This window comes from Thunnus thynnus, chromosome 3, assembly GCF_963924715.1.
Source record: "Thunnus thynnus chromosome 3, fThuThy2.1, whole genome shotgun sequence".
In the NCBI taxonomy this organism is placed as follows: Eukaryota; Metazoa; Chordata; class Actinopteri; order Scombriformes; family Scombridae; genus Thunnus; species Thunnus thynnus.
The window spans coordinates 2,156,511-2,444,868 of NC_089519.1; the positions used below are offsets into that span (position 1 = coordinate 2,156,511).

The 288,358-nt window shown below is 40.1% G+C and overlaps 11 protein-coding genes across 19 annotated transcripts in view; 1 reads left to right on the forward strand and 10 right to left on the reverse strand.

Moving 5' to 3' along the window:
- Positions 1–7,411: 7,411 nt before the first annotated feature.
- septin9b (septin 9b) lies at positions 7,412–79,391 on the reverse strand. 6 transcript variants are annotated; one of them, XM_067580092.1, is made up of 11 exons: positions 79,067–79,391; positions 51,182–51,865; positions 24,467–24,652; positions 20,038–20,166; positions 19,814–19,895; positions 19,372–19,509; positions 15,458–15,575; positions 12,466–12,561; positions 12,061–12,157; positions 9,677–9,728; positions 7,412–9,569 (listed from the first exon to the last, which is right to left on the reverse strand). In XM_067580092.1, exons 1-11 carry the CDS (start codon positions 79,086–79,088, stop codon positions 9,350–9,352), a joined length of 1,824 nt encoding a protein of 607 aa, XP_067436193.1. In that variant the 5' UTR covers positions 79,089–79,391; the 3' UTR covers positions 7,412–9,349. The 6 variants fall into 6 exon arrangements, with proteins under 6 accessions (XP_067436193.1, XP_067436184.1, XP_067436176.1 ...); XM_067580083.1 differs by lacking the exon at positions 79,067–79,391 and adding an exon at positions 66,152–66,304; XM_067580075.1 differs by lacking the exon at positions 79,067–79,391 and adding an exon at positions 59,136–59,329.
- A 2,008-nt stretch (positions 79,392–81,399) lies between these two features.
- Positions 81,400–86,043, reverse strand: LOC137174727 (uncharacterized). Of its 2 annotated transcripts, none has more exons than XM_067580195.1 (4): positions 85,524–86,043; positions 84,876–85,214; positions 83,649–83,812; positions 81,400–82,548 (listed from the first exon to the last, which is right to left on the reverse strand). In XM_067580195.1, exons 1-4 carry the CDS (start codon positions 85,600–85,602, stop codon positions 82,405–82,407), a joined length of 726 nt encoding a protein of 241 aa, XP_067436296.1. In that variant the 5' UTR covers positions 85,603–86,043; the 3' UTR covers positions 81,400–82,404. The 2 variants fall into 2 exon arrangements, with proteins under 2 accessions (XP_067436296.1, XP_067436287.1); XM_067580186.1 differs by having other exon boundaries at positions 83,649–83,821; positions 85,524–86,040.
- Positions 81,400–130,146, reverse strand: LOC137174739 (uncharacterized). Its single transcript, XM_067580204.1, has 5 exons — positions 129,933–130,146; positions 129,294–129,632; positions 128,733–128,935; positions 127,597–128,089; positions 81,400–81,873 (listed from the first exon to the last, which is right to left on the reverse strand). Exons 1-4 carry the CDS (start codon positions 130,009–130,011, stop codon positions 128,000–128,002), a joined length of 711 nt encoding a protein of 236 aa, XP_067436305.1. The 5' UTR covers positions 130,012–130,146; the 3' UTR covers positions 81,400–81,873; positions 127,597–127,999.
- zgc:174863 (uncharacterized protein LOC100136852 homolog) lies at positions 90,042–100,548 on the reverse strand. Of its 3 annotated transcripts, none has more exons than XM_067580129.1 (8): positions 100,431–100,548; positions 96,048–96,121; positions 95,332–95,673; positions 94,511–94,825; positions 93,299–93,418; positions 91,877–91,921; positions 91,714–91,761; positions 90,042–91,563 (listed from the first exon to the last, which is right to left on the reverse strand). In XM_067580129.1, exons 2-7 carry the CDS (start codon positions 96,115–96,117, stop codon positions 91,715–91,717), a joined length of 939 nt encoding a protein of 312 aa, XP_067436230.1. In that variant the 5' UTR covers positions 96,118–96,121; positions 100,431–100,548; the 3' UTR covers positions 90,042–91,563; position 91,714. The 3 variants fall into 3 exon arrangements, with proteins under 3 accessions (XP_067436230.1, XP_067436238.1, XP_067436246.1); XM_067580137.1 differs by lacking the exon at positions 100,431–100,548 and adding an exon at positions 96,285–96,328; XM_067580145.1 differs by lacking the exons at positions 90,042–91,563; positions 91,714–91,761 and having other exon boundaries at positions 91,893–92,737.
- jpt1a (Jupiter microtubule associated homolog 1a) lies at positions 100,650–108,651 on the reverse strand. Its single transcript, XM_067580155.1, has 5 exons — positions 108,424–108,651; positions 106,720–106,862; positions 102,910–103,007; positions 102,709–102,736; positions 100,650–102,237 (listed from the first exon to the last, which is right to left on the reverse strand). Exons 1-5 carry the CDS (start codon positions 108,477–108,479, stop codon positions 102,104–102,106), a joined length of 459 nt encoding a protein of 152 aa, XP_067436256.1. The 5' UTR covers positions 108,480–108,651; the 3' UTR covers positions 100,650–102,103.
- Positions 111,792–115,031, reverse strand: sumo2a (small ubiquitin like modifier 2a). Its single transcript, XM_067580168.1, has 4 exons — positions 114,912–115,031; positions 113,829–113,960; positions 113,470–113,541; positions 111,792–112,151 (listed from the first exon to the last, which is right to left on the reverse strand). Exons 1-4 carry the CDS (start codon positions 114,930–114,932, stop codon positions 112,086–112,088), a joined length of 291 nt encoding a protein of 96 aa, XP_067436269.1. The 5' UTR covers positions 114,933–115,031; the 3' UTR covers positions 111,792–112,085.
- On the reverse strand, positions 116,668–124,862 carry gga3a (golgi associated, gamma adaptin ear containing, ARF binding protein 3a). Its single transcript, XM_067580176.1, has 17 exons — positions 124,762–124,862; positions 124,058–124,142; positions 123,809–123,884; positions 123,612–123,710; positions 123,242–123,365; positions 122,970–123,073; positions 122,382–122,462; positions 122,134–122,271; positions 121,700–121,781; positions 121,408–121,533; positions 121,003–121,215; positions 120,838–120,920; positions 120,335–120,741; positions 119,327–119,613; positions 118,631–118,800; positions 118,367–118,477; positions 116,668–118,231 (listed from the first exon to the last, which is right to left on the reverse strand). Exons 1-17 carry the CDS (start codon positions 124,796–124,798, stop codon positions 118,121–118,123), a joined length of 2,334 nt encoding a protein of 777 aa, XP_067436277.1. The 5' UTR covers positions 124,799–124,862; the 3' UTR covers positions 116,668–118,120.
- A 2,500-nt stretch (positions 130,147–132,646) lies between the features above and the next one.
- Positions 132,647–150,411, reverse strand: grb2a (growth factor receptor-bound protein 2a). Its single transcript, XM_067580212.1, has 5 exons — positions 150,079–150,411; positions 140,001–140,098; positions 136,351–136,473; positions 134,511–134,685; positions 132,647–134,167 (listed from the first exon to the last, which is right to left on the reverse strand). Exons 1-5 carry the CDS (start codon positions 150,154–150,156, stop codon positions 134,159–134,161), a joined length of 483 nt encoding a protein of 160 aa, XP_067436313.1. The 5' UTR covers positions 150,157–150,411; the 3' UTR covers positions 132,647–134,158.
- Positions 150,412–160,010: 9,599 nt separating this feature from the next.
- mchr1a (melanin-concentrating hormone receptor 1a) lies at positions 160,011–164,335 on the forward strand. The gene is made up of 2 exons (XM_067585913.1): positions 160,011–160,306; positions 161,105–164,335. The coding sequence occupies exons 1-2, from the start codon at positions 160,249–160,251 to the stop codon at positions 162,124–162,126; spliced, it is 1,080 nt and encodes a 359-aa protein (XP_067442014.1). The 5' UTR covers positions 160,011–160,248; the 3' UTR covers positions 162,127–164,335.
- An 11,506-nt stretch (positions 164,336–175,841) lies between these two features.
- Positions 175,842–276,681, reverse strand: usp43a (ubiquitin specific peptidase 43a). The gene is made up of 16 exons (XM_067580224.1): positions 275,724–276,681; positions 266,396–266,554; positions 241,310–241,413; positions 223,443–223,535; positions 219,315–219,450; positions 216,439–216,583; positions 205,353–205,521; positions 203,339–203,450; positions 195,884–195,987; positions 193,014–193,091; positions 192,607–192,736; positions 189,680–189,799; positions 187,457–187,706; positions 184,823–184,981; positions 178,098–178,259; positions 175,842–177,996 (listed from the first exon to the last, which is right to left on the reverse strand). Exons 1-16 carry the CDS (start codon positions 276,333–276,335, stop codon positions 176,831–176,833), a joined length of 3,699 nt encoding a protein of 1,232 aa, XP_067436325.1. The 5' UTR covers positions 276,336–276,681; the 3' UTR covers positions 175,842–176,830.
- Positions 276,682–278,231: 1,550 nt separating this feature from the next.
- cfap52 (cilia and flagella associated protein 52) overlaps positions 278,232–288,358 on the reverse strand; it is a 10,283-nt gene continuing 156 nt past the window's right edge. The window contains exons 1-14 of the mRNA XM_067580238.1: positions 288,298–288,358; positions 287,781–287,980; positions 287,465–287,601; positions 286,784–286,912; positions 286,436–286,535; positions 286,067–286,183; positions 285,547–285,647; positions 285,230–285,400; positions 284,352–284,500; positions 284,037–284,182; positions 283,304–283,455; positions 282,369–282,471; positions 278,894–279,005; positions 278,232–278,492 (exon numbers count right to left, since the gene is read on the reverse strand). The exon at positions 288,298–288,358 is cut by the window's right edge and continues 156 nt beyond it. Coding sequence (XP_067436339.1) covers positions 278,311–278,492; positions 278,894–279,005; positions 282,369–282,471; positions 283,304–283,455; positions 284,037–284,182; positions 284,352–284,500; positions 285,230–285,400; positions 285,547–285,647; positions 286,067–286,183; positions 286,436–286,535; positions 286,784–286,912; positions 287,465–287,601; positions 287,781–287,980; positions 288,298–288,358 — 1,860 coding nt within the window. The 3' untranslated portion in view covers positions 278,232–278,310. The remainder of the gene's footprint in view (positions 278,493–278,893; positions 279,006–282,368; positions 282,472–283,303; positions 283,456–284,036; positions 284,183–284,351; positions 284,501–285,229; positions 285,401–285,546; positions 285,648–286,066; positions 286,184–286,435; positions 286,536–286,783; positions 286,913–287,464; positions 287,602–287,780; positions 287,981–288,297) is intronic.

A 288,358-nucleotide genomic window follows, 5' to 3' on the forward strand; every position in this document is an offset into this window, starting at 1 on the left:
ATAAACACCCATGAAGGACAACGACTACGACACGTTACATTACAATGGTGGAAAAGGCTGGCTTTATTCCTACATGTATGCAACATGAATCATTGTTTCCTGAGTCAGTAGACACTGGTAATGTGCCACCATGGAGCAATATGGTTGTGGGTGAAGAACAGTGATATATTCAGCTATATAATCCAGCTGAGACTCATAATGTACCTGCTGTTAGATTTGGCATGGATTCCTGTATTTGTGAAGCAGCACTATGGTAGAAGGAAGAGGCAAGCCGCCTTTTCCTTCCTGAAAATTAGGCTAATCAGTACAGAATTACATTTTTTCATCCCATTGAAAGAGCTGCAAACCCTGTGAATTGTTATCAAACTTCAGTGGAGAAAAACACATACCTTGCCAATCTCCAACTGGCCCACCATAGCCGTCAATCCAGCCGCAACACATCATCACCAAACCCCGAGCCCAGCCAGCCTCCTGCAGACAGACTGCTCACCATCTAAGGGAGAAGTGATGAAAACACATTTCAATATGCTGACAAATTTAAAAGCTTGTCAGATTTACCTTGCTTGAGCTGATATGACTTTAAAATATTCCATGTAGCTAGTGCTGTTGAACGGCTAATTAATGCAGACCTCCCAGTGTTTCACAGTTTGCTACCACATGTTGGATCCTTGCCTGAGCCGAGCATTGGCTCCCTGCAAGAACAAACTGTAGCTTAACACGAGCTGCTAACTCTGGAGAATACTGCAAAAAGATGTTTAAAGCTTCCCGAGGGATGGTATCTCTGTTCTTGTGACTTCTGTCTACATTTTTGTTAGAAAGGAAGGCTTTGATGAGTGCTGATGAGGAGTGAAAACTCTGTTTCAGTAGTCGTGAGCCGAGCCAATTCAATAAACATCCAATGCGTGTTGTGTACCTTTGTGCATAGCAATGTGGATGGATCTTTGACAACCGACTCAATGAAGTGCTAACCCTGGGTTTTATGGAGAGTGTTGAATCTATTATTGACAACAAACCATGGTTCTTACTTCATAATTAGTCCTGAAAATCATGATATTTGAAATTTACTCACAGAGACCATTCAAATATAACACTACTGCCCTTCCAATGAGCTGTCCTTAACAAAAAACCAGACAGCTAAAAGTGTAAAGTCCTTCAATAAACACAAAGTATGGCTTTTCTTGGATATTTAATAAAGATTCACAACTGGAAAGCTGCAATAAAAGCACAAATTGCAAACAGAAATCAGAATCAAACAAATACTGACACCATATCAGGCTCCAACTTTTGGCAACAGAAAATGCTGAGTCACATGGCAAGCAGAGCTAATTACCAGCTGTTTGCTAGCAAACAATTAACACAGCTTTAGGCCCAGTTTGCAGCAAAATAAAGCAGCTATATTCTCCTGATAGTATCTAAAATCTGATAAAAAAAACAAAATATTCACAGACAAATGGTCCCAGGACAACAAGAAGCAATAAATTGCAGGAGGAGAATACTTATCCTTTATCTGGGGACAGATGTTGGTTAGCATAGTAGGCTATAGCCTATTTGGCCAATATAGGTAGCTTAGCTAACCAGTAGCTAAAGGTAGCTAAACTTTTGGTGGATATTATGGCGCTTTATAGATAACTAGCTTAGGTTCAAAATGTCAGTTCCATTTCACATATCTTAGTAACACATATTCCAGATTTTCTCACCTTAAATGATCAAAATGTATGGATGCTAAATTGGTGATTAACAAGAATGACTCAAGTGCTGTCTGTGAAACTGTAAATTAGATGTATGGTAGACAAGTTATTTCACCATAATTACTGCAGGGAATGTAACAGCCCAGTTGTCCACTTTTCTTCTTATCAGTCTGTAAATCAGTATGATTGGAGTCTGGGATGTGTGGTTGGAATATTGCAAATTAAAGCTGAAAATGACAAAAATACAAAGCTTTGACTTTTGCTAATTTACACACATTTCATGAAGCCTCAAATTCTGTTTCTGAAAGGTGTCACAAAACAGCAAACTGAGTTAATTACACAAGGTACTTGTGTTGAAAATTAGTAGAAAGTACCGTTGCTACTTCACCGGTGAACTAGTGCTCAAATCACAAGAAAAGCGAAGGTGAATGGCAGCATAACAATTAAGCGCAGTCTGCACGTAACTGAAGGAAAACATTTCAGTACACATGGCCTTCGTCTGGGTTTTTTACAGAACAAAACACAACTTGTGCAGTAAATAAACCACAAGTGGCTGAATCTTTAACAATTATCCAATAATAGCTAGACACACAAAGCCATTTCTTACAGGATGCTGCACCTTTAACACAGACAACAAGTGGAAGCTCTGAAAGCTCATTTTGGCTCAGACAGTCTCTCTCTGTGCCATAAGGTAATCCGTCTGGTTTCTGAAAAAATCTGCTCTGGTGTCATACGATGTGAAATGCAGTGTAGAATCTGGTAGAAGATGGCAAAGTCTTGGTTACACTCACACACATTGATACTTCGATTGATAACGATATAATCAATTAAAGAGACATCTGGGTACAGTCAAAGTGCAGTCCTGACATCATGAACGCTACTCCAGAAGTCTCCGTAATCAATTAAGTATCAATAAATCTTCTTGCATAAGACATCCTGTTTCTGAATTGACAGGCTCAAGATTTCTATAACAAACAGCAAGATTTCAAAAGAACTAAGACATGCTAAGTGCAAATTTTATTTAAATTTTTGCCTTGAAACGTCAAATGTGTTTGACGAGATCATAAAGAAACTGTGTATTTTCTGCAGTTTGGCTGTGAACATCTGACATCTGAATAAGATCAGATTTCAGCGTCTGGGGAGTGCCAACTGTGCATTAAATATGCACATGGACATCAAAACTGTTAAAGTTGTAACATGCAGAAAAGAGAGAAAAATCAAGTGAGCTGATAAGTGATTTAACTCAATGTGTTGTCTGAAATAGGTTAGATTAAAAGCTGGTGTCAGCGGTCAGTTAGATTTTAGAGGGCTCCTGCCTTGGGGGCGTTGAGGTTTTTTTTTTGGACTGGCAACTGGCAACCTGACAGGGTCGCAGTCCAACACAGATAAAAGTCAGAGAATCAGTGAGATTACAGCCTCAGGAAGTCGTTCTGAGTAGGCGTTGGGCTTATTTCTGTGTAACGGACAAGGTTGTCTGGTACACAAGGGCTAGACCCAAACGCACGACTCAAACAGTGGTTCCAAAAAACAAAGTCTTTAATAGCAGGTTCGGTACACGGGCTGGCAGTCAGAGAAGGCAACAGGACCAAAAAGGGCTAAGCAGAGGCAGAGGCAGAGTCAAAAAAAGGCAGATCCAGGGTCAAAAACACTAGAGACTAAAACAAAGAGGATAATACTGAAACATTTGCGACTAAGGGCTAAGACGAACTGGCAGGGGTCACACAGACTAAATACACAAGGGGAGTGAGGGTAATGAGACACAGGTGGAGGACATTAGGGGATGACGACATGGACAGGAGCGGGAAACACACAAGGGCAGGAAGTGGATCTGGAACGAGAGGAGAGTTAGAAACCAAAATAAAACAGGAAATGCAGAACTAAATGAGAGAAAAAACAAAACATAACCTAAAGGCAGGATGATTCATGACGGTAACTGAAATCTGTAGTGTGAGTCTATGTCCAAAGGAGGTTCTGAATGCTTATAGCAGATAAAGATAAAACAGTGTTCGTACACGGGTTCATTTATTATGAATAAATTGGTCTCAAATTGCTGCCACTGACATAAAAAAAATGAGAGAGAGAGGAGACTTGGATGTGCTGGTCTGCATGTTGTGTCTAACACTTCACTGTGATGGGCAATAATCAGTCCACAGCAAAGTTAAACCCTGAATGAGTGAATAATTCACCAAAAGATGCTAAAACTCCAAAGAGAATAAAAACCAGAGAATGAAAGTTACAGCTCAGTGCAGAGTGCAGCAGTGATCTGGGAAGAAAGAAGATAGAACACAGAGAGGGTTTCTTTCTCCTTTCTTGTTAAAATAAAGCTGTAAGAACAGTTAAATTGGTTGAAATCGTGTGATTATGAAATATACAATGTAAGAATTATGTGATATAATTGTGATGTTATATAATTGTTACAGGGTCACTATGGAAAAAATAGTAAGAAAAAGTGTGAAAAAAAGCTTCTGATGTGAAGGTGAGAAAATCCACCCATCAATTATTCGTAGTCAGGTTGAATTATATCAAGACCAGAGGTTTGATTTTGTTGAGGCGTCTATCTCCCTCTACACTGGAAGTTGGAATGACTGGTGTAGATGTAAACCAGACACCACAGTTTGGGGGTGGGGGCGTGGGAGGTGGGGGGCTGTGGGAAGGATGAGAGGACACACATGCAATGTTGGGAAATAACCAGTTACATGTACTACTGTTCTAAATGTAAAAACAAAACATTTGAACCTTAATTCAAGTTATATTGGAGAACTTTTAATGAAAGCATGACAGTAGGGGAGACCGGGGATGGTTGTAACATTTTTGACATTTCTGTCTGTAGCTTGCTGCTCTTTTAAACCAGTGCATTTAAAATGTGATGCAAACTAATGACATGTGTCTGCTATTAAATGGTGTAGCTGTTATCTCTGCAATACAAACAGAAAATGCATGGTTTAGTCTCAAATACAAGGAGTGAAATGTTACAATTGACCCCATGGTCCGGGTGAGTTGTAACATACCCTGGGGTTAAATGTAACATTATGAAATAAAGATTATGACAAAAACTTAAGATACTGAAAACTTTTTATTCAACACTTAAATGACTTAACATAATTAGGATGTGTCTGTATGTGTGTGTGTGTTACACTATATTTGAAAATAATAATAACACTGAGAAAAATGTGCAAATGTGCACCAGCTTCATCAATTGAACATTAATGTGTTTCTGTGTGAGTGTGTCTGTGTGTGCCAAGTATGTTAGTCACCGTCGGAGTCACAGTGGTGACAGATGACAGATGTACTCCAAAATGTTGTCAGTCTTTCTCTTCCAGGACCCAAGCATACTGAAATTCAAAGTAAACATATAAATACACTAACATTTCTGCTTGGGGTAGGTTGTAACATTTTTTCACAGACTCTTGTAGCCATGAACTAGCTTACCTTACAGCTAACAACTAAAACATTAGCACTAACCACTTGTATGAATCTACACAGACACATAATTAACATGATTTAAGTTTGATGAGTTCATCTATAAATCAGGCAATGCTATCACAAAAATAAATAAATAAAAAAAAATTTCTTTCTAAAATCGGCTGCGTCTGCCACAGGGTGCAACTTCCTCACATACGTAACAAGGACTAAATTGAGCATGTGCAGAGTGAATCAGGTGACTTGTAACTTGTTCCTGATTGGAGAAATTGAAAGTGTTGCAACTAACCCATGTTACAACCATCCCCGGTCTCCCCTAATCAGTGTTGAGTACTGCTGTGAAGTTTATACTGCCTGGTTTAAAATATATGCTTTTAGACAGGCAATACAAGATAAACTGTAGTAAAGAAAAACAACAAAGATTAAAGTTGTATGTCTGGTTGGTGTATGAGTGTGAGAGAAAGGCAGGTGTATGTTACTCCAACTCTGAAGAATATTATGGTAGGTAATTATTGTTGATCTTTTGATCAACGAGGGGGGAAATGTGAAGGAATTTTCCACATATCAGTCAGCCAGCTGTCCCCATTTGGGTCAAGCTGTACCTCTCTTGAGGGTTTTGTCTTGAGCCAAGGTTGTCTGAGAAGCAAATCCTTATCTGAAAGTTTAACAAGGCATGCAGAGAGTTTTCCTGCAGACTTTTGGAGGAGCATTGATTGTGTCAGGGCTGCTCTTTGATTTTACCCAGATGTTTCTTCAGTCAATTAAGTGTGAAATAAATTTTCTTGCATAAGACATCCAAGGCTCCTGATATTTCTCAAGATTTTCACTGCTATTTAGGTTTAAATCTTTGTAGCACCTTTTACTGTCTAATTCACTGCATCGTTATGTGAATTTCTATTGGAAAAAGTCACTGAATGAGATAAATGCAAGTACAGATGTCAGTTCATATGTACCACTAAATTGGTCTAGTACCTGTGCCAGTCAGCGGACCAGGCGCTGTTACAGCAGTGTCACAGTTGTCATTATCACTCACCTTCATGCTTCAGGATGGCTGCCTGGGAAACTGTTTAGATAGAAGTGTCAACCTTAGATGAGTGTTCAATAGATACTCATTTTTCTGGATCTTTCATTGTCTCTCACCTTCACATTTGTCATTTATCACCATGCAGCGTCGTCCTCAGCAGGAGGAGAGTTTCAAACCAACGGATCCAACGCAGACATGGCAGGAAAAGCAGGAGCAGCAGGAGCTACAACGTGTGAAAGGGTGACAATGACCTTCGACAAACAACACTGTCAACACATTACGACCAGCAGGGTGGTTGAGAAAGAGTGTGACAGGAGGTGTAAATGAGAAGCCCTATTAAATCAGTGTTGTGTGAGCATGGTGTGATGCTACTGAAAAGCTGTAAATTTGCAAGAACACATTTCATTTCAGTTGACTTTGTATTGTGAAATGTGGTATGCTGGATATTTTTGTCTATGCATATTATAATGAACTGAATACATATTATAATGAACTGAGTTCAAGACAAATGAACTGCTCTCAAACTGTACTGTAGTTCATGTGCAGTGGTCATTATTATAGTGAATGTGTTCCAATAAGTTCACAGATAAGCACACAGTTAACAGTCTGCCGCTCACTATGTGACACATACTGTAACTATTTAATCTTAACAGTCAATAAATAATTGACTGAATGTTTTACACGGTTCTTTTAAAAACAGCCTTTGTGTCACACACAGCAACCACAGTTTAGTAGTTTTTATATTTATCCAAACCTGTTCAACATTCTCATTTTAACTTAATCACTGCGACTGTTTTAGTACAAATAAAAAGTAATCAATGTAGCTCTTTAATTACAGAATAGCTAAAAGAGCTTTAAGAAGCCACGTCTTTAATGTGTTCTAAAATTACTGCAGCAAGCAAGGTGTTTAGAGGTTTATTCTTTAATTAAAGGGATGATATCTCACTAAACAAAGTATATAAATTTGTTGGAAATGATTAAATGTTGATGAAAAAGATTTGGCTCCACCAATCAGATGTCAGGTGAAGACTTAACAATTATGAGACAAAATACGATGAAAAGGTTCTGAACTAATTAAAAAAACATTGTCATTTTAACCGTAGTCGCTAACGGATGAAATATTGACGTTTTCATGCTCTAATTAGCTCAACCTTGAGAATCATCAGCAGCAGCTCTTTGTTGTGCCTCTCTACGCTGAAACTGAATAAAGTTTAGAGTTATTAAACATTTCTCTATTTGCTTTTTTTTTTTTTTGGCAAATCAAGACAATCAATCAATGTTAAACAATAAAAATATCAATCTTTATTCTTTGAGATAGCATATCAATTTAAAACCTTAAGCTATAATACCATAACAAATTACACAAGAACTATACAACAGTAAACAAAGTGTAACCCAATATCTTTCTCTTGGTTTATGAAATTATTATCTGTCCTGAAGGCAAGTATGCAATTATTTTATATTTGGAGACGTGACGAGGCAGTGCATACACTGAGTATTTTTGTTAGGAAATTATGAGAACGTTATAAATTTAGACGTAGCCTCTAAAATGTCCCTTGAGCTTGTAATTTCACAAATATTAACAAAAAAACATCCCAGTTCCTTCTGTAATAGAGTGGCATCATGTACAAGGTTTTATTTAAAGGTTTATGGCACAAATTCTTCCTCTCAATGGTAATAAAACATCCTCCTCTGACAAAATGCTTTAAGCTTGCAATGTAAATGTCACTGCTGTAAATATTATCTATTGGCAGGATCAGTTGTAATTATTAGTATTCAAAGTACAAATATAGACGACTTCTGTACTTCACTAGCAGGTAAATCGGTGCTAGTTATAACGCAGCCTTGCCAAAAGGATGCAACATACTACATGAATACAGGCAACAGAAACACTTTCTAAACCCAAAAAGATCATCACTCTTTAAGACCTGCAGCAAACCTCTGGAAGCCAACAGCTGGAATGAAAGATGAATTAGTTGAATTCCACTAAACATACACATAAATAACTATTCATAAATCCATTCTATGTACTGCGTGTGCTTCTCTTTAGAACAGAAAAAAAATTGACTTTTATTTGGTTTACAGTCAGTAAAATGGACAAAACGGCTGCACAGATTCCTCCACAACCCCCCCCATCTTATATAATAATATTAGAACATGAACAACAGCAATAAAAATACAATAGTAAATAAGCAATGTAAAATGCAAGGTATGACTGTATTACACGACATCGGCTTTATATAGAAAGAGACGGGATGGTTTGGCAAAAAAGGGGTTTCGAAAACATCATAAAACAACGGAAAAATGACACGAGGACTCGTTTTTCCCGAAAGCTGCTCCACACTAATGCTTTCTTTTTTTAATTTGCAGTGCGGAGGTGTCAACAATATCTTTACTTCCTCCATAACACTAATCTAAATATCTCTACTTAACCCTAGTTTCTATACAAAACTATACACCACAACGCAAAGCAGACCAGGCCAGTGGCACTAACAGTTATTTCTACTTTAGAGCTAATCTAGTTATCATCTGATATGCTGTATTTCATTTGGAGTCATGGTGTTATCTCCTCATCTGGACGGCCCCATCAGACCAAACCTCCTGTCAACCGAAGATCCTGCAAAAGTAGTTTATAGAAAAAAACAGGATATTTTCCTCTGGATGCTCTTTTTCCATTATACTCATCTAAACTGATCAAAATCTTGTCTATTGTTTCACTGCTGAGTTACTTAATCTAACTTGCAGCTGCTGCAGGCCTGACAGCCAATGGATGATCTAAAAATAAACCCAGCAGCTAAAGCTCAGTTATAAGACATGAGTAAATTAAATTTTGTTTATCCATGACTTGAGAACTTTCACGGTTTATTTTAGACGATCCTGTATGGAGATTGTATTGGTCGAAACAAGAGCGGACGAGAAGTGTATGTGCATCTTTGCTCAGAATCTAAATGATGAAAAAAGATGGAAAAACTTGCTGCAGGATAAGAAATGTAGAGTGTTAGTCTGAGTACTGTTTCTTGTTACTTATTGATAAATTAAAAGCTGTGGTTTAGGTCTGTTTTTTTTTTGCCAAAAAAGTCCTTCTAGGAATTGAGTGTGTGTTTGTATGCGTGTGGGCTTGTTCATGTAAACAGAGAAACAGATGTGTGAGTATAAGTTTTGTGCCTGGCTGTGTCCTGATGTCATAAATTGGCGATTTTTCTCCGTACAGGACTCTCTACATCTCGTGGGACAGGGCTTCATGCTGAGCAGCCACTCCGTTGGCCTGCGTGGCGCCAGGCTGCTCCTCGGGCTGACCGTTGGTCTTTGACTGAACAGCGGGATGGTCAGACGGTGGTTGAGAGTTGAAAAGGGCGTTGGATTCATTTAACCGGCGGACGCGATACGTCTCATAGTGGATGCTGCCTGTGATGTCCTTGATGTTCTGCATGTGTGTCCTGAAAGAAAGAAAGACAGTTTTATGATGACAGCAAGTTTTGCCTGTAACTTCAATTCATTTCAACACCTCCACAAGATAAAAGAGAGCAGAAGGCTGGTGTGATACCTGATGAGGAGGTCTCGCAGGTAAGCAAACTCACAGTGTGCAATATTCTCAACTGAAAAAAAGAGGAGAGAAAAGAGGAGCGTCAGTAACTTGAGAGAGAATCACAGAAAATCCTGACAGTACAGTTTCATCTCTTGCAGTCAGAGTGAAATAAAACTTTACATGCACAGGGAAAGAAACCCCAAAACATGAGACCTTCAGCTCCGACATACTTGCAATTACTTGATGCACCACAAGATGGTGGTGCTGCTTGTAAGTCAACTGAAGGGCATCCTCTCTCATGTCATCTGCAGCAATTTTCTTAAGCCAAGATAACACACTCCTCCACTTTTGAGTAATTTAATACATCTCAGCTCTCCTCTATATTGGAGAACTTTAAGTGAGACGTTTTAACAAGCTCCCCGTGACAAGCTGCCGGTGCCTCCAGTAGGGCTAACACATGTTTGAATTATAGATTATGTCAAGAGTGTAAATGAAAAAAAAGGAGGGTGCTATTTATGTAAAGCTTTGAAATCCAGGGGCAGGAAATTAAATTCCCTTTGAAAGGAGGAGAGTGGAATAACTGCTGGGTCTGTGAGTGCTGATTAGTCTCGTCGAGGGAAAGTTGTAAAGACGAACTGTGCTGGTATCTCCTTTTTACTCACGGGGGAAGTATGGAGCACCTATATACAATATATGCATTTAAATGCATCCCTACTCTTGTTCCTCCCTTCATCTCTTAAAAATAACTTCTGATATATAGAGACTTGACTTCTGGCGTCTCCTCCGAGGTCTAATGTACGATGTTGGTGCCGACAAGTCCGGCAGCCCGGCGGCTTCCTCTCTCCTCCTTTTCCTTGTTCCCTCTCTCTCCCACCTCTTGGCTTTACTAGAATGAAGCCATTGTTCTTTCAGTCGGACAAGACGGCATTTGTCCCGCAGTCCATGTACTTCACCTCTCTCACCCCGCAGCTCTGTGGAGTTAATTTCATAACGCTTGCTGAGAGAGCAGTAGCCACCTTCGAATTCTAACATTAAAAAAGGGTTCATGGTGTTACCTCTAAAATGTCATCTTTTTGGGAGGAAAAACAGCCTTGTTGTAGTTTAAACTAAAAGGCTTTACTGTGATTCCAATAAGGCAACATGATCCTTCATTTGAACCCAAATCATAAAGATACTTCGATGTATTTATCATTTTTTATAATCTTTGCAATAATAAATTGATTGATATCCCTCTACTTCATGCTCGCTGGCTCACACTCGCAATCCGATATCTTATTTTAATGATTTGGAAGACTTGAGCAATCACAGAACTACATTTTTCACTTTACATCTTAGATTCACATTAACATGCACAACACATTTCTCACAATGTCTGTGAAGGCCAAGTTCCTCGTACACAGTGATTACAGACTGTGGTTCCTTCTGAATTACAGATCAAACGGACAAGTAGCTTTTGAGATCATACAGTCTGAAATAATAATTTACATGATAGAAAAGTGATTACAGTATTTATATTTTACAATATAATATAATGATTATATAATGAAGCCAATATCCCACAACTCAGTATGCACCTCGAGAAGAGTGTGCTGAAGAATGTCCTGAGAAGGAGACAATGTTAAACACTGTCCAGACCTCCTTCAGCTGTCTTTTTGTCCTCCAATCATACTGTCACTCCCCGTCCAGACAGACGTCCTCTCCATCAAACACCCCCACAGGTGAGAGAGGACACTCACTTGCTTATAACTTCTTTGGCAGTGTGTATGTGTGTGTGTGTGTGTGTGTGTGTTTTCCCAACAGACACAGCGAGTCTTGTAAATCTCTCCCTCCTGTCTCCTAGGTCTTCCTAGCAACAGTCGTCAGAGAGACGTATGTAAACAAATGCCTGGTAGTGGAACGGTTAAATGAGCTGGCCAGATTTTAAAACTGTAGTCCGTAACTTTCCACATGTCCCGTGTCTTCTTTGGGAAACTGTTTTTTTTTTTTTTTTTGGTATGTTGTGAATATGTCAAACACCAAGCAGGTAATGTGAGTGTGATTTACTGTCTACTCACTATCATTTACTAAAGTGATGAAATTAGACGGCCTTGGCACTGTCAACTGCACAGATGTGACCCAGGTGTAAGCGCGGTAAATTTGCCAATTCAGTGTTTGATGCTCCACCGTACAGATGGACGTTGTAAAGATATATTAATTGAATTATGTTATGATTTTTAAGCTTTAATTGATGCTGGCAGTCGCAGCTACAGTACATATGGCTGATTTGTGGTTAGACTGTGAAGGAACATACATTATCCTGCCTGGTGACTCAATTTCCATTGTCTGTTTGGCAGAAAAGTAACCAGCTGTGCTTTTGATCGTGTGTATACGTGTGTGTGTGTGTGTGGATTTATGTGTATTACCCTCTATGGTGCCCCACTTTGTTTTCCTCCCTAGAATCTTCTTCCCGTTCACCTGGTACTCCTGGTCACTGCCCACCACAGCAAAAGGGATCATCTCCTGTTGAGCGCACAAACACACGCACAGCCATCGAAGTGTTACCAGCGACTCGTTTTCAGGTCATGCTTCGGTTGGTTATCTTTGCTAGAACAAGACGCCGTCTTTGTGACAAACATGGCTTTTAAGATTTCCCAAAAGAAAAACAGGAAATAAAAGATGACATTATATCCAACAAAGGCTTAAATCTGAATCTGCAAAATACCCATTTGTGATTTGCTACAGAGTGTGAAGTGCTGAAACCACAAGAGGACATCCTCTACTGTGGTTGTTGAAGTCTGAACTGACTGAATTTGACAATGTGGACTTACCCTGATTTTGTCATTGATCATCCTGTCCTCTGCATCCTCGTCAAACTCTTTCTGGGGATAAACATCAATCCCGTTGGCTCGCAGCTCTTCCCTAATCTGCACAAAGCCAAACACAGTAACACATAGGAAATTAAATGCACAGTTTGAGTAACTGCAAACTTATACAGTACATAATGTGATATTTTACCAGGCTTTAAAGTCTACATGTCTTTAGAAATATTTGTTTTGCTGAATCACGATTACACAGAGGCAAATGTTTCCATAATGAGCTGAAACCGAGACTGAAGAAAGGGAAGTCCGACTGCCAAACACAAACAGTCTATCAGGCCAAAACCCTTCATCCGTCATCTCAACATCCCAGCAATCACTCTGCAGCCCACACCCAAGTCAATCAGCCACACACATACATAAGTGGGACTAAATCTGTTTACATACGAGTATTGAAGTTTGGGCCGGGAAGTTGGACAGAAGCTGTTCTAAAACACTAGAGGGCTTAAATAAACACTTGGTCATGTTATACTCGTGTTGACATTAAATGGATCTTAATATACTTGACACAAAGGAGTTAACATGGAGGTTAAACCACTCTGAGAAAAAAAAAATACATCCAGACAGAGGTATGGCTTATAAAACGGCCACCCCAATTCTCTGTATGTCTTTATAATGACTGAAGCTCAGGCAGGAACGCAGAAAAATAGACAGAAGCTTCTGGAAGAAATGTCCTTTTAATGAATGACTGTTCACTCCCACAATTACTACTCTGACAATTTCCACTTGGTCCTTGATCAAACATTTCATTGTTTATCCATGGAAGCGTTCTCAGGGTTACATTATAGGATGCAAACCAAGTCAAATTCTACAAAAAAGCCACATCAACTGTTGGTTGAAGGAACGCGAACAGACATTCACAGCTAGACACTGAGGCTGAACATTTAATAAAAAAAAAAAATAAAAAAAACCCCCCTCTTATTCTGTTTGCATGTCAAGTTGCTACAGGGAAAATGTGGGGGGAAAAAAATCATTTGGCACGAGAGGCTTTTAGTCAATAATCTTCAGGGTCATACAGAGCATGTGCGGCCAACCAAAACAACCCAGCTACAAGCCCTGCGGCTTCCATTCTGTGCCAGGGCCTGGTCCAGTCCCTGCTTTGTTCTTATTGGCCCGTGTTACAAGCATCAGGGGGAAACCGGTAGCCAAGACACCCATTGTGCTTCTCTGAAATGAATAAAGCCGTTAGAGAAGTCTGTATTCTTGGACGGAGGGATGGAGAAGATAAAGCAAGTGATGGAGGAAGGCAGGTGGCTGTCTGCCTCCTGAGTCCTGTCGACTGAAAATTATCCAACAGAAACACACTGAGGAAGGGATGCAGCAGTGACCGTTACAGACTCAGGCCAAGTGGAGCAAGAAGCTGTTGGAGCAGGGAAAGCCATAACGAGGATGTGAAGAATGTGAGGTTAGGATTATCAGCCTGTTAGTTTTCTACGAATACTATAACATACCAACTAAAAGCAAAATACACACCTAGAAGAACATCAAGTCACAAGACTAGCCTAATGCTAAGTTAAAATCTGCCTTTTACATGAGCCTGAACACCTTTCCTTTAGTCTGGATATGCATCTGCTGACTTTGGCCTCGTAGCTTTTGTTTGTTGCACCACCTGTTGCAGCTCTCTCAATTTAAAATTGAACATACAGGGACAATGAAACCAGACATTTTTTAAGAGGAAAATGTCCAAATTCTCTGATTCCAGCTTCTCAATGGTGAAAACTTTCTGGTTTCTTTAGTCCTCTATGATAATGAACTAAATATCTTAAGGTTGTGGACTGTTGGTCGGGACAAAAGATGACATTTCAAAAAGTCATCTTGTGCTTTGGGAAACAGAAATTTTTCACTGTTTTCTGACATTTTAAAGATCAAACACCAAACACAAAGTACAGCTGAGGCTGCTGATGGGAATGTCTTTAGTTTTGCAGGTATTTGGTTGAAAAAAGTCATTTTCTGACCTTGTGGGGGCAATTAGATGAAAAGGCAGGGGATCACAAAAGCACCAAAGTCATTAGGGTTAATGTCTATACCTTATATCCTGGGAATCCACCCAATAGTTAATCAGATATTCCACAAAAAAACAAGGGATCACCAGTCAGTAGGATTCTTACTCTGGGGATCACAAATCTCTGGACAACATATCACAGCAATCCATCAAAAAGTTGTTGAGATGTTTCAGTCTGGATCAAAGTGGTGGACCGACCGACTTATATTTCCGTCCCTATACAGCCAAATGTAAAGAGCTTTGACAATCACAGAATACAAAAAGCAATTACACAACTTGGATTATTTGTAGAAATAGTCATATTATTTACTATTTTTACTTAATTTCCAGTTCTAGCCTCTAGCTTGTGTCAGAGAGGTTCTGTCTTTAATGTACCCCAGAGTGGAGACCTCTTTTACGTTGGTCGACTTGTACAGTCACCCTGTAAGTCACTGGTAATGAGGGGCCTGTCTGTTCAGTTGGCAACTGGGCAGTGGTTCCCCTCGTCTAAAAAAAGAGCCAGACTTAAGAGTTGTGGAAAGCAGTTCAGTAAATAAGTACTTCAAATAAATAGCTTAAATGCTTCCGTCTGGACTGAGCATGTGTTACAGTTATGTTGATGGTACAGTATTTCCCAGGATAGGTACAGTGTGGGTTTGCCCAGATGGCTTTTGTTTGTGGTCCCTGGCAGCTCTTCATACTGCATGTTACCGACCTGTGGTTGTGGAGGAACATACATATATGTTTGTGAGGTAAATCCGCTGACTGTTTGACCTACTGATGCATTTATTTTAAGCTTACGTTAAAGACATGCTATAGGTTATTGCAGGTGTGATGGACGGTACTATTTCAAACAGATGAATGTATGAAATTAACCAAAGTCACATAGAAGAAATAGCTAACACATACACACAAAATATATTTTAAGACACTTGTAAAACCATCCAAACACACTCCACTCACCGTCTGCTTGAAGTAGTCCCTCTCCTCCAGGGTGAGCGTGTCGGCCTTGGCGATGACGGGGACGATGTTGACCACCTTACTGAGACGCCTCATGAACTCCACATCCAGAGGCCTCAGACTTGAGGGAGAACAGAGACAACAGAGTACACTTAATTTCATGCATGAACGTACGTATGTCACTACTGTCTGTTGTTGAGCACTCCAAATAAATCTTGAGCTGCAGAAGGAGGCAAGCGAGTACAGAACGAAAAACATTCAAGTTACAACATTACAGATACATGCATGTTTGCACACAGAGCTACCAGGATGTCAACTGTATCCCTTGACTGAAAATGATCACTGTGGAACAAAGAAAATATCTTCCACTACAGGAAACTTGAGCACGTTAATTCCTAAAACATGAATGCAATGAAACACAACAACCACTGGAGGGCAATCATGGTCTATTCCATTACTTTCAGTCTAACCAGGTTTCTGGTAATGACACTCTGTATAACATGCTACTTTTTTTTCCTAGACTCTGGCACTATTTTCCTGCCTGTCCTTGAATGATTTCTGTAGACTTAGCCTTACTTGGAAAACACCATTTCCAAGTAAGGCTCTTACTCTTCTCCTGAAACATGCTCACAATTGCTCCTGGTAAAGTAAAGCAATAATTAGAGCCGTCCTTGCGTTAGTCTACACTGTTCTACACTGTAGCTCTGTTCCCTCGTGTTTCCCATTTCTCTCTCCCCTTCATGTTTTTTTTCTGTCTCAGCATTGCCTCCAGTTTCTCCTCCAGACAGACTCCCCTCATGCTGTCTGCTCTGCCCTCCAATTAGTCCCAGCCAAGCCAGGCCAGCCTGGTTCAAAGACCCAGGGGCAATTGGAGGAGAGGCCTAGCCGTCTCTACACAGAGACTGACAAGCATGTCACCATGAACGTAGGATGAAACACTGGGGAGCATGTGAGCAACAGAGTGAAGACAAAACAGAGCAGCACAAAGGTAGAGGGAGATGACACAGTAAGCTGTGCATTCAACCAGAGACAGAGACCATTACACTTTATGCATTTTTCATGCTCAGGGGACAACTGGCATGTGTCATATGGATGCAGAGAATAGAAGCGTGGGATAGCAAGAGATCAAATAAAAGGAAATTGGAGGTTGATGTATCAGATGTGAAAATCAGTGTGAATGTCAGATATAAATTGGCAATTGCTACATGCATAAACTGTATATGTTAAAGATGCAAGGATGTACAAATAGGCATAGGAGCTACCTCATATGCATGACTGAGCACATGTATCCTTGCACACGAACATATGCTGTACAGACAATAAATATGCATGCACATATGCACAGATGTACACTTATATGCACGCACACACAAACTGTCCTATATATGTAGTTAAGAAAAAAAAAGTCACGTATATATAGACTGAGATAAACTCTGTGGTAAAATGAAAATAGGAAAAAAAGAGCAAGCCACAGTGCAGATTGCTCTCCATTCCCTTCCTCTCTTTTGTAATATATCAGAAACCAGCTCTGAGTGGATGGAGAGTCAAAGTGCAGCCTTCTTTTTTCTCAGGAAGACATGTCAAACGAGGTAATAATAAGACTGCCCGTAGGGAAAATAGTGTGGCTGACTTTGCCATTATCGGGAACGATCGCTGATGTCAAGACTATGTTCTGCCTCAGTGACCACTGTTCATCTATCTGAAACCACAGAAACAACTTAAAAGCAGATTGCTGACGTGCAAATGACTTTAGAGCTGCGATAAATACAAGTTGCTGTTTGAGATGCTTCAAACAAAATGACAATCTAAAAAAAAAACAAAAAAAACACAGCAGATATCCAATGATAGTAGCCTGTAAGAGCTACCAGGGAGGTTCTGTCATCATTTTCCTGCCTGTCATTCCTGGACTGAGGTCACAAGACGGAGGCATCCACAGGCTTTTGGCACTGTGTCTGTGTAATTTCTGATTTTCTAATTTCAAGTGTTACTATGTTGTTTCGTAAAGGTTCAAACTAATCTTTCTATGCAAAGAAACATGTGTGGAAGCCCTTTCTGAGTCTAGATATGCAATACCATATGCAAACAGACGTACAAGCAAATCTGTCTGTTCAACATACATTCGTTTCTATGTCAGGTCACAATAGTAACCCCAACTGATGTCTCCTTTGTTCTCCTGCCTACTGTATAACTCTCTGGTTGGCTGTGAGAAAGGCAGCACTTCCTGACAGATGTTTGCATCTTTGTTTTCAAAATGAGTGTGTATTTTTCATGTTTCAGTAAAGTGTGTGTGTGTGCATGTGTGAGAGAGAGAGAGGGGTTTGGGTGTTATGTGACAGACGGTCCATACTGACAAAAATGTACTGGCTGAACTGTGCAGCTGTAAGCAAGACGATACACAAACACATTCAGGGCATCCACACAGTGTAGGTACAAGTGTTAGCATGCCCCCCTCCCCACTTCAGTCCACAACACATGTGCACACTGCTTTACCGAAACAAGGGCACACACACAAATTCTCTGAAGTAGCAGCTGTGGTGACATGAGCAGATGATGAGGGGGGCTGTCAAACAGCGGGGCACAGAGACACACACTTGTCATCCCCCTCTCATAGAGAGAACGTTTAAGTGCACAACTGCGCAGTTACTGGTGCACAGAAACATGAGCCAGCAGTGAATGGAGCATTCACTGAGATATGGGGTCAGATAGTTAATGAATGTGTGTGTTTACAGTCTGTGTACATGGGTGTTTTGTGTGCCTTTATCTACATCTACTACCCTATCAAGATGCATTATCAACTACAGTAGAAATAGTGTGCGTTTAGCCTTGTTGTGCATCTGCTTGTGCGGCTGTGTGTCCTTCTCGACCCTCCTTGCACACCAGGACACACAACTCATTGCTTTTAAATCAAACAAATTACAGAGTAGATTTGAAGAAAATAACCACTTACAAAGCAGCAGGACTAATGTGGTTTGCATTATCTCTGCAGCAAACGTCATGTAAGTGAAGCAGTTTCCACCTGGTTGTTTAACAGAAGACATGCACTCTGCAAGGACACTGTAAGGACAATTCTGGCACAAGATGTGTCTGAGCTTTGTAGGAATAAAACCAGTCACGTCCAAATTACAGCATCATTTTTACACTGACTTTAGTCTACCAACATCATTTATTCTGCTTTTGCACCAAATCTACTCTTTTGCTGGCACACAGGCTCACTAAAATGTGCTAGTCTCTGACCACTCTTATGTTGGATTCTACCAGAAATCGATCTGTGAACCACTTTGAGTCCCATCTCTCTGTTCGGCAACAGTAAACATGTTCCAGACGAATAATGAAGGCACTGTTTGCAAGATGAATCAATAATCAAATCCAGACCTCTGATGTAGCATTTTTCCAAATTAAATTCAGCAGAAAAACTAATTTAGGCGCAGTGATGCACTAGTTTAGGAGGTTGGCAGACTGAGGCAAGTTAGACATGGTGAGAGCACACAATTTAACATTTTAGTTGTGAATACAATGATCAGTATGCCTGTAATCAACATGCTGAGGTAGAAGGTTAGCATGTGTACAATTCATCCTATTCAGGATAAAGCACTTCTGCATTCTGATAATGGCTTCGCTCTCTCTACCTTAGTCAATAGTGAGAACTAAAGAGTCCAGTTTCTTTGTGAAACCTGACTCTTCAAGTGATACTTTAGTGTCTCTGAGGAGAGAATGAGTTCCACATATGGTCGCTAGAGAGGGAGACAGACATAAAGAGCTGGAGAGGGGGGGTGTGGGGGTGCTTAAAAGCTGTGGACAGACAATGGGTCAGAGGAGATTCCCAGAAGGCCTGATTCATCCCTGCAGCTGTGGGATGTGGAACAAAAAGTTTGGGACTTAGTCACAAGGGTGTGCGTCTCTTTAATATGCGGTCTTACCAGTGGCCAGTGGGAGGTATGAAGTATATGCAGCAGTGCACCCTGGAGTCTGGGATCCTCTTCTTCCTGTTGATGTTGATTTCCTCCTGCAGGTAGGCTTCATACTGGTCATTGATGAATTTCATAATGGGCAGCCAGCTGATGAAGGAAACAGTTTGAGAATGAGAAGCTAACTTTGTTATTTGCCAATTCAGTTTCTGCATAACAATGACATGTTTTTCCATCACAGATTCTGTGTTTGTAAAGCTGTAAATTATACTGGTTTCTGCACATTTTAGCATGAAATTTTCAAACGTAAAGTCTCACAGAGAGATGCACATATGTCCCACTGACTTTGATAATGGTGTAGATTGAACACTGGTAAGAACCCATATAAATGTAATGAAGGTAGTGACTTTTCTAACAGCTACTGAGGCCTTTAGATGAAGTAACCTCAGCTCACCAGTTTTCATTGTTGATCTGATCCCCAAAGCCAGGAGTGTCAATTACTGTCAGCTTCATCCTCACTCCTTTCTCCTCAATATCTGGACAGGGAAAAGTTATTTTGTCAGTATTTCTTTTGGACACACACATAAAATCAGCAGCATGATAGAGCAGCAGGAAACACACATATTAAGAATAATATTATTTAAGGCTGCAGGCCACTAAATGTGAGTATTGGCGTACCGTGACTGATGGACTTGATCTCGACAGTCTTGGGGATCCTCTCCTCTGTGTTGGGCTGAACTGACTTGCGGCTCACCTTGGACTTGAACAGTGTGTTCATCAGAGTAGATTTCCCCAGGCCGCTCTGTCCTGCTCAGGAAAACACAGAAACACACACAGACACACACAGAGACACAACAGTTAGAGAAAGTTGAAACTCATTCACTAGTGGTTTTAATCCTGGAGAGTCACAGAGGCAAACTTGGTGAAGACAAGAGCCTCATTCAACCCAAATACAAAAAAAGTTTCTTTTAGACTTTTTCTCCTTTAAAAACAGTGAGACTGAATTTGCACATGACATCAGCCCTAATGTATGGATTATATCCTGTGTGTGTGTGTGTGTGTGTGTGTGTGTGTGTGCACTCTGTGTGTTAATGGACCATGACAATAGCAGGACAGCTGCAGGGTCAGACGAGCCAGCTGTGGAGGCCAAGAGGACAGATGTATTCTTTGGACCACACACACACAAATGGGACAAATATTCAAAAACCATTCTTAACCATTTTAAGATACATACATCGTTTCATCCAAACCATCAGGGGATGAATTTCCTTCTTTTCTATGTTTGACATTTACATATCATTGTATTTCTGATATATTGTACAGTAATCAGAAATTTTAAAATGGAGAAGCACATCGGGGCTGTTACATGTTTGTTCCTTTTTTTCCCAACAGAGAAGAACAAACTTCACCAAAACAACAATTTTTTGACTAAATGTGAAGTGAAGATTACTTTTGTTTAATATGATTTTGGCTGCATTTTTGTGGCTGATGCCAAAGTGGATACCATACATCAAAGTGTATATGGTGAATACCTGCACTCTATCCATCCATAAACAACAATACTTTAAATTATAACAATGATGTAACATTCCTTTGCATAATGCATAATTATCAGGATGTGCAACATTTTAGTGGTTACATCACATTCTGCATTTATTAGTTAATACAAGAGTCACAATATATAGCTATATACAGTGTTGCACTGTGCACACATGAAGAGTTTAAATACCCTCTTCACACATCTCGTTTGTATAAAGCACTGAAGAGTTTGTGCTTTCAGGACTCATAAAATCAAGATATTTTCCAGGAGCAGATCAAACTAGTCAGAGTGTGTCTGCAGGGTGTCCATTTCAGAAACAGGAAACTTTGGTTTCACAGTGTTTGTGCATTTGTTTGTTTAGTGCTTAGAAACACACAACTGCAGAAAATAATGAAGTTCCATCAGATCAACAGAAGGATAGTGTCCACTACAGTGGACACATGTTAGCTTGTTAAAAAAAAAGAATATGGGTTTGTTTTCTTTTGAAATATTAAGAAACTTTCAAAAAAGTTGACTATTTTAGTTCTTTTCCTCCCGCTCTTTGTTCACAGCCCCTATGGGCATCTACCGTGGCGTGCAGAGCGTTGCCAAGCTGCCAGGCCCTGTGTGACTCCCGAGGCGGCCTTTTCCCAACACTCTCTCTGTCTCACACACACACACACACACACACACTTGCTCTTTCATAGACACTTTACATGCGGTCTACTCAGTCACATGCATTCACAAGCACACACTCACACACACAAGGAGACACCCAGGCTGCCCTGGCTGCCCTGGCTACGTGGTGGGAATCAAAAGGTCAGCTGGCTGAGGGCAGGGATTAGGCAAATGTATCTCGTAGAGGAGACCACAAGGGACAGAACCAAGACCACAGCTACTCTAACCTTTCACGTCCTCACTAACCATCAAAGAGACAGAAACTAGAGTCACAAAAGATGCTTTGCTTTTTACACTTCATATTTCTATCCTGTGTAGCAACCAAGAATCTAACAAAGTATCTTACTGCATTGTGTAAGGGGTGGACACCTTTACGATCTCATGCAACCCAGTGACTGAAGAGTGATGAAAGAAAGTCAAACATCTAATACACAAAGGGATTTAGATGTTTTTTCTCAGAATTTGATAAGCCAAACCTAAAAGGCAGGTCAGTTCTGGCCTTGAGGTGAGAAATATGACTCCGATGAGGTGTTAGGCAAGTATTCACGATGTAGAAATGCAGGTTGCCTGCAACAATAATGCACATCTGAGAAAGATTAAAGACAGTGTTGTTTGACTTTTGTACTTTACTTTGTTTATTCCCACAAATAAATATTCACTGAGTCACACTACACTGCCATCACTTTCTCACAAAAACTGTCTTACATTTTCACTTCATTCCCCAGCATCCATAAAGCTATTATGCCTCTTTTGATGAACAATATCAGTCCATATGCAACAAATCATTGTTTGTCATTTTTTGCAGATGTCTCCTTGGAGTTGTGTTGACATGCCAGGCTAGCTGTGTGCACAAAACACCATGCCGGGCGTAAAATCAAACTGACTGCATTCAGTAAATATGCCAACATGAACCAAACAAACACCAAGGCTTAAAAATTTATATCAGGACATTGTTGAGGTTTTTCAACACACTCTTATTGCGCAAATTGTATTTCTATGAAAGTTAAAACACATTTTGACATTCCTTTCTCTGAGAAGAACATGCATGAGTTTCTATTTTATGTGTGCCTGCATGCATGTATGTACATTACACAGCTGCCTGCATGGATACTTGTGTGTGCAAACGTGTGAGTGTACACAGACTTGATGGTGGCACCTAACAGGCGGTATGTTGCAGCTCTTTAAGGAAGTGTGAGCACTCCCTCAGGAGTGTATGCTTCAGCTTGTCAGAGTAATCGCCGTCATTATGCCACTTTCTCTGCCTGATAGCCTCTTTTTATCCACTCCAGTGTGTGTATGCGTGTTTGTTGGTTACATCATAGACACACAAAGAAAAAGAGCTTGTTCAGGGAGGCACCGTGCTGGCTGAGGAAGAAACACACATCCAAACACACACACACACACACACACATTGTTTCTTTTCTTTGCTTTTTTTGCATCAAAGGACAGCTGAGGAGTATGGAAGATTTGGAGAGCTTTCATGATAAATGTAATTAGAAAAAAAAAGGTATTTTCTACGTCTGAGAATGTGCAAACTAAGCGTGCATTGCATGACTTCCTGCTTAATGTGACAGTGTCAATATGGGTGTGAGTTAAGTGCCGAACTGTATACTGCATTTTACTTTTTTTGGCGTAAAGAACAGAGCCTAACTTGCTACTTGCTTTGTTCTGCATTTTATGGTGTTGCAGCATAATTTGAAAATATTTATAATGGACACCATCTGATCTTTTTTTGCTGAATGCAGTGCTGAATCAGTAACTGTCATAAACATAACCCATTTGGAAGCAATTACAGCCTCAGGTCTTGTTGGAGACATCTGTGTTGATTTAGATTTTAAGATAGAGTTTGATCCAAACCTAACATGAAGCCGTAATCAAGCTCAATGTCAAGCTCTAGGTCAGGCTGAATTAGAAGGTAACTAAGCCAATCATACACCATACTACTGATACCATACCACCTTTTTTCATACATATTATATGTTTATATACAGTATGTAATGATATTGCATTAGCCACACGTTTGTTAGCTGAAATACCCTGAAATACCCCTAAAAAAAAATCTACTCAGAGATATTAAACAAATACGGGTAGACAGGAATTTTGAACAGCAATGACCAAACCAGCATCTAACAGGTCCAAAGTGACATTTGCAGCTACATCTACATGCGGTTTAATGTGCTGCGGCTCTAGATGTTTGCTCATGTTTGTAAGTTAGATGAGAACAACAGGGTATTGTTCGTGGCTCTTGTGTTGTGTAGCAGGATGCAATCAGGCTCAGTGCGACCATCTGTTCTACTTATGGTAGAATGCCACATTATCGTTTTATACAAAATTTGATTTGCTGTATCGAATGCAAGGACTCCAGCCATGTAAGTAGAAAACTAGGGAGCACAATCATGAAATCAAAGAATTTAAAATATATATTTCTCCTTTTTGGCATCTGATTGATTGATGGAGCACATGGGACAGGTGACTTACAGAGCAGACATGTACTGTATGCTGCAGTTTAATTTCAGTTGGACTTTCAGGGTAGGGAAAATATTCACATCCACTTTTCACTCTGCTATTGTCACACTGCTTCCTGTAATGGCACTAAATGTTGCCAATGAAGGTAAATTACTATTGCAAATTAGTTACATATGAATGTAATTTGTGGAAGACCAAGGTTAATTAGACAAAATAATACCACAAATGCAGGAAAAGTCAAGGGGATTGAACTTTCTGAAGGAACTCTAGGATATTGTGAATAGATTGTCTTTTCAGACTGTAAAGAGCAAAAACCTCATTAATGCAGAAGTTGTTCTATGTCAACTCATGCTCCCGCTTTTGGGAACTCAAGTTGCAGATGAACGAATCAAACTAACTGAGTGTTTCATTAAATGATAGCGTTGATGTGTGTATCAGACTCACCCACAACCATGATGTTGAGCTCAAAGCCCTGTTTCATGGCCTTCCTCCTCATCTGCTCCAGTATGGCGTCGATGCCGACATAGCTGAAGTCGCTGCCATGGGTTTTCTCCCCCTTACCCTGTGGGTTAGGTTGGTGGGGCTTTGCGGATTCAGACATGTTGCCGTGGCTCAGATTGACCTCTGACCCTGGAGGATGCATAGAACAGAGAAAAGAAAAAGAAAGAAAAAACAGATTTAATGCCGATTTCTATGTTATAAAATGCAAAATGGTATTCCAGCAGTGTGCAGTTCAGTCTACAAAGTAATTAACTAAACTGGTTATAAAAAATTGTAGGCAGCGACTTAACAAAGCAACTGCATCACCTAATACACAAATGCAAGTGAGATCATATTAACTGTAGAGAACAGAACACAGTGTGAAGACCATAGAAGATACAGATCTGAGCTGCTCATTTCCTGTGTGAAACAGGATACAACAGTCTTAAAATGCACATTTATGAGCAACCGCCATTTATACAAGACAATCTATCATGTACAAAACCTCAAGAACTTGTACCACCAGGGAGACAAACAGATGTGTGTGCACACTCACCATGACGTGACAAATTTCCCACTCACTGTTGCAAAAAGATTTTTTGGGGTTTTTTTCAGCAATCTTTACATCAGTGCACTGTAACTAAACTAATTAATAAATCATATGAGAACAGGAACACATCTGCTACTTAATATTAAATAATAAAAATATAAATTTCAACCTGCAACAACCTCTTGTTAGCAGCACAGACAGACAGACAGCAAGAGAAATTCAGACTTTTCAGAAAGAAATTGCCAGTTAATTGTCAATGGACGTTAACAATTAACTGACAAGCACAGCTGTAGATTAGAGGTGAATCCCATAATCATTAAAGAATTAGGAAGACAAAATAGACAGACATTGTGGGAGAAAGAGCTGCCAACTACAAATCACAGCTTACCTCACTTGAGGATCAGTTGCTAGAAGATGAAGGCCGTGTGCCAAGGCACTGTTGCAACAAGCAAACTAAAGCACAAAACAAGCTAGCACAGACTCGCACTGTTCCTGATGTAGGAGGAGACAACATTTCCTGTGCTATAACTGAAACTTGTGGTATGGTGTGTGTGTGAGGTTTGCAGTCACAGACATTACAAACCACAAGTGTATATACCTGAAGCTGACTGGAGACAGCTTATATCCTTCTTTCTTTCTGGGTGAGCAGCCTGCAGACAGGTACAGTATACCTGGAATAGTTTAGGCTCTTTTTTGGGGTCTATTATTTTTCTCAAATAACAGAAAAGTGAGAGTTCAAAATGCCAGCATCTATAAGCTTTTGTTGCTGAACATAGAAGCCTTTGTGCTTTTGATTTGTCGGGCTGACATGACACAGCAACAGCCTGCCTGTAACATGTTTTTGCACCTTTGTGCCTGTTGGTGATGTGAACATAATAATGCAGACATGACCGTATTTTCTGGTATCAACTCTCCCGCTCAGATAAGATGAAAAGTGTGAGATAGAGGGAGATGAGACAGTGGGAGGTTGTAAGAGACATTTGATCTCACTTAGAGTATCAATTTTCCAGTTTTTTTACTACAACTGCAAGTAAAAACTTTCCACAAGAAAAAAAAAGCTTTAGTGTTTGGCTCTCTGTGATTTTTGTCCTGAGAGAAGTGGAACTAATAACCACTTAATGCAGCCTCTCCAGCACCGCGGGGGCTTTTAATTTAATGGCAACAACTGGGACTTACACACACAAAAACAGAAACACACCTTTACAAACTGTGTTGATGGTATATTTCAAAAAATCATCACCTTTACTATTTTCACACTCATTATGTGCACATGAATATGCACCAACATCACAACCTCATTGTCCTACACACTTGCACAACTTAAATATCCAAACTCCTGTGTGTATCGCTCGGCTGAAATATCTTTCAATACCTTTTTCTTCTCCAAGCAAGACAAAAAGCTACAATGTTGGACTGTGAGGGTTTATCACACCTTCAACCGGCTCCATTGTATGTTTTAGTCTTTCCAACTTTCATTTCCCAGACAGATGAACTGTGCTGTGATACCATATGTGTCTTAACCAAAACTCAATAAATCCATTGCTAAAATCTTAGGAGAATAAGAAAAATCATCCCCTCTGTGCCCTTCGTCAGTCAGTAAATGTTCAGAATATGAGATGTTTTTGCACAATAGATTTCATAACCAAAGAGGCAATTTCCCTTTGTTCTAGGGCATTGATTTTATCAGTAACAGGCAATCCTAACATTCAATGATACAGTTCAATCCATGCTGTAATATGAACCTTCTGTGAATACTGCATCGTGGTGGGCCAGAGTTGATTTAGTGCTGCACCGTTGTCCTCAAGAAACCCAGCACAGAAATGTAGAGCCTTGGAATCGATACAATGTTCCTGAGGTATTTGGATCGATTTATCTTTAGCCCGCGAGATGTGTTTGCAAATGTTTGCATAAGTGTCACAAAGAGTCATTTGGCTAACTCTCCACTGAACACTTTCGCGTTGAGCCCAGTTGCATCAGTAGCCATTTGAAGGGCAGAATGTAGATTAGCTCTAATGACATACTCCAGGTCTGCAGCCAAACTGTCTCCTGGGCACTGTGACCATTCCAGCCTCAGGCCATCTGCAGGCTTACATTGTAGCTCTCTGAGAATAGACAAACAGTCACACTCTGGCAGAGACAAACACACATTAACACATGCAGTGTTACCCAGCCTGACGACCACCCCGCTGCTTTGATATTTACTTCTCCTTCTAATTTGGTCCAGTTGAGCATTTTTGTTTCCAACAGCGCTGCTTTGCTAATGAAACCTCTTTCATTCTCAAGGCTGTGGATGAGCTGGCCATTTGCAAACATCGTCCACTGCTTTGTTTTTATATAATCATTTATGTGCCTCGTGTACTCAAGTGAGAGGCCTGACATTTGCAACCACAACAGCCTCGAAAGTTCTTTTTTTTCATGAGTTAGATCTGCATCGGAGCATTGTAATGTTCAACAAAGAAAGCATTAACAACATTTGCCATGGCAAACTACGTTTCTGGATGAGTAAGTTCACTACAAGAGACATCTAGTAGGCTATGACTCAAATCACGACTCAGTAGCCTCAACAGTTGAATCCAAACTGTTCTGTGTTACACTCAAATGAGACAGACACAAACGATGCATCAAACTAGAGCAATGTATCCAACATGTAAGACTCCTGTGGAATAAAATTCCTTCGTTTTTATTTAACGCAAGCCAAAAACAAGCCAAGACATTGAGCCAGGGGAGTTCACAGTTCATTCAAATGAAAAATATAGGAAAACACATTAAAATATTTGGCCTGCTTCTATTCTTGCCTCATCAATACAAATGCTCCAAATGAAACTTGCTTCAATTGCAAACAGATGTCAAGAGTGAAGATTTCTTCCAATAAATAAACTTATCGGATGATTTTTTTTTTTTTTAACCTCGTGACATGAAAAAGCGGCACTTTAGGATTAGCTGATTTGAGAGATGAGTTCAGGCCCTCTCTTTGCATGAATGGATAGATCCCATCAAAGAGATGACTTGAGTCCTTTATCTCCAAATGAGGGCACTTGAAGTTGAATGGGGGTTATTTGAGGTTTTATCATTTGCATTTACATACATATATATATACATTTCAGAAGATAACATACCCCTGTGTGTATATGGTCTGCATTAGGTAATCTTTAGAGCAGTTAAAGCCATATTCTCTGCAAAGCAAAATAATTGGTGTTGTTGTCTGGTTGGTGAAAAGTTCCTGTATTTCAAAGTGCTTGTATGTCACCCATACAGTAATAAAGACATCCTGCTGAGTGTCTTATGGTAGATGTTTGGTTTCCTGTTTGCCCATGAGGACTTTGCAGCAGACAAAACCACAGCGTTAACTTCCGCACTAGCAATGTTTGTTGCTTAAAAGGGGCAACCCGTCCAATTTTGCACATGAAGATTAGTTCATTCATTATGACGAGTACTACATAGTCAGTGAAAGCAATGTAAACAGTGTCAGAGGGGAGTATTGTCAAGTCTGAGACAATAACGTCACCAAGGTACTGTAGGCTTGGCTCAGAGACTTCAAATGTTTTATCAGAAAGTCTGCATTAAAAACTGGAGCTGTGGTGTTTGAAAGGTGTGGACATTTACCAAGTAGGGAGGATTTAATGAAGAATGCTACCAATATGAACGGACCAAGTTACGAAGTATTTGCGCTTGTAGTTTTTTCTTAGTTTTTTCTGTGCTCACAAAGTAATTCTTCTGATGGCAAGTGGATGCTGAGTTGTCTTAGGACATGGAAAGTAAACCCCAGGAAGACAGATGAAAGAAAGGCTTAATGAGAGATTGTAGTTGAGCTAGTTGAACAGAGGCTAGCCTGAATGAGACGTCATGACTTTGGGGAATAAAAGTTAGGATATCTTGCCTTCTGCTGCATCATTTTTTTTCTTTTTTTTAAAAATCATTTTCTTAAAAATCCATCCACCAAAAGTTTATGGAAGCACAATACTAAATCGCTGGAGGAACTTCTTTAATACCTTATTATTCCTTTTCTCAGTTTCCAAGAGGAATATTTCGGCTAACCATCTTTCTTCTTGCCGTCTTCTGAAAGGCTGCACACTTCTACTACTGCCTCTCGGTTGTAATCTCTACATTAATGTAGACGGAGTAAGAGTTGTCAAAAGATCATGTGCAGTTTTTCGAGACTGTATTCGTATAGTTGCCTCGGTAACATTAAAGAAGAATTCCTTTTTTCTTAATCCTAAATGCCTGCATAGCTCTGCGGAGACCAAAAAACACAAAACTGCTGTCAGGCAGATTTCTTGCCTCGCCTCGACCTTCATAGAAAAGTAATACATCACTGAAAACTAAGTATGTAAACATTCAGCTGACAGAACTCAATAACCGCTATCCTGAAGCATCAAACCCACTTTGTTCCTTCCTTTAACTGCCCTGTAATCTAACCCTCCTGGAAAACTAACACAGTGTTCCCCTTCGATCAGATACAGTACGATTCGCTGTTTCACCATAACACCGCTGTTTCACTATAACCCCTCCCCACTTCATATCTACACATAACTCAACACTCTATTCTAAAGCCCTTCATTAAAACCCCATCAGGCACATCACATCCAACCCTACATTTAATATTTACCGAGTGAAACTCGATCACACCACAGCTAGAAACAAAGCCTTCATTGTCTTCTGGAGAAGCCCCCTAAAATACCAAAGAAATTCAGCTTCCTTCGATCCATGACTGCCACTTCACCACTTTTCAGCCCTGCTTTAAATTACGCAAGAAGAAAGGTTTTTCGTATGACAATATCAGTATGGTAAATGTGCTGCAGAAAGGGAAAGAAAACAGGGGATTAAAGAGAGAGAGACAGAAGAAAATCAGTAAACTGATTCATGGCAGACGCAACATGTAATTAGTCTTGAAGAGAGTGAACTGTTTAAGTGGTGCGGTTGATGACTGACTGTACATAAGGAACTGGCCTGTGTCAGGGGATTTTATAGCTGACCATAATTTGTTTTTTAGTCATGGATTCAAACAGTTTTTACCATCCTAAAGTTTCAATATATGCGCTGCATTCATGCTACTCTTTTGTTCCACCTTTAAGATGAATGTTTGGAAAATCCGGCTGCTGTTATGCAGCCGGATACAGTTGCGAGGAAATGAGGCCTCAACAATAATAAATTATTTTCTCGTGTTCTCTGTAGCAGGCACATAAAATGAGTTTTGTTCCATTGAGACACATCAGAAAACCAAAATCAGTAATCAAATGGAGAGTTGCAGCTTTAATCCTAAAGTAGTCCTGCACTGAAGACAAGAAAGGTCTTTTTATCCGCATTGGATTCGCCTGAATTTTATTTTCAGTCATGTGGGTCATGAGTGCGGTTGTTTACTACAAATAACAGCCGTCTAGCAAACAATACTATCTTTGATGAGAAAATTTGTGGGATGCCCAAATCTTGATCATTCGTTTTCTTAAGTAAGTCACAGATAAAACAATTTTTATCAAGTGGACAAATTCATTTTTTTTTCTCTCCAGTGGTGATGCTTGTAGTTAAACGAGGTAACTTGGGGTTTTCTCTCTTCATCCTCGCCTTCAAGTCTAAGCATATGGTCAAAAGCTGTCCAGTCACTCCTTGGGGGGTTGAGCTTTGGGAAAAGAAGGTATCATATCTGTTATTCCACTCACACCGTTACTGACAGCTCTTAAATTCTGTCTGCTATTTGAAAGCGCCGTTACTTTTTAAAAACATGGTTCCTATGAAACCCCTGAATCTCTGCCCTGATTCACTTCAGTTGCAATTTTCCTTTTCCTGTGTGTGCGTATGTGTGTCTCTGCTGTCCACTATTTTTTTCCTCTCTCCCTCTCCCTCCTCACTCCCTCTTTTTTTTTTTTTTTTTTAAAACCGGAGATGACATTCCCAATGTCCCCTTGGTGGCTCCCTCTAAAAAGGTGGAGATCAGTAAGTTTTATGGCTGCTGCCGTCTGGCGGAGATAGATGGAGCGTCCAGAAAGAAGAGGGCAGGACAAGAGTTGACCGACAGTGATAAGTGTGTCACATGAACACAGGATTAACATATGCACAATTTAATATCATCTACAAATTTTAATGGAGAAGTTTTATGAAGACGGTCAGGCAGAGAGCTTTTTTCAGCCAGAGTCAGTTCTATTTTAAAACACATGACTACTGTACCATTTTCAAAACTATTTTAAACACATAACTACCATTTTCTATTTTAATTCCTTATTTTCCTGGAAATGAGCAACGATATTAATACATTTAGTGGAACGCAGTACGACACAGCAGTGGCTTACCCCCCAACGGTGACAATAAGGCTCACAATCTGTTGTGCAGAGCGTACGGCTCACACCCGCTGTGCATTCGAGTTCAGATCGTTAAAGCTATAAGTATGTTTCACAGGCAGAACTTTTTTTTTTTTTTTTTTTAAAAACTCCTTTAGGTCATGTCAGCAAGTCATTACAACAGATGTTCTTTTTAAGTTAACATCATTTTGATATAAAAGCATAGAGACCGAACAACATTTGCAAAACAGCTGTAACGATGGAGATGAACTTAAACTACACTTGGAGAAGCAGTAAAAATAAATGTAAAAGCTGAAGAGAACACGGCAAAAATTTGAAGCAATAAAAACTACAAACACTACAAGTGTGGGCCATATTGGGTTGATGCCAATTAGCAACATTATTCAGCTATACAGACGCCTGGCAATCAGCCTATTCATGTTTTAAAACACATGACAGAACTCTGAATCGTCAGCGCCCAAATCACAGGTGCATTGGTCAAGTGTGAAAGTCTTCATGTCAGTTGTTACAGTCATAGGCTAAACATATGAACAGCAGTCACAACAGCTAATATCGCGGCAGTGATTACAATGGTACTAGCTTCAAATGTCTTTTTCCCTTCAAAGTCTCTTTCCAAGAGGTGTTTGTATTATTTTGTCTACACCCTGTAACGGTCTGATATTGAGCCAACCACAGTTCTGAAATACAAAGTCTTTTTTTGAAAGCATTTGCCAGTTGTTGCCTGGCACAGTTGACTTCAATGTCAACTGTATGCATGTTTTTAAAAAAGGAGCACAGGCCAATAGCTTAATGCTACGCTGCGTTCTGTGTGAGGGAGATAACATGATGGTGTGTTTACAGTAGGTAGTGACAGAGTGAGGTCGACAGAGTGGAGCTGGGAGGATGGAGGAGGTTGTCACTGCGGGCTGTCATGTACATCCAAGAGGAAATCCCTCTAATTCAATCCCTCATCCGTACTTTGAAACCAGCAGAACATGCTGATTAAAAAAAACCCCTGACATGTTTCTCCATCATAACAACTCCCCACCATGTAAGACGATGAGGTTCGGTGAAGTTCGGTGACGTCTAGGACAGTCGCAGCTGGCGCAGACAGACATCGACACTTCTGAAAAGGAACCGAAGAATGCTACCAACCCACTTCATCTTTCAGTGTTGCGTCAGTCGTGTCGGCCCACGGAGAACGCGACCCCTGGCCTAACATGGAGCAAAGCAGATGGTGTTGCTCGGTGTTTAAAATACAGCTCTCCACATGGAAACTTCTGGGAGTGGAGATAATGACTTGTCCCAAAACGCCTCAAAAAAGATTTAAAGAGTGAGAAGAGAGGAGAGAAAAGGAGCTGTAGATGGAGGGGTCAGTGAGGTTCGCCCGGAGAGAAATGTGAAATAAATGCTACAATAACAGCAACAGGCGGAAAAACACAACAAGAGCGAGCACAGTTTGGATCGATAGCTGTAAGTAGAAACTGAGAAAATGAGAAAGCAAAGCCGAACGCAGCAGGGGAGTCGTTGTGGTGCCGAGTAGCATTGTGAGAGCCCGCTGATCTGGGCAGCTTTCAGTACTGTAAAGGCTAACCGACCACAGCCGTAACTCAAAGCCCAAACATTTCTGAGAAACATGGAAGGGGAACTAGGAGGGTCCAGCCACAGACCCATCCGCAGCTGCAGTAGGGAAACTGGTACAGGGTAAAGGACAAACAGAGCCCGTGTGCAGTAAATCACACAACCACCAAGTATGAAGTGGGAAAGGAGCCGGCTGGTTCGAATATTTCATCGCTGAAGGCTGTGTAGCGCTTAATGAGAGGAAATGAGAAGCATCGCATTGTTCAGAGCCGACTCGGAGATAGTACTTCACCACTTAGTTTCACATGAAATGTACCGCTGGCTTTGTCTCTTTATTAGTTCACTATTATACCTCTAATACATTTTAATGTTTGGAGATACATGAGAGGGGACAGAAGCAGTAACAGAAGTCTAACGATTCTGTTTTGAGGCCTCAGTGAAAGGAAAACCACCAGATGTTTGGAAATGAATGAAACTGCTGCCCATATCTCTTAGAAATAGTCAAAGAAAAATCTTCTCTAAATGATGCCAAAACCTACAACGACGTCTATGAATCCAAGCATCAACAGCAGCAGAGAAAGAAACTGAAGAAACAGTTAATATGTTGCAGTTTAAGATGCAAATGTTTCTATATTTCTTTACAGAAACCAACAGATGATCTGTACTGTTAAATGACATGTTCTGTTTTTTTGTGGTTTTTGTGGTTTTCTGTTATTTATGTACTGTTACGATGCCGGATATCTATGCTAAACAAGGCCAAAGTTCCAAAACTTGAGGTTAATGTGTGTAGAAATTCCCCCTGTGCAATTCTCCCTCAACTTTTGGAACTTTGACCTTGTTTAACATAGATATCCGACATCGTAACAGTACATAAATAACAGAAAACCACAAAAAGCATAAACGGCTGTCTGTCCTGTAGCTCTGTTGCTAAGGTTGTTACATGAGTTGTTCACGTTGTCCTCTCTCATATTTCGCATAAGATTCCGCTTGAACATGTACGGGTGTGTTTGAGAAGTTGACATTCAAGTAAAGAAGGAGAAAGTGAAATTGTTCTACTACAGTTTGTTTCATGGTTTGTTGATGTTGCCTGTGTGGGTTCATTGGGAAGAAGGTCTGAAAGAGACAGGAGCTATACGTCCTGCTATACAGAGGCTGAACTGAGGGGCTGCATAAAGGGTCAGTAAGAGTTAAATAAGGAGTTTTTTTGAACTGTAAATCATGCAAAGATTAAAAATAAAGACCTGTAAATGTGCATGATATGTTTCCATTAAGGACTTTCATTCTGTAAAATAACAAGCTCTCAGATGCGAGCTTCAAATGGATTCTAATGTAAATAAATGTGACATGTTTAGGAGTTAGAGACCAGTTTCTGTAATTTCCAATTATCATCCCAGATTCAAAAACATAATAATGGACGACCCATCATGCCTTGAGGCATAATACTGCCACATCGCTGTAGATGAGGTCACCTCAAACCTCCAAGCGTCCAGCGTCTGCAGGCCTATGACCTATAAACTCTGACAGGATGTGACATATTCTTACCTTCTGAGACATACATGTAGAAAAAAAATCATTTATAAAATAAAAACATTCCATCACAGCCAGATTCTCTAACTCTACAGGACAGATTTTGAGTGAGAAATGTATTTACAGTATCTCTGTGTGTCAACTATGTTTTAGAAAGAATTCCCTACAACAAACTGCTGATGGAGGTAAACCAGAAACAATAACACATGAACTACATTCTTCACTTGCTGATTGAACAGAAAAAGAAGACAGCATATGAGACTATACACATGGAAACAATTATCTAGAGGTCTATGAAGACATTCTGTAATGTGGGAAAGAATATTTTCAGACAAACAGCCTGGTTGTTTACTGTAAAACATGTTCATGCTTCTCCTCTTAGCTCTGCTGCCTTCAAGGTGAATTTTTTTGGTCTAAAACACAAAAGTACACAGAACTGTCTCACATGATGGGAACAACAGGTTAATTCTAGTCAGCAGTGGATATCCCTTTGAAAAAATCAGGTTTTAAATCTTTGAGTGCACCTGCATCCCACAATGTCTCATTGTCATTAGGGCTGGTTTCATGACATCAGACTTTTAATCACAGCAAGAAAAAAAAAAAAACCTCTGTGTGAATTTCATGCCGCTGATCCCAAACAATACTAATGAAGTGTTTATCTGCAGTGATTGAATTACTTATCATCAGTGGGTTAATGTGATTAGCAACATGCAAACAACGGCTGAGTGGCTTTAACTGACACCCATTATTATAGCATATTATAATGATGCTAAATGTAAATGTAAATCAGATATGAGGCAGCGTTAGAAAGGCAGGCTGACTACTGTGGGGGGAAAAAAAAAATCCAAATTAATTTCTTAATTTAATAATACATTGTTTGCACTGTCAGATGAAAACAACGGGGGTCAATGGAGAAGTCAAGGAAGCTTCTATTTAAACTGGAAGGAAGTTATCGTAATGCTAGCACAGCCGTGTCATCCATGTTTATGATCTGACTGTTGCTCATATTTACATTATCGTTGTTATTCTTGTACGCATGCGACTCACATTTCAGAGCCGGATACATGTCACTTACAAACATGAACCATCAAAACAAAAAGATTGAATCTGACTAAAAAATTGGAATAAAGCCTCAACCTCCTAAACTCCCCCGAGGACGCCGGCGTCCTGAGCCAACGTTACTTTCAGTCTTTCAGAGGCTGTAGCGAGCTTAGTTTTAAAGCCAAAGGCATCCACTGCGTAACCATTTTCAAAAGGGTTCCTTGACCTCTCACCTTAAGATAGGTTACCCACAAGTTTCCCTTTACCTCACCAAAACACAATGTTTATTACAGATTAATCTTCAGGTTGCCAGTTTTCAGATGATGTATACCACATCTAGCTGGCGTATACTGTTGACCTGCTATCTCCTCCTAAATATCCCCCGTCCCACCCTAAAAAAAAGACAAAAATGGGTCTATGGTAGGAGGGAGGGAGTGGAAGACATTAAGGTCTGTAATGTGAATGCAGCCTTATTCATGCAGCAGTCTCAAGGCATAAGGTCAAATGCATCATTGTTCTTGTCAATGATGACGATACAACGTGGTTGGTCAGTGCAAAACAAGGATATCTAGAACACCTCTGATGATTCCTCTACATGACTGGACTGCAAATGGAAAAGAAAGCACAGCCATTGTGTAAGCATGTTTGTTTTTTTTCTTAAATAAATGTTACTTTAAGGTCAAAGACTTGACTGGGATTTCTGGGTGCAGCATCCAACAAAGCAACTATTCAACACAAGTGCTGCACAGTGGGTAAAAGTAGACCATGTGATACACTGAAAACATGGAAGGTGACTAATTTTTCAAAAGTTTTGCTGGCCTCCGAGGCAAAAAGATTAAAGTTAAGTGATGAACCACAACCTGTTTTGCTTCACACCAGAAGCAACTGACAAGAGTTAGGAGAAGAGAGGAGTTCTTACTGTTCCCCTTGGAAGAGCAAAACTGTCACAGAGAATAACGACCTGTTTGACTCCTCAACTCTCCTTGAACTTGGCAACAAGCTCTATAAAAGAGCAGACACAAGGGATTGTCAAAATTAAATAACATCAAAACAGCTCGGCTCCATCAGTGCCTGGCTAATCCACTGCACTGGATCAAAGTCAGCCTAGATACACTTTTGTGATGTGAAGAGAGCTGAGGTTAAAGAAGAAAAAATGACCAAAGAGAACCTTGGAGACCTAAAAAAAAAAAGAGTAATAAGGTCTGTCCTGATTGGTCAACACTCTGTTTGTCCCATTATAGCAGATTGATTATCCATGCATGCTCCAGAGCTGAAGACACAATGGGAGGGGAAGGGAGAAAGAAATAGGAGAGGGGAAGGAGGAGGAGAGTATGCAAGGAGGAGGGGGAGAAAGTGGTCGTGCTGACCCCCCAAACTCCTGCACAATGGGAAAGGGAATGGATAGAGAGAGAAAAAAAATAAAAGAAATGAGATAGTGCAAGGCATGCACGCTAAATTAGGGGTTTTCTACAGATCTCCTGCCAAAAACACACTCACTCCCCACCTCTCAGCCTCAAAAGTTCATTTTCAACACAGCGCACACAAGACACCTGGCAAACAAACTTTGACACCAAGAGCACCAATCAATTTCTACCCCCTTCTGTTTGTTTCTCCCTCCCCCTTTAACCCCTCTTTCTCCTCTGTCCACAATCTTTCACAGCTCTTGTTTCAAGACAAAAAAGCACACGGCAAACATAAAAATCAACTCACCCAACCCTTCCCTGCTCTTCTTCTCTTTCCTCTTTTCTCTCTCTCTTCCTCTCCTACTCTCTTCCCCTCTCAATCACAGCTCCAGCTGGTGAGGCTGGACTGCTGCTGCTGCCTTCGCCACGCCCACAGCACTGTCATGTGACCGCCATCCCAAGTGGCTAGGAAGGCATTCGGCATGCCACACCCCTCATTCAAGAGAAAGTGAATGGGGAACATTGTGGATATAGAAGGCTAGCTCAAACCACGTGTGATTAAGTAAACCCACTTGAGGAAAAGCTGTGTGTGTGTGTGTGAGTGTGTAAAAGCAGAGAGAAGGACAGTAGAGGATTGTGTTTATGGCCAAATACAGCAACATTCACTTTCATTATGTGTGTGTGTGTGTCTGTGTGTGTGCGTGCGCCTGTAAGTAGAAGTCAAGAGGCGATATCCTTTTTACTTCTCCATCCTTGTGTGTGTCCATCTGCTCTCTCCCTCCCACTGATTTGTTTCACAGGGGAGGGTATTGGATTATGTCTGTGTGTGCAGGCTGAAAATATTTGGTCATCTCTCTCTTTCAATCCAGCTCCTTTATGGCTCTCTTTCTCTCCCCTTTTCCTCTCTGACGAACACACACACACACTCATCTCCATCCCTTAAAACTGTGGCTGACTTGTGATTAATGCCATGACTTTTCTCGATTTTTCATGGTGATCCTCCTTAAAAATAGCTGACAGAAATATGGAAATACTCATGTAACAACAACTTGAGTGAATTAAGCCGCACCGAAGTCAATACTGGCTGCAAATCAGACGAAAGTGGTTCCAAAATCCAAATGTTCCCTGGAAATCTATAGTGCTCGGGGTGCACTTTCTGTGTGCCGGTTCACCCACAACAGAGAGATTCACATTTATCACGGCCGACCCGCTGACTGTAATGTGTTAATGTAGCCGACATGTGAGAAGATGTTTTCTAAGAATAGTATGATTAAAGAAATTCTGGTTATAAAATGTATTTGATCTCAACTGACTGAAAGGGAGAGTGATTAATTTGTTCCTTTGTTGATGTGATTGTACATTTTTCCACCAGCATACAGACTAAAAGCCTGAGAGACGTTTTCATAACATTCAGCACAAATGCTTCCTTCCTGTCAGAGCTGGAGCCTGAACCTCACACACTTGGCTGCAGTCTCACTCGACAATGTGCATGTACGGAAGTATGAAGGCAGGTAATCTGTCCTACACACTATTGACACATATTCATCATTGTTATCATTTTGCATTAACGAGTCTTATAAGCGTCCAGATGTGCTACTGCATGCAGTAGAGTTGATTTAATGCTGATTCATTTCACATAAGATTGATCCTACACAATTGGCTCGTGTTTGAGATTAGCCTCCCAGGTCCAGATTGAAAACTTGATTCCTTGTCAATATCTTGAAAAGTAACAGTTCCTGCTCTGTGAGACACATTGTGCAATCATGGACTGTGTCTTGGCTACACAATTATAAGTATTATGATGGGCTTGGGTTCAATTTAAGTTAGCAAAGACCTTTCTGGTTAATATTTTGTAAGCTAGCAGGATTACTGATTCATTGTAATAAAAATGCAATTACGTTTAGCAACACACTCTCTCTTAGCAAATTCTTTTTTTCTAGACCCTAAATCTGTCACAGGCCTATCTCTCACATGGAAGCAGAACAAAAAGTAAACGTCTTCACTGTCCTGTGAGACTGAAGAACAGCTCTTTAAGGTTCTGGGAAAAAATACTGACATATTCCTGCTGTACAATCTCTTTTTTATCAAAGAGAATATTTTCCATATAACTCTCACTAAACAATAAACAATGCTGTCAGTATATGACACTCATGACCCACCAGAGTATGAAGTTGCCATTTCCTCTTGTGGGAACCAAGGATCAAAGGAGAGATCTGCTGTGTTGTATGGGTGTTATTCTATTAGTTCTGGTGAGAGCCTAAAAATGCAGCTTTGAGCCAAAAATTTATGGTAAATAAATTCAGTTAGAATCCATGATTGATGGTTAACTGTTTAAGGCATAAGTGTGTGTGTGTGTGTGTGTGTGTGTGTGTGTGTGTGTGTGTGTGTGTGTGTGTGTGTGTGTGTGTGTGTGTGTGCATGTACAGTAATGGACACTGTAAGTACATACTGTACAATATAGGCCCCTGTTTACGCTACGTCAACAGATTTCAGAAAACAGCTGGAGAAGAGTGTTGTACGGGTGAGATATCCCATTGAAATATTCTTTCTATTCACAAAACTCCACAAGGAGTCTCCTTTTTAAAAGTGAGGTCATGTGCTTATTCCTGCTCTGCAAAGCTGAAATTAAGGAATCCTGACTGTGTCATTATTTTCTTCTTTGAAACATAGTGACCAAACATTCAGTTGCATCAAATCATGTGGGCTGAAGAGGGAACTGAAGACTGATATGCGGTGATGACTTGCATGCTGGGAGCCTCATTGGGGAGCTCTGTGATTGGCCTGGAGGTCAGGGCTGATTGCTGAAGGCCACCCAATCAGGACCGAGCACATATGGAGCAGATTAAAAGAGTCATCTCCATGACTTAGTGGACTGAGTGACTCAGTGACACATCCTCCCCGTGAAAGGGGGGGAGCACAGAAAGCAAGGAGAAGGAAGGGGGGGGGGAGGAAAAAAAAGAGATGAAGTAGGAGGAGGAGGAGGAGGAGGAGGAGGAGGGGTAGGAGTGGTTGGAAGAGTGAGGAGCAGGAGAGAGGAGGGGAAAGAGGAAGAACATCTGGCTTGGCCTGGACAGGGGAGATATCTGGGTCTGTTGGAGACTTCCTGTTGTGTTTTTTTTTTTTTTTTTTTTTTGGTGGTTGATCTGGTCCCCTGTGGTGCAAATGGAGACAGCATGTGTGTGATGAGTGAGGACGGTTTATCTCAACACCCTAAAGTGGCCCCCCAGACCCCATTCTGCATGGAATCACTGAACATACATTAACAGTGCAGACGGATTAATCTATGTATATATCTTGAGCTACTTCACATGTTGACACTAAAATACTTTACTCCTCCAGGTTTATTCCCCAGACCCCAGCTTGCACATTTCGCTTCAAGGTTACAATAACTCAAGCATGTGTTTGCTTTGTCATCACCTTTTTACTGTAAAAACTCTGTGCTGTTTTTATAACGATGACTGCAAAGAAGATAAACTGGCCAGATTTTGTGGTCTGACTGTTTGTTTATGGTGTCTTTCTGTCCATTTTAAGCCACCAGATCTTTCCCAGCTGGACTGCTAAATACTGAGAGCTTGTACCAAGGACTTAGAAAGACTGAGAGAAAGAGTAGCCTTTACTGCTTTTCATTATGCTCAAACAAATCCACTTCTTCTAAAAAGCTTAGTTTCCTTTCAAATTAAACCACAGTAACACTCAAGTAAGAACTCGTTGCTCCAATGGAGAGTAAAATGAGGTTTTTAAGAGCAAGTGCACAATAGCGTCTTGTAAGCAGATTTGCTTCGACAAAACAATGAGGTTTGCAATAAAACACAAAGAGAAGAGGAGGGGAAATGTTCAAGTAGCATCTTGGGATGTTTCCGTGCATCCATTTCCCCACATCCCCATCTGAAGAGGATACATCTTTGTCCTTAAAGGTATTCTATGCAGGATTTGTCAGTTGGTGTTTGGCCCCTCCTCCCTGGTTCAATTAGCAAGAGAGAGAGAGCGAGAGCAGCCACAAAGCCGTGAACCAGACAAATAAAACATTATTTTCTGATTGTTTCATGGCGGTTATGTTCTACAGCACAAATAAACACACCCACACCCCCTCACAATCCTGCGGGAAGGTGCCACAATGCCGGATTTTGCGTGAACGCAGAGCTTCATCCTGTCCTCTGTGGCCTCTCTGCTCTGTGTGTGTGTGTGTAGCTCAGCCCGCCCTCGGTCAAGAGGAAACACAGGCCTGTAGCTACTATTTATACATTCATGACACAGAGACAGAGAGCAGAGCAGAGGAGAGAGACAGAGACGGCGATGTAGCCTGGTCATTACGCTACGAGTCCTAACCTCACACCCTGTGCGCTGTTATTGGCTGGGGGGGCTACACACCCACTGCCAAAAGGTTGACATGTAGATGCGTCCCCAACACAGCAAAATAATGAGAAAATACAGACAGCATCACACATTTCTAGTGGGTCATAAGTGACGATTGAGAGGGATTACATTTGTATGAATACTTTTTTGGGGGGAAATCCTGCATAGTATACCTTTAATTGAAACTAGTTGTCCCTTCTGCCCATGCAGAGTAATAATTTACAACAGCCGAGCTCTCCTACAGACACAAAAGACAACCAGATACTCACAGAGGGTTTCCATCTCGTGGTTGTCGTTCTCACTGCAAGTAAAAGCCATCTCTCCTGCCTCTTTGTGCCTTCTTTCTTTTGCTTCCACTTCAACTCTAAGAAACAAATCTCTGATAAGTCAAGATAACCAGTTTTGTCTATGTTGCAGCTGCTGATCTAACTAGCTACGCTTCCTGGGTGCACACACACACACACACACCACTGTGTACTCTCTATTTCTGATATTCTGGAGTTAAAGCCTTCCCCAGTGAACAATAAACACAGCGACTCCGAGGGGATCGGCCTTCTGGGGAATCCCTGGCCTCTCACTGGATCTGCGGGGGCGAGGGACAGGGATGACTCAACTCCAAAAACGTGGAGAAGACGAAGGGAGCTCTGTGATTAGACTCTCTGTGCGGTCTCTGCATGTCTTCAAGAAACATTAACCCAGTTATGATGCTAATTATCTATAATAGAAACCTTCCATGTGCAGATACAGTGAGGCAGAGAGACCGAGAGAGAAATTCTGCTTTTCACAAGAAGCCCTTCACTCTTCATCTGAATCCTAGCAACTTATGGGAGGCAACTTGCCCTTTCCCCTAAATCTTCAGTGGTGTGTATGCTTCCTTCCTCTGCCCTCTCTCCTCCTGAGTGCAGTCTGCCTTGTAGCATCACTGCACACTTCACCCCATCGAGACTGTCAGTGAAAGCTAACCCGAAGCTCCTCCGAGCTTCATCGCCAACGTTTTTCTCAACAGATGATGGTGTTCTTTGAAGAAGCTAATTACCCATAAACCACAAAGCTGCCGTCATATTCTCTAAATCCCTAAGTCATCACTGCAAGCCAGATCCAGGCCTATATCAGCACTGTATTTTAAGTACTTTTAAAGTTTGTGCCAATTGTTGCAGAGTTACAATCATTCAGCTAAACAGCACGTCTGCATAAGGCTCCCGTGTCTAATCCAGACCGTTAATCTGTGGGGTGAGGAGGTTGCAGGTATTTAAGTGCAAAAGAGGTGACAAGGCTTCTTACCAGAAGGTGTAAAAGATGTATTACTTTCCTTTCCCCTGCATTTAACTGTCAAGTCAAACTGTCTGTTGTGAAAAAGGTCTATGTTATACACTAAAAGTATGGTTTGAACTGAAAATAGAGATGAGAGTTTGCACAGTTGAATTTTACATCTGGAAACAGACTAAGTGGCACTAAAACTGCACTTCAGCATAACTTAACCACAGCTCAGTAGACCATGATGTTTTTATAGAATCTTGAATTGAAATTGTGATTCAGATTTTATATATGTATCATCAAAACACATTTTTAAGACTTGTGCACCTGTGTGCAATACTGTAACATTGGATTTTTTATATACATCTTAAAATCACAAAGGTTCTTGATATATAGTATGTTATCTATATTTTTGTCATCCAAGTTCTGTAATGTTGCTATCTGGTCCTTTCTATACACACAACATCTATTTCTGTCAGTCCTGGAAGAGAGATCCCACCTCTGTTGCTTTTCCTGAGGTTTCTTCCATTTTCCCCTTTAAATGTTTTTTTAGGGAGTTTTTTTCTATCCAAATCAAAGGTCTAAGGACAGAGGATGTTGTATTCCTTTACAGAATATAGAGCCCCCTGGGGGGACAAATTTATGATTTATGATATTGGGTTATATAAATAAAATTGACTTGACTTGACTTTGCACATCCCTTTTGCAAGATCTAAATCTGAACATCCTTACTGTCTTCAGTTCCTTTTGATATGGAAACATTTCGTGCAGACCAGCCTCTGTGCATGGTTTCTACATGAGCTGGAAAAGGTTTGCAGCCAAAACAAAGAGTTGTGTTGGTTTTTTATCTATTTCAGATCTGTTGTACACTGTCATACTGTACATGATCAAAACATATGACATTGGGAATGATGCTTTAACCTGATGTCAAAAGGCTGAAAGCTGCTGTATCATCCTAGAGTACAACACACACTTGCTGATGCAGAAATGCATCATCAGTTGTAGTTGGTATAAATACATAAATATGAGACAAGACTGCACCCTCTCCTCTCATTTTTCATATCCAACACATGCTCATTTCAGATAGATACACACCCTCACACATGATTCCCTGCGCCCCCTCATCTTCTGATTTCAGCAGATGGCAGGACAGTGGTGCAAACGGCCATCTGCCTGTACACACACACACACACACAGAACAATTACTGTTTCTCCAGTATGTCCTCTATCAGCCAACAAGTGGGCCAAACATCATTAGCAGAGAATGTGGAGAAAATCTAACCTCATATGAACTGTTCCTCTTCATGAAAACCATTCCCAGTGTAATTATAAACTTCTCGCTATGCAGATGCTCCCATCGAGCGAGACAGAACCTAATTTCACTGTGCAAAAATGTGAAAACCACATGGCCATCAAGCTTGTCAAGTTCAAAAATGTAGAAAATAACGCACATTTATTTTTCTTCTAGTTTTTTCTTCTTAGTATCACAATTGCCGTGCAATAAAGTGCTTACAGCAGGTGGCCGCCGTGGTCCCTAGCTGCAGATCAGTCCACCAAAAAAATATAGTTCATGCCCCACATTACTCTGGCTTCATTTCTTCATTTTCATGGCCAAGATAAGGGACATGATTTTCCCATCAGTTTCTTGGACAATGGAACCACAACAGAGACTGATATCTGTATAAACAAAAGGGAGGATTCACCCGGAGACGGACCAGATAAATGGAGATAATGTCAACCGAGACTCAACGTTATCGCAGTTTGCTTCATTAAACTCTGATGGCCCATATCCTACTATTTGTCTTTTATCTTACGGTGATGGAAAAAGGTTGATAACGCTGGTTTATGTGTGTGTGTGTGTGTGTGTGTGTGTGTGTGTGTGTATCTAATGTTAGGCTGTTTTGTTTAACTCCCTGTGGAAGACAAAGTGTGATCATTCTGTCATGTTCCCAGTGTGGTGAGAGGAAGTAGGGTGGGTGTATATGTGTGAGCTCGAACATGTGTGTTGTGCTTTCACATGTATGTAAAGGTGAAATAAGTGAATGTGTCTGTTTCACACTGTGCAGGAGAAAGTGAAAGAAGAGGGGGGGGCGTTTACCACAGTTGTGGGATTTGGCATGATGACTAAAAAGGACGAAGGTCTTTCTGCAGTGGTGGGAAACTTCTTTAACCCTTGACTTCCCCCAGATGCTCAATGTAAACTCCAACTTCCGAAAGCCTTATCTGGGGAAGAGGGGAACTGTGTGTGTGTGTGTGTGTGTGTGTTTATCTGGGACAGAAGTCTCAGCTCCACCCTCCTTCCCCTCCTCCTCCTCCTCCAATGTAGGACTTTCATAAAAAAAAAAAAGGAAAACCTTTCATGTCCGGCCGTATTAGTGTCAGCACAGTTCAAAGAGTTGCAAGACATTGTTTTGAGTGAGTGTCTATCCTTATGATATATTTGAGTATTAAAATCTTTCATCAGACACAAATGGAAAAGGCCTGACATCTATGTGTTGGATGCATTTCTACAGCAATACACCAGCGTGGTCCAAGTCTCTGATCCAGCTCCATCCACTGAGTGAAAACACAGCAGTACTGAGAGATGAAACTGTTTCATTTACATTTTCACTTGTAAGTGAAACTAACTAAAAAAAAAGACAAAATACAGGTTTATTTGACCAGGTTCACCTCTAAACAGATTTCACCTGTCACACACTGCCTCCTGGTGGCTCGTTTAGGAAGCACACTCAGAGGGAAAGGCTCTCCGATAATGAGAAGTGACACTTCGTCACTGTTTTGACTGCAGGACATTTTTGAAGTGAAAAGAGTCTACAGGCTCACTGACCTCAAGTGAGCAAATCAGCACATTATTTGGCAGCAAAGTCGAAGACACAGTCAGGGACAATCTGTGCCTCAGTGCAGGAACATCATCATGTCATCATCTTCAGGCAAAGATGAATATTATACTATTTTACATAATTTCCCTTTCATACCATGATGAAGCATTAATTTATAATAAAGAGTTACAGCTGAAAAATATAAGGCTATAAATATCACCCTGCTGTCTGCTGCAAGTTTATATAGTGTTTCCTGTTCAGGATTAATGTGGCCTTTTCACATATCCACCAATTTACTAATTGAATTACTTTGTAAAATGTACAGTAAAGCAGCGCTGATGCTGATTCACAAGCTACTGAAGAACCTCTCTGCATTTGATAAAACTTCTATATTCTGTATCCAAAGTGTCACAATTTCAATTTTTGCAACAAATAATGTGTCTATTAACAACGCTCTGCCAGTGAACAAGGAAACCCTGCATTGTTGTATAAGATATAAGGATAAGCAATCTTAATTTTAAGACATGTGACACAAAGGAAGGCAATTAACTGTGTTTAACTGAGCTGTCTCCTAAACAAAAACATCACTAACTAATTGAGTTTGTTTTAATTACGGCTTGCTTGGGGAAACGTATTTGGGTAACAGCATCGTATCATCACAGTGTGATTCCACTGAAAGTTGAATGAATGATGAATTATTGCTGAGCTATAACAGAAAGTTCATCTAAACGTGTGATTCCTCAAAAACATCTGTGATAAGATTTTTAAAAAAAGTTAAGCTAGATGGTTTAATATCCAGGTTACTGCAGGATAACTTCCTCCTATTATTTCTTAATTTGTGTGACTACTGCTGCTGAACCTCAGAGTGAAACATATGCGACTTAGTAACAATGTTATTCTCAATCAGCAACGGTTCCCCATCACATGCACGTAAAGGCCTTTCCTTTGCCTCGCTCTTTATTTGAGGTAATTAGCTGAGGGGTCACACTGAGTAATGGTCTGGGATCAGTCCAGAGTAATTACACTGGGAGAGGATTGACCTCAGATATGCCTTTGCCTGAGGTTGCAAAGTTGCACGTATGTGTGTGTGTGTGTGTGTGTGCGTGCGTCTGTGTGCGTGCCTCTGTGTGCGTGCATGCTTTGTGAGTGTGTGTGTGTGTTTGTGTAGGTGTGTCGATGAGAGACAACAAAAGTAAAACAAAAAATCTAAGATGAGGAAAGTGTGTGTGTGTGTGTGTGTGTGTGTGTGTGTGCCCCTCCCTGACCTATGGACAAGCAGAGACAAATCACCCACCGCCCTGTGCCGGCCCCTCCTCCCCGCTTTAAGAAGGTAAATCCAAAAAAGAGACAAATGGCTTCACGTGCTCCCTTTTCCATAATGACTACACCTCAATTAGGAAAACAAATGTACCACAAGATCATTGTTTATCTAGGCAATATAAGGACAAATTCTAGTTCCAGTTTAGCATAAACTAAATGCTAAAATGAGGACATGAGGACACTAAATGAAGCATTTCTTAACTATAACTGAAAGCAGCAGCATCTATAACAAGATAAGATAAACTTTATTGTCCTACAAGGGAAATTTGTCTTGGGCTCCGAGCCACCGCATCACACAACACACTTACAGACAATGTCGCAATGCACATGTACACACATAAAACATAGATCATACATGCATACGTTGAAGATTAAACATACTTAATGTGTTTAATCATGCTTAAATTCATAACTTTAATTTCCTTTCCACTTTTATCTGTAACACAAATCCAGTTGAGATGGAAAGACAAATCCATCTCCGCTGTTTTTACTTCTTTATCGCAATGAAACACTGAAAGAGTTTCTAAATGAGGTTGCTGGATGTGACCAGAATGATAACCTATCAGTTGGCGTTATCCCAGTGAGAACACTATTTACGGTCCACTCCAGGGTGTGGTAAAAAGGACAAAGTCCATTTTTCATGTTAAAATAAAAGCAACTCTTTGTCTCTGTGATCTTATATAACAATGTCAAAAAGGAGCCCAATTATTTCCTCTATGGTTATATCATTCCGTATCCTTCTCCTGCATGAGAACAGGACATATTTACCTCAGACGCGGTCTCCAGGTGAAACAAACTTTCTTAAATTTGAAAGCTGGTCTGAAAAATGATAAGAAATGTGCCATTTCGGACCACAGGTGGTACAGGCTTTTCCGTCTCGAGATGTTAGATAGAGCTCTTTCTGCAGTGTTTGATGGATTGATGAACAGCAGGCCTGGCTGTCAAGATAAGGTTCCCCGTCTGGCTGAACACACAGGAGCAGATCAGATACCAATCAGCATGCAGAATGAGTGTAGTGCCTGTAGCCTGAAGTGAACCTGATGGTCAGGTTTTTCTTGAACGCGCTACTGCAATTTAACATTACCACATCAATTTGACGTCGTAACATAAATTTAACATCTTCTTCTTCCAGCACTTGAAGCTATATCACAGTTAAACCGAATGAAACAATAAAATCTATTTTTATGGCTCCATATCATACCCAATGAAAATTTCAGGATGTCTCGTGCATCATTTTATGTGCATCTCTCTGCAGTTTAGCTTGACATATTTAATGTCTTCGGAAACCATATGGTCTCTATACAACATGAGTTCATAATGATGGGTCTCTACTGACTTCAAGGCCCAAAACATGACATATTTTGCTAATCAGTGAACATTTGCAGTTCACTCTTTGGCATGTTTATGTGTGTGTTACGTCCATAACTCTTTCTCATGTTGACCTTTTACATAAACATCCCTATGTATCTCTGCTCTCTGTGAAGCTTACATCAAAGTACAGAGCACTATTTGCTAGGAAGCTGGCAGACTTAGATCACATGACCCCTGAGAGAGGAAATCCACCTCAGTGAGGTCACACAGCAGGGGAAACAATCATGCTGACAGAACACGGAAGGAAGTACGGGATACTCTATGTGCCTGTGTGAGTGTGTGTAACCACATAAATGACGTGTGATGTCATTTCCTCCTGGAAAAACCGAACGGTGCAGGAAGCAGCTTATCTAACAGCCTCCTGAAAACACAGACAACAGCTATATTTCAAAAATAAAAAAATAATAAATCTCTGCTTGTATGTTGCCATCAGCTCTCATGTAAACTGAAACTGTATTATGTCATCAAAGGAAATACATAAGACATAATCTGACTTGCACCTCAGTGAATCTGTTGTCTGATAGCGCTATTTGCCGCTGCTGTTGTGATTTTTTTTCTTTTCCTCTTTTTCAGCACTCCTGATGATGCATTAGAGCAGAGCAGGGTGGGCTGGCTCTGAGCCCCTGAACCCTCCAGGCAGGCCACCCTTCATTAAGACCCCTGATAGGGGCCTCGCTCCCTGCGGGCAAATAAGTAGTTACAACCCCCATAATCCAGCAGAGAAGCATGTAAAACTTTCTGCAAGGACGCAGACTAGAAGCTAAAAAGCACAGAAACATACGGACAGACATGGGGACAGTTGTTTGAATGTTCTGTGGGCGACGCAAACACAAATTACATCTGCTAGATGACAGAGTGGAGTATCTGCAAACCAAAAACATACAACATCAAATGACCTAAAATAACAGGAGAACATACCCATCATCATTATCATTATCATCATCATCATCATCATCATGTTATAAGAGCTAATTATAAAATACTTGGCAGTGTGGCTAATAGTGATATAGCAACAGACAAATTTATCAAATCCTGAGAACACAGTGTTGATCTTTAACTGTAATGATGCAAGCTAGAAGACGTTTCATTTGTGTAAGTGAATGAATGAATACATGAATATATATCTGAGGTTTAAATATCATTAAAATGTGAGATAAAATACCTGCTAAACATTTGTGCATTTTATATACAGTATGTGTGTGTTTGAGTCTATTTCACAAAGACGTGTTTGTTTCCAACATTCACTTATACGACTTCAACTCACAGTGGGAAAAACAATTAAAATCTGTGGCTACGGGCAGACACACAATGTAGACCTAATGTAGACCTGTAATTTGGGCTAAAATCTATCCTCTTTTACTGTAATAGTAATTGCTATTTAACTAACAGACTACTACTCTAGTGCTGCCAAGGTTAAACTTTCGTACATAACAGAAATCCCTCTGGGTTCCAATACTGCATTAATAACAGACATCCAAATAATAAATGGATTACCACAAAAACAGACAGTCAGTCTGCTGTTTCTACTGACAGACGGGCCTCCAAGGACACAGACATGGTAACTTGTATTACTGACAGATATGCCGACATCAGATTAATCAAGCAACCCGCTCCTGTTACTGGTTTTTCTGTGCTGAGAGATCTGATACTGAGGGTAGTCTGCGTCCTCGGTGTTAGTGGAAAAGGAGCAGGGAGATATGAAGTCGGTAGAAAAAAGTCCAAATGAATCAGAGTCCAAATGAAATGTAATCTGGAAAATGTGACAAAGTGTTTTTACCCAGCGGGGTTTGTGAAAAGCTAGCCTTTCATCACATGAGAAAATGTAATTTGGTTTTATGTGAGTTAAAGATAGCCTATTACACTCACGTTAATCTCTTTTCCTCTCTCTCTCTCTCTCTCTCTCTCTCTCTCTCTCTATCTCTCTCAAACTGGTAAGTCTATGCTAAAGCAATCACACAGGCTGGTGAGCTAATTCAGTGCCTGGTTTTGTTATAAGTTTCTTTTTTTGTATGTTTGTTCAGAAAGCATGTTTTTTTTTTATATGCATATTTACATTAAAAACAAACGCTTGGATTCAATTTCTGGGGTTTTGACACTTTGCCCAAAGGTCTCAGCAATCCTACTTCTTGTTATGGTGGCTAGAACTAACAACTAAGCCCCCAGAACAGGAGAGCAGTGTGGAGAGCTGCCACAGTTGTGATTTCTGGTGCTAAATTGGACCCTCATGTTGAGCAGGCTGATCGATAATGTCCTCATTCACAAATACAGAATGTTTACTTCATCGTTTGTCATACTTAAACATGATGATGAATTATGTCATGCACACCCACAAAAATACACATGAGCGATGCGATACACGTTCTTGCCAATAGTTTCACACTATTCCAATAATCCACAGGTGTTGGTGATGAACCACAAAAACACAGTGCCAACAAACACAGGGAAGACGACTGCAGGCTAGTAAACATGGATATAAACAATGCGGCTTTCAAAATGTTCAAAAATCCATTATGTAAAATACGGGAAAGGAAATACATTTAACACATTTGTTACACTTCAAGCAGGTACACAAGTGTTTTTTTGAATAATACTGAATTTAAACTTAACTTTTGTTAAGAAACAGGACACCAGTTCTGGTTCTCACAACTTACCAGTTCCCACATCACAAATATAATACTGTAAATTATATATTCATGAATTATTTGAAATGCATGTTAGTCTTTTATTAGTCAGCACAAATCGTTGTTTGCCTCGTTTCTTGTTTTGTTTTTTTTAACTTACAGTTTAACGGACTTAAGATCAGTCTGAAGCACATAACAATTGTTTTAGATTTTACACAAGTGTGTATTTGGTATTTATTTAGTCTTTAATCAAATAGATGATCCTATTTTGCACTGAAAGGTTTGTATTTTTAGTTTTTAGCAGTGGCAACATTCTGTTTCTTTATCAAGAAACAGAATAAGGGCTAGGTGATGATGGATACCACCTTTAGCCACCATGACTGAAGAGACAAAGTGCACCACTGATCAAGGAAGATCGAGGACATGTCACTAAAAGAAACCACTGATTACCATGTTCTTATAGAACAAGTACCACTGTATCTCTATCAAAGAAGTGTGAGTAGACGATGTGGCAGTTTCAGCATCTGCCTCAATATTTCATGCTAAATATTATGTTTGAAGCAGACTTACTGTCAGTGTTGGGGGATTTGCGTCCGGCGTGGTTGGGCGAGGAGCAGCGGAAGGTGGTGACGATGGTGTTGTGGTGAGGATTGGGGTGGTGTGGGTGGTGTACTGCTGCGTGGTGGCCGTTGTTCTCCGGCGGAGCTCTGGTGATGCTGATATCAGGTTTACGGACATCCCCGGGACTGGGGGGCTCAAATTTGCGAGCGTGGTTCTGCTCAAGGGTCCGGCTGGTCCCGTTGTTGTTATTGTTGCCTTCGTTACGGCGTATCACTAGGGAGTCAGTAGGCGTCTTGGCGAAAGTGACCTCCCTCTTGTGGCTCATCTCGGGGGTCTTGGAGTGGCCGAGGACTTCGGGGCGTTTCAAGGCGCTGTTGCTCCCAAAGCGTGCAGAGGCGGGGCTGGTGATGTTATCCACCTGCTTGTTGGAAGACGAGGAGATGTCAATGGAAAGTTCAGAGCGGCGCGACACAGGCTCAGGGGTCTTGGAGCCTCCTCCACCCATGATGGAGCGGGGTTGGGTGTAGTTGAGGTTGTTGTTGTTGGTAGCTGGGGCGGCGGTGCCCAGGTCACGGTAGTAGATGCTGGTGGGAGACATGGCGTTACGGTGAGGGGAGTTGGTTGTCCGGCGGGAACCGGGGGAAGAGTGAGATGAAGTGTCGACATCCTCCACCTCAAAGGACCTCTTCAGAGCTGTATGTAAGGGACAAAGACAACATGTTAGTTATATGGTCCTGTCTGATATAGGAGAACTCAACGTATTGAAAGCACATTTACTTTTAGTTACAATCTCTTAACCGCAACAAGCTCATCTTTCCCTTATAAACCATTTATGGGTCAAGATGGCTGTTTATAGAAAGTAGGAACAACGTCATAAAGTATTCATCAAAAAGGTCATAGCCATTAACTGAGCAGTAAACAAAATGAGATGTTTTTTCTAAAAAAAACACAAAACACTATGAACAGCATCCAAGTAGTAAAGTGCCTGAGGTTTGAGGGTGGGGTATCTGTAGAAGCAATTTTGGTGGCAACACAAAAGAAACAGCATGCACAAGCAATTAAGCCATACCTATCTAATTTCATTACGTCCCCCATCAGCAGCAGTAGATTTTTCACTACACTGACTGTATAACGTGTTTTTTTGCGTTGTTCTAACATGACATGGATGCTACGTGTGCGGTACCATACAATATAAAGGTCTAGGGTTTTACACAAAGCCATTTGAAGCGTTTCATGACATAATATAATGCATGCAATCAGCCAAGAATCCTTCACTGCCAAGCATTTATGCAAAAAAAAGTCTCACTGTGTATGAGCAACATGAGCGTACAGAGACGGAGGCACTTCCTTCCCCTAGGTCAGTCATGACGTGAGAAAATTGTTGCACTGTCCAAGATGAGGATACTAAAGGATGGAATCACCCCCTGGGAAGAGTGCACTCACACTGGCTGAAAATCAACACGAATTTGACTCCCATCATGGAGTTGTTGTGCCAAGCCAGTGGCCAGGAGCTGGTATCATAATGACACACTATAGACCAGTCCGCTCACGCACACCCTTAAGAACATCTCCTGTTTCCTGTGATCCAAAAACTCAGTGCTGATTATTTGATCTGTTTGTGGCCTGTGGCGAGTCTGCGTGTGTGCATGAGTGTCTTTCTACATAACTACAGTATATGTAATTCTGTTCAAAGTGCTTGTAAAAAATAAGTTTTGTTCTATGACTGTGTGTTACGGGAAAGTGTACATGTTTATTTTTAAGTGACTGTAACCACAGGGAGGGGACCGTGCCCCAGCCCCACTGCCCTCTGTGAAAAGCCCATCTCCCTACACACACACACACACACATCAGCCAGCACCACTAATCTAATTTACTGCTATAAGCTGCTTCATTCCAACATGTTGGACATTTGATACAGTTTACCCCCTAACAAAAAAAATCAGGCCTAAGCCAACATCTTTTTTTCTTGTCTTAGTCGGACACACCAAGGACGTTCTTGTTCACCATGGGAATAAATGGATCAGCACTCACATCTTGGAGTTTATGGTGATTTGTGTTACAAATCTCCTCAGCCCACCACCACTCCCTGTACACCCTTTATCTACAACTTAAAGCAAGGTTACTTTTCATCTTTGGTAATCTTGGACTGTAAAAGACAGTTTTTTTTCTAAGGCTGTAAGGCTAGATTTAGCCACTCCAGATGGTTGTACAGTATCAACATTATGTTTGGAAACCATGACATGTCCCTTAATAAGCGCACAAAAGTTCTTAGTGTTAGAAAACACAGTGAACTACCTCTCACACACACTAACAGTAATTTTCTCACACTCCCATCACTCATTTTTTGTGTGAAGTTCTGATGAGAACAAAGTTCATTATCCAGTGAGGCACTGTAAAATCTATCCTTTATATAGATATACATATAAAGAAATTATACACAATAATAAACTTGCAATTTGTAAGTGGTGTCCAAACCCACAATGCCACTGGACTATGTCCTTCTTACAACTGCTTTCCTCAAGTTTTATGATTGCTGAGAGGGAGTCCAAGGCTGTGGCTACTTTAAACTCTGGCCAGAGGATAAGTTGGCCTGCCAAAATCTGTCTGCAGATTTCATAAGGAGCTGAAAGCTTGTGATGCAGGTTTTTTAAAACTGTTGATTTAAGATTGTATTGTGTAGCGAGCAGGGCATTCATTTTACCCTCCTCTGAGAGCCCAAACACTTTAGGAGACCATGTACGCTCTAACATCTCTTGACACTTGCTGCAGACTTTTGTTACATTTTGCCAGAGCTGTAAATGTGAGAACTCAAGTTGAACATGGGAGGGATATCATGATCTGTCCTGTCACAAAAAAGAGAGTTGAACCGAGACGTTGTTATTTTCAGTGACCTGTTTAGTGATCCTAGATGAGTATTTCTGTTCTTGGCTGCTTTGTGATTATACGCCCTCAGGCACGACTTGAGTGCTTTGCTCTCAAGCTGTTTGTTTGTATTTAGAGACTGAGCAGCCAATGGTGCATGATTTAAGAGCAGAATTTGAATTTTGCTGTGCTTTAATGTTGTTTGGGAATATAGAGAATGGAAAAAGGCATTTTGGGCATCTCTTGCTGAGATGATCACTCAGCTCCTACAGTGCGTTTTTAAGGATCATACTTCTTCCCAAAAGGCTCTTGGGTTTTCCATGTGGTCAAATGTCTCTCTTTCTTATTCAGCTAAAGCAAAAAGGGGAAACGGATCTTTTACTTCTTTGCATGAATATCACAAGTACAGGATCATGCGCACAAGTGTGGGACGGACAGATGGATGAAGGAGTATCTTTCCCAGTGAAACAGCATTCCCAGACTATGAGCTGGAAACAAGAGGTCCAGTCTACCTCAGAGGAACCTCATTAACAGCAGCCAGGAGTCTCGTCTCCCCACATCCCTCCACTACCTATCACCGCCCAGTGTCCAGTATCTCACAGTGTCTCATGTGGGTAGATAATGCAGCACAGACAATATAGCTCAGGATTATTGGCGCAACAAAAACAAAGATGGAGGCAGCTGTATCGTTACTTCGCGTTCATGGTCATTTGTCCTAATACAGCCCAGGTGTTAGGATAGGCTGCCTGTTTATCATCAGTGTCATCACTTTCTCCCAAGGACACCCCAACCAAACATTCAGTATCATCCCAGCCCAGATGCGCTAATAGGAAATAGTCAGGAGTTAGAGGGAGGAAAACAAACAGAGAGGCAAGAGAGGAAAAGGAGGAAAAAGAGACTGTAGATAGAGAGCCAAAGAGGTTTCAGGGTGAGAGATGAGGAGGTTAAAACAGGTCAAGACAAAGCTGCCACTCATTGTTTTCTCTATCTCTGATGTTTAGTCGGGACTGACACTAGTCAACAAGGATTAAGCATGCAAATGTCCCGCTATATTCCTGTTAGAGTTTAAGTTATGTCCTAACTGACACCCTGTGCACATTTTGTTGCTTTGTATTAGGGTTGGACTATATTTTGACCAGATATATGTGAGATAGTTTATCTATGTGTCTGGTATGAACATGTTTTAGGAAAGGCTGTTCTTTCAGGGGGAAAAGCATTAGTACTATCAACCAGACACATTGATATTTCATTTCAAACATCTAAAACAGATAAGCTCAGAGGACACACATTTAAACAATACCGTGATATTACAATTTTGAAAATCCCCAAATGATTTCTGGAATGAGATCACTATTATATTGCACCTGCACAATTTAAAGGCCATGAAACAATGTAAAGCTAATAGTAAAGTAAATATAATCTATTTTCCATATGTATTCAATCACCATTACAGCCATAACATATTGTAGTCATGTCATACTCTCTGCTGCTCCGAGTAACTATATACAGAAGTATAACAGAAGGACTGTATATTGATTCTGATGATTGATATTAAACTGCTGTTAATGAATCTCTACACTTCCTACATATGTATCACAATTAAAGCCTTCTGGGAAAGTCAAGTAATAATGCCTCCTGAATTACCAAACAGACTTTTAACGTGAAACAGATGGAAAAAGGGGCTGCATTTGCAAAAAACAGCAAACAGCAGTAATGCCAAATTAACACAGTAAACAAGATGTGCAGATCAGAAAACAAGTTGGTTTCTCACAAGAACACGATAAAACAGGGGAAGTTTGAAATAAAGGCCATTCCTCAGAGCATTAATTGTCCAGCCTACTTTGCATCTGTAAACACTCAAATAATTTAACTGATTAGACATCCTCATTCATTTTGTAACTGATGAAGAAAATTGCTTGTAAAAACACTCTACACTACACCAGCAGTTAATTAATAAAGGATGTACTGTACACAACCTTGAACTCATAATTGCTCTTGTAATTCTAGCATCAAGTGATCAAGACAGTTACACTGGTTATATAAAACCATTTTACATACAGTGGAGTTTATCTGATGTCAGGATCCGCAGAATACAAGTCCATGTGGTCAAACCAGGAAAAACATTACCAAACCTCCTATTTGACAAGACAAGGCCAAGCAACTAGCTATAGAATTTCACACTATTTTGCTTGGTCAGACGAAACCTTAATGATATACTGTCAAACACACACTTCCTCCAAGTGCCCACCAATAGTGTTGGGTTTACTAATGCTGACCAGCAGCAGCAGCTCACTATGTCAGATTTACTGCACGGTTCCCTGGCCGACACCCTGCATCCAGCACAAAGGAATTCTGGGAGTGTTCGAGGTGTTCATGTGATAGAAGAGGTAAGTTGGTGTAGATCTCGGGGTCAAAATTGTGCACTGTTTGTGGTAATGTTGAAGTACCAGATGTTTAGAAATAGGACGTGAACCCTGATGAGCACCAATAAAGACACACACACACACATTTACAAAGTCATTTAGGCAACTGTTGAATAGTTGACCTGGTGTTTGGCTTCAGGCCTAAACCTTTGACAGGTAAAGCCTTGTTCTGTCCCTTTGATCAGTCACAGGTTAAATATCCGCTTCATGGACAGATTGATTTACATCAGTAACCAGTGGTTGCATTCCACTTAACACCTGTTAACACACACTTTCTGGACTCTCAATAAAGTCCTGATTGAAAAGGGAGTGTGGAGGAGAGAATGTAGTTGGCAACAAGAACTGATGCAGAAAATGTGTGATTAACTGGTGCTCAGCGACCTCAAAGCAAGACCAAGCACTTTTTACCGTATGAATCACACACACTGACAAAATAAACATGTTTCAGCAAAAAATATTTATATATTTCCAAAGAAGGCAGAACACTGAATCTACCAGCAAATTACTGGGTAGAGAACATGTTGATGCCGAGCTGCTTTGTGAGTGTATGTGTGTGTGTGTGTGTGTGTGTGTGCGATTGCAGTACAAGGAGCAAAGACAGCAGCTAACAGAATATTCAGTTAAACGGGTTTTACACATGACAAATCACAAATGGTACATTTACTGGTCTAATAGAGGCATACTAGCAATGCCAAACCTATATTTTCTACCACCTGAGGTCCAATATAACTTGCCTTAGAGGGAACAGGACCACAGAGAACTGTTAAGAAAGTGTTGTATTTAAGCACATAATCCACTTGAACCAACGTTAATAGCACACTGGCCTCTTTGCCAGGTTTAGAAAATGTACCACACACATGCAATTCCTCCATTTCAATATTAATTTCCTCTCTGTGTCCACATGCTACACCGGAGCAACAACATGGCACCTTTAAGCAGATACCGTAATTAGTCCAAATAACTTGGACTGTACACAAAACTCAGTTTAGGTTGGCAAACATAGACGGAGTCCATGTATGACTCTAAAAAGCCTCTCTGAATATACAAATATGGGCTTATTCTGGACTGGTGAGTCATCAGTTTAGATTCAGCCAGAGACATTTTCTACACTTAAGACAATCATAATATTATCTCAGCATGTAGATTCTATGGTAGTTTCTATCATCCATTTTCTATAATAGTAACACACACAAGTTCATCCATTATTACATCTTTAATGTGCTCAACAATTAAATTGCTCTCAGTGCCTATTTCCTCTTCAGTGTGAGATTCACTGCAGTGTAATGTACTGGAAAACATAATGGTATGGATTTACTCAGTCAAGTGCTTTTCATTGTACATCTCTCTACATCTGTTCCAGTCCTGGATGGAAACACTGGAATGGTTCACACTGGCCATTATTACCCACTAGCCCGTGGTGCTGCAGTAGTTTGTTCTGAATACTATCAGTGGTTTTATGTTACATGAGTAAATGCAGTGAGTCAGTTGGTATTGGCTTCACTTCCTTACTTCATTGGCCTTACTTCATTCAGTTCAAGTTAACCTGTTTACATTTACTGGCTTTTTCTGGACAACCCAAATACACCACTTAACACAACCACCATCTATACCTGTAATATCCCAACTGTACAGTATCTTAACAAGCTCATATAATTGGACTCTACTGATGTAAACTAAGTAAGACCAAATTATCGAAGTAACCAAATAAAGACAAAATTCCTTTAATGTTTTAAAGTAGCTACTAATAATTTGATTTCAATCAGATTACAGCAATTCCTCAGCTATTGAAACTTTAATATAATAACCTCAATCACGCTGTTGTTGTCTGATTATCATGATCAGATAAAAGTGTACATGCACAAACAAAACAACTAAGAAACTTGATAGAGCTCAATTTTCCAATCATTACGGTCAATTTAGTTTTGTAACATTTTAAAAATCCAGTCCTTTGAATGAATGAATCAATGTAAACTAGGTTACAGACGTCGCATCGTCTGAACTCTCCAATAACTACAATAAGCTAAAATATTGTCTAAATATTGTTAGGGAAGTGAACTTTTTCTGGCTTCTCCTCTCAGCATCAGTCCATGACATCTGACGGTGAGCATCAGACCAGCTGGAGCGACCCAGTCTGACCGGAGGAGGAACAGGAAAAAGGTAGGGAAGGAAGAAAGAAAGAATAGCAGAGGATGTGGAGGACAAATGGAATTAATGCCAGCTCCACACTGACTTAGCAAACAAAGGAGAGACACAGTTATGGATGTTGTGTGAGGGGTTAGACAGATGTTAGCTCTTAATGTTGAGGTTTCCACTGTCTCTCTTAGTGCTTTCAGCTGAAGGCTTTCCGGTACTGGAATAGTGTGGTGTCAGTGCTGTGTTTGTTTCTATTATTGACGTAACTTGGGTATAATCAATAACAGACTAGAGGCTACAGGGACTTGGCTAGCATATGCCCACCGCCCTGTTCTTAGCATACAGTAACAAGCAGACACATACACAGTACCCACACTCATAAAAATACATGTAAGAGACCTTCAGATATGCACACACATCACATTCAAACACAATATCAACACCACTCACAGACATCATACTTCAAGATGTTGGCACTTTTATTCCCTCCTCACTACAACCTGTCAGCGTGCACGTTTAAAGTGAAAGAAAGTCAAAACACAAACCTTCAAAATCTGAAATAATTCCCTCCAAGTGAGGATTGACTCCAGAATCAGACATCTTTTCAGTCATGAAATTTCAGAAAACTTCTTTGCCTCTCAGAGTTCAGGCAGTTAATTCTGAACAAATTCCAAAACAGAGCCAATGAGAAACAAGTCCTGCAAGCCCACAACTTTCTTATAGCAGCAACGTATTTTTGTCTGACTTCCCACTAAGTCCTCTGTGACGCTGCATCCAGACTTCAGAGAGAGCGAAAAGGCGAGCCTCCTCCCATCTCCTCCCCTCCTTGTAGCTTGAAACACACTCCCCCTGCTCCCCTCTATGTCCTGTGAGTGTGTGTGTTTCCCCTACCCCCCACACACTCCTACATGCACACGCAAGCATTCACGCAGACAACAGACCCTGTCATACCTAGAGACCCTTTTCCACCGCAGTGGCTCTCAGGTCTGATTTCCTGATCCAGCTTCTGACAGTGAAAGTGGACATGTCACACAGTTATTTTAACAGAGTTAACCTGCAATCAGAAAAGAACCCCTGTTACAACTGTGACTCTTCAAATGACCTTCAGAGAGGCTACTTTTACTCTGTCACAACTACAGAGGGACTACAGTTAAAGTAGGAGTGAAGTAAGAGGTGTCACTTTCAGGTAAACAACCTTCACAAACTGGCTGGCATGTTATTTAAAGTGCAGTCACTTCTGTAGTAACTGCTGACCTGAGGGGACGTCCTGGAGAAAGTTGACATTAGGGATATACGATGGCGCCTCTGGGCAATCAGAGGGAGATTCATGCACCAACCCGCCCTCTGTGACACCACGATATCAGGAAGGACATGGGAATTTGAGCTGTGGTGGACACATCTGACCAGGTAATCGAGCACTGCTGCACTTCTTTTGGGAGGGACACTGACGACAAGCCAGCCTTTTGATGTGGTGGGTATGGTTACGCTTTCTTGTCCTTGAGGCTGCTGTGGCCAATTTAGAGCTTGTTCTTTGGGGGAGAGAGAGAAACACTGTTGAAAAGGTGTTGATAAAATAACTTAAAGTGATGAAATATCAAAGTCGGCCTTGCATTTATTTAGCCGCTTCCACTATTTCCCTGTGGGATGTGCTATAGTATTTCTTTTTCCTGAGTCTTCCAGAGAAACAAAGCAATAGAGATGCTATCACTGTAAGTAGTGATTGGTCACGAGTGAATGCTTTATCACAGCTTCCTGTTTGGAGCCAGACGTGACTGCAAATTAGATTTTGGATAAGTCGTCCATGATCCTGGGTCATTTTGACCATTTCAAACTCTTGGGTAGGGTCGTAACAGTGAATTTAGAAGCTGGTCCTCAATCAGCACTCAAAGGAAACCTAACCTCACAGCAAGAACCACAGGAAGCTGCCATTTCCACTCCCAGATAGCCATAGGACACTGTCACCCATTAGATATCACAAATCCCATAGTGTTTCACCCTTCGCAAAGGCAAAAAGGCACAGCAGCAGTGCCTACAGGCACTTTTATAAGCTGCAAGTATAGTTTGGGAAATCCCATTTGAATGAAAAGCTCCATTCTAAAGGACACTATTAGGATGCCAAGCCCACCCAGTGGCCCGTAACCCTAACACCTGAGAGGTCGATGGTAACACAGAGTAACACTGTGTGTTTATAGTGCAGTCTGGTCATTTCATAAAACCGCTGGCAAGGTGTCTCAGGATAAGGAACAGAATGTACACACAGTATTTGCATGTGCCCTAAATCCATCAACTTTACTGGGTAGAATATCTGTCCTAACTCTAACCCTGACAAGCTTTCTGTCACATGTTAAGCAATTAAGCTTTGAGTCCTTGTTGTAACAACACACATAATGAGTGTCACACACCCTGACAGCTGTGTGTGCATTTATAACCAAAGTGTTTGTTGACCTGTGCCTACATGCATTTTTAGGGCATAGTGCACCTTGACATGCTTGTGAAAATACATCTGTATGTTCATGTGAGTTACATACTGTATGGTAGACCTATTAATATGTATCTATATATACATGCTGTACTTATAAGTAACAAAGTGTGTGGCCCCTCAGGACCCATGCAGGCCGAAGCAGGCTGCACTGTAAACCATATGCCACAAGGCTCTGTAGTACTCAATTAAACCAAAACACACAGTGTGTGAAATACACACCTCCCAAGCCAGTGTGTATTTATCTAAACATGGATACACACTCTGGGCTGGCTGCGAGGCTGAGCGACAGAATGAGGCAAAGCTCCAAAACAACATCTGGAGAAGCGTGTGTAGTCTGTGTACGCGTTTGCACTGCAAGCAATGTTATCTGAATATGTGCCTGTGCATACATGTGCTTGTGTGGTTACTTGACAGTGACTGCGAACGCGTCTGTTTATGTGTGTCTGCGTGTCTCTGTGCCCCTGAAATAGCACTGTAAACACAGAAGTCTAGAGGGATAAATCTTCATAACCAAAACCATTCTGCTTCATATCTCTGTGGTGCTGAGAGACACCAGAGCTGTGCTTGTATATACCTTGTTAATATCAACAATCATAGGTGTGAAAGTGTGTAATCTGCTCAGAAATGCGTTGTTCTACAAGTAATTGAATAATGTTTTCATCAGCAAGTTGGTCAGATTTCAGGATTCAGCTGTTTTGACCGGATTTATTATTCATGTTGCAGCTTGTGGAGACCTTGAATTCGCTATTTCTTTACAAATTTACAACATAATTGTTCAATTTTTCTCTGTAATGTTATTTTAATAGTTACATAGGGAACGCATCTAAAACTGATTAATGGTCCTTGGAACGAAGCAATAATGTTGTGACACAAATTCATGTACACCAGAAAGTAAATCACTTCATTTTTCTATATCAATATGACGTTTATGCTGGAGACATTTATTAAGTACTTTAGATTTTGGCCTTTGTTGCTCGGTGAGTTGAAGACAAACAGGAATTCACTGCAGCCACAAACATTTATTGGCAGGAAGCTGCACGTAACCAACCTCTCCACTTCTATTTGCCTATATGAGCTAATGCATGTGGTTCCAGCGTTTATCTAAATGACACCTTTTAAAGTTGATCGGTTTGACCTACATGTCCAGGAAGCATGGTGAAATTACACTGCTGATTGTGAGTGGAATAAACTCCCTTTTTGGTGCAGAGCCTAAATAACACACTGTCACTGCAGAAATATTCTGCACTTTAAACAGGGTTATGAAAATGCTGGAATAAAGGGAATATATATATAACAATTGACAGTTTCAAGAAAGAACAATGAGACTATCATTTAGATTATGCTACTACTGAGACTCTTGTTTTTATTAACATGACGACAGGTTTTTAGGAAAGCTATTATCCTTGTTCTCTTCAATAGTAAGCGTTTAAATTGGCCTAAAAGCTATGTGGACAATTTTATGTTGGCAGCAACAAGGGCTGCAGTGGTTTTAAGACTTGGATGTTACTCCCTGTGCATTGTTCCACTGCGCCCAAATGGCGTTTGTAACACAGATGGAGACTGTGATATCTCTGTCCACCTAAACACAACATGAACGTTAATCTGTTGAAGATTTATACAGAACAGACGTGGTTGTCACCGTGAAGATCGCTTTCACAGTTTCACATTCCGCTTCGTGTATGAAATGATACAGGTATAAATGAAGCTCCTCAAGTTGATCTAAAATCTAAATAATTTAACATGCGTATAATTGACATGTCACATGCTGCAATTTGTGTACAAAATGTGTTCAGTGAAGTTTATGTTTTATGGCACAAAATGCAAATGGAAACAAAATAAATAAATATTATACACTATATGACCTGGTGTGTCATGTCATGCCAATGCATTATTACTGTGTTGTATGATAACATCTGTTAAAAATGTGACTGTGGTTTTGTGACATTAGGCCAATATTTTCTACATTAAAGTCAAAATGAAATGAAAAATGTCTTTTTAACCCTTTTGGATCACATCCCCAGTCATGTTATGCACCTATTATGCACCCATCAATCAATCTTCAACTTTTAGTGACGCAGAGCTAAGATTCATTATGACACACACTTTTCAACATTCAAATCAAAATTCCTCCAAAGTTATGTCCCACCTGTCTATCCTTAGAAATATGTCACAATACAGAGGTTAGATACTCTCGAAATGCTGTTTCATCTGGACATTTTTGTGACATTTAGTGCATTTTATGTGCAAAATGCTACCATCTGTCCAAAACAGTGTTTTTTTTGGCATGAAATTCTGATCATTTATTTTATCAAAGGTTTATATACTGTAATCATATTCCAAATATTCAAAATTTATTTAGTTAATTTAGTGGACTGAAATGTATCAATGAGAAGTAATACTTTTGTTCACATAATACATTTCCTGCAATGAAACAAAAAATCCATGCATAAGCTGTACATAACATGACAGTATATAACAACCGCTGCTCCTCTATAAACACTGATATCGTCACACTGGTTGATTTTCGTGATGACTTCCTCTTTGCACCTTGCTGACCACAAGAACAATCACCTGTTACATCACCCCCTGGCTTCAACCATGTTTCCATCACGTTGAATAATGTCACCTGTCAGAAATCCTCCCGCAGGATGACTGAAGGTGGAGCTTCCCGGTCGGTTTCCTGTACTCCCCGTGCTGGCTGTTTTCACGGCTCCCTCACTTATCATTACTAAATAATAATCTAAGGAACAATATGAGGTGAGATACTGGGAGGGCAGTGGGAGGAGAACCGCGGGGCGTTCACTCATAGAGGATATCCTGTACACTTCTTTTATGGAACACGGTGAGCTGAGTGATTTCCTCGAGTTCCTTCGCTCTGAGTTCATATGTGTTTGTGGAAGTGGGTGGGTCTGTGTGCACGTGTGTTTTAGGGTGAGGGCATGTAGTGTTCTGAGTGGATGCATCAGCACTCCTAAAACTGTAGATTCATGTGTGAAAAGAGGGAATGGGAGACAGAAGGTCTCATACCCTTATAGAACAACACTGAACTAAATGATGTGCTTTATGAAGCTTATTCACAATATTATAATGATAATATTAAGTACATCAGTAGGTGAAAAATCCCGACCTTGACCCCTTCATGTTAACAAATGTAAGCAGCTTTTAATCAACTTATTCCCCACAGGGAGTCTATCAACATGTCCTTTTGTCCTTTTATAATCCTCAACTTCCACTACTGAATTACTGCTTTTATTGTTGTCAGATTGATGCCAAACAGACCACACAAATACTGCAATTCCTGTCATCTCAATACACAAGAAACTGATTTTCTTCCTGTTCAACTGGCAGAACATAAAGCAACATGACAAAACTTTTTTTTCAAACTTTTTTAGGTCATTTCCAGACCGAATCCTTTCCCTTTGTAGTTTTCCAATGTCAGTACAAGATCAATTAACACTTACAACAAGTCAATGTGGTGACCATACGGGACAGACATGATGGACGAGATGTCATATTGAACATATTATATTAATCCTGAACAGATTAAGGAGAGGACAAAGTGAATATGGAGGTGTTGCAGATGCGCGCACAATCAAGCGCAATCATCTACACCGCACAGCCTCGGCCTCCTATCCTTATTAAAACAAAGTCTGAGGGGATCAGGGGTTGGGTGGGGTAGGGGTGTAGTCGAGACAACAGGTCCAAACAGAGTTACATAGCACAGGTTGAAAAACCAGGAAGCAGCTCAGCCCATGCAGGACTTCCTCAATTGAGAAGCGTGCGAGAGGAAGTGATGCCTGACAGTAGTGTTTTCATGGTGGAAAAAATAATGCTCTGCCACCTCACAACTCCTCTTTGCTGTCCTCGCCCCCCCCCCTACTTTGCTAAATTCCACCAACTCCCATTAAAAAAAAATCCCGCAGTCTGCAAAATATGAATCATCCACATGGAACATTTCTCAGAACTTAGGGAAATGGTGACTGCACCAAAAGAGGACAAAATGACACAGCAACACTGCCATCAAGTGGCAAATTAAAAAAAAAGGTGTGCAGTCTGTCTGTATGCATCATGCGGCTCAATGAGCTCAGCCACCTTATTAAAAGATTAATTGAAGGCTAATTTGCAGAGTGCCACCCAGCTTGATGTCCAGTCTTAATCACTGTAAGATGTTAGATTAGTCTTATCCTCTCAGCGCAGACTGAACACATATGGGCCTGAACAGAAGTTCCATTGAATCTCCATTAGCACTAAACAACACCACACATTAAAATATATAAAGAGTTACACATAAAAGGAATCAAGCAGGACCACTGATGAGAAAAAAGACAGCAGCAGAAGCAGGACAGTGTACAGACTCCCTGCGACAGAATCTAATGCATGCTAACATTCCTCAAAAGAGTCTGTCTGTCGAAAAGCAAATCATATTAGCTGACGTATGAGCTCTGCACTCGCCCCCCCGTACCTTAAAATAAACCATCTGTGTCAGAATTAATCCAAAGTCTAATCATGTGATGATGGCATAAAGATTTAAAACTGTCTATCTATTCACGGATTGTAGTTGTGTATGTGGGTCAGCGGTAAGTCAAGTATCAGACCCAAGGCTGCCAATTACAGTACGGCAGCCACTTTGCACTAGAAGATTATGTTTCCTCATTCTGGGTAGTCTTCTTTGACAGCCCATCACATGAGGTTTACTCAGTGTTGCTCTGCATATGGTAGCTATTCAGAAATAGTAAGTGCACTTCACATTCACAATGAGCTTTGTTGTGGCTGTCCATTCAATCGGAAAGAGAGAGAGGAAAAGTTAGAGGTCATTCAGACTACATATGTGAAGAAATCAAAGAGGTAAGTTGACACACAGACAGACGGATCCACGGAGGTCTCTAAATGGCAGGTCCCACCCCAACTGACCAAGTAAAGCAAACACAACCAGGGTGGCTTCTATATACTGACTGCTGCCACTAGTAAGAAGCTGCCTCCTCTCAAGTCTAACAAAGAAAAGAGAAAAGAAACTCCCCTCCAGAGGAAAAATGTCTCATTGTTAAAGTATCAAATAAGTTGGAAAGAGCCACAACTTACCGGCTATTCTGTCTCGCTCCATAACTCAACGGCTACCTCAAATAGCCACATCAACCTCTCCTTTTTCTCTCCTCTTCTTCCCTCCCTCCCTTTTTCTTCATGAAGACTTCCCCTTTCTCCTGACTTAGTCACCCTGTGCCCCTCTTTCAACCCTCCCTCTCTCCTCCCTCCCTTTCCTCCCTCTGTCTCCCTTGCTCTTACTTCCTCCCAGTTTTAATGTCTTCAGTCTGTCAGGATAACAAGTGAGCAGAGCAGACGTCCGAAGCCATGTGCTAGTCATATGGAGTCCCTCACTTTTTTTCTTTTTTTTTTGTTTTCTCTCATAACTCTCTCTCCTTACACACACGTAGGATACAGGCTTTTATCCCAGAAACACACAAGCTGACACTTTTTTTTTTTGGATCCTATTTTCTCCTTCTTCTTTCTCTAATATTTTCTATTATTCCCTTGAAGTTGCCTCCCTCTCTCCTCTCTCTCTGTCTGTCTCTCTCTCTCTCTCTCACACACACACACAGACATGGACACAAATACACTCCCATGACACTAGAACTGTATTGTGTCTTTGAAATGGAGCCTCTGCTCATTTGACCAAAGGTCCTCATCTGAAAATAAACTCAGCCCACTTATAATGGAATAAGAAACAATAAGAATAATAAGAGAACAACTAGCGTCTTGTTCGTCACGTTGATCACACTCTGATTGCGTTGTTATTCTGAGAGGATTTATGTCTGTTGCCAAACATTACTGGTGTTACTAAAGCAGCACATGTCATGCTTAATCTCTCTTCTCTGACCCTCAACTTGCAGCTTATGAAGGTCAAGGGCCACTTAGAGACCCGTTGTCTTGGTGAGAAACTCCAAAAGAAATACACACACATCTTTGTTTTTGTGTCAACAGATTCGCTTCCTCTTCCTCTTTCTTACAAGGAACATCCGTGTCTCAGCCTGTGTCTTCTAGATCTACAGTAAGCATAGCAACAACACTAAATTAAGCAAGAATCATGAGCATGACCCAAAACAAACCACTTCTTCCCCGCTCAAGTATGCATGCTTACATGGACAGAGGACAGAAACACAAACACATAATTTGAGCCAATAGGAACGTCTTGGGTGAGGCCTGTGCTTGGATAACGCAGTGAAATGACCTGGTGTTTCTCCAGGCATGCAGTGATGACAAATGCTTTCTCTATCTGGCCTGCACTGATACAGGGAGACTTTACACTGAGCTGCAAGTAAAATGCCTGTGTCTGTTTCTCAGCGTTAGAGTTTGCATCTTTACAATTGAATATCACTCTGTACAGTAGATACCAATTTATATTTATGCATGATATGAACGCTAATGGTTGATGGGTGGAACATCCTGGAAGATACATTGCACACATACACACATACACACACACACTCTCACACTCCCCTACAGTCCTGGGGCCTTTTCTGACATCCGCAATAGAGAAGTGAGGAGAAGCAGAACAGAGGAGGCAGATTAGGGATATTCAAGTGTATATGTGCTGTGAGAATTTGAGCAGATATAACCACAGAGAGGCCTTCTGACTAATTCTAAACATCAGAATGAAAACATGGTTATTATCAACTACGGCCCATGGGGCCGATGTTCATTCACTGTTATTAGGGAGTAAAAAATTCTGATATCGATATATCGGCTGATAATCTCATATATACAGAATATATATATATATATATATGTGATTATCAAACACCTGTGACAAAGATATATAATGGAGGCAGGATATTTTACAGTGTAACAATAAACTTTCTTGTATAAAATGACATCAGTGCACTGAAACTTCATTACTATAAAAAACACAGAACAAAAAAAATATGTATATATTAAACTCTAATATCAACTTATTTAATGTGATTTATTCTTCTTTTTTCAGTTATTTGGATGAAATGGCAACTAAAGTGTACAATTCAAGAAGTAATTGTATGGATATTATATGAATATTATATCATAGAAAACATTCAGTTGTGCATAAGTTAACTGTCATTGTAGTGACTCATTAAATTCATATTTGTATATACTGGTATTCATTTACAGGTTTGATTTGGGGCAGTCGATCTCAGGTTAGTTTATTTGGAAGGAATTACTCAGGAATGAATTACAGTTATGTGGTCAGTACACATGATGGTGCGTGAGCATCATATAGTTTGTGCAAGCCTGCAGCTATAAGGTACAAACAGATGTACACAGTGGCCAAATGTAAAATCCCAATTATGATCAAACCAGAGAAATTCTAAGTGAGGAGGTTTTCGGTGAATCCATATGGAAAGTGGGAGACTGGTGCTGTGACAAAGTGTGGCTTTAAAAATAGAGACACGTCTGTCTTTTTGGCCAAAAAGCTGTGTCTGTCTTGTGATCATTTTCCAGACTTAAAAAGCTGCAGTTAATCACAGGGTCAGGGTCAAAAAAACACATGAAACATACAACATGTGTTTATGCATTTGTTGACTCACTCTCATATGCATAACACACAAACACATGTTCCAACATACACATAAACACGTGCATAGGTGAGGATCTGCGGACGTGTTTGCGCATACATGTAGCTCTGCCACTGTTGCATAATTTATTTGAAGCTATTAGTTATTATTAAGTTTATTTTCTCTCTCTGTTCTTTTGGATGCTGCTCCGTCATCGCCACACACTCAAACCTACACCCCGGGTCCACCATGCAGTGTGCTCCTCTGGTCTTTGAATATAGAGCCGTGGCCTAAGCTGAAATGGCAGCCTGCACACACACACACACACACACACACACACACACACACCCACACACACGCACACACACAGTCGTGTTTCCATCACTTCAGAGGACATTACACTGACTTACACTCATTTCCTGGAGAGTTATCCAAACCATAACCACCACATGCCTAACCCTATCCCTTACCCTAACCTTAAAATAACCCTAAACTTTAAATTTCAAACCACGTCTTCACCCAAAAATTTATGATTTATGTTAAGGGGACTTTCTTTTTGTCCCTATAAGGCAGGTGAGTCCCCACAAAACCACACACACACACACACACACACACACACACACACATTTATATTAACACTCTCTGTCCGTCCATACAGTCATCCCAGAATAGCACAAGCACATAAATACAGTACATGTGAATGGTGTTGACTTGACCTATACTTATAATGAAAAACATAACTCCCTGAGTTATGTTTTTCATTTCATTCATATTCATTTTCCTCATAATCTGAGTGACACTGACCTTTCAGTTTCATTTATTTAAATACTGTTTTATCTAATATCTTAAAACAAAACAAAAATTTACACCATTAACTCATTGCAGCTGATACAGGCAGGTTTATTTTTTGTCCTGTTTTGGTTTTGCAACCTGACAGATATGGCCTTCCAAGATTCATACAGTAGGATACAGTTTTACCGCAGCTACATGTTCTCCATTGTAGGAGATAATGCTTATTGCTAAATATTTCTAAGGGTCTTTGTTTTAATTTTATACCCATTTTCACCCAGAAATCACAGTTTTTTCCAAAAAGCTGTATTTCCTGGTACAAGAATTACAGTAACTCTTACAGTAAATGAGGTTGCTCAAGCTTGTTAAAGGACATAATTCAGACAAAGCTGACAGAGAGACAACAGACTGAGTGGGCCTCCCTCACTCATACCTTTCACCACCTCGACTCTCCATCATCCCAACCTGCTGGCGAGATACAGCTAGACCCTCCCACTACACACACACACACACACACACACACATACACATATATGTAACCACTCAAACTCTCAGAATTGCATGACTATGAACACTCAAACATCCACTTAAAAACAGAGATAGACAAACTCAAAGGGTTATCCAAGCAGATTCCTCTTGCATGACATTACATCCTGTAAACACACACACACACACACACAGAGTCTCTCTTTCTTTGACGTACATACACATATAGGATGTAGCCTATATTTGCATCCGACAAGGCAGATGGTCGTAAGGCACAGACGGACACGTGCACTTGTTCACTCATGCGACACAAAAAATAAAAAAAATAAAAAAACTGTGTGTATCACACATTGACTAAGAGTGGATGGTGAGCCTTAGGCTGCACATTAATGTAAGCCGTCACTTCAGAGCACGACCTATGGCCCAACGCGTGACTCAAACATGCTAAATTTAGTTATATAACGGTCGAGCAAAAAACTCACCAGCATGCCAGCCAACACTAAAGGGATGCCTGCAGGGCAACGATGCACAATGAAGGAGAAAGAACAGTGAGAAGAAAAGATAAAAGATAAAAGGGGAAGAGGAGGAACGAGCAGGCGGAAGTAGTGAAGGAGGTAGATGGAGGGGAAAGAAGAAAGAAGATAAGGTGAGGGGGGGGGAGAGGAGGAAGAGGAGCTGTAACTGTCTTGTGTCCTCAGGGGTGAAAAACACATGTATAAGGAGTCTCACACACACACTCACACACTCGCTAAAGGTGGAATTATACTTGTGCGTCATGATGTGCTTTCTGCATATCTGATACCCGATGATAACACTACTGCAACATGGCATGTCTATAGCTGTCTTAGCCCAGATGTGTGGTTATATTTTGAGGAGCTACTGAGTTGCTTACCACCACATAGCTGAGGTCTAGATACATAAGCTCCAGTCCCATGCTGTAATACACAAGTATAAATCTGGCTTATAGTATACAAACATGCACCTATGAAATCACATATAAACACAAAACATCACACCACTAATCCTCATGATGCAGCCACATACTGTACATCCACATATGTGACACACACACACATACACACCACTTTCTTTATTCCTTAAAGGCCACAAAAAACTTTCCTCCAAACATAACAGCAGAGGTTCAAGGATCCCAGAATGTGGGATGGTGGAGAGCGAAAAACAGAAAGCAGTGTGATGTGGTGCTGCTAGCCGCAGTCTGATGACCTCACCAGAGCGCTACGCAGCACTCATCTTCCCCCTGCCTCCTTTCCATCATACCCACACACAGGCAGAGAGAGAGAGAGAGGCACTGTGCTCCTCATTTGTGTCCCCTGCTGCTGCTGCTGCTGCTGCTGCTCAAGCCTATACATCCAACCTGGGGCATGTGCAGGGACGACACAACTCTTCACATCACACATTTACACAAGCCAAATTTAGAACCGGACCCCATACTCTCATGCAAACCATGAAAAAAAATGTATTTTGTAAACGCAAAGGGCTCCCATCGCTTGTTCCAGAGAGGTTTCATTTTTCATTTTGTAAGTGCTATACTAGTGAATAAAGGAAATACCAAAAAGTGGGCGACCCATCCTCTAAATCACTGTGGTTCTTGCAGCAGATCACTGAGATGATGCCTCTGAGAAATGTACTACAATTACAGCTGTGAGGTTAGATTTGGAATCTGGGATTCATTTTTTGACAAGCAATCCTCTTAAACATGATGTGCCATCCAGAATAAGCCCAGGAGTTATTCAGTAACTGTTAGACAGTAAGTACTCATCATTACAGCAATCTGGGAATAAGAAGGTCTGTTTGTATCTCTATTTTCCAATCAGAGTTCCCAGCCTGGCTTGATGGCAGCCACATGGCCCCACAAACAATTCCCAGTGAATCTGATTAAGTGTAGGGGAGTGAAATGGACAGGAGACTGCTGTTGTCCTCTAATATCTTCTAATATAAACTCAGTGACTTGATGTGTTTTTCCTTTTTTTTTTACATTGCATCAGTTCTGTTTAAAAATGATGCATTCGAGGTATTAATACAAGCTGTATTACTCAATCTGCTTTCCGTTCACTAGTGTGGTATTTCCGTGCAGATTCAGAACTGCTGACCTTTCAGGTTAAGTGAACAAAGAGAGTCTGGAATTAATAAAAGGTATGAGTGACTGTCTGAGAATTGTAAACACATCTTTTTTCTGTGCAACTTATACATCTAATAGTCAGGAAAACCCTTTTGAGATTCCCCGTAACTACTGGAATCTTTTACCCAACGTTATCCAAAATATGAAAAATGATAAAAACAAATACCCACTACAACTCACAACGCCCCACTAATAAGTGTGTTGGTGGTCATGTTGGATATCATTGCTCCGTTAATAAGATTTGAAGACTTATAGTAGCTTTGATGTCTGCCGTGTGGATGTTGATTGACAGTTGGCTCACCAGTTGGCTCCAGGACTCGCACTAAGTAGGACTACTGTTGCAATATTTTGGTAAATTTGATGTTACTTGTTACTAACATTAGGTAGTGGTGACTCCTTATTGGGAAGGTTCTGGGACCAAATGGAAAAGATGGCATAGACCATAAACAGGCTTCAAACTGGCTCCGATGCAAACCAATGGGTGATGTCACACCTCACTACATCCATCTTTATATATGGTCTATGCTGACAATAAAAATGATAACTTGCCAATGTTTAGCAGGTATAATGTTCACTATAGTCACTGTTTTAGTTTAGTATGTTAGCATACAAACATTTACTTTTCACTACGAAACACAAAGTACAGCTGAGGCTGATGGGAATGTAATTAGTTTTGCAGGTATTTTGTCATAAACAAATCAAAACTTTGACATGCTGGTGGCGCTAGAGGAAAAGTCAGGGGAATCACCAAAGTCTGTAGGATTCATCCTTTGGGGACAATGAATGTCTGTAGTTGTTGAGACATTTTAGCCTGGACCAAAGTGGTGGACAGACAGAGTGACATCACCATCCCTAGAGTCATGCTGCTGAAAATACAACAAAATCCAAAATACAGCAGGAACTGAATGTCCTCCACCGCCTCAAATAATCCACTGGATCCACACAGAAACACTAATTCCTGTCAGTCTATCACAATCTCTCAACCACTGAAGATGTTTGACAGCTAATGAAATCAGTAGTCAAAACACTCATGGCAAAATAATTACTAAGGTTGAGTCAGCAAATGGTACGACTTCCAGTCAGAACATATCGTGAGAACCAGGAAAAAATCAGAAGTAACGACAACCAATACATGACCTTGTTACTCATGATACACATACGCAGAGAAGCACACTCAAACAGTCCGTCCTGTCTAACCCAGTTGACAGAAAACCCCATCCCTTTAAGCTATAACTCACGTAGGCTCCTCTCTTCCAGTTCGTTGACAATTTAAATCCCACTTTCAGGTCATTTGGACTGTCGGAGGCTGTAAAAGTGCTAGTGGAGCAGTCTGTGTGTCTGTCCATCCCAGCATGGCTGTGGTAACACTGCTAGCTATTTCCTCCTCACCATAAGGTAATCATTAGATGTGAGAGGCAGCTGGCAGCAGACTACGTAAAATGGGAAATCCTTAAACTTCCAAATCCCTTGTAAGAAAGAAGGGTCTGTTGATGATAAATATGTGGATATTGCAGATAGAGTAGAAGCCACTGTGCAAGTCCTGGTACCTTTCATCTGTGGGATTTTTATAAGAACTTATTTTGGAGTTTTGAGTGCTACTGAAGCTAGAATAAAAACAGCTTGAAATATTAGCCTCACAAATCCATGTGAAATTTGCTAAGCTGGAACAATAACAGTCTGTCAGCAGTGCTTAGTGTTTGCTACACTGTGTAATATACCTCATTGTGCTTTGTACTGCTTAACTGTGCATTAAGTAATTGAGTAAAGGTAAGGTTAGACAGAGCATGGATGAGTGGAACATAGCTATGTGATTTGGCTGATTATCATACGGCACAGGATCCAGCCACATCAGCCTGAGGCCCGCTGCTTTCACCTCCATCTCTGCAAATTAGCCTGAACTGATGGAGGGATGATGTTGGAAAGAGGAAGAGAAGAAAGAACGAGAAGAGAGTTCCTGTGGTTCCCTGTGGCTTCAGACCTCTGTAATCAGCATGCCAAGCTCCTGATGTCTAAATCCACAACTCGGACCCAGACAGTCTACACTTACTCTACACACATACACATGTATACACACGCACTTACACAAACATGTGCATGCAGACACACACACACACACACACACACACAGCCAGTTCCTGACACATGAGCTCTGTTCATGTCGAGGTTGGCTATGGAGCACGCCCTAAATGACTGCAAGAAGACTGTATCTATGTAGTGTAGTACTGGGCCATGCATAATTCATTCATAATCATTAGCATCTGAGTTTTATGATTTCCTGATTAGATGACTAAAATTCATCAGAAAATTATATGGTATTTGAGAGATTGCGAAAAGATCAAGAGATTTGAGAAACATCTATATTAGGCTGAAAAAATTATTTTAATGTAAATTCTTAACTTAAACACATATTTTTGATGAAGATCCCTTACATTAGTTTTTTAAGAATTGTGACCAGGATATGTACTGAGTGGGACATTTTATAGTTGAAAAATAAACCTTTCTGGTGGACAAACTGTAATTAATGTCATTGCTATTTAAACTACAACAAGCATATCTATGGTATTTCTGTACTCTCTTGTTATTTATTGCCCACATAAATGCTGATACGATATATTTGTGATAGGTTAATATCAGCCAATAATGTCGGCTTGGACCATCAATCAATCAGGCTCTTTTTCTTGGTGGTGTTTGTTGTTCTGCAGTTTAGTGAGTTTACATGCATATACAGTACCAGTCAAAAGTTTGTCCAAACTTTTTCAGGTACTGTAAATAAAAATGAAGAAAAAAATTAAAAGCTTGTGAAAAGATTGAAAAGATTGTGATGAAATTGCTGAATAAATAAATAAATTAATCTCAAGAATTAAAATCTCTGTTAAAGTCTGAGGGTTTCAGTGGTGTTATTGGAATAAAAAAGAGCACATCATCAGCAAAAAGTCACCTACACTTTTTTTGTTTTAAACTCTTTACATTTTCACATATGGACACACAGACAAGAAAACCTCTTTTGAATTGAATGGTGATGTTATTTCTTGTACTTCTTCAGAAGCGCAATAAAACAAATGCAAACTAACAGTGATGCTCTTATTATGATCTGCCGGTGTTTTACTAATAGCATCTGCTTGTAAGATCAGGTGTTTCTTTAATGAACATGCAGTAAAATCATTCACGACTGGCTGGCTGCTCATCACGATAAGCAGCAGTGACATGGCCCATTTCCATCCTTATGTTATTCACGGGGGGGGGGGGGGGGGGGGGCTGCTTTGTTAAGCTGAAACGTCACTGACGACCATCTCTATTTATAGCCAAACACTGACACAGTGGCGGATGATGTCATACTTGCATCTGTGTGTACATGTGCACTCAGATGTGAGGGTATACGGGACTATTCATCACAGAGAGAGAGAGAGGGCTCCTTCTTATGCGTTGTTAAAGCATGGGTCAGCATTTCAGAGCTCATTTTTTTTATCAGATAGGAATTACAGCTGTGAAGAGAGATAGAGATAAAACCACGAGACGGAGCCAGAAAAAAAAAAGCACTTCCTGTAGTGGGAGGGAAAGGATTAGGCTAATAGCCGGGGGGAAGTTTATCTAAGGGCAAAAAAGTTTCAATGAGAGAAACTTTTGTTGAATAACTGGTATCTAAGGCAGCCCTCAGGGGCTAAGATGGTGAGCTTTTGTACTTGGCACCTACGAAAGAAGACTGATAAAGGTAGTCTAATACTCATGGAGGCTTTCAAGCAAGGGTTTTAATGTGATAAGGATTATATGAAGCGGAGAGCTTGGCAGCTTGACTCTTAGGTAGTGAATGAAATAGACGCTCACTGATGAATATCGAAGTCTCCAAAGACAGCTTTGTTATCACAGGGAGTAATAGTGAATGTGGTGGCAGTACAGGCCAATACATGACTCAGACTGAAGGGAATCTAGCTCAGCTGTCACTGAAGAGCCATTGTTAAAGAGAAATAAAGAGCTGCATTGACTCCCCTCATCTGCTGGTTCTCTACGGGACCTGCTGGAGTGGTTTAGTGGGAGGATGGATGACATGATGGATGCTGCAGTTTAAAGTGTCGTGACATTTTCAATACAGCATTTAGACCCAGTGGTACTGTGGCCGGTCACCCCAAATCATCTGGGCTTCATTTTAAACTGTGCTGATCTGTTTGGATCTCAGTCTTGAGTTGTCATATACTGATGGGACTCAGAGGCCATAGATAAGTATTGCTATTCTAATGACATGCATGATGAAAATAATTGTTAAATTAATTAGTCAACGGACAGAAGACTAATCAACCAAAATGTTAAGAACTGATAATATATTATTTATAGTTTTAAGTGAGCAGAAATGCCATACATTAACCAGTCATAGCTTCTCTAATGTGAGGGGATTTGCTGCCTTTCTGGTGTGGGGGGGGGCCAAAGTCTGCACATCATCTAATCCAGCAGACTAAATCCTGTCCATCACCCCCTGTAGTGCGCTGCACAGCTTTGAGATTTTGAGTCACTGTAATAATTAGTGAATTTCTTGTAACGTTGGTAGAAATGAAAAAGTCTCCAGAAACATCCAGCGTTGCAGTCGTCAGTATTACAGTCTGTAATACTAAAACAGCATCCCAAGAATATATAACTGTAGTAATATTCACACAGAGATATGGGTTTAGTTAATGGATGTTTGTTGATTTAAAAAAAAAAAACTCATAAGAAAATATAAAAGTAATTTTCACTGGCAACACATCCACATAAGCAGCCCCCAGCAAATGTTCACCACAAAGGAGTCTATTCAAGCTAAGGACAGGTCTTTTTTTCAAAAATGACCCAACCAAGAGAATATACGGCACAGCTGACTGGGATCTGTCATGCGTAGGAAGATGGAGCGAAAAGAAAAAAAAAAAGCAGGGAGGAAAAAACACAGTGCATCTACTCCACTGGGTCTCCCTGTTTATTCAGGGTCACGTTACGTGGGTACATCCAGCTCATTAAACCCCAACAAGCTCCAGGTCTCACTGTACTTTCCTTGATGGGAGACAGCATATTTTTGTTGGTGATCTAAGAGACGACACAATGCTCCCATTTGGAGAGTAAAATTAAAAAATGAATGAGTGAAGACGGCACATAACTAATGCACTCTTCCCAAAAAGGATCTAAAAAAAAACATGGGGCATTTCTTAAAAAAAACAGCTTTGAAGATGTTTTTGCAGGTAGTTTTGGGACATTTTTACTGAGGTATTGTCCTGCTTTTATATCTGTAAAGAAAAGTAGAGGCAGTAGAAACTTATTTACAACAACATAAGCCGACGGGGATTTGCTATGACATGGTTTTTCAAACTAAGTTGACAGATATAAGAGGAAGAGATTTAAAAAAACTCCCTATTATGAGCATCTTCATTAGGAAAAATGTTTTGGTACTGCTAATTGGGTTCTTTCTCAGTTCAGCCATGAAATGCTCCAGCCTGACAGATAATTTGACACCTTAAGGTCAAAATGCAGAATGGAGAAAAAAAAAAAAAAGGCTAGAACCTTCACAAGCTTTAAGCTGAGGAGGGGAGAGGACGGCTGCCCAGTCTCATGGTTTGTCTTTGCCTGAAGAGAGATGAGCCTACCAGCCAACCTAACGGTCAAAGTGCATAACGAGCCTAAGAGTTCAAATACTCATTATTCAGTAAATAGTGACAGAAAACTTGGATGACTTGTGTGGAAACTGTTATACTACATACTACACACATAAAGTGACAGCCAGCCTCCTCAGGAGTCTGACCACCTACTAAGCAACCAATCCACCACTGGCTCAAGGCAACATAGACAGTTTGAGGGTGTTTTTGTATAGAGCTGTGCTGCATCAGTGCAGGTGTAGCGGTGAGGATCTCCAGATGTAGAAGCTGACAGTTAGTGATAAGTCTCCTTAAACAGACCAGTCCCTCACCTCTAAGCACGACCTTTCCCACATTTCTGTTCCCTGAAAGGTCAAGCGCTGATTCCTTCAGGCTCCAGACTGCTGCTGTGTTTGTGATAGTTGCTATGGTCAATACTTTCATAATCTAGGTTTTCCCACATATTAATGAGGAAAATCATTCTGTGAGAAAGATGTAAAAAATATGTAATGACAGCTCAAACTCACCAAAACATCATGACATAGGCAATTAATAGCTGCATGAATGAACATGACAAGTTTGTCTTCGTGCCTGGTGTTAAATATGTTCAGCTTGTGCCACATTTTTATGTCCATTTAATCTAGAGCGTTTTATTTTTCTCCCTAGAGCCCATCCGGTGTTTCTAAATGATGGGAGAGGGGGAACACGCAGATGGGGCCTGAGCAAAGCCAGAGACAAGTTGTATAACACACGCACACACAAGCGTGCACAATGCAGTGCAAGTGCACATGACGCAAGCTTGCACACAAAAGCACGTACACTAACCAAAGAAGCAAGAAAACATCTAAAATGTTTTGTTGGAGCCAAACACACACACACACACAAACACACACACACACACACACATCCAGAGCAATATGAGTCCACAAAGAGAGCACAGCCTGAAGGGGCCAGTGCATCCATACAGAAGGTCAGGCTGAGGAAGGACAGATGATGATGCACATCAGACTTTAATAGCCAGGGGACCCCGAGGTGCTCCCCTGGGTGCTGTACACTCAGCCGAAAGACAAACTGGCCCGAAACAGAAGAAGCAAAGACTGAGCGGAAGAGTTTGACAAGTTGGAAAGAGATAAAGAGATAAGTCGAAATAATAAATAATAAATCGGTGGAGCAGTGCTGTTGTTTTTCCACAGAAATACTTGGATAATAGAAGATATATTTTGTGACATAACTTGAGCAGAAAAAGTTACAGAAATGTATTAAAATTTGACACTGAATTCATGAATAGTATATTTATGTGTATTCATATACAGCCTATGCAGGTATTATGCAAAAACATAAAAAAATATTCCACTGATCTTATCAAGCCTGCGCCAAAAGTAGGTCACAATTTTATATAGGCTGCATAATTCATGCTGCAGAGTTTAGATCATGTGATATCTGACTAAACAAGTTTATGAAGTGTTCTCTGTACCTGAATTGGGAGTCTTCTTCATGCTCTGAGTTTGCTGTTGGTCCACTTCACTCAGCCGTCAGGAAAAGCTGCGCTTCGCTCCTCAGATGGAAACTCGATGGACTCGCTGAAGTCGACTTAGTCTCAGTTTCCTTGCACTTGTTCTTGTGCAGCTCGCTCTCAGTGCGTGATGACACTGTGTGTCTCCAGGCAGCGCAGATGTAGATGTGCCGTGTGATCCGCTGATGTCGATGATGTGGACTTTCAGTGGGATGCTGAGTCTTGTAATCACACGACCGTAGTAAAGGGAATGTAAGCGCATGAAGGGGGCGGGTAGGGATCCCCGTTACGCGCCTTTTACGCACGGATCTCCATTGGAGACCATACTGTATATCCAGTCTTGGACTCCTACCAGAGGGAAAAGAATGATCCCTCTCACTCATTCAAACACAGACTTTCAGTAAAACAACCTACTTCATTGCTACTATACAGCTTAGTCAAACTTTACTTTGGTGCTGATTACGAATGTGCGCACCTGCACTTGAATGCAGACTATCAGAGGATCCGTAACACGTTTACCTTATACTGTAGATGTGAAAGCTCTATTGGCCCATACATAGCACATGAATGAAGTGCTTTCTTCTCAAAGACACCTGAACTTATGTCATGTGTTGGCTGCTTTTTCCTCTGGAAGCTGTTTGCTGTCCTTCAGCTGACACGTTGAGGCTCGTTGCAGTGAAATGACTGGCCGGTGCTGCTCTCTGCTGGTCACAGTCGTGAACAACAGATAAGTTCATAATGATACATCATGAGTCGTGTGTATATGGATGTTACATTTTGAGATTGTTAGATAGTTTAGTTGATATTTGTTGCTGGATCTGCAGACCAGACTCACCTCCTGCTGGTATGAAGGAGCATCTTAGTTCTTTAAATATAAGTTACAGAAGTTTTGAAACTCCATCATGTCCTTGTTACATTTGACCATTTTAGAACTTTTCAATTTATAGCAGCACAAAAGAAGGTCATTGATATTAAGGGATTGTTTGCATATTTTTTTGTTGTTTATTTTACTAATTAAAGACACTTAAAGCTTTGCCACAAGAGGCAGTTCAACACATTTTATTCTATTTCATTTTAGGAATTAATGGGTAAAACTACATTTCTTTATTCTGCTACACTACAATAAAATAAGACTTCCAACAAATCTAAAAATGACCACATCAGAGAGTAATCCTCATTGTGTCCTTATGATTATTTTTATTTTCTCAATTAATCGATTAGTCTTAAAAATGTCAGAAAATTGTGAAAATGTTGATCAATGTTTCCCAAAGCCCTAGATGCAACTTAAAGTTTTATTTTGTCCCAACTAACAGTCCACAACCCCCCCAAAAAGTTGTTTTTTACTATGATAGAAGACTAAAGAAACAAGAAAATATTCATGTTTAAGAAACTAGAAGAAGTTTCTTCTCTAAAAATGACTGAAAACAATATAAACAATTATAAAGAGCAGTTGGAACATGTCAGTGGAAATAAGCTAACTTTACTGTATTTTTATTTTTGACGAATCCAACTAGTGCAAAATCAGTGCAATGATGGTGTATTAATAATCATCATGTAAAAACCACCAGTGAAGACTAATGCAGAATGGTAGTTTTCCAGACAGCAGATGGCTTTGAGGACACAAATGAGCAGGCAAACAAGAACAAGACTGAAAAGTGAAGCCAACAGTCTGACAGGTGCATGACAGGTACATTTAGGGACTCATGTGGTGGTACAATCTAGTCAGTTCAGAGTGTTTGACATATAAAGCTGCTTGAGAAATTACCAGACAGGAAGACTGAAAACTTTGTGGTTTCCAACCGTGGTAAAGTAAGTTCAGACGAATAAGGTTGCATTCAGCTGTGACTTGCAGTAAGCTTTCCTCTTAAAACCCACACTCACAGACACATACAAATACCACCAGGCTATTTGGATCATTGGTTAACTATGAAGGTGTGAATACCAGAATGTGGACACACATGTTGCGTGAATGACCAGAGCATGTGCTCTCTATTTATTAAGATCAAATATTAACAGTTTATTCTGTGCAATTATTCAAAATAAAACATTTTGGAACTCAAAACCACATTTAAACCACTGAACTGTTGTTTTTAGTATTAACTGTCGGACCTCATTTCTATGCTCGTGGTTTCGTTCAGTGTGCACTTCCTGCCCTCTACTCACAAACTGTCTCGTGCCAAAGCAAGAATAAAATTTATTTTAAATAACAAAACAAAGACTGAAGAAACACAACTGTAGTGTTGCTGTGGAGGTTAAAGTGAGTAACAAAACACAAAACAAAACAGATACGTCTGTTCATCTGTGTTGCTTTTATTGAATATATATTCATATATATTCGTTTGTACAATAAAGCCACATACATGCCACGATACCACAGATGGAGATAAAACTGTTTCTTTTCAGACAAACGTCTGGCAACATTTACAAATATCACTGTGAAGTTTGATTCAACAGCACAAACGTTGCATCATAAATGCATCAAAGTCGGCAGCTTTGTTCAGCAGAGAAGAAGAACAAAAGTATAAAAGCAAAACACAATAGATAAAAAAATATTATTATTTGTAATTACCTCTCTTATAATGATACATATTATATCAGATTTTTATTTAGTATCATGTGAGAACTCTACATTTATGAAAATTATTAACCCCACATGGGTTGTCATCAAATTTAAACAAATCAATAATTTAATCTAATCTGATCATTGTCCTGATTTTAACCTCCTGCTCTGGTTTCTTTTTAATCACACTTCCTTTTACATATCTCACCTGTTCATCATGTAGTTTTTAGAGCTCAGTTGTGATTTGTTTCTGCAGAATCACTCACATGTAGCTTTGATTAACCATCAGAGCAGAGTATTTCCCTTCAAATATTACTATGTGTTATTATAAATAGCCTGATCATTCTGCAAGGTTTCTTGTTTATTGTGGTTATTATACAGTATTAATTGTTTAAGAGCCATGCAAATAACTTCCAGTAACACCTTAAGTCCTCTCAGTATCAGAATGATATGTTTGATACTTTTGTTATGAGTTGAGACCAGACAAAACTTTGTGAAAGCACAAAGGAATGAAGCAGTCAGAACAGGAGCATCACAAACAAATAAGTTCAAATATTACAGTAATGATGAAGTAAATCATACTTAAGCAACAATTAAACACTTTTTTGACTTCAGTTTTTTTGTACATTTTTTAATGTACATTGTTGATTGAAATTATTTGTAAATTTGATTCAAGCAGGAAACACTCAAAAAAAAAGAAGAATATGATCACCAAGCAGATAACGTCAGATCTGCTTTTCTAAACAAAATTATACGGGCTCGACACCGAGTCCTCCGGAGCTGCTGGAGGACGGACTCCGTTCTTGGTCATAATTTCATACACATATTCATTGGGGGCCTGCGGAGCGCGTGTTGTCATTCTGCTGCAAATCCAACGTTTCACCTGTTGGTAATGAAATATCACTGTAGAGATTATATGTGTGTGTGTGTGTGTGTGTGTGTGTGTCAGAAAATGAATACTTAACAAAACAAAAATTAAAGGGGACTTTTTTTTTGACATAGGAAGGATGGTTTCAGTTCACAGTAGAAACAATTACAAGACGATTTTTCATGAGTGAGCCTATGCAGATTATAATCAGTTATAAGGAAATGACTCAGAGTCTCCAGTTTTCTTCTAGTAAACATTCAGTCTACACTATTTATGCAGTCAGGATCGTGATCTTTCTGCAGAGGCATCATAAATACTGGATTACTTCTGAGTTCTCTCTGCAGGTATGTAAACCAGGTAAGATAGTGTATTCTAGCATGTCAATATAAGCAGATCCACTTTATTTGACTAACTCAGACAGATGAAACTTCACATTATCTTCACATAACCTTTAAAATACATTTTTGCTCATAATGATGACTGTAGATTTTGTCCTCCATCACTTACATTGTAAGTACATTTGGAGGGAATCTTCTAACGGTCGGTATGGACAGGAGGAATGATTACAGCAAGAAAAAAACCTGTTTCAATGTTCATATGTGCACCTGACTGTTGTTTTAAGACAGACTTGAAAGGATTGTGAACTTAAAATGTTTTACTTTAAGGTCTTGATTTTTGTATAATAATTTTAAGACTTTTAAGCTACAAGGATGTGCAGAGCATGTTTTGACACTGACACATGTGCTACTATAGAATACAAAAAATATTCCTTATGATTGACTAGGCTTTCAAATCTTAATGTTTCTAACTGAAGGAAAGGTTATTTGTCTTGAGACAAAATTAGAAAAACATGTGAACAGAGGTAAGTTCGAAGAAGGTGCATCCACATCCGCACAGATGCAGACAGATGCATTCAGTGGCTTTAGATGTAATCACCAGACAGGTCTCAAGGGTATAGACCATCTGTTTACAGAAGTTATGTGGTTTGGGTGGGATGAAGTGTGATAGTCTGATAAATGTGTACATGAACAGTAAATAACTTCTGCAGACACTGGAGGTAACTGCTGCTGCTTCGGTTAAGACACAAAGCGGCGTGAGGAGAGGTCTGAACTCACCCTCGGGACGATCAGCAGGTTGGAGATCATCATTACCAGCATGCTGATGGCACACGTAGCGACAATCGACACCAGGAGTGGACATTCCGCGTCCTCATGGTGCATGTCGGCAACTTCATCAGGAGTGACTTTATCAGGAGTGTGACACGGTGTAACTTCTGCCACTGTTTGAACTGAAGAAAAGGCAAAAAAGGTTATACCAAAAATAATATAATAATATATGCAATATGTAAGCAAAATGAGTTCCCAATAGGCCTGAAAGAGATGATCATCTAAAACAGGAGTGAATGAAGTATTCAGATCCTTTAGTAGTACATAAAAGTAGTATTAAGACAATTTAAAAATACTGCATTCACAGTATTATCAGCAAAATGCAGCAACTTGACTAATGTTATGTTTGGGGTCCTTGAGACCCTGAGTCTTCTTTAACAGCTCAAAAAAACCAAACCTTACCGTTGTTTTATCACCTTTTATCAATACATCATACTTTTAAACATAACTCTGAAACGATGACATTTCTGCCACAGAAAATGATGCATTATTTCTTTTTTATTTTGGGGTCTCTGGATGTAAAACATGCTAAATACAGGAGATTTTCATACACTCTACATCTGTGATTGGTGTTAACAGGGCTTTATACACAGCACTCCCCCTCTCATATCCACACATATGTCTTTTAGGATTTCTAAACCTTTTGGAGTTTGTTCATAAGAGGTGAGTTAGACCTCAACTGACCCCAAACATATAGTAAGTATGACTTTATCAAGTCCACACAAAACAAGAAAATGAAATGGAAATTTACACTGCAGTGGCTTGTGTTGGACCCCAAACATTGAAGAAGTAAAGCCAATGCCGACAAAACAAAATTAGTAATTAATTAGTAAAAGTGATACTACTTAGTGATGGTCCAAGTATCATTTGATCACGATGCATTATCACAGTATTTTAGTATCTGGTTGAAGTGGATCCATTTTTAACTATTTTATATACTATTGTGTATCTTTAAAAATGCGTCATATTTTATAAGATCACCAAATCTATGCAATTTACAGTATTTCCCTATTAAATGTACTAGAAGTGTAGTGTAGAATTAAAAAACTGAAAAAGTATTTATTCTATGTATTTATACTTATGTGAGTTACTACCATTAAGAGAAGACCATGCGTTGGTTTTTTTTGTTTGTTTGTTTGTTTGTTTGTTTTTTTAAAAGAAAAAGGAAAAACAGACCTTTTACAGCAACAGTGTAGACGTTGCATCGGGCTTCCCCTGCGGGAAACTTTATGTACACACAGCTGTAGACACCAGAGTCATTGGTGGTCAGGTTGCTGATGGTGATGGTGTGGCTCTCCAGAGATCCGTTTGTCTGAATCCTGTCTTTGTATCTTATACCCGGGGTGATCTTGTCCACGGAGTTTGGATTAGGATGATAGTAAAGCACGTTCTCCCTGTTCTCAACATTTCGATACAGATACATCCCAACAAACTCTTTGATGTTGTTGAGACATCCTGCAGAGGAACACTTCAAGGTGATGCTCTCACTGGACTCTCTGCAATTTGCAATGTTCTCTGTTGTAGAAGAGATAAGCTGTCTGATTAGAGGGTCTGAAAACATGCCACAGGACACAGACATCTGTATTATCTCAAGACTGACCGGATAACATTATTTCTGGAAGCAGCAGGAGTGTAATTGTGACTCACTACAAATTAATTCCAGATAACCAGAGTCTGTACGCACATCAAAGGATGAAACTTAGAAGAACTTTACTCATTTGGCACCATTCAAAAGTAAATCTCTCAGCAGTGAACATTGTTGTAGACAGATATAGCTGCAACAAAATGTTCTCAACATGTATTAGGAGAAGTAAATGGACATACCCGCATTGGTGGAGAGACAGAGCAACAACATGGACCAACAAAGAAGCATTATCTTCCACTTCAGCAGCACTGACTGCATACTGCTTTTGTTTTTCACTTAAAACACACACACACACACACACAGAGAGAGAGAGAGAGAGAGAGAGAGAGAGACAGCAAAACAAGCAGTGCTTCCTGTGCAGTTTGATGTGGGATGATGATGATGTTCGACCTGTGAGACAAAAGTAATTTACTTGTAGTCCTGAGATCTTTAGCTTGTAGCAGCCTGCAGTGTTATGATGTCGAAATCAAGTCAGTTTTATTCGTGTAGCATCTTTCATACATAACGGCAGTTCAAGGTGCTCAACAAATACAACCATTAAACATGAACGCTGAACCAGCATTCACACACACACACACACACACACACACACACACACACACACACACACACACACACATAAAGTGTGTCAGAGGTTTTATAAAAAAGAAATCATTTCACAAGATATAATGGCATTGTTATAACATATGAGATAACTGAATTTAGATCTCTGTACTGTAAATGATTGTGCTTTAACTATTGGGCGAGGACGCCCTCTAGTGGAGGTCATTAGACACCATGAATACCATGCTGTGACTGTTGCATGTCTCACTGAACAATATGAATTGAACATGTGAAAATGCATGTGACGTGTCAAAAACGAGACATTAATTAAAAACAGCATCATATATTGCAACTGTTGTCGTGTTTTCTGTTTTGTTGTTGTGTTTTTCTTGAAAAATGTTGTCGTGTTTGGCACCTCAGGGGCACCATACTTTCCTTCTGTGATATGTCAATATGTCTCCAATGAGAAAAGGCTCATCATCTGCTTCAAATGAATCACCCCGTTTGCACTATCAATGCACTAAAGTTTGCTTTGTCATTTAAGACCCTGCTGTTCCTCTCCCATCCATCCCACCACTGGTCCTCACACTGTCGCCACCTTCTCCAGTCACCACCTGTCTGCACACGTACACTTCAGTTCACCATCAGTACACCTGCCCAGCAGCTCATAGATCATCTCTTGTGCCTCTTAAGCGCTGTGTTTCATATGTAGAATTATTAGTTGAGAGCACCCCCTGGTGGAGGATGTTACAAACTACAAATGTAAAAAGAAACACTCATTGAGCATTTTATGAAGAACATCTGTGCAATCTAACGCGATCCAAAAAAAAACAGCTGTGCTATAAATTCAACTGTTAGGAAGCTTATATGTTTTCAGTTTTTGTTGATAGTGTCAGAAAGGTGATAGTTCAACTTTGTGTTTATTATTGAGGTTGCAGTGAGTGATGAAGGTGTACTGGTTTGTATTATGTTGAAAAGTGTTCCACCACATTACCATACCGGCGGGAGGCAATATTTTGGTAAATATTCATAACCGAAAAATCGGCTCCACTTCCCTCTAAGTATGAGTGATCAAAGTATCTCTGGCTTTTGTTTATTCATAGGGGTTGCATAAACAAAAAGTTCCTTTTTGAACTTGTTCTTGCACACCAGCTGCAGATGCAGGTCCCAAAACAAAAACAAACTGAACTGAAACTTTCCTCAGAAATATTGCTCCAGCTCACCATTATTTATATCAGATTCAGAAACTGGATAAAGTGATAAATCTTAACTGAAAATGCTTTAGTAGTGACTTGATACCATCCTTAAGTTGCTCCCCTTGTGTTTTGATGCAGTTTATATTTGGTTAACATCTTTGCTTTTCTTTATTCTTTTGTATAGCATTGTTTTATAATTTGAACTAAAGTGTAAAGGTTGAATGACGTTATGTAACGCCTCATCACCAGTTGCTTATGTCTACCATTTATGACCACATTTCACAAGAAAACAAGCAGAGCTTAGTTAAAAAGCCTGAAAACATCAACAGCTAAAGTATGTTTTCCTGCTTTCCTGTTATGACCAATTAGCTTTGGAACCGCTTCTGTAAACTGCCTATTTCTGCTGTGTTTGGTGTGTATAGTACCATGATTTTGCTTTTGCTTTGCTTGAATCCACAGCATATTTCAGACCTCATTATGAGGTGGAATAGTGTTATGAGATGTGGCGACTATGTTACAAGAATGAAAAGATGACACTTAAAGGATAGGTTCACAAGACAAGTCTGTCCTTAAACAATATTCAGGTGCCTCAAATTAACATTGACACATGTTTTTCTTGCCATAATCATTCTTCCTGTGCATACTGGCCATCAAGAGATCCCTTCATAATGCACTTTCAATTTAAGTGATGTGGGACAAAATCCAAAGCCTGGTCCAAACAAGTCAAATCAAGTCGATATCTTTCAAAGTTAAGTGTTTTCAGTGCCAAATTCCCTTTTTTTGTTGAGAAAAACAGTGTCTGTCGAGATACTGTCATGGAAATTGTCTGGAAACACTGAACACACATATTACATAATACACAAAACAATGCTGTGTTGAAGAAAACAATTATTATAATATGACAGAACACGCAAAGATTTGCATCAGTTCATCTCAGCGAGAAAAAGCAAACCCCATTCAATTATAGTTGGAGAATTAACAAAGAGATGATCTGTGATTGGTCAACGTATACTTCTCTTATGGCTTACAGCCAATGGCAAACAGCCACGAGATACATTTACATGCACATGTATGTTAACAAGGAGACACATCACCTAAAGACACAAATCAAGGAAGAGCCTCAAACCATATGTGGCCTTTGACCCCCTCAACATATCCTTTTAATGCAAAACACAGAATGATACCTTATTTGGGCCTAAGTCAGGACGGAAAGAGAGGAGTTTGGGCCTCCTAAGACACAGTCCTGCTCTCAGGAACATGCACACATTAACAAAGGAGAAAAGTAATGATTATCCTTACATATCTCTCATGTTATTTCAGGTTATATCACGTTATTTGACTAACTCAGACTGCTGAAGGCTCATATTATTTTATAGATTGTGGATTTTGTCCCCCATAACTTGCACTGAAAGCACATTTGGATTTTCTAACAGTCAGTACGGACAGGAGGAATGATTACAGCGAGAAAAACCTGTTTCTATGTTCATAAGGGCACCTGACTATTGTTTTAACATATCCTTTAATAATGACTTATTTCTGATGAAACATTTTGTTGCGTTTATAGATTTATTATACTTTTGTAAAACTTTTAGTGTATGAGATTTTTGTTTACAATGCCTCCGCAGGGGCTTGTGAAAGGAAAAACCAGAGAGGTCTTATCAGTGTACAATATAATCATAATTCTTCACTGAGTTTGTTTTTCCAAGATGATTCCTGATCTTGGAAAAACAAAACAATCTCTAGTCAAGGCTGATTAACATGTTTGTTCTGGAGCTCATCACATGGCTTTCATTGCTCAATTTTCATGGAAATGTACACAAATCGCACCTTTTCAAATCAGCTTGTATGTAGTTCAACTGTGCTGATACGGCTTTTAGCAACGTGTTGTGACACTATTTGTCCAATAGATGGCAGGAAAGAGTTTTAAAATAACAAGCTTAGCTGCAATATTTGTTAAATCAAAAAAAGTATTCCAGTGTACACTAGGATTTTAGGATTGACGCGATTTCATTACATTATAAAACAAAAAGCGCAAATTACACGTTTCGCATGTTGCTTCATCAGATTCATTCTGTGCTTGATTGCTATCAGGTGTGTCTTTAAATAGTCGGGTGCTGATCAACAGCACTAATATATATATATATATATATATATATATATATATATTCATACATACATACAGTATCATTATTTTGTGGAAATTAGTCTTATGGAAATGTATATTTATATCTAATTTTGTAAGGTAGAATCATAGTTGCTGCTCTTTAAGTGTATTTGTATTGGAAAATGAGATGCTGTGTGTGAACCAGTTGGATCCTGTTGATCAGCACTCGACTATTTAAAGACATCTGATAGCAATCAAGCACAGAACGAATCTGTTGAAGCAACACTGACAGAAAAACAATCTGATATGAAATCTGATGACGTCCGTGTTTAAAAGTCTCAAAGTTAATCCATTAATCTACTAATAAAAAGCTTCATAATGTTACACAACTTTAACAGTGAAATTTTCAAAAATGTGTGCAACACATTTTTAGCTTTTTAGCTTTTTAGGGTTTTATGCACAGATGAGACCATTTCCAAAGCAAGACAAAGTGAGGTGTGAAGAGAAAGGAAAAGTAACAAGAAAGAATCTTATTACCCTACAAAACAATGATGCTATCTTGGGTGGTGATTCACTTCCATGTTAACAAATGAGCTAATCAGGAAGAAGAAATGGAAATCACCCTTAATGATAATAATAGAGCAGCAGCTGAGATTAGACATCAAATCTCAAAATCAAGAGTCCAGAGATGTTCATGTGTTGCATTGACACCATGTGGTCACATGTTCCTGTCAGTGTTCATCTGAAAATGAGAGCAATGACCAGAAAAGTCACATTGTTTTCATCATTTCGTCTGAAATATAATCTACATATAATCTACAATCTAAATAAAAATAAATAAATTCACAGTTACCATTTCTTAACTTTTTTTATTTAAAATCACATCGCCTTAAAGATCACAGTTTACATTGAGTATGTTAATCATAAAAATACAACAAAAAACAAAGGCATTAAAATGGACCATCTGTTTCAATTTGACCTGCAGAATTAACGACATAAATTCACACACACACACACACACACACACAGAATTGTCACAGACTTCTATATACAATATTTACATAACAAAAATAGTTCAGGTGACTGTATCATGTGACTGAATCATGTGTATATTTAAGATGGCACATTGTCATTTTCGTCCGGTGAAGAGCAGTGGTGCTTAAAAACGTCACCTCGGTGTAATAAATCCGTGGACATTGGAGCCCTGCACTGTGTGAACTGTGAGCACCTGCCCTCTCTGGTTTGGACGTGCATGCATATTCCTGCTTGTTTTTCTCCCTCCCAAAAGTTAATAATCAACCCTGGTTGTTTTGTGTTACAGCACTGTAACAAGATTAATCATGTACATTTGCTAATGTTGATAAGATGTATCTGTTGTACACTCCTAACTTTGCTTTGGTTGCCTCCCTTACCAAACAGTTACAAAAAGGCCCAAAACATAGGCGCACTCCTGAGAACTGGAGGAAGAGAGGAAAATAAAACCAAAAAAACCTGAGATCCCCAAAATACATGTTGTTTTAGTAGTGAACTTGCATACTGGTCCTAAAAGTTACATAAACCCTGTTTCACAGAACACAGTTAAGAGGAACATAAATGTGTGAGTAAGTGACAAACAAAGCTCATGTGAAACATGGAAGGATGACCAGCGTTTATCTCGCAAACTCTCTCAGTGGTTGGTAAAAGGGATATGAAATTTGCGGGGGTTACAGTACATGTTCTCAGGCAGAGAAGTTTCTCAAGGTTTTTTAGAAGACTTTGGTTATTTTCAGCTTCAAGACAAATGACAAGGTTAGTCTAACTTTAAGTCTAGAGTTGCCCATCACTGTCTCATCTTTTAACACATTTCACAAACATGTTTGAAAGAAGCAGAAATTAAAATCTTACATTTACATTTTCTCCTCAAAAACACACATGCACACAAAACTACACATATACGCACATACACAACTTCCAGCCCCTTTCCAGAAAGCTTTCTGCTAATCCTTTCATGATATTTACTGCGTAGGCATGAGACACATACATCCATCAACCTATACATGCATATCAGAGGCTCACTGCTATCTGCAGTCAATTGGCACTGCCAGTTGGTTTTTGGGGATGTTACATATTGCCTCTGATGTTGTCGCTGCACCTGAACATTATCCTCAGTTTTTTTTTAGATCTATAGAATATAAGAGTGTTTACATTGTGGGTGAATAAAGCTTGAGCTCACAGTTCCTCTGATTAATCACAGTATAATACAGGTTATTTCTGGTTATACACACAGTTGTTTGCAATAAGAAAAGTGTGGAAAAAGAGTGGCGCTTAGAAAACCAGGAAGTGCTGATTTCAGAGGCTGCTGGTAAGTAGTTATGTTCATGTGACACGAAGAATGTCCTAAGAGAGAGAGAGAGAGAGAGAGAGAGAGAGAGAGAGAGAGAGAGAGAGAGAGAGAGAGAGAGAGAGAGACTGTCAATACACGGACAATGAAATGAAGGTGAAACTAATCTTTTCAGTTGTTTGCTTGGGACATTATAGTGTATTTACCTCAGACTGTGCCATCTCCGCGTTCTTTATACGTCTCCACATGACCACCTGGAAAAAGATTTAATATCAAAGTCTGGATTAAATCTCCAAGAGTTCAGATGAAAAGAGCGATAAAATAAAATCTGATTAGTTAGACACAGTAAGTCAAATAGCATAGACATACCTTGCTCAGCATCTAATTCACATGTAGGAACCTCTCGATGGTGACCTGGAACAAATTAAAGATTTTAATGTGGGTTAAATTAGGTGTAAAACCATCACCATCTGCTGAGACCAAGACATGCGAACAAGGACGTTAACCATCTTTGTTCGCATGTCTTGATCAATGGGGAGTCGTCTTTGCTTGCAGATGTCCAAAGCATGAGTCAGTTTATATCATGATTCAAATGTTGGTGATTAATAACCAAGCCTAGTTTCCCGCAAGCCCTGGAAAAATACTAAATACTGTATGTCCAGTGTAGTACATCTTTAGAGTGAGAAGGAACCCAGTACAAAGCAGTTTTGACATTTTGACACCCAGCTAGTTCAGGGACCGTAAGGTTTCTTGGTCAGTCAACAAAATGTTCTACAACCAAAATTCCTGAACAAAGTTTGAAACGCAGCAGGAGTTCAAGCTTGAACAGGCCTGGAAGGAGATCAGAAACCTGTCTGTGGTGAGCGTGTTTGGTTTCAAGTTGCATCAGCACAAAATATGCTGTCATTTTATTTCAAAAGGACGTCGGCTGATACTTTTTAACTACATTCATCAGTAAGGATGGAGCAGGAATATTGATATAATAACAAAGCAGACTTGTGCTTGATTATTCTAATTCATTTTAGCCAGCCAAATTTGAATGCACATTAATCACCAAACACCACTCATGAATATGTCAGCAGGTTTGTAGCACTTATTCAGTAAAACACATTTAAGACATATTGGATGTTAGCCCTTCATGCATGAGTTAGAAAAGAACAAAAACAGAGATAACAGTATGTCCAAAGACGGACGTACTCATTAGGGGTGTTGTAGAGAACCTCCGGGCTTCTGTCAAGGAAATGATAGAAAATGAGACTGAGTGCACACCCAGTGTGGATGACGCATATCTATTTCTGCTTACTTCAGCAATCTTTGTGACGCATTTCATTTTGTAGAACACCGTCTAATATTGGAAAGTAATTTCACTCCATTGTTTTAACCTAATGTGAAGTTTGCAGTAGCTACATCGCTTAATCCACCTGAACAAGAACAGAGTAACTTCCCCATCCTAAATACAATGGCTGCCTGCCAGGTATGCAGAGGGCAGAGCTACAGGATTTTCACATCAAACTGTGCCAGTATCAACTTTCACCTATTGTCTTTTTATTTCCTTTAAGCTCCTTGTGGTTTACAGAAAGCACCCTTCAACCCTTCACAACATTTTAGAACTTTAGTATTCAAATATCACATTAAAAATATAAATTAATATCATGATCAAATATCATAGTGGTGAAGACTTGCTATACCAGTATATTTGATCACAAATAATGTAAGTCATGACTCATTACTGTTAAATAAAAAGGGAAAGTGAAGCTAAATGTGTGTGAGGGCCTGTGTGTTTGTACTCACGTTGAGACCGCCTTCTGTGAATCAGCAGCGCCAACAGCAATCCTACGATCAGCGATCCGATAACCACCACAGGGGCGACTATTTTGGAGATTTGATCCGACCCTTTCTCTCCTCCCTGACCTGAATAAATCCAACAGAATAATAAAAATTTAATGCTCTAATACTTCAAGCCATGATCTAAAGGAGTAAATATGTAAGTGTTTATTTAAACATGTTATGCATGTGCTGGTGGGAAGTTCCCCCTGTTATACTTCAGCAAGATATATTCACTTTCTCTTTCATCCCCCAGAGGAGTTTGGACAAAAGTTGGCACGTGGACCCTGAGTGAACATATTACCCCTGCAGATAACAGTAGACTGTAAACAAGCAACGAGAGGGCAAGCAGACAGTTTCATTATTGAACTGCTGCTGCAACTGACAGTGAACTGCAGTGCAGATACTAATCAGAAAATGGCCTTTTACTGTACTTTATTTGTCAGCTGTGACAACTTATCAGCCAATAACAGTACAGATAGGGTGGCTGTGAAGTTGCCAAGTGAACCAGTTAATGAGTCGTTCCACTAATGAGAATGAACAGTGTAAAAACTGTAGTTCCATAACATGAGAAGCATTACCCAGTGTTATCAGTCATAGACCATCATGCATACTTGTCTTTCTTTGTGAGGAGTGAGTTGAGTGTTGAGTGTTTGAGGATGATGTCAGGTCAGATTTAGAGACATGTAGCAGCCTGGCTAGTCAGTGACTTGTGTATCAAAACAACTACAACAAGTAAGATGATTGCCTTTAGTTATAGATAAAAGAAACATGGGGAAACATAATTGTTGCCAGAACACTGAACCTATCATCGTATTTATATGTATAGAGCTCCTGCTTATTTATTGAGGTTTTCTGTTTATAAGCTCTGTCCGACCTGCTAAGATGACTGTATACTTGAGTTATTTTCTCAAGACAAACACTATTGGAAACTTTTGTCCACTACATCCTCCCAAAGTGCCGACAAAAAACAAGCACCAAAGTTGACTTGTGGTTCAGGCTCCTCTTAGTTGAGCAATCCCAAATTAAAGTGCAGTGTCATTCACATTGCTTCAAAATACTCACATCTAATTCTTGGCTGAAGCTGAAATTATTTTAATGACGTCCATGTTTCTGTGTGAAGCAGGACTGAGCCATTACTTTAGGTTTAAAAGATATCAAGTGTTCAACAACAAATACCTTCAGATGCTGCTGTGTCCGGTATTTCCAATGTGACCTCGTCCTCTTTGCCGCGACTGGAGTTGAACACTACGCAGGTGTACTTGGAGAAAATGGAATTTTTCAGCAAAGACAGCTTGCTAGACAGTTTAAACAGACCATCGTTTGTCAGCTCTGCCTCCATTTTACTGCTTGCTGGCCACTCCGTGTTGTGCTCATCAAACCAGCGAAGTTTACCTTCTGGGTATCCACCGACAGAGCTACAGATCAAGGTGACATCTTCTCTTCCAGTAATGTTCACAGGGATGGAGCGTATTGTTGGTTTATTGTATTTGGCTGCCAAGACAGAGATAGAAAGCTAACATGTTCATTAACCTGAATATTGCACCATGACGTCAATCAATACCAATAAAGTATCTCAATATAATTTATTGACCATGATTTTGGACTAGTAATATGAAGTACAACCTGTGACAAGCAAGACAGATAATGAAGAAACTGGCTACTGCAACGGCTATTTCTATTATTTGATTATATGTCACAGTGAAATTGAAAGTAAAGACTCTGGGACAGAGCTTACACAGCTGAAGGGAAATACCAGTCTGGTCAGAAAGTCCCCTTGATCTCTAAACAATCTCAATTCCTTCAAGGCCATAATTAAACCTTTCAGCAAGTTACTAGAATGAAAATGTTCCTCAAAACAGAAACAACCATGGTTGAGCTTTGAAATTAGTTGGTATGGATTAGCTTTGACAATATATTTTTGACTTAAAATGGTCGTCTGTCTGTATCAAATAATTATCAAAATGTTTTAGTGGTCAGTCATGACTGGAGGCTCTCACCTGTGACTCCAAGGCTGGTCACTGTTTCCTCATCATCACCACTGTCTGTCATCACCAAGCATGTATAATCTCCATTGTTCACCATCGTAGTGTTGGTGATGAGCAGGGATATGTTCATATTCTTGTCGTTCCAGGATGACTCAGCAAACCTATAGCCAGGCTGCACTTTAGTTTCCCCTCGGTGAAAAAACAGTAAGTTATCCTCAGAACCCTTTTTCTTCCAAGTGACCGTCAGGATTTTTGGGTCTTTTACTTCTTCTGCGGTTGTGACAACACAGTCCAGCATTGACTGCTGGCCATACTGTCCCACGTTTCCAGTCTTGCATTCCACTTTTACAAAAGCTGTGGAGGAAAATATATTTTTAAAAATGGATGAGATGTGTGAAAGCTCCTCTGCTTTGAGCTCCTTGGTGCTGCTGTTCTCTGTCTGCAGGAGCAGGTTCCTGAGAGCACACTGATTAGCAGGATGGGACTCACCTGGACCCAGTGTGTCCCATGTATAAAACCAGAGAAGCTGCCAGTTCAGCAGACGTACCCCACCTATTTGTTATTTTTTGTTTGTTTTGAATTTTTTTGTTTTAAATAAATTGACTTTTGTAATATTGAATACCCATGTGACTTCAATGTGAAGTCTGTGACAGATATTACATCAACAGCAAGCAGCAGTTAACACTTGAAATTCTCAAAATACATTCTCAGATTATGGCAGAACTTACATTTTCCTTCAGTTTGTGCTCTGATAACGATGAAAAACAAGAGGAGGATACCAACGGAGGCCATGTTCATTCACCTGAAATGACAATTAAAGTAAACAGTTCTCAATGTGGGGATCATTAAAATGTAACACACACACATGTTTTTAACCCCCAAGAATCTATTTCTGAGTCAAAGTGCAGAGTGAAAAGAGTAGTCAAGTTCATTGTACAAGTGTGTCTGGGACACTTTTGGCATACCTGGGTGCACTTGGATATGACTCATTTAAAAGAAGATGTAGATGTAATATAGATAAACAGGCTTTGTGTGACTTTTGGGAGGTTTGTTTGTCTCCACCAATGAAAATGATGAAAACAGAAAACAGGTGCGCTTCGAGTCGTACACTGTTGACATGTTCTGAGCAGGCGAGCAGCAGATGGAGCCAAATGTGGTCAATTTTGGCAGCATTAATTAATTAACCACCTGATTGCCATCGCGGGCAGCTAATCTTGCCTGAAACACTTACATCCTGATAAAAATAATGAAATAAAACATCAACATTCAGGGGAAAAAATGTTGAGAAAGAATTTCATACAGTGTTCGTATTATTCATTATTATTAACTAAACTGATCACAGGACAACTGAGTTGCAGAACCACCTACTCTGCTCTGTGCACCTGCATGAAAATAGACTGTACTGATAGTATAATCCTTGCAAGGAAAAAACTGTTTCCCCTAAATTTCCCCATGATTAGTTTCCTGCTCGAGTGACATTATTAAAGTTTAACTTCTTTCATTTTTAAACTATCGAGTTTATTCACAGTGAACTGAACAACACAACAACGACTCCCACAGCAGACATTACTGTCTTTCAGAACTTCTATCATAATGTTCTAAGCCTTTATACACTCTAAACTTTTAAACATTTGAATAGGTGCATAAACAAAACACAATGTTCACTACAGACTTATTACTAGAAAAACTTGACCCACAGTGCTGAACTGCATCTCAAATAATCTTCAAGCTTCCAGCTTTCAGATGATGTAAACCACTTCTATGTGGCAGATTATCTCCCCCAAAACATCCCCCGTTCCCTCGGAGGCAATAATCTTGCGGATGACAGATTTTTATCAGTGTGTGCCCGTAGTAATTTTCCACTGAGTTTGTCAAAATACCAGTTCAGAGCTCATTTGTAATTTAGCTTGCACTGACCATTGTGCCTTGGTGGTGCTTTGCTTTGGTTCTTTACTTATTTCCTTGACTTATTTCCTCTCCAGCAACTAGAAAGAGTCTTATAATCTGTTCCTTATCGCTAGGTCTTATTTGAACTTTTTTGAATAAATTGTTTGAGACAAAGTTGAGTAACCTTCCCTGGAAGAGCACAATGGAAACAAAACCTGAGGCTGTGAAGCTGCATGCAGTCTTGTTTAAATTAGCATTTTTGTATTAAAGTAAACTGTTTTTTTTGTGACCGTGCAGTTCTCAAGCTGTTATTCATTGTTCATGACATTTTGTAGAAGATGAGGTTATTCCTAAGAAGTTGACAGAACTGCTTACTGTAGAAAATTTAGGCTGAATCAAGTCACCAGGATTAAAACAAGGACTGTAGTGTGTACACATTAAAAAAGCATTACTTCAAAAAAAAGACTGAAATTTTGGCTATAATCTAAAACTCTTTCATGACATAAAGAGACAGACAGCTAATCCTTGTTTTTCTAAACAGTCTGAAGCTGGACAGAGAAAAACATAGATGTCACTGAGAAACAGTCAATCTCCCATGACCACAGACTCTCCAGAGAATACCCCATCCACTGTTCTGTGGATAGGGTTATTTTTATTGGAACAGAGCATATAATATTCACTGATCCCACATAAAATTGTTTTTTAAAGCCATTTGATCACCTATAACTACTTGCTTGGTCACTTTTCAAAATCTGTTTCTACTTGGATTTTAAAATATGAGCCAGAAACCATGAGTGGGATGTAGGTTTGTATTATTTCAGGGAATTTGGTGATGTTTATACTGTTTCAGACCATGAAGTTGCACAATAACTTAAAGTGATAAACATTCTCTAATGAGTCTAAATATCTGCTTGCTTCTGCAAAATGGCTCATTGTTCATGCAAGTTTCACATGTTGTAAATGGCGGTCAGACATGTTTAACAGGCTGTGTTTATTAGTGTTTGTTTTGTACTTGAAAGACTCTTAACCCCGTACATTACACTGACACAGTCACACCGAAAGAGAAAGCCCACTTAAAAGATATTTTTCATATCACTTGAAGAGTTAAAAGAGTTGCCAAATATCGAGCGATATCTTTTACACTTCAAGGAGCTGGAGAACAAAGAGTCACAGTTCGCTAGTCAAAGGGTCAATGTCACTTCCTGAGCTTAAATCTTTTAGGATAACCCGCTCACTCGGTCACTCTGCTCCTACAATGACATCTCGGCTTGTTTCCTGATTTTATTTGCATACATATTTGCGTACATCCGGCTACACCTCTTTATCCATGCACACCTCACACCACTACTGCGACTCTCTATTGCCTTTTTGTAGTTAGCTGACCCACTTTTATCCTTTTTCATTTTGACCTTATTCACATTTGTAATCTCCCTCCTTTTGTTTGAACCTTAAGTCAGTTCACCAAACAGTAATTAATAACAATCTCCTGACGTCTTGAACTGGAGTCATTTACTTCATGACTTCTACAGCCACATGACAGAAACTGAAAACATGTCTTGGTTTGCCATTTGAAATGGTCATTATTACACCCACACAAAAGAGTATGGACAGTCCCTCAGCAACTTGCATTTGTAGGTGTGACTGGAAATTCCTAACTTACTAAACTGGTCAAATATGAAGTTCACATGCAAGCAATCAACAGTCTGGACAATCAGCAGCAAAGTAAAAAAGATTAGTACATTACAAATGTCTTTTGTGCACAAGTTCTTCCCCCATACAATAATCGAGCCACTACAGCTGTGTGAAGTGCGTGGTGGATTCCTGTGTCATCATCAATCCACCCTCAAGGATTTCTCCCGAGTTTAATGCACTGACGCCACGCACGCACATCATAGTTGTGGTTTCAATTTCAGTGACTGTTTTAGCGGAGACTGAGTGTGTTTCTCACAATTCTCTTCTCCAAGTCTGCATACCATCAACATGTGAATGCCCTGACAGTCACTCTTCAAGGACTGAAGGATTAAGGCTATTGAAGCTGAACAGCTGCACGACAAGCTGTATTGTAGGGGAAAGTTGACCTGAGCAACATCAGTAATAACCAACAATAAAATTCCTTCAATCAGTGACCAAGAATACCAAAAACTAAACTTGCCAAACTGTATAATGGTGTTGAAGTTTTGAAAATACCTCAAACACATCTTTGTCATGGCTTTATTGCAATTTCTTGTTACTTATCAGCCATCAGTGATTTAAAATCAGTCGATAAATATCAGTCCAGCTGATAAAGTGAGTCAGTCCTCACTTTTTACATTACATCAGGTGCAACTCTTGTCACTTATTTCTACTCATCCGGTGAGGTTTCAAACATAAAGCCCAATTAAATCCCTTAAACAATCTCTTATCCAATCTGATCTACACACACACACACACACACACATATATATATATATTTATACACACATATATATATGTGTGTGTGTGTGAGAAGATCAGATTGGATAAAAGATTATATATGTATATAAATATATATATGGTATATACATATAGCAAGTAGTTTCTATAGGATACATCACACTTCCTTAATATAAAATCATTTGCATGCTTAATTTGAATGTGACGTTCATTCTTGATGGAAATCATGATACAAATCACTAGTTCCTTCCTTATTGAGACATGCATTTTTTTTTTAAGTTAGTAACGTATTTGCTCAGTTCCAATATTGGTGCTTGGCGCTGTTGAAGAGCTTGCAGGCTGAGATAAGACCTAAAAAAACAAACAAACAATGCAGCAATATATCATACTATGTCTGCGCTAAATGGTGATGTTATCGATATTCTTATGTTATAAGAATCCTTGATATATTTTAACATTAACAGTTTGTATTTTTATATTCTAGAGGAAGAGGAAGCTCTGTCTCGACGTCAAACAGTCATGCACATGAATCACAGGCTGTTAAAGCTTGAAAGTCGAACCGTAGCCGGAGCGAAGTTAGCTTAGGAGCGCATTTCATGTTGCATTAAATAACATATACAGCACATAAACAGCGACTGTAACCCATCATTAATTCCATCGTGAGCATGCGTGAGTCAACGTATTTACAGTGTGTATAACACACCAGCTGTCGCTGCCATAGTTTCTGCACCACATGCAGCAACACGTAGCTTAACTTCATCTTTAGTGTAACATAAACATGTCACATAAACAGTAACAGAGGTTAAACTCACCGCACACGCTCCTCTATGAAGTAGCCGTGTTGCCTGTCTGGGGGGGAATGTCTCTCAACAGAGGGACTTCGGGTTTTTCTCACTCGGTCGACTTTACTTTCACTTTCATTATGACTCAACGCTATGCGTGGCTGGCTCTGTTATTGAAAGCTGACAAACTTTAAACACAATAGGGGTCAATTGCTTCACAAGTCAGAGAACACACACAGCGAGCACAGCTCATGGTCAAAACAGATTTTTAATGTTCTTTTCCACTTGTGCCATTTCTTGAATCCCAAATTTCTGCAGTGACTTACATCCAGCAACAAGAATCGGTATAAGATGCAGACAGACGTGTCTTCTTGCATCATAAAACACTTTACTTTAAAATAGACACCACCAGGAAGGACGTTTCATGTACCTGAAATGCAGGTTTTCTTGAATGACAGCTGGCTGACACAGCAGCCGCACACGTGACTCGACGATGAATTGACAAGACAGAAGCAGGGAGAAGGTGGTAGGGTTGAATTTGGTTTGAATAATGTCACGTTAAATGTACAAAAAGACCGTTCTATATATCCAGTGAGAAGGATTGTGAACAAATGTAGAAGGAGTAAAACATAGAAAAAGGCTGAGCTGTCATAAGGGCACTTTTCAAATCTAGGATGGGTTTACCAGAAACACCACTGTTTCTTATCAGGCCCGACCACATTCCACTGGCTTGTCAATGGAAAAAAAAAACAAAAAAAAAAAAACAAGTCTTGGCAACACTGGTAGGATGAAACTGGAAAACCCAACCTTGTTTGATGTTGTAGCCTAACACACAAACCAGGCACACTTTGCTTCAGAGTAAAATTTACCTATAAAAACGTGGGGCACTCAAAACTGGCACTGGGGTTACAATAAATCTAAGGTTCGTGACTACAATATAAAAAAAGGCTTATTCCAATTCTGTTTCCTGACATGGGGGACATACAGCATCCATCTGAAGACAAACGTTTGCATTATTCAGATCACAATGACAGTAATTTATGTGCCTCCTATGTGGATTATAATACTATAATCAGTAGAAAGATTCCAACTTCATGCAACAACAATACAACAATTATTCCACAATAAACAACTAACAGAAACAGCTTAAATTAAATTGAAATTAAAAAAAAAAAAAAAAAAATCTTCACAGTTATGTTTCTTCTCACATTCATACATCACAGACCAGACGTGCATGCAAGATGGGTCCAAACTGAACACGGTGCAGAAGTGACAGCTTTTCTTTGCTTGTGTTTTACAAACTGGTTATATAATTGCCAACAGCTTGTTCTGTCGCAATCAAGTTAGGGGGGGAAATTTGCCAATAGTTGATATGAGAAATGTGATCCTTGTACCCTTTCGGCAGGTTGAATGCATTACAGGGGGCAAAGGCAGACTCTGAATCATATACATAGAAATACATAAAGTGCTTCTGTCAAAATAAACAAACAATAAAAACAGTACAAAACAGTTTTCAAAAAGGAGGTATCAAAACAATGCACTTGGGATGTGGAGGAGACTGGTGTCTGGTGGACATCAGATAGGATTCCTGCGGTACAGACAAATGGACGGGCAGGGTTCCTTGTTTTGGGGGGGCGTGGGAAAAAAAAAAAAAGATGAGTTCAGAGATGAGTGGAGGTAAGGAGGGACAGTTGGGTCGGGATTCAACCCAGGATGAGGCTGGACTTGCCCCCGGGGGGATTTCTGCGGCCGGACGGTAGTCCCGCGGCGGGTTCCTCAGCTGGAGGAGCTTCCTCTGGATGATCTGGAACCGGCTCAGGCTCAGCAGCGCAGTTTTCTGAACACAGGCGGGAAAGACATCAAGAGTTCCATTTGGACAGCACGTGCAAGGGAATAGTCACTTCCTTTAACTGCTCACATTGCCCCCGCAGGGACTCGAAGCACTCAAAGCGACTTTTTTCTGACATTCAGCAGCCTCGGCCAGCTTATCTACTACTTACAAAAATGTTGCTTTTTCTCCTGCTGGTCATGTTCATTATTTTAGCTGCATACTGTAGGTGTAACTGCTGTGATGTGGCGGTAACAGCGCTCCCCTGATACATTATGCCACAATGTCATTTCACCTTTTTGGACATAGTTAAAGTTTATAGAGCTCCAGTGTTAGAATCTATTATTCAACCACTTTCTTTCAGCTTGATTTTGGTTTCTGACTGGTTTCTGAAATCTGTAAGTAATATGATCTTTATCATTGTGTGGGAATTGAAAACAGGGAATGAGGAAGGCGATGTGAGCAGAAACATGTGCTTACCAGTATCGCGTACAGAATTGTCTCCATCCTAAGAGAAAAAGGTAGAAATGATGGTCAGTATTACAGCTTTCACATAAAAAAAAAAAAAAAAAAAAAATTTACAAAGGAAATTCTGAAAACCAGAATGGCCTATGTGTTTGTCTGCCCTCAGGGTTTCACTTCATGTCTTAATACATCTCATGATCTGACACATGATATTACTGTGGCAGGAGCGTCTGCGGAGTTGTTCATGGCGTGGTTCCCTCCTCTCCTCAGGGGGGCTGACGGCTCACCGCACAAGACACCTGTGGGCTTCCCGCCTGGAAGAACAAGGAGACTTTATTGGTCAGGTACATAGCATCCATCACTCAGAAGTACAACATCCAATAAATGTACCAGATTTTTTACACAGAACCAAAAGTCATGATGTGACATACAGTATGTCAGATATCGCTCAGCTCATGGAGCTCAGCGTGGACATCACCAACTGTCCATTATCACTTAGCAAAACTCAATATGCACACAGTGATGGAGACGGAGTTGGTGTAGCAGGTTGAAAACCCAGCTCACGCTACAATCTTCATACTCAGAATAAAGACAGACAGACACTTGAATTATTATTAAATTATTAAAATGTCATGCGAGGTTATCAGGTCAGAGTTTTCACACTTGGATTTTCCCAGAAATGATTAAAGAAACAACCGGGGATCTTTTTTGTGAGATCAGCTGAGACGCCAGTCCACACAGGAAATGGAAAACAACAAAAGGATATAAATACGGCCTTGGGGGGACTGCAACAATTACAGTCCACTGATATAATGGCCTGACCTCATCACTCACATTATGCTGGACCTTTCTGTGTTACTATCTGCTCATACATACTCCAACTAACTTCCTATTGTGCCCCTCAGACTTTCATTTTCATCCTGAAAGTCTCTTCTATGAATCACTCTTCTCATACTGATGTTGTTTTCTAATGAAGATATGCTGTCAGTTCCTGCTGAGTAGGAACACAGTTTTACATCCTATCATATCCTTATTTAGTTCATCCTTTGACATTGAATTGTTCTATTGTTTATGTCCTTCCTGTTTAATACATCCTTGTAGATAGAACTGATAAGTACCCACTTATCAGTTCTTCTTTCTGACATTTGTAAACATCCTTCATGTGGTCACAATACACAGAGCTCACTTTAAGGTTTGATTTACAACTGGACACCTGGTAGGTGCTGCTGCTCTTGGGTTTTCCCTTGGTTATGTTCATGCATTTATATACAGTATAATGGCACAGGGGTTTTTTTTTTTGTCTATACAAACCTTATTTGATAAAGGTCTGAGGCTCAAAACCTTGTTAATAAAGTGAGTACAAGTGGTTGACAGTGCGTGGGATTCTTTGGTTTTCTCACAAGGGAAACAAGACTTTTTGACGCTATGCACCATTAAATTCACAGCTGAAGTGAAACCAGAACTTCTTGGTTCTGTTCCACAAATATAAAATCTTATTTTAAAATCCCACTGACTGGATGCATTAACGCAAAGAACTAGAAATCCAGCTAAGGAGCATATTCTTTCTCAACAGAAATATAGTGCTGTTCACTCCAAAATCTTAATATCTTCATAAATAAAATGAGCTATTGTTGTTTATTCACAATTTGTGTGCGTGTGTTTTTTTTTTGTATTTCCCATAAGGAGGTCCACACTCCTCTCTTTCCATCCTGGCTTAGGCCCAAATAAAAAGGTATCATTCTGTGTCTTGCAGTAAACGGGACATGTTGAGGGGTCGAAGGTCACATATGGTTTGAGGCTCTTCCTTGATTTGTGTCTTTAGGTGATGTGGCTCCTAGTGAACATACATGTGTATGTAAACGTGTCTGGTGGCTGTAGCTGTAGTTTTTCATACGCTAAAAAAAATGAATTGTTGTTTGAGCTTCTAAAAGCGAGCGCTGTAGTGAAACCTCATCTGTCTGTGAATATAATAAGTAAACAAAATATACATATCACTGTGTCCCTGAGTGACAGTGGACCTCTGTCATAGTACGAGTGAAAAAGCAGAGAGTGACGACTTGCTACAAAAATGTGAAAAGTTGAAAGAAGATAGCCGTTCTGACTTCATTTTTATCAAGGTCCCATAATAATGAGAAGTAAAAAAAGAGGAAGAGGGGGCCAGACATCATTGAATAAAGGTTGAAAAATACTGCCGGGGCTAAAGACTAGTTTCTATCACTGAATGTGACAAGTGAAAGGAGGAAGAGGGAAATGTCAGGGACAGAATGTGTTGTAGTTGTTATTGTGTTTGGATAGAGAGGACTAACATTTACTTTTAGGCTGTTATATAATGCACTATGCTGTTAATAATTCTCAAGAGATAATAGATTTTTTTAATGTTAGGAAATCGTTAACAGCCTCTTTTTTTAAAAGTGATGCTTATCTTTTTGCTTGAAACCAGAATTGGGTCTTAAAAAATGTTCATTATTGTTATGTAAATTGCTAAAAATGACACACAGAGAGTTTTAATTGCAGCTGCAAAATTCCCGACTGGCTACTTCCCCCTCTGAATGACCACTCAAAACTGCCTGATATATGTCTTCCGGACGATATATCACTGTCTTGATCTTAAAGAATCCAGGCTAAATCCATCTTTGGACATGCCAGTGATGAAAAAGCTCCTGGGACTGAAACGTCACCATCTATCTCTTCCTTTGGTAGGATTCTGGAAAATCCAGATGAGGTTGAGGCTGCTAACACCCTTCCTTCTAGACATCTGCTGTTGGTTACAGCCACACCTCATCAGTGGGCTTTTAGACATTTTCCTAAATAACACATAGTTAACACTTGTAACAGCTGCTTGGTAAACACTGTTTATCCAGACCATCATCGAGATTGCTACACATCCTGAAGCCACTATGAGGAGATGGTGATGTTATCTGACTCCGGTTGTTAAATTCATTTTTACATCTGCAGACACAGTTTTAGTTTCCTCTCTCTCTTTCTTTTTACTTACAAATGGAGGTAGTGATGTCAAAGTAACAGCCTGTCTCATGTCAAAAGATGACTGTCCGCTACAGAACCAGCAAAAGAAAAATCTAATATCCACGTCCCGTGTTGTGATATCTGACGACTAACATTAGTTATAGGTACCTTTGACTAGACGGGGCGCTGTAATGAAAGGACATGATTACCACGAAATGTGTCCAATGTGTTGTTTCTATTTGCTATTTCATTGGATGTACATATATTTTTTTGAACATGTCAGCAGGGATGAAGCAATAAACATCACAATCATTCATATTTAAAGTGTTGGCTTATGTAAAAAGACAGAAAATAGCTGCTGATCCATGTTGGCATTCAGAAGAGTGAGACCGGACCTTAGCTGAGAAAATAAAAGAGAAAAAAAAAAGAGTGACGGTACACTGAAAACTTCTTGGAAAGTGACTTTCTCTAAATAAACAGTCATCTTTCTATATGCCAGAAAAGCTGTCAGATGCAGCGAGCGTTGTCTTTTTGCATGTGTGGTGCGGTGCTGTGAAAATAGGGAACCACTGCATAAGGTCAAAAATGCATACCCAGCATCCATTTGATTTCCTATTAAGTTTCATTTCCCATTATATAACTTTTGCTTTTTTTTTTTGTTTTATTGCAGACTTGCTGGGAAGTTCAGCATTGGGCAAGAATGAGCTACCATAAACGAAATTATTACAAAGTTCACAGAGAATCATAGAGAAAGATGGTATTCCACTTAGACATATACTTTTTATATTCTATAATAAAGCCTGTGATCTCAGGCAGCTCAGACTTATATCTAATCTATCTAATCAATTCATCAATCAGGCACCTAAACCTCTTCTGTTATGTCACGTAGCGCTGCTGGAGACCTCAGATGTTATTCTTATGTACTCAGCTGTCTAGACCAGTTAGGCTAGTCCAGCAGCAAGAACTTGTCCCTCATTATCATCAAGAACTTTTCATTTTAACAGCTGTTATATGTTCACACTGGAGGAACAAATCTTTAAAAGATGAGGTGGATTGTTGTACCTGGTGGGTTGTTCCTTCGATTAGCATAGGGGTCCTCTGGCTCAGCGAAAACGCTGGAGGCCATCTTGTTTTTCCGGACAGGAGGCTTCTCCTCATCTGCACCCAGTGAAATGTTGGAGCCGCCACCAGGAGGGCGCAACACCCTGGAGAGAGGGGGAGAGAGAGAGGGGGAGAGAGAGAGAGAGAGAGAGAGAGAGAGAGAGAGAGAGAGAGAGAGAGAGAGAGAGAGAGAGAGATGGTCAACACGGATACTGAAGTTCTGGCTGATTTTTCTGGAGCGTCTTAAGTTGTTTGTTTTTTTTTTTTAATTATTGACCTAAATGCTGTGGTTCAAACTAGACATGTACAGAATCAGAGAGAAATGTTTCTTCATTCACACTAATTTCAAAAAAGGTCACTAATCAATTTCATTTTGGGTAGTTAAACCATCATATAGATCTGTTTCTTACTTAATCAATGTGATTGTAGATTATTTTTACACGGTCTGGTCATCCAGACTCTAGTGATGAGGAAAACCATAAAAAAAAAGTTGCCGGCCAAGAGGATATGGGTCATGTCCGACATATTACTCATACTTAACTGCAGCTGAGAGGATATGTGGGTTACTGATATTTTACCTCTATTGCATGTTGCATGATGTAGGCCTACACCAACAGCTGTGTTGGGGAGTCAGTTTCAGTTGGAAGTTATCTATAACAATGATGACATTATTACAGGTCAACCCAGGTTGGATAAATATCAGCAGCACCTCTCAGTGTATTGCAACATACTTCAGCTTCCAAATATATTCATGGGTGATGACTTGTACTTTAGACTGAGCTATTCACAACTAGGTGTGCCACTGTTCATGCTTATTAACGATCATTCCTTTTTCTAAAATTGAAAGGTAACACTAGAGAGTGACTTCACACTGTGGTCTAATGCATTTCTGTATTTTGCATACACTATACTCTATGATTATATTCACTATGACTACAACTTATTGAAAACTCAATCGTTCATCAACACGGTGGCTTTTAAATGTACATTATTACAGTTTTAATATCACTGGAGTAGCAGTGCATTGCACCTTTCACTGCTTCTCTGTGATGAAAAAGCTGGTTTTCATATCAGGTGTGGCCAGCTGTAGCGTGGCCCTCGCATCATTGAGGCCACATGCAGGGCAGACTAGAAGATGTCCTGTTTGTATCTAATTTCGATATCTGATCATCTTAAATTATCCACGGGCGCCCCACCCAACTGGAATGACAGATTTAATGTCTCTCTCTCGTTTTCAGACAATGGACGGACACACACAAATAAAAACTAATACGGGAATCGGAAGGATGCACCCAAGCCCATGTAAAGGCCTTCATAGTTAACACTGGGTACCGAGGCGTCCACTCTCTACTTGCTAGCTAAGCAGCTTCTCTACAAAGGGTACATGTGTGCTATCTTGCTAGCTAGCTTAACGTTAAAAAAATGGGAATGGTCCATCATAACGAACAAAGGTGTGGTACCGAGCTTTACCCTAGCATCGTCCTCTCGTGCCTGCTTTCAAAACCATTTCAAAGCAGCTAAATATCGATGACGGGCAAGGGTCAGAACAATAATGTCTTCAATTTTACATGAACCCATGTTAAGCGTTGAGGTTAACGTCAGAGGATGCTGGACTTGAGGGCTCCGTGGTGGCTAACGGGTAACGGTCTGAACAACGCCTTTTACCTGGAACTGCTTTTAGAGCCGGGCTCCATCCCTTGAAATGTCGTGGTCGTCGTCATTTTTGCACAAGAGAGTCGAACAAATCGTATAAACGTGAGAGGATAAACGCGAATTACACTGCAATTTACAGCACTTCACCGCCTCATCATTGTCTATCGTAGCCGGTGGTTCCCAATAATCAACCTGCCTCCAGTCTATGTGGACTAGCCTCAAAACGGCCAGAAGGAGATACAGCTAGCACTTCCTGTCAACTGTTCAAAATAAAATGTACCCACCTGGCTTATAAAGGTTGCAGCCTTTTTAAAGACAATATCAGATTTAAATCATATAATATCTAAGTTATTTATTTAAGGGGTACATTATTTACGGTTAAGTATTGTGAAATATTTGAAGTGTAATTTGAAGGCAAAACACCTTACTTCCGGTAATGTCCTTATTTTAGCCTAACTTGACAGAGGTGCGACAGAAACCATTGTAGAAGGGTGCTCTGCAGCCTAAGCACCGCCCACAAGTGAACAGCTCCTTGTATGATTGGATCCTGGCACATTAATCAAGCTTGTGATTGGATAAATTATTTACATGGCATGCACATACTGTCTATCATGTTGACCCAGAAATCCACCATCACCTCTGTGTAATTTGCAAATGTTTTGTATTTTAAACAGTTCAGAGTTTGTATCCAAGTATACATGATCTAGAACTGATACTGATAGAAAAAAGTTTCCACTTGTCTGTCAGAAGAGCTTTCATAGATCTAGTTTGAGGCCAAATTTTTCTAGTATGTGCTGAAATGCTATCAGTGTGCCAAATTGCTGTAAAATTAAAATATTTTACAGGAGATATTTTTTCTAAAGTGAGAACAGGGACCATTTGATCATACCATCAGATGACTAACATCAGCGACCTCCTTTATGAGACAGAACATCTGCATCCAAAATACACAACCTGTCAACTCAACCACTCCAGTTAGTGAAATTAAAGTGGTCAAAATACAGCCTTATAGAAGAGTACAATTTTCCAAATCATTCCAAGTCTTTTTTTTTAAATTAATATATACATCTTCATGTATATAAATGTAATAAAAAAGTGCACTTAAGGGGGATAAAGATAAATTTTTTTAACACAGTACGAGCTGTTACAGTTTTAATGGGTTTTTTTTGTTTTAAAGGACCAGTATGTAGGATTTAGAACCATCTAGCAGTGAGGTTGCAGATTGCACCCAAGTGAATACTCCTCCACTTCCATGCATGTAGGAGAAACTACGGTGGAGATGAAACTCATGAAAAACACAAAAGGCCCTCTCTGGAGCCAGTGTTTGGTTTGTGCACTCTGAGCTGCTGTAGAAACATGGCCCCTCCGTGGAAGGGGACCGACTCCCGAACATAGATGTAAGGGGACTCATTCTGAGCTAACGAAAACACAATGATTCTTATTTCCAGGTGATTATACACTAATTAAAACATACTTATGAATATTACATTCCATTTCTGCCAAGTCCATTCCTCGAGATGCCGCTAAATTCTACACACTGCACCTGTAACCCGACGCGCCAGATGGTTCGTCACACACAAACCATCTGACAAGTCGTCCTTGGAAACTGGAAAAGGGCAGGCACTTGGCAGGTGATTGGATGAACCATCTGTCTATCACCATCTATCAAGTTTTTACCTTGCGAGGCAGTCGGGTTCGCGACGCTGATTGGCCCGAACCAGCGGTGGTTCTGACACAAGCGCATAACTCAAAACTGACAAGATGGATTCTCACATGATGTCGTGATATCGTGATCTCTGCCTCACAAGGTAACCTATAAAGAGTGTTGAATTGAATACATATATTGTTTGAACTCTTTGCGAGAGGCAATAAAGCACGGTTTCTTAATTGTAAATGTATTTTTATGGATATGGAATTTGGCCATTATGATAATAAGATTTATCACATAACCAAATTAATACCCCTATTATGTAGGAGATAACAAGATTTAAACAGCATCCAAACTCCAGAGGACATTGCACCCTTTTTTTTAATGCCCAGGTGTTACAGGGATGTAATATCCTGACAGAAGACCATCCCTGTTAAATAACTGATATACCAGCACAATATTATTGTGAAACCAATATCCCATAAAGAGAGATTTGTGTTTATATTAAATGTACTTGTCATTCCATATAAAATAGTTATGAGGTGAAAAATTGTTTGTGGATGAGAGACCATGACAAGAAAGTCTGGTGATAACAAGCAGACATGTTTACAGGGATTTTATCAATATCAGTTACAAACAAGAAAAAAGAGAGGCACAATATTCCAAATGGAGGTAGGGTTTCTGAAAAATTTCTTCAGTCAATTTATCTTAAATGTATTATTTAATGTATAAAAATCCCAAAAATCAAGCCCACCATTTTTTATAAGAATCCGTGACTACTGTTTTCTTCAAGTGATGTGTCCTATTTTTCTATATGAAACTGAAATGCATTTTGTAAATCTCTTTTAGTAGTTTATCAAGTTGCAGAGCCAAAGCTGCATGTCAGGAGATTCCCTCCGTCTTAGCAAATTAATACTCCGCCTCTTAACGAGAGATCATTTCAACTCACTGTTATAGATTGTAAGCAAATTACACTTACGCTACGGAGGCAGTTTTATAAAGAGGCTGATGCAACAGCACATAATGATTTGATTTGATATGATTTGTCCTTAATGGGGATGTTATATTACACTAATTCACTATATGTTGACTCATGAGAACTATTATGGTGCACCTTCCATTCAGCAGAGGCATGCTCTCCCATCTGGCAAAAATAATTAAAAAAAAATAGAAACGTATTCCTATCTCTGCATCTTTAGTGTCTAACCTTTGTAGTCATTAAAGCAATAAAAATGTTATGAACACCGGGTACTTTTGACTAAGCATACATCGGAAAGCCCTGGATATTTTTATTCGTTTTTGCTAACATATGAGAATTCCTGGAAACCGATTGGAGCCTTTCAAGGACAGTTTGATGTGCATCCTTTAAATAAAGATGTTTTATTACATAAAGTGTATGAAAGGCATGACTAAAATAGTCTTCCATTGTCATTGTGTTAATTATGGATGGACTCATAGTGAAAATTAAGTATTACCCTTTTTGCTGAGAGCCTCTCAAAGACCCCACTTTACCCTGAAGTTTCCATAAAAAACAACAACCAAAAAAAACAGTGGGGACATATGTAAAAAAAGACTCAATTTATTCCAATAATACATTTTCATAACAACAACAGATGTCAGTGAATTTTAAATGCAGGCTTAATTGACAATGACAAAATTCCATCTGAATCAAAAACTCAATGACATAAGTATAAAAACTAAAACAAGGACCAAGTATTTTTTTTCCCATAACTTCCAAAAGAAGAAAAAAAAATCATCATGACAAGAATTTAAATTTCTTCGGCACATTAGACTCATTGCAGCTTATAGGTTGTCTACACTGCGCAGTTCTGACATGTTAACATATGAATGACAGTGTGATAGAATCCAACTACACCAACTGTGCTGCTGCTGCTGCCTTTGAGCATTTTGTAAAAGTATTCCACTGGCTGGTATCAACACTGGTCATGAGCATTTGAAGACTGGGCATAACAAGGATGTCTCAGGGAAATGAAGGGGAGGTAGGGATGTTCGTAGGAAACAGTCTTTAAAGAGAAGAACCTCCGGTTTGCTGTTGGAACACATCAATCGTATCTTCATCCTCCATTTCTAGCTGCAAGGAAAAAAAAAAAACAATCAGATGTCAGTTGAGAGTCTGTTAGTAGCTTGTGTGAAAGATAAAATACATCAGTATTATTCTAATGCTTCTGCTATACTCATGAGGAGGCATGCACTGCCTGAATTATATAATATTGACTTATTTATCACCATTTAAATAGAAGTAACTAAAATGGAACGACTGCCACTGCAAAAGCTGTTCTGAGTCATTCTTACAACAGCACGGTCGCTGCATCATCTGTTCTCTAAAATCTTCCTTCTTCCTGTACATGCGTCAGAATAACCACATTTTAGTGTGAAAGCAGTGGTCAACCTTAACTTTAAGGCCAGTTAGGAAGTGTTGACAATGCCAGCGAGGTCAGCTAATCTAGCTAAAGGGGTAATTAAAGTCTTATATAATAAAAAAGGGTTTAGTTAGAAACATGTAATAAAATTTATTTTATTATATTTGTCAAAACACGAGCAAGGAGCATAGGTAAGACGAGAGAGATTGACGTAGCACTGCGGATGGGATGGAAGTCAAAAGAGGAAGAGCTCGTGTCGTGGTCGGATGAAGAAATCTTGGGGGCTTATTGGAACTCCGTAGCATCAGACTGTAAATATGGAAGTGAGCGAGGCCTCTTTTTTTTTTTTTTAAATGTATCTGCCCTTGTCCGAGGACAATGACCCCGTTCACAGCAGTTTGTAATGTCTGTGCTTAATGTTTACACAATACACAGCACTTTAACTCTGTGCACAGTAAACGCACTAGGCAAAGACAGTGTGTCCACTCTGACGCAATCCATGTTGAGTATTAAGTTAAAGCGAATTTCCACAGCAGGTATTTATAGTGAGTTCTGTTTCTGCAGAAAAGGTCTTTCTCCAATTATTATTAAACAAACATCAACTTCCTTTCTTGAAAATCGAGGAGGAAACGGCTCATAACATGAATATCAGTGCTGAGTCCTCAGTGTATTCAAGAACTTGAAATTGTGCTGAATAAAAACGAAACACTTTGGGTTTTTTTTTTTTTTTTAAATAAGACTAATCATCTCTGGAAACTAAGAGACACTTTCTTTATGTTTAGGCTTCTCTGTCAACTGTAATTTGATTGGATGCATTTTGAAAGGTCACCAGCCAACAGGTGATAAGTCTGAATAATTTGAACTTTCAAAAAGAGCAAATATGTGTCAAGACCAAGTCATGCACAACGTTTAATATTATCAATACTGTTGGGTCATAAGTCTCTCCATAGGAAAACAGTGTAGGCGGGCAAAAAGCAGCTCTGCAGGTTCTCACGTGTAAGCTGAACGTGAGGGTGTAGCCTTCGTTACCTGCGAGGGCGTATCTGTTTCATTGATGGGCTGACCGTCGAATCGAAACCGTATTTGCCTCATTGACAGCCCCTGTGAGACAGACAGAGCAATATTATGGTTAAATTATTATATATAACCTTCTATTATTTCAGGATCATAAGATCAATTGAAACATGACAAATATTAATACCGAAGAGCACCTTGGAGATAAAGGGCAGGTTAGTATATGCTACTGCTTCTTACATATTTGCCTATAATAAGTAATGATGGACTATTCTTCATTTGGCAGGAACACCTTCAGCTGGAGCATTGAAGTGAAGTGACAGATTCTTATAGGCAGCATTACAACTGTGGTACAGTGTTTGTAGTAGCCTCACCTGCCGTTCACAATAAGCCTTCATCAGTTTGCTGAGAGGAGTGTGCCTTTTAATCTTGAACTGCACCACTGAGCCATCCTGCCCTGCCACCTTCAGGTTGATGTGCTCATTGTTCTCTGTCTTCACTCCCTCCTTGAAAGAGAAAACAAAAGTTTACAGCAGGTTATACTACTAAAAAAAAACAAGTTATGCAAGAAGCCTGATAAGGTCTAGCATGTCTAGCAGCAAGGATGTTCAGCATGTCTAATACGTAAGCCCCCAACCACAAAACCTCTACAAGTGGGATCCAACACAATTTAAGATACTGTACAGTATGTACCTAACTGACTTATGACAAATCTACATGTACAAAAGTGTGTGAATTTAGTTTTTAACCTGTTTCAGCTGCTAACCTGAGCTACCTGCTCCCGGTGAGCACGGACCGGAGGTTTGGTGCCATTACTGAGCAGCATTACAACTTCAACGTTAGCATTAGCATTTAGCTAAGCTAAGTAAGTCGACAATGGCCTACAACTTACAATAATACCCAAACGGTTTTGGCAGAATGAAAAATACAGCTTGCAGGTATCAACGGCCACAAGTATCCCGAGACACTCGGGTGAGCTAGTGATAATCATGATTAGTTAAACTATTGCTTGTGGGATCCGTTGACAGTTAACGGTTTTTGCTCAAACAATTCATTCGGCCTGTAACTGGTCAGCGCTGCGGTCTCACTTTTCTGCAGTTCACGCTAACGTTATCTGTACACCGTATTACAATGTATTACAAACTGCACCGTATATACTAATGCCAGCATTTAAGATATGTTGTTTAAGTGATGTTTAAAGGGCTCAATATTATAATTTCTTTCATTCCGCCCGGGTCTCAGGCACATTAGCCGCGTTAGCTTATTATGCTAACTTTACCCGCTAGCTTGCTAACACGGCAGCTCTGGTTTGTGTTGCTTGCCTTCTCTGTAATTATGCAACCGGTGAAGAATTGGTCGCACAGACTGCATCTCACAGCGCCATCTCTCTAATTAACGAACATGGATTGGGTGCACACTGTGAGAGAAAACCACACAAAAAAAGATCTGCTCCTCACCTTGGGTTTTTCGTCTGCCATGGTAGCTGCTGTGTCTGTCTGCGCCTGGCGCCTGTTCTGCTGCGGCTGCGCTGTCTGGCCGCGCCACTTTGCCTCGGCTGCAGTGCTCACAGCTGCGCCAGATCAACAGAGCGTTACTGAGATGGACTGTATGAAACCCTGTTACATCTAGTGCATTCGCATCCCCACAGTCTGCATTTAAATATTTGATATTAAATATAATAAATATTTGATTTTGCAGCATGCAGCAAGTAAATGAGAAAAGTGTCTAACAGTGTATAATAACATTATAGTAGTGATGGAACTTTTAAGTACATGCACTCAAGTACTCTACTTATTAGATTTAGGTAGGCTACTTGTACTTTATTTTGAGTATTTCCATTTTATACTTCTTCATAATGGGACTACATAAAGTCATATATTATAGGAAGGACGCGCTGACACCACACTCTACATACACATACAGTGCTGCTTGAAAGTTTGTGAACCCTTTAAAATGTTCTGTAAATTTCTTTGTAAATATGACCTAAAATGTGGTCAGATATTTACACAAGGCCTAAATCTAGATAAAGCAAACCCAGTTAAATAAATGAGACCAAAACAACGTATTATTTATTGAGAAAAATGATCCGATCTTACATATTTGTGTGAGGCAAAAGAATGTGAACTCTTGCTTTAAATAATTGGTATGACTTCCTTTGACATCAATAACTTTTAACTGTTTTTCAGCCCTGCATATCAGCTTGGAGGAATTTTAGCCCATTCCTCCTTACAGAACAGTCTCAACTCAGGGATGTTGGTGGGCTTCTTTGCATGAACTGCCTGTTTCAGGTTCTTCTACAGCATTTCTATACGGTTAAGGTCTGGACCTTGACTTGGCCGTTCCAAAACATTATCTTTCTTCTGCTCTAACCATTGTTTGGTAGAACGACTTGTGTGTTTAGGGTTGTTGTCTTACTGCATGACCCACTTTCTGTTGCGCTTCAGTTCACAGACGGATACCTTAACATTTTTCTGTAGAATCTGCTGGTACGACTCAGAACTCACAGCTCCATCAATGATTGCAAGCTGTCCTGGTTCGGAGGCAGCAAAGCAGCCCAAACCATGATACTACCACCACCATGTTTAAAAAATGGGTTAAGGTTCTTATGCTGGAATGCAGTGTTTGCTCATCGCCATACATAATGCTTCTCATTCAAGCCAAAAAGTTTGATTTTGGTCTCATCCATCCACATCCACTGGCTTATGCACGTGGTCTTGAGCGAACCGTAGATGGCAGCAATGATCTTTTTGGAGAGAAGTGGCAACTCTGCCGTGCACACCATTGCTGTCCAATGTTCTCCTGATGGTGGACTCATGAACATCGACTGTAGCCACTGCAGGAGAGGACTTTAGTTTCCTAGACGTTACCTACAAATCAACGATTGGATGTGCCAGAATTTTCTTCAATTAAACAAAGACAAAACTGAAGTAGTTGTTTTTGGAGCCAAGGAAGAACAATTAAAAGTCATGTCAATACATCAGTAATAACAACTAAATAGTATTATAATGACAGGGCTCATTCCATTGCATAATGACTACCTTTACTTGGAGTATTGTTATTGCTACTTTAACTTTAGTAAATGATCTGAATACGTTTCCCACCACTGATTATAGTTGACAGCCACATGGAAATTCACCTCGACAGTTTTGCTGTTGATATAATACTAGATTAATATTGGTCTTGACACTGAAAAATGAGACAAAGATGTGAAAATTGTAATACAAATAGATCCATCTCAGTCTTTATTCTCCATGCACAGAAACAGCTTTTCAAAAATATGCAATGACAAGTTCATTTAACAATCTAAGACAAATAAATAATAGTTTTATAAGAAATATGTAGAGAATCTCCTTTATAACACTAATAGCTCCAGAAAGACAAACATACTGTTTTTTTGATAACCGCATGATAAGCGTAATGCTTTGGATTCATCCCAAATATTTACTTCTGATTTATTCTGTCAGTGCTTACAGAAGACATATTTTCCTAGTTTGATATAGGAAACTCCCAAACGAGCTTAACATTTACATTTGACCAAGGGAAAATACCCTCACTCTCTAGTTTGGTTTCCACAACATGGTCTAACAGGGGGAGCAAAGGCTAAGCTATACATGACATTTAATTTCCTTTACAACAATATGACTTCCTGTTTCTAGGGGAGAATTCTCACCTCTAAGCACATCCACTCATTGTATGCGCTTGACCTCTTCCCCTTAATAACTCATGTTGTACCTGCCAAGGAAAAGGGGCTACTAGGATTACATTTTTATATGAACATGCTATCCAAAGTTCACAGCCTGGATATGTAGCAGAACAACTCTTTTTCCATCAGAATCCACCACACTGTTGCTACATAATGCAACATATTAGAACATGTCTGTTTGAATATTTAATAACATTAAAGCTTCTTACACACACCACATGTGTACCCCCCTTTACTTCAGTACTGAAAAAGACCGTCATAAGATGAGAATGCAGGATTACACCTGCAATACCATACAGTAAAGTTAACAGATCTGATACCTTCCACCCCAAACCAAAATAAATAAACACATTCATGATAATAAATACTGAAAGACTGAGAAGCACACCAAGAGTCTTAAGCTATGAGTTAGTACAGAACTCAGAAGACTAGTAAAAGTATTCAGTAGTAACGGTGAAGCTTATTAGGAGACGTGAAGTGAGGGTGACCGAAGCAGCAAATCATGTGAAATGTGGGTTGTGATCACATGACCCTGGCTTCACAATCTCCTTCAATATGTGTTTTTTGCTCTATGTTAAGACTGCCTGGTATCCAAAAGTGCAAGAGTACTCCAATCAGTTCTGATATGATGGAGGTGTAGGAGTACATGTGAGCATTAAATGAGAATAACAGGGTATAGTAATAACCTAATAATAACTTAGCATTATTCAACAACCGTCATCCACGTTCAACCATTGCACCGCACTGACTACCTATCTGGCACTGTAGTAAAGTTTAAATTGACTTTGGCTACTTCGGTGGGCCATCCGAGCAGAAATTCTCCTTCAAGGTCCATTAGAGTTTATATACTATATTCTTCAAATCTTCCAATACTGCCCTTTCTCTTGACCTTTGAGCTGCACTGACAAACTGAACTGTTTAAGAAGTCTTGTAGTGTCTGGCCAGCCTAACAGGTAGGCAGGGCTATAGAGCCCCCCATCTGTCAGCAGGCGGGAACTCGTTCACCTCCCCCACTTCTGTGTGCGGCTGCTCTCCCAGCGTGAATGTTAGTTTGTATCTCATCCGGACGTTTTCCTGCAAAACACACACACACACACAATCATTATCCTCAAAACATACTGACTAGCAGTAAGGAGGGGTAATACTGTGCTGTAAATAATTTGCAGATGAATACATTACATCATGCATTAACAAATGTATGACCACTACCTTGAGAGGATTGGCAAGCAGCATGACCTGAGTGATGGCAGCAGGGGGGAGGATTGGGTTGAAAGGAGCCAGGTCTGTCCCTGAGGGCGACTGCAGTCTCACTTTCATTGTCTGGGGAGGATGTGGACGACAGACATGTACATTAAATAGAAGCAGCGACCCACTTAAATGTTTAAAGATTTGAACATCTGCCCTAAAGCGATATGTTAAATATAAATGCATGCTGTGTAGCTTGTGTAGCAGGGATGAACAGCAGGTTTTTACCTTCGGCACAGCAGCCTGCAGAACAACGTTCCTGACGGGCAGTGGGGCTGTGTTAAGCATAGACGCCACCATCACCAGTACGTCGGGCCTGCCTGGTGGACAGTCGGTGGCAAAATTCAGCAGAACGCGGACGCCGTTTTTATCGTACGCTGTCACAGGACACACTTTACCTAAAAAGGAAAAAAAAACATGCTTATTGCTTAAGTAGTTCTTTACCAATAGAGTTGTCGGATCTGGGTTTTTTTGCCTGTGTGATCTGTAAAGTAGGTGTCTCCTCCCTCTTGCACATGCTTTGACATTCAGACCACAATAAAAAATGTTCACAATCAAGGCAAAGTATAATTGAGGAAAATATAACCCAGTCTCTATTTCCAGTTTTCATCAAGTTTGCCAGTGTCACCACTGAGTGGCAGTAATGTCTTGAGTTCACCAACCGTCTCAAAGGAGGAGGAAGCTGTTACTAGATGAACTGTACTATTCAAACACCAACTGTAACCTCTAGTTTCTTCATGATTATCCTCTCTACAGGGTGTTCTGTTACGGTACAATTTGTGAAATTCCTGGAATCAGTGTGGTTGACAAAAGGTACAATATCCCAATAAAACATGTTTTGTTCATCCATCAATCTTTTCCTATGCACCCAAAGTAATAAAATATTCGAAATATTCCAAACAATCACATATACACACAACTCACTTGGCTTGATGGCATCCAAAGGTACAAAGACATTAGCCAGCGATACCTCTTCTCCCCTGCCTGGACTGGGCTGGCTGAGGGGGAGGACGGGGGACAGAGAGCGTAACAGAGGACTGTCATCTGGTTGACACTTGGCAGGCGGGAGAGTGGACCCTCCTGACATCCCTCCTATGAGCAGAGGGTTGGATGTGGTGGAGGTGCCTCCAAGATTGGACAACAGGGTGGCAGGAGGATGCAGATCCTCACTCTTGATTAGCAAGCTGCCAAAATCCATCACACCGGGTGTACTGTGTGGATAAATGCAGATTTGTAGTGTCTTAGTCAAAATCGTTACAGGTCTCATAATGCTTCATCTAAAACAATGACGGTGTATGATAATGATACAATAGAGACAAAAGATGGAGGGAGACACTGAACAATAGCTCAGATTTAAAGCAATCATTGAGCAATCATGTTTAGTAATTATTAATGGAATGCATAAGCACTTAACCTCACACTAGCACAAAACTAAATCTCAATCACCTGATATCCAATCAACTGGCGGCTAGACACTTCAGCTGCCGCTTTAAAATCATCAGTCACAATATTTGCATTTTGATTAAAGACAAGGCACGTATGTTAAATGTAATATACATTTGCATTTTATCATCTGCTCTGAGCAACGTTGCCTAGTTACAGTGCTGAAAACACTGCTTGTTAAGCGGCAGCAGGGTCATCCAAGGATCACTTTGTATCAAAGGTTATTGGAGTCTCGTGGATCGCTCTGGCATTTGGAAACTAGTGGTTGAGATGCACTTGAAATTTCATATAGCAGAACAGAGAAATCACTGTTAAGCCTCTCTCTCACTGATCTCACTAAGATCAGTGCAAAAAAAAAAAAAAGCCTGGAATTGAACAAGGATCATTTCCACGGGATCTTTTTAAAATATAATCCGGTATCCAAGATGCTATGTGTGACAGATGGACAGAAAGGCGGCTCGTCTACATTCCCTCCAGAGTGGTACTCACATTTTAGGACTGCCCAGATCGAGCAAGGCTAGGTCTTGCAGATTATTATTAAGAGAAGATGAAGCAGACTGGGAGGGCCCTGCTGCAGTGGAGACCTGTTGTGGAGTGACAGCGGTGGCTGATGGAGCAGACAAGGCCATGCTGTATGACGGAGGGAGAGCTGCTGGGGCTGTGACAGTCGATACCGAACTGACTGACTGCTGTGACTGTGACGCTATGGAGACAGATTCTGTGGGAACGGAAGGTGTGGGGAACACAGAGACGGGGAAGCTTAAGGCAGAGGCAGCTATTGAAGACTTGGCGGGGCTGACTGTCGCAGCGAGGCCGTGTGGGAAAAGTGATGATGTAGAAAACGCAGGAGCTGGAGGTGAGGTGGTGTCAAAAAGATCCAAATCCTTACTGGAATCCTAAAGGAAACCGCGAGAAAATACACTGCTATGATTTTGAAGATAATACTTGACTTTAATAAAAAATAAATTGCAATCATTTCACAGTGTGTGTACCTGTAATGGTTGAAAATGATTGTTCATGTTAACATGTGTCGGTGCGGTTGATTTGTTTGAAACAGGAGCAGGTTCGTTGAGGCCTGCGAATGAACACAAATGGGACAAAACATGTCACATCTCATATTGTCATAAATAACAATAATTCAGATGCACGTATGTTACCTAAAGACAGCAGTTCTTCATCCAGCAGAGAGAGTGCTGCGGAGGGTGCGTCGGGGCTCAGGGACTGAGCTTCAGGGGCAGCGGAGCCACACATGAGGTCAGCTGGAATAGACAGAGAGGATGCTGGGGGTTGCTGTTCTGGTTGAGAGGGGCTCTGGATGTCCAGACCCACCAGGTCGATCAGAACCTCTGACTGAGTTGTGCGGCTGGTGCCTGTTAAGACGTACAGAGAAAACAAAGATGTATTTAGTTTCAAAAACGTGATACTGTCTGCGTCCATCCATCTGTCAAGCAAAGTTTAAAGGGTCAGTTCAACCAAACACAAAAAAACAAAACACAAGACATAATTATAGAGACATGAAATTCTCTGATTGTAACTGTGCAGACCTATCAGTTCAAATTTACCCTTTTGAACTGCCGATCGTGTTCGTTGTGCTTCTTCAGTCTCTCCGTTGATGATCTGTCCTTCCACAATCTTCTTATAAGAATTAATGACATGGGAGAGGTCATCACTGGCCTGCAGGATGTCTCCTGATAAGTGCAGTTTATAAAGGATAGATGAGTTTTATAAAATAAACAGCAACTAAATAATAATGACTTTTTTTCCCCCCACAGTGTTTGTTAAATTTTAGAAACTTTCAGACAGTGATGGGTTTCTATCAGAATAATGAGAACACATCATGACAGGATTTCTTACCCAGGTTGCTGTCGTTATCCTCGGTCTCGGTAGCGAGCTGAAACACTGTTTGCCTGAGCTTGTCACAATCGCCGTATAACTCCTGGAAAAAAAAAGAGTTTAAAATAGCCTTGAACAGTCACATCTTGAATTTCAATCCAGCGCTGCTGTATCAGAGGGTATAAAAAGAACAGTGTTTCTCATACATAATAAATGTCACTTAGGACTATGATATAAAAACTATGCAATAAATAGAGTTTCATGGCACATATGTGATACTAAATAAAGACTGTTTTCATTGCTTCCTGCAAGGTTGAATCAAACAGTGGTAACAGCAGTACTACTACGACTGCTTCGGGGTTGTTTGGAAAAGGTTTGGACACGTCTTTCCCCGAAAGGACAATTAACGCCAAAGAAATAAGTGTATTCATTACAAAAGGTCACGGAGAACAAACCTTAATGAGCTCCTTATCACCGTCAGTAGAGTCTTCTGGGCTGAAGTAGGCGAGCATCTCGTTAAGGAGTTTGACGCTGTTGTTAACTGCCTCCAGCGTGCCTTTCTGCTTTGTCACTTTCTGTGTTCTCACCTCATCCTGAGATTTAAAAATAAAAAATAAAAAGAGTTGAGCTGCACGTTTAACTTGATCAGTATAAAACACAAGCTGTGTGCAGGGATTTCTCTTGATGAACTTCAGAAACAGACCTCTTTGACCATGTTCTTGATGAGCCGATTGGCCTCTTGCAGATCTTCGGGCTTTTTGCTCTTCAACAGCAACGCCAATCTCTAAAAGAGAGATGAGACGAGCATCGGTGAGTGAACGTTCGAGCCCGTCACCCGCAGACTACACAAACACAAGCAGCGAAGCCGTACGGGCTCCTAGACCCTGAAAAAACAAACTGCCCCCGTAGATCAACGCAACGTAAACATTCAGCAATGACCCGGGCTGCTGTGTCGTAACCAGTGAGGTAAAAGAAGAAAATAAATAACCGCTGCATCCACGAGAGAAGTTTCAGTGTCATACGTGTACGTTAGATGTGACCTTTTGATTGTGGGAATGCAAAGCCTTTAGTCAGGAGAGCAAGAGGGAGGGAGATGGAGCGTGAGATCTACCTCCTTCTACTACATTTAGCCTAGTTGTAGCGGTTAATTGTGTGTTGTTTTTTCAAAGAATTTATCATCATCATCACTTGTAGAGGATCTGAGATATGGCAGCCAACAGAGAAAAGAGAGGGTGAGTTATGTGCATGATTTGCGGCGTGTTCAGTCACATCCCGAAATAATTCTCCTTACCCGGCTCTTCTCCTCATCATCAAAGACAGGATTCTTTGGTCGCGGAGAGGGCGACGGTATTAATGTGGCATCAAGAGAGATTTCTGGGTCAACTGACACGATGCCTAAAATAAAAGATGATAACAGGCAGGTATTGTATTCGGGAAATGAAAGAACATAATAATCTTGAAACAGTCTCTGTACATGTGTTATTTTTAGTTATGTATTCGGATAGTGTTATTAGATCTTATTGGCAGATTCTCACAGTCGTTCCTCAGTGATTGATGACTCACCCTGTGTCTTCAGCATCTGATAGGCTTCACAGATCTTTGCTTCATCCGGTAGAGACACAGTCCAACTGTACAGCATCTCAATCACTTTCGTCTTCACCCTCTCTGATACTTTGTCTCCTAGATACTGAAAAAACAAACAGCTTACAATTACACACAATTACAGCTGCTAATCAATCGTTTCATCATCATCATGGTTGCGTCTTGAGAAACAGTTTGACATTTTTTCAATATTTTCTGCCATTTTTTTCTGACAGGACAAAACAATTAATCAAGGAAATAATTAATCGATAATAAAAATAATTGTCAGCTGCAGCCCTACACAGAATATGAATTCAAGAGGTCACACCCCAACAGGAGAGATATTACTTACTTTAGGTGAAACCACTTTGATTAGTTCATTTAAAAAACGAAATTTCCCGACTTCATTGTGAAACCTTCGCCCGCAGTTCTTCATACAAGCCTCCAGAACCTACAAAAGGATAAATAAAACGGATGTCTTCAACTTGAACGAGATCATGCCAAAACCAAAAAAAAAAAAACCTCTTTGAAATGATCGGAGCTACGGACCGTTAACGCTTGTATCGCCTCCCATTCCTGAGGGGACTGAATCTTGTGAGCCAAAAGTCGAACAGATATTTGTGGGCTGAAAAAGGTAAAAATACAAGTTCAGTGACAAAAAGCGATAAAGTCGGGGTCGTGACAGGCTTTACAATAAACTACGTATTGACCACAATGAAGACACAGATGAGTGAGATTAGATGCGTGTGACTCATTGTTGCAGGAAAGGCTGAGTTGATTGAATGAATGTGACCATACCCCTCCAGCTCCTTATTGATTTGGTCACAGAATCCCATGATATACTCCCAGTCTTCCTGTCTGTTGGAAGGGTTGGTGGCCTTGTCTGAAAAAGAGAAGGATACTCATGAGCATGCAGCCCTGACAGCACATTTCATAGGTTTCTATGATAAACAGGCTGCAGCTTTGTGATTCAATGAACTGGACTAAGATTTAAGTCGACCCTTGAGTATCTAGCCGGAGCCCTGACAGATGTTGTTGTCCCTATTTTCAGCCTATCTTACGTTATGACTTCTCTATGCAATAGCCTCCAGACGATTCCAGTTTGTTGTTGCTGTTGCAAGTCTTGTTTGAACTTGGGGTAAGTTAACGCCTGGAGGTGTTCAGGCGTCTTTAAGAGAGTAAATGTGTTACTGTTAGCAAACACCAGAATAAATAGCTGAATTTTTTTCCAGGCATTTCGAGGTACCGACTTTAAGTCCATGACAAAAGTAAACCAAACATCAAAGCTTATTTTGGCTAGTGACATCCATCATTGCCAGCAGCTGTCTGTGTTAGCCAGCTCCTGACAACACACACACACATTATTACACGGATATTTTTCAAATACAGCAAAGACATAAGAGTTCAACTAACGTTTCAGACACCCACGCCAACGCAGCACGCGTGTACACACAATGAATTTGAATGTACGTTGTGAAAATAGAGTTTTAGTGTGCACTTACTGAGCCAAGACTCCAGCGACTCTCCATCATCCGCCATATTTGCACTCTGAAGCAAACAACGCGTGACTGCTGCTGCCTTCACGTGCTGTCGGAAACATGGGAGTTGCTGATTGCTGAGTTCAATGACCCATTGACATGTTTCGTATGAATGGGTAAATTGAAGAATCGTCTTCATTGCCAAGATATGACCGTATGAACAATAGATTAAAAAAAAAAAAGAAGACGTATTTCTATGTTGTTGCTGTATAGTTGCATGTTTCTTTTTTATTTCTTTAAAAAAACAAAAAACAACAGTCAGGCGCCCAAAATGAACATTGAAATAGGTTTTTCTTGCCATTATCATTCCTTCTGTTCATACTGACCCTTAGAAGATCCACAAGCCTCTTTCTGTACTAAAAAGTTTATTTGAAATTAATATAAAGCTTCAGTTGTCTAAATTAGTCAAATCAAGTAGATATCTTTCGGTGTTACAGTCTTTTTAGTGCCAAAGTCCCTCTTTCTGTTACTATACTTCCACCGCAGCTCAACAGGGAAACACTGTCCGAGGAAACACAAAGGGGGAATTTGATGCTGAAAAGACTGGTCCCATTCCTTGTGCCCCAGATGCTGCTACCACATCTGCACAGCCCACTCCTTTATGCTTTGCTGCCAAGAACCTTCAGCCTGGTCCAATACACCTCCCAGTATACCCACCAGGACTTCCAGACATCACATTAGCTCTTTTCAAAGTCAATTATTTCCTGGTATAGAACAGTCCTCATATAATCAGTTCGCTTATCTCTGAGGTTAGTCATCCCCCTCCTATTGCTCATATTTTTATGAGTGGAGCAGCTACTCTGTCTCATGTTAACTCATCTGTCTATCTACTCCCTTTATCTCTATGTGGTATTCTCACCTACTAATGTGGAAGTGGTGGTTTCTGACAGATTATGTCTGTATGCCCGGGGTTCTCCCCCTCCTCCTCTCTTCAATATTCAGCCTTTGGGGATGTCAAAGTTGATAGAGAGCTTGTCAGTTATTCTGGTGGCTCCAGAGCACATAAACATGCCATGATTTCCGACAATAATACAGCTGTTGCCAACTCTGGCAACTTCCATTGCACAGAGTTGTGGTCTCAAACTCTCTGGTGATAGGCCAGCACGGTGGGCTCATGGTCCCTGAAAAGGGAATGTTTGAAGAGGTTGGACAGCTGTATAAAGGTGAGAAAATACATATGCAGGAATTTATTAATACATCTATTTCTGTCACTTTTTGTATAGTGTGCAACACAATGAGTGCCTTTGAGGAGAGACTGCGTGAGCCGTTATCCCCCCATTATTATAGTTTCACATCTAAACAGGTATTAACACTTCTGCATTGAGACATAGTTGGATAACACTTTGTACTAGCTAGTTCTCAAACATTTCAAACATACCTCAGCCTTTCTGTCTGCCACCTTTTGAAGCAATAACGTAGGTCTCTCTAAAACTGTCAAGGTGTGCACAGGAAGTCTCATACAGAATTGACACTGGGAGACACTTTGGGTCTGAGGCACAGAACATTAATCTATTGAAGATGTGTTTTCAGTAGTTGAGTCTCAAACCCTCTCAGTGCTGATGAACTGCAAGACAAACACATAATGGCCTGAGGATGTTTAAATATGCTGGTTAAAATGGGGCCGTGGACCTTCTGGCAATCTGACAAACTAATATAGTAGGGATGTGCAGAGAGCCCAGTATTTGTATCTGTATTTGTTGAGGCAGCAAAAGTATTTGAACTTGTATTCGTATTTGTAGAAATTACTAAACAGGAAGACTGAAAACTTTGTGGTTCAAAAGTATAGGGTGCATTCAGATATGACTTGCAGTAAGCTTTCCTCTTAAAACCCACACTCACAGTCACATACAAATATATAAATAAAATACCACCAGGCTACTTGGATCATTGATTGACTATGAAGGTGTGAATACCAGAATGTGGACACACATGTCACGTGAATGTCCAGAGCATGTGCTCTCTGTTTTATTAAGATCAAGTATTAACAGTTTATTCTGTGCAATTATTCAAAAGAAAACATTTTGTAACTCAAAACCACATTTAAACCACTGAACTGTTGTTTTTAGTATTAACTGTCAGACCTCATTTCTATGCTCGTGGTTTGGTTCAGCGTACACTTCCTGCCCTCTACTGACAAACTGTCTCGTGCCAAATCAAGAATAAAAATGTATTTTAAAAAACAAAACAAAGAATGAAGAAACACAACTGTAGTGTTGCTGTGGAGGTTAAAGTGAGATGATTTTAAGTAAAAAAAACAAAAAACAGATACGTCCGTTCATCTGTGTTGCTTTTATTGAATATATATTCATATATATTTGTTTGTACAGTAAAGCTACATACATGCTACGATACCACAGATGGAGATAAAACTGTTTCTTTTCAGAGAAACGTCTGGCATCATTAGGTAAACGCTTTACAGATATCACTGTGAAGTTTGATTCAACAGCACAAATGTTGCATCATAAATGCATCAAAAGTAATAAAAGTAAAAAAGCAAAATATTATTAAAAAAATCACAATAGATAAAAATATATTATTATTTGTAATTACCTCTCTTATAATGATAAACAGCTACAATTATTAACAGTAATATGATTTACAGTCACTATCAATATTGAATACAAATAACACATTGTGAATATATGGATCATATTAGACTTTATTTAGTATCATGTGAGAACTCTACATTTATGAAAAATATCGACCCGCCCCCATCAAATTAAAACAAATCAATAATCTGATCTAATCTGATCATTGTGCTGATTTCTTTTTAATCACACTTCCTTTTACATATCTCACCTGTTCATCGTGTTTGTTTCTGCAGAATCACTGACATGTAGCTTTGATTAACCATCAGAGTATTTCCCTTCAAATATTACTATGTGTTATTATAAATAGCCTGATCACTCTGCAAGGTTTCTGGTTTATTGTGGTTATTATACAGCATTAATTGTTTAAGAGCCATTCAAATGGTTAACACCTAAAGTCCTCTCAGTATCAGAATGATACTTTTGACACTTGTAGTATGAGTTGAGACCACAAAGCACTTCACGAAAGCACAAAGGAATGAAGCAGTCAAACATAGTCAGAACAAGAGCATCACAAACAAATAAGTTGATTGAAATCATCTGAAAAGTTGATTCAATGATCACCAAGCAGATAATGTTTGATTCAGGCTTCACAACAACTCCTCCGGAGCTGCTTAAGGGCCGACTTCGTTCTTGGTCATAACTTCGTACACATGATTACTGGGGGCCTGCTGGGCGCTTCTGCTGCAAATCCAATGTTTCACCTGTTGGTAATGAAATATCACTGTAGAGATTGTATGTGTGTGTGTGTGTGTGTGTGTGTGATATATACTTAAAACTTTTTTAAATTAAAGGGGACTTTTTTGATATACATGGACAGGAAGAATGATTATAGCAAAAAAGAAAACAACCTGTTTCAATGTTCATATGGGCACCTGACTAACCCTAACCCTGTTTTAAGACAAACTTGAAAAAATTGTGAATCTGTCATTTAAAATGTTTTACTTTAGGATCTTGATATTTGTATAATAATTTTAAGACTTGTAAGCTACAAGGATCTGCAGAGCATGTTTTGACACTGACACATGTGCTACTATAGAATACAAAAAATATTCCTTATGATTGACTAGGCTTTCAAATCTTAATATTTCAAAATTAGAAAAACATGTGAACAGAGGTAAGTTCAAAGAAGGTGCATCCACATCCGCACAGATGCAGACAGAGCGTTCAGTGGTTTTAGATGTAATCACGTCTCAAGGGTATAAACCATCTGTTTACAGAAGTTATGTGGTTTGAGTGGGATGAAGTGTGATACATGAACAGCAAATAACTTCTGCAGACTCTGGAGGTAACCGCTGCTGCTTCGGTTAAGACACAAAGCGGCGTGTAGGAGAGGTCTGAACTCACCTTCAGGACGATCAGCAGGTTGAAGATCATCGTTACCAGCATGCTGATGGCACACGAAGTGACGATTGGCACCAGGAGTGGACATTGCTGGTTCTCATGGTGCATGTCGGCAACTTTATCAGGAGTGACTTTATCAGGAGTGACTTTATCAGGAGTGACTTTATCAGGAGTGTGACACGGTGCAACTTCTGCCACTGTGTGAACTGAGGAAAAGGCAAAAAAGGTTATACCAAATACAATGGACTCTCTTCATGCTATATGTATATATATATATATATATATATATATATATATATATATGTAAAAATCTCCCTCTCACCCCCCTCCCATGGGGGGGTGGTGGTGTGCCTCTACCAGAGTTCTGGGTGTTTGAGGGTTCTATGCAGTATCTTAGCTGTTCCTAGGACTGCGCTCTTCTGGACCTCAGATGTTGTACCTGGAATCTGCTGGAGCCACTCTCCCAGTTTGTGGGTTACAGCCACCAGACCATGCCTTGTTTTGTTTTTTGGGGGATTTTTTTTGTTTGTTTGGTTTTTTTGAGAAGAAAAAGGAAAAACAGACCTTTTACAGCAACAGTGTAGACGTTGCATCGGGCTTCACCAGCGGGAAACTTTATGTACACACAGCTGTAAACACCAGAGTCACTGGTGGTCAGGTTGCTGATGGTGATGGTGTGGTTCTCCAGAGATCCTTTTGTCTGAATCCTGTCTTTGTATCTTATGCCCGGAGTGATCTTGTCCACGGAGTTTGGATTAGGATGATAGTAAAGCACGTTCTCCCTGTTCTCAACATTTCGATACAGATACATCCCAACAAACTCTTTGATGTTGTTGAGACATCCTGCAGAGGAACACTTCAAGGTGATGTTCTCACCGGACTCTCTGCAATTTGCAATGTTCTCTGTTGTAGAAGAGATAAGCTGTCTGATTAGAGGGTCTGAAAACATGCCACAGGACACAGACATCTGTATTATCTCAAGATAACATTATTTCTGGTAGCAGCAGGAGTGTAATTGTGACTCACTACAAATTAATTCCAGATAACCAGAGTCTGTACGCACATCAAAGGATGAAACTTAGAAGAACTTTACTCATTTGGCACCATTCAAAAGTAAATCTCTCAGCAGTGAACATTGTTGCAGACAGATATAGCTGCAACAAAATGTTCTCAACATGTATTAGGAGAAGTAAATGGACATACCCGCATTGGTGGAGAGACAGAGCAACAACATGGACCAACAAAGAAGCATTATCTTCCACTTCAGCAGCACTGACTGCATATTGCTTTTGTTTTTCACTTAAAAACACACACACACACACAGAGAGAGAGAGAGAGAGAGAGAGAGAGAGAGACAGCAAAGCAAGCAGTGCTTCCTGTACAGTTTGATGTGGGATGATGATGTTCAACCTGTGAGACAAAAGTAATTTACTTGTAGTCCTGAGAGAGTGATCTTTAGCTTGTAGCAGTCACCGAATAAGCGCGCATGCACACACACACACACACACACACACACACACACACACACACACACACACACACACACACACACACATGCACACAAACACACACACGTTGACTATTGTGGTTCACTGAACAAAATGAATTAAAAATGTGAAAATGCATGTGACATGTTAAAAACGCGTTTGAGACATTGATTAAAAACAGCATGTCATATATTGTAACTGTCAGACTGTGTCTGTGTAGGTTTCCTGGATGTTTGAACTACATTTAAAGTAAATTACTTTTTTTTTTTTTGAATGTTACACCAATCATTTTATAAATCAATCTGCTTCTCTTTGCATATTGTGACCATGATAGACATACAGAAGTACTGACTATATCACTAGAGGCTGGTCCATAGAGGCAGAGGAGGTTGATCCTCCTCTATTTTTTGAGAGGCAAGAGGGAGATAAAAATATGAAGAAAAAAAAAATTGGTTGAAATAAACCATTACCAAATCTCAGCATCATTTATAAAATATTTTTTCTGTCCCCCTCCAAACTTGCTGAATAACATATTTGTATTTGGGCACACCCCTATGATAAAGCCCTGATGAAACTTATGGTGTTTCACTGTCTTCCTCTTACTAAAGGTGGAAGCTTTATCAAACTGTTGTGTTGTCCCTTCTTTAACAACATTCACTAAATGAACTGTAGTTCTGCCAAATATTGCCAGGGGCAACTCTCTGAAGCAGCCAAATCCCACTCCTCTTCCTCCTCCTACAGCTGTTACTCCTCTGCATCTGCAAAGTCTGCTCCCTCCATGCTTTGCTACCAGGTAGGAACCATCGGTCTGCCTCTCTTGAATCTAATTATTTCAAATCTGTATCTCACAGCTCATTTTACTGGTGTGGCCATGTGGTGGTGCTAACAGCTCATAGACCTACAGTCTGTATTGACTATGTGTTGCCACATTTAGCAGTGAAATAAAGCAGCACTATGTTTTGTTTTAGTGTGTGTACATGTGTGTGTTTCACCAAATTTTGGAGTGGTCCTCAACACTCTTGTATCTTGTCTTATATGGTTTGTGTTGTGAGGAGTGACACATTAATGGAGTTCATTCAGTTCAAATCTATTACCTGGGACAGACGAATATGGAGAATTAGGAGGCTGATAAGAAGTTGCTTTTCTCATCTCAGCTTGGGATCCAAAATAGATATTCACACTGTGCAGGCAGCAAAATTCATGTTTCAAGCAGAAGTTAAGAAGTGGAAAACGGGGCTTCCAGGCAAGCATTACACCCCAGATTGGAAGCAGATTGGTGAAGCCTGAGTGTTATTTAGTGATGAGCTAGAAATTGGAAAAAAGTGCATTTAAGTCTTCATCTGGACCGACATCTGGACTCAAACACTTTATCATGGCATCACAGGCAATATAAAGTTTTTGTGAACTGTGTATCCTGTGAAACTCTATTACTGCCCTTGTGGACAGCCAATCAAGTCTTGGTACAATTACAATGAAAGGACAAATAAAAGTGAGCAAAAAAGGGCACATCTGCCTGGGAGGCTGTCAGTGACAACGCAGGATCTTTGCCTAACTTTGAGCAGGTGCCTTAATATAACCATATAAAGTTTAATAATGCAATCACTACAAGCAGACTGTGGTGCACATCAAATATTTTGGCGCAAATTAGTTGTGGGCTGTAACATAATTTCTAGCAGACACGGTTGCAGGGAGGTTGGAAGAGCAAACATCAGTATGGGTGTCAGTATGGTGTTAAATCCGCCCTGGCTATGGCCCTGTGTGCATCCGCCATAGTTGAACATACAGAAGATTTGGAGCACTGACTTCTTCCTGTCTGCTTTTATGTGAGGAAATCCCTGATTGTGATTTATCTTTTCTTTCGTACTTCACAGGGAATTCAGCTTTGAGCTGCATGTTGGCAGCAGTTAATAAAGCTGTGGGTTCACTGCTCACTACCAAAGCATGAACTCCAGTTCCAGCAGAGGCTCACTGTAACCATGGAAGAAATACATTGCAGTTGTCATCCGCAAGGGACATATGGGTGGAAGTATGGTGCATTAGCTTTCATTCCTGTCACAAAAACAAAGAACCTAATGTTCAGGGGTTTTTTTTTTTGCAAATAAAGCACAAGACTGAGACTGCGAAACATGCCTTTCAAACACATTTTATTGTTTTCTACTTGATATTTCACATACAACCCAAATTTTAAACTGCAAAACATTGTATTTTACTGTTCATACACATCCATACCCGCTCTATAGATCTCGTGCAGTATGTGACTGCATGTCACCACCATGCAGTTACACATAATGTTATGCAGAGCTGTGAAACGATGCAGGATATCTGTGCAGACGATTGACAGGGAATAAAATGAGACTTGATCATGTGTGTTACTGAATCTCCCTAGAAAACATTATTTCATCTCATGACTTGTTTTGAAAAGATCTAAGAGACTGCCGGTTCTGACAGAGGCCAGACAATAGTGACATTTGCACTTGTTGCTTTTGAAGTTGGTTAAGCAATTGACAGGGTATGATGTCATAGCTAATTGCCTCAACAATGTGACAGAGAAAAATGATGACTTCAAATGTAGATATCAGACAACTCTCCCTCTCTCCTCCCTGTCAGTCTTTCCCTTGACTCAGCACGGCGTTATGAAACAATATCCTCGCAGTCTGCAGTACCATTCCTCGTGGGAACATGAAGTCAGACACAAATTATTGGAAAGTATAAAACATGAAGGAGGATGCTCATGTACTTTTTTTTTTAAAGCTGGGGGAAAAATGTGTATGTTAGTAAAAAATAAAGAAGCCCTTTCTCCTCACACACCACAATGCACACTAAAAAATAAAATTCACATGCAAGCGTTTGTCAAGTAATTCTGTAGAGCAACACACAGTTAATTATCATTACAACAAAACACATTCATTCTTACAAGTAACTATTTGCAGCAGAGAAAAAGTGGGATTATAAAAAAAATTGTGAAAATGAGCCCTGCATGATTATTTATGAATTCAACTTATTAAATCAATTCAAATTCTCCCTGAAGATTGCAACATTTCATATCTCAAAAAAGCATTTATAAACAAGGGTTTTTTCAAGGGATGTGATTTGCCTTTTGGCAAATAATGAGATATGTAAACGAGGAGCGAACGCATCCAGTAAGATTTCACACGCACAAGAACAAAAGTTGTGCTCCACAAATATTTGAAAGAGAAAATATGAATAGCAAAATGTTCTTTTTACTGAAGATATGAATATAAATTGCTTTGCTGATTTGTTTTTTTACAAATGAGATTTAAAATCAAACTGCCTACTGAGTTTTTCCTGCTCAACAAGTTGCTGAAAACAATCAGACGGATTCTCAACATACAAAACAACCATCAAGGATCCCACTATTAAAATTAAACACCCCATACATTACATAATAATAATAATAATAATAATAATAAAACTCTTATCCAGCATCCCAAAGGAGGGTTCATGATAAACACATTAGTCTTTGGTCTCCTCAACTCGTCATTGGTCTGTTTTTAGCAGACATGACTCACTGGCAGGTTGTTTAAAGGTGACAAAACACAAAATAGTGCATCAGTAGAAGAAATTATTGTTACTGCCACCAAATTCAATGATTAATCCACACAAAACCCAAGGCCTAACCCTATTTGCTACATATTCAATCCGTGCAGCTCAGCTGTGTCCTTCATCTGTCCCTGCAGTTCTTCTTCTTCTTCTTCTTTCTTTTCTTCGTTTTGAAGCAGAACAGGTGGCGGCGCTCTGCTTCTTCAGTGAAGTTGAAGCTTGGTATGCGTTGTCCGTGCCCGATGTTCAAGACATCTTTCTTTTGCTTTTCGTTTCATCAGGTAAGGTTACTTTTGATATTTGACTGGGTTCACATAATTGCGGGGGGGAAAAGTGCCTGTCTGTCCGTTGCATGTTCCTTTCCACCGGTCGGTGTGAGAGTTACGTGCTCTACATGAAAAAAGATAAAAAGATACAGAATCAAGAATTATAGTGGTTTGTTTTAGCAACTACTTAGCTGGTTGTTATCCTGGTCAGTGTCACGTAATGCTTATGTGACACAGATTAAAACATAATCTTTTGGGGTTAAAACTTACAATTCAACTTCTTCTTACTTTATTGGTGAATTATTGATGGATGATCTCAAATGAGTGGGATCATTGTCATAATTTATATTAATAAAGAACACTCTATTTTTCTTTCATCCCCTAAGAAATCACATTTGAATATGAGATCATCATCATCATCATCATCATCATCATCTCTTGTCAGTAGTTCTAGCTGTGTGTTTGACCTGCTGTGGTTGGATCTCCTCCATGTCACGGAGCATGATGGTCTGGCTGCGGGACACCGAGCTGGTGTAGTGATACTCCACCAGCTGGTTTAGCGAGTTGAACTTAACCACCCAGAGGAAATACTTCCCTGAGCCGTCACGCAGGACCTTGAAGTGCTGGACGTCACTGCCGGTCCTGCAGAGGATGGAAACATGAAGGTAGTATTATTGCAACTGAATACAGAGTGTAGTAAATGATGTAAAACTGAAAATGTGTTGTGGGAGGGACATCATCATTAATTCAAAGATAAAATGATTCCTGAAGAAACTCAAAGCACCACACACACACACGGATTTCACAGACTTTCAACTTTAAAATGAACCTTTGGGGTGTGAAAGATGATTCACAGGAGGAAAAGAAGCAGAACAGTGAAACATAACCAGAACAATCTTTCAGATGTTACAAACAGCAGGGAAATGATTTGTTACATGGAAAACTAAATCAGGGGATTTGAATGATTTTATAATAACCAAAAGTGTTGAAAATAAAAAAAAAAAGTACTTCAGTAACAACCTAAACAAATCAAATAAATTAATCAATTTTTCCGCAACTACAATTTTAACATTCATCTTGGTCTACTGGGGAAATCCAACTGAGATTGTAACCTAATTTTCAAGGGACACCTGAGTACATACCGATAACCAAAGAAGAAGAAGCAAATGTAATAAAACACAGACTCGTTAGCATTAAAGTGCTGGAGGTAACTTTGGCTGCGCTACAACAGAGGCTGTGAGAATAAAGCCCAACATGCGTTTCATTGAGTTGCATCATAAATGAGAGTGAGACCCGGTGAGGTCACATTCCGCCATCACATACACGCGAGAGTCGGTGACAGCTTGCTTTGACAAAATGTTAAAAGATCAAGGATTCGGCTGTCAGATTGTCACTGAACACTTTTCTCAAAGAGAGAGAGAGAAAGAGACAGAGAGAGAGAGAGAGAGAGAGAGCTGATAAAAGACAAAGAGAGAGAAAACAACACACTCTTCTATTCAGATTACGTTCATATCGTCACATTAACAACAGCTCCTTTCTATTAGGGTGTCCCAGTAAGTCATGACAGTGTGACAGTGAGCCGGCACAGCAATACCAGCACAGCAATACCAGTACAGCAATACCAGCACAGCAATACCAGTACAGCAATACCAGCACAGCAATACCAGCACAGCAATACCAGCACAGCAATACCAGAGCGCAGGCAGCTTTTCAACTGGCAACAAATCTCTATCAGTCGATAATCTAACAGCAACAGTTAGTGAATACATTTTAAATTAGATTTTAAATTATGAATACGAACCGCTTCACCACCTTTCACTCGTTTTTATGCGTTCGAGACAGCGATGTTCCTGAGATTAGACTTGAAAGTAAGTTTTGATTTGTAAAAACGGTGAGTATGAAATGTGTCTGCTGGGTCAAGTCAAGGCTGCAGAACCGAGACAGATGAAATCACTGCTGTAATTCTTTGTCTCTGTCTGTCTGATAGTGAGGGAGAAACTCTGCAGCCTTTCAAAAGCATAAACAAAGTGACAGATTTTAGTATGTCACGCATAAAAGGATGATGTTTTCCACTTTTCTACACCAATTTTTGTAAACAGAGTTTTTCATTTAGAGCGCACGGTGACGGTTATTTTCAGGAAATGACAAAGATAAAGTAAGAATCAATAACTGTGTCTCAACAGGCGAATGAATTTCCCCAAACTTGTGTGAATGTGAATCAGGTGTGTCGAGTGAAAAGAAACACAAGGGAAGACAAGTGTGGGTTCAACAGCCGTTCGTGGTGGAGTAATTGAAATGACAACTGACTTGACAGAAAGCGTGAAATCCCCCACAGTGCTCTCACTCTCCCGGATGAGAAAGGCTCCATCCACTCTCTGTTTGCTCAGCAGTTCTTCAGCTTCGGCTCGACGAATCTTCCCATAAAACCACCTGTCAAAAAGCAAGCAGCACAAAAATAACTGAAAGCTCAAAGCTGCCTTTGAGGGCAAAGAACTACACATTCAGAGCTACTTTTAATACTGTTATTAGTCATGGGGAGAGAGGGTTTCTTGCTGGTGGAACAAGTTACTCAATAACTCTGAAGAGTCAGGACTGTCTTAATAGCAAATATATAGGTTGACAATACCTGACTCATACAACAGTTTCGTTACACTCCTTGTTTAATGATTCACAACTTGTTTATGCAGAAACACAGACAAGAGACCATGCAGATGTGTCCTTCAGAGGACCTGAAGAACCTGCTACTCCTGTACTAACAGCACACATTTTAGACAAACTAAACATATGGCATGTTTGGGAAGCCGTTGTCAAAAAACTCATAAACTCAAAAATGTCGACACCAAAGTTGGCAGTATGAGCTGTGGCGTTCCACTTCAACACATGATGGACAAGAGACCAAAATACATTCAGGTTAATAACAGTAAATACATCAATATTGCTTCATTTCATCTGTAATGCCATGTGATGAAAAAGACATGTCCAGACTAGGCTTGGGCAGTATCGAGGTGTTATGGTATACCAGGGTATTTAGGTATGATTTTCTTTCTATGAAACTGATACAGAGATGCTGTACTGAGGTGATGTATTGTAGTGCACAGCACTCACCACCAGAGGTCAGTTTCTACTGGTTGAACATGCAGCTGAGCTGGGAAAGATGGTGACTGCGAGGTGGTATGGAATCATGAAAATATTATAACTTTATCTTGAGATGACTTCATCCAACTACAAAAGCAGTTTATTAGCCACATGATTATATTCAACCGCCACCACCCACACATCATCTCCACTCTGCCCGCTGGTGTCCGCTGTGGCGACAAGTGTCCTTCAGCAAGAATCAATGGAAGAAGAGTGTTTATTTCCTATCTATTCATTATTCTATGGGCCATGAGTAAGACTTGTCTAAGTAGGCTAATTACATATCGGACACACAGCATTGTACGCTCGACAATGTCATACACGCTACAATGACTTCTATCATCATCATATCCTGTAAACCCCGGCAAAATGTCAGGAAGATATGAAAGAATAGATACCACCCAAGCCTCATCCGGACTCATACACACTCATAATATGAGCAGATATTAGGGTTTATACCTGGCTTCTATTATTTGCACTATGTGAGGTTTGTTTGGTGAGATGATGGGTTTTTGTAGCCACATCTGTGCTTCATTTCATGTTTCTGGTTCGCTACATGATTGGATTTAGGATTGGATGTCAAAGTAATTATGTGTGAGACTCGCAGCCAATGTGGTTTTGATAGTCTGCCAACCCCAAAATCCTAACAAGACAAGAGTCTACAGCCATGCTACAGAAGCAGCTTCTGCTTTAGTGTGTCACCATACTAATATTTGATTATTAGCACTAAACATGACTGCTATAATATTGATTTTACTCTAAATAAGAAAGCCCTGAGTTTGTGCTATTATGTTATTATTCAGTTTCCTTGTCTGTCCTTTGTGCAGATTCTGCACAACTGCTGCATTTCAAAAAAAAAAACCTTGGATTAATTCATGTGTCATAAAATACTGTGAAAGCTGTATTGGTTCAGACATGCAAGCAATTAGAAAAGCCTGCCCACAGTCAGGAAAACCACACACCAACACTACTCTCTCACTCTCTAAAACTATGGTATACAAAAAAGTATGCACCGAGCTTCATTAAATATTTTAAAGTTCAAGTAAATTCCCTGGATTATTTACAGAAGGCTACATATGGCCAAAGGGGACAGCGAGAAGCAGCTGAGTCAGCAGAAAACGTCCGGGCACCACAAGGGAACCTTCTACACAGATAGACGGATGGTGTGGAGCCAAAACCAAAGACACCACGAGGGGCTGACACACATCCAGGCTAAACAACAGATCTGCTTCATCGGGCTCCCTCAGATCTTCAGACCACACTGTTGCACCGAATCATCCCTTACTTTTACACAACAGAGCGTAGGCAGGCTAGAGGCTCATAACCTCGTCAGGTCTGTGAAGTGAATAAAGTCATACTCCATTAACTAAACTATGGTGATAATCTTAAATCACTCCATTGTGCCAGCTGATCACTGGCCACCAGTATAAGATTTTAAAGGGAAGTTCCTTCAGGACTAAGTGTGTATAATGGTGAAATTATGGAGCAATGTTGCTTCACAGATAACCTTTAAGTGGATAATAGATAGGGATGGTTAGATAGCATTTTTTATCCACTTACTGAATCAAAATGCTCTCAAATGACTTCCAGAATCTAATTAGTTTTACCTTTCAACACTTTCTAATAACCAAAGGCTAATATAATCTAATCATCTCCTGTAGGCTGAAAAGGGAGAAACATTTCAGTTTTTAGTGGCAGCCTAATTAATGTTCATAATCTGTGAGATGAGCAGCATAATCGAGCATATAATCAATTTTTTTGTGTAATTTCCAGGCGACACTGTTATTCTCACAAGCAATTAGCAGCTACAGAGCTGAAGTGGACAGGTTTGTAGACTGGTGTGATGAGCATTATCTGCACATTAGTGTATGAAAAACCGATTTTAGATCCTAGATCAATTGGAAATCATAGCTCTGTTGCCGTACGCAGACATGACATCAAACAGGTCACTGATTATAAATATTCAGGCGTCCACGTTGACGGTGAGTTTATCCATCGGCAGCTTCGTTTCCTTCATAGACTCATAGTTTTTGGTGTCTGCAGGAATGTTCTGCCCATCTTCTATAGAGCTACCGTAGAGTCCATTTATGTTATAGTATTATTATTATGTGGTATTACCAGCTGGTTTGGGAACCCAACAGTAACAACACCAATATTTAGTCTGGTTCAAGCAGCAGGGAGGATTATGGGAACACCCACACTCTTCACTCCCTTATCGGTTAAACTTATTAACAGACAAGTCGTGAAGGACAGTGAGACGCTCGGATAACATGTAAAGAGAGATGTGTATCTTTTTTTAATCTTAGGCCAGTGTTCATCTTAATTATTGTGTTTTTTCTTAAATTAAAGTGTCCTTGATAATTTATGAATTGTTAATTATATGTATTTGACACATTTAATTGTCCAGCAGCTACTCTCTACAACTACTGAAGGTCCTGATTCAGAACCATGAAGTTAATATGATAAAAAAACGCCGACATGAATCAAAGTTTAACTGTGAGTTAAAGTTCCATCATTTCTCCAGAGATGAGTTACCACTGTGAGACGAACACAAACTCAGGGTGGTGTAACAGAGTGATGCGTCATTTTATTCACAAACCATCTTTGACTCAACTGACTTGATAAAGGGTTTGATTAGAGAGCTTACTCATCTTTTGAGTCATAGGTCAAGTAAAAATACTAAATATTTGCTGGTTCCAGTCATTGTAAACATCTTGCAGTGATATATCTTTGGATTCTGAACTGTTGCAATAATGAAAACAATGGTCAGTTGAATAAAATCTATTGTGAAATGTTTATTATGTCTTTCAATCATGACTTACTTGTGTGGTTTCACTGTGACATAGTTCCTGGGAATAAGGCCTTCCCTCCCGTTCAGCTCTGCTTTGTACCAGTTTGGGTCAGAAGTCTCAGTCATAATCTGCAGAGATGACAGAAAATAAGACAGACGCACTGAAATTAAGAGAAAAGGAATAAATGGACAAGATAACGGAGCAAACAGGATGTTCATTTTTATCCACATAAGAAGTCCGGTGATGTTATCAAGGACTGACCGAACTGTAAAACTGCAGGACCGCTGAAAGACTGCAGAGAGAGATTCCACTCCTTAAAATACAGACCTGTTGCATAAAACCTCCCTACGAGTGACTAACGTAAGAGTCAGATAGCCTGTCGCACAATGCATTATGGGTGAAATAAGACACTTCACAGAAGAGAAAAAATGGCAGATGCCTACTGAAAACCTGTATCTGCTAGAGGAATACAATACTGAAAAAAGTGTGTTATTTAGTAGTTTTAATACATTTAAAGGAAATCTGAAGCGACATGTATGACAAGTACGGGAGAAAATAACTCAAAAGGTAAACTGCATAAATCCAATGGTTGTTAGAACCATCAAAGATGTTCAGAAACGTTTTAAGAATATGGTACAAGAATCCAAAAAAGAAATCTGGAGGAGGACCCCCCCCCCAAAAAAAGCTGAGAAAAACAACTGATCTCATGGTTGAGATTAATGCAAGCGAGTCACCTTGCCTCAGGCTCAGCCAGGAGGAGAGACGGCTAACTTTCCTACCTCAAATTAAGTCAGTCTTAATATTTATACAACAGACAGGCTTAATTATACTATTCTAACCCCACAATTTAAAACCAGCCGACACCAGTCCTCGGCCCCCCTGCTGGGGTTTGAATCATCGCTGGGGCTTGAGGCGCCGTTCTGAGGAGACAGAAGGAGGCAAAGTGAGGCAGACAGTCTGGACTGGCTATGTGAGCGGCTATCACAGACAACACCCAGGTAGATAATACCTGTTTATCAGACACTGAATATTTTCTACTGTTGGTGGGAATTAAATAAAAGACTGTTTTCACACTTGAAATGAATGATGGCAGATCTGAGCCTGATGCACCGAGACTGTCCACTCAAGAAACAAAGGCAACTTCATATCTTTAGGATTTCTAACACAAATTTTAGGAGTTAGGATTAAACCATCTTCTAGACTGTTAGATACAGTATAGAAGTACAAAAAAAAGTATAAATTGCCATTATTACTGTCAGCTTTATATAATATAATCAGACAGAAACATCAGAGTATAGTCTTGAAATGTATGATATTTGCACAGATCAGATCTACACTGACTCTCCCAGACATGCTCATTTACAACCCATGATGATTCAAATGAGAGCTTTCAGACTTGGCAGGAAGTCTCTTACACAAGGTGAGTGATCTGGATCTGCCACCAGCAGTAATGCAAATGATTTTTTTCATTTCATTTAGCAGACGCTTTTATCCAAAGCAAAATACATCTGAGAGCTGATGCGATACAAACAGGGATGTAATCAGGAGACTTTGACAGGACGAAGGGCAGGCAGGCAGAGAATGTATAGAAGTAGATTTCTTTTCTCTTTTTTTTCTTTCAGTCCATCAAGTGCAGAGATGTGATGCATTATGCATTACCATTAGCTACAGATTCTTTTTTCTGTATCTGACTTTTAGTGGATCTTATTGGAAACATATAAACTGACAGCAGCTTTCTTCAGCGTCCTTTTTGCAGGTTCAAGTTGTAGTGACCACTGGAAACCACTGGAGAATACAAAACCACTGCTGGTAGCCTGTATCTGGTGGCTACCAAAACTCAAACTAACTATGACTGAACGTTCAGGGAGGGAAGAGCCTCTAAAAAGTATGACTACTTCTATTTTCAGGATTGTACTGTACAAGCAATGCACCCAATCTATGTCATATCTAATCAATGCTAACTTGTGCATCCATTTGTTTCAAAAACAGTGAAAAGCCTCAAGCTCGTAGTCACACTCACGTTCTCCCTTCTTGTGAAAAATAAGATGCATACTGTACGCAACATCTGCCCCAGTTTCTGTTTTTTGCCCTGTGCCAAAGACAAGCGTTTTTGAAAAGATGCTCCACCATGAAAGAATACAGAACGTCTGAAATATGTAGATGCAGATGAGTTTTTACCCTTGTCTAAATTTATGATATTCATAAAATCTTAATAATATCAGAATTGTGTGAATTTTTTCTTCTGATCGTTGCTTCTTGTGTATCAATTACTGTGTTTATAGCCTCCAGTCAACTGCAGCACTGAGTAACATGTGTGTGGGTGTGTCTTTATGTGCCTGTAGTTATTTTTATGATCATATCTGTTCCTGCCAGCATGTTTACATCTGCTGCTGTTCAGCTCTGCTTGGCACTTTCTTTGTGTCAAATGAATATCAGAGTCTGTGTCCCTCTGAAAAATAACTCTCAGACAGAAAAATAGTATTTATGACACTGATCCTGCAAGAAGGAGTGGCTTTGTTTCCAAAAGACGAAATGATTAATAAATGTCCTAAAACGGGCCGAAATGTCCCTTTAGTTTTTATAATGATGTGTGCTGTATGTGTTAGCATGTGTGTGTGTGTGTCTCCATCTTCATCTCATCTATAGCATGAGGGCGCTCCACAAACAAAATTGGTACATTGCACATACAAGCAACACTTCACCCACGCAGCCAACTTATATATGGACAATACAGGAAACACACACACACATTGTTAGACATGGTGACTCATCCAGTCTGTTTCTTGTGAGGGAGCTTTAATGAGCTGAGTATAGGTCTTTGAAGACATGACACCCAAAATCAGAGAAACCAGGTTGATCGAGCAGGAAGGTCCTTTGTCTGAGCCTGAAACACGTGTTGAAGTCACAGCCAGATCTGGATATGACTTCCAGGCTGCAGAGCTCTGGGTCTCCATCATACTTCAGTCTGGACCGAAGTGGTGGATCAGCTGACCAACAGACTAGAGCCACACTGCTATAACAATATCTAATCATTTCTGACACAAAGACTTATGTCTACCTAAAAACTGCTGAAAATAAAAATGTTTTTTTATTTCAGATGTTTTTTTTCTTCTTTTCGTTTCTTTTCTTTTCTAAGAACTGGAGCCAGGATTAAATAAGACCCAGAACCAATAAGATAAATTGGAAATTGAATCAGAAGCAGCCAGCTGTCTAACAGTGGAGTTAGTGAAAAGGACGACAGTGCATGAGGAATTCAACATTCAAAAATTAGTAAACAAAAATAACACCAAAAAAAACCCGACATTTTTTTTAAAAGAAAAAAAAAAGACTGACATTGCCTGGTGAAATGTGTTGACACACATATTCATCTTCAGACAGCAGTGGTAACAGAAACTCTCTCAGTTTTTTTAAAGGGGAGTTGAACTAATTCAGGCGTGAAACACTTCTATTCTTCTGTATTGTGTCTGAAAACACAAAGACTTTTAGAGTGATTTTACACATCATATGCACACACAAAAGTTCCACCTAAAATATAGGTCGCAAATAATTATTCATGCCCTCCCCCACTTTGGATGAGCTCATTTTACCTGAACAAAGAAGAGGAGAAGACGGGGGGGGGGGGGGGGGCAGAAGATAAGACTGGGGAGAATTCTAGCAGGAAAATAAGTAAAGGGATTTACTGGAGAGCCGGTGGGGATTGCTTTAAAACCGTTGAATAGTAAAAGGTTGCAAATGAGATTTTGGACATGAATTACCAGACAGACTGAAAGCTACAGCTTTTAGAAAACTCAAACCTAAAGAAAAGGTTTTCATATTCCTGCACTTCAAATGTTGTAACCGGCTGGAGACAAACAGGAAATGGGGGTTTATGTGACTTTTTTTGTATTACAGAGAAGTATTTTTTTTACACCTTTCACAGCTAAAGATGAAATGATAATCAGTCTTAGGATAAACTATACATGATGAGGAGTATTTTGATATACGGTTTGTGCAGTTTCCTTCGATACTTGTTCTATATCAGGAGTCTTATTGTTGCTGCTGGTGGGACACGAGCAAAATATTTCTTAGAATAAAGCAAATACTTTCTTGAGATAAAAAGCTTTGGCAAAGGGAAAGCCAAACATTTTTAAGGGAATGCAGAAGTGGTTTTTTGACTTTTCTGTATAAAACACATTGAGCTTGAAAATGAATCTTTGAATCTTGCTCACATCTCAATTCCCAGATGTGTGCGTGCTACTAATAACTGGCTTTTTGATATGAAGATTCAGCTAAAAGCCTATCAAATCCATTTTTAATAACACAACAACCTCAACAGCGTTCATTTTAAGGGTCCTTCTGTCACGACCCCTCTTCCATGACATCTGCTTGCCTGTTGGAAGTGTGTTTTTCTTATTTTCAGCCTCCCTGTCTGATCGCCCCCCCCCCCCCCCCCCCCCCCCCCCCCTTGCCCTCTGTCTCTCTCTCTGCTCGCCTGCTCATCATTGGGAATCAGTGCAAACGCCTGTCATGAAGTCATCATAACCAGCCCCTGCAAGATCCTTGTACCGTTCTAGGCTTGTCTGTGTGCCACGCTTACAGCTCTGACACCAGTCGATCTGCCTACTTACCCTGCTGTCTGATTGTTTGTTTGACCGCCTGCCTGCCAGCCTGTCTTGCTGTCTTGCTGTCTCCAGGATTATGTGCCTGCTTGCCCGCCTCCAACCTGCCAAGCTCACACGTCCAGATTCCCTCTAACAACCACCCTCAGGATTCCTTCAGGATTCCTCCCCCTCACCTCAGCCTGAACACCAGCCAACCACCATCTCTCCATTTCTGCCAGTAACAAGACTTTCTTGTTACACCTTACCTGCTCGTCCAGCGTCTGCATTTGGAACATGCCTTAAACCTGTAATACCTCAACAAAACCAGTCTCACCTTTACAAAAGTAAGACCTGGATGACTCTGTGCTTTCTGATCTAAGAAGCTGTGAGAGTGGATGCACAAACGGAGGGTTCACGGTGAACTGATGCGTTCAAATTGATGAATTCATTAATTAATGCAGTTAACTAAGGCTGTGGACCGTTTATCTTATCTGCCAGTTATAGTTTCATCTTGTATTTCAGTGGACTACAGACAGCAGTGAATGGTTTGGCACACAGTATACTGGAGCAGAGACTGAATGTAACGCCCCCTTTCCCATTCATTCAATGAAGAATCAGGTTTGAACTGAGAATTGATTCTGCATCATATTGTGATAGTATTGAATCATCCCAGGCCTACAAAATAAACACCATCATTCATCACAACCTTTATTTTTCATCTTTTTGTTCCATCTTGGTGTAAAATCAAAAACCCCCTATCAACACTCTGTACAATCATGATCACAACACTCTAAAGGTGAGGCCACCACACATGTTCTCCAGCCTTTGCCTCAAAAAATCCAAACCTAGAACTACCAGAGCCTGACAACACCGCCATTCTGTGTGTTCCACAGCACTTAACTTAATAATCTTTCCTCCCTTTGATGATTCACTCCTTCCTTTGTGTGTGTGGAAAACAGCTCTACTGTCCACTCTACAAAAAGTTCAAAGAGAAGTCTAACTGAAGGCTGATAGAGTACAAAGCAAACAGCAACCTCCAGGGCTGAAGAATGAAGCCAACGTGGAAAACTACAGTTCCTTAAACTGAGGCTCCAAAAGTGAGTCAATCCACAAAGACCCGTCATGTTAAAATGTCCAAGTTTACAACTTTACAGCAGAAATAAACATGTTTACAGCCTGGTACAAAAAACGGTTTTGGTCTCTGTAGCTTTCATGACAACTGTACAGAGGGTGAATTCACCTGAATGGACTCACCCGGCATAATTAAGGGCGTGGCTGCTTTGAGTGACAGGTGGGCGCCATCACAGGTAAGTTGCTACCATGGTGACAGTGTCGGTTAGGTAACGTAACCATGGCGTAACCCTAGATTCATAGAGTATAGGCGTAGACGTAGCGATCACTATTTCAATGTGTTTTCAGTTCATGAAAGTTCAGCATTTGGTTGTATAAAAACCCCAATAAAGTGTCGGATGTTCAGTTTTTTCCAATAAGTACATTTTGTTTTAATGGGTTTAACCTGTAGTCTGCTGGTCGACTGGTCCATTAGTCGTCCGACTAAACTCTCATTGGTCAAATAATCTCCGTGTTATTTTCATAAGGAGAAAAGTGCTACATCAACAGCTTTCCAGGAGTAATCCATTATTTCCTGTGGTGGGAGGGACAGACTAACAAATTACCTGTGAAAACAACGGGGGTGTAATAAATAAGAACAGGAATGCATAGATAACACTCAGAGCCACTTGGTTCGACATGACTTGACTAGAACTACTACTTTCTGTCTTTCTGTTTTGTTCAACATGCAGAAGCCTCATATTTTCTGCTGCTTGCTGTTAGAAACCCGGTTGTGGAATGCAGTTGCCTTCCTCACCTTTTATTTTGCTCTCGCCTGAGGGACAGCAGAAGCAGTACGGCTGTCAGAGAGGATTAAACCGATTACCATGTCAGCAACCCACTCAATACAAGCCAAAATTTGATTTGGACTTATTTCCTTCCCCCCTACATAAAGCCAACTTCCTGTCAGAGCACTGAAAATCTACAGAGGGCGTAAAGTCGGATCAAATGCTTGATTTGATTTGATTTGACCTCTGTGAGGTCAAAGGTCTGGACTGTCTCTCAAGCTCAGATAAAGACGGGTATGAATGTTTTGAAACCACGTTCTCTGTGATCTTGATCAGCTTGTGGGACACTGATATCTAATACCTGAAAGTAGTTTTGTTATGATGGCTGGGTCCATTTTTCATACAAGCTTAAGCATGTAAAGGTGTTTCCATGTAAGTCCTCAAAAATGAAACTGTAACATTCTGACGCCTCAATTATCACAACCATTACTAATCAATGCTGAAAGAACACTGTGGTCAAGTTTTGCTCAGCTTACACTTGGTTAAGTTTAGGGAGAGATCAAGATTTGCTATAATAGTCATAACTATTATAGCTGCTAGAAGGCTTAATCACTCGTATGTAAACATAGAACTGTAAAGATTTAGTGCAAAGTTCGAGTTTCTTCTCTGGCTTGATCACAATCAAAGGATGACAAAGAAACACTATAATAGTGCACCACCTCTCAGAATAACCCTCTGAGTTCTCACATATTCACAGATACATGGAGCTGAAATGGTACATTTCTTATCTGTAATTTCAGATCAATTTCAAAATCCAGCAGGGACCAAATAACTGCAAGAACTCTCATTCCTCAGAGCAAGTGTTACCAGCACAGTATCACAGTCCACTGAAAAGGGTCTAACATCCATAGTAATAATAATGCCATGTGAAGCCCTGAACCAGTTTAAACTCAAGAAAACCCAGTAAGTAATTGTTCTCCTTCTCTGTAACTTTCTGCGAGATGCCACTTAATTCTACACACTGCACCTTTAATTTGATTGATTTGTAAAAGACGCACTCAGTGATAAATATATATATATATATATAAATACTCCCAGGAGGAATTCATTGTCTCACTAACTCACAATGAAAAAGACATTTAAGTACATCACATTCAAGCCCCTTTTCTGCAATCTGAGAGGAATAACTGAATCACATGGTTTATTATCTTTCATTTATAGGGGAAGACATTCACAGTGAAAGGCCTGTTGCAGGCAGCTCTGGATTGTGTGTTTGAGAGGAAAGACACAGAAGCTTCCAATGAATCCAGGAAGGACGACCAAACAGGCCCATCCTCTGTGGTCTATTATGCAATTTGGAACAAGAGGCAACATTCCTGAAGCCGCTCCGATAATTTCTCTACGCTCTTTTTTATCCACTTCTCCTGTACTTCCCCTCTCTATCTGTCCTCCTCCTGCTGCTTGCAACAGAGCTGTCCCAAGACACTGACAGACACAATTCAGGACTCCGACTGGAGCTTTAAGATCAACATCCCTCCTATTATCATCAACCACCATGCAGCAGACCTCCTCCTACAGATGACTTCTTTGAGAGAAGAGTAGAGGGCCGACACAGTTTCTGTGCAGGCGATAAGGTTTCTGGTTGGACGTGTTTTAGTGGCTGCAGCCAAGTCGCAAAACACAAGTTTCTGCTCCATATTTTGGTTGGAAAACAGTGTTGTCTGTTGTCTTTTGTCCAATACAGGTGTAATTATGGCGGGAAAAATGTCAAATTAATTGTGTGATTTCACATCATCGTCTTGATATCAATAATTTTAGTGTTTTATTAGAAGAAATTCCAGTATTTAGGACCTCACATTGTGACAGAGTTTTGTTCAATTTCATTTAATTTAGATTTGAGAACTTTTTTAAAAACAGATAGTTAGATAGCGAGTATTTCTGACAGGGAAACACTCGTAACCTTTACACCAAGATACTAGTCTGAAGAAACTAGAGCTGCAACAATAGGTTGATTAATGTATCAGAAACTATTCTAATAATCAACTTACCGTTATCATTCATTTTTTTAAGGAAAAATGCTAAAATTCTCTGGTTCTAGCGTCTTAAATGCCAACATTTTCTGGTTCCTTTAATCCTCTGATAATAAACTGAATATCTTTGGGTTGAGGACAAAACAAGACATTTCAGGTTGTGAAATGGTGATCATCATTTTTCACCATTTTCTGACATTTTATGTACTAAACAACTAATCGATTAATCAAGGAAATGATCGACAGATCGATCAATAATGAAAATAATTGTTTTTTTAAACATCAACAGCTCAGCAAACAGAAAAGCTTCTTCATTTATAGACCAAAGATTCTACAGAGTGATAAAATACGTCTGGGGAGCAAATTTAAAACGCAGAGTCCATTACTGGCATCACATTATTTATAGAGTTAATGAGCAATACAAATGACTACTGTACATGTACATTTGATAATTATTAAAGGCAGAGTCAAAAGCTCAGACATAAATAAATAAGTGGGAGATCTTGACAATATCAAAAACTTGGGATACAGAACCATGATGATTTCTATGTTATTATAAATTAATATTGTATTTAGCAATGATGTATTTAATTTAAATTGCTGTATAAGTGATTATTTTTGTACCACAACTACATATAATGCTAGACATGTATGTACATATATGTATGTTTGTATATGTGTGTAAATATATATGTGGAATGTTGTTTTTGATTGTATTTTTAATGTTTTTTTTTGTTTTGTTTTGTTTTGTTTTTTCTCTGTAGGTGTGAGTACTGAATATGTGTTTTAAGTTTGTGTATAGTAAAAAACAAACTACTGTACATGACTACTACCCTCTTATGTGATTTCTGGCTTTGAAAATACTTTTCATGCTCCATTTCTCCATCACTGCATGCTCCTGTTGAATCTCTGCTCCAGTTATTTTGCTCAATTTGTAACTGACCCTTTAACAAGAGTCGTCCAGAGGCCTCAAACTGTAAAGTCTTCTCTGTCTTTGAACGAGACAAATGTTAACAGACGGTAAAAGCTTTCAACAAAAACTTATTTCATAACATGGTAAGTTGAAAGAAAAGTTTTCAGGAATGACGGACTCGTCCAGTTCCCAGAGTGGGAATGGGAGAGGTTACTGCCAGATTTAAACACATACACACAACATTTGGTATTTCACTCACAGTAGAAAAATCAGATAAAAGCAGGAGGAGGACACTTAAGACTTCCTGTCCGCCAATCATGACAAAAATGTTCCACAGGGAACTGATAGCTCAGCATGAAAAGTTTACAGGAAAATCAAGGATACTGGTGTAAATCTGTGCACCACTTGTTGAAATATACAAATCCCAGAGAAATATTACATATTACATTGTACACCTGTGGCCTTTTGTATCAGCATCACAGTACATCTAACATACTGTATACACAGTGTAGCTCATGTCAGTAAGTTATTGGAACAGCAGATAAATGTTTTGTGTTTCTTCACAACAGAAATTTAAAATAGAAAATGTTTCCCACCATAACAAGAAAAATAAAGCAGGAAAAGCACAAGTAAATACATTTTATATGCCAAAGTTTCATGTTACATTGATTATAAATGCTAAATAATTCAAATACAGGTGAACAGAACTATGTATCCTCCTCGTAAGAATAATGACAGGAGACTTACCTTTAATTGCTGTCCGAGCTTGAAACTCAGTTCATCATCTCCCGTCCCGTTAAACTCACATATGGCTATGGCCTCCATGGAGTGAAAACCTTTGAAGTTTGTATCAGTTATCCCTCCAAACACTGTTCATACACTAGTGCACTGGGCTGCACTCCCACACTGACCTGTCCTCCTCACTCTGGCGGACGACAAACTTCACGTCGACTTTCTGCTGAGCTCACCACTCAGGAATTAGTCTGCTGTTAGTGGAACTCGGTGTGTTTGACACAGAAGTGAAATGAGCCAGCTACTGTATTTAAGGTGCTGCCGCGCCCAGATAGAAGCGGTGAGTGTGACCGGTCGGAGGAAGGAAACCGTGTGATTGGCGTTTCCTTTGGCCAATTACAGCGCGCGCTTTCATTAATTGGCCAATAGCATTAAGAGGGGAACGACCTACCCAGTAACTAACGGGATGTGAGTGAGTTTCTGACAGCCTTTCATAGAATAATAGTGGTTCAGCAGGTCGGTCCCAACTAAATAAATACTGTAAAATGGGAGAATTGTGATAACAGAGTGTGTGAGCTATACGACTTGCAAAGCGGTTGTGCACAAGTCAGGCCAGTTCTAACACTGCACCAACAAAAGGCTTCCCACAATTAAATGATGATGCATGATTCCCAACCCCTTTTGTTATGGAAGCCTCTTTGCATCTCTCCTCTAGACTCTTGAACTCAACGGGAATCACTGAATCCAACCCACAAGAGCGGGAAAAAGGGAAGGGCATCATTACCAGCATGATGACCAGTTCCCGTCTATCTGTCAGTTTGTATTAAATGTGATGAAGTCATGACACTGCTGTCTTATCTTTACTGGACGGATTTTTTTTTCTTGTGTTTTTTATAATTGTGTGTTTGTACAATGCATGCATGTGATCTTAGATATTGTGAGCTATGTTTTTCTAGTGCTTCATCATATCTTCCTGAAGATGTATTATTCTTCCTTTCATCACTTGAGGAAAATTGTGTTGTTTTAAATGGGAGTTATTAACCCTCTTAGTCCTGCATTTAACAATATCTCTGAAATTAAAATGAAATCAAGTTAAATGTGAAAAGGTCACTTGTCTCACGCATGAATCATACATCAATATAAGCCCATCTATTATGATGAAGATACAGAAAAATAGAAATGCATGGCAAAAGTAGCATATTGTCAATATTTCAGAGACACCCCAAGATTTCTCCAACTATGTTTTCAGGGGAGCTCGTTTCCTTTTAAGAAGAGCCAAGCTCCCCATGGCCCCCCTGTAGTTTGCAGCGTGCTTGTAATACCGAACGCATCTACAAATAACACTGTATGATACCTGCTCAGCATGAAACGGCCAAATAAATCACTGATTTGTGAGGAAAGTCGAACATCCAGCAAGCTTAGGACTTAATTGTCAAGTGGCCAATTAATCGATTCCCACTTAACAGCAATGAGATGCTTGTGTTGCTCTGTGTCTGATGGTGTATATATACAGTAGGGTCCAGAAGTGGTCTCAGACTTTTGGACTCTACTGTACATGTAAGCCATAACAACTATATAACACGAGACATGTCAGGGCTGTGTTTCTTTCTTGTGTTTTTTCTCTTTCTGTCCTTTGTGGTTTTACATTGTTTAATACTATTACTTAATTTCTTAAATGAGGGCACATTTAAACTCGTCTGCCCACTCTTCCTCCCGTCATTGCATGTGCTCTGTGTTTACAATTGCATCCAAATGCAGCCCAGTCGCAGTAAATACAACAGCGGTTATTGCAAGATATATCCACTTAAATCACAACAGCTGGAATGGGCATTTCATTTGCTAGGGCATTGTTTCGGTTCATTCAAGCGAATGGCAGGTTCCCATGTGGCTTATACTGGATCCCAGGGAGTGATGGGACTGAAGAACGGCAGATTGGCTCTATGTTGGCCTGTCAGGCTAAACCCTCTCACTGATGACAGACTTTGTTTTCCTCCCCTGTGTGTCCCTTATAGATGGCAGTACTGAAGAAACAAGCCTGCTAGAAGCATAAAAAATCAGGCAGGCACATCTTAACTACTGTTTATTCCAGATCTAATTAGGGATTGGAGTACATAATGCCTCTCGAGGCCATGCAAAGTGATTTCACTCAAGAAGATAAAGCCACAGGAGGACGAAGAGAAGAGGTAAGAGACATCATAGTGTCAGAACAACAACCTCCATCTCAATGTCTGCAAGACCAAGGAGATGGTGTTGGACTTCAGGAAGGTACAGCAAGCATGCATCCCCATCTACATCCAGGAGGCACCTGTAGAGAGAATCAGCAGATTAGGTTCCGCGGAGACCACATCAGAGAGGACCTGAAGTGTTCAACTCATACTGAGTCTAACTCATACTGACCAGAGCCTCTTCTTCCTCAGGAGGCTTAAGAGGTTTGGCATGGACAGGAGGATACTCGTCCTCTCGGGCTGCATCACAGCCTGGTTTGGGAGCAGCTCCAAGCAGGACTGCAAAGCCCTGCAGAGAGTCATCAGAGCTGCTCAGCACATCATGAGGTCTGAGCTGCCGTCCATGCAGGACCTCTACATCCAGAGGAACCACCCCAGCTACAGACTGTTCACTGCTTCCATCAGGCAAGCAGTATAGAAGCATCTGAGCCAGATGAACGCACATAACACACACACACACACACACACACACACACACACACACACACACACACACACAGTCTCTCTCTTCCTCTCCCATACACACTCTCCTTCCCCACTACACAATATATTTATTTTTATCAGAAGTATTTATCACCCATCGCTTATGTGCAATACCACATCTACAGTGAGCAATATAATGTATATTTGTATATATTTTAATTCATTTTTCTGTTATCTTCCTCTTCTCTCTCATTTTATTATATACTCTAATTGGAAATAGAGCTCGAAGCCAAATTTCACTGCTTTAAATGTTGCCATCTGCCGTGTCGCTGTGCATGTGACAATAAAACCTCTTGAATCTTGAATGTACCGTTTGTGCACAGGAGTAAAAACTGGCATGCCCCATTCTTGTCCAATCAGATTTGTCTGCAATTACCAGTTCCCAACTTTTAAATAGCTTTTATGTCAACATCCAAGTTCTAATTACGACTGGGAAACCATTTTCTCTAAAAGCTCCGCTTTATCTGATTTGGCACTTGGCCTGAAAACCAAAATAGCATATAGGCCTCACATCAGCCGAAACCCGTCATTCAAGGTATTTAAACTGTTATTCTATGGATATAGTGTTATAAGATTTGTAACCCTCACACATCCAACTCTGTAATCAAACAACTGTCTTGAGTTGTCTAATGAACGCATGCAAGTCTTAAACATTGGGATCTTTCCCATTTCTTCCATCCATCATGTATAGTGTGAATGTGGCAACAGCATCAACTTTACCTGTCATTATTGAAATGAACATGTTCTAACACAAAAACAGGATTCAAAAACTTATTGACTGTCTTGTCTTATTTATTTATTGGGACCATGTACACTGTTAAACATAAATGCTACCATTTAATGTACTGTACCAGAGTTAGCTTATAGCTAATTTTCATCTGCAGGAAACAAAGTATTACGAGTGAAAAAATAACAAAAAATTAATGAATTAATCTAGTACACATTTGCATTAGAGTATTTAAAAAAAAAACAGAATACATAGCATAAACAGTAAATATAGCCCAACAGTAAATGAACAGTTAACCTATTTATATTATAACAGATAGCTAACGGCTAGCTTGATCAGCAGTAAACTGATATGAATAGTACCCACACATAATGATCCAACTAGGATATTGGTGAAGTAGACAAAAGATGCCTGTCAATATTTGCCTGGTCACAGATCTGACAAAAGCGTGCCTGTAACAATGTCAGTTTATCTGCAACTGTTACTGTACAGAACTGTGCCAGTGACGGTTGCTACTAGCAACAGAGCATAAATCTAAAACCAACTGGTGATGTCAGAACAGTGATTAAAATCGGCTATCAGCACTGTGTTAAATCCACTTTGAATTCATTTACTACAAATGGAAATTGATGTAGAAATTCACAAAACTGAAACTTTGGTCATGTGTATCCATCCACTCATTCTCCATTTCTGATCCAGGTCTAAGTCATGGGGGCAGCACACCAGGTACAGCTGCCCAGACATCTGTTTCCCTATGCAACTACATCTTCCTGGAGATCCAAAAGCTATCCCAGCCCTTATACGGTTTCCCATAGTGTGTTCTGGTTCTGCACTGGGTCTTTTCCCAATAGGACGTGTGTCATGGTTCTGTCCCAGTATGGCTCTATGTCCCTCCACCAGCCTACCAGATGCCCTCAGACTTTTTCCCTGTTTGTTGAACTGGACTGAGAGGTAGCAAGCCCTTGAAGTTGAAACTGAAGTTTGCTTTCACACTAGTTGTGAAATGTGACTGAGGGGTTTGACACAACTAATTAGATGTCAAGGATGCAACCATTTATACACCAGGCAGTTCCTTCCACATGTCCCCTGTATTGACATTTAGGGCATTTAGCAGACATTCTTATCTGGAGACTGACTGGGTTTTGTTCAATTGCTGGACTCTCTTTCACTTGTCCTCAACACATTATGAAAAAAAAAGTTTGTTTGGCATTTGTTTCTGTAGATTTGAGTGATTTGCATTTGCAGCCTCTGTGTGCCATGATTGAGGAGCTGCATCATCATGAGGTTGTAGATAAGCGTTAAAGAGCAGGTTGTGGTGCACCGGTGTGTTTTATTTATATGTTTTCTTGGACTGGTTTATGTATGTTGGTTGATTATGATGAGGACTGTGTTTTCTGGTTTCTTGGTTCTCTGCTGCTGTGGGTTTTCCTCCTGTTCTGATTTTCCTTCCACACTTTCCTTTCACACCTGCCCTGCATTATGTTGATTAGCCCTGCCCTGCTCCCTGTGTCTTTCCCAGCCAATCAGCTTTGCATGCTGTGGAGCGATTCTCTGCCTACCACCATGAGACCTCCAGCATTATGCAGAAGAATGCAGCTTTTTCCCTGCACTTGTTCATCCAAGCTGTGGCTGCTGGAACTTCTGCTTAATCTGAAAGAGATTGTGAACACTTACGCTGCTGATCCTGTTTCGGCTCCATGCAGCACATCCTGTATGTGCTGCACTTGACCTGCCATGCCCCTTGCCTAGATCCCCTGCAGCCCAACCTCCGGAGTCTGCAGCATTCCCTGTGGTCTTGTTTCCTGGAATCTCTTGTGCCTGCTGACATGCCGCAATGCTCCAGTTACTGCTGGGCTGCAGCAATCCCCTGTTCCTGAGCTGCAACACTCTCCTATTCCTGAGTTGCAGTTGTCTCCTGTGGTTGTGCTTCAGCAGCCTCCTGTTTCTCTGGCTCACCTGCCAGACTCCCAGCCATCGGCTGCCGACCTCCTTCCAGACCTTTAGCAGTCGGCCATCTCCACCGGCCTCCTCCCGGAGCTTCAGCAGTCGGCCACCTCTGCCGACATCTTACCAGACCTCCAGTCAACAGTCCCTACTGACGCCTGGTCAGAACTCCAGTTGGCCATCTCCACCAACCCACAGCCAGACCTCCCAGATCATCAGTCAGTCATCTTCACTGATGCCAAGCCAGATCTCCAGCTGCCTGCCTCCTGCTCTGCACTCCAGTGGTCTGCCTCTCCTGCACCCTGCCCCGACCTGCAGCTGAGTCCTCTGGTGCTGGCTGCCATTTCTGGCCTCCAGCTCCAGAGTGGCCCAGCCTTCGTTGCCAACCTCCAAAAGTGGCCCAGCTTTTGTCGCTGACCTCAAGAGCGGCCCAGTCTTTATCGCCGTCCTCCTGGTCACCCTCCCGAGCGACACTGGCCGTCTGTCCTGCCTTCCGGTCGCCCTCCCAAGCGACATTGGCCATCTGTCCTGCCTTTCAGTTGCCCTCCCGAGCGATATCAGCCATCTGTCCTGCCTTTCAGTTGCCCTCCTGAGCAACTTTGCCCCTCCGTTCAGCCCCCAGTCCACCCGCCTAAGGTCTCATGTTTCACCCTTGTTCTGCCCCCAGGACACTTGCTGAGGCTTTTTTATTCTTAACTGAATAACTGTAGAATTATTATTCAGTCCCTGCTACTCCCTTGACAACATGTACAGAATATCTCCTTAGAAAGGCTTCAGAGATGTATCCTGATAACACGCCTGCAGTCAGTCTTTACAGATATTTTCTACTGAATATGTGTTCAAATGAAAACTGTTCAAAGTGAGCTCTGTTGATCATCTGAAGTAATAGAGACATTTCTTTTTTCTGATGTAATTTTTCAGTTCCCTGAGCAGCACAAACATTAGTCAATTCACATCCATCATGGCTGTGGAATACGGTGGCAGATATCTCAATACCTTGGCACAGAAAAGCTATCTGCAAAAGTGGATGCCATTAGGGAGAGTGAGAAAATGTGTTTGTGTGTGTGATTTGGGTGAATTGATCTTTTAACAACTTACATAGTGTTAATATTCTGACCCTTCACAGTATGCCCTCAAAATTACTCCCTGTACCAATTTTCTGAACCACAAATCTATTTTTTTATTCATAAATAACTCATCAGTCATTAATAAAGGTGATTGATGAAACTTTCAGAGAGCCGAGAGAGTGCATTCTGTTTGTATTTGTGCAGCTAATTTTGAAAATGTTTACAGGATAACAGCAAATGCATTTTTTTTTCTCTTCAGTGGATCAGAAGCTTCTATTATTTTTCTGTTACGGCATCTGATTTTATTTCTCTTTACTTTGAGAGGTAGAGAGAAAGAAGAGCTTCAAAATGTGTCAAAAACAGCTTGCGGCCTTGACAACACAATAAAATGACGAGCAGAATGTGTATCATAGATTTTCTTAATGTTACTTTATAACACAACTAATTATACATTAGAATGCAACCTTCCATTATCACACATTGTTTCCTTAGGCTATTGCCATTGAAGAAGCAAAACAAAACTTCGGTGAAAACTAGTTTGATTCCTCTTATTATTTGTATAATTCCTAGTCATGCAGATTTTTTTAGGTACTAGAGAATAGGGGATATTTTGTGCCTTACAAGGGCAGGCTTAGACTAGAATGATCAACCATGGATTTAATTTTAAGCGTGGGCCATTTTAAATAAAGAGGCAGTCAAGTAGATGTAGTAGATGTAGAAAACCTTGATCATACAATGGAAGGTGAGGTCAATGTTAAAACTGCATAATGCTCGAGTGAGGTTAAAGATGTTATAACAGCTTTCTCGTGTGAGCAGGCCATTAGAGTAGGTGATGTCCTGTCTGATGGGGGCACAGCAGAAAATACTGTGTGTTTTTAAATATGAGTTAATGATATGTTTAGTAAAGTGGTTTGCTGATAATGGATATGGAAATAGAACAGGCATGTACTCCTCAAAGCACTTGCTCATATCTTTTGACTACTACAACTGTGATATTTCAAATCAGCATCAATTAATTGTGTAATTTCCCCTTTATTGAGTCAAAATATTTGTAGGAGTATGGTTTGGGCTACAAGGGTCACTGTGGAAATGAAATTACACACATGATAAAGATCTAAGTTTTATTTCCGATGCCCAACCCAACACATGCTCTCTTGATAGAAACCTCGAGGAAAGCAATACAAGTTATTACATCGGTCAAAACTTCAACAAGAACGTGGATGAGACATTCCACCTAAATGTCTTATTTATCAGCATTAGAAATTTCTTTGAGGATCAAATAGAGGCAAGATAAGTTTATCAATGCCTCTAAAGCTGAGGCCAAGGATCCTGGAGTCTGTTTCTAAACATGAGTCCATTAGCATGCATTTTAAAAAATGTGGTAGACGGAAGAAGTCATGGCCCATTTTCAAAGAGTGGATAGATATGTGATATTTAATCATTTACACAAACAGGTCAAGGCATGCACTTAGTCAGAAGGAAGCTGGCATTTAAATACAAAATTAGGGGAAGGGAAGGGATGGAAAATTACAGTACAGCTCAGCTTGCTGCAATCATGTGGGCACCAAGTCAAATGAAGAATTGATACATGATCTCTGCAGCAACCTTGATGACATTAAATGAAAGAGAACGACAAATGAGACCAAGTATTAATGAAAATTCATAAATTTTGTGCAAAGTGGGCCTTATGTAGAGCGGAGAAGAGGGAGCGAGGAAGCAGATGAAAGAGCTCAAAAGGTCATTTCAAGTGAAGAAATTCAGAATTGACTTTAGTGCAGGCAATGGCTTCATAGCTCTATGCAAGTGTGGTAGAACAATAAGAGAAGGAGAAAAAAGGCGGATCATAATAGTTGAAACTGTCATCTGTGAGTGGAGCCTTTAGATCAAGGGAATTTAGCAAAGATTACAAGGATGTGATTAAGATATTGTGGGCTCAGACGAAAACTGGCTCTGACTGACAAAGACCCGGACTGAAAGTGTGATGTGAGTGAGTTTGAGGGTATGACGCATGATTTCTTTATTTGAAAGAGATCCAGCAAACAAAGAAAGCAGTTAAATGAGTATCTTTCAGAACTTGGGGAATTTTTCATTTGCTATAGATGATACGACTGGATGATGACTGGAAATTATTTTTATCAGAAATCATGACCTCCGAACTAAGGACAGCAATTATACCATAGCTATGTAGTTTGCCAGAACAAATAAAGGAGAAGAAGATGACGAGTAGGCAGAGAGGTGGCCGTGACACATAACGAGATCACACCAGAGCTCTTTCAATATGCAGCACAGTTCCGAATGGAGACTTGTCACAAAAACCCACATAATCATCATCATAACACAGCATTTTAAGTATTGAGAAATCTCTTTCAGTCTAATTTTATTTCTGGTGAAATCAAACTGGGAAGTTTTACAAGTATTCATCCTCTGCTAGCTGTGGCATGTACTGTGGTATTTCATGTTCACACTAGCACACTGTTTGATGCTCATGTTGCGCATATGATGCAATATTTCACTGAAGAATCTTCTTCCAGGAAACACAGATGCCAAACTCCTGAGGATGTAAAGATCTTGTGGAGCGGTAGAACAAACACGCGCGCACACACACACACACACACACACTGTCTAATCTTGTTTCCTCCACCTTCAGCCAATGATTTCCACGTTGTGATTTACCATGACCTCAGATTAGACTCTGTTACAGTATTGATGCTGGATAACCAAACCAATCGCGAGGTAAATGCCTCGGGCCTCTTCAGGAGCCTATTTATGACCTGTCATGGTCACATCCAATTTTCAAGAACAAAACGTGTGGGGACTTCAAATGAGGGGCAGCAAGGCCATCTAGTGGTCCAAAGTGGGAAAGGACATATTTGGAGGGGCTCGAAAACGGTTTATACCTACCAATGATTAACGAGGACGTCGATGGATTCATTTGTAGCCAAGTAGGAACACCTGTCTGCCCCTCACAAGCCCATAAACTAGCGTTGGGACCGTCGACATAGGGCGGGTCAACGCATCATTAATGGCTAAGAAAGACAAACACTTTAATATAAGCGTGGAATTATCCACCAAAAATATATCTGAACAGTGGAAACGAATAATCGCGCTCTTTACGAATATTCAGTTATTCTGAGCCCCAGGGGAACTGATGAATAGCTTTTTTTGTCAATTAATCTTTCTAAAGATCCATCAATTCAAGTGCCATGATTTTCTTTCTCTCTGTTCTCTTTTCTTTCATTTCTACGTTTAATAATGGCTGCTGTTAATGTTTCAATGAATCTTATGACCACACAAATTCTCACCCACCATGCCTTGACACATAACACAATAAAATAATCCATTTGGACCAAAGGCGCATACAGCTGCACTTTTACGCACTAACTCTCATAAGAGAGAGAGAATGAATCACGGGCCATCAATTAGGCCTATCGCATGAGATTATACTCTGACACCTGCAGCGCAGTCGCAACTTTGCAGAGGGCGTCACAGACTCCGAGTGAAGATGCTCTCACCAAGGAGAGGCTGTATTATCACCGAGAGGCAGAGAGCGCACTGGTCTGCTCAGATGCGTCACAAAATGCTTATGCTCTAAAGGACTGAACTATTTCAAATAAGGTATCTGGAATCACTCTTAAAGAATAAAAAGGGATTTCGGTTATAGGCTGCTTCAAATGCATTTTACCTCGGAAGCAGGCACTTGGTAATACTTCTCAACTTTGATATACTTGGGATTTTACCGATGGATTTCTTTAACGATTCTAATTTTTCTCTAGGAGACACTAATTCAACAACAACAGGTAGGTGGAGCAACAAGCTAATCTAATATATATAAGTAATCTAATATATAATTTATAAACATAATAACTGCATTCAAAACGTTTTGCTGGGCTGTTTTCTTTTTTTTTCTCTTTTCGTTTTCTTCTCTCCTCCAAAGTTGTCTTGTATGCTCTCTGTTTTTAATCATACAAGCTTTCATACCTACCATAACCATACATGGTTATTAATGCTTATTGTTTTGGTAAGGTTCCTTTCTCTCTTTTTTTGACATTTATGTGACTTTTTTGTCCATCTTTTTGTGTGTTTAAAATGTTCTTACACATTACATATTCATAGCAACTATTTAAGTTAATGAACCATTACACAGATCTTTTGCCCCATCGTCATCATTTACCTTCACTTTATGTAAGATGAAAGAGCCAAGATATACACAGTCACACACATGCACACACACACACACACACACACACACACACACACACACACACACACGCACGCACACACACACAATAATCAATAATCACTTATTCCACATCAAAAGTATCCAACAGCTCAAAAGCAAGCAGGGGAACATTAATGAGTTAGGTAATAGATAATAGATCTGGCTACGTAATAATCCCCTGACAGGTGGTGAACATTACTCCTGCTAATACACTGTGACACAATGACTGTACGTATTGTAAACACTGCTTCAATATGAGATGTCACGTCATATAACATAAATCAATACAACATTCAGCACGTAATGACATAGCAGGATATGACCTAATATTTGTCCTCTGTATTTAATTGCTTCTCTCTCTTCGTCGTGTCTCCAGCTGTAGACGGGGCCCTTCATTGCAGTGCCATCCTCCCTGTCATCTATGGCATCATCTGCTTTCTGGGTATCATGGGGAACTGCATTGTCATCTACACCATCATGAAGAAGACCAAGTGTCGTGCCAAACAAACTGTTCCAGACATCTTTGTCTTAAATTTGTCAATTGTTGATCTCCTATTTCTCTTTGGGATGCCATTCCTAATCCACCAGTTGCTGGGCAACGGTACCTGGCACTTTGGAGCTGCTATGTGTACGGTCATCACTGCGCTTGACTCCAATAGCCAGATTGTCAGTACTTACATCCTCACTGCAATGACTCTCGACCGTTACTTGGCTACAGTCCATCCCATCCGCTTCAACTACATCCGCACACCCTGTGTGGCTGTGCTGGTCATTGGCCTGGTGTGGGGTCTGTCCCTGCTCACCATCATCCCCGTGTGGATGTATGCAGGCCTGATGCCGCTCCCAGATGGTCTGGTGGCCTGTGCGCTACTGCTGCCCAACCCAGTGACTGACACATACTGGTTTACACTTTATCAGTTCTTCTTGGCCTTTGCTATACCTTTAGCCATCATCTGCCTGGTGTTCTTCAAGATCCTCCAGCACATGTCCACCAGCGTGGCACCATTGCCTCCACGGAGTTTGAGGGTACGTACCAGGAAGGTGACCCGAATGGCAGTAGCCATCTGCCTGGCTTTCTTCATCTGCTGGGCCCCTTACTACATCCTCCAGCTGGTCCATCTGGGGGTGCAGAAGCCAAGCCTTGCTTTCTCCTATGCCTACAACATAGCCATTAGCATGGGCTATGCTAACAGCTGCATCAATCCATTCCTTTACATTATCCTCAGTGAGACTTTCAAGAGGCTCTTTCTCAGAGCAGTACACCCAGTTAATAGAAAGTTTCGTGTGAATCCGAGCACCACAGATGGTGGAAGTGTTAGTGTGAGAATGGTGCCTGACGGGGCTCAGCAGGAGCCAGTCTCTCGTGAGATGATACCATCCAATGTGACCCCACAGTGAACAGTCAACCAATCAGAGTCAAAATAACTTCATCACTGTGAGCTGTGTAACCGACTATGAATGGGACATTGGCACAAGAACACATTTACATACTGTTTGTGAACAGTAATGTCAGCTCCAGTCTATAATTTTATTCAAACAAGATGTTCAATTAGACTTGATGTCGCTGATTCACACAGCTTTGTTTTTTGGAAACCTGACAAGTCTGCTGTAGGTTCTTAATGAGCTCGAACACAGTCCAGTTCAGTCGTTTACACCTGCAAATTCCAAAAATAGTCAAACAGGCCTATCTGTTGGACTAGAATGTTCCATATTTTAATTGAGATGAGTTTGTAGAGGTTCCAGCATCAGGCCCATATATAGCCAAGAGAAATATAGTTAATAAAACCCCTTAGTTTTTGAGTCAAACTTGTCATGACAATCCTGAGATCTTCCTTTTTTTAAAAAAAACAAGATGGGTAAACGATTGCACTACTGGCCTGGGTTTAAGACCAATGAGAAACTGATACAGAGCAGATAGTTTCTCAATACTAAATGTCTGTTTGGATTGAATACACAGAAAAATTTCAACTGTTTTCTTTCAATGAAATTTAAACACCTGATATTTTTTTGCTACCTGTGTTTCTTGGGCACAAATTGACAGTGTTTCTGTTATTTTCCTCCATTTTGCTCCACTCTCTGGACATTCTTGAAGTGGATTCATACAGCTTGGTATGTTTTTGCATCTACTCACATCTTTCTAATGTCTTTGAACATAAAACTGAATACATCTCAAAGCTAATGGTGAGGTTCATGGCTGTAAATGATGAGTGATATAGAGATGCTACCCATAAAGATCAGGCAACATTTTCCTCCAGTCTGGATCCTCATTAGGCCGGATTGTTCCAAAATAGTTACCACACTGAAATACCAATAGATCACAGCTGCTGGCATATGCAATGGCAACAACATAAAACATAAAATAATTGCAGCTCAGGGCGGCAATTGAAAGTGTAACATCACTGTAAATATTACATTATGAATATACACACTTAAACACACTCTTTATGTTTAATCAAAGGGACTCTGCAGGACATCAAGTACAATACATGAGGTGATACATAACACTACACACCTTCCATTTAACTTAGATTTCATAACATACCAGACACACTGTACATGCTGTTGTACTGAAAATGGACAGAGATGAATAAGATGAGTTACATAACATGTTCGTTTGTAAAGACTTGCACAGATGTAATGTAACTTGATAATTCTTGTCGATTATTGTGTCCTATGATCTTTTTAAATGTAAAATCCAACATCTGAAGAACATACTGGGTTAGAGATTGTCCTGGATCATGACTTTCTAAAAACAAGGATGCAAAATATAAAATGATAAAAATGTAAGGAAGTCTTTTATCAGACACAGCATTGAAGTATTTTTTGGTGCTCTCCAGACAGGGGGGACGGGGGGGGCATCTAGCCATTAGCTAGCTCAACATAAGTGACTGTGCTTTAACATGGAGGAGGTAACTTCCCGTCAGGGGTGATTAAGTTAGCTGTTGACCACATTCATGTTCTAGTTTTCTGTTGTTCTTTAAATGGTGTAAAAATAAACAGAAATATAGATCAGTTTGATAATCCAAAGGCTTTTACCTCAAACAGCCAACATGTAGGAGAGACTTGTACGAAAATGGATGTGATGTCTTTTGTTTCTCTCTATATCTCTTTTGTTTAACATTCATTCAACAATATAATGTATGTTCAACAAGAGAAAAGGTGCATAAACAATTTTGTCAGTCTAGAGTTTGTGTCATCATTTTGGCAGTAATTACCTCATTACCTCTCTTTGTCTGTCTGTTTGCTCGTTTGTTTGAAATTTAGAGTAGCGTTAGGGACGAGTGATTATGTTATTCCGGGGAGAACACCACCATACAGCCATGACAATGACAAGCCCAAATGCCTGCTGTGTATTTGTGAAAGCTTGGATTTGCATTCATTTCCTGCAGTATTTCGACAAAAAAAACAGTCTTTTAATTGTGTAAAGTGACTCTGCATTTCACACTAACAAAATAATTGAGACAACAGCTGCTCTCAATTGAGAAAACAATTAAGAGCAGCTGTTAAGAGCCCACATTAAAAAAACAAACAAACAAGCCAACTCCTTACAAAAGTATTTTTTTGAGAATTTGACATTCCCAAACATCCCAAAGTTGTTGTATTTCCTTCTGAGTAACCTCTTCAATAAGATGTTGATTCAGTCTGAAATGCAAAGTGAAGACTATAAATGAAGGGCTGATATCAAATCTATAAAAGACTACTAATTTTGAGATGTTAATGTTGTCGTATTGATATTAAGGTCTATTTTATTATACACATTTATGATGGTGAAATTATGTTTGGTAAGGGTTATTAATATAAATATAAATTGTCTTACTCACTGATTATGAAACTCAGGGTTTCTCAACCTTTTCTGGCCCCCGTCCTAGTTTTCAAGATCCCAAAATGGTCTTGATGCTCAACTGTCATATTCAGAATGGCCTCATTTTGTATTGTATTTTTAGGAGAACAGAGGAAGCTCTAATTGGTACACTGATTTTTTATCTTTTAATATATCAAACTTATTGTTAGTCTTAGAAACCCATTACCCTACTTATCAAACGACACCATGTGGGGTCCCGACACCGAGGATGAGAAACTCTGTGACTGTTGTTCTTGTCTGTTATCAAGCAAAAAAAAAAAAAAAAAAAAAAAAAAGTGAAACTTTGCTTAATTGCTGATGAAACAAAATGTTGTGGGCCTTTCTATCTGTAGTATTGTGTTTGTCTTTGGTGAAGATTATTTTTTGGGGCTTTTTTCCTTTGAATGACAGACAGTGTAAAGGCAGGAAGGATGAGGAGAGGGAGAGGGGTACGACAGGCAACGCGGGTCCCCTGGCTGGGAGTCAAACCGTGGATGTTGCAGTTATGTGGTGTGCACCTTGGCTATTAGGCCACCAGTGGGCCCTAGTATTGTGAACTTTGACATCTTAATGAAACAATATGTATGCTGTAATAGAAATATTTAAAATTTGTATGAAACTGTCAAACTGGACATAATTGTACTGTGGTTGATATTTTGTTTACACATACAGCTATAGTGTAATGGTCAAACCTGTGAATTTAATGTAGTTAAGCAAAAAAACAAACCATATTTTTAAACAGTATTTTGATTATCTATATATATATATAAAAAGAAATGGTGTTTTAAGCAAAAAATGTCCTGAGATCTTGGCTGCAGCCCAGGACTCATCCCATAGATGCCTCATACAGTCTGAGAAGCATAAATCAAATCTTCCAGGTTTGTTATTTGATTTCATCAATAAACAACAATGTGTCTTTATACTGTACACTTGGGTTCTTTATTCATACAAACAAGTAGAGAATCTGCAGTTTCTCGGGCTGTGAGTGGGCTATGTTTTGAACAACATGGTGCTATGAGATGTTTCAAAGTTGCGGTAACCTTAGTAAAGACTTCATCACCGCTGGACATCTGAGGAGCAGAGAGAGAAGCGGTTTGGAGTGAAAGAGCCACAGTTATGAGGTAATTAAAAATCTTACACAGTTAGTTTTATATTGACTGTGTACCACTGTGTGGAGCAGTGTACCAGTCTGATGTAGTCTTTCTTTTGCAAGAGCCCAGCAGTGTCATGACTCTGATTTAATTGATCTTTCCACACGATTTGAAGTGCAGTTCCTCCTCCTCATTCCTCCTACAAAAGGTTGTGTTTTGCAAGTGACAAAGTTACCATATATAATGCCAAATTGCAGCAACACAGCGTTAAGCAGCAAAATTGCATAAGTTTTGTCTTATGTAACGCAGTGTGTTACTTATAACACAGACACTAAACAATTCTATAGAAAAATAAGTTTTGCTGGGGCTCAGATGAACTTAGAGCATTTTACCCAGGAAATGTCTGGAGTCTGTTTTGAGTGTATACAATCTATTACTGAACTCTGTGGCTGTGGCACAGTGGTGCTTTGAGCTCAATGCTATTACAATGTGGCATTACAGCGTGCACAGTCTTAATTTAGCATGTTAGAATGCTAACATTTGCTATTTAAAACTAAAGGCAAAGTACAGCTGAGCCTGATGTCATCAGTTCTGCAGGTATTTGGTCATTAACCAAAATATGGGATAAATTAAACAACAGTCTTGAGGGGAGCTTAAATGTCCGACCCCTTCATGGCAATCCATCCAATAATTGTCAATTGTAATTTATGGTTTATTTAAAAAAGAGATTGTTACTGTATAGCTTCATATTTAGTTCAGATCTTGTATTTCAAAGCAAGCAGGGGTGGCAGGGATCATTTTAATGTCATCTAATAGTGGCTGCAATTAGATTAAATGAAACTTAAATGTATAATTCCTCTAAAATGTGTCATGTCACCCAGAAAAACACACATACTCACACACAAAATAATACTTGAATAATACGTATTCAAGTATTACATCATATTAGAGACAAGCTGTTTAACACTAACCATTTATTTCCTAGTGAACACCTGTTAAGTCTAACCTGTGAAATTCTAAATCTTCTATTGAATGGTAAAAGCATATATATACCTAACCCCTCCTCATCTCATTTTCTCATATCTTCCTGTGTCAGCTAAAAAAGTAATATCACTATTAAAGAAATAGATTGAAGTGAGTCCAGATAAGATCACCTGAGGCTATATCACATTAAAGCGGAGTCAAGGCATCAATAAAAACCTCCTAAATCTTGAAAACTGTCAGTGTTTTTCTCACATTATGGAGAATCCACTGTGGAGTTTAATGGCAGGCAAAATAATTTATCTAGTATCTCTACAAGGGGGAAAGATTGGATTTGCAGTTATATATTTTAACCTGCTGTGCTGACAATTTAAATATTTCATAGAAGGATTTATGGTCAATGAACTCAGATCTCCCCAAACTCAGACTGAACTGTAGGATCTGTAGTATTAGTTTCTATAAAATCCAATGTTGGGTCTGCAATTTACTTCTGAAAGATTTTTTTTTTTACAATATCATGTAGAAAATATGCATTAGTAGTGTTGCATGCATTTCCTCATTACTAAATTAAAGAAATTAATTGTCAGTAACCTAAATGTACTGAAATATCTACTCTGACAGCATTTTGTCTTCCAATAAATCATAAAGTCAACTTCACTGAAAGCTCCCGAAAACAAAAATCTTCACAGAGCCTATTCAATTATTTCTTTTGCACATATTTTACCAGTTTGTACATTGGTGACGGTTTTAATACACACTGGATCAACATCAGCATCTGGAAGGCGAGATCTAATCTTGATGGATGAAAGCTTCTTTGCAATTTATTGGAACATAATCCGTTGAGATGATCTTACTTTCTCTTTTAATGAATAGAAAGTTTCATCTAGGATCAATGTGAAGTTTAGATATGAGCTTGAATCTTTTACGCTGGAAACAAGTTAATAAGACTAATACAATAATAATTCTGGGCATAATACTAAACAGATAAATGTCTGGGGTGCAACACACACAGTGTGTCTGATCTTGATGTTGTGGCAGAATGGCAACAGTCTCTCTGACAGTATTTTCAGGGTTCAAACTTTCCCTGTATTTGTTGTTTAGTTACCTCGGTGTGCACTTTCAGAAAAACAAAAGACATGTCATTACCTTTGCTGCAAACTCTGGCAGATTTGTGTGTAATAACCAATCTGGAACTTCCCAAGGAGGTGTGAGTCTGCTGACATTTCAAACAGCTGATCCTCTTCTGCAGCAGTTAAAGGTTAAATATGTAAGAATTTATTACAATTTACAATGTATTAATCATTTTTTATTGCCAATGAGTGAACAGGTTGACTTGGAAAATCCACAGGATGTGACATTTTTGTGCCCTCCCGAGTGCCTTGCTTCTTACCCTCTAACATCAATAAATGACCGGCATCTACCGCGACAAAAACGGTGCTTTCCGACTAGAAATACCCTGCAGATATTAGCTCTCTAGCTAATGATACGGCTAACTGCCTCCGTCGATGACATGTTGCCCCCTCCCGAGCACACACAGCTAAAACATTATTTCCTCAACAAAGGAGCAGAAAACAAGCCCTAGCGTAGTAGCAGAACATAGCTTACCCCTTTTGTTTTTTCTGTTAGTAGCATTGCGTAGGTGAGAGGTGCTTTGTTGAAACATGGTGCAAAACACAACATTTGAGATCTTTTATGTTTTTATGAAGTGTAAGCAAGGAAAAAGACATCACCTGCAATAGTCTCGTGCCAAGAGCATGCGTGAGTGCAAGCGTGAGCAACAGGATGTTGACTGCAGCTCACTTAATGGCCACCAGTGTTACTAATGAGAAAGAATTTCTGATTCTGGTTGTATTACCTGTACCTGTATTATGAAGATCTACACTATCACATGCGATTTAGGTTTAGAGTGAGCCGTTCTGGGTTTAAAAACACACACAGCTATACACAAACAACTGGGAAAATAGAAGTATTTGTTCTCCTGACCCATACATCTCTCAGAAAGTTGCATAATAGCATGAGGTGCTGCTGAAGTAATAATTATGGGCATATCTAGTGACCCATGAGTGTTGGGTCCACTTGAAGAGTGTTTTGCACTCAATGTCTGACGTCCAAGCTCTGCCAGATTAGATAGCAGCACACATCTGTGGGAGCACTCGAGAGATAACTTGTGTATAGGCTTAACACTGTGCATGTCCTCTGTATGTTTTACCGATGCACCTTTGCAAGACTTGACACCCTATACAGAAAGTATCAGAAAGTGTTAACAGTAAGTGCCATGTGATGAAAAAGTATCTCCAGTCTAGCAGCAGAAGGTGCAGTATAAGGACCGGATGTTTTTGGGTGGGAGGATAGTTGGATCATTAACTTCCTTCAGAGATGTACCATAAAAATTTCAGTGCTGTTTAAAAAGCTATTTAGCTTATGGGGAATGTTACACATTTTTCAAACAAGTAACACACAAGAATCTGATGAAAAAATATTTTGGCACCCACTTTCAGTGAATACGCTTTTTAGCTTATTAGCTTGTGAACCTAAAGTGATGCTCAATGAGTTGTTGTGTTCAAGTCATTTGTGCAAATCCAATTATCTCATCACTTGATCTCCCTGACACCATCACCACACCAGCCCTCACTAACAGTCATGCACTCCACTCAAAAATGTCTTTAACTTAATGTTACTTGACTTTGATGTTTGAGCTTCACTGTGCAGAATAATATATGTGCAGAGTTTGACATTAGAAGGTTGTTTTCACATTCATCTGCTCAAGGAGGAAAGTTTCTCTGTTCTCACTTGAATCTGAGTTTAAGATGTTTACCTACAAGCATGATCTGTGACTCCTGAGGGAAATATCTGGCTCTTTAGCACCTAAATGCTCCACTATGTTCACCAGCTAGTCGCTAACTGTGGCTGTTTGCCGTGTGGTGCTGAGAAGGTAGTGTACAGTGCGTTTTTAGAGCTTTTTATCTGAAAACAGCTGCCTTCTGCAGCCAAAAATGACACCATGAGAGCTGTGAGAGTGAACCTAAACAGTAAAGTAGCTAAACAACAGCTTAACAATGAGCTGAAACTTGCTATAAAGCTCCATAAAGTCATTTTGTACCTTTTGCTTGGCAGTTGAAAATATACACCAACCAAAGACTATTAGGTTAAGTTGGAATAATGTACCTCAGTGGTTGCACATTGTAAGCACGGAGAGCTAGCTTCATTGTATGCTTTGTTCAGCTTAATCAGTTGATGGGAATCAACTGGAAATATAATAGAATGACTCATGGGTTCTTTTTTTGTAGCTGTTTGCACATATAGACTTCAACAATGTAAATAGAAGAGCAGGATGAGGAGAAACAGCAGGATATTCTGAGAGGTGAGGCTAAAAGAACACTGCTTGTGTCCCCCATTAAGACCTCGTCCCCAACCTCATCACCTCCATCATCCCTGCCTGCAACATCTTCTTATAGCCTTTGCCATTTACTTAATCCCTGGTACTCACAGCAGGAGAAAAAGTAAGAATATGATGCAACTTGTGAGGCAATTCTCAAGTATCTCTTGGGTTTAATTTAAGGAGGAGAACTCTGCAAACGTAACAAACATATGCATATGCATCCGTTTTGCAATTATGTACAGTATTTAAAAAGCCACTTCCTGTTAGCACATTCCTCCCGAGGGACATAACTAAAGCAGCTCAAAGTAACATATGAGTGAAGTCACTACATAAGTATCAGCCCTCTTGTAAGCCTTCAAAGATGGTGGAGAGATTAGGAAGATATTCATTACATATCAGCAAAAAAGGTTGTTGACAAACTCAATGAAGTGGGCCAGCCGCTCCCAAGTAAGGATCAATAGAGAAAATCCACCTGCTATCTTTCTCTGCAGTTTCTCCTCACTGGCTGGAGGTGGGAGTGCAGCAGGCACTCAAAGGAAAATAGAAACCACGAATCACAGAAACCTGCAGACACACACAAAGTAAACTAACAATCACTGACAAGCAGAAGTTCTTGACATCGAAAAGAAAGTTCCCAGATTAACTTTCCTAAAAAATCAGTGCACTCTGTGAATCAACAGAGAAGAAAAGGTTACAGTTTGTTGTGTTGTTGTTGTCATTACGGGTCCCCAGGGGCCAGGACTAAATCGATTTTGGGCCGACTATGCCCAGAAAACAAGCTCTTACTTTCTGCTGACGAATCTCAACAGCAATCTTCACCTGAACAGAGCAAGATCAGGCATACTAACAGACCCATTGTTATGTGTGTGAGTGTGTGTACCTGCAGGACCCTGCCCCTCCCCACCCCTCCCCCCAAGATGATAGTGATCCTGTGTCTTCTAGATGTGACGGGTTCCATCCTCTACATCTTGGCTCCTGCATGGCTCTCAAGACCCTCTGTGCTCCAACTTTTAAACGAAGGTCAGTAAACATGAAGTGAGATATTTGAGACTTTGACTAGTGGTGGAAAGTAAAGAGGTTAAGGCTACAAATAACAATTATTTTCCTTTTTGATTGATTAATTCCATACATTTACGTTTGTGTGGTCACACCAAAACTCACTGCTTGTTTATGATTTGATGAATGTCCCTTTCATTCATTTCCTTAAATATATTTGAAATAGGATGTTTTTGCATTGCTGATAAGATTTTCCTATGTATATATTTTTTTAAAGATATAAATTTATAGTAAAGCATCTACAAGTTGTTGAGTGAACGCCATAGTCATAAATAATCTTTTTATTTGTCTTATTGAAAAATGAAACAACATACCATCACGTACAGAAGACAACTCAGGCAGAAAACATTGCAAGAGAGTCAGTTGGAAACCATCAGATCTTATTTCCAAATCACTGCACCCGATAGGTTGAATGTCAAAGATAATATGCTTTTTTTTACTCTCTCTCTCTCTCTGACACACACACACACACACACACACAGTTCTGTCTGCGTATATCTACAAATATATACACAGATTTATTTTTTTTTAATAAAATGTAGAAAAATTGCATATAAAAACATCTTCAACCCACATTTCACCAAATAAATCGTGTTAACATGGAAGTGCTCAGTTTGGCAGAGTAAACATTGCGTGTATGTGGCCACATGTGGATTGAGTCATGGAAAGAAAAAAAAATAAACAGAAACAACAACACTCGACCTCTCAAATAAATAGAAATCTACTGCTTCGTTCTCAGAGAAAAAAAACAAATACAAGTGGATTTAATTCATTCTGTATCAGTGATTAACTTCTTTTATCTGAGAGGCAGCGAACAAACTGAACTTGAACATGGTCTTTTAGACTAGGTGCGAGATGGAAAATGGTCGGCTATGTCCAGCATCTATAATGATTTGTATTGAAGCATACAGGTTCGTGTTGAGAATTATCATCAACATGATAACATACAGGTCGCTCAGATATAGACGTTCCTCTTTCTCTCTCGTTGTAAAGCTCTGGGCTTTCTATCCTGGTGACAAGACACTAAGAGTATTCATTTATCAGCTTCTGAGGAGAACAGTTCTGGCACACAATTTGAGTGTGGACAAGACCGTAGAGACGCCACACGAATGCTTGCATTTGTTTTCTTTAATACAAAGCCGCAGCTCTCATTTTGCCACTCTTCGTCGAGTGGAACTTGGCTGTTAAGAGCACAAATCTCCAGCGACAGTGTGTTATTTTAAACAACCGCGTGATTATAGTGATTTCAGCCTCTATTTCAGAATCTATTCATAAGATTTGGTAAAATAATAGTTGAGACAAAACAAAGCTCTCTTGACATTTCAAGGAGAAAACTTAGTATCTTTCATGTTAAACGGTGTATTTACTGTAGTATTGCTTCCTGCTCAAAGAATACAATTTCATATCAGTGCTTCAGAGTCAAAACTTGTGCAAAGGGCCGACGCTAACGGATAAGACATTCAACTATTATTGCTGAGTCACTTGAAACTAGCTAAAAAAGCTAACAGACGGCAGATAAAACGTGTTAGTAAAAACAAACGTGGAGTGTGTTCTTGTGTGTGTTGTATGTGAGTCAACTGATCCAGATACATCACTCAATAGATTAAAAGATAACCTTTTTGGCATGGGACATAATAAGAGTAGAAGCATTGTGTAGCTATTAAAAATAGTCACCCTGCTCTGCAAAGTGAGTTGAAGGGCAGGACTCTTGGAGACAGCAGTTTTAGGGGAAATCTCAAGCACGTTTTCAAGAAAATGTGTTGGTTTGTGACTGAGAGGCGCTGAGAACAAAGAGAATTCAAAGTTTCTCTATTAAAATTTGAATTTTAGCGAGTTATTTTTGTTTTCTGGCCACTCATCACATTGTGGGAATTTTGTCATTACGTTTCCCTAAATTGACTAATAAAATCTAACTTTATCATTGAAAGCAAGGAGTACAAACTAACCGTAAGTTTTTGCTTTATTAGCAATAATGATAACAAGGCATAGAAGGAAAACTGAAGCAGAAATGTATCAGTCAAGCAGGGAAAGTAGTATTTAACATCTCCAGACATGAAAAATGATGGCTGCACCATAACCTGACTTGTAAAGAATTTCGTGTGTCATAGAGTTGAAAACATAGTTCTCAGTTGAGTCACTGTTGATAAGAAACAGCAGCTTGTATCTTTATCATAAAGATGCTAAAATATTAATTCCATTGTAAATAAAACAATGCAACTGTACATACTTATGATCTGTATAGAAAACTTGCTTCCTGCAGCTTAAATCCTTTCAGGCTCCTCAATAAAAGGTTTCCAATACAAAGGAGCTGTTTATTTTTTAGCATAATTATGATACTGCCTGGTACAGTGTCTACAGTGTCTGCATGTCTAATATTTGTAAGCTTCAAACAAACATTAAATGATGCTGTTAACTCTGGTCATGTTTGTGCAGAATCTCTCCTCCGTGCGGATGGAGATCGTGCAGGGTCGATGGAGATCTCTAAGCCTATTATAATGCTTCTGACAACAGAGCACTAAGCATGCCGTACTCATTTCCAAATGTGAATACTGTGTGAATACTCGTTATACACATTCAGATGACAGAGTTCAGCTGATGTGAATAAACTTCTGCTCCCTTCTTTAAATAGTCACAGACAAGAGAGGAGCTCCTTCTAATTTCTAATATGTGATGACACAATTAGGGCTTCAAGCAATGATTTTCATTATCGATTAATCTGTGTATTATTTTCTTGTTTAATTGATAAGGTTTATAAAATGTCAGAAAATGGTGAAAGATGTTTCTCAAAGCCCAAGATACAACCTACAATGTCCACAACCCAAAGATATTCAGTTTACTGTCATAAAGAACTAAAGAAACTAGAAAATATTCACATTTAAGAACCAGAGTATTTTGGTATTTTCTTTAAAAAAATGACTCAAAACAATTGAAGTAGTTGGTGATTTATTTTCTGTCAGTCCACTTAATGGACTAATCGTTGCAGCTCTAGACACAATGATATAAAGATGAGATTTCATTGAACTCCAAAGAAATATAGAAGAAAGAAAAGGAATTTGAAACAAAATATTATACTGTGTGAGTTCAACAGAACGGTGTATTTATTGTAAATGCAGAGACAAAAAATGTTTGAGGATATTTAGAGTTGGGTTTCAGGTCTCAGGTTAAGAATGCCTCCTTCCGTTTAAGAAGCTGAAGGCTGTAATACTCAGCAGAAAACAACAAATAAGACAGAGGTTATTCAATGACTTTTGCTTTCCACAAAGTCAACCATGAAGTAGATTATCCATGTGAATACTCTATTATAACATATTGATTGTTCAGTGCCTGAAAAAGGGGGAGGGGGGGGTTGTAAGGCTGATATAGAGCTTTTACTTTATGCTTCAATATATCTTCATTAACTTCTATCACATATTGTGATAGATTATTATTTTAGCAGTAGTGTTATTTACTTCAGAGCATCCCATTGTGTGTAAAGCTCAAATTAAATGTGCAAATATCAAAGTAAAGGCATTAATATGTCATGGGGGGAATTTCAGTGCACATGCAACACTTAAACATCACTGCAGCAGTAAATCCGACTGGTCTGTTATGCTACTATCCTGTACAACCAGAATCTGAAGGAGACTTGTTGTTACAAGATCACCAATTTGAATTAATGGAGTGGAAAATGAAATTATCACTCGATTTTCCCTCCACTGCTTATATAACTGACCTTGAGGGAAGTGGCTCTGGTTGAAGCTGCACAGTGGTCAAAAAAAAAATAGAAGAGTGTTACTCTATTATGCATTTCCTACATGTGAACAACAACTGCTTCAATGTGAAGCAAGATGATGTTGAAAAAAGGTAGCAAGGTGAAGGTAAAAATCTGCATAAGTAACACAGATTACACTTAGGAGAATTTAAAAAAATGCCTGCATGTTCCCCCGTAAATTAAGCTCTCAAGACATAAACACTTTTATAATTTATCAAAATACTCCAAGTCATGAAGCAGTGAAATGACAAAGTGCACAGCTAAGCCTTCATTGTGCCAGATTCACAGAGGAGTGATTGGATTGTTCAGACTAGGAATAATAAAGGAAAAAAACACTGACACACCTTGCATTTGGGTGTTTTGTGGTGTATTTCTTTTTCTGTTAACTGTCGAAATAAGCAGATAAACAGCTCGCACACTGCAGGGCTCCAATGTCCATTTAAAATGTATTGCTCAGAGATGTTTAGAGCACCACTGTTCTTCATCAGACTGGAGGATAGGAGTCTGATGAAGAGCAGCGGGGCTTGAAACATCATCTTGGTGCATTAAATGATAAGTGGACATCGGAGCTCTGCAGTGTGTGAGCTGTTTATTTATTATGACATTCACTCACTTTCGGCCCAACACCTGCCCTCTTCGGTTTAGATGTGCCAAATGTGGTCAATGTTAGCCTGTAATATTCCCAGCTCTGCTACAGTGAAGCTTAATTGCAAAAAAAAAAAACCCATTAAATGTTGGGTTCTGGTGACTAATTTTCTCAGAATTGATATTCAACAAACATGGTTTAAAAAACAATGGAGGAGGCTGATTTTCTCCACCAACGGTAGCTGGTAATAGTAATCACGCTCTCTCTTCTGATGCTAATTTCGGTCACCGTCTTCACATAACCCGCAGCTAAATGCAACTGTTTTATAACAGTTGATAAAGTTATGGAGGGGACAAGAAATCAGAAACTGAAATAAATAATGGTTCCAAAGAAATAGTAGAAGAAAGAAACAGCGAGACGTCATGGAACACATTTAACATGACTCACTGATGATATACAGTATAAAAAGGTGTAAAACAGCCTCTAAGAGTGGATATTGCATTTATATTACACTTCACAGTAGACAAATGTACCTTTTAGTTCCCTTCCGCTACATGGAGATTAGTGAGCTCAGCTGCAGAAAAGCACCCCTGGACCTAGTAGGGATTCATTGTCATTATTCAAACAACAATTAAGAATCCAGTTCAGTGCCTCTACAGAATACAACTCCTACAAAAATTACTCATTACTGGTCCTGGTCTTTCCACTGTAGGTGGAATAAACAACAACTCCACTCAGGGTCATAAAGAGACAATCTGCTTTATGAAAACTCAGTCTTGTGTTCAAAGCCCTCTGTGATAGCATCCTGTACTTAAAATTTAAACATTAAAGAAGGGATTAGAGATGAATAATTGATATTAAATCAGAATCTGCAGCCTCAGAGCGCCACCGTTAGTCCAGTGGACACATTACATTCTTATAAATGAACACAATCAGTGTGTCTTGATTGTAAGCAAACAGTAAGAAAAATAGAGTGATGAATTCCAGCACTCACGCTACAATGATAAGACACAAATGCAGAGATTATGTTTGTATGTGTGCATGTGTCTGTAAGGGATTTCGTGCTTCCAGTGCTAAACAGACATAAACTCATTGGTCTAAACTGCATATTAGGTTGCTCAGGCACTTGCTTTTAAGTCATAGAAAACAGAATAGAAATGGACTTCCTCTGACATTTGATGGACAGGTCACATCATTTCGTTCTGTTCTCTGCTCTTTATATCCAAGCTTTATAGCACCTTTCATGTGCTCCATGTCTCTCAATTCCATGGCGCGAACCTCTTCAGCCAGTGCATTTTCTGGGAACAAAAGAGGCGTACCACTGTGAATTGAGCTCTATTGCTTTGATCTTGGAGATTGGACGTCATTCACTTGATGTCAGCTAAAAGGCTTTGTGCATGTGGGAAATATCTTTGTGTCAGAAGCTGGACTCGGGGACTGTCCTTTTGCGTCCCAGCGAGGTTGTGCTGTAACGAGTCCTCTGCAGGGTACCGTAAGATGGTTTGTCTGTTGTCAGGCTGCGCGTTGGTGCGGGTGCTGTAGACATCCCGTTACGATGTAAAGATGCTGTCCTGCGCATGCTCTGCTCTGCCTTTGTGGGGATGTTAGAGGAGCTCTGGGAGCGTTTGATGTCAGATGCCTTGGATCGTCCCAACTTCCCGTTTGACAGCTCATCGCCCAGATGGCCCGAGCCATAAGACTTGCCGCCTTCCACCCCAGTTCCGCCTCCTGCTGCTCCGTTGGACAGTGACAGCCTAGAGAGAGTCCTTCTGCCTCCATCCTCGCCTCCCCCCTTCCCTGACTCACTCTCCTTGGACTTCCTTGGGTCCTTATCCTTCTTCAGGAAGTTACCTTTGAAGAAAGAGAGCAGTCCCTCATGACTCTTGGGCACTTCTCCTTTCTTGGGCTTAGAGTTTCCTTCATATGCACCGTGATGCTCCCTATCAACCCTGTCTCCCTTTTGTCTTCTCAGAGTCCCATCATGAAGGCTGGGAGTGCTGTAGCTGGGCTGCACTCCAGCACTGGAGCCCATTTTTGGCTCAGTATCCGGGAGGGCTTTGGAGGAGCTCTGCTTCTTGGCATCTTTTCTCCTGGTTAGGGTGTTGCTGCTAGAGCTACTGCTGATATTGGTGGTGGCCTCATCTCTTGTCTGGCTCCCTTTACTGCGTCTCAAGCTAGCTGTTTTATCTGCTGGCCTCCTCTGGCCCTCTGGGACCTTTGGAGACTCAGGCTCATCTCCTGCTTTAGCCACTAAACTTATACTCCCAACACTGGAAGATCGGATATTGGTTGCAGTCTTGCCCTCAGCTGGTTCCTTTGCGCTGCGTGGTTCGCTCATCAGCATTACTATCGGATCCTTTGTGCATCGGGGCCGCCGGCCAGATTCCAAGTACTGGACCAGCTCCACAGGGGCAGGATCTTGGACCGCTGGAGGTGCTGGGTCAGGTTTTCGTCTGTCCTTTGAACCAAAGGACCATCGCAGGGGAAGCACTTTGCTCAGGGTATCCTTGGTCTTGGTGGGGGCTCGCATGCTCACACTGCGTCCCTGAAGACCCCTGACAAATGGCCTGTGCTCAAAACCCCCTAACAATTATGTAGAGAGGAAAACATTTTAGTTTTTACATTTAGATGCAAAACGTGTACACAGTATTAATCTTGCCACTAAATAGATTAGGACCCTTTACCTCTTTCCTCTTTAGAACCATTGTCAAGGAAGACTGGAGACTCGGGCGAGTCAGGTATGGAAGACGGGCAGGTGGTGGAGGATCGAGACACCAGGCTGCCTCTCTTACTGTTGCCTGTCAGCCGGATTAACCAGTGATCTGACATTGATGAACTTGTGGAGCCTGTGAGACACACAGAGGGAAGAGAAGTAATGTAATAATACCACAATGTAAAAATAATTCTTCACAAGTAGTACAAGTACAGGGGTATTAACTGCAAAATATACTTATATACTGCTTTATATACTGTTGTGTACTTCAAGTTTCAAGATTTAACATAAATAAATTAATTTCTGTGTTCAGGCGGAGAGAGGAGGTTTCCAGAGGAAACAATCCTGTGTGCAAGTACTGGACAGAGAAAAGCTTGAACTGGAACTCTGCTTACTGATTAGTCATGAACAAAACTGTAAAAGCAGCATGCTGGCATGGAAACAGCATCACTGCAACACTGTGATTATGTTAAATTACATGTGGGGACAGAAATAACAGCACCAACCAAATTACTATGTCACATTATTCTTTTTTCAATTTTTTTAGATGTGTATTAAGTGTACTCACAATTATAAAAATAAAATAAAATAAAATAAATTAAATGTTCACACAGGCCAGACCATTACTTCCATGCCATCTAAGGTTGGCTTAGTTTATGGACAACCTTTCATAAGCCATTTATCGCTGCTATTAAGTTGTTTTCACTGCTGCTACATGTCTTTCACTCATGAGGAGTTTTGAATTAAATTAAAAATAAATATAATGTATGCCCACTGAAGTTCTCCTATAGTAGATCTTTGAGCAGCAGACAATGTATCAGGCAAAAATGTTCATCTGAAAAATAACCTGAATGCTTTTTTCCTCCCTTAATAAAATGATTATCACGTTCTTTGTACACATTTTTAGAAATGTAAACAGCAACAGCTCTTTAAAGACAAACCTGCCAAAGTTAATGGCGGTGTGATTAATCATTTCAGAATGCAGATCAAACTAAGCCAAGCAACAAATTCAATTATGATACGTTAAGTTTTTATTCACTTTAACATACAGCAGTTTATTGTGCATGCATGGACATGAGTCTATGGCACACTGTGTGCTGAATAATTACATTTTAAGGGGACAATATAAATAATGTTTTAGACCATGTTTTGTGTAGTCAATGGACCTGCAACCCATTATTTAAAGCCTCTGAAAACTTGGTTTCAAACCTATTTTTAATAATAATTATCACAAAATAAGCACCAATCAAAGTTAAAGTTGGCAGAAAACATTCTTGGTTATTATTTATGACAAGTGAAACAAAATCTGCAGCTAATCTGTTTCATTAGGGCACCGTAAGGGCAGGTTTCATCACATTTAATTGACAGAGCTGCTGAAGTAAGCAAACAATCTGATGACTGTCATCAGATTCTGATTCAAACTGCACACACACACACACACACACACACACACACACACACACACACACACACACACACACACACACACACAAGTATGTGACACTTTTTTCTCTCAAACCAGTGAAAAAGCACAAAAATACAAATACAAATATCTCTCATGTGAAAAAAACCAACCAACTGTTATAAATTTGGCAGAAAATTTGGTGTTCATGCAGGACTCCATCACTCATAGCGAGTACATGATTGAGAAAATAGATTTTCTGGGCCTTTAAAGTCCTGTTCGATTGCTATAACTCAGCAAGAGTATTTGAAGTTGGCCTCAAAATTAAATTAGACTGGAAAATAGTATCTCATTTGACAGATGTGCTGCCTCCAGCTGCATTCATCCTCCATCCATGGATGCATTGCTATTTTGTATCTGAAATGGGAAGGTCTGAGAAGCGAGGAGAAATACCACAACACACAAACTACAAATTGTGAAGAACTCATAAATTAGGTTTCAAATTTTACAATGCAGAGAAAAACAAATCTGTTCCCCCAGTACTGGTGTTTTCCTGAGGAAATGAGCGTCTTACTCTTCTCAACTTCACTTGTCTGTTTCAGCATCTCGAGTGGAGAGGGGTCATTTTAGAGCAGTCTGACTTTGTTTGGTGTTAACACAGTATGTAGCAGACAGACAAAAAAAAAAAAAAGTGAGCCGTGTTGTGTTTGTGGTTGTTTGTTCTTGAGGTCTGACTGCTCAGTGCATTTCACATTTCATTTTTAACATACACTAGAGGCTTGTCATAAACTGATTTAACACAGCTGCAGTATAATGAGGTGGACAAAACAAACAGGACGGTTACTGCAGGTGGGAAATCATTAGGACATACGTAGAAACAGATACAATACAGTGCTTGACATTTTGAATGTGGAAAATATCAACAAACTAAATATGCATTTCTGGTGAATATACTGTACAATCAGCAGATGCACAAAAAAGTGCTTTCTGACATATATAGTCATGTACTATACACACAAAAGGGGATCTTTATTGGTCAATGATTAGAACCATTCTGCCATTTCCAGTATCCATATTGACATGCCCTCCACTCAAGTTCATTTTCATGCATGCATGACTACTATGATGTATCTGACTTTCCTTGGCAGTTGGCAAGTTATTTATTCCTCTTATAGCTTGAAATCAAAATGTATAAAGTCTAATACCACGATGGAAGATGACAGAGGGTATAACATATAATCTTGGCTTGATTATATGTGATTGACAGAGCTGAGAAGGAGGTCAGAAACCTCAGTAGATAAAGCAGAACTTATCAAAGCCCCTCCGTGTTTGTATGTACTGTGAAATCAAACATTTTTTAGGGGAGAAAGGTTTGATCTTTTAAGGGGGGGAGGTGTTACAACCCAGCGGTTGTATAGTGAGCGTTTTCTGTCTATTTGTGTATTCTGTGCTTTAACCCCCTGTGTGTATGTGTGTGTGTGCTTGTAGATCTCTCTCTCTCTCTCTCTCTCTCTCTCTCTCTCTGGTGAACCTGCTATGGTAGATCTATGTCTAATGAGCTCCTCTGATTGCCTGAGTGAAAGATTGTGTGATTGATTGTGTGGGTTGATACAGGGATTTGATTGGTTCCAGCCTAACAGCTGGTGCTTTAAAGGCCGGCTTTCCCAAGCTACTGCTGACTCTCCTCTGTCCACTTCCGACCATCCAGCCAACATGTTGTTGTGTAGAGTATTGTTAACAGCTTTGCAACTATATATACGCACAGTATGTCTGTTGTTATCCTTATTTCCCCCCGATTAAGCCCCTACTTGCTCTTTCCTCATCACCTCCCTCCACTTTCTATCTTTGTCTTATACCAGTGTCTCTTAAACATTCTAGTAAGTGTAATATTAAAGAGCTTGTGGATCACACTCTATTGTTCTGATGTTAATCAGTATTCTCCTCATACACCTGCTGTGGAAGCTCCATGTATAAGCTTAAAATGACACTTAAGGGTTTCCTCTCTTAGTCATTCGGCCTCCGAGCTGAGTGCTCTTCACATTTTGCACATCCTAGCTTCGGCGGAGCTCCCTAGTCTGCATGTCTTTGAAATGATAAGTGTTTTGCTTCTCAGATACTCAAACCTCTCTGCACCTTTTCAAGGGCTGCTCAAGTGCTACTGTGAATAACTTCTCAGCGGGCTAATCCGACTTCAAAAAGCATGTCCTTGGAATATACTGTTGTAAATCCTGCATTCACAGCTTCATGCATCATCACATCCCGAGAAACATACAGCAAGTACTGTGGTGAAACTAACCTGCATATGGAGATCAATAAATTCAATATTCGTGCTAAACCTAGAAGCGTATGACCAAGGCTGACACATATCACTGTGAAAACACATGTGATGTGTGTTTACATCATGTAAATATTTCTCTCAACTGGTTTTGTGACTTCATAGACCCTGGGAACGAGTCCTGTCTCTTCAGTGGAGTGGTATAGGCGAGGATAGACTGACAGTGGAGACAGGCACTCTCCTTGTTCCATCTTCTATCGCTGACTGAACTTGGAGAGACGGGACTTATCTTGGCCTAAACACATTTCACTGCATCAGGACCTGTCAAACACAACATCCAAAGCTGATCCCCCATATAAAGATGCAGCTTTAAGGACACGTCAGCACTTCTTGAAGTACTGCGGCATTATAGAGCTACCTAAACTTGAATTCATATAGGCAAACTATGATCAATTCAACATATACACAGGAGATATCTTATGTAAATTACATGCGTATAAATCTGTATTGCATTTCCACTACAAGCTGAATCTCGTGTGAACATTCAATCATGAAGAAATGACACACTGACGGATGAGCGTGTGATGAAAGGCAGGTGGAAAAACATTGCACGTATCTGACTTTTATTGGTAATGAAACCTTCGCTGTGAACATAAAACCTACTGAGGTGTCGTGTCTTTCCCGCTGAGTCGTGAGCAGATCGCTCTTTTATCTCCGCCTCTTTCGAGTGGATGCTGTGTTACATCAAAACTGCCAAAGATGAGTGGGGAAATGTCCTCAAAAGGAATAAATGCGGGTGGGGATTGCATCAGAGGACAGATGAGCACACTAATGACAGAGGGAATGGAAGACGGGACGGCACTTCGTTCTTATCAACTGCAACTCGATCACTGGCTGAAATACGTTCTCACGCGTATAATGTGGAATTGGCAGCGGAGCGATATGTGCTGTGTTGCTTTCATGCTATTTTTGAGCATGGAAAAAATTCAATCATATGTAACGCTCTGCTCACTTAGATGTATCAGGGTGGTCATTGAGTGATAGTGTGTGCTGTTGAGTATGTATATATATATATAGACAGTCCATGAAGAAGCAAAGGAAGGTTTTATTGGTAGGCTGGTAGTTCGAGACCTTTTGAATGGTACTAATGTTACATGTTTGCTGACCTTTACTAACACTGCACTGACTCCAACATGTTCCATCCTTACTAACCTTTCACTGCTCCATTGTGTTCTCTGCTCTTCCTTTCTGCCTTTTCATCTGGTGGTTGAATAATTTCTGTATGTATTTATTCATATAATGGCCCAGCACTTAGTATAGCCTACAGTAACTGGCTGGAGGCCAGACTAAAGGCTCCAGCCCTCTGTGACCTTGAACAGGATGATTTTCAGATTTGTTCTAAACTTGTCTTTGACAAACCCAAGACCACACTTCTTCAATATTTGATGTTTTTGAAAGAGTATATCCTGTGCACTCAACACAGAATCCATTGAATCACACTGCAAAATACGCATTGTGTGAACAAACACTCTGCACTTTCACTGATACACCTTTGAATATTCATTGGATCGACTAATAAATGATTTTGTTGCTCAGTCAACATTGTGTGTGGAGCTGGGTTTGCTGGATTCCACTAACTTGGCTAAATAGTTGTCGTTGTGACTGTAGAGGAAAAGATGTTAAAATGAAGAAGATCAGACTTCTGATTGAATCCATCAGATACAGACTGAAATGAAAATGGTATCACACACTTTCCCAACTCTTCCTTCCTGCAGGTGCTTGGCATTTCTGGGTCATGATTAACGTACGCCACCAGGGTGTCATCGGTTTATTGTACGCAGGTGTTTAAGTGCTTCTGTTAAAATTATTTCTGAAAAAGTAATTTTCGTCTGTGAATGCAAAATCTTTACCCCAGTGACAAAAATAAGCAGGGGGAAAGGCACTCTTGTCACCGCAGAATTACAAATGTGTGGATAGGAGCTCCATCTGGCCTGATGGAGTAGGCACCTACAGTGGCTGCTAATGTAACCACAGATAATATGAAGTATTGTTGGAGAGCGAAACCAGAGACACAATGATACAGGAGAGAGTATGCTGGTCTACTAGCAGAAAATGGACATAATAAGCCCCCTAGAGTCTCATTTTAGCTCACATGTGGTGTCTAAATATGTTTAATAATGTGATTTCTTCTCTAATTTAAGACGTGCATTATATATTATGTTAGGATTCTGAGAGTGACTATACAGTGAGACTTTTTCAGGGCATGTTACAGTCCCTTTTTCTCCTCTAACATGCAACTTTTAAACTCAGTAACTGCTGGCTCAGTCTTGTTTTTCTCGACGTGTGACTCTGAACTTGCTTCAAGGCACAAAAGGTGCCAGTATTACAGGAAGAAAATCAGAGAGGCAGGAATTCAAGAAAAGGCTCTGACTACTCAAAATGCTACAGATGTGGTTAACTGGTTTCTTTGTGAACACTCCTCTCCTTTGTGCCCGGTGCTGTCCATATATTCTATAGGAGCTGGGCAAGAAAACATATGTTTTACTATTATTCATGAGTCAGCCCTGTCGAGAAAAACATCTATATTCTTAATATTCCAAATATTCCAATATTGAATTGCTCACAGGCCATCAAATTATTTCTCTTATGCAAATATGCATTCACTGTGCATATTTTGTATTTTTTTATTATAACTGCAATTTAAAAAAAATCATGATTTACTGACACCAGCAGGTCCAGAAAAAATGCAATGAATAACTTTGCATGATGTCCATGTTGTGAGTCCTATAACTGGTGAATGTTAAAACAAAAAGCATGGATGTTTAGAAGAATATGGGTCGGCTCTAATTTCCGTTTGCCTCGGGGAACATGTAATGACTCTTCTTTGTATTACTTATTTTTTAAGCACACACATTGAATAAGTTTCTGTCCTACTAACGGGCATTTACACACACACATATGCTCTTTTATCCATTAAAATGACTTCTGTTAGCCAGTTTGCTAGTCATAGGTAGCATACCTCTGACGGAGCTACTGGCCGACCATGGAGGAATGGTGTTGCGTCTCTGGTAGAAAAGGATGTAGGCCCCTCTGGTACATATTTCCTCCTCTGGCACCAGGTCTACGCTGCTGTCATCATAGCTATACCACTGGCTGTCCACTGAGTTCCTACAGTAAGCTGGATCAGAAAATTAAAACAATGTTGAACAAGGGACACATGAACATGTGTAACTTAGATGCAATGATGAGAAAGTGCTCAAATCAAGTAATTTATAATACATATTGCCTGAAGCTGCAGCCTTGAATACAGCATCTTATCACTCCATGCTGTGCTACTCCACTGCTGTCCACAAACACATAGAGGAGCCATACGTTTGAACTTGGGCATCCTTTTCTTTCCTTGTAATGAGCTCAGCTTGTGTTGTATCTTTCTCTCAGCTTGTTAAAATAGCACCACCATGTAAACAAGAACCACTCCCTGACACACGGAGCTGCTCTCTAGAGATCGAAGATGCTGCGGCAGAGTTCTTTCAGAGTAAACTTTGCTAGCTTTGTTCATTGCAGTGAAGGAACGTATGGCTGTTCATGTGTTTGGACAACAGTGGAGCAACGAAGTAACGAAAGGATAATAGTTATGGCATGGCCCAATGCTTTTACTACATCTACAACATATTTTAAATATATAAAACTCAATGTTCTTTACAAGAAAACTACACAAGTAGCCCTGACCTGTAATAAAGAGGTTTAGACGCACTGTATGACACACAGAAAAAGTAGATATACATAGATAACCCTTCAGTAAACAGACATGCATACTGTATGAACAATGAGGGGTTTCAGGAGAATGGATCGGCTGCTGTCTGTTTATTCCATCTGTCAGATGGTAACAGATGGACAAATTGCAATTTCTATATTCAATTTTTATTTTAGGTAAATTACACATCGCCCTGCTGTGTCCATGTTATAGTGTATGAGTATGAAAAGACCCGGAGACAGAATGCAACTGTAGGAGAGAGCTGTCATGGCAACCACATCTTCCTCTACTCCCACCCCATCCACCTGCTCTCTCCAATTCTCCCACATATTAGGCTCAGTGTTGGGTGTCTTTATCAAACATCCCCCGCAATTTCAGACTCAGATTGGCCTCACCTGTGTGTCAAATTTCCCATCCTGCCTGTCACCAGTATCTCAAAAGCTCAGGGTATACGTTCCTCTGAGGTTTTATTTTGAAGTGGATCTCTACGTTGAACTCATTGACCAAGAGTGTCCACAAGTGGTCTGAAGATTGTCTGCACACTGTCAGTCCGAACAGCTGCACAAGCACTGTTGGCAATTACTGGAAATACATCAGACATGTAGGGATTTCACTTGCAATTACCACTGGTGTGAGAATGGGGACTGACCAAAGTTTGTTGAGCCAATGTCTAGAGATTGTTAGGAATCCAAATTGTGGCCCAAGGATTTTATCTAATTAGACACTTTTTAAGCCTTTTATTCAATCTTAAAAAAACTTTTTAAAACATTTTTACTGTGCCGTTCTTTCCAGAGAGGAAGTCCATTGGTGGGAGAGAACATCACTTGCGAAAAAATGTTTTTCAGTTCTCACGTAAGGAATTTGTCCTTGACATCCTCATTGGATCCTGCCACTGAAGGTATAAAGGAGTAATATCACTAGTACTATTCATCAAGATTATTTTCAATAGATCTCATCTACTTTTCTTAACATCTCCTTGGGTTTCGGCATCAGCTGAAAATGGAAAAAGCTACAATATAATACTGAGAGTTTTATCACTGTACTGTATATCTTCTGCATCCTGATCAACACCACATACCACTTACAGGGAGACAGTAAATAATGTGAATGACTGCTGTAAGTGCATGTAAAGGATTTGGATAAATACTGTAATGTTGTTATACTAGTTGCAAGGACAAGGTTGTTCATCAGTTTTGTGATATTGACATAAAGAGCATGTCCACAGCTGATCAACAACTCGGGATTTGAAGTTAGAGCTACACAAATTGTTGTCCACCTTACATACTTTGACCGTCCAAAGGCACACGACAGCCCTAATACCAATGTTAAGGTGCTGTTTGTTTCAGTTAAGTCTGTGGATTGTGCCTGTTTTAAGATGTTTGCAATTACGTTCTGATCAAAATAGTGACTCCGGGCTCCCATTTGTCTTTCTAAATACTACTTTAGTGTGTCAGACTATAAAAAAACCTCATAATGAAGTGCAAAAATCCTGTTAAAAAAATTATACGGCAGTTTCAAAACTAACAATTCAGACGGCGTTAAAGTGCAGCAGACTGGTGTGTTGTTCATAATTAACAGCATCAGAAAATGAAAAAAAATGTATATTAGAACTAAAATCATCAGAATCTTTTGAGGAGATGTGTTGAAATGTCAAAATGTGTTCAGTGGAACGGATGAAGGAAAGGAAGCAAATATTAATATTTATGAATGTGTAACCACCAAATGTTTGGTATTTCAATCTGATATATGGTTTAGGTGATTATCAAAATTGTCATTGATTTAATTAATTTATCAATTGTTTTGGCACCTGTGCATTCACTTGACCATGTGGCAAAGAAAACCCATAACAGGTTGAATTATCGTGTAGTAAATAACGTATCATGCCACCCATTTCCTTACCAGTATAGTGTCCACCGTGCATCCCTCCATGATGGTTACACACAGCGTAAAGGTCATACAGATAGTCGTGGGGGAGGGTCATGTCTGCAGGTTGGTGGTGTTGGCCTGAAGGCTGTCTCCAAGATGGTGGCCAGGCCCCCATGTTCAGGTTCCTCATACTCTGACTCCTCTTCACCACATGGGGGGCCATGTCCAAACCAGTCAGAGGGAAATGCACCAGGGTTGACAGCTTGTTCCTCCGCTCGCCCACCTGTTTCAACATTATACAGTACATATATGTGCAACTATGAAAAAAACATAGGCTTGTGACTTCCTGTTGCACCCCTGGGTGTGCCTAGAAGTAACCAGACTTGCAAGAAATTTTAAACTCGCAGAGACAAATACAGCAGCATGTAAATAAATTGATAAATTATTCTTTACTATTGAAAACTAGTGCCCCTCCTGGAATAGCAATGTTAGAAGGTGGAAGGGCTGTGTGAAGCACTTTGTTCTGGTACAGTCTTCTATGCAAAACTGGTCCCTGGCACAGAATCTGATTGATTGTACCCTGATCCAAAGGTGGAGAAAAATCACATTGCTAAAAGGATGGAAAATGCTGGAATGGCATTTTGCAGGAAATTGATTGATGGTGCTGGAACGGGTTTAACCTATGAGGCAGGAGTGGGCTCAGAGCTCACAATGTATATATAATGTATATATTCTGATGGGCAGTGACTCAAGAAAAAAAAAATTGCACACACGCCCTAAATTGGCAGTAATTAATGTGGGATCTTGTGCTGTGTTCCAATTTTATACCACCTTAGTCTCCAGTGTGTATCATAAAGTAATTGTCATGGTATAGACCCACTATATTTACTATATTTGCAGTTATACAAACAAGGCCCTGCACTGTGCTAACATGCTCACAATGACAATGTTAACATGCTGATGTTTGGAAGGTATAGTGTTTACCATAGCCACCTTTTTAGTTCAGTGTGTTAGCATGCTAATATTTGCTAATTAGCACCAATGAACAAATGCCCATTATTCCTATATTTTGGTGAGGCAGAAGCTGAGACACACATCCGCAGTATGTTACCAGCAGACCTGTCCGGAAAGAGTTTGTTGTTAGATATTGCCCAGTGTTTCATTCTTGCAGCACTTTCTTTTTCATCTCGGTTGTTGTGCCATCCAATAAATAGCTTTTGTGCAAGTGTGTGCTCCCACAGCTCTAGGCAGGGACAAATTTATTACTGGTGGAGATGGAGGATACATGGGATTTACTGAGATTCAGGCTGTAATGCTGGATGTTGACTGGCTGTTGTAATCGACATTTGTCTTCATTAATGCATTTAGGTCAGGGTGCCTGTGGCAGATCCAAAAAAGGACCAGAGGGTATGTTTCAGCAATTGGTGTTTCACACAGCTCAGCCTCGCTGAGAAAAACCAGGAAACATGAAGGGTGCAGGCAAGAAGGTTGCCTGAGTGTCACAACTCAGATTCAGGATTCAGGAGGAAATTTCCATCTATTTCCATCTCTATATTTGAGCATCGAATTCACAGTTAGCTATTGAATTGGTTGATCATTTTTGCTTCTTCCACTCCTCACAGAAATAAAGAGCACAATAAAACCACACATATACATAAAGCATGGATAAAACTCAAATTATTTTTCACTTTTCTTTAAGCTGCATTAATTGACTTTTGGCCACTCGGGGGCAACAGGACAAGCTATAAAATATTATCTTAAGCTGTTACAGTAAATGTGTTGTCATCCAGCCGATATGGAGCAACATTAGCATTGTTTTGAGTTTGTGTTTCTAGCCAATATCACAAAAAAATCAAATGTTCGCTCTCTTTTTAACTCTGTTGTGGTCTCCACCAACTTCCGAGGGCTCTGTAGAAGGCTAAATGGTTCGCTACGTTCCCCAGCTAGTCACTAACTTTGTCTGTTTGTAGTTTTAGTGGATGAATCAGAACATTTTTACTGAATAGCTACCTGTTGCTGTTGACAACGAGGTTGATGAGAGTGGTGAGAGTGAATCAAACTGAAACTAAAAGCTCAAACATGCAAAAAAATCTCTGTAGAGACCTGAGAGGGACTGTAGAGTGTGGTTCACCACTTCATGCAACTTGTTTCCCAGTTTAGATTGTAATTTGAGCAATTGTTGATCAAAATAGATTAGTGCAGCTTTACAGTTTTACAGTATTTGTATTCAACAGAAGTTGCTTGCGGTTCACTTACCTGTCGGAAGCGCTTAAGATGAAGGATCAGTATGTCAGGGAGTGTCCACAGGCTCATCTTTACCATGCCCTGCTGAAGCTGCTTACAGTGGGGGCACTTCCAGGCATCATCTGGGGCAAGCTGGAACCAGTCAGTCAACCAACCAATCAATTAAATGGTTATTAATATGGAAGCAGGAGTCTTTGATCTGTCTACCCTAATCAAAACCCTTTGAGGTCAAAAGCGGTTGGCATTTTTTTTTTACCATAATCATGTCTGACTGAATGAAGTTTCTTTTAATATACCTCATTTACGGACCAGGCTCCAGGGAGTCATTGTCCACCTTTCAAGACTCTGTGCCTCTCTCCCAAAGTGCTGTACAAATTTTCCAGATTGTATTTTATAAAAACAGATCAGAAAATAAAATTGTATTGTCTGATGTTTGTGCGTCATTTAATAAAACATAATAAAGGCAGGAGACAAAAATATGTTATAGGCTTCACTTTGGCAGGCTGCAGAGTTCAATGACCCATGGAATCACTGCCTGCAACGAATAATCACTGTTCTACCATGTTCCTGATGAGACAAATGACTGTTGATTACAGATGTATGCTGAGTGATGAGTGGAGCTGTGTCGCTGTGGCACGCCAGTGTGTGTGTGTGTGAGAGAAAGATAGTTATTACACCCTGATTCCCTTGTCTCCTTGAGTCTTTTCTGTAGTTCCTCCCACTTAAGACGTAAAGACAAAATGCAAGGAAAAAATGTGAGGAAAGCCAAGTCAGGGGAAGACGTATCTTGTCAAAAGAGACTGCTTTTGCATTCAAGTGTCATCTCAAATGACAACAGTTACTGATGACATCTGCCTGAAAATGAAAAATCTGAATATGAAACGTTAGCCTCTGCATGTTGCCTTTTAAAATGAAAATGACAAGCCTTCACACATGCACAACAAACCTATATTTGTACAATACAGATCAGTCATTATAATCAAATTTGTTTTTCGTTTGACAATAAACTGATGTTTTTCCACCAGCTGCCCTTGAAGCCGTTTTTTGTAGTTTGAGCACAGAAATATAGGCAATGGCTTTCTTTTTGCTTGATGCCATGGGGTTTGATTATGAAAAGTGAAAAGAAAAACGGTACATGAGAAAAGATTGAATGCACATAATATGAGCCATTACTGGCAGGAAGCCTCAGCCTTTCAAACCTGGATCTGCATTTATGGATTTTTTGCTCCTCCAGGCATCTAACTGGACCTCTTCTACTGTCTTCTTCTATCTATCTGTTCATCTGAAAGAGTTTTAATGGCTTCACTTAACAGTTTGAAAATCAAAATCAAACCATCTATCAGGTCACAATCTTTAGGCTGTGAATTTTGTCATTCAACCATGCTGCTAATTAAATGGAGGGTTATATCTGGGGCAATGGCAAGTCTTACATATTTTGGCAAAGAGCACTAAGACGGTTTAATGCAATTAATGAGTCACTGGTGTTGTTATGTTATGATACGATAATTAAAACATTTAATTAAAGAGGAGAATGAGTGAGAATGAGAATGAGCCAGCCATCACCTCCTCTGGATTCATTTCCACCACCATGTGTGAACTACAGCCCAGCAGCACTGACTTCAACCGTCATGAACTGCTTTGAGTGATTAGACTCCAGACATATCAAATCCAGACTCCCCAGCACACACAACCCCCTCCAGTTTGCATACTGCCCCGACCGACCCACAGAAGATGCGATCTCCACCGCGCTTCCTTCTCGCACAGCAGCCTCTCAGCCCACGGCGATGTAAAACACACACTGACACCTGTTTTCCAGCAACGTCTAATTCATCGCAGACCTGCGTTTTGGTGGTTCTTGGGTGACTCTTGACCATCCTGACTGATTTTCCTCTCAGTAGCAGGTGATAGCTTGTGTTTTCTCTCTGATTGTGGCAGTGACACAATTGCACCATGCACTTTATTCTTACAAACAATTGTTTGCACACTTGACCTTGGGACCTGTAGTTGCTTTGAAATGGATCCAAGTGTCTTTCCTGGCTTGTTCAAATCAATGATCTGCTTTTTCAAAGCCATGCTGAGATCCTTAGACTTTCCCATTGTAGTGTCTGTGAGTGTATCAAACGAACCCCATTTAAACGGGCTCAGCTGAAGTCAATGATAGTCACTCACAGTAAGTTAAAAGGCCAATTTGACTGACACAACTTTCTACATCACTAAAATTGATAATTCAAGTTGCTGTATGTATATTTTTGACCCAGCAGATTTTGTCATATTTCCAGAAGAACTATAATAAATCTATAAAGGAACCAAAATGTTTTCTGTGACAAAGATGGATGTGTTCCAATCATTCCTTCACAGAAAAATAACTGTTGTAGAAATGATTGGAAACTCCAGACTGCCGTGACGTACATGTTCTTTACAAGTGTACATAAACATTTAACCACAACTGTATATATCTTTTGCACAATCCATGTCCATGAACGCTTTCAACGCCTGTTCAATTCACTCTTTCACACTACATTTTTTACATTCTCTATATTCTCTTTTCTTTATTTATTTTAAGTATTTTTTAACTTTAATTTTAAATAAAAAGTTTCATTTCTTCATAGGTAGCATTTGAAAGTGAAAAGTATAAATGTAACTGTGGTGAGATGACGATAAAGGTTTTTGAATCCTCTCTCCTGCTCTCCCTGCTGTGCAACAGTTACTTAGAGCTACAGTTACGCTTCCTCTCCATCGGCTCATTTTAGTTGGTAATTGGTGAGGTTTTCTCACATTGCCAGGTGTATCGGGTTTGACTCAGCTTATACTGTGTTTGGAAAGAACAAAAAAAAGGCAATGAACAAGATGAGGAATAAAAACAGAAGAAGATAGAAGAAGAAGAAGACAGGAAGAGACACTAGAATACATAGATAGATGGATGTTGTCTTCTGTCTCACCTGTTCTTCTTTGGTATACAGCTGGAAGCACTCATCCAAGGTACAGCTATGCTGCTGCAGGTGCTGCTGCTGCTGGTTCCTTACACTCTCCGCGTCCTTCACCACCTCCTCCTGGATGCTGCCAAACAGACTGGAGCACACACACACACACACATACATATAAAGGTGTATTGATTCCATTAAGCTGCAGAATTGTGTCTAAATTGTTTGGATCAATAGAAGAATATGTTTGTGCAATTTCACAGACACAGACTGAAACAGCGTGTGTTCTGGAAATGTATAAACTGACACTCAGACAACACTCTGCAACAATTGATGAATTGTGTGTGGGTTCTGCTTATATGTGTTTGTTCACATAAGTATACTCCACTCGAAGAAAGAAATGTGCACAATGCCACAATGCTTACCATTCTTTAATCTTGTGCTCCCACTCGATGACAACCTTCACATGCAGAGGTCCCCCGGGGCCGCAAAATTTCAGAGCTCTACAGAGCAGCAAAAGAAAAATAGTAGAATCACATTATAAACTGAAATACACATCTTATTCTGTCTATGAACGACTCAATGTGAGCAGAAAGTATTGCCTCATCTCCGAGAGGCTGAAATCTGTGTTGCTGTCACACTGTGAAAAATGGACCTGGCAGTGAACATCTAACTTTCTTTGAATATTTGTTTGTGTCATGTCGGTGCACACACAGAGAGAAAACATACTCACACTCACCGGCACCAGCAACATCGCACAGAGTGACATTGAGCACAGGTAAGAACTGATTTCACATCATGTAATAATATACAAACGTCTGATGTCGAGTCATAATGTGGCGAGGGGTGTCATGTTCGTATTGCAGAGCTTACCGTCACCGCTTTGATCTCAGGGGGGGAGAGATAAAACGGCATCTGTATTCAACAGCCAAACAGCATTAAAATGGCTTGACGCTATGGGTAGAGGTTATTTAGCAGATGCCTCGGAGTCGTGTCAAAATTCACTTCCCTTTCATTCTGCAAAGCATCTGTATTCCTGCATGGTCAGTCTGGAGGCTTCTGATTCTCACTATGAGATGTTTCCCTCCTACTTCAGAGCGGAACTCATGTTGTTGCCTTGTGTATATATATGCATGTATGTATGTACGTGCAGGCCTGTATGTACGTATGCGTGTGAGTATGCATGTATGTGCAAGTGCTTAGTACCAGTATATAAATACAGTATGTGCAAGTGAAGTATTCCATTTTGGCCTAGGTGGCTTCTCATATGCTACCACTAGATGTCAGGCTTACATAACCTGTCGACACAATCCAGAGAGGTTCAAAAGCTCAATATGGCAATATATGTAAAAAAGGAACAGACACTCAAACCTAATATGCTGTTAATCAAAATGCCCATCTACTGTATCCACAAATGCTCCTCTATCCCTCCAACTGTTAATGTACTTGAGTTTCACATGAACACTGCAATAACAGTTGCTTCTGGATGAATGAGAAACTTGTCACATTCAACGAATAACGCAGGACACACTTATTATCATTATTATTCTCAACTGATTTCAGCTCTTTTGATTACTGAAGGATTCATGGTGTTGTCATGGGGCTACTTTGATTTACGAATCTCATAAGACACAAAGTTAAAAAATAAATGAATAAATAAAACAGAATAAAAAGACAATTAATTATTCCATTTCCCTATTTTGTTTTTAAAAAAAAATGAATTTAACTTTAAAATGGAATTCATTTTTAATGTTTTATCTCTCAGTATTTCATTTACAATTCACAATTCATTTTTCCTGCTCTAACATTTCCATTTGATCAATTTAATTGACGCGATGAAATCTTTTTCATTTGAATATGTATAAGCAGCGGGTCAGTTGGAAATTAAATGAAATCCAATCACTGAAACAGTAGGAGCTTTGATTAGCCATACACAACACAACACATTACTGCTCGTCAATTAAACTCTGCAAAAGTCTAATTGTTATTCTGGAGGTCCGCTCCAGGCTACATAACAACATGCGGACAAACAGCGATCACTTAGTAACAAGGTGATTATACAGTAAGGTGACGAGGGCAATATGTTTATAAGTGTAATTCTTTCACAGTAAAAACAACAGAAAATTGCAAACTATTCAGAGCAAGTCTCTAATAGCTCTACTGTGCATTCAGTCAAAGGCAAAACCTCGATACAAACAAATTTACTGTTTGATGTAATGAGCCGAAACTAAATCATGAAGTCTATGCAATCATGTAAATATACACTAAAGCCAGTTCATTAACATGGACGGCGCTATGTTGTTGATGAGTTGATGCTCAGTTGATTCTGATGCCCGTCTTACCTTCAAACATTGGGTAAAGTGAGCCAAACTTCTCAAAATGAGTGTAAACCTTAAATTTTAAGTATAGAAACAAATCATATTTTGAATATTGTATAGTTTTAGTTTTATTTCTGTGTCATGCCAAACATTTGGCTCATCCTACATAGGATTACAAGACACAAAACACGCATCTTCCCATAATACATATACAAAAAAAATATATATATAGAAGTATGTGGAAAGCAAAAATAAAATAAAAACAAACAAAAAAGACAAATAAAAAAAAGCAAAGCATATATGGTATATCATATATAAACAATGAGCTGTGGCACACACACACACACACAAATACACACACACACACACACACACCTATTGAATGTCTAGCCTAACCTGGATGACATTTTCATTTCCAAGCTCCTTTGTAGAAGACCTGACCTTCACTGAAGCTCAGAAGAGCAGCAGCAGAGATTTATACTAAGATTATCAGCAGTGTGGCAGCACCTTAATGCTCTTTATTATACAGAGAATAAAGGCCTTATCTTCACACCTTCAAACTGATATTGGTGTACATACACACACACACTGATATATACATTGATATATATATTGATGTATTGATAGAATCAGTTTGTTGTAATCCTCTTAAGGTCTGTTGGCTTCTGAAAGGAATTGTGTCTTTTAGTCTAATGTCATAGTTCTGAACAAAAGTTAGATAGCAGTTTGTGTTTCCTGCTATATGTGACTATGCTTTCACTAGACAAAAGTCATCAATATGCAAAGGCCCTTGAAAGCACTATTATTATTATTATTATTATTATTATAGATTGCTTTTAAGTAATTATTTTTTTCATCATTCCCACTACAAGGCCACATGCAAAGTAACATGTACAGAATGTACTATGTGTTGCATTATTTGACGTGAGTGCTTATGCATGTACAGTATGTGTGGAATGAGTGTTTGTGTGTCCTACCTGTCAACCGCAGGGTGGTACAGCGGCCTGCTGTCCTGTGGGGACAGGTAACTGTAGGATGCCGAGCCTCCAACCACTCGGATCTTAAACAGCACGCCGGCATTCTGCAGGGAGAGAAATACTCATTAATACAGCTGCAGCCTGTGATTTGTCTTCTGTTGAACACTTAAAGAGCTGCTACATCACATAAATTATACCGTCAGTGGACAGTTGCCTTTAAGTCAAAGCTAAGTACCAAAGCTCATCCCACTTTGCTCTAAAAAAAAAAAAAAAAGTTTAAGTTATTTTTAAATTTAGTGTTACTATACTTTTTACAAATAAAAACATATTTGTAGATATATTAGTAAATGCCATATCATAGCAATAATGCCATAAAAATCAATAAAGTAGTATTTTGAACACAGTATGTTTAAAACAATTAAAATAAAATAAACCAAACTCTCTCATCCTTTCCCAGTTCTTTATTAATTGGCCTGCAGCCACTTCATTTTCTCTCCCTCTGCACGTTTATGCTTTGGAAGGTTGGATTTTACATATTTGTGCTGCAGCGATGTAAAATGTTCATAGTTCTGCCTTGTTATGACACAGATGCACAACATGTAGTGAGTAACATGCATTAACCATTACTGTTAATATCACCAGCATATTTTCTGCAGACAGACCGAGGTTAACTACTACTACTAGAATAAATAAGACCCTGACATTCTGTTAGATAGACTCACTCTGTAGCAAAGCTCATGTTTTTTTCAGCATGTGCTTTAGCAATCCAGCATTACATGGATGATAATAGATTATGCAAGATAATGCAAATAATTAATTTAAATATGTCTTTTGGGGAAAAAAAAACTAAATGATGCATGTGCAGAGCAGTTTTTTTTTCTCTGTATATAAGCAATGAAATCATGAAACGGTGTCCTAATACAGTAAAAATATTAAATAAATAGGTGATGGAGAATACCTCAGTGTCAGTACATTATCACAACTATACAATGAACACTTGGCAAAGAAAAGTACATTTAAAAAAACTGTCTTCTAAATGTCAGTACACTTGGAGTTTTACCATTAACATAGTGTATACATAATTCTGTATTTGTATCAACTGTGTTGTGTTTGAGGTGTGATATAATGTAATATAAAGAGATGAGTTGAGCTGAGTGTTAAGCAGCAGTATCACTGCTGTGGTTACTTGTAGTCTTATATATATGAACACTGATTTACAACAGTAAGTTAACTCTTGACCCTACTAAAGATGACGAGATGTCAAAATATCTCATTAAAATGGACAAAAACAAGAAATAAGTATTTTGCTCTCGTAAAGTTTGTGAGTGGACAGTATGACTTTGAAACGATGTGCCTTGTAAAGCCAATAATCTCTGATTTACATCAACACCACAGTTTAAAACACACAACTTCCTTCATTTATATCTGGCAACTAGTCTTGCCACCTCCACACTGGAGTAGTGAAAATGCATTTATAGATGGATTATCACTCCTCTGCTGCCTCAAGAGCACAGACAAGAGGGCTGAGTTATTAAAGAGCAGAGAACAGAATCAGGTTGCTAATGTCCTCGATATGAGTGGACTGCTGTTGGAGAATAGGAACTGCAGCCGAGCATAAAGAGAAATAAATTAGTTGGTTAATAGGAATCTAAAGTAGCGAGTGAAAAAGACACAGTCTCTCTTTTTGGTTTTAAGAGCCTGAGCAGGCATAGATTCAGATGGCCTCGTCTCTCTATTGGACTATAATGAAGAAGAGCAGCGAAGACACTTCATGCTAATGAGTCATCACACAAGAGTGTGCTAAATTTTTGAATGAACTTTGGAGAGTTATGGATCCACACAACTAAAAATAAAGAAATCAAAATAAGTGAGGATGTTGTATCAGATAACAGAGATGAAACTGCACCGCACCAAACATGACAAAATATTTACATCACTGTTAAGACGTTAATGAAGGATAACACCTGAATAAAAAGTGAAGGAAAGAAGGAAGCACCATTAAACATGTCTGGTTATGAAATCTACAGTATAGAGGAGAGGGACTCAAAGGGAGGCGAGGTCATGACTTTTGGTTTGTGAAAGTGAATCAAATGTGATGAAATTTAGTGATCAGACGATGAGTAAACGAAATGTTCTGACCAAAATGATCCTGTTTTTCTTCATTACCACCCACACCGAGAGAGGTTTGAGATTGTAAAACATTTATTCAGTTTTAAGCAGAGAGGTGGTTATTATGGTGAGATTTCAACATCACTTGAGACGACAAATAATTTAGAAAAGAACCTCAGGCCGACAACTGATGATTTTGACCTCTCATGGCAGATCAATGCCTCCACAAATAAATCCAGCAGAACTCAGATTGATTTTGTATTTAGTGACAGACTTGGGAGAATTTTAAAACCTTTTTATAATAAAACTGCTCTGTCTGGCCACAGTCTGGCTGTTGGCCCTAAAGGAAATGAACCGATATGCAATTCAGCTTCTCTTTTGGGAGAATTCCAAAACAAGCAGAATTATAAAAGGGCTGTTCAGCACAATCACTTAGATGATGTCAAGCAGCAGATCTGGAAGAACTAAACCACATATTCTTAATAAAATATATATTAAAATAAAAGACTGAAGTATATAATTTATTACTCCCAATGTATTCAATGGCATTTAATAGAAAACTTAGTCATGACAGACGAGGTTTAACTATGTTAAGGAAATGTTATGTTAAGCTAATGCATTTGTTTTCAGTCATTTGTATGTTTCACAATTATTGTAAAGGCCAGAGGTACTTCTGAGATCATTTGAACAACAGAAAAATATCTCGAAGAGGAAAAAACAGTTTAACTTTCCTATTTTTTCAATGTCATACGGGAACATTTTGAAAGCTAAAATATTCCTCCTTTTCAGTTCAAAACAGCCATTAAGTGACCCTGACTTGTGGAGGCTGTCTCACATATTAACAACAAACTCTACCTCTCATCCAATTTCCTCACGCTCTAAAATAACTCCACAAGCCATCTGGCACAGAACCCTAGCACACAATCAAATACATTCATATTCACATGTTCAATTTTGATATTTATTTTGTATGTTTTTTACTGAACACCAGGGCTGAGATAATAGCACTGGATTTTGACATGCAAGTCAGTAACAAAGTCATATTTTCCTTTTTTTTAATACCTTGAACCTAAAGTTGTATCTTGCTAAATAAACCTCTGGATGGCGCCAAAATACTTAATAATGAAGAATCGGGGACTGAATGGACACACAGTACTCATACACCTGCTGCCTGTCAAAGGAATGAAGAAGTAAACTGGCTTTACAACAAATTATATTTATGTCTATATTACACAGCGATAACATCAAGTTCACAAGTCATCGTCTTATTTTACCAGCAGAACTTTGAGCTAACATTAACCTAACAACAGAATACATACCCCAAATGGGTTTTAACTGTTGCTGGAGATTTGAACCAATCTGAAAACTGTGCAAAGGAAATTCAACCAACATGTTAAATGTGCAACTAAAGGAGGAAAACATGCTGGACTGTGTCTACTCTGATATCACCAAAGGATACAGAGCCTTCCATCTCACATCTTGGACAATCTGATCACCTATCCCTGTTCCTGACCCCAGTTTACAGTCCCGTTATTAAGAAACAGAAACCCACCAGCAGAACTGTTAAAACATGGCCTGAACGAGTGTCTCTACAACTGCAGGACTGTTTCTAATGCACCAACTGGGACCAGTTCTCTCATCAAGATGCAGCGGAATACACCTCAACGCTTCTACATCAGGACCTGTAACCAACAACAAACACATCTGTATTTTCCCCAAACAGGAAACCACGGATGACAAAGGAGGTCCGAATCCTTTTGAAGGACCACAACAGAGCCTTCAGATCTGGTGACTCAAAACAGTACATCGCTGCCAGGCACAACCTAAAGAAAAGCATTGAATGTGCTAAGGCCGCATACAAGAAAAAGATTGAGCACCACTTCAACAATAGGGATCCAACACGTATGTGGCGAGGCATCCAGCTTTCACTTACAAGCAACAATGCCTCACTGGCAGAGGCACTTAACTGCTTCTTTGCCCGCTTTGAGACAAAAGAGTTAGACACTGTAGCTACACCCCCACCAGCTACCACCAATCACATACTTACCATACAGACACAGGAGGTAATTCTCAGCATTGTGATCAGTAAGAAGGCTGCAGGGCCTGATGAGATTCCAGGAAGAGTTCTCAGAGACTGCGCCCATCAGCTTGTGAAAGTGTTCACTAACATCTTCAACCCGTCCCTGTTCCAGGCACCAACCCACCCACCAACCCACTCACCCTGGACCAGCACCAGTACGTCTATAGAGCAAATAGATCCACAGAGGATGCCATCACCACGGCTCTCCACACTGCACTGACCCACCTCGAACAGAAGGGGATATACTGTATGCCAGGATGCTTTTTACAGATTACAACTCTGCACTTTTGTCCCCAGCAGGTTGGTCACTAAACTGCTTGACCTGGGTCTTAGTCACTCCCTGTGCATGTGGATCAGGGACTTCCTATCCAACCGCCCACAGACAGTCAGACTTGGTCCCCTACTGTTAGGGCCCGGAGGTCGTCTGTGCATGTATTGTGGATCTCTCTCCCTCTCTCTGGTGATCCCGCTGTGGTGTCTGTGTGGTGCAGGTGAGCTCAGCTAATTGAATGATTGTGACTGTGTGAGTGTGTAGGTTGTTCCAGGGAGGTGATTGGTTCCAGACTCTGAGCTTGCAGTTTTTAGGCCAGCTTCCTCAACCTCCTGCGGGCTCTCCTCTCTCCACTTCCAACCAACCTGCCAGCCAACATGTTTTGGTGTGAAATGTTGTACCTAGATTTGCTGAAGTGATATATAAGCCCAGGTTTGGCAGGGGTGGGTAGCAGGGGTTTTTGTTATGCTTGGAGTTGTGTTAGTGATTTGTCTTTTCGCTCCTTTTGTTTGAGTAGGTAATCTTAGCTTGCTTAGCTTAAGTTCTCTATTATTTCAGTGTTAGCCCACCCTGAAGCTTTAAAGATTTTAAATAAAACCTTGAAAAAGGCCTCTAAACATCAAAGGAGAAGAAGTGGAGAGGGTCTCCAGCTTCAAGTTTTTAGCAACCCACATCACAGAGGACCTCACATGGACAATCAACTCCACGGCTCTTATCAAAAAGGCTCAACAGCGGCTCTACTTTCTAAGGACATTTAGGAATACCAACCTGTCCATGAAGCTGCTTGTGTCCTTCTACCACTGCTCTACAGAGAGTGTACTGACATACTGTATTACAGTACCGCATGCCAACTGTTCAGCAGCAGACAGACAGGAGAGCTCTCCAGAGAGTAATTCTCCCCCTGCCCTCACTGGAAGACACCTTCAGATCACGCTGCCTCCACAGAGCCAGCAGCGTTCTGAGGGATGCAACTCACCGCTATCATCATCTCTTCTCTCTGCTGCCATCTGGAAGGCACTACAGGGCCTTAAACACCTGCACTTCCAAACTCAAAAACAGCTTTTTACCCCAGAACCATCACTGAACTGAACTCCACAAAACACTGTCCCCCTACCACCACCACCACCACCACCCCCCCAACATCATCATAACACTCCACACCACAGCACTAACAACTGGAATAGTATTTCCATACAGTTGAGGAAGTGAGCAATAACATCTATAAATATCTTTATGTAATGTGCAATCATATTTTTATAAGGTGCAATAGCATTTGGTCCAATGTACAATGTATTATTTTTATTACTTTTTTTGATTTTATCTTTTTATTATTGTTATATCTCGGTATGGGCAGGTGTGTGTATCTGTGTACGTGTGTGTGTGCAGGTGTGGAATGTTAAATAACCCGTTTTAGGAGCTGCACAGCAAATTCTGTTGCACAACAATGTGCAATGACAATAAAGACGTTCTCTTTAGAAGTGAGATAACAAAGCATCAGCAAGAACTAAAGTGCTGAACCCTTGGGATATGGACGGCCTTTTCAGGCAAAGACGAAATCTGTACAATCTGCAACCAAAAGGACCCTTGTGATTGTTCCTATTAAGAAGAAAGGGGAGAGGAGGGCAAGGGGAGGGTTTGACAAGTTTATATCTGGCCTGACAGGCTTTGAGGAGGTAACTAAGAAACTGAGATAGTGATCAGTAAAAACAGGCTGATATCTCTCTTCCTCCTCCTCTTTGGCTCTTTTCTTATAAAGCTGAAAGCTGCTCGCTCTGGATAAGGCCACCTCAAATATTGTCTGTCACCATGGCGTTGCCCATGGCAACTCGAAGACCAGCAGTGGGGACAGTGTGTCTGTGTGTGTGTGCGTGTATAGGAGTGGCGCTGTAGTTTAGAGCTTTGGGTGTACAGATCAATTATATGGGGAAACAGATGGAGCTGAAGTGGACGTGCGCTTGTCAGGGATCATCGTCAAAACTTGCGATACATACTGAGTGGAAGAGAAAGTGGAGGTTGATTTTGACATGTGAGACTTCACAGGATCACAGGGTATATCGTGTAAATCTTAATTCAGAAACGTGTTCAAATGTAGCAGCACTATTATAAAGCAACATGCTTCTTTTCACTCTTTCCTCTTCTGTCTTCTACAGTGTTAAAGACGAGGATTTGTGTTATTGTGGCGTTAGTGGGTGGTGACATAATTAAATTTACACTCAGCACATAAAACCATAATTACTTGTCTGTAAAAGGCTCGGGCTGATTGTGTGTGTGTGTGTGTGTGTGGTCACATAATGTCCTCAGTGGTACTGTATGGTGAATTAGAGTGTTTTTTTTTTTGTTTTTTTTTGATAAAAGGCAGACTCTTCAGCATAATATACAGGGACACCAGTGTTCTCAAAAGAGCATAACCATCCAAAGGAGGGACACAACAGGACACAGTTTGAATATTATCAATCTTGTGCAGAGACTAAGCAATTCAAAAAATTAGTCCTTTTTGTGTTTGGAAGCTGTTTAGGACAAATGCACCGGCAGACCACTGTTTAAGAAATAATGTGTTTCAGTTTACTGAAGCAACAACGGTGGTTAATTTGGAATAAATCAAAAACAAAACTGCAGTAGGTATTCAATAATGAGGAGCCATTACGGCCAAATGCACAAAGAATTACGTGCCACCTACTACTAGGCACTGAAGCTTCAACACAGAATCCAACAATTATTCACTCAGCTTGCTAAACAGGGAATCTGCTTTATGATGTCAGCAGAGCAATGAGCCCTTACTGAAATTCATCATAAAATTCACAAACACAAGCATCTGAGGGATTACTCTTCTTCTTCAAATGTATCTCAGTCAGTCAAAAACAAACAATTGAAACTATTTAAACACAAAAACCATCATTAATGAAAACTGATCAAAGAAGAGGAACCCCCGAGCTGAGTCGTACCAGGGCGCAAAGTTGTGTGCATCCTGTGTTATTGGTTATTGGGGGTGCATTACCTGAGCCTGAGATCCATTCAGCATCAGATAATAGAGCTTGCTGAGGATGCTCTGCTGCAGCTGGTCCCAGGAGACGCTCCTGTCCTCACGCATGAGAAATGGAGGTCCAAACCTGAGAGAGGAGAGGAGAGGAGGCATATTTCAGTAGGCTGGAGGTACTGAAAGATACTCCATTTTTGCATGCATCTAAGCTGCTTTTACCCAAAAAACTTGTTTGTACAAGATTGAATTGGATTTGTAGATATTTTTTGAAATGAAAGAATCACAACAGGAGAGTCTTTTGATGTTAAAAATCAGTTCAAACGCTTTCGGCTCGGATCACTTTTCTTAGGACATTCTTTTGAGATTGCTGAGCGATCCAAATAAAAGAACAAATAAATAATTGAATAATAATAAATAATACATTTAATTTTTACCGCACTTTTCATTCATAGTGAAACTCAAAGTGCTTCTGTCTTTGGCACACTGAAAGTTATTCTTGGTTATCTTTAGGACGACTAAGACTGTTGAAAGTCCTAAACTATTAAAACTATGCCAGTAAAGGTCCTTGTAACTTATTGTATCATCGCCACATCTGTCAAACTGTCCGGCGTGGAGTGCATCAAGGCTTCACTGTCAGTGCTTTGTGTCCTGTACTGACAACTTGAAGTGACATTATGTGCTGTCAGGAGCTAAATAAAACTGAGAGACAAGTCTTTAAATCATCGATGCATCAATGCCTCATAATGAGTTCTCTGCAGCCTCCAGGTTAACTGAAAGCTTACTGAATGCTCCCTGTGACAGTGGAAGACTTCAAGGGTATTTTATAGGTAGATGGGTGCAAACTGACTGTCTACATTCTTTGTTTAGGTGTCCACATACTTTTAGCTATGTGTAGTGTAGATGATGGAAATTCTAACACCCATGACAAAATAATTAATATACTGTAATAGTTACTAGTGTTAAGAAGTGTTCTGGGGATAGATGGCTATGTAGAGAAATCCAGATTGTTACCACAGTGGCACACCAAGTGATACATCCTGATATTAATCAGACATTTCATAAGAATGTCTTTTATCTGGTTGCATCTAAAGCCCATCCACACATAGACTTATGAGCATGAACATTGTGTACACAGCAACAAAAGACCACGCTGAGTTTCCTTCTTATCAGCTAAGAGCAACAAGATCAAGCACATGATATAAACCAGATGAACGAGGAGAAATTTGAAATGACATCAATAATAAATTACACTTAATTGATCCCTATGTGGGAAATCTCCTGACTATTTAGGGCACCATTAACGGTGATGGTTTGCACACACCTCACTATCAGCGTACAACACTAAAAACCTGACAGAGCTCCACTGGGATTTGGAACATTATGTTTGCACCATGAGTGTGCCTAAAAAAAGCTGGCTGACCCTATCCAGTCACCGTGTGCAGAGATGAAATCATTCCAGCACCCTGTTTAGTCAAAAGAAAATAGGCTACTGGCTCTAAAAAGGATGCTTAGTATGCCTACTCACTTTTCAATCAGGTTGTCGTTCACAAACATGCACAGTAAAGTGGGAACAAAGCAAAGTATGTCCACATGCTCCGATTTGAACACATTGCTTGACTCTGTCTCAGGTTTGTACACCGTCAGCTTCCAGCTGGAGCTTAAGCTGCACAAGCTAAATAAAACCAGCACAGTCTGGGGAATTTGTGCAAAAGATATACAGGTCAAAGTCGAACAGAAGTTTGATGTTGACATAGAGAGAGCATTAGGTGAATAAAGAGGAGAATAAGTATTCTATTTAAGACTGTAGACACAAAAGAGCAGGAGGAAAGATGTGTCTGCTGCTGTACTCGAAGACTCTAAAACAGTCTCACAAATGTAAGATGAGTCATCCTCAAATGCAATCTCTGAAAAGTAATCTAAGTTAATTGACTCTTTGCTGTTGTGTGCTTAATAAAAACACTTAAGATCAAACCCAACCTGTCAATAAAAACTAAACAATAACAATAAGAACAACCATCAGCCCACAGCTCACCTGACAGCCTGAGGGCCAGATCCTGCTGTGTTGCAGATGAGGAGAAGGACCTTCGTGGAGCCCCCCTGGTTCAGGTATTCAGAGGAGAGTGTGCCGGATGGCGGTAACCTCTGACCATCTGGCCCAGCCGCGGAGGTGTAAGGAGAGGAGGGGAGGCTGTGGTGATACCCTGAGCAGAGCGGAGGAAAGGCAAACTGTTAATAAAGGCCGTAGTATAAACTAAGCTCTCACTGTTACGGTGCAGTACGGTTTCTTACTGGCAACCATTATGAAAAACTACATTTGTTAGCCTGGCCTTAACAGTTTTTCTTAAGGAAATACCTAAATACCAATAATTGGGAACAACAGTTTTCACGTCTGCTGTAGGTATAAACAGGAAGTGGAAGTCATTTGATAAAATCATATTTAACCAAAATGAAATATATAAATATGTAAATTATAAGCTTGATAAAAACTTGTTTAACAAACTGCAATTTAAATTTGCTTCAAACTTGCAGTTATTTAAGACACAAACAGGTCTATTAGTTTCCAATAATTAGCAGGTGCACAGAATGAGGAGAATAATTTGAGGTACAGTAACTAACAACTTGTATTTCTTTTTTAAATTCATTTTTAGAATTTATGTTTTGGGTAAAATTCAGGTTTATAATCTACATTTAGAAAAAATTCAGTCAGAATGCAAAAAAAACTTGCTGGGTTAGAGTCTGTGATGTTGCACCTTTCCCAGCACTTCTTCTGTGAAAGTGTTACTCACATCAAAAGCGTTTCTATCAAGCTGGGAGGCAGGACTGAAATGGACCGGAGTTATGAAACAGCTTTGGGTGTCAGAATGAGAAACTGTTATGCAAGGAGAAACATCTAATGTGCCACTTTACACCGTGATGTTTATAAAGATTTTCAGAAAATTTCCATTATGCTAGAATTGCCCTTTGATTCTTATTTACCCTGAGGAGCTGTAAAGAACTGCATCTGCACACACACACACAGTTACACACACACACACACACACATGCACATACTGTGATTAATGGTGGGGAATAGCTGAAGGGGATACAGATGGCCCAACCTCTTGTCTCCCAGGAAACATAAACTTTGACATTATCAGAGGATTTAATTAAACAATGCTTGTTCGATCCCTGCCGTGCAATTAATCACTGCCACCTTCCAATATCACACACACACACACACACACACACACACACACACACACATAAAACAAACCAAAACACACACTCAGGAGAGCAACCGTGAATAGATGAAGAACTTTGATGTAACACCTTTACAAAAGCAAGTCAACAGATTATTTAGACACACACTGAACTCTGCTCAAGAGGAAATGTGTGAAAGCATTTCTGTTTTGCATCACAGACAACAAATACCGTACCACACTGAAAATGACAGAGAAGGCCACCATTATTGCTGAATGACTTGAATTTTAGGAAGTAAATACACTTTTTGATTTAAAAAAAATAATTAATGATTAAAGCGAGATCAGAACATTGAAAAACACCAAACTTTGGGCATGACTAATGTTTGACCGAACTGGAGATGGTGTTTTTCTCAGCAGACAGGAGAACCTCAGTGTGACATTTTGTGCATATTGCCTGCCCTTTAGATAGCCAATTCATCTCCTGTCTCTTTGTCCCCGTCACACCTCCCTCTACCCTCCCAGTCACCTTTATTCTCACTTTTCCATTTGGGGAGGTTTAAAAGTAAAATACCAATCAGCTTTGTTTCAACCCAAACTGTACAACATGCTAGTGAATCCTCATGACTCACTGCTAAATACTGTGTAATTAAAGAAAAAAACAACATAATTATCTTCAATGTTTTAAATTATATGAAACAACCAGTAATAGTGGAAGGATTAAACAAGAATTTCCAGTAATGAATACATAACTATCATATTTACATATTAAGTGAAAGGTAAACCTATTTAAACCCATATATTATATAACGGTTTTTATAATCAGTCTGTATCTATAACCTTAAAGGGGTCATGTCAGGCACATTTCCAGGTCTATATTTCTTTTATTCTGTCGCTCTGATGGAATATCTTTGCATGATTTACAGTTTGAAAAACTCCTTATTTATCTTCTACTGGTCCTTTATACAGCCCCTCAGTTCAGCCTCTGTCTGAAACAGGCCGTTTTAGCTCCTGTCTCTTTAAGGCCCCGCCTCCTGATGAGCCCGGTCTGTTCTGATTGGTCAGCTTCCTCCAGCTTAGGAGGCAATGTGAACAAACAGTTATAGTAGGATTTCATTTCTATTGCTCGTTCTTTACTCGAAAATGAAACTTCTCAAACACATCCGTACATGTTCGAGCTGAAATCTGATCCATAATAAGCAAGTTGATATTGTGAACAACCCATGAAACAACCTTAAAAACATGTTATGTCCCCTTTAAAATAACTCAGTTTAACCAATATCAGTATTTTAGTGAGTCATTTCAGAAACAGAGAGTAATATGTCATGCATGGCGAGGAGCGTGATTTCACCCACATCTCCTGGGTGTGCTGGGAGAACCTGCCAGACTCTCATTCTCACCTCCTCCCTCCCACCTTGAGATGGACAGAGGAGAGCCACTGACAGAGGGAGGTGTTAACGGGGTGGAGAGAGAGAGAGAGAGAGAGAGATCGAAGGAGGCGTGAAACATAAAGGAAACCAAAGCGGAGAGAAGAGGAGAGACTGTGAGAAAGAGAAGAGGAGAAGGAAGGGAAGAGCGATGCTTTCTAATTTTAAAAAGTCCTTCCCGAAGCGAAATAACAAAATGTAGAGAAGCAGCACGACTTCAGTCAGGAGGGACGTTTACAGTGGGGAAGAAATACTGCACATTGTATGTCTTCTCATAAATGAATTGATTTAGTGGTTGATCTGCATAATATTGAACCATTTGTTGTTGTTATTGTGACAATGGCACGGCTGAATCAGGTTATAATGAAAAGATGAACAAAGGAACTGAAATTAACTGAGGAAGAAATAGATAGAGATACTAAAAGGGGGGGGGGGGGGGGGGGGGTTAAAGAGAGAGAGAAAGAAAAAGAGAAACAGAAGTTGCTCTTGAGATCGGAGGTGGTGAGGATGGCGATGTTAATTAAACAGCTCATCCCTGAAGAAGGCACCATCCCTCCTCCGGCCCTCGCTCTCTCCTCTTCCCTCGACGTCCCTCGACGTCCTCCGTCTCTTCTCTCTCCGTCTTATCTTTCACTCCCTCTCTCCTTGCTCTTCTATTTATCATCGCCACTATCTGTTTTCTATTTCTTCCTCCTCCCCTAACTCTCCACTATCTAACTGTTTGGGATAAATCAGCCTTCAGCTCCATAGATGTGGTCAGGAAATGAGATTAAAACAATGTGTCTTAGAATAATAATTGTGTGAGTGTGTTTCAGATCTGTCTGATGGGTGAGGACACAGTATGCTGATATATATATATATATATATATTTTACCACTTATTATTACATCTTAACACAGTCAGCACTGCAGTTTCTATCTTAAGAGACTTATGCAAATCAAGGACCTCCTAAACTCCACACTGAGTGACAACTTTATTCTTCTGAGAGGTGTGAAGTATCTGCTAACTGCTGCTACAGCAGGGGTTCAATATGACAAGGAGCGATTGAATAAGAAAACGTTTTATGACAGTGTCTCGGTTAATATCTATAGACTGTGGGTTTCTTCATCACTTAGAACTATGCTCTTGTCGGTGCCGTTACTCTGCAGGTATTCATGCCACTGCACAAAAGCTTCCTTTTATCATATTTTTGCTGTTTCACCAGAGGCAAACAGTTTTTTTTTGCCTCATTTTCCCAAACAGCTCTGTTTGTTCATTACTGATGTGTAAAAATAGTGCAAGTTGTGTAACAGAAAAAGGATTCTGACCAGACTAGAAATGACATTCCTCCCAAGTGGTTTGAGACCCAATGAGTGACCCCTGTCAATGCAATCCACACACCTGACTAAAAATACCCGAGGGGGGCCGTGGGCTTGGCCCTGGTCGAATCAGAGGTCCTGACAGTAAACAGCCATCTGACCACGAATGCCCCTGATGACAACGAAGCACCTGAGCTTTCTGCCAACAGCAGAATGACAGATTAAGGAGGTGGAAGGGGAGTACCCAAATACACCTGATGCTGCTCTCTTCCTTTTCCCTTCCCTTTTTTTTTTTTTTTTACTGGCTTCTCTTTCTTTTACTCACTGCATCGACTTTATCTTTCCACTGCTGGTCTCTTTAGTCGAAGGCACGATGTTGTTAAACAGTCGCCAAAAAAATCCCCCTTTTTCTTTCTCATATTAAGAGAAAACAAAAGATAAAAGTAACAAAGTTGCAATCATTGAAATGGCCTTCAGTATTTTGCACTAAGTTGCATCATGTTTCAAATATTGGTCTAGCGACATGCGGCACTAATCCGCGCTCCATTGTAGCACATTTTAGCTGTTTACACATGTGAATAAATACACACAACTGTAAACATGCTGTATTTGCAGCTAAAAAGGGGCTAAATGTCACAGAGCCTTTCGTCCAGTGTCTTCTGCCCTGCTGACTGGTTCTTCAACACAATTTAGTTGTGTTCGTTAGTGCAGATAAAGCTTTCAAGTTGGCATTCACACTGGCTTTTTATGGTACAGCACTGGTTGTAATAATAAGGCAGCTAATCTGACTGTAGCTGTTATTTCCCAGATGATTTGAGAACACATTCCAGAGGCGGTCGTGGTTATCAGCACTCCAACTGTAGACACACCAAATTTCTTTCTGTCTTCATTCTCTTCCGGATATTTTAAAATGATAAATCCTACTGGAGGGGCACCAGTTCCTCTGTGAATGTTCCTGGAAGATTTTTTTTTTTGCTTTTCTGCGCTGAGTTCGCTTTAGGCAGCCTGTAAGTTTCCTAAAGGAACTGCACAGGATGTGTACACTTTGCAGGGTTTAATTTGCATGTGAGATGTCTTTATCTGTGAGTTTATTTATGTAAGTGATAATAAGCTGTGTGTTTCTGTAGGTTTATGTTGATCAGTGCAGTATGTCTATACTATATGTATGTATTACATTATATCACATAATTAAAACTTGTTTGAGTCTGCAGGGACCTCTGTTGCATGGCATCTCCTCTCTCTCTCTCTCTCTCTTCCCTCATTTCATGTCCTCTTCGTACTGAGCTACCTAATGACGGGCAAAAATTATTAAGTCCTACGTATAATAAATCTTGCTAATGTCCTGTTATAATGGCATGAATCACAAAAGTAAAACTTGGCAGAATATTGGCAGTGTGGGAGTGTGAGAGGTGATTTGTTTAATGTGCCGAGCGCATAAACAACATGAGTGTGTGTTCACTAACACAGAAGTAATATCTGCACTGCGAGGAGCTGATTAAAAGGATGTGACTACTCAGATAAATACCCCAGAGTAATGTTGAAAATCCCTGACTCTCCGTCCGCATGCAGCCCTCAGCGGTTTGATGGGAACGACACAGTGGCTTAACCTCGACTCCGCGGTTAAGTGTGACAGGACCTGAACACTCAATATTCCGCTGGAGAGAGCTGTTTGCGGACTCGCTGTTTACACTGAGTGTGTGTGTGTGAGAGAGAAAAGGAAGAAGGAGGAGGAGAAAATGAAAGAGACTTTTACATTTATCTCAGAATGTAGATGCTGGTTGTGTGACAGATCTCTTTATCTTCACTGAAATATCACTTTTTTTTTTAACCACCTTTCCCGGGAATCCTCTCTCTTTTTTTAAACACACACAGTCTCTTTCTCCTCGGCCCAGTTGGCATCTCTCTGTGCAACCGACTCCCACAACAAATCTCGACTGACCTCTCCATTTCCCAGGAGACATGTGGCCCAGCCTGGCCTTTACTTTTTAATTTCAAGAGCATCAAGAGAACATCGCGCAAAGTTAGCACGCTAAGCTTCTCTGAGCTTCTATTCAGCAGGAAGTCGCTCGAGTTTCATCGCTCTATGTGCAAATCGCTTGGATTGTTGAGGGTGAAATAGGACGATATTCTGGTGCTTTTTGACCTAATTGATTTTTCGTTCCATCATGAGACCTCCTGCTGCCATTTCCTCCAAATGCGAAACCTCATTATTGTACCTGGGAGCAGTGCTGATTCAATACCCCCCCAAGAGAGTTTAGTGATAAATTCGGAGAAATCCAGCACAGCCGCATACAGCCAGTTATGACGACAGAGGAATTCCCTGCATAAAATCAACCTTCCCCAGCATCACTGCATGCAAAAATAACAGTTTAGCTTACATATTCAATGCTTTTCATCATGCTATAAATGACTACTCATTATTCACTGGACCGTATCAATACTTGCATGCACCCACTCTGTCCCCTCCTCCTCCTCCTTTGCTTGTTAATATCACTGCTCTTCTACCAGCAAGTCATGTGGGGGTGGAGACTAAAAAAAAAAAGAAAAATGAAGATGACACAAGTATGAAAGTATGAGGGGAAAGTGGAGATGTGTTTAGTGCTTCAAACACACTCATAGATTAACTTTTCCCAAACCTAATCTGGTGTATGAATTCCTCCAGAAACAATTAAATATCATAATCTCTCATACTGACAAACGTAATGACCCAACAGTCAGACAGTCAGAAAGGAGAAAGGTGCATTTTCAACTAGTTGGACACATTAAGTTTTTCCAATACCTGGCATTTACACATAAAAAAAGCACTGCATTAAAAACATGTATCCAGGAAAGATCTATGAGTCTGATGCTTTATTAGAAACCCAAAGACACATCAGTCTATAACACTATGACACAGCATTTTACAACATTTGGACAATTCTGAGGTAAACAGGACAACTACACCATTAATGCTCCAATGGCATGCATGGGATTGCGTGTATTTGATTGGTGTGTTTGGCTGGATGATGTCGTCTCATCGGGTTTCCAGCTAAACATTATGGTCTCATTGAAATGAATAAGGAGGTTGTGTTTTTGTTCTATTGCTCTTAATGCTATTGTCAGTCTGAACACAACATTTCAGTAAGGTCAATCCCTAAAAAATCTAAAAATAATTCTCTCTCTCAACAAGAATACAATTTTTTTTTTTTTACCAGCGGCCTCTTTTGTCTCTTTTGAAAAATATCATTTTCAGGATCACAAGACGAAAAGGAGGACCAAGGAGACGTGATGATGAACCCTATGTCACAGGAGAAAACTATCATCTCTACTTGCTACTGCATGTCCAGATTCTACCGTGGTGAAAGCATATTTTCTGCCTATAAATCCTCGTCACTCTCCCTCAGTCTGAAGAGGACGGTGCATGAAGTGCATTTCTGAGCAGAGCTGTGCCATGCAACACAGCCGCCTTAGTTTTTAAAGTCACTGCACAACTTTCTAGCGACCTACAAATTGTCATGCTGTGACAGTGAGATAAAGACAAACCTGGGAGGACATCAGTATGTGACAGCAGCCTGCTTTCAGTCGGAGAAAACTATAATTCTTCACCACATGCTGAGCTAACCTCTCTGACAGTACATTATGGCTAAATTCTCCATTTTACTCACCAGTTTATTACATGTTGTCCACCTTATGCGGACAACACTTTTGCCACTTCGGTACTGACTGAATTTATGCATAAATGTTGCCTTGTTTATATACAAGCTAGCATCATGTTACAACACCCTGAATGAATTTCAGCAGCTCAACAGAAAAATCAGTCAATAAAATGAGACGTGTTGGTTTGTGGAGCCGTTGAGCTGTTGGTTTTATGTTTAATAACCTTGGAAATAAGATTTATTCCCTGTGATAATTATTGTTGTGACACAAATCCAATTTTATGAGCATAATTTGATTTTCGTATGATTTTGGAAAGAAAAAAAAAAGACTCAAGATAAATTAGCCTGCTTCACATGTCATCGCAGTGTTTCATTTCTCATGCCTGCAAATAATACAGTGAACCTTGCTCTACGTGGTGTCTGTTTACATGGTTAGCACGTACATTAGTATGATCAGCAGGTTGTTATTGAGAGTTGATACTGGTAATAAGAGAAGTTGACAAAATTAGAGACACTCAAACCTATTTTCAAATGATAAATGTGTCATGTCTTGTGCAGTGTAGATCACTCCCAATGAATGAAAACTTAACGTCTCCAACAAGTTGATTTCCTGAATTATTTACAGATTTCTTACTGGTAAGAACATGAACAATAGCCAGATAATGGTTTCATTGCTCTGTGAGTCTTGTGTTTAAACACTGTATATGAGGATAAGAGTGCACACTCTACATACCTAAATAAAATGTTTTTAGTTTTTTCTTACTCTATTTCTGCCTGTATAAAGTAACCTCAGTCACACATGACTATGCCAAACAAATTCACATCTCTTGGAGGAAAGCTAAATTCAGACTTCCTCAAGAAGTTGTCTTGTGAGTTGGTGTTTTTTTATAGCACACTTGGCCCTACAGGCTTTTGATGCAGTCCTGTCATGGCAGCAGTAGGCGTTAACTTCTCACAAGCTGCAAAGACAAACTGCATGATTGCAATGTTGTAGCTCAGTGGTTGTACAGAATACACTAGTTTGAGGAAGAGACCTTTTGCACTACCTGACATTTGGGATGAGGACCGAATATAACAATTGGTTTCAAAAACACTGATCTGTCTTGTGTGTGGGAAGACTTGGGCTGTGTGTGTATTTAACCTCTACCATTTCAACTTGAGTGCCTGAATCACAAGTGTAAAATATATGGACTATATATATGAACTATAGTACCCTGAAAAAAATTCAGACAATCCCTGGTGATTGGAAAGCCATGTGATCTGAGGGTCTCCGGTTTGGCTCCAGCCAGGGACCTTAGTTGCAACTGTTGCAAGAACGCAATGCAATGCCAATCCGACAAGGTGCTGCACTGGCCAATCAAATACGTACAGGTGCATGTTCCAGGTTGCATTTTATTCTGAGTTGTCAAACCTGGTGTGATGACAAATTATAAAAAAGCTAAATCATTCTTATTCACTGGAAACTGAGTAGACAAACCAAAATAAACTACATACAAAAATGCAACAAAACACACTTTTCCACGATGCTTCAGATTACAGACAAAACCTATTTGTAATAATGCATAATGTAAAAACAGCTCCTGTGTTATTTTTATTTAAATGCTTTTTCAAAAGGTTGTCCTCTTTACAAAGAAGAAGAAATTATGCAGAAAATGCTGCCATACATCATCTTTTATCTCCGTAATGCTACGCTACAGTCTCAGCTGTAATGAGTGTGTAAATTCATATGCTATACTTTATAAAACATGACATAAATCCCATTGAATGAAGTTATGATATCCTGGAATCTGGTCTGCTGTGATCTTATGAATTATTCGGAGATAAGGGCCATTCATCATTTTCATCAGATTGCTCGAACGGAATGGAAGTCACATGAGTCATTACCAGTGTGTGTGTGTGTGTGTGTGTGTGTGTGTGTGTGTGTGTGTGTGTGTGTTTGTGTGTGAGTTATGTGTAAGGTTTTTCCTTGAGGTCGTGTATTTCTGAGACTCTCTAGAGTAATTCTGATGGATTCATTACCTACTTGACTTACACAGTTGATGTGTGTTTTTGCTCACGCAAGCGTGTTTGTGTGTGTGTGTGTGTGTGTGTGTGTGTGTGTGTGCTCCCTCTCTTAGTACTGAAGTGACAATAGACATACCTCCTGTTGAGAAAGTGAAGAGTCTTAATTTTTCATGAGCACTTTGAGCACAGAAGTGAATAATTGATGTCATTCTTCTTCTGGGGGTAACAAAAACCCCTATAAGGGCTTCATTCAGCAGTAGGTTGCTGTACAAAAACTAACCTCAACTGACCTAACTGGCAAGCCACAGAGGTTACCACTATAAATGACCTCACTCAGTGACATTACTCAATTAAGTCCCTTGTGGATCCGTTAAAGAAACGGCTGTTTAGCCATAAAACATAAGTCTGTGTTTAGTAAAAGTGACATGACCATTACAGATAGAGCAGAGCTGCTGGTGCAATAAGATCTACAGGCCTGATTCACCTCAGCACACTAGAAGCGGAGATGGAGAAGAGCAGCGAATGTAATGTAAAAAGTAAAGAATGTAAAAAGTAATGCAATCCGGGTGGGAAGAGTGTTCACACAGGTTGCCTCAGCAACGAAATACAAAAGTGATTTTTTCTTCACTGAATCACTGACTGAATGTTAAAGCTCACAGCCTGACTCCCATCCATCCACAGCGCGAGGATGATGCTCACCCCTGCTTCATTAACCCCACTGGAAGTTGTCTAAGCACCTGTAACCACATTCCATAATTGATTAGATATGATATGCAGAAGTACCCAAGCTGCTCCTGTTAGCTTTAAAAATGGACAGGGGGAAAAAAGTTTAATAAGTTTTAAATCCTGTTTCACTCTCCTCCTGACTTTATAGAAATGTGTTTTGCTGGATTTTCTTCAAATGAGCAGTTGGCATTAAGAGAAGCTACAACATTATGTAGTTTGTGCAAGGACAGTGACTGCTATTGTTAGCCCACCAACCATGCCAGCCCCTACATGCCATTTCCTGTCCCATCACACGAGTACATTTTCATTTGACCTGATCTAAAATAAGTGAGGTTCATTACACTGCTATCTTAAGAGGACACACACATATTTATGTCTATATTTAGACATTTAAGCCACAATGTTGTGCATACAATATTGTGAGAACATTCAAAAAAGGCAAGTTTGAAACTGTTCTTACTCGCCACAATCTGATGACTTCTCAGCGTTTTAGTTAACTTGATGTTTCTCGAGTTAACTTTCCGTTTTGGATGATGTGATGCATCAGGTTGGCATTCAGACTAATTTGTTTGGGTGCCATCGTGCGTAACGAAAAAGAATGAAGGAGGAATACAAAGCACATTGCAGACACCGGGCCTTCTCCTCACTAAAGTAAAATGTCTGCCTGTGATAAAAAACACTGTGATTAATGAATTGTAAGGACACGTGAGAAAAAGTTAATCAGAACAACAGAGGGAGGCTGAACAGGAGAAAATTAGATATGAGGAATGAGCAAAACTGCCAAATGAGCGTGGGAAGTCATGTGTTGACAGTGTTATTGATGGACATCCGAGCTGTTACTATGGATACCTGAGTGTGGTGCAGAGCCTCCACGACTATAGAGGGGTGGAGCCTGGAAGGCGTAGATGACATCGCTATCGGCGATTGCCGTCAGGTCGTCGTCATCTGAAAAGGAACGCTGGAAACCCGTGGAGTACAACTCTGATAGGATGACCTGCAGGGAGCATGAGAGAGACATCACATTAAAACACACTATGACTATAATAAAGTCATCTTTTCAGAGCTGAACCAGGATTTTTTTTTTCTAGTAGCTGCAAACCAAATTTGCTCACAAGGGACAGTAAAGAATTAATTAGAGGAATTAGAATGAATTGAACTGAAAGTAAGAAAAACATGGGTACCAGTGCTGACCCTCTGGGATAACATGCTATGAAGATGTAAAGTATGACTCACAGAAATAAACCAACAATGATACTGTAGGCAGACATAAATCAAAGCAAACCCTAAAGATTGCTGCTTCAAATCTCTAGAAATAAATCACATAAAGCAGCTTGCAAAAGACTAAAAGGAATTTCTCAAACAAGTACAAAATCAGAGACCACGACTCGGCAACTGAAAGACATCAAGGTTAAAAATCAAAGACACGAACTTCTGCAAAAGGAATGATATTAAAGACTCATTTCTTTTTACAATGTCTTAATTTGTATCTACCAGAGTTGTGAATTTCCTAGTTTCTTGTTTAAATCAAGAGCTTCAGTGCCCTGACAGTAAAACAGACAAAAATGTATTGATTAATGGAGAGTCATGTATATTATATTTTGTGCATGTAAGTATTTATGTGCAAACTAACACTTCACGTCTTTCTGTTTTTATACTTTATGATCAAGGACAATAAGTATGTCTGATTGGCTGGCAGGTGTCTTGTTAAATTATCTCTGTGCTCAAAGATGACTAAACTGCAGGTAACCATAGCAACAGCACCACTTTGTGATATCACTGAACTCAGAAACAGGCCTAAGTGTGAGTTAAACTGACAGACAGTGTACTTGCCTATGCAATCATAGTATACTATCAGAAACAACTTGTTTGTAGGGCAACAACATCTTCTTTAAGTACATCTATAAGCATCAAATACATGTTATATAATAATTCTTATGTAGAGAAAAAAGGCATGAAGCGATGAAAAGGGTGTAAAAGATTTAATGACAGTTGAAAACTGGCTCCGGAGCTTAACAGATGCTTACAAGGTGGAGGCATTGAAAAGATGACTGTGGTACCACTAAGTAGCTTATATGGGGGTAAAACACACACACACACACACACACACACACACACACAAACTCACTCAAATCATACTCGAATAAATTATACTTCAAAGAAAGAAACTGGTCAGGGATGGAGCTATGGATACAGATAAAAGGCAACAAATAAGCTGTCTATTCCACAGCTTTCTGAAGGGATGACCATTCAATCATCCCTTCAGTGTGTGTGTGTGTGTGTGTGTGTGTGTGTTCTCCCTGTTGGGTCACATCGCAAAAGAAATGTCTTAAAATGAGGCTTCATCTGTTTTAAGCCATCTCTGCCCGGCTTAAGACTGAGAAAGGTAGAAGTTTTCCACAACAATTCCAACAAAATGAACAGAAGAGTGGGGGAGGTGTTGAGAGCGTTCAGACTCACACAGTCCTGGATATCGGTCTAGTCAGCCAAACGAGTGAAAACACCAGCGTGGGTGGACAATAGGTGTGTAGGAGCTTTAACAATACAGTCCGAACAAACAAAATGCAATAGCTTAACAAGTTAATCTCATGCTGTGAAATGAAATGACTTCCCTCATCAGGGAACCAGAAACTTGAAATTAATCTTCTGTTACATAACAAAAACTTTGAAAAAGATGCTTCAAACTGGACAGTTTAATTAAGAAGATGAGCTGAATGACAGACAGACACATAAAGAGCATCACTCATCTCATTTGTTATCCATGTTTTATCTATTTGACTCTATAATTCCTCTCTCTCTCCCTGTAGGCTATTTTTGGTTTGTGTATCTATGTTTACTGTTCTGCCACTGATGCCAATCTGTGTTTATTACACAGTGAGATTTCATGGGGCTTATAGTTATTGCACAGATTGCATTTTGACATACATGTATATTTGCTAGTGGAATAATGCACTCATGAACCATGAAAAAGGTATTTTTCATTTCATGGCACATTTGCGTTTTCGCTGCTCTCCTGATGTGATGGAGGTTTAGAAATTCTAACATTATTCATCATCTGTCGTAGGACAAGTGCAAGATTGATGAACACACACCTCTCTGGAACCTTTTCCTTTACCCTTTCTCCTGTCGGTGACATTTCAGCTAAGTGTGTGCATGCATTCATGTGTAGAGACGGTCAATATAGTTGGGAATGGTTGCACGGGTGCTTCTTTTTCACTTAAAAATAATTGAAGAAAAGAAGGACAAGCGCAGGTGTAATTACTAATGTTAACGATGGCTTTATTCCAATTAGGTGTCCCAGTAAGCCAGGGCTGCAACTAACAACTACTTATGTTATTGATTTTTTTTTTTTTTTTTATTGATTGTGTAGCTTATAAAATGCCAGAAAAATGTGAAAAATGCCCATCAAAATATCACAGAACTGCTCCTTTAATTGCTTGTGAGGCGCCATCAACAGTCTAAAACGCAAAGATACTCAGTATTTAATGATGTGAACAGAAGAAAGCAGAAAATCCTCACTTTTGAGAGGCTGGAATCACCAAATTTAGCTTTTTTGCATATAAAAGAAACCATTTATACATATGTATATATATTTTTTATTACTCTCAGGACTGTGTGGGCGTGTTAAACTCTGCTTGATTGACATCTCCCTCACTCTCTGGTTGCACCTGTCTGTGTGTGTGTGTGTGTGTGTGTGTGTGTGTGTGTGTGTGTGTGTGTGTGTATACCTGGTCTGGAGAGATTTTGCCCTCCTCTGCCACCATGGCTCTCAGGCAGGACAGGGAACCAAAGAGAGGTACAGCCAGCCCCACCCGCAGATACCTCTGACCCTTTGTACTGAACACCAGGGTCACACACATCGGCCTGTAGGGCAAATAGAGGGGGGGGGGTGGAGGAAGTGTGTATTTATGTGTGTGCATTTTCAGGGGAGGGAGGGGTTGGAAGCCAGAGAGAGAGGAACACAAATGACATGTTACAGCAAAGATCTGATTTAGCAGGTTTACAGATTCCAAAGGCCATAAACATGGTATATTCCATAGTGTCAACTATATAGTGTCGAGACAAACACTTCAACCGAAACCAAAAAGAGAGAGATTAATGTAATTATGCAGAATTCGGGGATGACAGGGGCAACATAAATCATGTAGTCAGTTTGTTAAAGAGATGTATTGAGCTTAGCTGAGTCTTGATGTATTTCAGCTGCCAAACAGCAAAACAATGCACTCAATAAAACGGGGGCTTTGAAATGCACTGTTGAACTTTTGAATGTAATAAGTTTGGGGGGGAAAGATTTCCTCTGACAATACTGTTGTACAAAATTGGATTTTTCTGTGTCTGACTTCATATCTGAAGCGATTAAACTATTTTCAGATGTTTCCTTCAGAGTTTCATTTCTCTCCGGTGCGTATGTGTGAACTCATGCGAGGCCGGACATGCCGAGCTAAATCAGCACATTGGCGTTGATCCCGCAGGAAGCTGATGTGTGCTGGGACATGTCTGATTTACAACAATTTTATCACTTCCTGTCGGAAACACGGGGATGGTGATGAATAAGGAGATGGAATGAGAAATGATGGAGAGATTATAGGGAGATAAAAAAAATACATAGATGATTGGATCTGTAACTGAGGACGGAGTTTGATGAGAAGATGAGAGAACAGACGCAAGGGCAGGTGAAGGAGAGAGGCGAAGTAAAGACCGAAATAGGTAAAAGAGTACCGTCACGCCATCTCATTTGGGATGAAGACGGTGTAATCGCTGACACCTCCACTTCCTGTTTCCCATCATGCATTATTCAGGTGGGTAATGTGTTAGCAGTGGGGAGGCTGACAGAGCAGACAGCGGAGCGTCTGAGCAGCTGTTTTGTTTACGTTGTTAGATGCTCCGAGATGAGACGCTGAGATGTGAAATGAAACGGGATGAGAGGTGTGGGATGACACTCAAGAGGAACAGGAAATAGAGATGTCATGTTACAAAGCAGAGGGGTTTTTTTTTTTGCAGCCTTCCAGCCCCCCTGCTGGTTTAGAGCCTGGTAGTCTTTAAAGCAGTGCACACACTCTTCCGCCTCAAAAGATTAAAAAGGGTCTTTAAAAAGCTATGCTAGTGCTATTACGCTCAAATTGCATGAAATTCTATTGCAGAGTTTCTGCATGTTAGCAATCATATATCATATATTTCCTGAGCATGCTATTTTAGTTCAAACCTTTAAACCTGTTTCAATTAACTGAAACAAATATGAATGATTATGTTCTATTTAAGACTTTAAACTTAAGTTTAATCCCTCAAAGTGAACTATTAGGTTTTTTTAAGTATTTTACAGCAGCAGCTCATTTGAATATGTGTGTTCAGGTGCTGATTGATAACTCAGACAGAAACGTCTAAGAAAACACACAATGACAATAATACATTTCTTCTTGCATCATAAAAGGTTGCTGTTGTGCAGTTAAAGACTTGTTTAACGCATCCGCATTTCTAACTGCATTGCTGCACAATAATAACATAACTCAAAATAAGGATCTCTGCAAGCTAAAACTTCATATTGTACTGAGACGAATGAAATGCAGTGACATTTAAAAAATAAAACCGGTACATTTTAGATCAGATTACGATCTGATTTGTTATATGAAACTAAAACATACAAAGTTAAGCAGCGAGTTAATGTATCATGCTGCAGTCTGCTGCTGCTGCTGCTGCTGCTGCTGCTGCTCTTTACCCTGGAAGCTCCTTCTATGGTCAGTGTATTCATTTGGTTTCATACATACTTTTGCTTTTGTTTGTTTGTTCAGGATCTCGGCAGTCTTCTGTGTGTTAAAGTGCAACAGCATTTAATAAACGTTTAATCATGTGGTGAGAAGAATCATGAATTTGGGAACGTTTGAAAATCATTTCATATAGCGGTATTTGTCTCACATGTTCCGCACTTGATCTGAATACATGAATGCAATCAAATACTCCGTAAGCTTGGATAAGCCTGTTTGCCCTATTGTACTGTTGCACAATACCTACAGTACCCACCCAGAAGGCCATACAAAAGCCAAGTGAGACATACTTCCTTAATTTACGTTGCTAAATTAGTCACCGACCAGTAACTAACAAGCATCTTAAAAAGGTTTTACAGCTTTAGTAGATATTTTAAATTGTTTTAGACATATTAAGCTTTGAAATAATGATGCTGAGAATGACTACATAAGGTTAATTTGAGAGAAAACACTCAAACATATTGCTGTCCCTCTTTTCTTTCTCTGCCATACTGGCATTATCTGCAGCACCCAGGCCTCGATGCCACGCTGCCAGCCAGACCCCGCTGTGTCTCTGGGGGCCTCAGACTTATCAGGCATTCTGTTGGGATACTGCTGCAGCAGGACGGTGCAATGACGGCAGTGTGCGTTTGTGCGTGTGTGTCAGGTCAGTGTGGGGCCAGCAGCGAGTCCACACACACACACACACTGAGCTTGAATGAATTTCTCTCTCTACGCTGGGCTCAGGCAACTGCAGGGACAGACCACACACTGTCAGAGAGCACGCGTTATAATAATGAGTTGAGGGTTCGCACTGTGGTGGCCATGCAGAGAGTTTGCAGAGCAGCGGTGTCTGCATATTTGAAGATAGGAGGATTCATTGAGCAGTGAATGTAGGGAAAATTGTGCCATTGGATTAGGCTGAAATTTAATAGATTTGTGTTGTTGTTTTTTTGTGTTTTTCAAACATATTTTATAGATGTTTTTATGGCATGCATTGATACATGGGCAGAGAAGGGGGATAACATGAGACGACTGATTTGAATAGGAACCAGAAATAGATTGCTGAAGCCCAAAGTACTCTTAAGCCACAGTGTCACATTTTTATGTCAATACAGATATCAGTATTTGACATTTTAAAAAATATACTGTATATAGGCTGGTACTCTTTTTTTTTTTTTTTACAGAAACACACAACAAACATCGATAACAATCCCCTAAGTTGGTTCATTTACTGAGTGTTACATTTTAGAGTTACCAAATAAACTTGTCAGTGCTCTCTGGTGGACAAACTATGTCATAGAGAGACTGTTCTGAACTACAAAGTCTGAGTGGTTGACATATGCACCAATACGATATATCAACAATAGTGGCCGATATATCTGCCCAACATATTTATCATTCTAGATCTAGTATGGGCATAACCCACTCATCCTCTATCTGCATCTCAATTGTCAACATTTCTAAAAGGTTCTTTGTGCATCTCCTCTACCTCTCTTCCTCTCTCTCTGTCTTTCCCTTCATATGTCAAAGTCGTACCGTCTTGCAGAGGGGACCTTGCTGACATGCAGCTTCTGGTACGGTTAAAAATGGAAACAGCACAGAAAGTGTTTGCTCAGGGACTTCTGATGGCCAGCATTTATCACTTTGATATGACCATGGCCAAAAGCTTGTTGTGTACAGCGTGTTTGTGCAAGCGTGCAGATATGCACGTGTGTGTCTAGTCCTTTTTCCTTTTGAAATGTGTTACAGTGTGTTATTATGATAGGATCATATCCATATCATTGATATCAGGTGACCTCATACGTACACAGTGCTAGGAGCTAAGAAAAGCTTTTGCGTGACTAAACATTTTTGGGTATGGACTGGGGCCTACAAGAGATTTACCCTACAAACAGTATATATCAGAGCATATAATACATCAGCTGAACTTTACACTACAATTTGGAAGGATTTTTTGAAAAAAAGGAGTTCAGGAAGTACAAATAGGAAGCAATATGTCATTCAACATGAACTGGTTGTTTTTATGAGTTATTACCTTAACATAGTGGCCCATAACAACATTATATTAGCTTTTCTAATGAATGTGTTTTGTATGTCATGTGTGTTGTACATCACCTGGTTTGTCGTAGGGGTATAGGCAGGGAGATACATAAAAATGGGTCGAAGGTGTTGCTCTGCTTAAGGCAATGAGGGCACGTCAGAGAAGACCTGGAGGGAGACAGAAAGACCAGTCAAAACCTTGATTTCACATTTTAGTCTTTTTTTTTTATTATTAAATATGATCTCAGCACACCATATACTCTTATTTTAATGATGGAATATCATTACATTACATCTTTTTCACATTATTATCCTGCTTTAAACCATTTCGGTCATTTCCACATCAGCCCATGGCAGTCACAAAGCTCACATCCTTTAAATATTTCAAAGACCATTAGAAGAAATTTTCAACACCAACATGTATCACCTGCCATCTTGAGTACGGAATAAATGAGCAGTAGAAATAAACTATACTGCGTGCGGTAAAAACAAACAAACAAAAAACAAAAATGTGCATATTCCATGTAGACAGTGGCGACTACTAAGCACTGAAATGGGCCATCTGGACAGATCTGCTGTTGAGAGGAGGGCAGCAAAGCTACAGAGGTGGGATGCTGTTCAGAGTTTTGGCACAAAAAACACTGACTGTGGTAAAAAAAGGCAAATGAGCTGGAGAGGAGAAGAAAGGGGCAAGGAAAGGTTAAAAGATGAAAGGTGGATGGGGATGTTTAAAAGGGGAGGATGGTGGAGATAAACAGTTAAAGGAAGAAAGATGACTTGCGACTAAAATGAAGGACAGCAAAGGTTGAAAAAGACAGAGGAAACAAAAGTGGAGAGCAAAGACAGAGATGAAGAGAAAGACAACAAAGTGCGGGCCTCAAAGTGAGAGGACAGATTAAAAATGAACAGAAGGTTGGAGGCAGGACAGTCAAGCTGACAAAAACTAAAAAGCAAAGCTGACGGAGAAAAAGACACCAACAGGAACTGTCAAGGTCTTTGAGCCAACAGTGGAGAGGAGCAGATCAGAGCAGAGGAATGAAAGGAAGATAGAGAAACTGAGGATCCCAACCTACAGTCCGCTATCAGAAACAATCTGCAACCAAACTGTTTTCAAAGCCACAGAGTGACCTCATGAGGATTTTAGATTAGTTGGATGAGAAGGAGGGCATTAAACCACACACAAGTACTGAAATGTGAAGGATGACACAATAAAGTTCAAGACTGTGGAGGTGCAGAAGTCCACGTGAGCAGCCGACATCATACTTTAAACACACCACAATAAATACCTGTATCATCATAATGAAGAAAATAACTGCTAACTGGACACAAAAGGCTTAAAATTGTAACATTTGAGAAGCTGAAACCAGCAAATTTTAAATCGATTATCAAAATAGTTGGTGATTGGGGAGTTGATTCTTTGGATCAACTAATTGACTAATCATTGCAGCTCTGTAAAGTATATTTCCAAGTTTCCCATGAGCCATAATTTGATTTTTTTTTATTGTTGCTTATTATTTGAATGTCAAAAATGGACTTAATCCAATTCCTGGCACCAAAAACCTAAAAGAAAAAGGTACCCATATCGGTTCTGAACCTCGCAAGCACACGTCAGCAACACTAGCAGAGATACTCCCTGACTAACTTGTTCTAAGAGAAAAACATTGGTGAGATATGAGTTAACAAAATGTCCATACAGCCAAGGATTAAGGAGTGCGTACACTAGAATTTGTGGCAGTGTGATTGTGTTTGTCATGTCTTGTATAGAGGTGTTCTACTGCTCTAACCTGTGGTTCATAAAGAGTCAAGTACCATCTGTGTATCCTGGTCTCACACTTTCTGGAAATCGTCAATCTATCTTCACTGCAAATACTACCAGGAATCCCTCAAAGGATAGTGTGATGCAAACAAGCAGCAGTTTGACATTGAAACAGTGAATGACGAATAAGCAAATACACTAACATTATGTTTTGACTACCAATACACGATAAATTCCCATTAACAGAAGGACCTTCTTACTGTGAGTTATGATTTTGCTTTTATCTTAACTATGACCAATACCTAGCTTCAAATAACCTGTTATCCTTTCCTAAACCTAACAGTGATCTAACCTTTTCATGCATAGTGTACGCTTCATTTTCTATTCAACAATGTCTTTGGAGCAACTCGACTAACACGGCTGAGAAAACATCAGAGAGAACTGTGGTCAGTAGTTCAGCACTGTTAAATAAAATCAGTCTAAATCTGAAGAAGTAAATGTAAATATATAGCTGGTAAGATGTTGGATATGCATTTTAATGTTCCCTTTGTGGTGCACTGAAAACTATGCAGCAGTTTCTTGATACATATGTTGATTAATTTGACTTGTGAAGGAAACTTATTGCAACGTTGCTCTAAAATACTCTCTTATCACTGACATTTTAAGAGTGTGGGTGCAAATTCATGTGTGTGTGTGTGTGTGTGTGTGTGTGTGTGTGTGTGTGTGTGTGTGTGTGTGTGTGTGTGTGTGTGTGTGTGTTGCCAGATGCTCGTTTCATCTTATTTCTGGCAGTTGAGCTGTATCCAACTTTGTGGAGATACAAACTGTACAAGTATGCTGGAAATAATACAACAGTTTTCAAAACTCCACATTTCCTTGCTGTCAGTGTTGTACCCAGTATGCCGTGGCAGCCAGTCACAGGCACGCTAATGATGCCAGTTTGTACTCAGTAAAGCAGACTGTCAGGTTGTACTCACCCCCCCTCCTCCCACCCCCCCACAAAAGCACTGAAATTCACACCCTCACACACAAACATCACTTAAAAAGCTTGCAGTGAGGCTGACACAGTGTTTCCAGTCTGGTGAAGAATATGAGATAAGTACTCCTGCTGATGATATGTATGTGTGTGATAGACAGGAAGTAAGGATTGTATTGTGTGTGTGAACAAGATTCAGGTGTCAAACTAAAAGATCACCAACTCTTTAGTCTAGGCCAGATGCCTGGAGCTACACCGCAAACACACACACACACATGCACAGCACACCGGCAGCTCTTCTTCTTCATCTTAAAGAAAGTCGAGCTACTCAGGATCCCTCCGTTCTGCTTGGAGCTAAATATACAACACTCCACCAGCACCGGCAGCATCTCTTGACATTATGCAGTATCATGTTGCCTGATTCCAGTTACAGTTATTCTAAATTGAGAAGCTTTGCAACACAATACAGGAGAAAGTGTTGTTGATGTTGCAAAGTATGCAGCACAAATTAGATCAGGATGTTGTAAGATATGAAACATATGTAATTTTACAGTGTGTGATCTATCATGTTATGAAGTCAGGAATGAACTGATGTTTTCAGATGTGCAGGGTTTGCTATGAATAAAGTTTCTGTCAAAACTCAGTAAAGAATCTGAGGTAATGGCTAACTAGCTTGCAGCTGATTCTTGTATTGTTTATACTCTCTGGTTAAAACTAACTGATGAAAAATAATAAGGGAACAATCAAGTGGTTAAATTAACTGTGAGGTAATGCGTAGTAATTGATGTGTGAGTATGTGTGCTTGTGATTTAACAGGGTGGTGAGGCATTGTTTTGGTACCATGTGATTCACTGCCCATCAATCAAAAATAAAAAAGAATGATGAAACCATATAACTTAGAGTTTGCACACTGCCCTGAAAAAACACTTAACAAATCTGGAGAGGAAAAGACCCCCATAAAGATGAAGTTCCACCTTTTGATTTTTTAAGAAAAACTGCCACATGTAATGTCATCTGTTCCTGCATCTCTTTTCTTGGAGGTTTTTCTTTTTCTCCATCAAAAGTAATTCCAGTCACAGCTTCGGTCCCGTAGCCAACAAACTTCAATGTTCTTCTCAGAGGAGCCTGATTGTTTAGTCACTGCAGTCTTGACCTTATTGAAGGCGTAAACAGTGTCAGCCGACAGGTCCGCAGACAGTGATGGATGGAGGTTTGGGCTCAGGTGGAGACGCAGACCAAAAACCAGCTAGACAGAGTTTGTTGCTGGTATTTATTCTTGGACAAAACAGAATTATAAAAAAAAGAGGAGAAAAAGACAAACTGAGCTTGCTTTCAGTGGAACCTTTCCTCTCATAAAGGTTGGAAGCTTCATTTATAATTGCACTCATTCAATACGCTTGTATTAACAGCAACCAACTGGATGTGTAAATAGGCAACTGTTTGCTAACACATTCACCATATCAACTTCACATGGTGAAAATAAGTCAATGTTGTGTTTACAGGTTGTTTTTGATAACCCTAACTAGCAAAAAAATCAATTGATACTGGTTTAATTGGTTTGTACAATATAGTCGTACAGCTCAAGATGACTGGAGAACTGCTTGAATAATTGAAATACTGCTAACTAGCTTCACCTTACTATTTATTCTGAAAGTCTGTAAAAACAAGTATATATTGACACTTTAATCTAGTTTCTCTTGCTAGTGCTAGAAAGTGCATCCTCATACCACAGAGAAATCTTCATGATCTTCTCAGGAGGAACATGTTTTGCAGCCAGGAATTGCAAAAACATGCAGCAAAACAACACTGCCGGATGCATTAGTGCACTGATGAGTCAAAAAAAACAAAAACATTTTACTCACTAAATCCCACCAGGCCTGTAATAAATGATGAATGATCTGTTGTTGGGTATGGAATATGTGTTCATGGCACCTGGCTAAATTAACAACAGTGCAGTCATGAGTGAGCCTCAGGCGTGTTCCATTAGAGGCAAGAGTACACATCATAACCGTCAGAGTTGTGTTTGTCAAGTTGAGATCAATTATCAATTCTCTAGATGTGAGCAAATGATTGTTGGGCAAGTGAAAAGCAGAGTGAATTGTGACTCGCATTCAAAGAGGAAAGTGACATTTCAATTTCATTTAAAAAAAAAAAAAAGCATCAAATTTGTTTTTCTTTCATAAAAGAGAGAAGTAAGGTGACTCATCAGACAAGTTCTTGAAATATTCGCGTTGGTCCCTTATGCGGTTAAAAAAGTAGGACCAACATCACCTCAACAAAACTGCATTAAACTTGGAGCTGCATTAATTGTTCTCCAATAGTTCACTGCTTCTCCTCCTGGGACTGAACGAGAGAGAGAGAGAGAGAGAGAGAGAGAGAGAGAGAGAGAGAGAGCTCAGCGAGTTAATTTTATTCTGTCCGCCTGTCAGTCAGTCAGTCAGTCAGTCAGTCATGTGTCACTGGCTGTGGATTGGAGGGCACTCATCTCTCTCTCTCTCTCAGAGAATTCGAGTAGAGACCTCCTGTCAGGGGAAATTAACTCAGCTAAAAGGGCTGTTGAGGCTCTCACACACATTCATGCTGAATCTCATACAAACTTCTCTCTGACCCTCACTTTCATAAATATTAACTCTCCCTCTTAGGTTTACAAAAAGTGACATTTTTGAAGCAGGTGCTGGATTCAAAGATGTTAACTAACCCCTCTATCTCTGGCCAGTGTTCACACCTGGCATTAACATGCATCTTGGGTGATCCATTCACAAGTGGACAGCTCTAACTACGTCAGTTCACACCTGGCATTACAACGTGTCTCCACATGCGACTCGAGTGACCACTTTTGATTGGATCTCACTTGGATCTCACTTCCTCACTATATGCAAATAAACAAAGACCAAATGCATCGTTGTTTTTATCGGCGGGAGGCAGTGATGCACATACCACGCCTAGTCTGCAGGAAATTAAAAGGAGAAGAGCTTGGTGTGCGGGCAAAATCAAAACTCTTCGACCCAAATGGAAATAAGACAGTGTTCTCTCCAATATTGTTGGAGAAAATAAAATCAGCCCAGAATGTTTATGAACTCAAAACAAATAATATGATAATAGTGTATGCAGGTAGAGACGACTCCATCTGGTCCATCCAATCGGGACAACTGAAGGCATTTTTAATGGATCAGTATCGGTTGTTTTAAGCTCAGTCCACATCTGATGCTTTGTTATCTTTGAGTTCGTCAGCTGTGCACACCAACACGGCGAACTGCAGAACCACAAATTATACAGCAGCCCACAGTTTTGATCGATGATGATGTTAGCACGCTGCATCTAGCGCTGTGAGCCAAGTGAGGTTGAAAAAAAAATAATAATAATAACAATAAGGTCATTTTGAGTCAATTTCAGCAACATACACTCACCAAGCAGCTGGTGGTGGTGTACTGGAGTACATTATATTGTGTTCCTAATATTTTGTCCACCCCACTAACATAAATAAGGGGAGCAAAATATTAGGAGCACTTTTCAATATAATGCACTCCAGTACACCACCAAGACCCACTGCAACCTCAGTAATAAACATTAAGTAGAATTACCACCTTTCTGACAATGTATAAGCTTTGCAAAAGTAGAATTTATGGCAGATCTGTTGCATTGGATTGCATTAGATTGCACAGCTGTTCCTCATAAAGTGCTCAGTTAGTGTATATCACAGCAGTATGACTTTTAAATGCATTGGACCACAAATCTATGGGTTTTTTTTTCTGCATCTTCAATTCCATTGTGCCAACACCACACTCAAAAACCGGGCAATGCTATCATAAAGTATTTGTCACAACATAAAAACATCACTATGTTTCTGTACATTTTCACACACACACACACACACACACACACAAACACACACACACACAAACACACACACACACACACACACACACACACACACACACACACCCGCACACACACACACTTCTTCTGAAGGTCAGGGTGAAGCTGCAGAAACCAGGGCACAGATGTGAGGTGGAGCTGATTCTCCGAAGAAGCAACTTCTCCCTGGTATCTGCTCCAGCCAGCCAGTGTTGTGTGCAATGCAGCACGCACACACACACACACACACACAGTTTGGGTGTCACATGTGATTTTCTGGTAGATCCCCACAAGTTGAAAAGTTATTTTAATGAGCCAAGAATCTGGAGACCTAGAACTTCAACATATACAGTTTGGGTCCCTGACAGAAAAAGTTTAAGAATATAAAGTCCTGTATAAGGCCAGCTCTAGGGGCTACTATTATTCAGACAATCCATTATTCACCAAGAAACACACACACACACACACATTGGACTCACTGGAGAAGGGTAGAACAGGGAGAGTGGGAGGTTGTGCACTGCATGGGCTCTTTTCTTCTCTAGCCAGCCACTGGGTCTGCAAGTACACAGCAGCTTTGCAGGGCTCGTGTGGCTCGTACATTATTACCATGAAAGTTTCTTTTAAATTTATTTCTAAGCAATGAAAAGGTACAAGAGAAGCAGAAATCGAATAGGACTGAAGCAAACAATACATCAACACATACACATACACATACTGCATAGTAAACACTATACTGAACGGCTGCCAAATAAAATCTCTCTTTTCTTCATCTCATCTGTCTCGAACTAGTTTCTAAAACAAAATAATTTAAAGTGTCACTGCATCATACCATGTCATACGCCATATAATATGATATAACTGAAATAAGATATCATCATGGTATGGAATCACATTGTTGTCCTCGTTAATAAAGTCATGAGTACAGACTCAGCAGGACTTTTCTGATCGGATCCAACACAAGCCTGATGCAACTGCACTCAACTATTTTTGCTGACGTCTAGATTTTCCTTTGGTAAAACTGCAGAGAGTCTTCTTCCTTATTCTTTCACATTTTGTATTGGAAGTGGCTACAGCGAGATGAACACATTTCTCCTGCGCGAGGACTGCATAATAACAGTAATTTTATAAATCTGTTTTGTTTCATTCCTCTGTGCAATCTCATTCTTACTCGAAGATGATTTCGCATTAGCAGAGAGTTCCGTTTCATCAAACAAAGTGCTACTAATTTTACCCAAAGTTCCATCAACAAATGACAAGACTGTGTTGACTGTACGAGCACAGGGGCTGGAAAACAAACCCAATGTTTATGACGGAGTACTACAATAAGAGAAAATGGAACACAAATTAGAATAATATCAGTCAGAATATGGAAAGCCAATGAAGTTAAAGGTAATATACAGTATATCTTTGTTATTATTACCCAAAAGATTGTGAGAAAAAATTGTAATCTCAACTCTGAGTGAGAAAATCATGATTCTCAGTGGATAATGTGGCCTGACTATATCAGAATGTTATGAGGATCTGGATTAAAATTAATTGTCATTGTGATTGAGGTCATATTTGGCTCCGGTGGTGATGAGGACTCAGTAATATACCTTATATACTTTCTCTACAGTATACAGTAACTTGGAGTGTGGCGGCAAATTACTCTCTGCAAATGACTTTTATGTGTGCAAAACAAAAAGGAAAAACTAGATCAAAGACATACTTCCATTTGCTGCGCTAACTGGCTAGCTCCCACTTCAAAGCCGGGGACAGCGGGGAGCTGGGTGGTATCGGGCGGGAAGGGGGGGTGGGAGGGACACTGTGGGTGGTGAAAGCATCAAAATCAAAGTAAGGAAGGTCAACGTCTGGCCATATTTTCAGCGTGGTATGACCAGTCCGATACCTCTGAGAGGTCAACTCAAGCACACCCTGAGCTGGGTGCATCTTTGGAGAAAAGAGGAGCCCCTGCTGACCATCTTTGAAGATGAGAGGAACTCCCATACTCTCTTATGAAGCGTTGAGTCTTCAAAGGATCTAGTATAAAAATATGTGATTGGTGTTGAGAACATTTCATACACACCAGTCCATGTATTAGTTTGTTGCATAAGTAGCACTCGAAGGTTTTGAGCTTATATTAATTGTTAATGGCTCTTGGTTAAACTTGAGTAGCTATATGAGGAACTGTGATTTGTTAGCTTGCATGTTTGTTTTAGTTTACTTTGTGATTTTTAATAAGTTTTAACAGATCTGTAAAGTTGAGTTCTATCTGACAACATTTATTACATAAACTATAATTTCCCAAATGTTTTTCACATTGAATCTGCATCTAAATGAAAGCCACTGTGATAGGAAAAAAAGTCAACTTTCTTGTTTGTCTAGACAAATATAGAGGCTGGGGCTTTCCACACACCACCCAGGCCATTAAAAATAGATGCCACAAACTGAGAGTGACAGACGGAGGAGGAGGAGGGAGCTTTGACAAAGACTCATTTAAACACCGTGGCACAACGGAGTGACTTGAGCAATGACTCCCACATCGGCAGCCCAAACCACAAGACAGCCCCGGCTCTAATCACAAACATTTATTCAGCTCAGACAACTCCACCGAATGCCTCTGAGGAGCATCTCTGTGAGATATAAAAAGAATCAGGAAGGAAGAAGAGGGAGGAAGGAGGAGAGAAAGAAAGACCGACCAAGTGATATAGACAGAGAGAAAGAGAGGGAGAGAGAGAGTGAGAGAGAGGGACAGAGAGAGAGAGAGAGAAGGCCAGAGTGTGACGGAGACAGGCGAAGAAACGACACAAAAATAAAACACTGCAAGATTGCGAGGGAGTGATTGCTCTTCTGTTAGTCTGCATTAAAAGGCAAAGTGCCACACTGACTCCAGTTCCCCTGAGATTACATGAAGTAAAGAGGAGGAGAAGAAGAGTGACAACGGAGAGTATAGAGGGAGGAATAAGATTCCCGACTCAGCAGACTGAAACCAACTCCGACCGTGGCAGACTAATGAGATGAGAATACAAATGGATATAAAGTGTATTTGCACTAAAGAATGCCTGATGAAACTGAAAGTAAAAAACAAATCCCGACCTTCAGTGTATCTTTGGCTAATATTTATTAAATGAGAGTGAAAGCCCATAGGCGAATTTATTAAAATAATAATGTAAACTTGAAAATGAAAATGGAAAAGCTGTTTGACATTTGATTTTCAAAGTCATACCCTGCTGTACAGATTAAAATGTGATATAAACAATGTAACCTGATTTTCCATTTATGCATGCGATATTTAAGTCACTACAATTCTAACATTTCATTCTCAAATACTTAAAGGATGACTCCATCTGTGTTTTTTTTCTGGGTTGTTCAAATGTAAACGCCCACTCACCCGTTAGCAAAAAGCAGTGACATGGGTTAAGCCATATCAGACCAAATCAGGCACTGTGGCCCACCTCCACAGGATTGTGCAGAGGTGTGGGGTGTGGGTGTGTTTATTTGTAACCGCTATGAAACAATCAGAAAATAACGTTTTATTCCTCTCATTCACCGGCTTTCTCGCTACCACCGCTTGCTCAACCACTCTCTCTCTCTCTGTCTCTCTCTCTTATTATCTCATCTTTTTTAAAATGAATCGGGAAGCCATCATCAAAGCCTAACTTTACTTTTAACGTTATCAAACAGAGAGAAATGTCCTCCCTTCTTCCCTGTAATGTCTTTGTCCTCCCTCATGGCAGAGTTGTACAGCTCTGATCAGTTACATCGCCGGCTGTGATTGGCCACCGCAGCTGTGTTTCTCCAAAAGTTGATTCGGGTTCAACTTTCTCACCACAGGCCACTGCAGCACCCCTACAGCACTGCCCCCATTCAAATGAATGGGAGGACTGGTGTTTTGCCGCCTGATTTGGTGTGAATTCATCTTAAGGCTAATATGAGTGAACATTCAGCAACTGGACTGCTTATTTCCCGCTCAAATCTGCTCAGAAACAGATTTTGGTGGACTGTTATGGTGAAATAAGTGAAAGTTTAGGCAGTTGGCTGCAGTTTGGAGTAGCAGGATGGTGTCCTGCCTACAGAGAATAATTGGCGTCATAACTGAAGACCCGCCTTGATGAGAGGACTGAGACTGCATTTTCATTTTGAAACCAAAAGAGTGTGATGACATGGAAATGTAAATGCAATAGACTGGGGGTGCTGTAAGACGGCTGAAAAATAAAACACTGGACCTTCTGTATTTTAGAGATATGTAGATAATAATATTATATTGATAAAAGATGAGCTAAAATTAAAATTTAATGATCCTAGTGGTGAGATTTCAGCAGCAAACAGTTACAATCAAGAAAAAAAGACAACAAACAAGAGCAAGGCAAATATGTGGCGCTTAATACAATTTTCAACACCAAAACAAACAGTATTTAGAGGAAATGCATTATTAAAGGAATCATAAATGTATGAATCACAGGATTTGGTAGATGTGCAGAATAGCAACAGCACAGCAACACACATATGAGAGGAAAACTTGAATATGGAGAAACTAATATGAAAATGATTCATACAAAACCAGTGCTGAAAAGACTAATTGATTAAGAAAATCAACTAGCAAAAACTTTAACAATCAGCTCATAATTTCAAGTCATCTATTAAACAAAAATGCCCAAACCTTCTCTGTTTTATGTAGATTTCTGGATTTCAGATGTTGTTTGGACACAAATGGAGCTTTAGGGGGAGTTCAGTCAGGAAGATCTCTTGCATGCTCAGGTCTGTAATTTTATTTCTCAAACCATCTGTCATTCCCATCCCTCATACACGCTCACGTATAATTTCCTTGCTGTCATTGCCCAAGGTGTCAATTGATGTCAGCTGGTCACATCTAACCAATAGCATGGTGACACACCTTCATTGTCAGCCTATCATATTGCAGCTGTTATGTGTTTTATCCCTCTCTGCCTTAGTGCTTTCATGGTGCCGTTATGCATGCCCCATCACCTCCCCATCACCGCCCAGTCTTCACAGATACGTCAGTGCATCACTTTATCAACCTCATCAGCCTAACCGGTCTCAGGAGTCGTCAGCCACCACCGCCACCAGTGTCTGGACTCCATGGGAGGATTTATCTTGCTGCTGCTCAGGACTGATGTCCCTCAATTCAAAATCTCCCTATTGAGTCTAAGCACCGAAGACTTATGATAAGACTTAATCGTCAGTATCATCTGTACAATAAACAATTATTTTTGTTTCATTCACTTGTCTCTCCTGGTTGAAGTAGCAATATAAAGACATCACCTTGGGGCCTAGGAAATTGTTAGATTTTATAAACTAAACAATGACAAATAAATCGACAGAGTAAGTAACAATGAGAATAATCCTTAGTTGCAGCCCTATATAAAACTGTGTACGTTAACTAATTGGCCAGAACTTGACAGTGATTGCCATTTACAATGTCATAACAGAAGGTCTGTCATATGGGTTTTAACAGCGACACTCCCTCACACAGTCATGCTGAAGAGCCAGGTGCAGTGAACAATCGCATCTTCTGCTCTTTTGTTTGTTCTCCTTTCCACTCTCTTCCTCTCTCTCTATTTATACGCATCTTACTCTAACCCCCTCAGGTGAATCCCACAGTCCCACATTTTGAGGTTTGCAGTTACATGATAAGCTTGCTAGCTGGGACGTTACAACTGACTCACAGAAAGACCCGGGAGAAAACAGCTGTAATAATAAGCTATTACTGCACAGTGGACCATTTCACTGCACTTTAGACTTCTATCTAAGGGTTATGTGTGAAACAAAGGAGCAATTAGAGTGTGTGTTATTGCTGCTTATTGTCAGCCTTTGTACATAGTGCTTTTGAAAACTGTGAAAAACACGTATTGATGGTTTGTTCTGGGTAAAATAAAATCAGGATATTTTGAGCATTTGAAACATGAAATAATTTATTAAAGGGAACTTATTATGCTTTTCCTTGTGTTCAGTCATATACAGACAGGTGACAAATTAAAGGTAAAACCGGTACAGGCCTGAATGCTTGACCCATACAATGAGGGGATCTGGGGGCTCTGTTATGCTTTGGGGGGCATTTTGTGGGGATGGTTTGGGTCCACTTGTCCCCTTAGAGGGAAGGGTCACTGCAAAGAGTCATCACCTTTATCCTATGATGAAACATTTCTATCCTGATGGGAGTGGTCTCTTCCAGGATGACAATACCCCAATTCACAGGACATGAGGGGTCACTGAATGGTTTGATGAGTATGAAAACGATGTAAATCTTATGTTATGGCCTTCACAGTCACCAGATCTCAACTCAATTGAACACCTATGGGAGATTTTGGACTAACGTGTTAGACAGCGATCTCCACCACCATCATCAAAACACCAGATGAGGGAATATTTTTTTGAGGAATGGTGTTCATCCCCCCAGAATCAATGCCAAGGCTGAAGAACACCATTCTTAATCAGAAGGTCGGTGGTTCAATCCCCAGATCCTCCAGTCTGCATGTCGAAGAGTCCTTGGGTAAGATATTGAACCTCACATTGCTTTGTGTGAGTGTGTGTGTGAATAGGTGAGCATAGAAACATTGTGGGGTGTTTTTGGATTGGAAGCACTGTAGCCTCTGCCATTAGTGTATGAATGTGTGTGTGATTGGGCGAATGTTGGTATGTCTTATAAAGTGCTTTGAATGGTCGATGAGACTAGCGAGGCACTATATGCAGTCTATATAAGTTACACTTATGTCAATAACTACTGATGTTAAAGTCACTTTAAATTCTGAAGCTCTAAGTAATTTTCAAATTCATTCAAGTCATACTGATTTGTTTTGTTTTGAACTGGTGTGAGCTGATTGATTATTCAGACCTCACACAGTGAGGTACGCAGTTTACACAACCACAGTGTATCAACATCTGCTCCATCCACCAATTTTATTTACCGCTTACCCTCTAGAGGGTCACGGGGGAGCTGGAGCCAATCTCAGCCGACACTGGGCGAGAGGCGGGGTTCAATCTGGACGGGTCGCCAGTCAATCACAGGGCTAACATATAGTATAGAGACCGACAACCATTCACGTTCACATTCACACCTACGGGCAATTTAGAGCCACCAAATAACCTAACCTGCATGTTTTTGGTCTGTGGGAGGAAGCCGGAGTACCCGGAGAGAACCCATGCACAGGGAAAACCACTCAGACAGGCCCCAGCTGACTGGTGGGTTCAAACCCAGAACCCTCTTGCTGTGAGGAAACATTGCTAACCACTGAACCAGCGTGCTGCCCACAACTTACAGTTAAGTTAGATATGAATAGAGACATACAGAAAAGTGACCTTTGCTTATATTAATTATACAGTTGTTACCAATTCTGTCATGTCACAAGTAATTTTTTTCCATAGTGACCATTACAGGACAACCTAAAGAGGTCTAAACTCAACATATTTTATGATAACCTCTCTCAGCTGTGGATCTTTTTATCTGAAATATGTATAAACAGGGCCGTGGTATATTGAACGTAAGTTGGGCAAAGATACCACATCACAGTAACATACAGATCACTAAATAACAATTTGACTAAAAGGCTTCTGAGCCCTAGTGTACTGTATCTATTTAAGTATGTTTGTAGGCAATAGCAAACATTTGCACAGTCTGAGGAGGACAGTACAGTCTGTACTTTACTGTCCCAGAGGGTGAAGAGTTGGCTCATACAGCTTACAACCATCACACACACATTCATATGATTCCAGCCTTTGCCTTACTATATTCATACATTTTTTTTATTAAGCTGTAATGCAACCCATAAACCCATAACTGTGATGGGAAAAGAGCTTACTGCTGACCTGTGGTCCATCTCTCGTCCATTATGAAGCCCTCTCCAGTGTCCCCACCAGCCTCAGAAGTAATTACGCCTCAGCGCTTAGCCTCTTTAACAGAGACAAAACAGTGCCAGGATACAGTGGCATGTTAGCTAATTACACCAATTCAGTAATGGTCATGTGTGCGTGTACAGACACACCATAACTGTCTGTGTGTGTGTACACATGCTCTATGAATGTGCATGTGTGTATGACATGTAGTTAATCACCCCCCACTCAGCAGCACTTGGAGGAGTGTGTGTGTGTGTTTGTGTGTGTGTGTGTGTGTTTGTGTGTGTGTGTGTGTGTGTGTGTGTGTGTGTGTGTGTGTGTGTGTGTGTGTGTGTGTGTGGCATATAGAGCTAATTACAGAAACTCGTATTCAAGTAGAAAACATTACCCAGCCTGCACTCACAGCCAAATAATGGAGCCACGAAGAAGTGCTCCTCTAAATATAGCTTGAATTGTCCACGAGAGGGGACGTTTATGTCGTATGGGAAGTGAGGTGTGTTTTGGGTCAGGATAAAGAACAAGGGAATTACAGGATGGTGTGTGTGTGTATGTGTGTGTGTGTGTGAGAGAGAGTGTGGCAGGGGTTTACTACCACCCACAGCTGTTTGAAGATGCAGTAGGTGTTTCCAGGGACTTGTGCTGTATTTCCCCGAGCGCTATTGCTCTAATCAGCTAATGGAATGGCAGCTAATCTGATAATGTCACATAAACACTCAGCTGCGTGTGTGTGTGAAGTGTGAGAGAAAAAGAAACGGGGACGAAGAGACAGAAAACAAGAGACAAACAAATACTTATTAGACAAATATCGCCTGACTCAATGGATTTTCATTCAGTCAGGCTGAGAGCATCACAGGAGATGAGGCTCCGCAGGGATACCCAAAGCATTCAATCCATCATCCTCCAATGAGGAATGGGATAATCCCACAAATGAATGGCTGGTTAACCTTGCAGTTTAATGGTCAATACTGTAGGAAATTATGCTTTCCTTTCCTTTAATTTCCCTGGACAAACCTTGAATTCCCAAGAGGCATGGAGGTGAGTGTCTCACAGAACTGACCTCCTTATGGGGGTCTGGCAGAATGGAGGTTAACCAGACCTCCTGAAGACACCACGGCTGACAAAATAACTCAATTAACGACTGAACTAAAAGCATAAATGACCCTTGAGTCATTTGAACCGGAGAAAGGACCAGATAACTGGTCCAAAACTCCACCTGTCCTGGCCGAGTTGATAAGTGCCAGATGGGACAAATCCAAGTAGGCTGGTCCTCCGAGACGTCTCTTTTATTATCTTTTTGTTTTTAGACTAAAGTACACAGACATTTTATTTTAATCTTTTACTGAAACAAATTTTAGTTTTCTTTTTTGAAGTTTTTGTATTGCTGTATGTATTGCTTGTTAGCAAGTTATGTAACATTATTCTCCAGACTCCACTTTGAGAACCAATGACTTTGACCGATCTAAATTACCTTTGAGGCCAGTAAGGTCATTTTTGTTTGTTCAGTATTCCAGAGGAAAGTCCAACATTTGACTTGTGGGTCCAACAATTCATAACATAACATAACTTACTAATACACAATATATGTACCTTGTGTTTAGAGTGCATGGAGAAATCAAAACTCACTTGGTCGAAAATATGAATGCTTTAAGAACATGGGGTAGTGGTGGACTTCAGCCGCTTGTGGCCAAAATGAGCATTACAACAACAAACACTTGGAAAAATTATCCTGACAAAAAAAAAAATTACCTGCCAAAACTTTTTTTTTTCCACCTGTTTTCACAGATGAAAAAGAGTAACTTAGAAAAATGCTCATGGCAAAACTTTTTTTTTTTTTTACCTGGCAAAACATTTTTTTTCCCACCTGTTTCACAGATGAAACAAAGGAACTTAGAAAGATTATTCTGGCAAATATTCTGATGATGTTTTCTGATGATTCTGTTATAAAACATCTAAAAGCAAAAATCTTATCATATGGGTGAACCTGGGACAAAATCTTATCAAATGGGAGTGTGTGGTTTGAGAACCACTGGTTTAGATGACAATTTACTCTTTTACATTGCAGGACATGCTGTAGTGGTCAACAAGTCCATGCCTAAGAGATGAAATGTTGCCTCTGAAAAGTAAGTTATCTGACCTTCAGTCTTGTTATTTTGCTAGATGTGGACACATATTGTTCTGTCCTAACTGACAGAGCCTCACATTGATACCTAAAACTCATGCACAAGCTTCAGTCAGGCTGGATAACAAAGAGCAGAAATTATTCAAATCAAATGATGACTAACTTTCATTTCATAACTTTCAAGTGCTTATTAAAACTAGTTTCCCCCTGCTATTCCCAAAAGCATCTGATTGCCACTCACAACATTAAAGTCTGAATTGAAACAAGTCGGCCATTTTTCTCAAACCATAGTGCTGTGCAAAAGTTTTAGGCACTTTAGATGTTTAGGCACTTTAGATCCATTATGCAAAACCATCAGGGAGGTGTCTGATTGGTTCCAAAAATGTATTCTGCAGCAAGACAATGACGCAAAACATACAGCCAGAGTCATAAAGAACTATCTTCAGCAGCAAGGAGAACAAGGAGTCCTGTAACAGATGGTGTGGCCCCCACAGAGCCCTGATCTCAACATTATGGAGTCAGTCTGGGACTGACAACTGAGACGCCTTAATCCACAGAAGAACTGTGGCAACTTCTGCAAAATACTTGGAACAACCTTCCTGCCAAGTACCTTGAAAAACTGTGTGCAGGTGTACCGAGGAGAACTGCTGCTGATTTCATGGCAAAGCGTGCTCACAACAAATATTGATTTCATTTAGGAACTTTGTATGAAGTTAATTTAGAAATAAAAACAATTCATGGCATTATCTTTGAAAGCATCCTCACTTTACTTTTGGTGCCTAAAACATTTGCACAGTACTGTTTATGTCCATATATTTCCCATCTTTATACTGTACAGGAATCAAGTGAGAGGTTAAGTGAACGTGTGTTGACAAGGTTACTGAAAGGTATAGAGTCAATTTCATTAGAGGATCTATTAGACTAGTGAACCTCAGTCTCTGACTTTCTACTACGAATGAAGCAAAGACAACCTGAAGCCACTACTACAGATAAATCCCCTGAATCCTTCACAGGTCTGTCTGACCTACTTTCTTGAGCTACTGATTCTTATCCGCAGGAGAGAAAATACATTCTCACCTGTGCTGAATACCTATTCTCTTTAATGGTATGTATTGCACTCTGTTTATTCAAACACAACCCCGGGACATTAGATACAGTGCCTGCTGGAATCCAGGCTACGCACTGCATAATTGATAAGATACTTAATATAGTTTCCAAAACTTGTTCTCGTCCTACTTTTAACTAAAAGATTTGAGTTATATACTTTTGACAAAAATTCCTAAAAATTACAGGACTGGAGATTTGGCATGAATGCCGACAAAAGACAAACCAACCATGTTAGAATGTAAAACAAAGCATGTGGGTTGGAAATATCTGCACATGCAGCTCATGTCTATGCTTCTCACCTATACTGAGCCTGGAAGTGATCCTGGACAAAACTGTGTCGACCTCTGGACTGCTGCATGCTGGCTGAGCTGGGACTGGAGGGATCCTCCAATGAACTGGATCCCTGCAGACAAAAAGAGACTTTAGAAGACATGGTATATATTTATTCCAATGTTTAAGAGAATTCTTTGCAAACTGATGCATAACTACAAGCAAAAATACAAATACACAACAATATAAACACTAGTTTCCTAAATACTGTCTAATAAATACATTTAAACTGCAGTAGGAAACATTTTCTTTCAGACATGTGTCCTTTCATCAGTCTAAATTACAAATTGAGGCTGCATGCAAGAAGTGTACCCCATCTGTGTTTGCCCAAATTAATATCAGAAAGAGATAAATCCAAACTTCAACTAGAGCCAACAATCACTCCATCCACAACTACAACTTCTTCACCACCTGCCACTGGTGCAAAGTGTAAGCTAGGTGAAGAAATTGTAAAATAGTAGCTTTAACCAGAGTTGACATGGACAAAATGTGAGATAAAAGAATAACTCAACCTCTTGGTAAACGCTTGAACAGTCAACACAGATCAGAGTCACAGAAATATTTGAAATGTCAACCATCCGCAGCGTCACACTGATGTGTGCTGAATAAACTAAATGGCTGGGATCTCCTCCATGCTGTGTGGGACTCAGCAGGGGGGCAGACAGACTTCAAAGATAAATATAAGAATAAAAGAATGATGGCTCTGAATAAAAGATGGACAGCTACGACCCAGGGAGACAGATCAACAGATTGCTGAATGTTTATCTTATATAGTTGATACTAAAGCTGTCAGCAGACACTAGGTGGTAATGATTGATTTAACACACAGGCAGACACACACACACACACACAAGCAGTGAGTTGAGGCCGAGTATTGGGGTCATGGAGATATACGGCTTTATGCATGGTGTTGGTTTGGCGTGCTACATGGTCATCTGCTTCCTGTCTCACTAAACAGAGGGAACACTATTTCCTTGGAACTGATCACTGGTATTAAATTGTGTATTGCAGAATTGTTGTGTTATTTCTTACTCTGCTTTCTGTGAGAGCACGACTGTCTTCACTCATATCTAGAAAGTAAACTACGGTGATGTCGTTAGACTCTAACTTCAAATTTCAATCAACTATTTGCAATTTTAATTACTTTCGGGAAAACACACTAGGGACAAAGGAGCCGAAAGAATACAAAACACTGTCTGCATGATCAATAAAGCTTTCTCCCCTCAGGCCTCAGCTACAGATCTCTGGTATTCACAACCAGGCGGACCACAGCAAGCTTCATTAAAGCCTCCATCCGCCTTTTGAACTGGTGAACTGGGTCTAGCTGGATAACCAGATTGTCTCACACACTAACACTTAAATGATGTCTTTTAATTATACGAGCTATTTAAATATAAAAAAAAAATGTTATGCTGCTTTAACGGTTTTTGACTGATTTGCTTGTTTGGTTGTGTGCATCGATACTCTCTTCACAAAAGAAGTTCCAAACGGCAAAATAAAGTTGTTTGAATTTTAATTGAATTTGAATCAACAGGGAGGAAAATTGAAGATTTAGATGCACTACAAGAAAACCAGGTGTACCTTTAAAGGCTATAACTGAAGGCAACAACTTCATTTAGGAAAACTAACATAAACTAAGATAAGGACTGTGTTCCAGGGAAAAGACTGAAAGTGTTTCCAGTGCTGAGGTGAAGACCTGACACAGAGTCACAGCGCCCCTCTTCAGGGCAAACATTAGCCTATTGCTTCTCTCTACTACCTCGGGATGTGAATGATGAAAACTTGTTCTGTTTATCAGGATGAGAATTCAAACGTTTACTTCTGAAAAACCATTAAGTGCTAAAAACATAGTAATTAGATACTATTAGATAATATTCAGGCTCAAATTCCTGTGTGAGACACAAACATTAAGCAGCTTACAAGTCATAGTCCACTGAGAGAAAACAGTCTGGTCTCTCCACCTTCTCAGGGGAAATGAGACTTTCCGCGCCGTCTCTTTGAAAATAATGACAATCCAACTTTGATGAAGCGTTTCTTTTGTTCAAACAAAATCCAATCACTGCCGGATTCACTTTGAACAATGAGCTGCTTTTTGGCATCTTTGAAAACTTCTCCAAGGATGGCTCCTTCCAGAATATATAATGAGGCGGAAGCCACCTCAGCCCGTATCCAGACTCGGCCTTATCTTTCCTTTAATGTTTGTCTCTTCTAAGCAGATAAAATCACAATACAAAAATCATTCATTGTTCATTCATTGTTCTTCAAATCACTGTAAAATGTATTAGTAATATCTCTATCTTTTGAATGCTGTGTTACTATGAGACATCACAAGACTAGATTTCCAATTAGCATCGCCGTGTCTGGCGAAAAACACCGATAGTCGACACATCGGAGACGAGAACAAGTAGATCAGCTACAACTGCTGTCTTGTCTGGGAGCTTCATTTCCATATGTTCACACCTCAGCCATCTGTAACGAGACTCAAAATATTGCATATTCATCTCAATGTGTTAGATAAAACTGATGCCATTTAAAGAGAACTAGCAGAGAGTGACGTGTATACAAAATGGAAGAGGGTTCCTCTGCCTCAGAGCAAACCTTCAGCAGCGTGTCACTAGTAATGGATAGTTTAGCAGGCCTTTGTGAGCTATAGAGATTGGAAAGGGGATTCATCAACAGCTGGGGACCAGGTGATGCAGCACAGGCTATTTGAAGTCGACTTCACTTTCCATTTTGCCCTGGTGAGCATCAGTTGGATGAAGTTGTGAGGTCTTGGGTGCCAAAACGAAACAAGATAATTACCCACGAGTTATTTTCATTACTTGAGATGCATAGCTTCTCAATCTTAGCTGCCTCATAATAGTGTTTTATGATTATCTCAAGAAGTGATTTTGGTTGGATTTTAACATTTTCTGGTAATAATATTGGATAATATGTCCTATTTTTATACAACAGTGCATCAAATTATATGCTCTCCTTTGTTTTTTTCTGCACACATTTGCGAAAAACCGTTTTCAATAACAATGGTCTGCATTTCACACATGTACTGTACATTATCTCTCATTTGTATATCTCGAGCAGAGCTGTGACCAACTCTCTTTCTCTCAATTTCTCCCTCTTTTCTCCCTCTCTTCTCCGGAGGACAATGGGGAACAATCCTCAGACCCTCAGAGACAGACTAGGTTACAAGCATCACCATGGAAACCCTGGCCTCATTCCCCAAATCACTATGTGGGAACAAGGAACTTTTCATCAGTGACAGCACAGACTAAAAATAAAGAAAAAGGCTAATGACCAGTGCAAGCTATTCATTCAAACCTACCATACATGTGTGTATCAAACAAATGCCATAATATGGCTTTGAATCACACTACTAACTAATTTTTTTTCTTACTGGTATCCATTGTAAAATTTCAAATAGAGGATCATACCAGACTTCTTTTAGGGATGTTGGTGAGTGTATATGACTCCCACAGTGATGAAACACATCCTGTGTAATGTAGAGCCTGAAAACTCTCAAACATTTTCTTTAAGCTAGCTGGTACACATGAGATGTTGCTGTAGTTCATTTAGACGGTGTGCATCATTAAGGTTGCATGTAGTTAAATGTACATTGTGTAGTAATTTCTGCAAACTGAAGATACCTTTTGAATCATCAATACCTGTCAAAGTACGTAAGGTTCAATCTGAATAAAGGAGAGGTGAATTTGAGTCTTTTATTTTGCAGTTCAATCGTACGTCCTTCCTCCTATGCATTTAATAGCTGAATTAGCTGAAAATGAAAATGAAGTGCACTACAGTGAAGAGAGGAATATGAGTATGAGACAAAGACAGGCTTTGAAACGTTATTCTCTATGCATAACAGATCAAAACTCCAGCTTTTCGCTGCACACTTGAAAAGGCACTTTCCAACATATGCAGGTCAATGGCCTCTTGGCCAGACCTGAGAACAGAAAACAGATACTCCACTGAGTGTCTGAAGAATAAGAGAAAGAGAAACCATAAAAATACATACTGTATATTTTAAAGAGATATAGAGTACAGCAGATAAAGTCAGGGAGAGACATAAAGAGAGTGTACTGTATCTTTATTTAGTACCCAGGGAATAATGAATACCACCACAACGTTGTTCCAGCACTGCTATCTCTGCCAAAAATAGATGCGGGGGCCGGCCGCAGCAACAACAAGTGAATACTAATATTCACAAGCTCTAAGCTGTTCAATTGTCACACTGGGTGTAATCCAAAAAACTCTAAATGCTAACAGATTTAGGCCACATTCAACTGCCTCCTGTTGCTTCTGGGACAAAATTACCACCGGCACCTACATGCCTCTGGCAGTGTAATTGATTTCTAAGATTTACATACCGGCCCTGGTTTCAGAGCGCAGCGTGCTACAGCTAAAATAGCTGTATATGCCTTGTTCTCTAAAATGACTGTGGTTTCAAAGTATAGATGAGCTGCTTTCAGAATAAGGAAGATAAATGAGCAGGTACATGGAGGTTATAAAAAAGGACAACTACAGCAGGGGACTGAAAAGACTGAGAGAAATAGTCCAAAGCTCAAATAAATTCTCTTTTTCTGCTCTTATTGCAGTCAGGTATAGTTGCATCTTGTTCATACCTTTGTGCTGTGTGCCAATTGTATTTCTTTTGCCCAAACAGCCAGGTGTTGGTCTATTACAGCACAAAGAACTGATCTAATGTAGCGTACAAGCCAGAAGCCTTGAAGACTTCCAGCAATGGATTCTGGGATTTGGACACAAATACCTTTGAGAATAAGAACTGAATTATTTGTGAAGAGCGTGGATAGTAACTTTGGTATACTGAGCCTGTCCTGCCCCAGGTTTTTAGTGGTGTTTTAGCTCCTACTAGTGGTGGTTTTGTTTGAGCAGGAGGTACACTGTCTGTACAGGAAGTAGTTCTTCATGCGACCAAAGAGCAGATAGGTATCCTACCTGCTGCCATCCTTCTGTTTAAGCTTGTGTTATTTAACCTCACATTCTAATTGTATTTGGTGATATTTGTGAGTTTGGTGAGATATATGCTGTAATTGCTGAGATGTAACATTTGCGTACCTGGTGTGGAATTGCTATTAGCTAAAATACAATGTAGGCTGTTGTGAGAACTATGTCATGTAAAGTGCAAGTGCATTATTATAATTTAATATACATTTATACCATAAATTCAGACATCTTGGTTTATTTGAAATTCATGTAGTATGTAGTAGTAAGTCATAGCTACCTTGTCATTGCACCAGCTTCAACACTATTGAATTGCTTATGTTTTTTGTTGTGTTTTTCTACAGTTTCACTCTTGATTCATGAATCTGCAATTAAGATGATCCCTGACTCTCATGCATTTGTTGGACGGAGTTTGGCTTGCTGTTAAATTGTGTTGCCACATAATAAGAACAGTACAGAGCCTGTTCCTATGATTACACCGGTGCTCTAAAATGAATTGTGCTTCAGCTTTGGCAGCTAAGCCTTTCCCAGCATATTAAGAAACGTTTCTGAGTCTTTTTGGGATGTAAAAAGAACTAAGGTCACTTTGAAAAGAACATTGTGTCCTCCAACTCTTTTGCTCTTTCTTTCCCTTTGTGTTTGCTGCAATGAGAGGTCAAATGGGTACATATGACCACCATCAGCGCAGCTCACCATCATCCCATCACAAAAGGGGCAAACCCACAAGCACACAATGATTATTGTGTATTAGCAAGAACACTACACTTTCTGCACAAACTCACATGAAGGATCGCCAGGGCCTGTGGACACAAACACACGCATTAACATACTTAAGCAGAAGTCCACACACATAAACTTAAAGGACGCACAGCCACAACCACTGCAGTGTCAAACTAGAGACAACTCATGCTGGCACTTCAGTCAGCCTCAGTTAGCTTTATGTACTGACTGTACTAATGATGTCATAGAGAAAAACTGCTTGGCATTATAAAACATATAATGATATATATATCTTTTTGTATATTTAACAAAGCAGCACTGAAATAACCTTTTACAAAAGTGTGAATGTCCTTGTTATTTGCACACAGTCAACCTGACTTCACTGCTGGATCCCAGAAAACACCTGGCGGTGGCCATGGTGTGTATGTGTGTGTGTAGTCAGCGCTATATGCACACAGCTAAGGTAAAAACAAGAGCAGATTGCTTCTCTGGTTGTCCAGGGATCCAGCGTAGCTGCTTATCACTAGTATTGTACCCATCTGTCCACCTACAGCGTTCATATGCTGCTGTCTTCTATAATCCTTCCTACCTGTCTTTACCTGCTGCACCCCTGCAGGACACCCCCGCATGTGGGATTTGGTAAAGCCACCACAATACTCTCATCTGAAAGCAACTGTCAAAATATGTAAGCAATACACTCTACAAGTAAATACAAGGATATCAGAAATTATTTAGAGGTATTACGCAAGTAAAAGGATTTAGAGCTGCAATGATTACTCGCTTGCTGTATGTTAGAGCATGAAAAATTATCCAGATACACTATGAGCGATGTTGCAGCGCTTAGTCTGAGTGTGTGAGATGTTTCAAAATGTTATCGTATGGATCAGAGGGACAGACAGCTGCTGAGTGCCGGGAGCTCTGGAGAAGAAAGCCGGGAGCAGAGCCGGAGCTTCAGGACAAATAACAGCCGCGAGTCACAGCAAATTCTGCTCTGATCAGGAGCCATTTACTGGTGGGAGGAGAACTCAGAGTTTATTTTTTAAACTTTGAGCAACAGTGAGTGCTCTGTCTGTGTGTGTCCATTAGCACATTTAGCAGAGCAGCAGCAACAGTGAGTGCTCTGTCTGTGTGTGTCTGTTAGCACATTTAGCAGAGCAGCAGCAACAGTGAGTGCTCTGTCTGTGTGTGTCCGTTAGCACATTTAGCAGAGCAGCAACAACAGTGAGTGCTCTGTCTGTGTGTGTCCGTTAGCACATTTAGCAGAGCAGCAGCAACAGTGAGTGCTCTGTCTGTGTGTGTCCGTTAGCACATTTAGCAGAGCAGCAACAGTGAGTGCTCTGTCTGTGTGTGTCCGTTAGCACATTTAGCAGAGCAGCAACAACAGTGAGTGCTCTGTCTGTGTGTGTCCGTTAGCACATTTAGCACTTTGTTTTCTGTGCTGAGCATATCTTAGTAATAGTGTTACATTCGGTCAGTGTTATTGGTCTCTTGTATGTCATTCTGACAGCAGGGTAACCCCCATAACCAGGCTACGTTGGCTAAGCCAGTTAGCATACATACATGAGCATGCTATAGCTAAGAAGTACACTGCCAAAACATTCTTTGTGAAACTCGCGCTCTAGAATTATTGTTCCGCATGTTGGAGTTTGTGGATTATTAAACTGTTTTGACAGTAATTGTTTGGGTCACAGAGCGTATTCTTTGTACAACTGAATGCATTGAACCGTGACGTCTGTATCATGACAGTTCAGGATGAATATGCATACCATTACACCCCTATGGTGCATATAATAATGTGTATTATATTTCACTGTATTTCTTTGTTTGATGTGTTTTTATTTAGGCATTTTAAATCCTATATACACCACAGTGTGACGCAAGATTAAAATGCCTTTGTGAAGACATACTAACTGTAAAAGGACACTAAGGACACTCTTCCCTGGGAATAAAAATAATAATCAATTTGGTGAAATCCTAAAAAAAAAAAAAAAAAAAAAAAAAAAAAATTCTGCTTATTGGCATCCAGTATGGAAGACACAAGGAATACATGCTGTATATTAGTTTGCCTGCCAGTGTTATCGTAATAGAAATCACCATCATCATCAGCAAGGATGTGCAGGATATTTGTTTGAGGTGATAACATGGACTTGGAGGTCTTTTACTTCCAGACTTCGGTCCTTAGAACCCTAACCTCAGTTTGGGACTCATCTCTGTGTGATCAATGACATTGCAGCCCCTGTAAATCTCTTTGGACCTGTGCCCCCTTTGTTTGCTGGCAGAGGCGCAGCTTTCCTCCAGAGATCTTCATTCTCCAATCCCTACATGAAAACATATGTTGTTGTGAAAGCCCTGCTGATTCCCCGTGGCACACATTCATGTGAGACATTACTCAGGCGTTCTTCCACAGCGTGCTGGGGAGTGAGTGGGAGTTTGGCTTGCTGTCTGTGGTTGTATATTTGAAAGATTCTTTATACTCTGTGCGTGTGTGTGTGTGTGTGTGTGTGTGTGTGTGTGTGTGTGTGTGAGTGAGTGAGAAATGGGGGCTTTTAGTTTCGAAGCAAGCAAAAGAAAATCTCAAAACACTGTAACAATGTGAGAGTGGGTGTTTGGTGTGTGTGTGTGTGTGTGTGTGTGTGTGTGTGTGTGTGTGTGTGTGTGTGTGTGTGTGTGTGTGTGTGGAGGACAGCGTTGGTGTAGCTGCAAAACATGAGAAAAACAAACCATAGGAGGCAGGTTGGCCTGGAGGTAGACAGACTTACTAATAACCAAAAGGCTGCAGATTCCAAATTTTGTGCTGACAGACTGGTGTGTTTCTGCTCCAAAATAAATCACTGTGATCACAATTATTAATCACAGTTGTCTTTAATTACAGAAAATTTAAAACATCCTTTACTGTTGGCTTGATAAATGGCTGTAAGTGTCCATCATGGAGCCCTGTGGCCTCGGGTCAGTTTGACCTAAACGGTTACAACAAATTCCGATAGTGAGCAGAAAAAGACAAAACTACTTGTACAAAAATGAACACACACATTTCTGCACTATGATCCACTATTCTGCTCAGTGAGTCTTTTTTATACCCAAGTATGACTAAAGACATGGTTTCCATCTCAACGCCGTATCAACACCTCCACACACTCTGTCGACCTCGCAAGCAGGTGTATCGATTAATCTGCATTATTTTATTGATTAATTGATCAATCATTAAAGTCTATAAAATGTTTAAAAAATTGTATTCACAAATTCTCAGATCCCACAGTGACGTCTTTAAATCACATGTTTCGTCCAACCGACAGTCCAAAACCTGAAGATTTTTAATTTGCCGTCACATGACAAAGAAAAGCAGGAAATCCTCACATTTGAGAAGCTGAAACTAGAGAATATTTGGCTGAAAAATGACTGAAAACAATTATTCGATTATCAAAATATCCAATTCTTTTTCTGAGGATCGCCTGATTGATTAATCCATTAATTGTTGCAGCTCTACTACTGAAACAATCACCAATGAAATCAACTAAATCCACCCGTAGCCCAAACTGACTACAACCTCTTGTCTCTCCTCTCTGTGAAGAAGGAAACCACAAACCTTTTTACACCTTTCAAGTGTGTGAGTGTTTGATAAATCAAAAGTTTGACTTTGCCTGGCTTTAACATACTGTATGCTTTTACTCTCTTCAGTCCTGTAGGCCTACTTTGAAGCCGCTTCAGAGTGTTGCTTTTATTCTTAGTGTCTGTGAATCAATATTTCAATACATAACACTGACAAACGTCAAATTTAACTGTCAGCTGGCATCTGGAAGGTAGTAGCTCTTCACTGGAGCTGAAGTAACCTGAAGGCACTTTTGTAAAATAACAATAAAGAAATGTATTTTTTTTAATAATGCTACTGTGTCAATGTGCTGAATGACCAAAGCTGCTGTTGGGGAGAAAAACGCCTTTTATTGACTAAAAATAATCTCTAAAAAATAAATGGTGTCGGACCGAGGAAAGACGCTGATTCAGTTATCGTCTCAAACCACATTTCTAATCAACTGGCTAGCCCGAGGGGCTTAACACATTCACCTTAGCTGCCAGCAACAGCTCTGAGTCATCCCTACACGCTCAGAAAAACGCTTGCTCACACATACACGAGCACGCTCCGATGCACACACATTGTCACCTATTAACACACACACACGCACCTACACAACTGTGCTCACTTTCTCCGTCACAAACAAAGGCACGGAGCTCCACATGTGTATTCAGGCAAAGTCATAACAGCATCTATTTCTTGCAAAAAAGACGTATTAAACGGCCTTCGGCTCGTGGTCACGAAGCAAGAGTGACGACACTCACTGAGGTGACAAAGCAAAAGTGTGACAAGAGAGCATAAGAGATGCTGCAACAGTTGTGGGGATGAATTTGAGATGCTGCCATGGCTCTCCCAAATATGTTTTCACCACAGTGAAGCAAAGCATTGTGATACATAAGTGCCAAATTCAGCCAGAGCAACCAGACATGTAATCTCACACAGCCATACCCCCTGGCTCAAATGACGGACGACTGGTGAAGTTTTCTTGATAAAACCTGTGAAATGGAGCTCCGTGCTGAGCCAAAGGCAGCAGTGACTGCTTCACAAAACAAAAGATGAGTCTGAGTTCTCTTGGATACAACATCTACAGAACGGTTCCACATTTCTACAAACTGATTTGGTTTTCAAGTTAGCGTGACAACACCTGAAAGCAACTTTCACGCATTTAGATTTATAATCAACAACATGACTATAACAATGCTTTTTTTTTAACTGATAAGTTTAAGTAACATTTACTGTACTGTCCTTAAGTGCTTGAGTATTTCCATTTTACACTACTTTATATTTTACTTCTACTATATATATAAAGATAAATGTGCTTTTTACTTCACTACATTTATTTGACGGCTATAATTACAAGTTCCTTTGCAGATGAAACATTTTCACACAAAATATGTCATCTTCATCCTATAACAATGCATCAAAACATTTAGTAGTAGTTTAAATTTGCTCCAGCTCCACCAGCTAAAACATTAAAATACAGCTTACATGTAAGGAAGTGGTCTGCATAATTTACTTTTGACACTTTATGTATATTTTGCTTCTACTACATCTGTACATCTGTACAAAGGATTGTTTCAAGAAATAAGACAGCTTTAAACTGTAGATTTTATATTTGTCACGTCTCAAGGAGATGCTGCAGTTTGTAGTAAACAAGTTCCTTTTGCGGTGAGACAAAATACTCCCAGGGACGAGTGAATCTGTGTGTGCTAGGTAACTTTTCTGAGTAGCTGAAGTAGCTCGCGCTCTCAGCTGCTGGTATCAGCTTGATGTTTGTGGTCTCCAGCAGGACGAGATGATGTCTCCCACTGAGTGTGCGAATTAAGCGAGCCAATGTTGACAGAGCTGTTGGCTGCTTCAGGAGACAACCGAGAGAGAGCCCGCCACCGGAGCGTTCCGACGGCGGTTCTATCGATACGGGCCAAGTTTTAATAGAAGAGGGCATGTGTGTCTCACACCTGAGAGTTTGTCAACACTGTCTGAGGACCGGAGATTTGTTCATTTCAGCTTTCTAATTAAACAGCTTCTTATAACAAATCACGCTGTGCTGAAAGTCTTTTAATCTTTTCCCGCATTAACAGTGTGGAGAGGCAACATGGCAGAGGTTGAACAAGGTCAACGAGGAGAGGTGGAGGAAGAAAGTGATGGAGGAACACAAACAGGAACTGAAAAGAACGACGGCAAAAGAAATATGAGGACAGAGGAAGAAATATTCTAAAGGACAGAGAGATAAGAGAAGAATTTAAATGCCGAGCACAGCGAGAGGCGAGCAGCGTGACAGGGACGACGTTAAGGAAAATGTTCATTTAATTACTTAACAAGACTTAAAGTGCATAGCCATGCTAATCATGCCCCCCTAAGAGGCTGTAATACACTAGTGGGGCAAAAAAAAAAGCTTGGCCTGATGATGGCGCCAGAGGAAATGTTGTTTTACTGTCTACATGGAGAGGATTTATCCTGTATGTGGTGGATGTTTTAGCACTTTCAGACTCAGCTTGTCAGGCTCAGTCGTACATTGTTTAGCTGAACATCCATCAGCATCAGCTGTGTTTCTTCAGGCTCAGCTGTACTTTGCCAGATTTATCAGATTTAATAGAAATAACTTCCTCTTTTTTACATAATAAAATGTCACAAAAATATTTTAAAAAATTGGCCATCACATCATCATGTCCTTGAGCCCAAGGTGACTTCTTCAGATTGCATCTTCTGTCCAAAAGATATTCCATTTACAATGATGTGATGCAGAAAAGCTGTAAATTGTCACATTTGAGAAGCAGGAACCAACAAATATTTGGCATTTGTGCTTTATTAACAACTTTTTTTTTTTACAATAGACAAGTAGCAATTATAAAAATAGCCCGCAATTCATTTTGATATAATGTTGAAATGTTGATAGATTAATGAATTGATGTCACTGTTTCTTCTTCAAACTGATGAACTCTTAGATTAGATTATCAACACAAAACTCCATGATCATGTTTAGCTTTACAGAAAGTAAAAGAATGAAATAAACCCTTTGTAGCTTGTTGAAACAGCATAAAGCCGAGCAGGACTTTTATCATTTGGAGAATGAAAGAGGAGAGAGTGAGATATGCAGAGAGAGAGACTCTGACAGAGCCACGCAGAGACTGGCTCAGAGAGGGAGCACGGGGCACGCAGCAGTCCAGAGAAGGGGAGGAATGAAAGAAACGCTGTCCGTGCAGTAAACCGGCTGACTCACCCCAATTCTTTCAGCTCCGGATGGCTGCTGCTAATTCGGCCTATTCAAAGCTGGCTTACGGTAACAAGGCAGTCTGGGAGATAACGGTGGAAACCACAGGCATTTTTAACCCCCCTCTCCCCCCCCCCCTCCTCTCAACCTCTGCCCCGCAGCTTTCCTCCGCACTCTTCCAGCCATCATAACCCCTTCTCCACCGCCCCCTTTCCCAAAAACCGTGTCCAAGTCGACTGATTGCTCTGGTTGTAAAGACCAAAATCAAATACCATCACTCTACCTTTCTCTCTCTTCTTAGGCCCTTTCCCTATCACTCCATTTCATACAGTACCGAGTGCAGCCAGACTCGCCACTCTATGGCTGTTACTATGGAGATGCCAGCCGGGCCAAAACAAAGGGAGAACAGAAAATAAGCAGCCTCAGACAAGAGCCCCTGGCAGAGCTCTGAGTGCCAAATCTGGCTTGGCAGCAGAGGCTGGAGCCATCTCTCTCACTCTGTGTCTCTCATCTGCACACTGGAAGTGTTTATTCTTAGGCAAATATTGATCTAGAGAAATAAACCAACTGACACAAGTCAGCGAGATGAAGGGGAGAGAATTCATTAGCTTTTAAAAAGGATGGCTCCTATAAGGGTGTTTGAACTCGCTTTAATAGGAGCTGAGTTTTAGGATAGCTGATGCCAGAGGCTGGAAAAAGCGGCATTGTTGACCTGTTTTTGGCATTCAGAGAAAAACAGCGAGGGATCTCATGCCAGAAGACAAGCTGAGAACTTAAAGTGAAATGTGATCATACATAAGACTGGCTGATGTCTTCATAAAGTCTCTCTGAGATGTTAGAAAGAAGAACGTTCCACAACACACATTAGCGGAGGAATCAGGTCTGCGTTCGTGGCAAGAGGAGTCATCAAAGTGATTATTAGTTCAATAAACTGAGCTCCACTGGTATAAATTACATCACATAAAACTCTTGAGAGATGTGAAAAAAACACACACACACATTTCTCTCTCACACACACACCCTTGAAAGCTCCCTTCAAAGTGTTATTATATAGTCTGACCACTTTAAACTTTATGAAATGTAGAAGGTGTCTTTGTTCCTTGGCCTTGCATGAGGCATATGATTAAGTAATAATGTTGCCGGTACTGTTTAATGGGCTTCTGTTTTGGGAAGCACAAGGTCTGCATCCATTTTTTAAACCCTTTATCCTTCTGCTAAATCTGCCACACTGGCTCATTAACATATAATCAGTAAAACCGAAGGGAAAACGCACACACCCACACAGAGGACCGCGCTGCAAATGACGCGCTGATAAATCTGAGACTAAATATCAAAATTTGAATTTTGTTTTTTTCTGGTGCACATCAATCTGCTTTTGACATGTGTCATGAATGAAGATACTTTCATTTTCTCTGCACAATTCTTTAGATAAATGATGCGAACAAGCGAAGCTCTCTTTTCCTATTAATCCAAAATAAAAGGGTTTTCAACTGAATATGAAACTAAATGACTTGAGGTTTGAATAAGATGTAAATATTTTCTTTTTAGTTCAGGCCACTGAGGACGATAATGAACAATGGAGAACAGGTGACAGAAACAGGTCAGACTGCATTGCAGCTATCAGTCCTGTTCCACGAGCCTACGGGCACCAGGAAGTCACAACCATATAAGGAAGAAACGCTTGCAAATGTAGGTGTGGTGCAAATGACTCTGAACAAAAGACCTGCAGGAGAGACTTTGTTTACTTGAATAAGACACACACACACACACACAAAAAAAGAAGCATGCATCTCCTTTCAGTTTCCAATGCACCAGCAGGACCAGTTCTTGATAACACACACTGATCACACAGAAGACGATAATGAGTGTGAAAATGTTACAGCGATGCCTCTGAGGATTCGAGGCAGATTGTGGGTTTTTTTTCCTCACTGCCTGCCTGTCAGACTTACTCCAAGGTGACAATGTGAGCAACTAATAGCCCCCAGGTATCTGTATCTCTGCATTAATTACTGCTAAACCATCCACAGCGCTAATTCAACACCTTTCATCCAGTCTATCTCATCATAAAACAACAACAGGAATGTTAGAAATGACTTACTATGTTAGGTATTACTTTACTCTACTGGTTATTATCTTTTTTATCTTTTATGTGTGAGTGATTGTAAAGATGCTGCGAAGTGTGTCTGGAGATAAATGCTTTATGATGCAGTCATGCATAAGCCCAAGAAAAACTTCCCTAAGGGGACGATAATGTATCTTAAATATCTTGGGAGATGACAGACAGAAAAGTGCATTGTTTATGTAAATGCTTACACATTAACTATGACTGACTTCTTCTAAATTATTTGATGTAATTAACAGTTACTTGTGATGCAAAAAAAAAATCATCTCTGGTCTCAAGAGAACAAATTACTTCCAGTCTTAAAAGCTTGTATTGTAAAGGCTGCGTGACTATGTTGGATTACATTATATTACATTATACATTGTGTGTGTGTGTGTGTGTGTGTGTGTGTTGCTGTGACAGAAAGTGGAGTGCTTTTTATCCCCCCATCTTGACATCTTATCATTTACATGCCTTCTTATCCACTGAGAGACCTAAAACTTGATTGCACCTCTCTAAATATGGTCCTAATAAAAAGGATATAAAAATAGAATACGACGGTCATTTAATTCAACATTTGCAGAGAGCTCTTTCTGAAAAGGCTCCTATTTTACACTCAGGATGTAAGAGCTGAATATGGACGCATTTACAGTACAAGTCTGACTTCCATTAACTTCCCTTAAGTCCTTAATTCACCCCAATATTCATTAGAGGAACCTCTCTACCGAACCCCCTCCACTCCACTGCCTTTCTTTCAGTCCGTCTTTCACTTTCCTCGCTCTCTCTCTCTCTCTCTCTCTCTCTCTCGTTCTCTCTCTGCATGGACAGAAGTCTATCTTTCAGATGTTCCTGAACTATTTAAAGAAGGACATCCTTTGAAATATTCATGTATTTAATTAAATGTTTCCCAAGAAATGCAGTGAATATTTCATTCCCGTAGTAGGATCCATTAAAAGCCTTTTACAGTAAATGTCCACCTGTACGTTTGGTGGAAGTGTCCACCTTGAGTTACTGTACTTTTACCGAATGCGTGTGTGTGTGTGTGTGCAGGGAATATGGAGAAACAGGATTAAAAAAAAAACACACATTCCTGACCTAAAAGAGGATCGCTGCTTGCTAAGAGTGAAAGTAAGATGGAAAAATATGACTAAAAAGAAAAGAGCAAGCGAAAGCATCTCTGTCCTCTCTTGTCAGAAATGCAAGAGAGGTTTTTAAAAGCTCATCCTGAAAACCACTCGCTGTCACACACACACACACACACACACACACACAGGAAGGACACCGCTAGGACGTGAAGGAAGTGTACCTGCTGCCATCTCCTGAGCATGAATCAATCACTGAGCTAATGTTGCTGCCACTTATGGATCTCCTCTGTGTCTAACCCTCTATGTGCAAATGTTTTGCCCCCTGAGATGACATTTTTAATTTTTCATATCCTCCCGCAGCGTTGGCATTTCAGTCACAGCGCTCCTCTGTAGGGCTGCTCCACGGCCGGCCGGGTGGGGGGTCCCTGCTTCAGATCCCTCGGCTCGAAGCTCCGGTTTCTACTTGCCTCTATGTGACTCAGTTCGCTGCGTAGAAATGTCATACATGATTTACTATATTTCTACTATGTGGTTTTGCTGCAGCACCAAACAGGTCCATCCAGACTTTTAGCAGTCATTCGCGTGACAGTCAACACTCTTCCTATTAGAGATGGGTTGTTTTTCAGTTGTGTAATGGTTTCGATTTAATTAAAGTTGCTTTATTATGTTTCCAGTTGATTCTGAACCTGATGTGCATTATGGGATTGTGGAGAAGATCAGTTTTATGGATGAGGAGGCTGGGACTCCCCCTGGCAGGAGTCTGGCAAAGCCATTACGACACTATAGTGGTCTTGCAAGGCCAGAAATAAATGAGCTTGCACTCATAATGTTTGGTGCAGTTTAAACAAACTTTGGTGCGATTCCAACCCCTGTCTCCTCATTATTTATGACAGATGAGGTCCAGTTACTTTTACTCTACTTTACTATTTTGTGAGCTCTCCGTCACACCACAGAATATAAACTGACACATTAAAGGCAGTTAAGTCTCTAGAAGTGATTTTCAGATTTTAGTCCACTTAGCGCTGATGATGTTAGTCGGTGTTATTTCATGTTTAGAATTCTTGGTTTGTAATAAATCAGTGTGGACACAAAATGGACCAAAACTAAATGGCAACAATGTATTTTTCTTTCATTGGTCTTTGCTTCCAATTTTCAAACTAAAGAAATGGAAAATCTTTCCCAAAAATGTACCAGAACCTAAATTTGAGACAGTTGAAATATCATCTTTGTCCACTAGTTTAATTTTAATAGTTGTCATAAAAGTTTTGACTCAGCTTAAATAGATTCTGATGCTTCTTGTTTTCAGACTTACATCTGTGAAAACTGAGCAGCAGATATAGTGTGTGTAGTTGCAAAAGGCACAAACACACACTTTCTCTCCTGTCATGATCTCTCTTCTCACCTCTGAACAACCGTTCACAGGAAATCCCAACTTCCCTCCATTACAACTCTCAAAAATGAATATAATAGTGTCATCTGACCTTTCTTCTTTCCTTGTTTCTCATATTGTATTCTAACAGATGTTTCTTGAGTGAGATACAGTGAAAAGACAGAGCGACGTTTCACCCCTCATGTTGTAGAGTATATGTCACTAGATGAAGACAGACATACTTCTCTTCAGTCCCTCTTTCTCTCTGTCACTTTACATCTTGTACCTTTGTCCATTTATTTTCATTTTCTTTCATTCTTGCCTCTAAAGACATAAGAAAATGTGGCAAAAATTTGTTTCCAAGCAAGCAGGACTTCGTTTTTACAACTTACAGGCAGAGTTTCAGAGGTGACAGAAAGGAAAACCAAAGGGCTGTCAGAGCTGGGCAACTTCATCCACACAGTCCAACATAATGCAAAGTCAACAACTTTGTTTCACACACAGCGACACAAAGCCCACCGAAGAATCCACAGAAGTCTAACGGGGTTGCAGGGTTCGGAGGGGGGCAGAGGGAGTGACAGGGATGAGGAGGCCTATTCAGTCATTCATCCCTCACTAGCCGATAGATCGAGACATTACGTCAGGAAAGAGGCTTAAAAAAGACACTTGAACAGTGAATTATGGATGAAGCCATGGCAAGAAAGAGAAGGCAGAAATGTATGTTGAGAAATATTTTAGAGAGCTGAGGTTTTCGCCAAAAGTTTCTTTTCCCCCCACTCTTGTGTAAATCCTATTAGAGGGGTAGGTTAGCACAGAGGAATCGGATGACCTCATCCACTCTGTCCAGGCTGTTTCACAGTGATAAAATATAAAAAACTCTCAGAATCGCTCCTTTACACTGACATCTGACATTATATATACAGCACAGTACCAGTCAAAAGTTTTTAAAGACTTTCTCATTCAGAGAAGGTGTGTCCAAACCTTTGACTGGTGCTGCACACACACATGTAAGTCATGTATTAAAGTACTGAGATGAGCATGGAGGTTAAAGAAACGTGATTTATGATTTATTTTTATAATATCAAACATTTCCCCCCTTTTCTGCAACAGTAGCCCTCTTTGAAAAACACATCAAACAGAAAGACTCTCTCTCTCTCATTCTCTCTCTAAGGAGGAATTTGTGGCATCTCAGAAATGTCACTTGCTGTTAAAATCGGGCTGCTGGTCGAGTGTGGGGTGGCGGCTGTGGGAGGGGTTCCCCTGCTTTGATGTAAACCTGTGTAAGATAGAGGAGGAGGAGGACGAGAGCTGAGTGGTGAGGGGTGAGGAGGACAACTAAAGGCGTAACAACAGAACGACATGAACACCAGGAAGAATCATCTCACTTTTTAAAAATAAATCAATGATTTGCTCACTCTTTTCACTCTTTATTTCATATCATGAATTAGATGCTCCTCCAAAAAAATGATGTTTTCTGCTACATGAATCTTGGGTCAGCATCATCCTTCTGAATTTGTGCATGTCCCTGTGAATACAACAGCATGTGGCACGTGAAGGAGTTGGGGTCAGTTGTTTTCTTGTGGTTGACTGCTCCTCTCTGTAGATTTACTGAAGGCTAAAGCCCTCATCGCCTTCTCAAAGAAGTAGCTGCCTATTTTATGATGCAATTGCACGTTTTGAAGATCACTGAGGCTGATTTACGGCAGGTTTGATTTATTTCACAGGGCACATCAAGAAACATTGTTGTAAATGCACCAAACTTAGCCTAAATGCTATTTTTCATCTGTAGTTCCTAAAAGAAGAACAGAAGGAGGTCGATATACTTCTGTACATTGTCAAATGCAAATTAAAACACGGAACACAGAAGCACATAACACGAAGCAATCAAAGCAACGAAATGGGAAATATTAATGTTAATATGCACTTGAAAAGACAACATTGTGCTGGATTATTAGGCACTAATTGAAACAAGCAAAGCAGGAGCAAACAGTACACAGACATAAAAAAAAAAAAGCAAATAGACACACAGTGCAAAATACATTAATTAAAGAAAAAGCCACAGTAAAAGACAGACTGGCGACAGGTGAGAGCAAACAGCACAGACAGACTGTGAAATAAAGGTTCTTTATGAACGGATGTGTCCAATTCTCAGTTCACTTTTTAAAAACCTCATAAATGTTCTGAATCTATGCGTGAAATATTAACAGTTGCTTGTTGGCTCTCTCTCTCTCTCCACAATTAAATTCTCTGCAATATTTACAGTCTCATAAATAATTAAATGACGTAAAAAAAGCTGTAAATATAAATTAAACATTTGCATTCTCTCTCTCCAATAGTGTGTTAATGACATTAGCTTTGATTCACAGTCATCAAATGTGATTTTAGAGCAGAATTTCTGCCTCTTCATCGTTCAATGTTCACTGTAAAGCACCGTCTACCTGTTATTTCTTCATTCTGTCTGTATTTTTTTAAAGAAGTGTTCCAAACTTTTTTTTTTTAATGCACAAAACACATCTCATTCCTGACACTGATGTTTCTGACTTAAACCGAGGAGATGGATGTGCTATCAGAGCATCGATGCCCTGATGGCTGAGACAGAAAAGGGAGGCACCAGATCAAGGACCTATCAAGCTCTTCCTGTCACCCTACCTGTCAGCTGATTCATCTAATTCATCGACATTTGTTCTCTTCCCCCCCCCCCCCCCCGGAGAACACGAGCCAAAACTCGCACGGAGAGCTATCAAACTCACTATTTCCGTCCCTGTCGATAAGGGGGCTCGCTCACTTCACCGCATCCACTGACCTGATTTCAGAGTCTACGCAGCTGGCTCTGGGGCCAGGGGATTTTTATCCCCCTCCCTCCACAGTTAACCCTCCTGGGGCAGAGAGGCCGACCGCTATCGACATTTAAAATGGAATAATGCATACATAATGCTTTGGCACTGGTGTTGCATTGGGGAACCTCCTATCCCACTACTGTCCATAGGGGTGAGACGGATGAGTTTTTAAATGCACTCACTCTAAATCCAACTCATGGTGCGCCTGAGGCTAAATGTAGCTGCGCTCCATGTGCTCACTCTATGAACACTGGGAGATTTATGCCACTCTGATAATTCAAAGCATTAGTTTGTTGGCTTGAGACGTTTTTCTCACCAGAGATATCAGGATTGTTTAGCCTTTCCTCATGTTTTGAGAACTGCTGACGCCTCAGGGTAGAACATAATGCACCAGTTCTGAGTGTGATTCTGACCTTTAATATCATGATATCTGCCATAGCTCATAGGCAGCCGCAGATATGTTCCAAACTAAAACACCCGGTCAAGAAAAAAGTCTCTCCCACTTGTAGCAACAGCTATTCCTCTCTCTTTTCAAACACGTACTACGAGATAAATGTTGCCAGTTTGGTAACATTTGAGCCAACGGAGATGACACCGATCTGATCTTTTCAGCGCTTGCTAAACAAAAGTCAAGATGTTTTTCTGACATATTTCATTACCTATTGCACCACTGAAAAAAACAACAACTTTGAGATGCTATTGTGCACAAAGCCGTGACTTCGCTACGGTCCTCTTTTAGCTGCTAAAGAATGCCGCTGATGTGGTGCCAGTGAAGCGAGAGGGCGACCAAGCGAGTTTGACGAGGTCCCGTTGGAGAGAGGATTAACATTACTGAGCTGCCTTTGTGTGTGTTCACAGTCTTGTGTTACATAATGTTACTTGGGTGAAGCTGCAGGACTGGTGACACTGCTCGCACAGCAGGTGTGCAACACAAACATGAGATTGTCCGCATGTGCAATCGAAATATATAAAGCCTCCTTTGTGGAGCTTTAAATGCGGAGCTGTTGTTGATAGTTTGACAGGTCATTTTGGAGGATGTGGTAAGTTTTGACTGCAGTATACTACATACAACAGTGCACAACAGTGTTTTAAAGTTTCATCCCCCACTTACAGACACAGAAAATTAGAAAAACCTCTAGAATATTAATCTATGTGAAGGGATCCACAGAGACCCGCTGTCTCTTTGAGTCTAGCTAATGGGAATTCAAATAAATCAATAAATCCATCCATCCATTCTCTAAACCGCTTATCTTGTCCAGGCTTGTGGCGGGGGCTGGAGTCTATCCCAGCATCGGTTGAAAGACAGGGTATAGCCTAAACTGGTCACCAGTCTCTAAAAGACCTACACAGACATAAATATATATCTAAATATATTCAGACTGTGTTTAAATGTGTCACCAACATTTGCAAAAAAAAAAATCAATGTATAGCCTTAAACAGAGTGAAATTGTGAATCAAAAATGTACTTTAAAAAACAAAAGTAGAACTCGTGACACTTGTTTCTTGGGAATTTCAACACATCTCCAGTAAGAGGTGGAATAATAATGAGATCACCAAAATGTCACAACATCAGAAGGCTGTCAAAAGATGTGAGAAAGAGCCAGGTAATGCACAGGTTGCATGGGGGCAAAAAAAAGTAGTTACCATGATGAAAATAGGTGTTCTCCTGAGATTAAATAAGTTGTTATGCATTTAAGCATCTGACAGGCATGCTATTAAAGTAAACTTTATAAACTGACATAAACTGATCTATGTTTAGAAAGTAGATTCAGCAGTTTTAGTCTGTTACAAAATTTCAACTCGGTTAAGTCGATGAAATGTGAGGGCATGAATGTATGAGGGCAGGTCAGGAGAAGAGTGAGGATGAACTGTTGGTCGTTCACTAAACGTGTGTGAAATTGACAGGAGGAATGTTGACACTGTGAAGTTTCTGTCAGCTCAGCATGACCTGTATCTGTGTCCTCTGTGCCTGTTTCCCAGGATCTGGTGACGGACAAAGCAATCAAAGTCACTTTCCTGTCTCCTTCTCCCCTCATCTGCTCAAATCACCCATCTGTTGTCCTTCTATACTGCCGAGGGCACTTCAATCCTCATCTGACTTGTAAAGGTTGTGAGTATGGATCTGTGGTGTCTATGGATGGAGAGGTGAAACTGAAACTTCACTTATATTTGGTGATTATTCGGTGTATTTCTATGCTTTATTAGTGAAGTGCATGAAGCTGCACTTCAGACTGAGCTGTATTAAAGGGACATAATACACTGTTGGGATGATTATACCAGTTTATATCAGGCTATAAACTCGTATAATTGGCATCAGGGATTTGTTGTTTCTGCTGATGCTTTGTTATAATAAAACTTCATGTTAAAAGTCTGAACTAAGGAGGAGATATAGATATAATTTACAGCTTTGAGACATGCATGACAAAACATAAAGAGGACTGAATGGTTTCCATGTGTGTGAATGTGCACATTACTTTATGTGTGTTTTTATTCAGCTGTTTCTGAAAATGTTTTGTACACAGATCACCAGGTCACCAAATTTTAAAGAAGACTGCAGTCTCCAAAACTGGAGTTCCACATTATCAGCAATATAAGCATGAGAGCACAGTACAACCTGAATGAAATCAATTTACAGGAAAGGGGACGAGCGTTTCATTTTTAGAAAAAATTCTTCTCTGCCTCATAGCAGTGGAGGAAAGCTGGCTTTATCGTATCATGATTCACTGGCGGCCTAATGAGAGCCACGGCCCTAAGCTGTTTATGTAGCATAAAGGCTGCCTCTATTAGTGCTCCTGTCAGAGAGGGGGAGCTGGGCATTGGGTGGCAGCACAGTGACAATTCAGCTCATAATACTACTCATTTACTAACAGGACTGGATGTCCTCAGCTGGCAGCGCAGTGAGGCCCAGAGTGGAGGCAGGACCAGCATCGCTGCCACCAAATTCCAGGCAGACTCTTACAGAAAGACACTCAGCAAATGTAATTAAACACAAGGGGTTTCTCACAGGGGGTGTTGATCACAGCAGGTTTTCATATCCAGTATTTAATGTACACACACACATACATATTCCATTACATACTCTATATCAAGACAAAACGACAAAAGATGCACATAACCAAAGCATACCTACATTGCAACTACATGTAATGTATTTCTTGCACTTTGTATTTGTCCCCTGCAGAGATGTTTGTGATGCAAGACAAGTTTCTGAGAAGTCTGACATTAAACTGCACTCCAATCCAATCCATATATCCACCAAAGACAAATTTTATTGGTTGTTGCTTCTTGGCAGGTGTTCATGTGAGACTCTAGTCATGATAAAACGTCATCAGCTCAGTCATGATGTGTCTGCCCTTCACTCCCTCTCGCTGCATCACGTCCAGCCCTGGCTCCTTTCCGAGTGCAGGGTTGCAAGGTGAACAACCCACATCAGAGACAGACAGAGAGGGGGAACGGCTGAATGGCATTTCAACAGCTTCTCCTTTTACCTCTCACAGACTCACTCCACACAATGGTTTCATTTCAGACCAAGGCCCAATGGGTTTCTAGTAAACTGCAACACTGACTTATCACAGATGCAGTTCCACTCGGAGCTTCATTCGCAGACCTTTGGGGTTACTGCCATACTGAGCTTTAGATAACGAGGTCTGCTTAATTTCATAGCACATCATGCAACTGCTCTGTCTCATAAAACAATACTCTCAGTGTCACACAATTCTGCACCTGAGGTTGGATCATAATGGTACTCTGCTGTCTTGCAAAAAAACTAAATTTGACAGGTTTTTGTGCAATCTGACTGTGCCATATGGACAATAATGTGAAGCAGCAGATCTCTATTTCTGCTACCTGTGCAATCATTTGTGCAGTAATGAAAAAGATGGCCACAAAACTGAATTTGGTGAAGATGCTAGCTTGGAACCAGGAGGCATATTATATATATATATATATATATTCCTCTTGGCCGCTTTCCGAGTTCTAATTGGATACAATTGATTACAGCTCTCAGAAGTTATCATCAAGTACTTCACAAAAAAAAAAAAAAAAAAATCTAATTTGTTTGAAGAGATTGGGATGTCTGGGAAGGCTCAAGGACTCAGTCAAATTGTGTCTGTGACCTACTCACATTTAATGAGTCAGCACTGACTCTGCTCCAATATTGAGGGAGGCTACCTCTCTTCTCATAAACTCGTGCTGAACAGCTAAATCTTTGTTTTTGGCAAGTATGTCCTGCCCAAGTTTTTTTTGGCCCCGACCCAGATCTGAGTCTTTTATAAGAACATTGGGTATCTGCCCATACTGAGTCAGATTCCATATTTACATTTACTTCAACTGAACACATTGAAATGACAGGTGTAGTTTACTACAAGCTACTTCATCTAAACACTGAAGGTCCTACCTATTAAATTGATCATCTTAAATGATTGAATGATTGAGAATGTGACTCCTGAAATGGATGTGACGCGATTAGCTAGAGAGAAGAGTTGTGGTCACTACAGAAATATCCAGTTCACCCACTATTGGACAGCAGTGTTACAGAAGATCTGTGGCAGAGTACAGCTAGCAGAGAGCACACAAACCTGATCAACTGCAAGGTTTGAGTCGGCCTATCATCTAGTTACTCGCCGCCACCGGCTACATTTGTCATTTCAACCCGTGAAAGCGACGGTCAGCGCCGGCTAACAATGAGAAGCTGCTACCTGAACGCTTTGTACGCCGCTCTGTGCCAATGAGAAAGAGAGAGAGCGGAGCGAAGCAGTGTACTTTGCCAACCTCGGTGTCAGAACTCCAAATTATTTTTCACATTCCAATTTTGAGCTTTATATGCAGTGAAATGCTGGCATTGTAGGCTGTAATAAAAGAGAGAAGCTTTTGCCACACTAGCACCGCAGCTGAAGTGAGGACAGTAAGTAAAGCTTTGGCATCTTGATCGGGTTTATTTTAGCCGATGCCAGCTAGGATCCTCAGAATCAGCTCAGGACATCTGTAATGTGTACTCAGCCTAATTGTGTCCATTAAGTGACAGCCAACTTTAGCAGGAACTGTTAGAAGGCTTGATTGCAAATATCAAAACCATTCCAAGCTACTGCAGCAACAGCGGTAGCTATCTCACAAGCAACCCTCGAGTCTGCTCACTGATTCCATTAAGCCAGTCAAATCAACAGCAGTGATGACGAGCGGCCGCTGGTGGGGCAACGGACTCACCTTGACGTTGGCTTTGGTCTTGCTGCTGCTGCTGTTGCTGTTGTTGTTGGAGCTTGGATTGGCATCTTCATTAACTCTGTCCAAAAGCCAGAGGAGGAACTCCAGGGCATCATGCTGAGAGTTTCCCCGAAACTGAGAGCCGTACTTGGCCACTATGCTCTGGGGGGAAGAGAAGAGACATCATAATTACGCCGTCACTTTGGGTGATTTCAAAAGTCATTAAATCCTGACAAAATTAGGTCATGATTACATGGAACGTGGTGATTCGTCATTTGTAAGTTAGAGCTGGTTCGGCTTGAAGCACTCAGGAGACAGATGGGGAAAAAAAAGCACAGATGGGTTTTTTTTTTTTTACTCTTATCACTACACATGTACAATCTCTTAAGAACATATGTAAGACATTATTTGGCTATGATAAGACCATGTAATTAAATAATTCATAATTATCTTTGGGCCTCTCTATGAAAACTGAATAGTCAAGTGTTCCCAGAAAAAAAAAAAAATCTATGGCAGAGAGCACTTCAGCAACACTGCACTGTGGCAAATGTAGGCAGCAAATCAGGCGAGTCCCAGAAAAAACACTGTTCACTATATTCTCAAACACAACTCACGGTGTTCAGCTTTATGTTGTTCACACACATCACCGGATAAAAAAGAGCTCACACAGATCTACTCGGAGGTGATTCTGCCTGTTGTATTTTACCAGCACATCAATTTATCTGGCAAATTTACGTACAAACAATTTCACTATTTTTTTTTTGGGGTCAAATTAGTGAACCTGAACCACTTGTTTGAGTGAAATATGTTAACCTGTGTGTGTGAGCAAGGCAGGCCGAGAGAAAACAAAAAGCGAGCTTGTGTTAAATGTGTAACCATTCTTGATAGCACTATTTCATTACAAAAATTGGAGATATAATTCAACAGAACCAAAACAACCATAATTACAAACGACACAGAAAGTCTTCTGCCAATTTCCGCTGACCAAAGTTGATGGTCGTAAAACTTAACAGGCCCTGACAAGCCATTTATATTGGATTCTGATTAAATTGTGTGCCTGGGGTTGGGAAATTCTCCTCATCCAAAGACATTTCCAGTAGAGTAAGTATGTTCTCAGTGAGTTGACGGCGGTTAACCTGCTTGCAGGTCTAGTTTGACTTGTTTGAAGAATATTTAGGACAATACCTTCAAAGATATCAGAAGGAAGATCATTTTATTGCTACTAAAAAAAACTGACAGACTGGAAACAAGTGAAATAACCCCATTAAGTAAGATTTTACCACTTTGGGCAATTAAATAAAACAAACAGCATCAGTAAACCAAACCAGATATATCAATACCTGTGAGTCAGATTGTAAGAAATCATTCTCTTAACACATTCATACATTGCAAACCAAAGGAGAATATAAAATAGCTGACAGGTGTTACCAGGAAAAAAAACCCAGCCAGACTGTCTAATTCAATCACGAGGAAGGAGTTGTAAGTTCATGAGTCAGACAGAGAAAATGACAGACAACACTAATGACAGCAATAACATTACACTAGGTGGCCACTCCTCTATCTCTCTGTCTCTCTCTCTCTAGCTCTCTGTGTGTGTGTGTGACTGACAGCTCGGCTCCACACCTCATTAAAAGTCACCACATCATACCTGCAGTATCCCAGTATCTAAATATAAACACGGGAGGGAGGCCCCCCTCTACCTGGTGGAGACAGCCTGCTAATGAGCTTCATCACTATAAGGAAGCACCGACAGGGGATGGAGGGATGGAGGGATGAGGGACAGATGGAGAGAGAGAACGGGGCTGTTGGGAGTTTCAACCGACCTACAACTGTTCTTCTGTCTTCCTATCAAAAAGGACGGCGCAGTTGTGGCTGGCCCAGAAATGAAAAAAGTAAGAAAACTGAAGTTTCCTCAAAGCTACCAGAAAAAATAAGGAGGATGAAAACACAAAAGGATGAGAAAGGGAGAGTTTCCAAGGTTACGATTACCAGGCTGAGTCTGGGAACAGAAAGCCGATGACATCAAGAGGTTATGACTTCATTAAGACGAGGGGGATGACTTCGCCGCTGGCCTCATCTCTGCTTTTTTCCCCCCCTCTCTCATCACTTTCTCTCTGTTTGTGTGTGTGTGTGTGTGTGTGTGTGTGTGTGTGTGTCACAGCTGGGGATAGTAGTTTTTCTCATGTCTTTGATATCTGTTTACAGTGCTGTCTTTCAGCGTCTCTCCAGTGAAATGCACCACACAGCCTCAAAGGCACTTAAAAGTGATTTCATAAAGTGGTAAAGTTGTATTCCCTGCCATTAAGTCTTTTTTTTTTTTTTTAAATTCATTCTTTTGTAAAAGGGGAGAACTGGAAAGAAGAAAACAGTAATGAGAGATTGAGGGAGAGGCAGGTATGTTGAAATGTCGAGTTCTTCTGCAAACATTAGTGTTCAGAGCTGACCTGAGCGCCGCTCTGGTGGGATCTTAAGTGTTTGTTGAGCAAACACTTGAGAGCTAGTCAAGGAGAGGATAAAGGCGGGATGAGGGTCATCCTGAGGGCTTTTTGTAAGAACTATTGATCAGTCTAGACCAACGATCTGATTCTCAGTCCAAACCCAATAGGACCCGACCTGATGTAGTGGGTTAAGACAGCATTTCTCTTTCATTCTCTCTCTCTCTCTCTCTCAACAAGCTTTGTTTCATTTATTGATTTTATTCATCAGTGTTTTTTTTTCACTAGTCTGAGCCTTTCAGACAATGCTGTATAGCCTCTAATTATTCTCAGTTTAGGGCTGTTTACTTGGGCAAAGTTTAAAAAGTACATTTTGAACATGACAGGATTGACATCCCAGTTTTTTTTTAATGAAATTTGCGGCAGACACCGGAATCCAACCTGTAATTATTGAACTATGTGATGGCTGAACTTGCAGCCACACAACTGCGTTGAAGTTTGTATCCCAGCTGGCACTCACACTTTGGTCTCTTTTACATTTGTAGTTCATTTTTTCCTCAGTTAGCTCATTTAATTACATTTCACATTACATACAAATAAATAACACACTGGATTTTGTTTCATACATCATACTCATTTTATTTTACAGTTTTACATTAGTTTCTATTTGCACATTTGGTTAACTTTTGTCATTAGCTTAAGTTGTTCTAATTGTTATTTTTTGAGTTACCAGTGTCGGGTCGCTGCTCCCGGAGGACATGTGGCCAGGCCTGGGCAAAGGATGTGCACCAGGACATGGAATGGTTAAATACAGGAAGTGGCTAATTGGGTCATACCAAGTCCTGCCAGCTCATAGGGAGGAACTGTTTATTTCAAGTTTAGTCATATTGCTTGTCTCTCTTTATTGAATGTTTAGTTGGGTATTTTTGGTTTAGTTGATTTAGTTGAGTTAACCTGTTTTGGGGGGGAATTCTGTTGTTTAAAACCCTCTTTTTTGAAACCACCTGAGTCTCCTTTGTCTGCCGGCTCGGTCTCTTACAAACTGGAACCTCATCCAAAAGGCTGACTTATGTTGTGTTTGAATAAAAGACATTTTAATAAACAGTCAATGTTTGGGAATATAGAGTCTGATTCATGTCTTTTAAATAGATTTTCTTTCTTGTTGGAGAATAAAGGACTGCCAGCTTTTCCACAAATGCACAAAAATAACAAAGAAGAAAAAAAAAGCATTAAAGAAAGATAACAGAATGACAAAAGACAACGACAGACCTGCGCAGTCTCCGAAGCAGGGGTCATGACCTCCCAGCGGTCAGCGGAGGCCGGACTGCAGGCTGGCAACACCCCCCTCCTCCCCTGCCCGTTTCTGCTTTAGTGTCCTGTCTTGCTACCTTTGCTTCACCTCACACCATTACCCCCTACTGCCCTCCCCACATCCATCCTCCTATTCTGTAAACAATGACGGATCAGAGCTCTGGCAGGCCAGAAATTCACTATCAACATACATCAAGCAAATGGCTCTCCTCTCTCTCCCTAAAAAACCCATTTAGACTACCTCACCTCATCATGGTTCAACCTGTCAAACAGGCCCGGATGGATTCCTCGGTGACGGACAGAGAGTTATACTGACAAATTATAAGAGGTACTGCACACTTTTCTTTTTCACACACACACACACACACACACACATAGTATCCACCCCCCCACAGGTGTGGCTGGAATGAGGCTGGATGGAATCTGTCATTACCGGCTGCTCCATTCACAGTTTCATTTTTCAGCAGCCGTGTGTTGCAGGCTCACCTTTGCTGTCGGAACGGACTGGACACACGGAAGTCATCATTTACAGCCTCCACTCATACCACTCTCTCTCTCTCTCTCTCTCCCTTCACGCTGTGTTTCATCTATCTATGTTTCGTTCTTTCTCTCTCTCTCTCAGTCCTCTTTCTTTTCCCACTCTTTCTATTATCTCTCTTTTTCTTTCCTCTCTATCATATAAGAACCATTCCCTTCACTAATCTGTCCCAGCTGAGCTCCAGTCAGCCCAGCTACTCTCGGAGCGCACACACAGATGAGCCACTCTTAGCAGTGTAGCACCTGTCCTCCTCCTACCATCCGTCCGAGTCTAAACTAATTCAGCCTGCTCCTCCCTGTGTCATCCGAGGCCACGCTGGCTTCACCTCCAGAACAATAGAGAACAGGCAGGCATTCATGATGACAAAACTAAATGCAACATCTCTAAATCACACACACGCATATTTTCTCTGAAATGCTGAGAAGCTTGGAAATCCTCCGATAAAGGTGCCAACTAGTCAAGACTGAACAAAGTCTGCGTGTCCGCAGATGTCCCTGGTGTGGGATTTACAGGCGATCAGTGAGAAGTAAGAAGGGATGAGATGCAATGGAAATAATCGCCTCTGAATGGTTTACAGCTCGGGGAAGGCTCCTTGGGCTCTGCTGAAACTGAAAAATTGACATTCTGAGGATCCACAGCTGAGGCTGTAAATACGCTACCATGTGCACAACTGAGAGTCTTGTTACCTGACACGGTGTTGAGAGCCGTTTGAACATATATGCCATTTCTATGTGCTTCCCCTCACTGAGATAAAGCAGGAGAGTCAGTCTACTAGACTCTTCTCCATGATTGGGTGATCACAGTCTAGCACCCCGGGATAGTAAAAGATGGATTTATTCCCATGGCTTCTTACACCACATCGTTGAGGCTTGGTACATAAATCATGGGAGGGATAATAAACCTGGTGGGAAAAGGTCTCATATATTGTAGTGCGTACACAGATACAGCCCAGACAGACTTCTCCTTGTGTTTCTTTATTGCCTTTTGTCACAGCGGTGTAGGTATAATGGAGTGCGGCTCAGTGAATCGTGGGAATGCATGCTGCTTGTCAAACATCATATGGTGGCTCTGTTACAGCACTTGTAAATGGGCTAGCTTGTGTTTAATAAGTGGAAGATGAAGTGTTTAAAGAATTATTACTTCCACACTCACTTCAACAACTGACATATAGACACTACCGCATGTCTCCCACCCAATATAAAGAATACTCTGATCTATTGTATGCTTGAAAGCAAGAAAAATAACATTACTTCTACCTTCATTTTTTTTTGCTAAAATCTCTAGCGACATCTGCTCTATTGAAAAAGCCCCGCCGTGCAAATTCAGCACACAGTCCAGGTGGTGCATATCCCCACGGCCATGTGTGCGAGTCTACAAACCACGTATACATCCTCAGCGCTGCGGGTGAGAATGATAGCGGTCCTTGAAGGAGAGCAGAGACAAGAAAAGACAAATAAACCATCAGTCTGCCCTGCCTCACTGTCACACACTTCCTGCACTCCCAGAGCAAACAAGAACTCCTTAAAACACCAGGCTTCATCTTCCTGGCTGAGATCCTCTAGCCTTACAGAGCTGCATCCTGTCAAGCGTAAAAAGATGAATCCAGGCTCTCCTCTCTGAAACTTTGGAAAGTAGTTACTGAGTTGTTAAAACCTTTAGGTCAGGAGTGTGAAGCTGCAAAATAGAGACAGAGCTCACTCTGTCATCAAGTCAAATTGATGTAGACAAGTTCTAGACCAAGCAATAAAAGGACACTTCATCCCTCCAGATTTAATCAACATCAAACGTGCAGTGAAGCAGTTGTGGCTAAGTTTGAAATTGTGACCTTTAAATACAGCACCTCCACTGGGTTGATGCCATTTGCAAGCATACCTGCACATTTCATATCAATCAAACTGACTGTGTAGGACTTTTAAGAATCTGATGAGAGCGTGGGTAATTTTACAAATGAGGTCAATGAGATAAAGTTAACATACAAACAAACAGAGATTGGTGTACATTCGAGTTGCAAGATTCATCAGTTAATCAATTCAAGTTGCAAGTTTCGATAATCGATTAATAGTCACTTCTTGAGCAAAAACTCCAACCATTCTCTGGTTCCAGCTTCCTTAAAATCATCAGTTATTCTGCATTTATAATATTAGTGAGAGGCACCGGTGCTTCTTGAAACAGTCTAGTGATTCACAGAACTGATTTGTTTAGTTTCTTTTTCACATTCAGCACAAATTTGATTAGGTTTTGGCACAAACTCTTATATTTTGTGGTGGCTGAATATGAATTTAAATGTATTTCCTTATTGTGAGTGTTTGTCAGTATTGCAGTATTACAGACAGACACAGTACTCTAGCACACAAAACTTGTTTTTCAGCTTCAAGTCACACTCCTCCAGAGGATGTAACATTTAATGCTGATATACTACTGTATCTTTGCAAAAAAAAAAAAAAAAAAAAAAGCCTGAGGTCATTCTGCTATTTTCAACTGAAACACTGTGACTCTTACTGACAGGCTCATGACTCTGACTCACTCTTAATCCCAATCCCAAAAGAACAAAAAAATTTAGAGAGAGCACGTAAGCAAGCAAGAACCCTTATTTCTGGGAAAAGTTTATTTTATCACTTCTTCGCAGGCCAGTGCTTCTCTTCAAGAGTGGAGGAATTTGGAAATAATGATCCGTTATATCAAAGTGGTCTGTCCCTTTTTCTGACAACAGTCGGTGGGGGGGGGGGGGGGGGGGGGGGGGGGGGGCGCTTCTACAGATCACAGGAGGGATGATAGTTTTGTTTTCTATAATGTCTCTCCCTCCCTCTTTTTCTTTTCTCTCCCTCTGAGTGCACACCATTGGATGCATCTCAGCAGGGGGGCTCCTTCTTTTCCAGGCTGAATGCACTTGCTCCAGTAAACATCCTCTCTGCAGTTTCACCCTGGGATGAGCAGACAGACACAAATCGCTGTGTCGATGCGGGAAAGGGTAAGGAGTGAAGGACATGTTTTTCTTTTATTGTAGCCGAGTATAATGAGAGGTATTAGATCCAAAATAGAGGAAAAGGTGAATACCTCTATTCAAATACAGGAAACCCCTTCAGATATTTAGTGCAATGACTTATATTCAGTGTTCCCTTCCAGCATATCCTAAAATAATGGCCCATCTCCTCATGATGCTAAAACATTTTTTTGTGTTTTCTGAGAAATCGGAAAAAAATGACTTGGGCCATTATTTTAGGAAGGTGACGTTATGGACATTACATTGACTGATATCAGCCACCGTGTTTAACCCACGTTAACTGGCCCAGAGTTCAGACATGACTTAAGTAAGCTTCTGTATATTTTTCATATATTTTGTCCTGTGTGCAAAACGAGTGTCCTGAAATCAAAATGAGTCAATGTCATCATGTACAAACTGTAAAAAGAGCCAATTCATAGGATGTAAATTCATTAATTACTACTAAACACTTCTTCATTCAAGGCCTTTTTATTATTCTAAATATAGCCAGGCGCTCCTATAAGTGAGGCTGCATGTGAGTTTGAAAGTTGTAGTGCAGGTGATTAGCTTCAATGCGATAATATTTCAGATCAAAACAGCATCAATCTCTTCTTTACTCTTCTGTATTAACCACTACCTTTCCCTTACAGCTGTGGAATACACTGTACTCTTTCTCTCCCATATGCTTGTTATTAATTTATTACCAACTCTTGGTTGTGGGTGAGGAACAAAGTCAAATCCAAAGTCACTGTCATGAAATTCAACCTTTTCCATTATAAATGATATCCCTGTACGATTGTGTGCGTGTTGGTGCACAAGGTGCATACCCCCTCCCCGATAACTTCCCCCGGGCTGTTGATGCAACAGAGCAGTCACCCCTCAGTAAGCCTACTGGTTGACTGTCATCCAGTAAGCCCAGAGGGAAGGTTGGAGGCCCTGCAGTCCTGGCTCACAACAACTACGACTGAATACAGCACTGAGACGGCTGCTTTGTATAAGTTTGTGACCACTTCTTGATTCAATTTCCTTATAATTGGAAAGGGTGATGCTGTGATTGCAAGGTGGTCACTGCATTAGTTTAACATGCATTTCACAGCTGCAGTGAATAAAACTGTAGTGCTTGACCCCCTTCTCACTCCACATGACAGTCTAGGAATGCAGACACACCACCTTGAGGCGCTAGATTGTTGGTGGGCAGGTGAGTCAAGCAGAGACACTGCAGCCTGTGTGTAATCAGTAACCGCATGTCCTGCGCACACAACACACTAGTTCAACAAACAATAATAAAATGTCGAACCTGTGATGTAACCTGGTCAGGTGGTTTTTATTATTACTGCTTCACATGAATCATGGTTGGCTCCTCCTTTCAAATACTGACACATTTCAAGGAAATGGAACACAGAGGTTGACCATTGACCTTTAAAACGCATCCAATAAAGTGCTCATCTGACGTGTGTTCGTTCAGTATTTGTTTTGCCAATGTATGGCCTGTAATCATTTGTTAACATCTTCTGGGGAGGGCACAGGATGCACAACTTGCTCCAGAGACACTATTAACTGTGTGCTGAGGTAAACAAACTTTTTAACAAGCAGCCCACTGGGGAGATTTTATGTGAAGAATGTGGACCATAAGTAATCTAGTCTGAAGATAATGACACAGGTTATTCTTTTATCCATGGCTGGAGTAACCAGCAAGGAGCCCTGAGGCACAAATTTCCTGTGCAGTCCCTATTGGGCCCCTGTTCCCCCCTCATTCACTGTGCAATGTGTGACCCTGTCTCACCAAGCACAGTGCACACACACAGCAGCCAAGGCAGGTTAATTATATTTTGCCCAGACACCCATCAGCACCCCATCCTTGAATACCTGACCTCAGGTTTTCTATGTATAAATTAGTTTGTGGTAATTTGATAAACCACCTCAAGGCCCTGTGTTTGTGGTTTCATTGGGGTTTATTAGTAGCCTACATATTCTTAAATGTGCAATTAATCACAAAGCAAACCCACACAGTTTACTGAGGTAAAGCTCATCGAACCATCAACAATCCAGTGCCCACTCTCTCCTCACCTTGAACTCCACAGACAGCTGCGGTGTGTACTCCAGCGTCCAGAGCGCTCGAACCAGCGACGCCAGCTGCTCGGTCACTTCTCCCCTGGCGGTTTGCGGCTCCTCGCCTCCCACCTCCCCGTTCACCCTCCTGTGGCACATATCCGACTTGTACTGCTCCAGCCCGAGGTACTCGGCCAGCAGGTCCGTGTTGCTGAGGCACTGAACCACGGCGTTCATGAAACAGGTGTTGCCGTGGTTCTTCAGTCCCAGCACCCCGGGAGTCTTGTCGCCGTGGCACCACGACAGCCTGTCTTTTACCGAGCCGTGAGAGGACACCGTGGAGCTCTTCTTCACGGTTCCCTCCCTGGGGATCTGCGAACAGTCGTCTTTGAAACCCCCGGTAGAGCTTTGCCCGAAGCCGCCGTCGTCGTCCTCTGCGTCCGGCGGTTGCGCGTCGCCAAAGTGCGCCAAAGTGCCCAAAGTTTTAAGGATCCTTCCCATGAAATTCCCAAAAGATCGCAGCGATTTCCTTCTGATAAACCTCCCGGTTTTATATTTCTTTTCTTTTCGCTTCGTCGTTTTGGGTTTCATGGGTTGTTTTCTTACCTTGTTTTCCTTGCGGGTATCCATGGCTCTGTTACGGATATTAGGACTGAGAGAAAATGAAACGGGCTGTGGAGTCGCACCTGTCTGCCAGGCTGTCTACCCCTCCTCCTCCTCCTCTTTTCTCTCCACAAATCTTACCGCTGAGGTGGCACCGACTCGGTGCCAATAAGGCACATGATTACTGATATTATTCCCTTGACATCCCGGTAATTCCCAGTATGTGGTTGTCACCCGTCCGCGCGTTTTGATGGGTGACGCTCTCTCCTCAGAAACTACAGAGAGGAGCTGCCTTGCTCTCCCCACATCACAGGTTCAATTACACTTCCTCATCGATGGCTCTCAGCGCTGGCGGTATTTCACACTCTCTCCACCGCCGCTATTCCTCCCTCCCTCCCTCCTCTGTCTATGGAGCTACAATGAACAAGTTTCTATTTGGAGGATCCTGTCTAATGCCTGCCCCTCAGAAATGAATTTAATTAACCTGGTTTAGATATAGTTTATCACAATGAAAAGACAGATCAATGAGCAGAATCTGCTTTTTTTTTATAAAGTCACACACTGTTGCTTGATTGGTGATGAGTATAAAACTTTACACCTCTCGTTTATTGCACAGGGAGGGAAACCCACAACAAGGAAGTTATTGTATTTAATAGGCGTCAAGGATTGTAGCCTTAAACTGCCCCCTGTAGGACCAATTACAACATCACCTGCCCTAAAATCCTCACAGGGTCACATAAAATCACAGGTATATGTTGGATTATTCAACTCTGAGGGCTGCAGGGTGAAGTTTGTTACATGCATGAACTTAAAGCTTCAACTCAGCCTGATTACATATCAAACAAACTAGGCTACTGTTCACACAAATATGTCATTTTTCATGTTAAATAGCCAGCCTGTGTCCACACATGCGTGTTACAGTCCCTGCTGTCTTGATGTAGATGGCTACTGAGATGTATTATCACATTACCTGCATAGAGTGTCTGAATGTGCTTCGTTCTGCAACCGAGATACCTTCCCTATAAGCATCATACAGACAGATGTGTCCTATAAATAGCACGGCTACTGTCTTCACGTACATTTTTGGCTTTCAACATGGAGCCGGCATCTTTTGTGCTATATTCAGATTCTAATCATCTGAAGCTTAATTTCACAGCTCACCAGTACCAAAGATTGGATTTAGCGAGCCAGATGTGCTGATTTATTGAAATAGATTGTCAGAGCACCAGTCAATATTTCCATAATTTCCCCAATGCTCTTATTCTAGCAAGTAATGCAACAAAGAAATGTCAGTCTGTGGGTCAAACTGTGATTTTGTGTGTTTTTATCCCCATGAAAAGGATTCATAGTTCCACAGCCACCGTGTTCATGAGCTGAACTGTAAAAGGCAAAGAGAGGGATGTCCTATTTTACTGAAAGAGGGATGGTTTCTGCTGACTCGCTTTATACTGCAGGTTTGTTATTTTACTTTTTTGAGGAAGCAGAGGTGAGTGATTATTATTTCAAATTGGCCATTTTGAACAATGTTGAGGAGAACGGATTCAGATCAGACAGTCAAGGAGGCTGTCTGTTGTACACTCCCTCCTCCAGGGAATCGCTGTTGATAGATTAGCTGACAGCAGCCGTGTGCTTAAGCGGCCAAGACTCTGGGCCTCCTCCTCGTCTCTACAGTAGCAGTATGCATTTAATGTACCGTATGATATAGCCTTGCTTTCACATATTCTGATTTCATTTGCACTGAGAGAGTATGTAGTACGCCATCAATCCTGTTGTTCCCAAACAGTCTAAAGAAGCAAATAACAGGTTCTTGTGCCTTGAAGTTCATTTAAAATTCAAGTAAGTGAATTCCCACTTCTTCAGTATATTGTAATGTTAGTAGTGTAAGTAAAGTCTGCTGCAAAAACAATCTAATATTGTCATTGCTGCTTCATCAAAATGACATTTATTTGTTTTGATCAGAGTGTAAAACATTCTGTAATTTGACAGAATTCAACATGTTGCATTAAGCGGAGGAAGGATGGGGGAACCTCCACCGGAGGATGGCTCCGTCTGCGCTGGTGCTGACCAAGCAGCGGTTGTTGGAGCAGATCTTGATGCTGGTGATGCTTCCACCGTGAGCTATTCCAATGTGGGTTACTGCACCTTCCATGTAGTCCCAAACCTTCACCAGCTTGTCATCTCCACCTGGTATGGAAAAAAAAAAAAAAAATCCCAATAAACTGATGGAAATCTGAGCAGAGCATGATGTGTGGTAAAGGAGATGAGAACACTCAACAGGCTCTGGAGAGATGAACAAGCACTTGTCAATATTTGAGAGTAAACAAAGCCAGATGAAAAATAATACAAGAAAAATCAAAGCATTTAATGATGCAGTTCTTTAACTAAAAGGCAAAATCTGAAACAATCAGGAGCAGAATCAGAATGAACCAGCGGTGAGTAAAACTATCTGCGGTATACAATCAGTGCTCATGTACACAACAGATTCTGTAGATCATTAATGCGTTTTCCGGTTGAATTATTGATAGGAAAATCACTAAAAGCAGCAGAGCTACAATACAACAAGCAGCATGTGTAATGGACCGTACCTGTCACAAAGTGTTTACCGTCCTGTGAGATGTGCATGCCATTGATGGCCCCAGACTGAGAGCCCTCCAGTTCTCTGATGGTGGAGCCGTCATACACATCCCAGTAGGTAACCTGAGAAAAATAAGTGAACACAGAGAAACAACCGAATGCAGCTGCAGGTGTTGCACATTACACACGTTTGTTAATTACTGCCATTGTTTATGTCCGAGAGGGAAGGCTAGAGGAACATGTGGTGAGGATACACTGATCTTGTCCTTGCTGTCTTTAAGACACAGAAGCTAACCTGGCTTATAAAGCATGACAACAAGGAGAAAATGATTAAGCATGCATCTTAAATAATACACATCCTTTTGATCTCTTTGCTGCAGTTTGAAGTGTAGTAATAATTGCCATTGATGATTGATAAGTTGTCTGACTTCTTCTATTAGCTTTCTTTTCAGGTGATGCAAGTGACAACCACCTCTACGCTGCTGTGCTGTTGTTCTATTACATCATCTAATATATACTGTATCATTTACTATTTTTGGTGATATGCAATATGTGACCTCAAACGATTACCTTTATATTTCTTATGCTGGTATGGAAATGAGCAGGTCTATGGTTAGATTCTATCAAGCTGTCACACACCGCTATTGAAACCATGTTTGCAAATCTAAATGAGATTTAATCATCCCCAGGGCTTTACAGCTGTCAAAGTATCGAGTCTCACAAAAGGCAATTGTTAGCTGAAGTTATTTATAGCGCAGGTGACAGAAACATCACGTTGCCACACACTAAGAGAGGTTCTTTCTTGTTATTTATATGACAAAGATGATAACATCTTATAAGTAAGGGCTACATAGATTCACTGAAAAAGGTCCAAAAGCTGTTTCAAAATTTAGTCAAACACAGGCTAAACAGATTCCACTTCAACGTTAATCAAGTTCTGAAAGTACTACACTGAAAAATATATATACATATATATATATATAGTCTGGCTGTAATGCTCAACTATGTTATGACTAAACTGGCATGGAAAGACTAAACTAAATGAAATTATAAGCAGCGTTACATGACCAGCATTTGTATAAGGAATAGTTCAAATTACACAGGGCTGCTCAGAATAAGCCCAACATTTATGAGAATAGCCTCTGAGACAGGATTTCATTTCTCTGCACAAGACTTATAATGCATTATAAGAAGGGAAATGTAATCTCACACAGACATATCAAATACCGTTGGTTATTATGGAATAAAAAAAAAGGAACAAAAGGCTCAGTCTAAAAAAAAAGAATCTTATTTATAGTTTCAGAACTGAAGAGTGATTCTCAAAGCAATAAGCTGCCCCCCCCCCCCATCACAAGCCACATGAACATTACTGCGGGGGCCATTTCAATCCACAGTATTGCTCTGCATCAGATTTGCTTATTCAGATGGAATGACTTACCAGTATTATTAATATTTACACAAAATAACAAAACATCATTTAGGAGCTACCACCAGAGGGGGAAATGGTTCATTATGAACACCAAATATAAAGTGAAAATCATTTTCAATCTTCTTTTTTTAAAAACATAAGGCTCACAACTGTACAGATGAAACAAATTCATACATCTATGTGTGCATTCAGTTGTGTGTTGAGTTTACCGACATGAAACTACTTCTCACTAGTCTGTGAGAGACTGAACTACTGTTTCCCTGCTGTGACGAAACTTATTGTAACACTCAATGTCCTCCTCCTTCTTCCTCCCTAGGTCATCTTCTCTTCTTCCTTGCCACTGTCACGACCTCTCCCTCCCTCCTCATCTCATTTCAGCAGCTTATTAGAGACTACCACCTGTGTGAGTTGTCTTGGCCCATCTGTGTTCCCTCCACCTTCGCCTGGGAAACTGGCCCGCAGCCACAACTCGGGCCACCAGGAAATTAATTACATGCAGCGAGCGAGGGCGACACTGAAACGTCAAGACCTCGGTTCACGAGCAGAGTACAGTCACCCAAGCTGCAGACAAGCATTACATCATTAAAGGCCTTATGCTAATTGGTCCTAGAATTTAATTTTGTTAGTGACATGTTATTTAATTGGATGTGCCTGTTTGAGCTTCAACTTGTCTCTACTGGACTATTTCTTTTCTGTGCTCCCTCAGAGAAATGATCCATCCTTTTTTTTAGCTCTGTCACTACTGTTTATAGTAATAACACGGAGAGAAAACACCTTTGCTGCAAGTGGACAATTTTTCAGTTAAACTATATTAGCTACCGAGGCTATATTTCCCTTGAGGCAAATAAAATACCACGATTTTTAATGGAAACTATACAATTAACCTGCTGTCAACTACGATGCATGACTTGGAATGACATGCCAAGTATGACCCCACTTATTGTACCGTCAAAAATACATCATCTTCACTCATCACAAAGGTAGCATTTAGTCTCTTAAAGACATTTTTTTTCTCCTTTTCTTCACTATTCCTCCAGTTCTGTTGCCTCACTTGCTGTGAATCTACTCATAAAGGCATGCTGGGATGTGGTGAAGGGTCGGAGTAAGAGGGGAAAAGAGAGAGAGAGAGAGAGAGAGAGAGAGCAGAGCGCTGGTGTTTGTTCTCCCAGACAGAGTGCCTGTGTCCTAGGATGAGCAGATGGTGGATCTGGCTGGCACTTGGGTGGCATAGGCACATCCGCAGGAAGGCACGAACACCACGGCGCTCCCCTCTATCTGTCTTCTCTCTCTCTCTCTCTCTCTCCCTCCATGAATCCCTCCCTCTCACTCTCTCTCTCACTCTCTCTCTCTCTCCGCTCACTCAGCACATCCACAGAGTTGTGTTAATCAGCACAACTTGTCCTCACCTCTCAGCGTTGCAGCGCAGCCAACAATATGGGTCTGGCGTGTGGTCGGGTTCAAGGGGTGCGGATAAAGTGCACAATCAAAGACATAAGCGTTTCATTCTGCCTCTGTGAACTTCTGACCTCATGTAAACAAGTGTTGCCGAGTTAATCAAAATGACAGAAAATAACAGACTTAAACGGTGGCGAGCAGCCAACACGAAGCCTTAATTATGCTGAGCTGAGAAACAAATTACGAGCTTTTCAAACTACATGCGAGTGTGTGTGATTGAGCAAGTCTTCACTGTGCTCCTCTATACTGATCTTACCAGAGCAGCTCAATGAACGGAGATTATTATGACAATAACAGCATAATGAGACATATGACTGTTGAGTGCTAGTGCCTTTACACCCCGAGAGATTTTCAATCATTACAATTTTTCTTCATGTGAGGCACAACTGCTCAATCGTGAATCCCAGAGCGTTCTATAGCACATGCTAGTGTATAAAACCAGCCAAAACAAAGCTGAAAGTAAAGATACACGGAGATCACAGTGATGGGATATAGTAGATGGGAACATAAAATGTTGTTTGGTAAAAACTGCCTGATGTGTATTGTAATGTATTCCACTGCAATGAGTGCTGAGTCAAAGTACAAACAGTCCCAGAACAAACCTTTCTGTTAGTGCCACTGGTAATGATCTGGTATTCCTCTGGGTGGTAGCACACCGTCCGGAACAGCGTGCTGTCGATCACCGTTTGAAGGCCTACGAATCGCCTGCAGGAGGAGATGCAGAGGAGACACGTGAGGCAAGAAAAAAAAGAGAGGAGAGAGAGAGAGCGAGTTTCACTAATGTTTCACACAGCGTGAACTTCCCAGTGCAAGTTACAGTGATCAAACTCACACCCTGATCAAAAAACAAGACTTTGCAATACAATTTCTTGTGCACCCACACACACACACACAAACACACACACACACACACACACACACAATTTTCTCTGTCTGCATAGGGTGAAAATCCATCTTCATTTAGGTTCTTGTCTGTCTAAAATTCTTTTCAACATCAGCTTGTTAGTTATACAAAAAAAAACTACTGTTGATGAATGCAGCCAGGGAGCTGTTAATCCACAGGCTTGTTCAGTAAGGAGGAGATACAGTGAAAAAGTATGACCACCGTCAGAGTTTTGAAAGGTTTTACTCTCCTCAGAGAAGAAGCCCATGGATTAAAGGATTTTAAGCTTTCTTTATAAAGAATGCTCTGGATTTCTTTTCATTCCTATTTTTCCATCCAGACACCGATGAACGGCTTCAACATTTTTCTCTCCTAACGACTCAGACCTAAAGGAAAACCTTTTTCCACTGTCAGTGCTGTATATCATTAACAATTATGACTTAGTGGAGTTTTAGTAAAAACATGAGTCATCCGCTTTAATGTTGTGTTGTGAACTGAGAATTAATTAATCATAGTCTGGGGTTTGTGTGGAAATTCATTTTAGCTCTACAAATAAATTCCTGATTTTACAAGAATGCAGGTCTAATGAGGATACATGCTGTGTGTGTGTGTGTGAAGTGTTCAGGTGTTCGGGTATGCAGGTGGGCCACTCACACTATGTCCCAGATGACGCAGGTACCGTCGGTGCTGGCGGTGACACACTCTTTGTCGTCACTCTTGATTTTGATACAGGTGACGGTGGCTTTGTGCTCTTTCATGGTCTCCAGTAGTCGGTGGCCACGTGGCTGCAGCTCCCAAACACGCACCTGTGATACAACAGGTGAAAAAAAGATGTGAAGTTTAATTAAAATACAACTATGTTCTTCCGTAACTACTAATTCACTAGCATAGCTATGGATAGAAAGATCAATACATAATGAAAACATGATTACTTTCTGTCAAACTGAAATCATACAGTGTACCACAGTGCTCAAACATGCTTATTTTCAGGGTGATACAGTGTGTACAGTAAAGTATTTTTTTTTACCAAAAGTTTAGTCATAAGTAGAATTATTAAGGAAACTATTTTATTTATTATTAAATGAGCTGCTCAAGTTTCATGACCTCACCTGATGTAAATATAGACTCGTCTTTCCACTGCACTGAACAGTTAGATGCACACTGAACACTGAACATTACACTATTTTTGAACATGTCTGGGTTTGTGTTACTGACCTCGTCTCACGATACCAGACCTTCAGAGATTTCTTAATGCATGGTAGTCGCTTGAATAGTAGCAAGAACAGCCACTAACAAACCTACGCCCCTTACATTTAGTCAAGGACACGCCTTACTAGAAATTAATGAAATATGTGTTTCGAGACAGACCTGTGAGTCTACTACTGACCTGTCCCTCTCCGCCTCCACTGATGATCCTCTTGCAGTCCCTGGTGCCAGTGATGGCTGTCACACCCTTTCTATGTGTGTTGTGAATGATGAGCAAGAGCCGACCACTTTCTGGTGCAAAAACGCGAATCTTATCATCATTCCATCCTATGAGAAAAAAAAGAAAAAAAAAAGAGTGAAATCCATTCTTCGCTGTCTGTTATTTAAAACATTCCTTTAATTTACAGCAGCTGAGGAACAAATACAATTGAGTCTTACCTATAGCTTATTACAAGGCACTGAAACTGATAAATATTTCTCCCTCCCTAATTCCTACCACTGATGATGCTGTGTCCGTCGACCATGAAGTCCAGGGAGTTGCAGGTCATGTTGGGTACAGTGATACGCAGCAGCTCTTTGGGTTTGTCTATGTGCCACAACCTGATGTCCTCCTCAGAGCAGGTTGCAAATAACTCAGACGTTCCACTAGGAGATAAAAAAAAAAGAGGGAGATGTGGAGTTATAGTTAACTAAAGAAGCTATTTGTTTGGTATTTGTTATGAATAAGTCCTAGTTGAGTTGAAAGCATACTGGTCTTTGCAAGTATTAATATATATTATGACAGGTAGTTTGATTTAAGGCATGACTCAGGTCTATGTACTATAAAGTATACCTACAGCTGATACTGTTCTTTCATGGATAAGGAATGCATATGTCACCCTCTAGCGAGCACAATGGGGTACTGAAGTCATATATGGTAAGAAATATATGGGGTTTGTCCATTTAATTCAAGGGAATACATCAGTAAAAACACAGTGTTGTTTTGTTTTGTACTACAGATCACACTGAGAATATACATTTCCACATATCTGTAATAGTTATTTATCATGGTTTTGCAGTTAACAGCCACGTAGGCAACAAGGGAGACAAAGGACATGTGTACAAGGAGACTGTTGTAGAAAGAGCCAGGGTGCCAACCTGGAATTACACTATGCATGATGCATGACAGCATGATGGAGTTTCACTTCATCTTAATTTCATTCTATTTAGATTCTATATTTCTTGCCAAATTTAAAAGCTGACACGAGGCCATTTGCCATTTCACTCACTCTCGTGGGTCTCAGATCCAAACCATAAAAGAATTAACAGATGGTAAATGTTTTGTCATCAGTGACTGATGACTCTTTCTCGTTAAATGGTCTGCCTGCTACTCACAAACAAAAGGCTACATCTTTGACGGCGCTATTGTGGCTGGTGGAAATGAGTTCAGCTTTGAAGTCCTCATAACTGAAGCGGTACATCTGAGCTGCCTCCGTCCCAACAAAGAACTGCTGGCCCTCTCCTCTGACAGCGATGGAGGTCACTCCTTTTTCCAGCTGGACTTCTCTAATGTGAGGGAGGAGGAACAAATGAGAAGATAATGAGCACTGTAAAATAAACACAGTAAAACTGTTTATGTTTTATTGGTACCAGAGATATTTGTTGTAATGTGTTTATGGGGATGATATAAATGACACAGTTGTAGGACTCACTTGAGAGTTTTGAAGTTATTCCTGGAACACAGAGTGAAGGTGCCAGATCCAGAGCCTACGAGTAGGTCACCTGACTTCAGTATCCTTAGGACACTGACACCCTGAACAGAAAAGGCATGAGTACTGAGTTTTAATATATGGCCCTAAAAATATATTGCATTATGTACACAAGAATATATTTGTCACTAGCTGAAAAGCTAAAAGCTCCCACACTTCATTAAAAAAAACGACTTCTCTGCTAGTAGTACAGGAACATACTCACAAGGGAAGATTGATTTCAGGAATGACGAGGAGGTGCATAGTGATCCATAAAATATGTCAAATAAATTACAATCCAAGATGAAATGCTCATATCATGAAATACATGATATGAGCCATTGCATACATTTCCAAAGGAGCATTCCAACAGGAATACAGTTCAATCAGCTTTATGTGTGCAGCAGTAGACTTCACTATCGGGCCGAGATTACCTTCACAGATCCCAGTTATGAATGTAACAGCTCTGTGTGTGCCGACCTACCAGCCTGTACTTTGCTTTAACTGGACCGCAGTCACTCAGAAGCCCCGTCTTCAGGTTGATTTTCATTATGTCTCCACTGGTGGTGCCGCAGAAAATGAACTTATCATCCTCTGCAATCTGTGTGGTAATATGAACATTCAAAATGAAAGAATCACTGTGTAATAATCTTATTCAATTGTGTGCTTGTGTGCCTACAAGCACACTGTGACTTGTCATGTTCATATATTCTTAGCTGCATATCTTCAGCTCTGTCATGTTCCCTGTCTTTATTCAAAATTTATAACCACTGACTTCTGGAAATAGTGATTTTCCAAGACTCAAGTGGACCTCAAAATGGCAAACTAGTTCCCAGCTCCCATGTCCTCATACCTCTATACATCTCACAATCCTCTTCAGCTTTGCTGTCTGACACTCTGTAGGCCTGATCTTCCTGTTGGGGAGGTCCAGCTCCCAGACTCGCAATGTCCCACTGCCAAAAATAGACCAGTGATATTAAAATACTCTAAGAGAATAATGAGAATTGAGCATTAACTAGAGGGGAAATGATAGAGACACAAAAAGAGATTGGAAGGCAGGTAGGTGAAATACAATATTTTTATGCTCGAACAAAAGCAAAAACTTAGACGTCTTGCAATTTCGTAAGCAGGTGAATGAAGATTTCATTCATTGAAACACCCTCTGTGCAATGTAAAATTTCTGTTCATGACATTCACTCACCTCCCAGCAGAAACAAAGATGTTGTCATTGGTGTTTGAGTACTGCACAGTGAGGCAGTGACCTGCACTGTGAGCTGAAGCTGGGCTCCCGCAGATGGCCTGTTTGGTCTCAATGTTCCATACGACTATGCTGAAAACACAGAGAAGACCTCACACTCTCAACAAGTCAAGAATCTGTACTGCACCACAATGCTGAAATATTTCTCTCTGAATCCAAAAAGAGTTCATGGTGTGAAAATGATTTAACTAAGGTGTGACAAATGAGTTATGTTTTCCAAAAAATCAAGACTTTTCTTCTCATTTTAAAAAGTTTTTGAGAAACACTGAAGAACAGACACGATTTATAGACAATGTCTGTATTTTAAGTCATAAACTGTGATAATGTGCCAAGAGAAATGTCTTGATTTCCATTAAGATAACCACAGGACAGAGGTATTAGTGATGTAGTAAGTAAGTATAAATAAGTATTTAGTCATTGAATAACATGTTTGATATATAACCTGCTGTGGAAATGTCGTTATGATTAAGTAACATTAAGTAAGTTATGATCATGAAATTAACATCTTTAGAGTGAATGCAGACATTGCTATTGTACTTTCAAGATCATGTGTCCCTTATTCACTGATTATCCAGGAGAGAGCACAACTTACTCTGGATTGTACCACCTAAACTTGATGTTTACCTGCCATCATCCTGACCCCCAAGGGACACCAGGTACTTGTCGTTGGGAGAGAACGCCAGGGCCTCTACCTTCGCCTTGTGGAGCAGCAGCTGGGCATAGATTGTTCGCTGTGCATAGTCCCAGATAATTACCTCAGCCTAAGAAAACAGGTATTTATTTATTCAAAATGTAACATAACAAGCCACTTAATTCTAAAACAAAAAGAATGACTGCTTCCCTATGTACCACATAACATCAAAGGATGAGAATTTAGTTGAGTTAACCTGATCAGTATCAGAAACTTTACATAAAGGATATGTCTTGTAACTATGGCTACCTTAAAGCCCATAAAGTTGACCTGTCCAGAGGCAATATATGATCCACTTCTGGACACTGAGATACAGGAGACATTGTTTGTGTGTCCATGCAGGAACTCCTGCTTGCCATCTTTGATTCTCTTCAGAATGACTGTGCATCCCAGTGGATAGATGAGGTGCTCTCTGTCTGGATGAACCCTCAGGCCAGAAAACACATGACCTGATGGAAACAAAGTGTAGCACAACAGAACATGTGATCTAACATGTTTTAAGATAACAGTCAGAAAGTATAAGGTTTTCTAGGTAATCAAACTATGGTGTAGCAGTTAGTTTAGCAGTTATCTATAAATGACACCGCAGGGTCTGATAGCTCCTTGACCATTACAAAACGTAGCGTTGGCTAAAATATCTTGAAACCCAATATACACCTACATAATTATAAAGAACGTTTTGAGGGGTCTTTTGTCGGCAAACGTATTCCTTGAAATTATATAACGCTAGCTCAGTTAGAACCGTAAAGTTTGCAGGGAAACTTACCGTTGAATCCAATAACAGCCTCCAGTTCAAGTCGAGGAACACCCTGTGTTTCAAGAGCCAT

What these genes read in the sequence shown, in the direction of transcription:
- usp43a (XM_067580224.1), bottom strand. Translation starts at nt 276,335, where the DNA reads ATGGATACCCGCAAGGAAAACAAGGTAAGAAAACAACCCATGAAACCC. An exon ending in TGAATGGATCTCAGGCTCAG is followed by an intron (nt 195,988 to 203,338) that starts GTAATGCACCCC and finishes CTCTCCCTGCAG; the next exon opens with AATGCCGGCGTGCTGTTTAA. An exon ending in TGGTTCTAAAGAGGAAAGAG is followed by an intron (nt 177,997 to 178,097) that starts GTAAAGGGTCCT and finishes CATAATTGTTAG; the next exon opens with GGGGTTTTGAGCACAGGCCA.
- LOC137174739 (XM_067580204.1), bottom strand. Translation starts at nt 130,011, where the DNA reads ATGCAGTCAGTGCTGCTGAAGTGGAAGATAATGCTTCTTTGTTGGTCC. An exon ending in CTGTCTCTCCACCAATGCGG is followed by an intron (nt 129,633 to 129,932) that starts GTATGTCCATTT and finishes CTTCTACAACAG; the next exon opens with AGAACATTGCAAATTGCAGA. An exon ending in CTACACTGTTGCTGTAAAAG is followed by an intron (nt 128,936 to 129,293) that starts GTCTGTTTTTCC and finishes CCTTTTCCTCAG; the next exon opens with TTCACACAGTGGCAGAAGTT.
- LOC137174727 (XM_067580186.1), bottom strand. Translation starts at nt 85,602, where the DNA reads ATGCAGTCAGTGCTGCTGAAGTGGAAGATAATGCTTCTTTGTTGGTCC. An exon ending in CTGTCTCTCCACCAATGCGG is followed by an intron (nt 85,215 to 85,523) that starts GTATGTCCATTT and finishes CTTCTACAACAG; the next exon opens with AGAACATTGCAAATTGCAGA. An exon ending in CTACACTGTTGCTGTAAAAG is followed by an intron (nt 83,822 to 84,875) that starts GTCTGTTTTTCC and finishes CCTTTTCTTCAG; the next exon opens with TTCAAACAGTGGCAGAAGTT.
- septin9b (XM_067580075.1), bottom strand. Translation starts at nt 59,202, where the DNA reads ATGACTGAAAAGATGTCTGATTCTGGAGTCAATCCTCACTTGGAGGGA. An exon ending in CAGATCAACAATGAAAACTG is followed by an intron (nt 19,510 to 19,813) that starts GTGAGCTGAGGT and finishes TTCCTTCATCAG; the next exon opens with CTGGCTGCCCATTATGAAAT. An exon ending in GGGACTACTTCAAGCAGACG is followed by an intron (nt 12,562 to 15,457) that starts GTGAGTGGAGTG and finishes GGCTTTGTGCAG; the next exon opens with ATTAGGGAAGAGCTGCGAGC.
- grb2a (XM_067580212.1), bottom strand. Translation starts at nt 150,156, where the DNA reads ATGGAGGCCATAGCCATATGTGAGTTTAACGGGACGGGAGATGATGAA. An exon ending in AGCTCGGACAGCAATTAAAG is followed by an intron (nt 140,099 to 150,078) that starts GTAAGTCTCCTG and finishes TCATCTCTGCAG; the next exon opens with ATTATGACTGAGACTTCTGA. An exon ending in GATTTCACGCTTTCTGTCAA is followed by an intron (nt 134,686 to 136,350) that starts GTCAGTTGTCAT and finishes CATCCTCTGCAG; the next exon opens with GACCGGCAGTGACGTCCAGC.
- gga3a (XM_067580176.1), bottom strand. Translation starts at nt 124,798, where the DNA reads ATGGCGGATGATGGAGAGTCGCTGGAGTCTTGGCTCA. An exon ending in AGGCGATACAAGCGTTAACG is followed by an intron (nt 123,711 to 123,808) that starts GTCCGTAGCTCC and finishes ATCCTTTTGTAG; the next exon opens with GTTCTGGAGGCTTGTATGAA. An exon ending in TCAAAGTGGTTTCACCTAAA is followed by an intron (nt 123,366 to 123,611) that starts GTAAGTAATATC and finishes TTGTTTTTTCAG; the next exon opens with TATCTAGGAGACAAAGTATC.
- zgc:174863 (XM_067580129.1), bottom strand. Translation starts at nt 96,117, where the DNA reads ATGAACATGGCCTCCGTTGGTATCCTCCTCTTGTTTTTCATCGTTATC. An exon ending in GGACACAGCAGCATCTGAAG is followed by an intron (nt 93,419 to 94,510) that starts GTATTTGTTGTT and finishes GGATTTATTCAG; the next exon opens with GTCAGGGAGGAGAGAAAGGG. An exon ending in TCACAGAAGGCGGTCTCAAC is followed by an intron (nt 91,922 to 93,298) that starts GTGAGTACAAAC and finishes AATTTGTTCCAG; the next exon opens with GTCACCATCGAGAGGTTCCT.
- sumo2a (XM_067580168.1), bottom strand. Translation starts at nt 114,932, where the DNA reads ATGGCAGACGAAAAACCCAAG. An exon ending in AGGCTTATTGTGAACGGCAG is followed by an intron (nt 113,542 to 113,828) that starts GTGAGGCTACTA and finishes TCTGTCTCACAG; the next exon opens with GGGCTGTCAATGAGGCAAAT. An exon ending in AAACAGATACGCCCTCGCAG is followed by an intron (nt 112,152 to 113,469) that starts GTAACGAAGGCT and finishes TTTTCCTTGCAG; the next exon opens with CTAGAAATGGAGGATGAAGA.
- jpt1a (XM_067580155.1), bottom strand. Translation starts at nt 108,479, where the DNA reads ATGACGACGACCACGACATTTCAAGGGATGGAGCCCGGCTCTAAAAGC. An exon ending in GGCTCTAAAAGCAGTTCCAG is followed by an intron (nt 106,863 to 108,423) that starts GTAAAAGGCGTT and finishes CCCTCTCTCCAG; the next exon opens with GGTGTTGCGCCCTCCTGGTG. An exon ending in CCGCAGACGCTCCTGCCACA is followed by an intron (nt 102,737 to 102,909) that starts GTAATATCATGT and finishes TTTTTCTCTTAG; the next exon opens with GATGGAGACAATTCTGTACG.
- mchr1a (XM_067585913.1), top strand. Translation starts at nt 160,249, where the DNA reads ATGGATTTCTTTAACGATTCTAATTTTTCTCTAGGAGACACTAATTCA. An exon ending in CACTAATTCAACAACAACAG is followed by an intron (nt 160,307 to 161,104) that starts GTAGGTGGAGCA and finishes TCGTGTCTCCAG; the next exon opens with CTGTAGACGGGGCCCTTCAT.